At 32.0% G+C, this 263,633-nt stretch overlaps 22 protein-coding genes, 2 long non-coding RNA genes and 10 pseudogenes across 49 annotated transcripts; 18 read left to right on the top strand and 16 right to left on the bottom strand.

Annotated features, from left to right (window-relative positions):
- Positions 1-1,931: 1,931 nt before the first annotated feature.
- LOC114181771 (eukaryotic peptide chain release factor subunit 1-3-like) lies at positions 1,932-6,219 on the top strand. 2 transcript variants are annotated; one of them, XM_028068321.2, is made up of 5 exons: positions 1,932-2,094; positions 3,044-4,519; positions 4,638-4,743; positions 4,846-4,929; positions 5,941-6,219. In XM_028068321.2, exon 2 carries the CDS (start codon positions 3,069-3,071, stop codon positions 4,377-4,379), a length of 1,311 nt encoding a protein of 436 aa, XP_027924122.1. In that variant the 5' UTR covers positions 1,932-2,094; positions 3,044-3,068; the 3' UTR covers positions 4,380-4,519; positions 4,638-4,743; positions 4,846-4,929; positions 5,941-6,219. The 2 variants fall into 2 exon arrangements, with proteins under 2 accessions (XP_027924122.1, XP_085528788.1); XM_085672662.1 differs by lacking the exon at positions 1,932-2,094 and adding an exon at positions 2,329-2,662.
- A 22,558-nt stretch (positions 6,220-28,777) lies between these two features.
- LOC114181871 (uncharacterized) lies at positions 28,778-31,563 on the top strand. Its single transcript, XM_028068484.2, has 2 exons — positions 28,778-30,555; positions 31,241-31,563. The coding sequence occupies exon 1, from the start codon at positions 29,546-29,548 to the stop codon at positions 30,458-30,460; it is 915 nt and encodes a 304-aa protein (XP_027924285.2). The 5' UTR covers positions 28,778-29,545; the 3' UTR covers positions 30,461-30,555; positions 31,241-31,563.
- A 2,173-nt stretch (positions 31,564-33,736) lies between these two features.
- On the bottom strand, positions 33,737-36,398 carry LOC114181873 (blue copper protein 1a-like). The gene is made up of 3 exons (XM_028068488.2): positions 35,642-36,398; positions 35,250-35,434; positions 33,737-34,438 (listed from the first exon to the last, which is right to left on the bottom strand). The coding sequence occupies exons 2-3, from the start codon at positions 35,428-35,430 to the stop codon at positions 33,927-33,929; spliced, it is 693 nt and encodes a 230-aa protein (XP_027924289.2). The 5' UTR covers positions 35,431-35,434; positions 35,642-36,398; the 3' UTR covers positions 33,737-33,926.
- A 183-nt stretch (positions 36,399-36,581) lies between these two features.
- On the bottom strand, positions 36,582-40,207 carry LOC114181872 (putative ADP-ribosylation factor GTPase-activating protein AGD15). The gene is made up of 9 exons (XM_028068486.2): positions 39,853-40,207; positions 39,585-39,643; positions 38,946-39,036; positions 38,818-38,872; positions 38,315-38,411; positions 37,987-38,200; positions 37,507-37,687; positions 37,280-37,397; positions 36,582-36,931 (listed from the first exon to the last, which is right to left on the bottom strand). Coding segments are annotated over exons 1-8 (750 nt in total). The 5' UTR covers positions 39,904-40,207; the 3' UTR covers positions 36,582-36,931; positions 37,280-37,395.
- Positions 40,208-42,890: 2,683 nt separating this feature from the next.
- LOC114182614 (uncharacterized) lies at positions 42,891-46,766 on the bottom strand. 2 transcript variants are annotated; one of them, XM_028069512.2, is made up of 7 exons: positions 46,581-46,766; positions 45,732-45,792; positions 44,912-45,036; positions 44,313-44,455; positions 43,659-43,806; positions 43,420-43,579; positions 42,891-43,327 (listed from the first exon to the last, which is right to left on the bottom strand). In XM_028069512.2, exons 2-7 carry the CDS (start codon positions 45,742-45,744, stop codon positions 43,233-43,235), a joined length of 684 nt encoding a protein of 227 aa, XP_027925313.2. In that variant the 5' UTR covers positions 45,745-45,792; positions 46,581-46,766; the 3' UTR covers positions 42,891-43,232. The 2 variants fall into 2 exon arrangements, with proteins under 2 accessions (XP_027925313.2, XP_027925314.2); XM_028069513.2 differs by having other exon boundaries at positions 46,545-46,731.
- Positions 46,767-49,027: 2,261 nt separating this feature from the next.
- Positions 49,028-51,796, bottom strand: LOC114181362 (BolA-like family protein). Of its 2 annotated transcripts, none has more exons than XR_014994349.1 (2): positions 51,267-51,796; positions 49,028-49,368 (listed from the first exon to the last, which is right to left on the bottom strand). XR_014994349.1 is itself a non-coding variant. In XM_085672279.1 (2 exons), the coding sequence occupies exon 1, from the start codon at positions 51,684-51,686 to the stop codon at positions 51,372-51,374; it is 315 nt and encodes a 104-aa protein (XP_085528405.1). In that variant the 5' UTR covers positions 51,687-51,792; the 3' UTR covers positions 49,028-49,368; positions 51,342-51,371. The 2 variants fall into 2 exon arrangements, 1 of the variants encoding a protein (XP_085528405.1); XM_085672279.1 differs by having other exon boundaries at positions 51,342-51,792.
- A 1,302-nt stretch (positions 51,797-53,098) lies between these two features.
- On the bottom strand, positions 53,099-54,036 carry LOC114182466 (inactive protein RESTRICTED TEV MOVEMENT 2-like). The gene is made up of 2 exons (XM_028069341.2): positions 53,854-54,036; positions 53,099-53,659 (listed from the first exon to the last, which is right to left on the bottom strand). Exons 1-2 carry the CDS (start codon positions 53,963-53,965, stop codon positions 53,313-53,315), a joined length of 459 nt encoding a protein of 152 aa, XP_027925142.2. The 5' UTR covers positions 53,966-54,036; the 3' UTR covers positions 53,099-53,312.
- Positions 54,037-55,233: 1,197 nt separating this feature from the next.
- On the top strand, positions 55,234-57,843 carry LOC114181900 (disease resistance protein Roq1-like; annotated as a pseudogene). The gene is made up of 4 exons (XR_014994176.1): positions 55,234-55,799; positions 55,932-57,044; positions 57,167-57,385; positions 57,488-57,843. The product of XR_014994176.1 is annotated as a disease resistance protein Roq1-like (transcript).
- LOC114181896 (protein SUPPRESSOR OF npr1-1, CONSTITUTIVE 1-like) lies at positions 56,948-90,019 on the top strand (annotated as a pseudogene). The gene is made up of 12 exons (XR_014994585.1): positions 56,948-57,044; positions 78,906-79,070; positions 79,174-79,453; positions 79,701-80,211; positions 80,368-81,478; positions 81,610-81,900; positions 85,777-86,270; positions 86,738-87,083; positions 87,248-87,538; positions 88,462-89,250; positions 89,330-89,925; positions 90,013-90,019. The product of XR_014994585.1 is annotated as a protein SUPPRESSOR OF npr1-1, CONSTITUTIVE 1-like (transcript).
- On the top strand, positions 58,676-60,274 carry LOC114181902 (disease resistance protein Roq1-like). The gene is made up of 2 exons (XM_028068557.2): positions 58,676-59,786; positions 59,918-60,274. The coding sequence occupies exons 1-2, from the start codon at positions 58,782-58,784 to the stop codon at positions 60,272-60,274; spliced, it is 1,362 nt and encodes a 453-aa protein (XP_027924358.2). The 5' UTR covers positions 58,676-58,781.
- Positions 60,966-63,837, bottom strand: LOC114181901 (disease resistance protein Roq1-like; annotated as a pseudogene). The gene is made up of 3 exons (XR_014994177.1): positions 62,836-63,837; positions 61,546-62,662; positions 60,966-61,388 (listed from the first exon to the last, which is right to left on the bottom strand). The product of XR_014994177.1 is annotated as a disease resistance protein Roq1-like (transcript).
- LOC146886659 (uncharacterized) lies at positions 63,603-67,385 on the top strand. The gene is made up of 3 exons (XM_085672583.1): positions 63,603-63,821; positions 64,980-66,508; positions 66,616-67,385. The coding sequence occupies exons 1-3, from the start codon at positions 63,603-63,605 to the stop codon at positions 67,190-67,192; spliced, it is 2,325 nt and encodes a 774-aa protein (XP_085528709.1). The 3' UTR covers positions 67,193-67,385.
- On the top strand, positions 77,026-77,649 carry LOC114181903 (toll/interleukin-1 receptor-like protein; annotated as a pseudogene).
- On the top strand, positions 77,615-78,671 carry LOC146886660 (disease resistance protein Roq1-like). Its single transcript, XM_085672584.1, has 3 exons — positions 77,615-77,687; positions 77,774-78,615; positions 78,657-78,671. The coding sequence occupies exons 1-3, from the start codon at positions 77,615-77,617 to the stop codon at positions 78,669-78,671; spliced, it is 930 nt and encodes a 309-aa protein (XP_085528710.1).
- Positions 82,887-83,867, bottom strand: LOC114181905 (disease resistance protein Roq1 pseudogene; annotated as a pseudogene).
- A 2,444-nt stretch (positions 90,020-92,463) lies between the features above and the next one.
- LOC146886661 (disease resistance protein Roq1-like) lies at positions 92,464-99,829 on the top strand (annotated as a pseudogene).
- Positions 99,830-101,137: 1,308 nt separating this feature from the next.
- LOC114181898 (disease resistance protein Roq1-like) lies at positions 101,138-106,106 on the top strand (annotated as a pseudogene). The gene is made up of 5 exons (XR_014994178.1): positions 101,138-101,773; positions 102,149-103,256; positions 103,421-103,711; positions 104,620-105,408; positions 105,489-106,106. The product of XR_014994178.1 is annotated as a disease resistance protein Roq1-like (transcript).
- A 1,447-nt stretch (positions 106,107-107,553) lies between these two features.
- Positions 107,554-111,619, top strand: LOC146886662 (disease resistance protein Roq1-like; annotated as a pseudogene).
- A 1,656-nt stretch (positions 111,620-113,275) lies between these two features.
- On the top strand, positions 113,276-117,149 carry LOC114181897 (disease resistance protein Roq1-like). Its single transcript, XM_085671805.1, has 5 exons — positions 113,276-113,861; positions 113,968-115,081; positions 115,238-115,528; positions 115,620-116,414; positions 116,514-117,149. The coding sequence occupies exons 1-5, from the start codon at positions 113,392-113,394 to the stop codon at positions 117,138-117,140; spliced, it is 3,297 nt and encodes a 1,098-aa protein (XP_085527931.1). The 5' UTR covers positions 113,276-113,391; the 3' UTR covers positions 117,141-117,149.
- Positions 117,150-121,069: 3,920 nt separating this feature from the next.
- On the top strand, positions 121,070-124,942 carry LOC146886663 (disease resistance protein Roq1-like; annotated as a pseudogene). The gene is made up of 5 exons (XR_014994586.1): positions 121,070-121,613; positions 121,765-122,869; positions 123,024-123,314; positions 123,415-124,203; positions 124,284-124,942. The product of XR_014994586.1 is annotated as a disease resistance protein Roq1-like (transcript).
- A 2,100-nt stretch (positions 124,943-127,042) lies between these two features.
- Positions 127,043-134,632, top strand: LOC146886664 (disease resistance protein Roq1-like; annotated as a pseudogene).
- Positions 128,190-130,082, bottom strand: LOC146886665 (uncharacterized). Its single transcript, XR_014994179.1, has 4 exons — positions 129,654-130,082; positions 129,301-129,487; positions 128,923-129,045; positions 128,190-128,681 (listed from the first exon to the last, which is right to left on the bottom strand). It is a non-coding gene; the product is annotated as an uncharacterized LOC146886665 (long non-coding RNA).
- A 677-nt stretch (positions 134,633-135,309) lies between the features above and the next one.
- LOC146886666 (uncharacterized) lies at positions 135,310-137,108 on the bottom strand. The gene is made up of 2 exons (XR_014994180.1): positions 136,699-137,108; positions 135,310-136,560 (listed from the first exon to the last, which is right to left on the bottom strand). It is a non-coding gene; the product is annotated as an uncharacterized LOC146886666 (long non-coding RNA).
- A 3,644-nt stretch (positions 137,109-140,752) lies between these two features.
- On the bottom strand, positions 140,753-141,616 carry LOC146886667 (uncharacterized). The gene has a single exon (XM_085672628.1). It carries the CDS (start codon positions 141,614-141,616, stop codon positions 140,753-140,755), a length of 864 nt encoding a protein of 287 aa, XP_085528754.1.
- A 3,595-nt stretch (positions 141,617-145,211) lies between these two features.
- Positions 145,212-149,295, top strand: LOC114181797 (disease resistance protein Roq1-like). 5 transcript variants are annotated; one of them, XM_085671804.1, is made up of 6 exons: positions 145,219-145,824; positions 146,186-147,290; positions 147,396-147,686; positions 147,786-147,891; positions 148,357-148,577; positions 148,658-149,295. In XM_085671804.1, the coding sequence occupies exons 1-6, from the start codon at positions 145,367-145,369 to the stop codon at positions 149,213-149,215; spliced, it is 2,739 nt and encodes a 912-aa protein (XP_085527930.1). In that variant the 5' UTR covers positions 145,219-145,366; the 3' UTR covers positions 149,216-149,295. The 5 variants fall into 5 exon arrangements, with proteins under 5 accessions (XP_085527929.1, XP_085527927.1, XP_085527930.1 ...); XM_085671802.1 differs by having other exon boundaries at positions 145,220-145,824; positions 148,228-148,577; XM_085671803.1 differs by having other exon boundaries at positions 145,212-145,824; positions 147,786-148,577; positions 148,698-149,170.
- Positions 149,296-150,438: 1,143 nt separating this feature from the next.
- Positions 150,439-158,561, top strand: LOC114181911 (E3 ubiquitin-protein ligase RING1-like). 7 transcript variants are annotated; one of them, XR_003603962.2, is made up of 4 exons: positions 150,439-151,739; positions 154,458-154,553; positions 155,801-155,901; positions 158,171-158,561. XR_003603962.2 is itself a non-coding variant. In XM_028068582.2 (2 exons), exon 1 carries the CDS (start codon positions 150,613-150,615, stop codon positions 151,717-151,719), a length of 1,107 nt encoding a protein of 368 aa, XP_027924383.1. In that variant the 5' UTR covers positions 150,439-150,612; the 3' UTR covers positions 151,720-151,739; positions 158,079-158,561. The 7 variants fall into 7 exon arrangements, 4 of the variants coding, with proteins under 4 accessions (XP_027924383.1, XP_085528651.1, XP_085528650.1 ...); XR_014994556.1 differs by having other exon boundaries at positions 154,458-154,545; XR_003603961.2 differs by lacking the exon at positions 154,458-154,553.
- A 9,723-nt stretch (positions 158,562-168,284) lies between these two features.
- Positions 168,285-171,189, top strand: LOC114182087 (uncharacterized). The gene is made up of 3 exons (XM_028068840.2): positions 168,285-168,708; positions 169,520-169,656; positions 170,065-171,189. Exons 1-3 carry the CDS (start codon positions 168,583-168,585, stop codon positions 170,843-170,845), a joined length of 1,044 nt encoding a protein of 347 aa, XP_027924641.1. The 5' UTR covers positions 168,285-168,582; the 3' UTR covers positions 170,846-171,189.
- Positions 171,190-172,782: 1,593 nt separating this feature from the next.
- STT3B (staurosporin and temperature sensitive 3-like b) lies at positions 172,783-178,507 on the bottom strand. The gene is made up of 6 exons (XM_028068350.2): positions 177,411-178,507; positions 176,051-176,587; positions 175,192-175,646; positions 174,293-174,415; positions 173,703-173,762; positions 172,783-173,196 (listed from the first exon to the last, which is right to left on the bottom strand). Exons 1-6 carry the CDS (start codon positions 178,278-178,280, stop codon positions 173,067-173,069), a joined length of 2,175 nt encoding a protein of 724 aa, XP_027924151.1. The 5' UTR covers positions 178,281-178,507; the 3' UTR covers positions 172,783-173,066.
- A 3,652-nt stretch (positions 178,508-182,159) lies between these two features.
- On the bottom strand, positions 182,160-186,263 carry LOC114182752 (succinate--CoA ligase [ADP-forming] subunit alpha, mitochondrial). Its single transcript, XM_028069683.2, has 7 exons — positions 185,986-186,263; positions 185,651-185,860; positions 184,761-184,931; positions 184,101-184,224; positions 183,887-183,948; positions 183,272-183,353; positions 182,160-182,615 (listed from the first exon to the last, which is right to left on the bottom strand). The coding sequence occupies exons 1-7, from the start codon at positions 186,169-186,171 to the stop codon at positions 182,476-182,478; spliced, it is 975 nt and encodes a 324-aa protein (XP_027925484.1). The 5' UTR covers positions 186,172-186,263; the 3' UTR covers positions 182,160-182,475.
- A 1,470-nt stretch (positions 186,264-187,733) lies between these two features.
- PARC6 (plastid division protein) lies at positions 187,734-193,690 on the bottom strand. Of its 2 annotated transcripts, none has more exons than XM_028069265.2 (12): positions 193,104-193,690; positions 192,197-192,310; positions 191,931-192,068; positions 191,727-191,831; positions 191,515-191,637; positions 190,499-190,867; positions 190,250-190,345; positions 190,024-190,140; positions 189,595-189,660; positions 188,738-189,514; positions 188,287-188,477; positions 187,734-188,162 (listed from the first exon to the last, which is right to left on the bottom strand). In XM_028069265.2, exons 1-12 carry the CDS (start codon positions 193,356-193,358, stop codon positions 188,078-188,080), a joined length of 2,436 nt encoding a protein of 811 aa, XP_027925066.2. In that variant the 5' UTR covers positions 193,359-193,690; the 3' UTR covers positions 187,734-188,077. The 2 variants fall into 2 exon arrangements, with proteins under 2 accessions (XP_027925066.2, XP_085527951.1); XM_085671825.1 differs by lacking the exon at positions 193,104-193,690 and adding an exon at positions 192,529-192,743.
- Positions 193,691-198,890: 5,200 nt separating this feature from the next.
- On the top strand, positions 198,891-208,692 carry RHL1 (root hair initiation protein root hairless 1 (RHL1)). 3 transcript variants are annotated; one of them, XM_028069235.2, is made up of 12 exons: positions 198,892-199,335; positions 200,477-200,587; positions 201,175-201,261; positions 201,385-201,602; positions 201,813-201,925; positions 202,203-202,390; positions 205,345-205,384; positions 205,466-205,515; positions 205,649-205,697; positions 207,618-207,652; positions 208,230-208,274; positions 208,399-208,692. In XM_028069235.2, the coding sequence occupies exons 1-12, from the start codon at positions 199,012-199,014 to the stop codon at positions 208,429-208,431; spliced, it is 1,293 nt and encodes a 430-aa protein (XP_027925036.2). In that variant the 5' UTR covers positions 198,892-199,011; the 3' UTR covers positions 208,432-208,692. The 3 variants fall into 3 exon arrangements, with proteins under 3 accessions (XP_027925037.2, XP_085527932.1, XP_027925036.2); XM_028069236.2 differs by lacking the exon at positions 207,618-207,652 and having other exon boundaries at positions 198,891-199,335; XM_085671806.1 differs by lacking the exons at positions 207,618-207,652; positions 208,230-208,274; positions 208,399-208,692 and adding an exon at positions 207,330-207,565 and having other exon boundaries at positions 198,891-199,335.
- A 1,677-nt stretch (positions 208,693-210,369) lies between these two features.
- Positions 210,370-214,741, bottom strand: LOC114181768 (putative metal-nicotianamine transporter YSL7). Its single transcript, XM_028068316.2, has 6 exons — positions 214,025-214,741; positions 212,579-212,733; positions 212,267-212,364; positions 212,039-212,173; positions 211,760-211,949; positions 210,370-211,670 (listed from the first exon to the last, which is right to left on the bottom strand). The coding sequence occupies exons 1-6, from the start codon at positions 214,446-214,448 to the stop codon at positions 210,567-210,569; spliced, it is 2,106 nt and encodes a 701-aa protein (XP_027924117.1). The 5' UTR covers positions 214,449-214,741; the 3' UTR covers positions 210,370-210,566.
- An 11,067-nt stretch (positions 214,742-225,808) lies between these two features.
- LOC114182041 (uncharacterized) lies at positions 225,809-231,057 on the bottom strand. 2 transcript variants are annotated; one of them, XM_085672272.1, is made up of 7 exons: positions 231,032-231,057; positions 230,735-230,851; positions 230,580-230,623; positions 227,067-229,976; positions 226,763-226,867; positions 226,451-226,625; positions 225,809-226,382 (listed from the first exon to the last, which is right to left on the bottom strand). In XM_085672272.1, the coding sequence occupies exons 2-7, from the start codon at positions 230,840-230,842 to the stop codon at positions 226,179-226,181; spliced, it is 3,546 nt and encodes a 1,181-aa protein (XP_085528398.1). In that variant the 5' UTR covers positions 230,843-230,851; positions 231,032-231,057; the 3' UTR covers positions 225,809-226,178. The 2 variants fall into 2 exon arrangements, with proteins under 2 accessions (XP_085528398.1, XP_027924585.2); XM_028068784.2 differs by lacking the exons at positions 230,580-230,623; positions 231,032-231,057 and having other exon boundaries at positions 225,810-226,382.
- A 4,021-nt stretch (positions 231,058-235,078) lies between these two features.
- On the bottom strand, positions 235,079-242,210 carry LOC114182118 (uncharacterized). Of its 4 annotated transcripts, XM_028068895.2 has the most exons (8): positions 241,975-242,210; positions 241,656-241,826; positions 240,071-240,190; positions 239,916-239,959; positions 236,396-239,311; positions 236,000-236,104; positions 235,689-235,863; positions 235,079-235,620 (listed from the first exon to the last, which is right to left on the bottom strand). In XM_028068895.2, the coding sequence occupies exons 2-8, from the start codon at positions 241,656-241,658 to the stop codon at positions 235,417-235,419; spliced, it is 3,567 nt and encodes a 1,188-aa protein (XP_027924696.2). In that variant the 5' UTR covers positions 241,659-241,826; positions 241,975-242,210; the 3' UTR covers positions 235,079-235,416. The 4 variants fall into 4 exon arrangements, with proteins under 4 accessions (XP_027924696.2, XP_027924697.2, XP_027924698.2 ...); XM_028068896.2 differs by lacking the exon at positions 241,656-241,826; XM_028068897.2 differs by lacking the exon at positions 241,656-241,826 and having other exon boundaries at positions 241,939-242,210.
- Between the last annotated feature and the right edge of the window lie 21,423 nt (positions 242,211-263,633).

Consider the following 263,633-nt stretch of genomic DNA (forward strand, 5'->3'; position numbering starts at 1 on the left):
ATTGCACAATTTTTACAAAAATTGGGACTAAATTGAGACAAAAAATAAAATACAGGGACCAAATTGAGAATGAGAAAATGACCCCTCCCAAATAGTGACACGTGGCACTGTCACTGCCACGTGGCACGATGTCAGCTTGACACGTGGCAAAATTTTAATTTTGTAAAAAATTTTAAAAAAATTAATAAAAAATTCAAAAAAAAATATTCAAAAAAAAAAAAAAAAATTCAAAAAATCCAGAAGCTGACACGTGGCACCCCATTTAACACCGTTACTCCACCACTAACGGAAAGGACTTGATTGAGTCAAATTTCCCAAAATAGGGACCAGATTGAGATAAATATTATTTGAGGGACCAAATTCAAATTTTACTACGAAAATAGGGACTAAAAGTATAATTTAACCATATATATATATATATATATATATATATATATATATATATATATATATATATATATATATATATATATATATATGGTAGTGTACATGGTAATCATAAGATCGTGTATCTAATTAAAAATTTTCATTCTAAAAATTATTTTGTACACGTATTTATATCGATTTTATATAATTTTAATGTACATATATGAATACTTTTAAATTATACAATCTTAAATTACATATATACAATTACACTAAAAGCACAACGAAAGTATTCGTATAATTATATAAGTATTAAAAGTAATTAAAATTCATATATATGAATACTTTCTTAAATTTTAATTTACATTCAATCTTTTATTTGAATTTTAAAATATGAAAACTTTTAGAAGATCGTAAATTAAAAATATTATATTACATTTTAGTAATTTACAATTTATCATCAATAAAATATTTGAAAGAAATACGACCAATTGAGCAAAAATTCAATAAAAAAACATTAGATTTCCTTAAAATTTTTAACTTGAGATCAACTTTTAGCTTGAGTAAAAATGTTATGCAAGAAATCACAGAGAATAGAAAATTGTCTCGTCTCGCTTAAATGAAAAATATTTTACTTCAACAAAAATACTATAAAAAATTTATTTAACAAACTCAAGCATCCAAAATTTACCCCCGAAAACAATTTCTTTTAATTCTAACATCTTAAACAAATTTAACAAAAAAAAAAAACATTTAACATCACATTAATCTTTCAAAACTCATATATCACCACATAACTCATAATGACTATTCAAAATTAAAAAATCTCTAAACTATAATCACAACTCAAGTAACTTAAACCTAAGATTATTCATGATATTCATACAATTTAAATTAATGTAACTAAGGCATCTATGAGAACTTATTTTCAACATTTAAATACAATTACTTCAAACACTTAACCAATTAACAAGTCTATTAACTTTATATTTTCTCAATGTTAATTTTAAATTATCTCAACACATTTTATTTCCAACTCTAATATCGCAACTCCATCAATTTAATTTATTTTCACTACAAAATCCGAAAATAAATGAAATGAAATCATTCTGCTAGTTTCCAACTGCAATGAGATAATAATCAAATTTTCAACTTCTATTTGCTATAAGATTTTCTTTTTTTCAAAAAATTACTACCAATTCCTATGTGCATTTAGTTCATTGGTAATAACACATGAAACAAACTTTAACTTCAATGAAATTTCAAACTTTCCAATAAAGACATTAAAAAGGAAAACTATTCACAAATACCAAATATGTAGTTAAAATTAAACCAAGTATAATTTACATTACACTTCTTACCATTTTAAATAAGTACTACCTTTTTTTAAAATCAATCAATATAAACACACTTTTTACTTACGTGTCAGACTCAAACTAAAAACTTGACAGAAACGTAATTTACATTTATAATTGCAATAAAATTGATAAATCCCTTCTAAAAATATCAAGCACCACATAAGAGAAGGAAGGACTAAACAGTAATTTCATGTCACACCTCAACTATAAAAATCAAAACGGAGCATCGGCGACGACACCGTTTTCTTCGCTTCAAAACCCCTAACGCACACACTCTCCCTACGGACAAACTCACGATTCCATAGTTGAGCTAGGGCACGTTTCTCTCTCTCTGCGGCCTCTTCTCTTGCTCGCCGCCGCCACACTAAAGGTTAATTTCTTCGTCGATTCCAATCTCCGATTCCACAATTTTCATAATCCAACTCTCGATCGTTCTCTTATTTATATATATTTTGATTTTTTGTTGTTCTTTATTCGTTCGATCGCTTATGGTTTCTCGCGCTGTCGGTAATCGTCATCATTGTTATTCTTTTATGGTTCTTTTATCTGGATTGATCGATTTAATGGACATGTACTGCTGTTAATGGGATATGATATGCTCTGATTTTTGATGTTTTAGAGGCATGCACGTGAGTGTATGTATATGTGTGTGTTAGTGTTAATTTGGGTTATTGCGAATCTGCGTTTGTGGTTTTTCCTTCTATTTTATAATTAGCGTCTTTGTTGTGGATTTTATGGTGTGAATATTTTATTTACAAATTGGCACGAGGGAGAAGATGAGCATGGAGGAGAGTGAGAAAAAAAGTTATCATTATTTTAATAATAATAATATTATTTTATTGTGTTTTAAATATGTCTGCACCTCACATCTTTGTTTTTTATTTGTTTCTGCTGCAACTTATGGGGAAAGTAGCGATTATTTGGGGGATTTTGGAATTGTGAGTATATGAAAGTGCTTTCAAAAGACTGTTTGAATGTTAATATGATACGATTGCATGAAAATCTTCCGTTTGATTTGTATGTCAAATGAAATGAGTGAAATTTTAAGTCTACTTGTTGCTTTATTCATTAGTGGATTGTGTTTAGGGTTTTGTGAGTGTTCGGAGAAATGAAGGTGAGCTATGATAAATGAAATGGTTTGATGCCTTGGTGTTTTTTTTTTTTTCTTTTGAAGTATTCCTATTTGGTTTGTTCGTATTTCTCCTTGGTACTGGTATATTCATTTATATGCCTGTTGACCTAAAGAGATGAATATGTTTTATCTTTTATCTACAAAGAAATGAATGGGACTTATTTGTTGTACTTTTATTTGTTTCAAGGTTTCTGGTTTATTATTGTTTGAAGATGGCTGACGGTCATGAAACTGATAAGAACATTGAGGTGTGGAAAATCAAAAAATTGATCAAAGCTCTTGAGGCTGCTAGAGGAAATGGGACAAGTATGATTTCACTCATCATGCCCCCACGAGATCAAATATCTCGTGTCACCAAGATGCTTGGTGACGAGTTTGGAACTGCTTCAAACATCAAAAGCAGGGTGAACCGACAGTCTGTTCTAGGTGCTATCACTTCTGCTCAACAGAGGCTTAAGCTATATAACAAGGTTCCTCCAAATGGGCTCGTTTTGTATACTGGCACCATTGTGACTGAAGATGGGAAGGAAAAGAAGGTCACTATTGATTTTGAGCCTTTCAGACCTATTAATGCATCTCTTTATCTCTGTGACAATAAGTTTCACACTGAAGCTTTGAATGAGCTCCTGGAGTCGGATGACAAGTTTGGATTTATTGTCATGGATGGTAATGGTACTTTGTTTGGGACATTGAGTGGTAACACACGAGAGGTGCTTCATAAATTCAGTGTGGATCTCCCAAAGAAGCATGGAAGAGGAGGGCAATCAGCTCTGCGTTTTGCCCGTCTTCGCATGGAGAAGCGTCATAACTATGTCAGGAAGACAGCAGAGCTTGCTACCCAGTTCTATATCAATCCTACCACCAGTCAACCCAATGTTTCTGGATTAATACTGGCTGGTTCTGCTGATTTCAAAACTGAACTTAGTCAGTCAGACATGTTTGATCCTCGACTTCAGGCAAAAATACTTAATGTTGTTGATGTTTCATATGGAGGAGAAAATGGTTTTAATCAGGCTATTGAGTTATCTGCTGAAATTCTTTCCAATGTAAAATTTATCCAGGAGAAACGATTGATTGGGAAATACTTTGAGGAAATCAGCCAGGATACAGGAAAGTATGTTTTTGGGGTTGATGATACCCTGAAAGCGTTGGAGATGGGTGCTGTTGAGACACTTATTGTCTGGGAAAATCTGGATATGAACAGGTATACCTTGAAAAATGGTGCTAGTGGAGAGATTGTCATTAAGCACTATAACAAGGAACAGGAGGCCAACCAAAGCAATTTTCGGGATCCTGAAAGCTCTGCTGATTTTGAGGTTCAGGAGAAGTTGTCTCTTCTGGAGTGGTTTGCAAATGAATACAAACGGTTTGGTTGCACTCTTGAGTTTGTCACCAATAAATCTCAAGAAGGTTCTCAGTTTTGCAGAGGTTTCGGTGGGATAGGTGGGATCTTGCGTTACCAGCTTGATATGCGAACATTTGATGATTTCTCTGATGATGGAGGCGAGTTTGACTCTGAATAGCAATCAATGAAATACTTCCTACTGCTGGTGCAGGAAAGGGGAGCAAAAATACCTGCACCAGTGTTGGAGGTGGTTGCACTCGGTGCTCCTCCTCCGTATCTGTCCGTGGTGTTGCTTGGAATGTTTGATTGTGAATCAAGGTTTAATTTTATTACCCTTTTTCTGTGGCATTTTTGGAATAGGTTTTAGATTGAATATATTGTTCTGTTGAAAATAAAGCAAGTTTCTCTAATTATTTTTTTAACATTGTTTTTTCAGATGCTTTGCCTGTGAAGTGCCTCTTTCTGATACGAGTTACTTTCTTGTTCTCCTATCTTGCACACTCTGGCGCCACAAATTTCTGCAAAGCTTCTGGCAACACCTGGTGAAAATTTAGCATATCCTCTTACATGTAGTTTATTGCTATTATTTTTACTTAACGTGCGTATAATAATTTCTCTAAACATTGCTGTTTTTTGTTTTTTAGCTCCCCAGCTCTCTACTACTTGCCCCGAGAAAAGCCAGAACAAAAATATGTTCCTCAGACAAACACTGCCCGGAATCAACAAAGGTCAGTATTCGTAAAGGAACATACACAATCAAGAATCTTTTATTCCTTTGGACATTTAATTTTAAACTGCTGAAAAACAGAATGTAGCCGTTGAGCTGTTTCTTATGCTTTCAGAGCCCTCACACTGGCTGCCATCTTTTCGTATTCTATGCCAATACACTTTTCTGAACTATAAAGATCCAATCTCTGAAGAACTTATTTTTCTGGTTTCGAAATTGACTGACCGTTTCTTCATTGCTGGACATATTTGATACCAATGACATCGTTTCTTAGAGACTTCATGTTAATTAGAGACTTTATGTTAAAGATACACAATCTAGTTGAATTATTCAACGAAGGATTTCAAACAAATTGAAAGTTTCTTTGCATTTTAGTCTTTGTTGACTTGTAGCTGTCCAAAGTTTTTATTTAAAACTTCACTTTTTAAGTTATTCTGCCTGAAGGTGCATTTTTACTTTTATCTTTTTCAATTGAACATGACGGCAAATACACTTCTTTGTTTTGGTTGAATAAAAAGTGTTTTTTTCTTTAATGATAATGGGATTTTTTTAGTGCTTTTCCTTTAAAATTTTCTGGCGACATAATTTTTCTGCGGATATTGATTTCTACTCGCCATGATGGTGAGTGTTTTATTTATTTATTTTTTTTTAATTTTTTTTAATGTCTATATATGTGAATGACCAGTTGAGTGTTAATAATGATTAGCTAATATTAATTTGTAGCAAGCTTGACTAATGTTCTTCTCATCCATGTTCCATTTCCATTTGACATCAAGGCATTTTCGCATTGTCAATCTGTCTTCTGTTATTTATGACTGGGGTCTACTACTTCATGCTCTGAGAGGCACTACCCCAGTCATTCGCATAATAGTCTCTGCATACATGACTTTCTCTTCTCATATTTGCCGTATGCTGGCTTTGTCTTTGCATAGGGCTGCCTATCTGCCATCACTCACTACTGCTGTGAGGGTTTTATTTGTTTCATGTTCTGAATTGAATAATGGTTTTGTAGGTGAACCCAGATGCTTCGCTGTACGCAGTGTTTTGAAGGATGCCCAGCATATAGGGCACCCCGAGTGCTGGAGTCTATGACCATGCCTTTCATGCGTTATGATCTATCTATCTTTCAAAACTTTACCCTGTTGAACTGATGTTAGTTTTGTTTTCTTGGTACTTGTCACATGTTGTGATTCTAGTATGACGTGTATTTACTTATGGTACTTAATGGTACTTTATGGAAATTTCAGTTTGTTATTTATATATACAATGGTATAAGCACCGATGCCAATGATGCCACGTGTTTTATAAAGTTCTGGGTTTGGGTTGGGTACTTAATGGGGCATGTTTGATTGTGCTTTCATAAAAGCACTATATATGGTTTTCGAAACGATATCCTTCTCTCTAAGCTGTGATATGTAGTTTTAGAACATTTTGGACTGCCAATGTTTACCTAAACTACCATCTATCTGCATCGAAGCACAGAAGTTTTGCTTGGGGTTTTCAGTTGACGCTGTAGCCACCTGCCCTTGATGAAGGTGGCTTTGCTAGGCAGTAGAGTTTTAAAAAAGTAGTGCGTTGGTGGAGTAGACCAAGTGCTTTTTAAAAATTATTTTCTAGTTAACTTATATTTTGAATTGGTGTCTGTAGTGTAGGATCAAATGTTGCATGTCTGTGTTTGCTGTTTGGAAGCTTGGCATCAGTATTTGCATGTATAAAGAATCTTTTTCTATTTTGAATGTATAACTGTCTTCTTTTTTATTTATTTTTTGATAACCAATACATTTAGGTGAAAGAGGGTTAGGTTTAAGATTTATATTTAATAAACCAAGGATTCCATCAGATTAGGCATTTAAATGGTTTATTCGGTGGAATATGATATGATGCTTCAGGAATTAAGGTTATGGATTGTGATATGTTTAAGCTTTGATTATTAGTTATATTTACTATTACCTACAATGTTAGGGAGTTTCGATTTGTTGCGAACAACTTATGCTCTACCCGTTTCTTGGCCCAATCATGTATGGTGTGGTAAGCACCGACATGTTTCGCAATTTGTATTTATCGATTCCTATAATGTTGGATTTTAAAAAGTGTGCATATGTTGATCTTCTGCCTTTTTCCAATACTGTTTTCACCGCACAAAGTTCCGTGTAGTTGTTCACAATTTTGGTAGGCTAAATTATCAATAACTAATACATTGTTTTTTTAAATAAATACTTTTATTCTACAAATGTTCATACACATTTTCTTAAACAATAGTATGCATCATCAATTGTTCGATTTAGTTAGCACTGCTTGTATAGCAATAAACACAATCCAGTATTTCTGCTCTATTCAATCTGTTATAGAATGCTCAATCATAGTCCTGTCCATTGGCTTATAAGTAAAATGTTATAATTTTTCTTTTATATTAAAAACTAGTAATTTTAGTTATTTTTCGCCACAGAGAAATTGAAGGAGTGGGGAAAATGATCCCTTTCCAAGCTTTAAACACGGTGCAATTTTTAGGGAGAGCCTACATCACCACTAAGGTTATAGACAATTTTTCCTTTTATAGATCAAAGGATGCACTTTAATCGTAATTGCTGTATGGTATTGCTGCAACATCGTCATTGCAGATCCAATAAAATGGTTAGAAAATAGATAAAAAAAAGCAATAATTGTTGTTCACTACAATTAAACAAGCACAATTATCCAAGTTTCTTGTAATATTTGTTCGTGCTAAATAATACTTTTTCAGGGACATGCTACGTATATTGGGTTATTCAGGAAATAAAAATCAGAAATTAATTAAAAAAATTGTATATTAATTAAAAACACACCCATTAAGATTTTTTATTTTTAAATATTTGCTTGTAAATGATATAACTGGTATTTTAAGGTACTCGTTAATAAAACCTGACAAAAAAACCTGAGACGTATACTAAACCTCTTGAAATAAAAATGCAAACGAAGAATTTACAAATATGATTCAATAATTTATTAAGACATGATTGTGGAATAACAAATATGAATTTCTTTTAGGTAGGGAACAAGACCTTAGCCAAGTAATTTCTTTTAAAGTAATTGAACTTCTATAATAGAAGCACACTCAATTAGAAGCTGAAAAAAATTGTACTTATCCCAAATAATAAACACTATTTTTCTTCTCTTTGGAGAGGGCCACCAAACTTACCACAAATCCATATTTTATGAATAACATCATGGAACCGTAGGACCACAATTATACGATTTCCAACATCGATTCCATGTATTGATCTTCACTTTTAAAACGAGTCAGAAAAATAATGTTTATGATATTTGAACTTTATGTTATACAAACATAACCAAATTGAATAGTTCAAAGCTATGATGGTTGACCATTTTGTGTGCAAGTACAGCAAGGCATGGTTGCAATCAAAATCAAACAAATTTCAATATCATTGTTATGTTGACATCTCAACTGTTCATCATGGCCCTCTCCCACATAATAATTAACTGAACATAATCAACAAAAGTTTCATTCAACATGCAAAAACATGATCAAGATATTTGGTCAAGTCTACATGAAATATAAGTGTATCTGCTATTAATTTCTTGGAATATGTTGAAGATGCTATGTTGAAGGTGCCTTGAAATTTCTCGGAACAATAAAGTGGTATTAATCAAACATAAATATCCAACTTTTTTAGCTCCTAATAGATGAGGATGGAAGAGGAGGACATGGATATTAATTAGTTCTAAGTATTCAACCAACACATGAAAAGAAAAAAAATTGAAACAATTGACATCAAACCGACAATATCATGTGCAAATTCGATGATCTATTGGATTGAAAATCACTTTTGATACTCACATATCCATCCCCTTCTGTCTCATGTAAAATTGATGGAGATGTTTGAGGCCATCCATTTTGAATAATATATAATAAGAAGATGCCTTAATCTCTCTTCCTCCAATTTCTTTTGTTCCTTTTTATTTGTCCCATTCACTGACAATTTGAATGTTTAATTTCCCATTTTTTAGATGCTTCTATCAACTCTGAATTACCCTTTTTCCATTAAAAAAAGAAGTTAATAAACATATAATGAAACGCGTAGAAGATGGGGTACATACCAATATAATACACAAGTCCTTTTGAGAATTGAGAGCATCATCACATATGAAAATTTGTACTTTGAAAGTGATGCTTTTATGGAACATTTCGAAAGTTTGAATTTAGGGTAACATTATAGTTAGGTAATATATAAGAGAATCCCACCCAACTCTCAAACCATAGCATGTTGTATAAGTTATTCAATTTCATCATGAAACTTTGATTAAATATACTTTTTCATCACTCAACTTTGAACCTTTTTTTTCTTCTTCAAATCCAAAATTTTAACCTCTATAGTTTCTATAATTGATTTTTTTTTTAATTTTTACATCCAAACTATGTCAAAATATATGTACCCTTTAGAAGAAAAACACACATGTGATGTACTTTTTCTTTCAAAGGTTTAATTAGTCGGATGGTACTCACTTTGGTTCGGATGTGTCAGTTTGATACCTACTTCTAAAAAGGTGTCAATAGACACTTCTAAAAAAGTGTCTCAATTAGGTCTCTTTCGAACAAAAATGATTAAAGCCGTTAACTTTATTTATGACGCTTACCACTAAATTTTAATATAAATATCAATACTTAATTTTGTAAGTCATTTTAAATATTAATACCGTTGATGTCATTAATAATTTTTTGTTGAAAAGAACCTGATTGAGACATCTTTTCAAAAGTTGGGACTCGATTAAAACATTTTTAAAAGCGGGTACCAAACTGACACGTCCAAACGAAAATTGATATCATCTGACTAATTAAACCTTCTTCGAATAACAAAAATATAAATATTTCTCTTGTAAATAGTCTTGTCACAAAAACAATTTTTGAAATAAAGGATGAGAATTTTCCTAAAGAAAGAGGAAGAACAACAAGAATAAAGAAGAGTGTGGAGGCCCAAAGATTGGGCAAGGAAAGTGACATTTATGGCTTCACTTTGAAGAAGCAATTCAGGTGCCATAAGCGTTAATCCCAAGCTATATAAATACACATAAGTTTGAGAATGGTTGATGAATGATTATTATTATTGTGGGATCTTCCATGACCGTAAATTATTAGAAAAATAAGTATATATTAAGCATGATATTTTTGGAAATATAAATTGGTTATAATCTTAAACTTAAAGTTAAGGCATGAACTATGTACAGTGGTTAGTGGTTGGATTTGGCCCTACCCACTTTGAGTATGTATGTATTTATTGATGGCATGTGTTAGTGGATAAAATTTCCTTTTAGCTACCGAAAAAAATGGCTTTTGTCCTCTGCCTTTAACCCACCTAATAACGACAGGGCTATGCAAATGGTTTATCAATTTTTTTTTCTCTACATTTAATTCTTGGTTTATGGCTACTCATGCATCTATTACAATCAATAATAACATTCATAATTCAGAAACTATAGCATAAAATATGATGAATCTTTCCAAGAAGAATTAATCATGAAGATTCTATAATCACCAAACTTGACTCAAATGTATATAAGAAAGGAATTAGTACTATCTTCAACTTAAAACAAACATAAGAAAATCAATTTATAAATTTTGAATACTTAAACTTACATCTAAATTTTGAACAAAATATAATAAACAAAGAAAAAGAAAAAATCATTGACAATTTTTGGGCATCATAAAACAATTTTCTTACATGGTTTTTCTTACCACCACAAGAAAATGAAGTATTTCCTTAGTTGGGTGATGAATAACATGTGTTGAAAAGCTAAATTGAGTACTAAAATACATTATTTTATTTTTTTATTATAATTTTTTATGTATGAGATATTATTTGAGTGATTTGAGCTAAATTCGATTTCCAATATAAGCTAATGTTAGTTTATACTATTGTATAATTTTCTAGTTCATTTTAATAACTTTTTTGTGTAAAGTGTAATATATTTTATAGCTTTTAATTTAGTATATTTAAATTGGAGACTGTGCTTATAACTGGTAAACGGTATAAATACAATAATTGAACATTGAACATCTAATTTAAGACTCTTTTTTTTTCTCTTTTCATTTATTTTTAGTTATTGAGACATTTGTCCCTATCTTTCGAAATAATGAGGGTTTGAATGTTGTTAATTTCTTTATGAGACCCTGCATGGAGGCAAATCTATAATATATCAACCTCATGGCCTAAACCTAAATTAACCAAAATCATCTACGATGAATATTAGGGTAATTTAGCAATATATTCAGAAAGTTTGGAAGAAATTGGTGGTTTAAAGGGTCAACTGTAACAGTTGAAGCCTCATTCCCTATTCTGTATTATCTTTGTCAGTCACTCTGCATATAGTAAGACACCAACATGTACCACCAACTCATTAATTCTTCTTATTCATATATCCTTTTCACTTCAAAATTCTGCTTCAACATAGTTTTTTCATGATGGAGCTTCCACATCTGTGAAGTTTTTGGGAAATAGTTTCATTAATGATTGACCAAATTAAAATAACTAGGTTAAGTTAATAACTTGTATCATTCTCTTATTCAATTTTCTTTGTGATTTTGAAAATTCAAGTATGAATCTAAATTTCTCTCATGTAAGAAAAAGTTGAACATAAAAAGAATAATTAAACATGTTTTTATCCCTTAAGTTTCAATGAATTTTAGAATTAGTCCATTTTGAAACTTTGGACCAATTTAGTCCTTCATCTTTCAAAATACGTGAATTTAGTCATTTTAATCAAATTTTGTTGGATTTATTTGATATTTCCTACGCATTTCAAGATTGTATTTGAATTGTTTATACTGTTTGACACATTTTTGCTTTTATGTTAAGTCATATTATTATGAAATACGCTTGAAATGTCAAATAAAATTAATAAAATTTGATTAAAAGGACTAAATTCACGTATTTCGAAAGATGAAAAACTAAATTGGTCCAAAGTTTCGAAATAGATTAATTCCAAAATTCACTAAAAGTTAAGGGACCAAAAACATATTTAACCCTAAAAATAAAGACTCGTAAACTCATTGTCTCAAGATTCGAATAAATATCGTATCAGTTCTTAATATGAATTGGACCCGTGTTTCATTAGTGTTGTATCTCTTAGATAAATAAATCTTTTGTTAAAAGATCCATCATGATCTATCTACTGAGCTCCAAAATCAATGTTGGGTTTTGTAATTAGGTGTGAGTAATGGAATTTGGTAAGTGGTTTATAATAGTAATGTGGTAGTTTTGAAGGCTATGGATGGAGACATAGATAGGTTAATTGTGGTAAGAAATAAGAATGGAGTTGTTGCCACTAATGATCTTGAGAGCTACATCATATCGGTGGTCTCCACTAGGCGGCGTCTTGCCTCTTTCAATTGCAAATCCATCTCTCTTTTCAATTCATGCTACATGGAATCAACCCTCTTCTTCCTTTTTTAACTTTAATAATGACAAAAATAAGTAGTGAAATCTATGTGAATATGGGTCCCCATAGTTTGGCAAATATTGCTCTTCATCTTGCCCTTCACATGTCAAACAACCTCATGGAACTTGTATGGCTTCAAGTTAAAATGAGTCATTTCAATTAATTCGACTCATCAAAGGCTATTTTTTTTTTTATGAAAATTTTATTTTGTAAGCTATCTATGGAGTGATTTAATCATATTTTACTATTCCAATTTATTTATATATTTATTATAATTATAATAAAAATAGATCATTCAAATTCATCTTTTTCCAATAATACAAATTAATGAAACTTTACTGACCGAACTAATATTAATAATGTTATAGTATTTCAAAAGATCAAATTTTTAACACTGATAATCAAAAGTAATGGGTTAAATATGTTTTTGGTCCCTTAACTTTCAGTGAATTTTGGAATTATTTTATTTCAAATTTTTTTACTGATTTAGTCCTTCATCTTTCAAAATATGTGAACTTAGTCCTTTTAATCAAATTTTGCTTTAATGTTAAGTCAAATACTATTATGAAACGCGCTTGAAATATTAAATAAACTTAACAAAATTTGATTAAAAGAACTAAATCCACGTATTTTAAAAAATGAATGACTAAATTGATCCAAAGTTTTAAAATAGACTAGTTCCAAAATTCACTGAAAGTTAAGGAACCAAAAACATATTTAACTCAAAAGTAATAAACAATTACAATAAAATGTGATAAGAAATTATAAAAGATTACAAACCAATTCACCTTAAACTCGTTTCATGCATAAACTAAATGAGTCAACATTATTTTTTATAACACAACTTCAAAATTAAATTTGACTCATACTTGTAACTATTCTCGAAATGATTCGTCTTTTTTTCATTTTGACATCTCTATTAACACTTCATTATATGATTCACCCCTCTTTCTCACTTTATATATCTCTATGTATGGTATATCTATATATAACATTGGGTGGCATGCAAGATAAGTAGGTAGGTGATTGAGGAATATTTTTGAGGACGGCACACACTTTTGAGGGAAGGTATGTGTGCATGCACTTTTGTTGTGATAATGGCACCATGCTTACCTTCTCAATTACTCTTTCTTTGCCTTTTTCACTTCCACTCACTTCCTACTCATCTATATATCAATATCACAAATAGTGTGGTGTGTATGAAGACCATTCCATGAATATCTAGAAGAAATATACATTTTTTTTGGAAGTGAAAAGATAAAGTTTTATATATGTTAAAAGGTGATTTTATAATCTCTACAACTTATAAAATATAAATACATTTTCCAATAAATATAACCAAAGTTAGTTTGATAAATGTATTTTTTAATAAAATCAAAATAATTAAAATCATTATAATGAAATGAAGTGCTTTTATGTATATTTTACCATAAAAAGACTATTAATGTACAATTTAGTATATTTCTAGAATAAAAAAAAAAGCATGTCTATTTTAGTGTGAGGAAGGTGAAGGAAGAAAAAAAACAGAGAATTTTTAATGTAAAAAATATTCAGATTTTAATGCGTGATAAGTGTTAACGTCATCTAACAAAATAGATTAAATTATTTTTGTTTAACAAATGTTGTGATTCAATTAAATAAAAAAATATAAAGACTAAAATAATTATAAACTTAAATATAAAAATCAAATTATTAATTAATTTAATCTGTGGTAATTAATTAAAAAATTGATATCATAATAATTTTGAAAATATTTAATGAAAGAAAAATAAAAAGAAAAACTTATGCGTAGAAAATACTGACTTTGCATATTTAATTAATAATAGTACAGATGAATAGTGAAAAAACCAATACAGTTTTAGGGTAACATGAAAGGATGAAATTGTTGCATACTATATTATAAGCAGTTTCTTTATCATGAAAAAAAAAATCGTGAATAAAAAAACCTTTGGGACTAGAGATGACAATGGGTCAAGTCGAATGACTCGCAAAAAAAAAAAAATCTATCCGTTACATGTTTGTTTATATGTCAGGTATCCATTTAAAAAATATTCGCAGATTTTTTTTAAAATTTGTGAATATTTTTGAATACCCGCAAATATTTAAAAATATATATTTTATAAATTTTTTAATATAAAATTATAAAAATAAAATAAAGTATAATTAAATTAAATTAAATTTTAATTTTAATTAAATTTATCCTAATAAAATATAATTTTAATCAAATTTAACTTAATAAAATATAAATTAAATTTTAATTTTAATTTTTTATGGGTAACCGGTACCCGCGAGTACGGATAGTATGATATTCGTACCTGACCCGTTTATAAACAGATATTAAAATATCCGATATCCGCAGATAATAAATACCCGCAGATACTAATTTTCCGTTACAGATTTTATCCGCGAATATCTGCGGGCGCGGATATTTTTGCCATCCCTATTTGGGACAATAACAAATAATAATTTCCCTGACTTTTATGCAGAATAGTTTAGTGTATTGTAATTACGATTAGTGAATAATTAAAACCTATGAGAAAAAGTAGACGTTAATTAAAGAGACTGCATAAGAACATCTCTAGATGTATTAAGATGTCCTTTTCTCTTTGCCACTTCCATTTCTATATTTTAATAACATACAAGCTTCTGATGAATTTCGTATCATATTTTTTATTGAGTCTTAATTTTTTAATGATTCTGGGTTTGAATTAACTTCAATTGATGATGACAGATAGCAAGTAGTATGCATGGTATTTGTTGTTATTTTAATGTCGGTATTAAGAGATATTTGACTATGGATTAATAATAGATAATATAGATGATAAACTTTTGCATAATCTTTAATCATAGTAGACTGGTTGGTAATATTAAATTGACACTTTTGTTTGTGTCAAGTGTCAAGTGACTCACCCGATGAATCTTTGCCTTTAAGTATTGGCAAAAGGTTGTGTAATTACTTCATAAAAGTATATATTTTTGTTTAAGTTTTGGATAAAATTAATTTTGAATCATTCAACGTAACTGAGATATGTATTCAAATTAAGTTTAGTTTTCAATTATATTTGAACTAGGCTAAAACAACTTTAAATATATACCGATAATGAACCTATTTCCAATTTGACACGAAATATATATTTTGATAAAATAAATATAACTTTTTTTTATAATGTTTGTGATGATTGATTTTAAATTATATATAACATAATCATTTGAAAAACTTAATCAAATGATTAGACCGTATAATAAAATGGAATAAAAGATTGTTTATTTATATTAATAATTTTTTTAAGAGGTTTAATATTACCTTCATGTAACTCAAGTAAGTATTACAATATTTTTAACTCAAAATCTTAATGTAATAAATTTTTTGACTTAGATTCACTCTTAAATTTTTTCAACAATTTTCCTTTTAAGAGTAAGTTTTTCACATGAATATATTTTCTCTTTAATGTATAGTGACTTTGACTTATACCGATATTGTTGTGGTTGTAGTGTTGTTAGTTGTATTGTTGTTGTTACATCAATCTAAAATTAGTCACTAAAATAATCAAAAGTTTCAATACCGATGGGTTTTTTCTTTTATTGGGAAGATTTATTAGAAAGATTACATAAATATGACATCAATTTAACACCCATAAAAATTGACATTATTTTGAATAATTTTTTTTTAAAATAATGAGTTTATGCATTGTCTCATACTTAAATAATTTCAAACGAGATTGTTTAATATGCATTTGTTTCGATCGTTTTAACTAAATTTTGTCTTATATTTTTAGTTGATGTTTTATCTATTTAGATCGTTTACGAGCTTAGACCGTATATTATGTTAAATTTTTGGTGTATAAAAATGCTTTATTTCAACTTTGTTCGTATGTTTTTTTCCTTCTTATTTTTTATTGTTGAAACTCCAAAATATTTATTTGTATATATAGGAGAAAGACGCAGTATTTTGAATTATGTTTTTTACGAATAGATGTGATAATTTTGTTTAATGATAAAACAAAACAATTGACGAATTAACTTAGTTACGGGAAGTTTCTTAAATGGATAGTGGAAGGCATATGCATAATGCAATCATTCATATTTCAAAGTTTGCTGTGTAGTTTTTTATCCACAATAAAGCATTCGAATGAAAAACTAATGATTTTGGTTGGAAAATTTTTGTGTTGGATTCTTCCCAACATAAAATTAAATAAATACACACACTTGGAGTGTTTTGAAGCACTTCGCCTCGAGATATGCACATATAAATGAGATTACATTCGTGAAACTTCTTGTACAATAGAAGAAAAGTGAGATAAAATTATTGATGCGATAAAGTTTTACAAAAATATAATGTAAATGATAATTTTGTTTCTTTTTTCATATATTTTCATACGAGAGGTTTTTATATAAGTAAACTTAATTAAGTTTTAAATATTTTATAAATTTTGATATTTTTATTTAAGTTTATATTAATTTTTTAATTTATTAAGCGTTTAAAATTATTTTTGTTTTTGTATAAGTACTAGTTTTCCTGCCATGAAACGCACGAGTTTTTTTTTTGAATATACTTTTTTTATTGTTTTAAATTAATCTAAGTTTTTAAATACAGTTGAAAAAAGATATTAGAATATATGGTAATAAACTATATGTGTTATATGTAATAAATATGTATTTGACGTAATAAATTTAGAATATATTGTAAAATGAATATTTTTTTAAAATATATGATAAACCATCTTTTGTAAAGATCCTGCTGTTTATTATTGGTAATGTGTAATTTGAATAAGAGAATTAACACCATTAGTAAAATTTATATTTTTGATAATTGTAGTTAATCAACTTCATTATCATTGAACAATAGAATAAATTTGACAAAGACTCACAAATAAGAAGTGACGTACCTATAGGTGCGCCTTTGTTAAAGAGTTTTGAAAATTTCTTTGTAGACAACATTTTTAGTTGTGTTTGTCAAGTTTCCACTTTTATCTATAGAATAAATATTTTGAGCTTTTTCTTTGTTTTTACTTTAGAAATAGCAATGTATAACTATTCATGTATGAATATTAGACGTGGAAGATAAAGTTCAATTTTAGAAAAAGATTGATTTTGACTTTGTTGATTGTCATTGCAAAGTATAATGATATTGAAAATTGTCTTATTTGAAATTTAAAAGGCAAACTTGAATAAGAAGGAAGTAAATCCATTATTGGAATAAAAATTTTGTCACCAATGTTTTTTTCAGTAATTACAATTACAGAAATAACATTCTTCTTTACATGATTAACTTGCAATCTTGTGCCATTGCAAAGACTATTTGCTTGATCTATATTTCTCAAAAGCATAATTGGTATACCTATTTTTAACTTCCATCAATAATTTGAAATACATGAACATTTGAGTATTTTATGTCATTGTTATTCTTATTTGTTGTATCAATTTGTCACTCAATTTGTGTTGTTCCTTATTAATCTCTTTTAATTTGTTAGTCAACTCATTCTTAAAAGAAAAGAAAAAAAGTAGGTTAGTTAGTAAGTTAAAAGAGATTAAAAAATAAATTAACGGATTGATCAATGAGTTAGAGATGAAAAAAAATAAAAACAACAATTACGTCATTTCGTTGAAAAAAAAAATCAAACAATAAAATAATCAAGAAAAAATAAATAAATTAAACACAATAAAATAAATTTTTTAATATTAATTATTTATAAACTTAAAAATTTTGAGGACTTAGTTCTTTCTAATTTTAGAAAGTAATAAATCATCAGAAAAATTAAATTAAATCCACCTATTATTACAAATTTAGAGGTCAAATTCATAAGGTAAAAAAAATGTAAGAACCTTTACATATATAAAACATATCTAATGCAAAAGTTAGGTGAAGAAGTAACTTTAGCACTGTAACATCTTGTTCAAGAATTCTAGTAAGATACTCAAACAAAAGAGATTCGAAAAGAAGAAACAAGAAGTTAAGAAGCAAGAAATGTTGAAAATTCATTCTTCAAAATCTCATCTCCTTTTGTGTTTGGATTGACATATAATAAATCGAATTTAGTTATTAGTAAGTAATCCAATATAAGGTTTTGAATTATTAACAAGTAATTCATAACCATGTTTTTAGTTGGAGATGATACTATAATTTTATTTTGGGTTAAATACGTTTTTAGTCCTTCAACTTTAAGTGAAAATTAGAATTAGTCATTTTTTGAAACTTTAATCAAATTTAGTCTCTCAACTTTAAAACTGCGTGGATTTAATCTTTTTAACTAAATTTTCGAACGCACTTCATGATAACATTTGAGTTGTGTATACCGTTTGACACATTTTTACTTCAATGTTAACTAAGAAACTACCATAAAACACATTCAAAATGTTAAATAAACTTAAAAAAAATTGGTTGAAAGAACTAAATCTACGCAATTCTAAAATTAGAAGACTAAATTAAGTCAAAGTTTCGAAGATGAATTAATTCTAATTTTAACTTAAAATTGATGGACAAAAACATATTTAACCCTTATATTTTTTATATAGTTTGTCTCATGTTTTGTTGATACTAGATTTTTATCGATGTGTCTCCTTGTAAAAAATAAACTTGTATTTAGTTGTATAAAAATGTAAATAACATAGGTACTTAGGACCACCCTAATCATGACCCCAACATTATTTACTATATCTTGGATGGTTTCTCGAAAGGATTACACTTAAATTGCATATTTTATAACAATTGGATGCACCAAATTAATGATGTTTTTTTATGCATCCCTATGCAGTGGTAGCAGTATATTATAGATTGAATAGAACATTCTAATGCAAAGTTAAATCATTGATTGCACTTGAATTCACTATTTATTATTACACCTAACATCAATTTGGAATCCCGTGAAGAGGATTAACCACCCATTATTCTATGCAAATTTTTATTCTTTTCCTTTTTCACCAATCATTGAACCTATTTTATTTCAGCCCTCAATGGCCAAGTTTACAATCAAAATAATTAGGGTCACTTTTCCCGAAAAACAAAAAAATAAAGTGCAAGTTGTTCTCATCAATATTTTGGCTTTTGATCCAACCCTGTTATATATGTGTGCAATTATTTGTATAATTTGTTAGATTTAGGTATTTATCAGTTTTCGAACAGTAGTTTCACATAAATGGTCTTCAAAGTTTGACATTTTAAAGCATTTTTTTCTTTGTCAAAGTGAATGATGATAGATCTTGTTTGAAACACTCGTGATATATTGTGGACTTTCTCTGTTCAGCTTTTTTGTTCGTCCTATCACTAGATTTCTTACGTAGTTCCGTACACATTTTTCCTTTCTTTTTCTCTGGTTTAGGTATAGTGGTTTAGACCGTTTCTTACTGTAATTGTTTCTTATGTAATGTTACTTTTCTTGGACATAGATAAGAAAATTTTTAATAATTAGAAAGAGAGTTTTAGCTCGTAACAAAATTAGTTTGTAAAGTTATGATCGTTTATTTATACTATAAGTTGGTCTTAGTTTGATGTAAGATATACTTTTCTCACATCTATATATGTACATCTTATAATAGATGATTTAATATTAAATTTATTATAGTAAATGATACAATAAGTCTAATAAATCTTGTTAAAATAAAATTTGATATTATATTAAAAAGTGAATTTAAGTTTAATTCATTTTTACATAATTATTGTAAGGTGAGTATTGTTCTATTGTCCCACTTGTATATTATAAATGATTAAATATGTTTTACTCTTTATATTTAAATATAAAATTAGAATTTGTTCATCTCTCAAACTTTGATAAATTTTAATTTTCAAAAACTTTTAAATAAATTGATATAATTTTTTATTATCTAATGATGTTAATTTTTGTGTGTGTGTTATTAAACAGTGTTCCAGACTAATATTTGAGTTGGAATGTTTCAAAACTGTAAACAACTCAAATGTCATATTAAAACATATTTAACTCCTTGAAACTTTAATGTAGTTGAATTATGAAGACTATATTTATTAGTTTTTAAAGTTTGACGAGCAAAATGTATCAAGATTAAAAATATTGACGAATTTCAATTTTATATCAAATTTTAAGACAAAAAAAATATTTAATTTATTATAAATTAGTCTGATTTTTAATTGATATAAAATTTGGCATTGAAATCTGAATAAACTGAATCTTTGTACTCATAAATATAAAAAAAAATGCAACAATTTTTATATCATATATAACTTAATGACAAAGTAAAAACTTAATAATTTAATATCAGATTGATCTTATTAATATGTAATTTACTGAAATATTAGTTCTTACTTATTTAAGTTTAATAATAAAACCGTATATCATAAGCATACATGAGTTTTAGATTTTCTTCTTTTAAAATTATAGTCCCATAAAAAGTAATTCTTACATGTTTTTTACACAGAAAGACTAAATTGAAGTTTTTGTTCTTTTATGAAAATAATGTGATTATTTTCATATTTCAGTGATCAAAATGATTATCTAACCTTAATTATTTATAGGAAACAATTTTTCCATAATTCTTCAATACATAAAAGTTGCCGAAGCTTCTGTACATTTAATTTGATGAATATTGTATGGTTGAACTTAACTTTAAATATTCGAAGTTATAATTATTTTTTCTAGTTCAATTAATGGTATAAAACAATGTATGTGCACCTAACGTATTTTTATTAGAAAACATGTGAAACAATGCATTATGCATATTCTAAAATACTGTTTAAGTTTCTTCAGAGAAATGCTTATGACAACTAACAAATCGTACACTTAACTCTCTCTATATTTCAAAGACATTATTAGGGAGACATGATTTAGCTATGATTTATTAAATACTTGAATTATTATTCAAAAATGGAAAATGTTTTTTCTTTCACTTTATCGACAAACTAATAGTTACACATTAAATAATGTTGTTTTAAGTGTTAAAATACACATTAAGCGGTTATAAGTAAATTAACTGATATCAAAATTAAATTTTGAATTATTGAATGTAAGTAATTGTATGTCTAAATTCATCCTAAAGATAATTTTTATGTTAGAATTATGGAAGTGTTAAAAGATGTATAATAGAAACAACATTTTTTTTACTTATACAAGTAAACCGTTTGACATTTTTTAAACTAATAATAAATCTAGCACGACCATGTTCAAAGAATAATAATTTTAACAAGTTTGCTTTTTATCACGGTTGGAAATCCAAGTGTGAATTTAAGTCTCATATCACGTCAAAATGAGAAAGTTGATCACTATATAAGAATCAAGACCCGTGAATCCATTAACTTAAGGTTTTGGGTTGAAAGTGATATCAATGCTTTATGTAATTTAGCTCAGGTCTCATTGGTATTTGTTCTCCCCAGTAAACCTTTTCTGTAACAATCACAACACGAAAAAGTTAGACAAAACATTGCACAGTAATAAATTAAAAGAATTGAAGAAATATAAATAAGGTAACCAAATTTAAACACATGCATATGAATAATAAAGAAAATTAAAAAATATTGACTTGTGAATCTTATTGAACAATTGATTAGCACACTAAAAATATGGTGTAAAAAAATGAAATAAATTATTGGAATGTAACTTTATTAATTTTTCTAACATGGAATCACCATTCACTTCTAACTTATCAAGATTATGTCATCATCAACCTATGAATTTATTCAAAACATTAACAATCTCTTCAACAAAAGAGTCTAAGTTCCTTGAATTTCTTGAATTAGTGTAGCTAAAGTACTTTGCATTTAGCAAAAAAAAGTTTGAGTTTTACCAAACTTCTTTGCCACATAGAAACTGTTGATTGTCTTCTCTAATTTTCTCTAATTTGTAACTCAATAATTTTCCGATTATGATTGAAATTATAAGATCATACAATTAGTTCAATTTTCTAATTGGATCTTCACAAACATTAAATATTAAAAAAAATAACATTTTTAATTGAATAATATAAAAAAAAAAATTGGTATAATCTTTATTTGAGAAAAAATTTCCAAGATATGTATATCTCTTATTTATGAGACTAGAGTGTGACTGGCCTCATAACGAGACGATAGTGTAAACTCAATAAATTGTATTAAAATAGATTTAGATATTATATTAAAATGTGAATTAAGTCTAACTTATTATTAAACAATTGACTATAAAATCACAAGTTTTCTTATTGACATTATGTAAAATTAACTTCATTTTTAATCAATGTACATCTTTAACTTAAAATTTTTGTCTAAAGTCTCATTTTCTAGCAGGAGCATACTAGAAATAAAGACTAATTAAAATGATTGTAGTTAAAATATTCCTAAATGAATATATAATCAACAATTATAATTTTTTAAATATTCTTCATTTAATATATTTTTATTTTATTAATTTATATTTTCAAATTAGTAAGACAACGCATCATATGAGAAAAACATTTAAATAGGATAAAATTATAATGTGAATACACAAAAAAATATTCTTATAAAATAAAATATTTCTTAATTGAGTATAATTTCAATTCTTTTTTTATTAAATAAATATTCTTTTATAATTATATTTTTTTATACACATAAAATCGTTGAGAACATGGGCACACACCAGTTATCATACAATAAGTTGCTTTTGTCAATTGCTATTATATGTGTTAGCAAATCTTCTTGTTACATTAGTTTATCATTTTTGAAAGAATATTTTCATTAACTGAAATATTAGTGTGGCATCTTAATCAATTTTAGTTTGTTAATGAACAATCTTTCCTAGTTATATATTTCATCTATTGATTAAAGTCTCATATTGACTAAAGATAAGATAATCTCATAATATATAAGTGAAGTGCAAATCTCACCTTACAAGTCGGTTATATGGGGTTGAGTTAGACTTAAAACTCACTATATCTTAACGAAAAGGAGTGTGTTGAAAGTCTCACGTCAACTATAATATTTATAAGACTGTTTTATAAATCCTGAGCATAAAACTGTTTTATAAAAGACCAAGCAAACTCAAATCAACAAATTATTAGTATCTACAAAAGATTTAAAACTAAACTTGAAAAGAGGAAAGTAGTTCCAAAAAAGAATGCATAAAGAAAAACTGTAAAGAAGGAAAATTAAAAAAGAGAAAGGAAGTGAGTGAGCAATGACACAGAAGTAGTAAAGAGGACAAAGGGTGAGAAGTGAGAAAAGACTAATTGATTTGATGTAATTGTTGGCATGTTGTTAGCATGATGAAGAAAAGAAGGTGTAGCATGACACTTGTTAAACAATTTTGGTACTGTTTTCTTCTTTGGTAAAGACGAAAGTTGTAGCTCAAATTTGAAAACTCAGATTCAAGAAAAAGGTGTGTAATATATAGTTGTTGTTGTGATGATTATCAGAGTTTGGTTTAAGAAAAAAGTGTGGTTATGATTAGGAGACATTTAAGCTACGAAAGAGGAAAAGAGAGAGAAAGAGAAAAAGGAGAAAAGATGTGTGTAGTGTGTAGAAACAAGTTGGGGTGAGTGGGTGTGTGGTTGGTTCCCTAGGGTAAGACAACTCACCCCATTCCACACTTATCAAATATGTTGCTGTACAATTCCAATGTGTCACTACTCTCTCTCTTTTAAACAAAATATTTAGGTTCATCAAAACAAATTCAACCATCCGGAGGGACGGAGATCAGAGATTTATGATCAATTTAAATGTCGGACTATCTTTTATAGGTATCGAGTTTTTGATGTTAATAGTATAATTATTAATTTGGTCTCCTAATTTTTTGAGTTTGTTTAATTTGGTCTCTGAAATTTTGAAAGGTTCAATTTGGTATTTTTATTTTTTAAAGTTGATCAATTTAGTACTTTCCATTATACTCTAGTTCACTTCGTTTGTGTAGTAGTGAAGTGTCAATGTGTAATAAATTAAATAACTAATCTTAATACTATATTGAATACACATGATCAAGGAAACATGAAAAGAGAGACTAAAATGATGTTAACTACACCCAACAAACAAACCAACACAATTAATAACTTCATTCATGTTTCTATTACATAATGACAGCTCACTAGTGTACAAACAACGTTAACTGAAATATAATGGGAGATACTAAATTGAACCACTTTAAAAAAATAAGGATATCAAATTGCATCTTTCAAAACCCCAGAGATCAAATTGAACATTCCAAAAATTCGAAAATCAAATTGAACCAACTCAAAAAATTAAAAGACCAAATTAATAATTATACCTTACAAAATTTATTAACATATAAGTAGTGACGAAATCTACGTGTATATGTGTATGGACAAATACAATTCCTAATTTTATTAAAATTATTACTAAGTATAAGAAAAAAAAAATTTATATTTTTAATCTTATATATTTTTCCCCTTCAGCATATTATTCCACTGACATAAAATCTTATATCCATAAATGTGGAGAAAGAGGTAAAAAAATAGAAGAACATGAGTGGTATAAGAGCACAGCGAGATCTCTTGAGAACAAATATCACATTACAATATATTTAGGTTTCACTTTTATAGTGATATGGAAAATATTGAAGTGTTTGAATTTTTTTAAGATTAGTTTTTAATGAGTTTCTAAAGTAGGTGGATGTTTTAATATACAATAACCATTCGTTTAAGTTCGTATTTTAATTTTGAGAGTTTGATGCAGACTTATAAAATTTTAAGAGTCATATTATAATGTAAAATATTATGAGATATAATAACGGTATGAAATATTATGAATATTGAAAATTTTTAAAATTATAAAAATACGAAAGATATAAGAGATATGTTACAAGGGCAACTTGTTATTTTATTTTATTCATATAATTTTTATATCTATCTATTTATCTAGATTTACACACATATATATATATATATATATATATATATATATATATATATATATATTATACCAGAATATACAGTGAAATGATTTTAATAATTTTCTTAAAATAAAATTACAAAATTATTCATCTGAAAATTTTTACAGATAGATTGCGGACTTAAATGATGTTTCCTGTGTACATGAGATCACTTTGAGAATAAAAATTAACTGCAGTGTGTTTTTGTTTCTCGTAAAATTGACTAGATTCTATGCACATAAATGCATAGATATTGATATTGCATAACACGCGTGCTGCAACTTGCAATGCTGCACTATGTTGGTAAATTATGCCTCCTTTGTAAGGTGATGGATTCATCATAAATGAAAATAGCCTATTTATAAACATTTATAAATTATTACTCAATTATAGGTTTTGTGGTCTGCAGTAACATTCATAACTTTTGAAGTCTACAACGATGATAACAATGTTTGGATTTGGAATCTCACTCCTTGAGTTGTGGACTCTAATTGGTTCATAGCTTTTGTTAACCGTACGTTGAAGATATCGAAGATATCAAGACGGAAAATAAAATAAAATCTTCTTTTTTTAAAAATTTATTCGGTCGGATGATACCCATTTTTATTTAGACGTGTTAGTTTAGTATTTGTTTTAAAAATGTGTCAATCCAGTCTCAACTTTTAAAAAAGTGTCTTAATCAGATCTTTCTCATACAAAAATTACTAAAGCCGTTAACTTAATTCATAACTTTTATTACTAATGTTTGATATAAATAACAATACTTAATTTTATAAGTCATTTTAAATATTAATACCATTAATGGTGTTAATAACTTTTTTGTTAAAAAAGACTTAATTGAGCCATTTTTTTAAAAGTTGGAACTCAATTGACATCCTTTAAAAAATGAATATCAAACTTACACATTTAAATAAATTTGGGTACCATCTAACTAATTAAACCTTATTTAAATTATCTTAATACGATATTAGGTCACTTGAAATATTCATCGTAAAAGAGTAGTAATTCTCCCAATTTTTTTATACATATAAATTTATATATTTAGTATCCTAAATTTTGATATATCTATTTTAATACCTTCAAAATGTTTTTTTTAAGATCTGTTATGGATAAAAAAGTATGTTGGGAAATCTTACATTTAATAATTAAATCTATAACGTGTAAGAGTGAGACAAATCTCACAAAAGAAAATAAAGAAAAAGAAAATTATTGTTGATTAGACTTAATTGAGGAAACCACGAAAATGAAATCTATATGTTTGACTCAATTATTTCAGGAAATGTTAGAGATAATTACAACCAAGCTTTGTATATATTTATGGTCATATCATGTCGATAGATATCAATGTTCAGTATCGTCACTGAGAAAGAAAACCCTAAAGTATTATCATGAACCAAGTCGTAGATTGAATTTTATTACTTAAAAAGAAAATCCAAGGTCAAGATTATCAGATAGTATAATTGGGAGTGTTTGAATAATGTCTGTGAGAAAGTTCTTTTATGATATTTTTAGTTTTTGAAAATTCAGTTTACAATTTTTAACGAAAAGGTTCTTTTTTTAAATTTGTCTAACTAATTTCATTGATCTTTTGCTCAATTTTTTAATCAAAAGCGATTGTATGAAAAGGAAAAAGTCCAATGACACTTATCTGACTATGCAAAGTAAGTGAAGATATTTATGGTTGTTTTTTTTCTTTTTTGAAAAGATATTTATTTTTCTTATTATCCATATTGTTGAGATGACTTGTTTATGACTCTGTTATAACCATAATAATTCAATGTGTGTGAAAGGACAACCACTTAATTGCATGGTTTATGGTGGAACCAACATACACGATTATGGGAAAATCAGTGATAAAATATAATATTAATTGCAAGATTTCTTATTGATTTTTTATGTGCTTTTCTTCTATTAACTATAATATTTCTTTCTGTTTAATACGACTCATGTGTTGTTAAGAATACTTATATAATTTTTACCTAATAAGAAATAGTGATTTCAAAAAAAAAAAATGAAAATTTTTTCAATCAACAATTTGAAGAATAAAATAAAGAAACAAAACGAACAATTGAAAGATATTGATTTGTCCGTTTCTATTTTTCACTATGTTATTGGTATATTTAAAATCCTTGCTTAATGGAACAAGTTAAGTATTATTACCATGTGGAATGTTGAGTTTAAGTAATAATATTTATTAGTTGACAATTTTTTGACAAATATTTATTATTATCTTTTTTTTTGGAAATTTTGAGTTAATATTATATTTCTAAATGAGTAAATGATTAAAAAGATGAGAATGCTAAGATTGCATTTGCACGAAACATATTAAATTATTAAAATTTAAGGATGATTTGACTGTTCTAATTTTTTTTGAATGTGTATATTGAGATAAAGTAATTCATTTCTTTATTCTTTTTGGAAAAGAAATCTACAATCTGATATTGCTAGCAATATGGCACGGATAGGATACTTTAATACATATAAAGCAATTTTTCGAAATAAATATATGAAATGCATGTTGAAGAATTATTAATATCATCATAAATAATTATATAATATAATTAATTTTTGGAGTATATATGTTTTTTCTAAATACTTTTAAAAATTGTGTTTGGTTCCTAAACTTACTCATTCATCATTTTACTTTATAAAAAGAATATAAAATACTTTTTAATAAATGATATTTCGATGTTATATTATAATCAAAGTGAAACTTCGTATGTTATCACTGCTAAAAAATTTTTATGTTACATGAAAATTTTCTTGCAAAATTGTTAAAAAATTTGTAAGAAAAGACTTTTTTTCTGCTATTCTTTTTAAGTATTTTAATTGGCTGATGATTCTTTCATGGATAATTATTTCTTATAAAATTATAAAATTCACACAAAATTTGTTGAAAAAAGTATTTTATACAATATATTTTACAAAAAAATTATTAGCAATTTCATGCAAAATTATTTTCATAACAAAATTTATAAATATTTAAAAAAAAAATTCAAAACAAAATTAATAAGAAATATGAATTTTTTTAATAGTATATTATATTTATACATTATTTGTTAGAGATAATATTTTATGCTACAGTAATAAACAACAATAAAATTTAATTTAGAGATAAAACGTAATTTCTAAAAGTATTTGAAAACGAAACACATAATTAATCTTGAATTTTTATATCAGTTATATTAATTTTGTAACCATTAAAAAATAAAAAATGCATCACTTTAGAAACTGTAGATATAGTATAATGATTAAAAATAAGGTAATAATTTGTGATGTATACATGCAGCATGTAGTGTTATGGTTAGTTGAGGAGCTTTAGGTTAGTGGTGCCAAAAGTTGTAATCACAACCTCCGCAAATTGTGGCCACCGCCGCTCAACGCAGCTACCACTTTAATTCGGATTACTTAATTTACCTTCAAATATTGCTTACATTTCTTAAAATAAAATAAACCTTGCTAACAACCAACCTAATTCTGGTTAATTAACTAATAATACATGTACCATTTTCCACCCAAATTCAACCGTTTACTTTTTCTTGACTTTTCAAATCTGAAAATATATCCAAACATTTTTGTTTTTTTTCACAAATCAATAGTTAAAGTTTCGGTGGTGGTTATATCTCTGGCACCTCCTATATCGCAATGAGTGAAGGTGAAGGTGAGAGTGCAAAAGTTATCATCTTTCTCATACCCTTTTCACTGTTGTTGAAGAATCTGACGGTGGGGAATTCATCAGACAGTGTCTTTGGTTGGGAATGAAAAATGGTTGGGAATTCATTTCATAGATATACATGTTGTTTATTTAAAATCCGATCTTGGTTCATTCATGTGGTCCTCTACTACCACTCTATGACCACCCTGCATACCCAGTACTAATGGAATTTTTGTTGGTTCTGCTGCTAACTACAGCACCTGAAACAGTGAAATTTGAAAGCTCTCTTTCTTTAAAAGCCTTCTTTCTTTCTTTGTACTCTAGAGACTAGAGTGGACTCAAGTTCTCCTAGCCACCTTCGTCTCAATACATTGTCTTCACTTTTTTCTTTTTTTCTTTCTGTTCCTTTCTCTTCTGTTTCATCACCTTTCAAGGATCTGCAGTCATTCACCACAAATCTTGCTTCTTCTTTGTCTCCTCCGTTTTAAAAAAATGAAAAACTTTCAGAATTTGGTTTTCATACACAAACCTCAGTTTCAAAAAAGCTCCTTTCTTTTGTTTTTCCTCTGAAGAAAGAACCGGCGCTTGTTCATGTCTATGTACTAGTTGGTGAAATCCCCCACCCACCTAGAAGTTTTTGTTTCTGGGTCTTATTCTTCTCATTTTTTCTAAGCTTTTTGCTTTGAATCTGCGTGTTGTTGTGAAGAGTGATTATTAGTAGTGCTGCCTGCAACATGTCAGCGATGGATCTTTTTCAAAAACCATCTTCTCTCAGAAAATCAAACAGATTTGAAACAGCCATGTGGGCTGCAAAGCTTGTTCTCATGTCCATGGGGGTTGTCTCCACTCTTGTTTTGTTTAAAGTGGCAGTAGTCCCATACACATTCCACCTTCTTCTCTCCACTCTCCCTCAGTTTTGGGTCTCAGTTAGAAGCTGGCTAACACTCCCATTCCTTTACATCATTGTCAACTTCATCATCGTCATCATTGCAGCTTCCTCCAAAACCAATACCCACCCCAAACACTTCTCCGACTCTCCTGCACTCTCTGATCTCAAGCACTCAACCACCATCATTTCAGACACTACCAGCCACCCAACCGAGCCAGAGAGCCAAACAAATGAACCCAAGGAAGAAGAAAAGGAGGTTGAAGAAGAACAAGAACAAGAACAGCTAGAGCAAAAGCAAGAGCAAGAACAAAAGGTGGTTGAAGAGACTGATTTGTCCTATGGCAAATTCATGCTCCACCCTTTGCTAGAAAATTGCACCAATGATTATCTGTTACCGGATTCCGATGGTGATGACACACTGGAAGCCACGTGGAAGGCCATCATGGAGGGGCAGGGGAAAACGATGAGGCCACAGCTGAAGAAGAGCGACACATGGGGCGCGAGAATCGCCAAGGCAGAGCCATTTCGTCGCAATGGGGAGGGTGATGATGATGATGACCCTGTGGCTTGGGCTCAGAAGGAGCTAAAAAAGTCAGACACTTTCAACGATAGAGCTTCCTTGAGAAGGGAAAAATCCATGAGTCTAGAGGAGCTGAATCGCAGGGCGGAAGCTTTCATTAAGAAGTTCAACCATCAAATGAAGTTGCAGAGGCTGGAATCTATCCAGCGTTTGAAGGAAATGGTAAATCGCCGTGTCTGATGTGGCTAGCTACTACTCTCTTTCTTTTTCACCAGTCACAGTGAAAATTTAGCAAAGTGATGAGAATCTATGGAACTTTGTTGACCATTTTGAAGGTATTTATCACATATGCTTATTTTAGTTCTTCTCACTGCATTAGGTCAGCACATTACCAAATCCATGTGTTATGCAGAATTTCACTGTGGGATATGTGTGTAATCATATGTATATGTAACATATTTGTTGTTATTAAACCCTTCAGTAATTTTTCTCCAAACCCACTTATGCTTTTAGAACGGTTAGTCTTGTCATATGCTAGATGACAACTGTTCGCATATTAGTGTTTGGATTAGCAATAGTAGTTAAATACAGCACTTTCGTATGGAATCTTTTTGTACCTAAATTAAACATAATCAAATGTCTGCTGAACTTTTTATCCTTTTTCCTACGAGGTATGACCTCAGGAAGGACTATGTAGAGCTTCTTATATATATATATACTCAAATATGTATTTTTGTGACTGAAAAAGTGACACTGTCATTCATTCCATGGTGCATATATCTATGCATCTAATTATATTCTTGAAGCACTAGGCATTCAACACTTGTCGAAACATAAGTAGTAGTTGGAGAAATTAAATGAATCTAGCTTTGATTAGACTGTTCCACCTACCAAACACTTGATTGAAGAGTAGGAAAATTATAATCTACATTATTAGTACGTAATATATATAATAAATCCCACATATATAAGTTCCAATTGTCGGTTTCCCTATGTTGACTCTTTCTTCTCCATTGGCAGGACTTGCTGTGTACATATTTTTGCTGCTGAGACTGTGAAGAAGCCAAGACAAGTATCAGACATGGTGTACTTTTTCCCTTGTCAAGTTTCTTGTGACATGGTGGGCATAAGTTAGGTTTCTCCCAATCTGTTGTGCAATTTCTTTGCTCTACATCTTCTACTAAACTATTCAGAAGTTTAGTTTTTCTCATATCACCTAATGTTTGTATTGATTATGTAGTTTGAACCCAGGTAGCATTATGAGGCGATTGTTTAATGTCCAATGTACAATTTCTGCTATTTTATGCAGACTTAATAATTTACCAATTAATCCAGCTTTAAAATGCATGTTGAGTGAGAAAGTAGTGTGTTGGTCTGAGTGGAGTTGGATCAAAGTGGGTTTGAGTTTGGCAGATGAATAAACATGATTTAAAAAACAAAAAGGCTACGTCGTAGATTCTATTTGCTGAATGGTTGTCCTTTTTTACTTTTATAATTACAAGAGAACCGACACAGAAGGAAGGGGGGAACAAAGTTGGATACATACCATTTGAACCAAATCATATACACCTAACAATAACAAGTGACAACCGTACTCATCATGCAAGGAGTTGATATATAGCAGCTCGTGTACATTGGTAGACCAGACCCTTTGGCGTATTATGGGGCAAGAAAGGAACTGAGCCTTTTATTTTATTAATTTTTTGGGTACATGGATTGAAGTACATGAAAGAAGATAAATTGAATGTAGTGTGGGTGAGGAGTGAGTTGTCCTTTCAACTGTGCATGGTTGCATGTGAGCATCAATTGAGATAAGTTGGCTTAAGCAGATTGGTTAAGCTGTCAAAGTCTACAAAGGTAGAATTAGTTTTGGATGAAATTATGGGATTATGGCAGTAAACTTGGAGAACAGAAGCACATGGTGAGTATCTGTCAGCATGGTATAGATCATTATAGATCTAGTGGGACTTGCTGTTTCTTTAAGCCTTCATTTTAATTATGACACCCTTAGGTCGGAAAGCACGTTGCCCCCTTACATGCCAGTGAAAATTGAAGCAGAAAGAGCCCCATGTCTATTGTTGTGTCATCAAGTTTCAGTGCAGAACTTCTTAAAGAAGTAGGACCTTTGTACAATTGAAAATGTAAGTGGATCCAAGTTGTGAGAGTGAGAGAGTGAGAGAGTCTTTTATTTGTGAGAAACCAAACCAAACCAAGCCACAGACACGGACCCCCATCTTCTGCCTGCAAAATACCTTTAGCTTCTTTTGGGAAAGTTCAGTTTTTTATTATAATATTGCATTCTCCTTCTATTTTGACGCTTTCTACTTTTGTCAATGAATTCTGCTGCCATCAAAATGGCCAAGTATAATTCAGCAGCTAGTGTTATTTTCTTCTAGTAGAAATTTGAATTATCAGTGTCTGACGCGTGTGACACTGCATAACCGTTGCTTATGGTAATAATTATGTGTAAATATTGATTACGAAGAGTGTATAAGCTAGAGGACCTAAGAATAAGACCCACTGTTTGCCATTATCAAAGACCAGTCCTTTTCTGATTAACCACTAATGGAAAGCACCAAGAAATTCCTTGTACACGTTGTCATGGCACAAGGAAGCTGTGGACCAGAGAATAGGGACCCAGAGAAGAGAAGACTCTGGACAAACATTTTCACAAGAAAAGATAAATATATATTTTACTTAAAATAAATCTATGAATAAACTAATTTTAGTTTGCAAAAGAAATGAGGCGAAGAGTAAGAATGTGTATTGAAAGCTGCTAATTTGCATTTAGGTTGAATAAGCAGCACTCAAAACTGTCTCTGATAGAGACTTGTAACTTCTAGCGGCTACTATTATTCCTTTTGTAGGTCCACAAGGACACCATCCATCTATGCATACAAAGTCTAAATATGAGTACCTATGACAATTTAATTGCAAACTACCAGCATTATTATTTGAAATTTCAACATTCTTTCTTGCAGGGTTTGGAATTTAATGATGGTATTCTAAAGGGCTAAGCAATATTATGGACGCCGCCCCATCATCACGCGACACGAATAATGCCTTGGCATCTTGTAGACAAAGGCGATAAGAAATTGCTGGTGTTAAAGGCCCAACCCACAACCATTTGGCCTTGGATTAGCAAGGTTCTGTTTTTGTTAAAGACATTTCAAAGTTTGTGGAAAGAAAATAACATTTCCCTGCTTCTAATAATACATATTGTCTCTCATGTCATGATATGGCATTAGTAACACTTACCTTCGTCATTGAGATAGGAAATGTAATTAATCTGGATTGACCCAGTCGGATCAATTAAAAATATAGGGACCTAGTTAACTAAATCCAAAATTTTATAACATTACTAAGATTAATTAATCTAATCAGTAATTAATAATTTAACTATTATTGGAATTAAAGATGACATCAATTTTCACACCCTTTTTTACTTATCTAGTTTACATACATCATCCCGTTTTATTATTCACACAAAGAACATTAGCCAAGTGAAAAAGCAAATTTGTAACCACAGAAAATATTCACTTTGAATATGCATGCAGAGCTGCAACTAGTACTTTACAAGAAAGGAAAGTACATACCATGATGCATCCTGAGAAAATATTCACATTGAATACGCACAAAGCAGACTCATTATTCAATTTCAGACCGAAACATTCATATACGCCCTGAGCAATAGGCCAAGGTAAAACTAAAATGCAGCAAGATAGAAATTTAAACGCATGAGATGAAAACGGAGGCGTGGAAAAGCGAAGAAGAAAGGAGCGTGGGCGAAAGCGAGCACGATTACGAGCGTAATTAACGGCACCACCCCAAAACGCTCGTCTGTACCGGAGGAGTCGCAGGGTGAGGGCTCATCTGCGGGAGAGTGTTCGACACGGTGAGGCGGTGGAGGAGAAGGAGGCGGTGGAGGAGAAGGAGGCGGCGGAGAAGAACGAGGCGCAGGAGAAGAAGCGGTACCGGGGTCTTGGTTTTCATCGTCGTTGGTTCCGTTGTTGGACTGGGCTAGAACTTGGACTTGGAGTTTAAGGCCCTGTTGACAGTGGCCCATTCGGCCACACACGAAGTATCGCGTTCCCGCTCCGCCTAAGTGAATCACGGTTTCTCCATTATCGTACGTGGCAAGCGCGTTGGCTATCGTACACGTGTCGTAACCTAGTTGGTTTACCTCCACCACGTCGTGAACCGGCGTGTACGAGAATACTGCCAACCAAACAACGCCAAAACTTTTATTATTTTAGTTTGCTGACAGTTTAATATTACAAATTTTGTTCAGCTTTGATTTTTTAAAATACCATTTTTGTTTCTCTATTTTTTATTTCTGAATTTATTTCCTTATTTTCAAAATTCCTTAACTGAATCTTTAATTTTATATCTTTTTCATTTTGACTTTTTATTTAATTAAACTTTAAATCTAACATGTATTGAAAATACCTTAAAAATAATTTAAGTAATTAAAATTTTAAAAATACACATGAAAAATGAAGAATTAGATAAAAAGATATTTTAAAATATAAATACTAAAATCTGAAAAATAAATCAAAATTGTATTTAAAAAATAAAGAGCAAAAGAAATTTTAATTTAACCAATAAAAAAATATATAATCTTTTGTGCCGAAAATGCCCTTTGGTTCGTCATCGTTCGTTTCACTTCGCTAAACTATCTTCCAAATAAACGAAAATGTACTGAAGAATGATCAGAATTTTTGGCTACAGAGAAAATAACGCATTCTAGATTAGAAAACGTGTTTGTCCTCAACGATTCTGATAACAAAAATTCAAAATAGAACTTGAACTAATTAACTATTACTCTGCTGTTAAACCATCTGAAACTCGAAGGTTGCGACTGAACACGTTATGCTTGGCAGAAATTAATTTCTCTTAAGATATAAATGCTTTCGTGCATGCATGCTGGATTAATTAAGATGAACGGAAATGAAGAAACATATGTATGTGTGTGTGGTGCACGCATGCGTGGATTAATTAAGATGAACATATACACATGGATACGTACCGAGATCGTCTCCGATATTAAACGTTGTCGTAGATGACCAGGCCTGGATGTTGGAACTGAGATCCCAGCCTGAGGCTCCGCCGACGGTATGATTCTCGCCGCAGACGCATCGGAAAAGAGTCGAAGTGAAAACAATGACGATGATTGCCTTGACAGCCCACGCTGGCCTGAGTTTCTCCATTTTTCTTGGAATCAAACAAGAAAAGAAAAACTCAGAGCTAAGTAACAGACAATTGAATTGAGCAGTACAGAATTGGAAGTCTAGCTCAGAAAATTCTGGATGCAATTGTCAACAATCCAAATCTGAAACTTAATTAATGTGACAACTAACAAGTTAATTAACACGTGAGTTAATTTTCTGAGGAGAACGAAAGAGAAAATACGAGGCATACCGAGATGAGCTTCGCACAGAGAGGAGATGGCCTCTGAACAGAAGAAATTGAAGCTACCGCAAATTTAGAAAGTGAATTTCTGAAAGCATCGAAGAAGAAGGAGAAAGAAGGAGAGAGAGAGTACGTTAGAGTTTGAAGCTACGTTGAGAGAGATTTCATAGTTTGATCGTCCAGGGAGAATTTCGGTGTTTTCCCGCCTTTATACGTTGAGAGAGATAGAGAGGTTCATAATCAGATTTTGATTTTGTGGAGGGTAAACTACAATGCGAGCAGTCTCACCGTGACGATTTTGCACCCATTAATATATTTTTATGTTGTGCTGGAATGAGATGGAAATATGTAAAGGAGAAAAAGTTACCTATTCTCAATTCATATTAAATATTTTATAAATTTACTCCCAGAGTAAATTTTTAGTGTCACTTTCAAGTCTTTTCATCATATTTATATATATTTCTGAATGAAGTACACTTAATATTCATTAAATAAAAAATTGATTGCTAATTACCATGTTTAATATTACAAATTTTGTTCAGCTTTGATTCTTTAAAATATCATTAAATTCTTTTCATTATATTAAAGGCTTATTATTTATTAGCACGTTAATATACACGCTTTAAAAGTTAGGTTCTGTGACCAATTGCTCACGATCATACACCTTTTTAAGCAGAAAACTTTAACTAAAATTTTGATTTTTAAAAAAAAAAAGTTATAATATGTAATTAGAAAATAAAAAAAACCTTGAAAAGGAGTGGGAAAACTATTTCAATTGTATTATAAAGCTATTTAAACTAATGTTATTTTGACAAATATTAAACCATTATATTTCCTCACCTGCTTAGAAATATTAAAGCCTGCACAGTAATGGCACTGCAAGATTTTCAGTTTCAAGGCAACTAAGATAAAACTTCTGGCCAATGAACCATTGATAAGCAACCCAAAATTCAATGCAGAAAGAAGGTTAAGATTGCTATGTATTTCACTGATGAATAAAAGAAAAAGTTGCACTAGAAAAGATCAAACTTAGGCTGGGGCATATGACAACATCACCAGTCACAGACTCTTGAACTGACACTGATAAGAAAAGAACTGCTATTTAGTATTTACTTCCTTTGATCTTTTCTTAATATCAACCAATGGCTGTAAGAAGGAAAAAGTGATAGAAGCTACAGTACTGATCAAACCATTTTATGAACGACCATAGGCTGTGATACATCAACACCAAAGTAGTGCAAACGTGCACAAAATTTATATCCTGCTGCAGTGTGTTGATTGCAAACGTTGTTATCAAACCTGTGAGGAAACATAATCTTCAGTATGAATTGTTTTCAAGATATATGCCATGTATCAAATTATGCACGTGAGACCAATCTCTTGCACTAAAACTAAGAAACTTGGAAACATGGTTATCTCAAATGTTTATCAATATGCAAACTAGTTATCTCAAATGTTGGAAGCATTGTATTGTATAAGGATGCACTTTGAGCTTAGTTGAACTATTTCAGGTAGTTCTACAGCCACAGACCATGACAAATCTTATGATTTCAGGAAAATATGAAAAAATATAAGGGTCATCTGAAAATGAAAACAAAGCAAAACATCAAATCAACATTGTAATCGTTGGAAAAGAGAAGTACACACCAGATCAATGCAGCTCAAAGTTCATGCAACATTACAAGACCTTCTTCAACTACAATGCTGTGGCATCTACACAAAGAGCTAGCTCAACAATCTACAAACATACCTCATAAGCCTTCTCCTGCACACATGAAATGCATAACATGAGATTAAACCATCTTATTAGTTCCAATACGAAGAGTGCAAGGATATTGAACAAAAAATGTGCAATAAAAGTATTTCCGTCTTACAATCGAACGTTATCCAGCTAGGAGGTGTAGTTGAGAATTCCTGTTTAGCATTAGGGGGGGAAAACAAGCCAAAATGGTCAACAGTACCATTGTTCTTCATCCTGGAGTTGTCAAAATCATATGATGCAGATGGCCTCCTTAATGGTACAGGTGAAAGCTTATTTTGCATATCAGGGGACCGCTGAATTACAAAAGATAAACTTTTATCGGCTTTTTGTGATGTAGTAGATATTGGAAGGCAAAATTTTTTTGAGAAGAGCACAAAGAGAATATTATGGAAAAAATATTTCAGAGTGGACATTGAATTCAATAAGATACCATTTTGATCACAGTATCTAATAGTAAACTAGGTAAACCGTAAATGGCCACCCATATGCAGACTAAACAGTGCATCTTAGTAGTTCTTTAAATGATCCAATGTATAGGTATGAGTGCAAGAAAATTCTTTATCCAGAATTGAACTTGATTAAACATGAATACCTCCTGAGATCTTGGTGTCGGAGATCTTGTTGTCGGAAGCGGAATATGGTTCATATGTTTCACAAGAATGCTTTCCTCAAGAGACAATCTCCTATTCTTCTGAATACCACTCTTGGACCCAGTAGCTGGTGACTCATTCCGGTTAAAGATTATTTCAGCTGACTTTGAAGCTGGTTGTAGTTCACCCTTTGAAGCCCATCTTTTCTCCACATACCTGGAAAATTTTAAGCAAGTTGACAGCATCAAAATAGGGTAAATTAGATGCAAGTTTAAGCTTATGCAAACAAGCAATGCTGTTCACAATATTTCCTTAACAGTTTCAACTCACTTCGAACGAATAAATCTCTCGATTCCATATCCATTTCTGTCAAAATTTGGTGGTAACTCTGCCTCCCAGTGCTTATTTGACCTCGCATTACCCATTACTGCATAAAATACAACAAATCAAGAGATGAGCTAGGTACACATTCTGCAGACAACCAAAGTACTAAATGCATTCAGCTGCAAGAGAATTCAAGAGCTCAGTATTTTTTCTAACAATTATCCTATCTTCCATGAATATCTAGTTTCACCAACCAATTAAATGGATATTACGTAATCTCATATAAATGATATATCTACATACATATATATGGAATGTACCATACCACTTACATGAATTACTAATACAATTTTGACAGACCAACATCTAACCTTCTGACAAAACTAGTTAATTCCCTTGTTCTGAAAAGGCAACCGAGTTACTCATAGTATCTAACTATTTACTATCTCATAATATGCTTAACAATATTTTTGACTCAGAAATATGAAACCAAATTGTGTACTTCTTACATTGCATAAAAGAAACTTGATCTGGCAACCAGGTATCCAAAGTTGTGGATCGCACCTAGCAGCAAAATCAGAAGGCTTAGCCAATTATCAATTTGTACACCGAAACAGAAGAAGATATGTATGTAAACCTGTGATATATGTACTCCAAGACTCCGATGAATTCCTGAACATTGCATGCAAATGAATATTCCTAAGTTCACACTTGCCCATCGCGGTGCCCTGAAATATTAAAAATATGTTCTTAAAAAATATGAAAAAAAACCTAAACAATTTCAAAGTAAATAATCTGTGCTAAAACCCAAGCTGATCCCAAAATCAAAGGATAGGAACAGCAAAGTGAATAAAAAGGAAAACTTTGAACTAAGTACAAACACAAATCCTTTTGGATATCTGATGTAGAACCATTATCTATGGGCATAGAACACAAGTACCCAAAACTGTTTAAGACTCCCCCTCCCCGAAAGAGACTTGTTATAGTTGAAATTAGGAAATTACACTGCCACTCCGATAATTTCTTGGATTTTCACTCAATACCCCTTCTATAGTAATTCCTTAACTATTTTTGTACCATCAGAGATTTTTCTCATCCCCCTAATTCCTTAACACATTGCATTGTGTATTTTTTTAAGCGAGTTATTTCCACGTCTCTCGACTACTTTATCTCATGCAAATTTTTAAGAAACCACATGAAGTGCCTATGTAATTTCAAGCAAACATGAAATCTATACTCAACATAAAACAACGGCTTATGAAACTAAGGCACATACTTTGTTCCGCAATCTGCACATTCCCTGTTGTCGGGTAGCTTAACAAGTCCCTCTAATATCTGCATCCATTCAGAAAACAAAGTAAAAGACGTTGTTGCTAGATTCACACGACCCAATACACGAAAACACATTGTCAAAAACATTATGATAAAGAAAAACATGAACGTAAACCCAACTAATCGATAGTTGATAGCACTCAACATCATCATCATCATCACCCAGATGAAGTAGATGAGAAAAAACGAAAAGGTGTGGGGAAAAATTGCACCTTTGTGTGCTTGGCGTGGAGTTCCTTGGAGACGGAGGATTTACCACTCATGTTTGCAAAACCTTCACCGTTTGTGGATGTGTCCCAGCGAAGGAAGAACAAACAGAAAAAGGAGGGAAGAAAGGGGAAGTGGGTGGAGGAAACAATGGTTCAAAAGAGTGTTCTTCAGTTTTCAGCTCATCATTCCTTCTTTAATGAGGGGTCTGGTTTCGTTCATTTGTGGCTCCAAAAGATCAGAGGGAAACACGGTTTGCGATGGAATTGAAAAGAGGAAAACACGCAATTCCATTCGTTCATTTAAATGCTAAAATCATCACTTCCTAGATTTGGTGATTGATTCCAATAATCAACTTTGGAATTTGGGTGGCTTATAGAAAGCACCACGGATACATGCATATAAGGTCAACAATGACTGCTATATATAGCCACCAACACGTTGTTTAAGAAGTTCTCTTAAACACACTCCTTGAATTTTTTTTTTTAAAATTGATTTTGTTTTAAATCTTAAATATATTTTTAGTAAAATTAAAATTAGAAAGAATTGATTTTGACCGATATATTTTTTTATTTGTCTTTGTAAAATCGGAAATAATTGTTTGTAGTTAGTGACATTTTATTCTAATATTCATAAATATCATTTTTTTTTAAATTTAATAACACTGTTTTTATTGTCATTTTTAATATTTATTTAAAAACTATTAAATGAAATTTATTTTATGAATTTAAAAAAAAATAGAAGTTTTTTTATATGTCATATATGTCGTATATTAATATTTTATCATAATACTAATGTGTTATTTGACCTTTTGTTTAATTTTAGAAAAACTAGAAGAGAAATTATAAAATCAAAATAAATACTTACTCATCTTATAAGAATTAAAAACCTATTTGGTAATTTTAAAAAAATATTAAAAAAAGATAGACCACGAAATTTTGTTATTTTAATTATTCGATAATGTATTAGAAAATATATCTTTAGAATATAATCATCTTTAGTAAATTATTAAATTGTTTGAAAATATTCTAGAGCATTCTAACTCTCTATATCTATATAATATGTATGATAACTGACTTTTTAAACTTTTTTAAAACTATCATAAATTGTAATTTATTGATGTTTCAATCAATTAAGAATTAGATTAAAAAAAAGTTTTAAAACTTCTTTAAAATTCCCGAATAATTTAGGGATGAACTCAACTCAGTTAACTTTTTTCTTTGTACAATATATTAAAGTTGAACGCCAATTTAGACATTTGTTAAGAGGCAGTTTAAAATTTAAGCACACTATTTTTTTCATGAATTCTTTGTGTCTAACATTGTTTTCTTTTATCCAAATGTGGATTAAGAACAAACTTATTTTAGATAATTTATATACCACACTGCAGCATAGGAAGGAGTTTAAATGAGTATTCTGTTTTTAATATCTCACTCAATAATTTAAGAAAATGTTGGTGAAATATGTTCAAACTTTTTTGTTAAAAGAATGTTTAATTATGCCTTTGGTTCCAATTTTGGAATCAAAATCTCAAAATGGTACCCAAATTTTTAAAAGTCTCAAAATGGTCCCCTTTTTTGTTCAAACGTCTCATGTTTGCCCTTTCCGTTAAGTCAAGGTTGACACCGTTAGAGGGAGTGTAACGTGTCAGTTCCTTGATTTTTTAATTTTTTTTATTATTTATTATTTATTATTATTTATTATTTTGAATTTTTTTAAAAAAATCAAAAAATTGCCACGTGTCAAGTTGTCATCGTGCCACGTGGCAGTGACAGAGTGATGTGGCAGTGACAGTGACATGTGTCAGTATTACACCACGTGTCATTTCTTTAGTCTCAATTTGATCCCTTTATTTTAATTTGTCTCAATTTAGTCCCAATTTTTGTAAAAATTAGCAATTTTGTCCCTTTCCAAATTGAAATCAAATTTAATTTTTATATAAATGTACACAAATATTTCCATCAAAATTGATATTTCAAGTAAATATTTTTAACCAAATTAAGTTCATTTAATTAATATTTTACATTGAACTTTATTTAAAATGGTTTAAAATTTGTTAATAGAAAATAATGTTAATAGAAAAAAATTCATAAATTAACTAGTTCATATAACAATAAAACACATAAATTTAAAATTTGAAAAATAATTTTAAGTAAAGTGGAATGTAAAACATAATTTTAAATAAACTTAGTTATGTTAAAAATATATAATAAAAATATCAATTTGAATAAAAATATCAAATTTAATAAAAATATTTGTATAACATTTATATAAAATTAATTTTTGTTTCAATTTGAAGAGGGACAAAATTGTTAATTTTTACAAAAATTGAAACTAAATTGAGACAAATTAAAATAAAGAGACCAAATTGAGACTAAGGAAATACGTGTCACTGTCACGTGACACTTGACACATGGCAATTTTTTTGATTTTTTTAAAAAAATTAAAATAAAAAATAATAAAAAAATTCAAAAAATCGAGAAACTTACACTCCCTCTAAAGGCGTCAACCTTGACTTAACAAAAAGAGCAAACGTGAAACGTTTCAACAAAAATGGAACCATTTTGAGACTTTTAAAAATTTAGGTACCATTTTGAGATTTTGACTCTAAAATGGAAACCAAAAATATAATTAAACCTTAAAAGAAATATGGAATAATCCATGTCTTATTTGAATGTATATATAACAGATTAGTATTATTTACACAGACTAAAAAGATTAGTGACACTTGTACATGGGAGGACCAACATGTTGTCGAGAAAATTAAGTGATTGAAAAGGAAATTAATAACTTTATAGATAGATGAAAAAATGTGGAGGAAAAAGTCTACTTCAATATGGCATTTTTTTAAAATTTACCATTACATTTTCTTTCATAGGATATTTTACTCTTCAATGAAGGATTGATTCTTGTAAGCTAATCATCATCTTAATCCTAAGGGACCAGGATTCAAATAAGGACTCGCTCTTTTGACTAAGCATTTTGTATTCATCTCTATCATTACAGTGCACATCAAACAGGAAATCAATGCTAAAATCCGACATTAACAGAAGACAATGACAAGTTCCCTTAACAACAAAAAAAAAGTCAAGTTCTATTCTTACAGTCCAAGAACATTAAATGTCCCCAAGTTGAAGGTAATGTTGAATGTTGCCACGTTCATCTTCAAACCTTTTTAAGTTCTATAAATCATATAACTAACTTCCAAGTATATGGGGGTGACAAAATTGACGATGAGAAAACAAAACACTGATGCACACTCTTATTAAGACAAAATACGGGACAGCACTCATTAACTTTTGACAAGGGTATGCCGAAGGGTCTTGTCCCAACGTCCTATGTTGAATCCCGTAACTGAATATGAATGGAACTGGACCAAAAATTTTCACATGAAATCATAATCATCCAGAGCATCATATCGATCGGCAGGTATAAAATCCTCATCAGGCTTGTCAACATTAAGTTGCTTTTTCTTGCCACCTGCAGTATAAAAACAACGAAAACACCCAAAAGAAATGAGACAAAATCAACAAAAATAGAACAGAAACAAAGGGCATCCAATATGAACTTACCTGTCTTCTTTTTACCAGCATTGGCTTCTTTTTCTGCCTTGATCTTCTCATTTGCAATGGCAGTTACTGAAGATGCAATATCTTTGGCATCCGCCCCTTTTAGAGAGGTCATTGATAGTCTCATTACTGCCTTCAGCAAGCCCATATAATGAAAACTTTTCTGCATTTCAGAAAAGAAAATTAGAATGCACTTTTGACACATATTTAAGGAAAGAAGAAAGCAGGAGTATTTAACTGACCTCAAAAGAACGAAGCTTGTGTGAGATGAGCTCTGCATACTCCAAGAAATCACTTTCAGATTTCGGTATGAAAGTGTCAAGGTTCTTTTCATCTTTTCCACCACCAAACAATTCCTTAGTGGACTTATAATCCGCTTCTTCAACTAATCTGTGATAAAATAAATAGGAAACTAGATAAAACTGCATTGTCTAAGTTAGTGATCTGCCTTTTTCTAAATGTCTTCATGTTTCTTTATCAGAGCTAGATGACACAAACCCCTTAGATATCTTTATGTAAATACTGCAACTACTAAAAGTAAACCTATATATCATTGCACTTGAACAAAGTAGTCCAAGTAAAAGTCAAAGAACACATAGCCCTAACAAAGTGAAATGTACTTAAACAACACAATAATTGATATTTAGCAGACTGTTTTATCATGCAAACAAAACCAAGTTGCATTAAGAGTAATTGAAACCAACTATGAAAATTCAGTGTTATGGCCGGGTTACAATTTTCCCTTGTTCACAATCATACTTTCCTAGCCAGCATATGTAGCATACCCACACACTTTTACATGTGAAGTTCAGTAGCAAGTTATACCTGTCAGTGTACTCATAACAAACATTATAAAACAACGTCTGGAAGCTCAAATTGGATAAAAGACAATATACCTTTGTTGGCGAAGTTTTTCAGCCACAGCATCCAATGGTTCTTCCTTTATGGGTTCTATTGTCTTACCCTTCTTATCAGCAGCTTTATCAGAGGATTTTTTTGAAGCCTTTTCAGTAGGTTTTACAGCAGGTGCCGCAGGTGCCTGACAACATTATTCAAAGTAACAAACAAATTCTGGCAATTAATAACTAAGGAGAAAACAGAAGAATAATTATTAGAAATACCAAATCAAAACTGAAATAATCACGAAACTCTAATTTAATTGTAGTAAAAAACATAATTATTGATAAAAGTGTGTACCGAACTACCTGCAATTTTTTTAGTTTTATACAACCCCCTCTATAGAAGATAATGGACAGGTAAACAAAGATAAAAAAAATATAACTACCAGACTCTAGTATAAATCACATTGGCTAATAACTATAGTAACAGAAGTTGCATTGGCATAGCATAGCAGTAGTATAAAAGGTGTGTTAATCACCAACAGGAATGTTATTTGATAGGAATGGGAAATGACCATCTTACTTCCCAGATCACAAACAAGTACAATCATACACAAACAATTAGTTGCCGTTACATCATGTTCAATTGTCCATACCGGAGCAGGTTCGTCTTCATCCTCCCATGATTCCTTCACATCATTATCATCCACATCCTCATCATCCCATTGACTTTTAACTGGATCTTTTAATTTAAGATCAAGAGGAGCAATTTGTTCATCCTCTGCAACAAACAGTCTCAAATTAACAGGCTACAAAAGATAGTAGAAGAAACATAATATACAGGCTCATACACATATGTTGTATTTGAAATTAAAATAAATTTATTTTTAGTTGGAAAGATTTAAAATCAGTTAAAAGTGTCTGACTTTGAGTAATGTGATTTGCTTACAGTTTTCAAAATTCATATCTACAATTGAGCATTTCCTTATAAATTTATCCATTTTAACTACTATTAAAAATAATAGAACAAAACTATTAAAGTAATGGGCTTATTTAATCTTTACTGATTCAAACATGAATTAATATTACAATCATTTTTTGTTATGACAAGGTCCATACATACAAATTGATAGCTTAACCAAATCTCATACCTTTTAAATTATTCAAAACATAGTGACAATGAACAAAACATGAGCACCAAGCAGATTCATAGATAGTTTTCTCTAATAATTTGTGAAACATACAATAATATCCCAAAAAAAAGATGATGACAAGAGAAAATGTCAAATATGTCTGGACACTGGAGGTAAAAAAATATAAAAAAAGAAAAATACATACTGAATGAAAATAATGAAATTTTTTACATACCATATGATGAAAGAATTTTATCAATAAAAGCAAGATTCCAGTCATTACATTAACATCAAACAACTTATGTGGATATAAAAACAAAAAGTGAAGCCAAGATATTATTACCCCAATCATCCATTGTCGAACTTCTTCAATAAAACAGAATAACAGAGTTTCCACCAACCGACTGCATGAACAATAAAGATCATTAGATTCTTAATTGAATCAATGAAAACAATGAACAACCAAAGTGCATCCCCTCCCCAACTCACCTACAAAGCCCCAAGTTCTAGGAGATAGGTTCTAGATAAATAAAGTGGACTAAAAAAAAGTAAAACTATAAATACACATCAAAATCAAACAAGAAACAACTATCTTACATTTTAAAACACCTCCTCGATTAAACACACAAGTATTAATCAAAAATTAATCACACTGTTTTCAAAATTAAAAAAAAAAAAGGACTACAGGTACATTCAACCAATTAGTCATGGAAAAAATCTGTGAAGACTTAAAAAATTAAATGGAGTCAAAGACACATTGATCATATAGTCACACAATTCCTTTCAATTCAGAATGGTGAAATCCTCACACAGAACTCGCAGCCACATTTTCACTAAGTAAAAACTTGTACTTTAAAGGAAAAAAACAGACCCATTAAAAAAAAATCAAGAACTGAACCCATATCAACGATGGTAAACACTAGCATCAAAGTTCAATAAAATATAAATACATGCAAACATTACAGCCAACAAAAGAGAAAAATAAAAACAAAGAACAATCTTTTGGAGGGTGTAGAAACAAAGAGGCTTCTAGAACTACTACTTGACCGAATTCCCCTAATTTTGGCCCCAAAGTTACAGATCCACATCGATTATTTCTGGGAGAAAACCCTCAAAATCATATTCTAAGAAAATAAAACATATACAAGGGAAGTACTGTATTGTAAAATGGATGGAAGATGTGATGAAGTACCTGATAATCAACGACTACAAAGGCGTTGATCGGAATTAAGGACTGGGGCGATGGAGAGTGAGGTTCCGATTTGAGGAATTAGGGCACAAAGGATTTGATTTGAGAGTAGCCTTACTGGGGAATATAAACTGCCGTCAAAGTGAAACTTTAGGAATAGGAAGGGTTTTCTGTAACTGTGTATGGAGTGGTGATGATAAAAATCACTCACAACAAAAAAAACAAAAATCAATATATTCATTATAGTTCACCTCAAAAAACTATAAAATTGTTTTATGTCTTATTCATGATTAAAATTTCATTCTGTTATAAATTTCTATTATGGATTTATAATTTTCTTGCTAAATTTGATGATTAATAATTTTTTTAACAAATATATTATATATTATTTATATTTATACTTAATAGATTTTCACTTTCATGTGTCACATTTTAATTATATTAAAATATATAATTTTAAAAGAATATATAACTTTATATTTTATTATTTTTATAATTTTATTAATATCTAATAAAGGTAATTTTATAATTTTATTAATATCTAATAAAGGTAATTTTATTTCTACATGTAACTTTCTATTTTACTATTTTTATAATTGTATTACAATAACTTATAAAGGTGATTTTTCTTTTTTCTGTATATATATATATATTTTTTCTAATTTTATCTTTTGAGTAATTAATTTTTCAAATTTAAATATTATTTTAAAAAAGCATTTACATAACAAAAAGAATTTATATTTTCCTATTTTTATAATATTATTACACTAACTAATAAAGGTAATTTTTCTTTTTTGCGTATGTACTTTTTACATATAACTTTCTATTTTACTATTTTTATAACTTTATTACATTAACTAGTAATGGTATTTTTTTTCTTTTTTCTGTATAATTTATTATTTTTTTAAAAGTTCTTCAGTTATTTTAAACTAAATATAAATTATACAAATATTCATTTTATTAAATAAACTAATTACATTTTATTTATTATAAATATTTTTTTTAAATTACAAATGAGATTAAAATAAGTTACAAAATGATATATATATATATATATATATATATATATATATATATATATATATATATATATATATATATATATATATATATATATATATATATATATATATATATATATATATATATATATATATATATATATATATATATATATATATATATATATATATATATATATGGATCAACCCGTGACCTAATGGTCCAATACTACATTCATTTTCCAAGTGTCTAATTCAAGAAATCAATAACCAAATCTGATTTTAAGATACTAATGAGTTAATAAATCTGAGATTAATTGCATTGTACTAAGTATTAGTATTGAAACATAAGTTGTATAACAAAAGGAAATATTAGCACTATGTTCAGTAATTATTACTGAAGAAATGTATGTTAGTAAAAAAGGTTAAAAAAAAGGAAGAAGAAGAAGAAGACAGGCAGCATAAAAATATAGATAATTTACAATTTTAAATAAATGAAAATAAATTAGTGCATGTATGTAGTTGTAAGATCTTTAATTTAAATGAGTAAAGAACAGAAATGAAATTTAACTAAAAATAGATAAAGACTAAAAATATTGGAAATATATTTTTACCCTAATTAATATGTATGTTATATTCCATCAATTAAAAGAAAAAAAAAGGGAAGAATAAAATTATATTTGTACTGTTAAAAACAACAAAATGCTATTGTTAAAACCTCAATTATAAACTCGTCTTATTATCTATTAATGTTATCCTACCAATATCATCCACCAGAATATGGCTAGAGTGAGACAACATAACATTATTGTTTTCTTTTCTCAAATGTTTATAATTGAGTTTTAATTTATGATATTTATTTTTTAATTTTTATTTAAAAAATATTATCTGTTCTTATTTCTCATGGTTTTGAGAGCATGGGTGTTATTTTTCAAAACAGCATGCAGTTTAAAAAAATAGAATTGAAATTATTGTTAAATCAACTTTAAAATACATTTAAAACAAATATATATGATTTTACAATACAAGAATATTTTAAAACAATAATATTTTTTTTGTCACTGACTTATTTGAAAAAACCGCATGAACAAGTTAAAAAAATAAAATAAAAATAAACATATGATTTATACAGATTGTTTTTGTCTATATATACAGCTTGTGTTTAAGCATTCATTTGTCATTAATACAATTCACTTTTTTTTTTATATGAAAAATCTATTTTCTATCACAATTTAAACAAAGTTCCAGAATAAATCATGTTGACAGTCTTTTTTAAACCAACAGCCAAAAATCATTCAGGTCATTAAAAACACTTTTTTTCTATAGTTAAATTAACCAACCAAACTAACCATAGTATGCTAACAAAAACTTTTATCCACAAATAACATAATTAGAACAATAATAACAGAAATATATTTTGATTAGAAGAAAAAGGAAATGAAATAATCATTGAGAGAAATTTCAATCTTAATATAAAATAATAACTACTTTTTAAAAGTTAATTTAAATAAAAAGATAATAAATAAATATTCTCAATAAAAATTTAATCTAAATATGGTATTTATCTAGACTTAGGTCAAAGATGGTAAGTCAATATGCAAAATCAAAGTGAAAATTTCATATTATAATTGTTATCTATTCCATCATTCAATCACTTCCACTAAAAATCCAAGCAACGAAATTGAGTTTCCCTGTTCTCCATCTTATATGAGGGTTTGCCACCATCTTTCTAGTTGATACTTCTATGCATCAATTCCACTGAGACATCCTCCCAGCAAAGTTGAAGAAAACTGAAAAGGAAAGTAAATAAATATAAATATGCAAAAGCAGTTCAAAATATATTTAAAACAAAAATTTCGAAGTGACATACAGCAGTTTAACAAGTACTAGCAGGAAGAAAACCAGGCACACTTTAAAATGTTTTGGCCTAATATCAGCATAAAAACATTACAGAAATAGGTTGATTGACAGCTTCCATTCTCCCTTTGGTCATACTGTTATCACTGATCCGATGTCTTTCCTTACATATTTATTGTTTGTAAGAAGTTACAAAGAACAACCCTGTAAGCACTTCTTTAGGAAAAACCGTTTACAAAAATATAAAAAAAGTTTGACAGAAGCTCCTCAGATTTATTCTTTCTTCTACACTATTAAGAAAAACTAACTAATCTTCAGGAATTGGAACGATGAAATAAGAAGTTTTATGGCATCAGGTTAATTCATCATAGGAGCTTTAGTCAGATTCCATCAATGACACTGTAGAAGAAAATGTGTCAAACTAAAAGAATCTATGTATAAACTCAGCTTTCATAGACTTGAGTCTTAAATTTTTAAGACTTTACCTAATTTAAAAATTAATATTAAAAAACCTTAAATAACATATATTCATAAACATAATACTGTAAATACAACAATAATTCAATATTTCAACTTCACAACAACAAAGCAAGGAAACAAAACCACAGGGAACTAGATCTACCAGTGTGACATAATTAAAGTCACACACAAGATCAAGACCGCAATGATTAGACCAAAATGAGTCTCATACAAGTGGATGAGTTCAACGGGTCAGTGTGACAGAGGAAGGAGCTTTTTTCTATTGCAAATAGCAGAGGAAGGTGTGTCAGAAGTGGCAACTTCAACCCAGCCAACAGAGAGGTGCAACTTTGTCACAGAAGGTGAGACATGCATCAGAAGGGGAGAGATGACGTCAATACAAGACGGCTCTGTTTTGTTAATTTGACAGAGCAAAAACTGAACTCTGTTTCGTGAGAATCAAGCAATAGAGAGACATAAGAGAGCCGAGCCCTAATCGTTAGAGTCCAGCCACAACTCATCATTGCTTCGCTGAAAATCAAAGCAGTTATTAACTCACGAAATTGGACTTCAGCTCATGGTTTTGAACAAACCCACCCAATTAGTGAGCAGTTCCATCAAGAGACTTCCACAAACAAGTGAGGGCAATTTGGAGAGGTAAGCTCTTAAACTCAGACGAATTTGTTGTTGAACACCCGAGTTTGACAGCCACAAATGGAATTGTGGAAACTCATTGAAAGCAATCAAAGCATCAAAGAAAAAAAGTGACAAGATTTACCACCATTACACAAAAATCTTGACAGACAAGATACATATTTGACCGGTGAATGAAGTAAACTAAGATATGGTACTGACTTTCAAGCTAAAGCTATTAAATCAGTGGTCACTGCTAATTTTAATCGCAGTTCCAGCCACAGTTGCAGTCTAATTACTATCCTTGATTTTGCAACATATAACGAACAAAGACAGCAAAAATCGCAGCATGACAACCCAAAACACATTATAAACAACTGCTACTACAGCCAAACATCAAGGATTTTGAGACCATAATTGCAGCCACATTAAATGTATTTTTCTACAATTTCCCACATTATCAAGTATCACCAATAGACCATAACCCAAATTTAAAAGCTTAGTGTTGTTGTCACGACTGTGATCACCAATCATTTTCTATATATGGACCAATAAAGTAAAGAAAACGAAATAAATTTATCTAGGGGTTAAAATTAACTCAACCATAATATAATCAAAAACTCACTAGTATTAAGTTAATTTAAAATTTTAAACAGACTAATTTTCGTACTTCAGTTTTTCCTTCACATCTTCTTCTTATATATGCAGTCATGTACAAATTAATCCTAACAGGTTCTACCTGATCCTTGATCTGTCAAATACTCAGTTTGCAAACAAGTTCAAAACAATGGGAGGATCGAAGCTTCAAACTCACATCCGAAAAGTTTCAAGCTTTCGAAACGCGTCATTTAGACGAACTTGTTTCGTTGGGCGTCTTGGCGACAATGGAGAGGGCGTGCAGGCCGGACTGAAGCTCGTCGGCGAGGAGGTCATAGACGAGACGGTGTCGTTTCACGAGGTTCTGACCCTCGAACTTAGACGAAACGATCTTCACGTTGAAGTGGGTCTCCTTGTCGGAACTTCCCCTCACGGCGGCGTGACCCGCGTGCTGGTGCGACACGTCGTCCACCTCTAAAACGGTGGCTTCCAGCGCCGACTGCAGCTTCGTTCTTATCCTGTTTGCTCTCGATAGCACAACGGTGGCTCCTCTCGAACCCATGGGAAAATAATGAGAATGCTGTCAATTTAGGGTTCTGATTTTGTAACGGAGGAGTTTGCAAATGAAAGCAGGGACAAATACTGGGGAAGGTCCATATCAAATGATACACTATCAAAATCAATCACTGAGCTAAAAGGTATTTTAATTACTTTTAATGACTTATTTGTATAAGAATTTATTTACTTATATCAAGTTAGTTTCACTGTTATTAATTACAACTATCGATTTGATACACATGGACTTAGGTAAAAAAACCAAGAGAACCCAAAAGTACATACAAATGGGTCAGACTGGCCCATGAACTTTTTTTTAACATAAAAAAATGTTAATTCTAAATAGTATTTATATAGATTTCAATTTAATTTTTACAAAAAATTTCTCAACAATATTTTGCATAATTTGTCGTAATAAAAATAATCAGAATATAACTATTCAATCCAACAAAAAAAGTTTAATTTAGGACGAAATTTAGACCTTAAACTATAAATCCTAGACTTCAACCGCTATTCAATGGGTGTCAAAATTTTGATGGACAAGAAATATAATTTATATTTCGAAATAGTTGGTAAGGAATTATTCCTTGTGTTGAGACCTACAATGTCATGTCAAATGTTTGTGTTTCGGATATAGGGATTTGACACCTATCTAAAAATATTCAATGACTCTATTTTTTTCTCGTAGTAGTTTCTACTCTTTTCTTTCTCTCCTGTTCCATCTCTTTTTGCTTCGATGCTTAAGTTATTTCAAGTCTGGTTGAATAAATGCAATTAATGTTGTAATAAATGCGAAATAAAAGTTCTCACAACTTACCTCCTATTTATAATTTTTGACATAGCCTGTGATTATGGTTTTATTAATCATGGTCTAATTGTTTTTTAAATTTGATTATTGACTTGTATTACTTTAATGTACAGGTTTAGTTTTAATGCAGCCTGACGAACGAAAGGTGGTGCGTGCTGTCGACACCCTCATAATTATGACGACAAAATTCTACTAGTCTTGAGCTCTCTTAAATTACTCCGAAGAAATTGCCACATCAATAACTCAAGGGATCGTCTGCATGTAGCGGATGGTCTTCGGCCACTTATCCTTTGACCACCTGACTGATGGTCTGGCTAGGGATGTCGATAGGCGATATGGTAGAGTTAGTACCTATAATACATTGATTGATGCATTATGCAAGAAAGGAAAACTGAAAGAAGCCAAGAATGTGTTGCTTGGTGAAAACTGATGTGAAACCTGATATTATTACCTTTTAATACTGTAATGAATGGTTATTACTTAGATAATGAGGTGAAGAATGCTAAACATGATTCTATGCTATGACCCAAATGGAAGTAATTCCTGATGTTTACAGCTACTCTATTATTATTAACGGACTATGTAAGAATCACCACCAAAACATGAGTGTATTGTGTGATCCAAAGCACACTTTATTATTATTATTATTCTTCTTCTTCGAAGGTATGTATATGTTACAAGAAAACATAAAAATATGAACACCTTACTCACTTTTTCTCATTGCCACAGAAAACCATTCTGAAAGCAAACATTCCTCTGCTATGCATTATCAGCATAGAATACATATCCTGATTTTTTAACATCCCACATTTCAATTTTGACGTTCTAGCTAATTAACTGAAGATTTTCATCATTATATACTCTTCTAGCTATGTAAGTCCCAAGTGCCACCACAAACACTACTCCAATTGCCACTTTAATAGCATTTGTTCTGTTTCTTGTTTCTGCACCATAAATGAAAAGCTCCTTTACTGCTTCTTTAGGCATGGCAATGAAGAGAAGGCCATGAGAAAACTTTGCACGAATTGCATTCGTATCACTCCCTATTGAGATCTTAATTTCTTTGTGGAAACGGCACCATTTGTTATTGCTTGCATTCACAGGCCTTTCTCCATAAATTTTTAGTGTTCCCCAGTTATCGGTTTCAACCTTAAGTTGCTCTTTTTTGAAGCCTGTAAAAATGTAACACCTTTAGTTTATAACAACTCTTCATAATATTAGAATAAACTTATATCACACTTTCTCATTTTTTATTGATTATAGATGTGAATGTTTTGGAAAAACTATCAAGTGATTCATAAATTATCAAATATGGAAAAAGGGACACCATAAGTTGTACAAACTAAAAAGGAAATTTAACAGGTACCCTTCAAATGAATCTCAAGAATGGCTTGTCCTTCCTGTGTAAGCCATTTGCAATAAGGTTCAAAATCTTCATAGGAGCGATTAGTAGCAGCTTCAGCAGCATTGATTTCCATTGCAGTGTTGTGGCTTCCTTTTTGGTTGAGATTTTTCTATTGCTAGAAGAAGTTCTGGAAATGGATTGAATGAATAAAAGAATTGTGATTCAGTTTCCTTTTATATCAAAGTTTCATTTAGCTTTGGGTTGAGAATAATTCCTTTTTGGTTTGAGTAGGAATTCTATTGGATGTTGTTTGCTTCATTCCTGGTGTTGCATGGTGAGAATCAGGTGTGAAACTGTAAATGAAGGAAACCAGTGTTTTATTTTCATACCCCATCTTATTATTCTTTTTCTTTTCTTCTCATACTTTTTATCCTTTTACTACAACTCAAGAACTTTCATTTTACAATTTTTTGTTCCAAAAGTCTTATTATAACTAGCACTAGAATAACAAAAAAATATAAAATACTAACGTGATTGACAAACAAAAGATAATGTTTGCAGCAGCAGAAATGTTAAACATTGTTCTCCCTTCTTCTTCTTCATCTTGAATTCTTAGTTATTCTTGAATTTTTCTCTGTTTTTTCCCTCTTAAATGCTTTAAGTCTTTTTTCTTCTTCGTATCTTTCTTCCTTTTTAGTCCCTTTCTTCTTTTTGAATTCTTAATTCTTTCTTTTTCTTGAGTTATTTCTTCTTCAATACATTAGTTCTTATTATTGAATCTTTTTTCTTCTTGAATTCTCCCATTCTTTAACTTTTCTTTAATTTCTTTTTCTTAAAATTGAAAAAAGAATTAATCCACCTTGCTTTTTTCTTTTTCTCCCATTCATGATCAAGTGTATCAGTTTGTAAATGAAACAAAATCCACCATGCTTCTTTTGCTACTACATCTAGCCACCTCCACTTTCCCTTAAACATTAACGAAATTGAATCCAAACCACCCTGAACATTTGAACATCTTGTTGGGTTTTTCAAGGAAGATTTAATACAAAGATTTGACACCAATAAGTTAAGTTATGAGTCAAATTAAATAAGAACTATGACATCACCTCTGAACCAGAAACATTCAAATAATGAGTTTAGAAGTTTTCTTCTTCCATATATATCGTTTAACTTTCTCATTTTTATTTATCATGGTGCTCAAACTCATACTTGGATTTTTAACACTTCCTAAAACAATCCAATAATGAAAGTGATAAACCACCACAAAAAAACAATTGAAACTGACAGTGAGAGAGACAAAATGCCACCTTATAATCATACTATGAAAAGTTCAAGGTAGTCTAATTAAGATAATTTATTTATACGTTGTAATATATGTTAGCGTAAAGTCAACTGAAAACTTGATGTTATCCGCTTAATCTTTGAGTTTATCTAGTTCACGTTTATTCAACTTTGATTCTCCTTTCCAACACACCAACCAATCGATCCATAATCATACTAACCCCTACTCTAATGGCTGCATCATCCACCTATGATGTGTTTCTCAGCTTCAGAGGAGGAGACACACGCTATGGTTTTGCTGGCAATCTCTACAAAGCTCTCCGTGACAGGGGAATTCACACTTTCATGGATGATGAGATGATTCTGAAGGGAGAGGTACCAATAACAGCGCTTCTGAATGCAATTGAAGAGTCTAGGATTGCCATCGTTGTGCTCTCTCAAAACTATGCTTCTTCCTGTTTCTGCTTGGATGAACTTGCAGTCATCCTTAACTGCAAGAATAAAGGGCTACATGTTATACCGGTATTCTATAAGGTGGATCCTTCAGATGTGTGACACCAGAAAGGGAGTTATGGAGAAGCATTGACTAAGCATCAGAGAAGGTTCAAAGATATGGAGAAGGTGCAGAAATGGAAGATGGCTCTGCGTCAAGTAGCTAACTTGTCTGGCTACCATTTCGAAGACGGGTACACCACCTTACCAATCTTTATACATGAACTTTCATTGTATTGCATAAGTTTGAGAGAATAAATATTTGATAACCATGGCAATATATGGATACAAGGCTTTTAGTTTCAACGTTGTTTTGTTTGAAACAGAGTTGGATATGAATACAAGTTTATTAAGAGAATTGCTGAGGATGTCTATCACAAGATTATTCGTGATTCTTTTACACATGTTTCGGATTACCCAATTGGACTAGACTCACAAGTGCTAGAAGTAAGGAAACTTTTAGATTTTGGAACTGAGGATGGTGTTCACATGATAGGAATCCACGGGATGGGTGGGATAGGAAAACAACACTTGCTCGAGCTGTCTACAATGATTTAACTGGTGAGAATTTTGATGGATTGTGTTTTCTTGAAAACGTGAGAGAAAACACAAACAAACATGGGTTAAAACACCTGCAAAGCATCCTTCTATCACAGATATTAGGAGATAAGGACATCTACTTTACAAGTATGCAACAAGGAATTTCTACGATAAAGTGTAGGCTGAAGATGAAGAAGGTTCTCTTGATTCTGGATGATGTTGACAAGCCCGAGCAAGTAGAAGCAGTTGCTGGAGGATGTGACTGGTTTGGTCCTGGCAGCAGAATCATCATCACAACTCGGAACAAACAATTGTTGGAAAACCATAGAGTTACTATGACATATGAGGTGAAGGGATTGAATAATAATGATGCTCTTCAGCTGCTTAAATGGAAAGCTTTCAGGAATGAAAAGGTTGATCCAGAGTATGAGTTAGTCTTGAATAGTCTTCTAACTTATGCTTCTGGCCTTCCACTGGCTTTAGAAGTAATAGGAGGCAGCTTGGTCGGAAAAAGTACAGAAGGATGGAAGACCACCGTCAAACAATATGAAATGATTCCCAAAATGGAAATCCTAAGTATACTTAAAGTAAACTTTGATGCTTTGGAGGAAGAAGAGAAGAGTGTTTTTCTTGATATTGCTCGTTTCTTAAATGTATATGCGCCGACAGAGGTTGAAGATATACTTCATGCTTGTTATGGTCGTAGCATGAAACATCACATTGGCATGCTGGTTGAAAAATCTCTGTTGAAGTATGATTACTTTGATAATAGACTTACAATGCATGACTTGGTAAGGGACATGTGTATAAGGATTGCCTGGGAGGAATTACGGAAAGAGCCGGGGAAGAACAGTGGATTATGGTTACATAAAGATGTGATTCATGTTTCGAATAACACTGTGAGTGAGACTCATGAATGTTTGGTTTCTTATCTTAATCTTTTTTCACTATCTATCACACTCTCACCTCATGCTTGTATTACACTTTTATCGTGGTTGATTCGAGCCTTTTGCATTGACAGAGAATATGTGAAAGCGAATTCAACTATCTTGATTTCTCCAAATCTGTCAGAAAAAGAATAAAAGGATGGAATGCAAGCAGCTTCAAGAGGATGAAAACCCTCCAAAAACTTCATAAAAAATTTCAGTTTTTCAATCATTTTCTTCGAAGTTCGAGAGCATTGATATGGTTCAGATTTTCTTCAAATTGTTTACCATCTGCGTTGGATAACTTATTGAAGGCAAGTTTAAATAGTATATTCTCATCATCTTGAAAATTACGTAATTAACTTTAAATTTATTCATTAGGTTCTTATTTATTTTTTCCTTTATTTTCTTTGCAGAAGTTCGAGAATCTAACCGTCATGAGTTTTGACGACTGCAAAATTTTGACGCACATTCCTGATGTATCTGATCTCCCAAATTTGAAGGAACTTTCATTTAAAGAGTGTGAGAATTTAATTACAGTTCACGACTCAGTTGGTTTTCTGACTAAACTTAAAATATTGAGGGTTGTTGGTTGCAGCAAGCTTATTAGTTTTCCACCTCTAAACTTAAACTCTCTTGAAATACTAGAACTTTCAAATTGTTCCAGTCTTGAGAACTTTCAGAGATTTACCACAGGTTTCAAAGTTTTTTTTTCTTTGTATTTTGTTTCCGTTTCTATCATTACAAGCTACATGATCTGACACAACCTGAATATGACTAGCGTTACGGAGATTAAAGAAAGAGATTTTAAACAAACTAGTTTGTTGATTTGACTTTATTTGGAACTCATATCAGTCTTCAAGATCTTTTGCGGTTACTTTTAGATTAGAAATTGAATCATGTTGTAACTTTTGCTTCTTGCATTCCATTGTGTTGAAGAAGAATGGGAATCTGCTTTAAATCAATATGATTCTGTTGGACTGGAGTCAAGTTCAGATGCATTCAGCTACGATGTGTTCCTCAGCTTCAGAGGCTTAGACACACGCTATGGTTTTACGGGCTATCTCTACAAAGCTCTTCATGACAGTGGAATCCACACTTTCATTGATGATGAAAACCTTCAGAGAGGAGAGGAGATTACACCAACAACTGTGAAAGCAATTAAAGAGTCCAGGATTGCTATCACTGTGCTTTCTGTAAACTATGCTTCTTCCACCTGTTGCTTTGATGAACTTGCAACCATTCTTGACTGCCTTAAGAGAAAAAGACTTCTGGTTTTACCAGTCTTTTATTATGTGGACCCTACACTGGTGCAATTGCAGAAAGACAGTTTTAGAGAAGCCTTGACTAAACATGAGAAGAGGCTCAAGCATGACATGGAAAAGTTGTTGAAATGGAAGATGCTTCTTCATCAAGTAGCTAAGTTGTTTTTCTTTCACATCGACCATCGGTACCCACCCTGCCAGTATTCTATTTTCAAATGAGATTAAGTTTCACTTGGATTTATGATTTGGTGTTAAAATTAGAAGAGAAAATAAATTTTTGTCAACCTTGACATCATGCAAGGCTTTAACTTTAAACTAACTAGAATTTTTTCGAAACAGGAATGGATATGAATATGAGTTTATTGGGAAGATTGTGGAGTGGGTCTCCAAGAAGATTAATCCTGGTCATTACCCAGTCGGAATAGAGTCAAAAGTGCAAGATGTAATGAAACTTTTGGATGCTGGATGTGATGGTGGTGTCCACATGATAGGGATTCATGGAATTGGCGGGGTTGGGAAATCAACTCTTGCCAAAGAAGTTTATAATGATTTGATTTCGTACAAGTTTGATGCTTCATGTTTTATTGAAAACGTGAGAGAAAAATCAAACAAGCATGGGTTACAATACCTTCAAAGCATCATTCTTCTGAATTTACTTGGAGAAAAGGACATGAAGTTAACAAGTGTGCAACAAGGAATTTCAGTGATACAACGTAGGCTTCAGAAAAAGAAGGTTCTCTTGATTCTAGATGATGTTGACAAGGAGGAGCAATTGCAGGCAGTTGTTGGAAGAGCTGATTGGTTTGGTCCTGGCAGCAGAGTCATAATCACAACACGAGATGAACAGCTGTTAGCCTCCCATAATGTTCAAACAACTTATGAGGTGAAGGGATTAAATAACAATGATGCTCTTCAATTGCTTAAATGGAAAGCTTTTAAAAAGCATTACTTTGATCCAAGTTATGAGGATCTCCTGAATCATGTAGTAACTTTTGCTGCTGGCATTCCATTAGCATTGGAAGTAATAGGTTCCAACTTGTATGGAAAAAGTGTAGAAGAATGGAAACCAGTCATCCATAAATTAAAAAAATGTCCTAATAATCCGGTTGAAACAATACTTAAAGCAAGCTTTGATTCTTTGGAGGAAAAAGAAAAGAGTGTTTTTCTTGACTTTGCTTGTTGCTTCAAAGGATATGAATTGGCAGAGGTCGAAGATATACTTCAAGCTCAGTATGGTCAGAACATGAAGTGTTACATTGACATATTGGTTGACAAATCTCTAGTAAAGCTTATTCATGGTACAAAACCTTGTTATGATAGAGTTACATTGCATGACTTGATTGAGGACATGGGTAAAGATATTGTCCGACAGGAATCATTGTTAGAGCCAGGTGAGCGTAGCAGGTTATGGTTACTGGGAGATGTTAGAGAAGTTTTAGAAAACAACAGGGTGAGTGAAATTCATGAATGGTTTGATTTATCATAGTTGTTTTTTCTTTTGTAATATTTCTCCCTAAATATTTGTACTAAAGTCTTAGACATGCTTGTATTGTGGTTGGTTCATGTCTTTTGCATTAACAGGGAACTAGCAAAACTGAAATCATATGTCTGGATTTCCCCATATTTGATCAAGAAGAAGTAGTAGAATGGGATGGAAAGGCCTTCCAGAATATGCAGAACCTCAGAACACTTATTATTAGAAATGGTAGTTTTTCGAAAGGTCCAGAATATCTACCAGATAATTTGAGAGTGCTTGAATGGTGGAGATATCCGTCAAATAGTTTACCATCTGATTTTCATCCAAAGGAACTTGCCCTATGCAAGTTACCCTGCAGTAGTATTTCGACAATTGAGTTGACAAACTTATTGAAGGCAAGTTTAATGAGTGCATTTTCCTTATCTTGTAAATTGATAATCCGCTGTAAGATTATTCATTGAATTCTTCTTTCTTTCGTTTTTCATTGCAGAAGTTGGTGAATCTAAGAGTTTTGAAATTCTCAAATGCAAATGTTTAACCAAGATACCTGACATATCTGGCTTCCAAGTGTGGAGAAACTTTCATTTGAATATTGTCCGAATTTAATTACATGGTTTTCTGTATAAGCTTAAAATATTGAGTGCTTTGGTTGCACCAAGATTAGGACTTTTCCACTCATCAAGCTGACCTCTCTTGAATCCTCCACTTTAATGCTGTTATATCTTGAGACCTCTCCATAAATATAAGAAAAATATGGAAAACATAAGGGAACTCGCAAGATTCACACATTCTATTTGTGCAACATAAACAGTGTATATTTTTATATGATAGTGTGAAGTTCGATGGAGTTAAAGTTTTTAAGTGGTACGATTAATGTCAAAGGTAAATTATCTCGTATCATACTTTATCATATAAACTCATTTTACCTGAAATTATTTTGATCGGTATAAATGGAAGAAGAAAAAAAAAGTATTAGAAGCAGAGTGATCAATTGTGGCACGTGACTAATTCTTTTCTTGAACAATATATATTTGAATTCAATTTGGTGTTTCAGTATACCACTGGATTGTGAATTAGTGGTAAGAAAATACTATTATAAGTTCTATGTAGTATGTTATTATTTTTACTTTATTTTTGAACTATACTGCAAAATGAGTACAAACTTTATTGTATAAGAAGTGAGATCTTTGAATACCACTAACAATACATGGAAACATAACCTCTAGAATATCAGTAACAATAAACTTACAGTGAATTTATTAATTTGAGACATGAGTAAAATGTATTCTTCAAACTTCCCTTGAATAAGCTACCAGACTCCAATGATGTGATGGAACCATTACGTAACTCCCATATGGCAAGTTCTTTGGATGAAAATCAGAAGGATACCTGTGCACGCCATTCTAGTACCTTCAAACTTTCTGGTAGATAACTTATATGTTGGGAAAAAATACCGTTTCTAACAATAAGTATTTTAAGGCTTTTCATATTCGTGAAAGCGTTTCCATCCCATTCTACTACTTGGATGTCGGATATAGGAAAATACAGACAGATAATTTTGATTTCACTAGTTCCCTGTTAGAGCAGGAAGCCCGAATCAACCACAATACAAGTATATGTAAGACATTAATTAAAGTATTGAGACAAATTTAGAATAGTATAGTAAAAAAGACAACTGATGCAAAAAAAGAAAAGCATGACAAACCAAAGCATTCATCAGTCTCTCACTCACCGAGTTGTCTCTTAAAACTTGAATTATATCTTCCTGTAACCATAATCTCCTGCGCTTCCCTGGCTCTCTTGGTGATTGCTGACGGTCAATTCTTTTACCTATGTCCTCAATCAAGTCATGAAATGTAACTCTTTCATCATGATTAATCTTTATGAGAGACTTTTCAACTAACACCCCAATATGGTATTTCATGCAGTTATCATAAAGAGCACGAAGTTTCTCTTCAATCTCTGACAATTTATACCCTTTGAAGCAACAAACAATGTCAAGAAAAACGCTCTTCTCTTCTTCTCCCAATGAATCAAAGCTTACTTTAAGCATCTCTAGGATTTGATTACTAGGAATTCTTTTGTATTGTTTGATAGCAGATTCCCATTCTTGTACACTTTTTCCAAACAAGTTGGAGCCTATTACTTCCAAAGTCAGTGGAATACCAGAAGCATAAGTTACTACCTGATTTAATACCTCCGTGTAAGTTGGATCAACGTCTTCCATTCTAAAAGCTTTGAATTTAAGCAACTTAAGAGCATCTTCCTTATTCAATTCCTTCACCTCATGTGTTGTTTTAACCTCATGAGATGCTAGAAGTTGTTTGTCGCGAGTTGTGATGATAACTATACTGCCGGGACCAAACCAATCAGGACTTCCTGCAATTCCCTGTAATTGCTTGTGCTGGTCTACATCATCCAGAACTAAGAGAACCTTCTTTCGCTTGAGCCTATTCTTTATTATTGAAATTCCTTGTTGCTCACTTGCTAGGTTGATTTTCTTCATTCCAAGTACCTCTGAAAGAATGATGCTGTGAATGTGTTTTAGCCCGTGTTTGTTTGATTCTTCTCTTACATTTTGAAGAAAACACGAACCTTCAAACTGATCAGTGATCAAATTATAAACTGCGCGAGCAAGTGCTGATTTCCCTACACCGCCCATTCCGTGGATCCCTATCATGTTGACGCTAGCATCGTTTTTTCTAGCATCCAAAAGCTTCCTTATTTCTTGCACCTGTGATCCTAGTCCAACTGGGTAATCAGCAACATGTAACTTTTCTTCACCATTATTAATGAAGCTGAAGACACGCCCAACAATCTTCTCAATAAGCTCGTGCTCATATTCTTTTCTGCTTCAAACAAAAAGTTTAACCAAGTCAAGTTAAAAGCCATGTGTTGTATATCTATCGATGTCTTGACACACATGTCAACATAAAAAATGTTTTCTTAGAATTTAAAAGAGACCACTCTCACAAGTGAAATTTAATCAACAAAAACTGCAAAGATTGGCAAAGAGGGATACCCATCCTCGAAAGGAAAGCCAGCATGGTCAGCTACTTCATTCAGTGCCATTTTCCAATTCTCCATGCTATGGTGGCGCCTCTCCTCCAGAAGCCTTTTCTCTAGTCCGGCCAATGCTTCTTCATAATTTCCTTGCTGGTGTCTGACATCACAAGGAGGCACTTTGTAAAAGACAGGCAACACCAATAGTCCATTCCTTTTGGAGCAGTCAAGAATGATTGCAAGTTCATCTAAACAGAAGGAAGAAGAAGCATAGTTTGTTGAGAACACAGTGATGGCAATCCTGGACTTTTCAATTGCCTTCTTGAGTTCTGGTGTTATTTTGTTTCCACTCTGAATGCCCTCATCATCAACGAAAACGTGGATTCCACTGTCATGAAGAGCATTGCGGAGATGGCCAGTAAAACCTTGGCGTGTGTCTGAGCCTCTGAAATTGATGAACACATCGTACATGAATGCTTGGGAAGGTGATGTTACAGTATGAAGCTCCGACACGGCGTCGGAGCCACGCTTCCCCGCGGAGGCGCACCGGACACGGACACTTGCCGGAAGCACACACAGCGCGGTGTCGGAAGCTTTTTTTTTGCCGGACACGGCCTTCTCTCTGACTCTGCAAGATGTTGCACGAGTTCTTGATCGGAGTAGTGGAAGAGAAGATCGTCGTGGATGAGAGGCTGCCGGGGAACTACACAGAACAGGTGGATGAGAGCCTCGGCTTGGTGGCCCACGTGGCCGCGAACGACTTCACGGCCAGTTGAAGGGTCAAAGATGGCGAGTGGAAGAGACCGCAGAGGCAGACGGAGTGAGGGGCTTTCCAGAGGGTCAGAATGCGATATATGTCGAGAAGGTGGTGAAGGAAGCTGCCATGTTTGTGCCAGCACTCTCCGGCGCCCACGCTTTGCAGAACGCCCACCAGCGAAGGGAGGTTTTCATCGATGGATTGGAGATCCCGCGGAGGAAGGGAAGATAGAAGATAGGAAAGGGAAAGTTAAGCAAAACAAAAAAAAATCTGAAAAGAAATACATCTGTTCAGTTTTCACTTTATCTAAAATTTTCTTAAAATATTTTATTTAAAGAGATTTCAACTTGTTTTATTATTATATAATATATTATATTATAATTAATTTTAATCTATAACATCTTTCTTTTTTTTATACGTAAATAAATATAAATAAATTACTATATACATGTTCCATATTTCAAATAAATATAAATAAATTACTTTATATATAAAAAAATAAAGATAAATATATAAATAATCTTAACTGAAAATCTTAATAAATTATATAGAATTAAAACTAAAAATTTTAACAAAATAATCATCAAATATATCTATTTAAATATTTTTATATCTCATCTTTTAATAACAAAAACCTTATACATGTTCTATAAATACATACAGAGACTTACAAAATATACAAAGAAAAAGAAATCAGTTAGAGGTAAAAAAAAGAAACGTTGAGATTTAGTGAGCGAAACACATAGTCATTGCAAAAAAGCTCTTAGAGGAAGAAGGAAGAAGCTCGGATAGAAGAATAAAAAGAGATATATTTTGAGCAGGAGAAAAAAGTAAATACTGAGAAGAAGAAGTGTGTAGAAAAAGGTAAGTACTCTTTACGTCTTCTCTCCTTCTATCTATTAAATTCTTTGCCTTCTATATTAAATTTTATCCACACTCTCTTTTTCTTCTACTTATTAAATTCATCCATTAAATGCTAATAATTTAACTTTTTTAATACTTAATGTCATTCTATGCATCCATCATATTTGCTATAACTTATACATGTGAGAGTATTATGTTCCTTGTTCTTTTAACAATATAAAATAATTTAATAATTTAACATTACTTTAAAAATATATTATTTTATAAATAATTATATTTTATAGATAATTATATTTTATATTATTATTAGATTATACATGATACTTTATTAGTTTTTAATTTCAAATTTCAATACATATGCATTACATAATTTTAATTTATTTTATAATTTAAATTATAAATATAAAACTATAAGTTTTATATTTTGAATTTAATTTTATAAATATATTATGTATAAAAATTATTTAAATTATATACTTTGGTTTTATTTTTAAATTTTAAATATTAAGTAAATTTTGTATTTTCAATTTATTTTATTATAGGAAATTAAGATGAGTAGACCTAATCAAGCTATTGAACAAGAAGATGAAACAAAACCCCTTTGGAGATATTTTACAAAGATAAGAAAAACTCCTGGTGGTGGAAATTATATGGTCAACTGTTCTTTGTGTGATTTTGAATTTAATGGATCTTACACTCGAGTGAGAGCTCATCTCTTAAAAATTAAGGGAGAAGGGGTTAGAGTTTGTCCAAAAGTGAATCCGACAAAACTTGCTGAGCTTAAAAGATTGGATAATGAAGCAACTTTGAAAATTGAAAATTCAAAGAAGAAAAAGGTCTCTCTACCACCTGTATCTGAGGAAAGAAAGCAGACAAGCAGTGGTGGTGTTCACCAAAAACTTAAGGGTCCTCTAGAAGCTTCTTTCAACATTCAAGCTAGAGATGCTCTTGATTGTGAAATTGCAAGGATGTTTTATTCTTCAGGATTACCATTTCATCTCGCAAGAAGTCCTTATTATAGGAGTGCCTTTTCTTACGCTGCCAATACTTCTAACCTTAGTGGATATGTACCACCATCATATAATAAATTGAGAGGTCCACTGCTTAATAAAGAAAGAGCTCATGTAGAAAATCTTCTGCAACCTATAAAGAATTCATGGAAGCCAAAAGGTGTGACAATTGTTAGCGATGGATGGAGCGACCCTCAAAGAAGACCTCTTATCAATTTTATGGCTATCAATGAGAGTGGACCAATGTTTTTGAAAGCAATAGATGGATCTGGTGAGACAAAAGACAAGGATTTTATTGCCAAACACATGAGAGATGTAATTATGGAAGTTGGACCACAAAACGTGGTACAAATTATCACAGACAATGCAGCAGTATGTAAGGCAGCAGGTATGATCATAGAATCAGAATTTTCTTCAATATATTGGACTCCTTGTGTAGTGTACACCTTGAATCTTGCATTGAAAAATATTTGTGCGGCAAAAAATACAGAAAGAAATAGTGATCTTTATGAAGAATTTTATTGGATCTCACAGATTGCTGATGATGCTACATTTATTAAAAACTTCATTATGGGGCACTCTATGAGATTATCAATGTTTAATAACTTCAATTCATTGAAGTTTCTTTCTGTTGCTCCAACGAGATTTGCTTCAACCATCATCATGCTTAAAAGATTTAGAACCTTGAAAAGAGGACTCCAACAGATGGTAATTAGTAATGAATGGTCTGATTACAAAGAGGATAATGTTGATAATGCACGAACAGTCAAAGAAACTTTATTGAATGATAATTGGTGGATGAAGGTTGACTATATACTTGCTTTTACTGCCCCTATTTATGATGTTATCAGAAAAACAGATACGGATATGGCTACTCTTCATTTAGTGTATGAGATGTGGGATTCAATGATTGAAGATGTGAGGAAGATCATATACCAACATGAAGGAAAGGCACAAGTTGAACATTCATCTTTTTTTGAGGCAGTAAACTCAGTATTAATTGATCGTTGGACTAAGAGTAGCACATCTCTTCATTGTCTTGCTCATTCTTTAAATCCAAGGTAATTATACTATTAAATTATTTTATTATTATATATTTTTTTGTATATGTCGTATCTATAATATATAATATTATGTTAATTTATGCTTATGTTCTTTAATACTGTAGATATTATAGTGATGAATGGTTAAGTGAAGATTCACAAAGAGTTGCCCCACATGAAGATGCAGAACTTACTCATGAAAGGAAAAAATGTTTTATGAAGTACTTTGATGATGTGGATGTAAGGAGACAAGCAAATTTAGAGTTTGCAAACTTTTCAAATGAAAGAGAAGATTTTGCAGATCCCGACGCTATAAGGGATAGAACTAAAATGGATGCAAAATCATGGTGGATTATTCATGGATCTCAGGCACCAATACTTCAAAAGATAGCTCTTAAGCTACTTGGACAACCTTCTTCTTCTTCTTGTTGTGAAAGGAATTGGAGTACCTACTCTTTTATACATTCTTTGAAAAGAAATAAGATGACTCCCAAAAGGGCAGAAGATTTAGTATTTATCCATAGTAATCTCCGTCTTCTCTCAAGAAACTCTTCAAAGTATAGAGAAGAGGAAACTAAATTGTGGGATATTGTAGGAGATGACTTTTCATTGGAAGACAGCGAAATTCTTCAGATTGCTAGCCTATCTCTTGATGAACCAGAATTAGAAGAAGCATTTTTCAATGAAGATGAACAAATATAAGAGTTAAACATCATGATTTACTTACGTTTTTTTTTGTTTTTCTTTTGCTAGACTTTGTTTCTTTTATAATTGTTTATCTTGATTTCTATTAGATCATGAAGTATAATTGGTGGATTGTTTTTTATATAAATATTAATTTTCAATTTTTTAGACTATGAATTGTAATTGTTATATATATATATATATATATATATATATATATATATATATATATATATATATATATATATCCGTGTCCGTGTCCTACATTTTTTCGATTTAGACGCTTCCCCGTGTCCGTGTCCGTGTCCGTGTCTGGGCTTCATATAGGATCAGTTTAGTTATTAAGACTCTCCAACCAAAAATTTCAATGAATATGCAATTATTTATTACATAATTATGTAACTTTGGAGTCAATGATCCAAGTCACGATGGTAGTTTCCAAGAAAGTACCATCAGAGTTTCTTAATTTTGTGTTATTTTTATAAATCTCAAACACACACACATATATTTGAGTTTTTAAATCAAATTGTGTTATATTAGTTTGTATTAATTGACAAAAGAAACTATTAACATTATTTTATAAATTTAAAATTTTAGATGTGACATCCCATTTCTAATAGAGTAATCTCCTAAAATTAAGCATCACATAATTATAATGTAAAAGAGCACATGACATGAAATATACATGTACTAACTATTACCGTTATCCATAGTATACTGGTATTAAAAGCTTAGGCACACCACAATATCATAAAACTTAACACAAGAGTACTAATGTCTTGCAAAAGACTGCTCATAGAGCAAGCAATTTTAAACTAAACACAGAGTTCTTCAAAAGAGACTCAACAGTGAGTCACAACCCAGACCATGGGAATCACCCTACACCGCAACATCGTCACCACCTTGAGAACCATCAGGGATTTCCGCATCTGCTCACACCAATAGTATTGGTGATCATTGCAAAAAGGAAAACCAAGCAAAGAAATATACACCAAAAGAAAGGGTAAGCTAGAGAAAAATATTTTTAACATGTTATAGAGCAAGCAAAAGATAAGGCAGGTTATCAACAAATAAAGCACTAGGCACCCAAATCATGTGAAACAAACAAATGCAAAACACTTCGACTCAATATCCGGATCATACTCTTAATATAGAATTCTAAAGGAAGTATGCACCTGTGCTGGTTTCTAAACTCTGCAGAGTCTAGACGCAAGGGGTTATCACCCAACCACACACAAGGTTAATCCTCTAATGTCTTGGGCCAATATGTCCCAAGACTAGGACGTCCTGCCACTCTCACCACATCAATTATTATACTCTATGTGAGCGTGAACAATTGTTAGAGTTCAGGATACCTTCCTTTATCCAGACATCTCCTATATCAAGGTATACACTAACCACACACATCACCAAGAGTTTCCCATGAAACTCCTTTACCAACACATTCCACATGCCATCTCAATCACACAATTCTCATGTCAATCCACCACCAACCCAACACATCATGTTCTCCATTTCATACTTTTCAAAGACATACCAATATTCAATCCAACCAAGTCATGGCTCATTTCATAATGACACATTGAATTCAGTCCCATTCAAGCATTCATATCAAGCATGGCCACATACTAAGAGCAAGGAAAAAAAATAATTTAACACAAGCATGGAGCCACATCAGCCAACACAACAACTTCTGCCAAGAACTTTTGCGCAAGCTAAAGGTCCTCGCCCAGGTGAAAGGGTACCTTTCGCTCAGGCGAGCCCTTCTCGCCTAGGCGAGAGTTCGACAGGGGCTGTTGTAGGGTTCCAGCGAGTTCTTGCTCAGGCGACATCGTCTCGCCTAAGCGAGACCACTTCTCGCTCAAAAACACCATCAGTCGCCTAAGCGACAACCCGTGCTAGAACCAGGGGTGAGTTCCTGCTACTCTCGCTTAGGCGAGGGTCACCCGCTTAGGCGAGATTAGCAGGTTTCTCACCTGTTCACACATTCAACAACTTGTTCAACCAGAAACACACCCACACCATACATTTTCATACGACCAACCACCACATTCAAGCACCAAAACACAAGAACAATCTAGAAATGAGCAAAATAATTTAAAAACGTAAACCCTAGCTTCCTTTATCTTAGTCAAACTTAGCCAAACAAAAACAGGACCCAAGGAGAGCAACACAGTTCCAGAACAGATTAAGAAGATGGAGATTCGAATTCAGGCAGTTCCGAGTAAAGAATATTCGCTAACTTGAGGAGGCAAGAACTTGTGCCCGAACAGAGCTGCTGCTCAACAGTTTGAGAAAGGGAAGAGATATGTTTTTAGGAAAAGAGACAAGTGAGAGCTTAGTAGAACTGGAAGGAGTCTTGGGGGTCCCCATAATAGGCTGACCCTAGGCCTTCTAAGAGGTCAGACCCAACCGTCTCTTAAAACAAAATTTAATTGAAAAGGGGTCTCATATTAGCTCTGGTCTATTACAATAGTATAAGAATAGTTAGATAAATAAATCTTTTGGACATAAGTTGAAATCCGACTCTAAATCCCGAAATTTATTCATTAATTTTCTTAATAGAAATTTCAATGTAAATATATTATTTTTTATCCAGATAAATTGATAAAATATACAAAGTATATATTCAATAATTAATATAAAATTAATTTTAGAAGAAGATTTAAAGGTGTTTATAATTTATTATTCTTGAAATCTATATTAGTTCATAAAAAAGAATGACTATTATAAGATTATTAATATTATATCATGTGGATGAAAATAAACAATAATAAATTTTATATAAATAATACTTTATTGAAATTAAAACAATTTCACTTTTCAAAAATACTGTGAGTTTATTATCTCCTTGAAATTTAAAAGTACATCAGTTATATATATATATATATATATATATATATATATATATATATATATATATATATATATATATATATATATATATATATATATATATATATATATATATTTCAAGGGTCTTGCTAATCAATAGATACCGGTTAAAGATAGTTAATATACACAAAATTTTACAAAAATACATAATTAAGTGTGATATTTACTAAAATTTGACTTAACAATTATTAATGTACTTTTATTTTAATTAAAGGATAAAAATGTCCACAAATGTTGTACATGAGTGTTTAATATTTTATTTAATATTCATCAATAAAAATTAAAAAACAATTAACTAATAAAATAAATATATTTTAATGTTGTTAAAAATTAAATATAATTAAATATAAGAAACTTTAAATTAATAGAAAAATTAGGAAAAGAAAAATAATGTTGAACATCTGAAATTATAAAAAAAGAAACAACTAAGATATCAAATTGAGTAAAGACTTTAAAAATTTCAAAGTTCTTATTTTGTATTAAAAAGTTATTGTCTAAAAATTAAAAAAATATTTTCATCTTTAAAAAGGTTGTAATATGTATTTATATTATTTTAATTAATATATTTAATTATTTTAATTTTCAATGTGTAAATAATATTACCCTTACACGTTAATGATTTTTTAACAAGTGTGATAAGGATAATGGTCAGCATTCTCCGTATTTAAATCGGAAATAAATGCAGAGGGCCCAGACGTTCAACTATGACATGGAAAAATAAATATAGGAAGCTTCTCCGTAAATTCATTAATTGTCTTCATCCCGCGTGATAACCAAGAGAACAGAGAGACAGAGAGAGAGAGAGGAGCATTTTATGCATTTATTTGGAAAATTTTCATCCGCGTAATTTGACCAATGTGTATTAATAAGTCAATTGCTTCTTGCATTCTTTCGAATTTCATTCCTTTTAGTAGGCAATTGCTTCATGTATTCTTTCAAATTTCAATCTGTACCTTATTAAATATGTAAAAGCACCTTATTAAATATGTCAAATGTTAAAGGTAACCTCGTTTTTTTAAGGTTAAATTATACTTTTGTTTCATTTTCGTAAGAAAATTTTAAATTGGTTGTTGTATTTTTGTGTCTGAATAGGTTTTTCTTTTTAAATATGTGATAAATTTGGTTTTTTACATCATTATTATATTAATAATTGTATAAATAACATTAAAGATGTCGTAATTTATTTTATTTTATTATTTTATTTTTTAAAATTTATAACATGTTAAATCAATGTCGTGTTACATGACATTGTAACATGATAGTGATAGTGTCTTGAGTCACTATCATACCAATTGTCATTCTCTTAATCTTAATTTAGTCTTTGAATTTGTTCCGCTCAAACCTCAGAATAGCGACATGAATTGAATGCCCTGTCCAAGCTAAGGAATTTACTTTGAATAGTCCTGACAAATGATGATTGAGGCGGAATTCGGCATTTTTAAACCACAAAATACTCGGTTACCATTTTGGTTGTAGGTGTAACCAACCCGCTACTAAAGATATAATATAAAGTATTAATAGAAAAATAGCTCTAGTATAAAGATCCCTATGACTACGTAAACCGATTATATACCACCATTGATAAACACAAGAATAGGCTATATTAATAGAACCTAGAGTATCCCCTCTAGTAAAAGCTTCTACCTCTGGTTGTCCAAAATGAGGATTTCAATTCAGTCCCAATTTATTTTAAAATTGAGCAATTTCACTCGTCTTCAATTTCAAATTGGAACTAAATTTAATTTTATATAAATGTTATATTGATATTTTTATTAAAATTAAAATTTTTATTAAATATTTTTAATAAGTTTAAGTCTGTTTAAATTTATATTTTGCATTGAACTTTATTTAAATTTTTTTAAAAATTTATAATCGTTTTGTTTTAAATTGTTATAAAATATTTTTAAAATTGCTTTAAAATTTTTAATTTGAATTTACAAAATTGTTATTTTTAAACTAACTACGACATTTGTATAAAAATTATGGAATTGTACACATTTTAAAAATATATAATTATTTCAAATACAAGTTCAAATAAAAAGAATATCAATGATGTAATGAAATATCAATACAAATAAAGTTCAATGTAAAATATATATTTTAAAATAAATTTTAAATAAAGTTCAATATAAAATATAAATTAAATAAATTTAATTTTGTTAAAAAGATTTAATAAAAATATCAATTTTAATAAAAATATCAATATAATATTTATATCAAAATTAAATTTGATTTCAATTTGGGGAGGTACGAAATTGTCCAATTTTAAAAAAAGAGAATTAAATTGAATCAAAATAACAAATCTAGGGACCAAATTCAAATTAAGATAATGACATTTAACGTGACATGTTACATTGTCACTATCATGACACATGACGTTGACTTGACATATGACAATTTTCTTTTTTTAAAAAGACACGAATCGACACTTGACGCATCTTTAACAAAATATTAACGAAAATAATCAAATTATATTACACTTTAAAAAATAGGGATTTAATTGAGACAACACGGGAATCAAATACATAATTTAAACTAATTTTTATTTTAAGTCTAATCTTCTTCTTCACTTGGATAGTGTAGTTGTGCAAGTAATTCTCCCATTTACCCATTGTCATAGTTACGATTTTGGACCTCCTTTAGAGTAGGGAGTGAGGTTTGTGTTGGTGTATTAGGCTCGGGATATTTGAGTAAGGTGTATCACTGGTTTCCGAAATGGGTAATCCGGGAACCTACCAAGATGAGAAGTCGGAGATGGGGGAGGTGTAATCCTGAAGGTTGTATATTGAAATAACAAATCTAAAATATATTATCGAAAAAAACATTCTGTAATATGTTCTGGAATGAACATTCCAAAATAGGTTTACATTTCCATTATTTTCTTCTCTCATAATGGCTCACTCACCATGGCGGTTGCCACAACTATTTGTAGCTTCGCACCCAACAAGGCAATTATGGCATTGTCGTCTTCGTCTGGAATCGTAACTCCTATCCGAGCCATGAGCTCGCCCACCTCCTTTATTAGGACTTTCCTGTCCACCAATTTCACTGCTCTTTGTGTTTCAAGCAGTAGCGCCTCTAGCCCGCTCTGGCTAAAGTAGGGATAGACATTGGATTTTTAATGATCTAATCCACGTTCATTTTAGATCTAAATAATTAGATTATATTTTTTATCCAAATAACGCCGGACTCGTTCGGGTCTTTGGGCCCGCTTGGCCCGTTAGGGTCATTGAGTCCACCTGGCTCGTTTGGGTCTTCAGGTCCACCTGGCCCGTTTCGGATCATCGGACCAGCCTGGCTCATTCGGGTATTCGAGCCCACCTGACCCGTTCGGGTCATCGAACCCGCCTGGCCTGTTCAGATCATTAGGCTCACCCGACTTTTTCGGGTCGTTGGACCCGATCGACTCGTCCGGTTTGTCGGGCCCACCTAGCTCGTTCATGTCTTTAGGCCCGTCCAGCTTGTTCTAGTCGTCAGACCTGCCCGATCCATATATGTCGTCGAGCAAGGCCCGTCCGAGTCTGAATTTAGCCTAGTCACTCTCATCCTTTAGCCTAACCCAACTAAAAATTTAAATGGAACATTTGGATTGGATTGTTTAGATTATACATATATGAAAATCTTGATTTATAGAATGAATATTTAATCCATAAAATATATAAAATATAGATTAGATTAAAATTCAGATCCATTAAAATGGATTTGAAATGGATTTGATTTTTAATAAAATGGATTTTAAATGGATTGGATCGGAGCAAAAGTGGATTAGATCAAGAAAATTAAATTTTTTGACCACCCCTAACTACAAGCTTTGACCCTTTTAACCTATGTCATTCGATGGCTCTACGCCACGAGGCATTATTGCTACATTTTCCCACCTTTTTCACTTGCTTTTCACTTTCGTGATTGCGATGCTAGTTCTACAATAAACAATTCCACACTTCTAGATTTCGCTTTTTAAAATCTATGGAATTCATTTTCTGAAAGTTTTAGGCAGAATCACCTCAACTACTTCCGGAATTATACTTTACCTTTCAGAAATAGAATTTTGAAAAACTATTTCCCATCTTCCGCACCTATTCCATATCACATAACACCACGAAAAATTCCTTTCATACCTCAATATACCTGCCATGGCTTGCCTTAGTTTTGCAAATCACTGGCCAGTGTCTCCACGAAGGAAACAACTTTCATATAAAACAATAAAGGGCAAAAAGGGGAATTTCAAAATGATGGAATACTGTTAGAAACACTACTAAAAAAACTCATATTTTCTGTCAATTTTGTTTTGAAATTTTTTTGATAGGAAATACTTATAAATTTTGTTATGAAAAAAAAACTTGCAGAAAATTGCTGCCAATTTTTTTGCAAAATATTTTGTATAAAGCACTTTTCGCAACAAATTTTGTAGGAAATACTTGCAAATTTTATAATTTTGTAGAAAATAATTACTCATGAAGGAATTACCCGCCAATTAAAATTCTTATAAAAAGTAGTAGGAAAAAGTCTTTTCTTGCAAATTTTTTGAACAAATTTGCAAGAAAATTCCCATGTAATATGAAAATTTTTAGTAGTGAAAATGATGGGGTACAGGAAGTAATTGGCAAATAAGTACTCTTTTATTGGTTAACCAAATGAGTGGATTGAAAAAGCCCAATGGTCAAAGCTTTGATATAAGGTGGACATGACTTGACCCTACATAACTCGATCTAATATGGACCTAATGACTTGATTTCACCCATCATAGACTCAAATCGACTTAGCCTGATATGGACTTGACTTGACTTGGGTCGTGATGGACGTGACTTGACTTGAGTTGAGATGCACCCCACTCAAATTGACCCTAGGTGGGCCTAATTCGATTGAGCTAGAGGAGGTCCCGACTCGATTGAGCATAATGTGGGCTCAACTTTACTAGACCTGGTGTGGGACCAACCCACTCAACCCGATGTAGGTATGACTTGACTCGACCAACGTGGGTATGACTTGAATCGACCTAATCTCGATATGATTTTACTCAACTCGACTTGGGTTTGATTGGACCCAAGCTCGACCCAAACCAAACATGACTTAACTCGGCTCAACTTGACTTAGCCTTTTATGTATCGAACTTGACTTGGCCTGAAGTGGGTCTAACTCAACCTGGCCTTAGGTGGCCTGACTTGATTGAGCTAAGCATGAGTTGAATTAACTTGAGGTGAGCCTAACTCGACTCGGCTTGAGGTGGCCCGATCTTGACTTGACTCAATTTGGTCCCTGTTTGACTCGATCTGATTTTTACCTAACTTGACTTGGCCTACGGTTTACCTAACTTCACTCAACATAAGGTCTATTTGACTCAACTTAGCCTAAGATTTGCCAAACTCAACTCGGCCTAAGCTTTGCCCGACTCGACTTAGCCTAAGGTATGCCCGAGTTGACTCACATAAGGCTTGCCCAACTTGTCTTGGTTCGAGCGCTTGACTCGACTTGGGATAAGGTTAAGCAAACTTAACTCGACTTGACTTTGGTTTGACTCGACTCAGTCTAACATTGGCTTAACTCAACTTGGGTCGTCATGGACTTGATTCAACTTAACATGATGTGAAACCTATCAAGCTTAGCTTGATTTGGATCCCACCAGACTTGGGACCAACATGATTGACCTACTTGATTTAAACCTAACTCAACCCTGTCCATCTTGATTTGAGATTGACTCAGACAAACATAGTCTTTACCCGAGACCTAGCCTAGGCTTAATTTGACTTGACCAACATGGGTCCAACCCAACTTGACCCAACATGAGTCATAGCTTGATCTGATTTGTCCGAAATGGAACTTAACCTAACCTAATTATACTAAGTTTGGATTTGGATTGAGAAAATATTTTTTATGTGTATAATTTTTTTGTAATTGTTTTCATTTTCAATTTTAAATAAGTTTCTTACTTTAAAAAAAAAGTCAATGGGGTTAGTGGTCACTTTGTTGGCTCCTAGGGGGCTTTGCCCCCAGTTTTGCTTATACATATGAATTAGTCTATAAATAAAAGTTTTTTTTTTTTTAATTTTAGTATATTTTATGTATTTGACACGTTAAAATTTTGTGTATATCTTTGACACCTTTAAAATATGTTTTGAAGATCGCTACTGCATGGATTGACTCTAATATATGAGACTTTTGTTGATGTTTTGGTCACTTCTTCTTTTATGAATTTTCACCCTCAACCCATATAAATCCGAACTAGATCGGGGTGAAAGTAACAATTCTAAATTTCTGCTATACAATTGAATTCACCCATAGAGTCACTATCAAATTCAAGGATCAAAATTCGAAATCAAGACAAACTACCGTTACTTTTAAAATATCATTTAATAAATTGGTTTTAAATTGATAAGAAAATTAATTATAAATAGTGTCACAATAAAAGTATAATCAACTTTCTTAATACTTCTAGTTTCATACACCAAATCTACTGTCTAAACATAAACATATCGACACTTATGCTTTTTCTAAGGATGGACTTTTATAGACCCTTAAACAACTATGGCTAAAAGAAACACACAACCAATACAGCATAAAAATAACACCCATGAACTCATGAAAAACTTAGCATCCAGTGTATAAATGGATTTAATAAAATATGGCAACTTATTATTAATATTAAAAAAAAAATCTTTTGATTTTATTCCCTTGAATATCGACTATATAAATATAAATACCAACAGATTTCGTTGTTTTCATTTAAAATTCTTAAATTCAAGAACAGTAGAAGTAAGGTATCTTCAGTTTAATATATATGCTTGCTTGCTTACAGGGTAATAGTTTAGCGTACAAAATTTATGACATGGAAAGTTAAACATAATTAAGAAGCTTCATAGGAAACCGATAACCAACAAAGAAAGAAAAGGAGCATTTTAGGTATTTATTTATTCAGAAAAGTTTCATCCGCGTAAAGTATATCAGTTTCGTACTAATTTTGCTTCAAAGTTTGACTCTGGAGACACAGCACTCACTCCATCCATCATCATACCATGTTTTCCTCTTCCTTAACCTACGATGTGTTCCTCAGCTTCAGAGGGGAAGACGCACTCCACGGTTTCACCGGCAATCTCTACAAAGCTCTCTGTGACAGGGGAATTCACACCTTCATCGATGATGATGACCTTGAGAGTGGAGAGGAAATCTCACCAGCACTTCTGAAAGTAATTGAAGAGTCTAGGTTTGCCATCGTTGTGCTCTCTCAAAACTATGCTTCTTCCTGTTTCTGCTTGGATGAACTTGCAGTCATCCTTAACTGCAAGAATAAAGGGCTACATGTTATACCGGTATTTTATAAGGTGGATCCTTCAGATGTGAGACACCAGAAAGGGAGTTATGGAGAAGCATTGACTAAGCATCAGAGAAGGTTCAAAGATATGGAGAAGGTGCAGAAATGGAAGATGGCTCTGCGTCAAGTAGCTAACTTGTCTGGCTATCATTTCGAAGACGGGTACACCACCTTACCAATCTTTATACATGAACTTTCATTGTATTGCATAAGTTTGAGAGAATAAATATTTGATAACCATGACAATATATGGATACAAGGCTTTTAGTTTCAACGTTGTTTTGTTTGAAACAGAGTTGGATATGAATACAAGTTTATTAAGAGAATTGCTGAGGATGTCTATCACAAGATTATTCGTGATTCTTTTACACATGTTTCGGATTACCCAATTGGACTAGACTCACAAGTGCTAGAAGTAAGGAAAGTTTTGGAGTTTGGAACTGAGGATGGTGTTCACATGATAGGAATCCACGGGATGGGTGGGATAGGAAAATCAACACTTGCTCGAGCTGTCTACAATGATTTAATTGGTGAGAATTTTGATGGATTGTGTTTTCTTGAAAACGTGAGAGAAATCACAAACAAACATGGGTTAAAACACCTGCAAAGCATCCTTCTATCACAGATATTAGGAGATAAGGACATCTACTTCACAAGTATGCAACAAGGAATTTCTACGATAAAGTGTAGGCTGAAGATGAAGAAGGTTCTCTTGATTCTGGATGATGTTGACAAGCCCGAGCAATTAGAAGCAGTTGCTGGAGGATGTGACTGGTTTGGTCCTGGCAGCAGAATCATCATCACAACTCGGAACAAACAATTGTTGGAAAAGCATAGAGTTACTATGACATATGAGGTGAAGGGATTGAATAATAATGATGCTCTTCAGCTGCTTAAATGGAAAGCTTTCAGGAATGTAAAGGTTGATCCAGAGTATGAGTTAGTCTTGCATAGTCCTTTAACTTATGCTTCTGGCCTTCTACTGGCTTTAGAAGTAATAGGAGGCAGCTTGGTCCGAAAAAGTATAGAAGGATGGAAGACCACTGTCAAACAATATGAAATGATTCCCAAAATGGAAATCCTAAGTATACTTAAAGTAAACTTTGATGCTTTGGAGGAAGAAGAGAAGAGTATTTTTCTTGATATTTCTCGTTTCTTAAATGTATATGCGCCGACAGAGGTTGAAGATATACTTAATGCTTGTTATGATCGTAGCATGAAACATTACATTGGCATGCTGGTTGAAAAATCTCTGTTGAAGTATGATTATTTTGATAATAGACTTACAATGCATGACTTGGTAAGCGACATGTGTATAAGCATTGCCTGGGAGGAATTACGGAAAGAGCCGGGGAAGAACAGTGGATTATGGATACATAAAGATGTGATTCATGTTTCGAATAACACTGTGAGTGAGACTCCTGAATGTTTGGTTTCTTATCTTAATCTTTTTTCACTATCTATCACACTCTCACCTCATGCTTGTATTATACTTTTATTGTGGTTGATTCGAGCCTTTTGCATTGACAGAGAATAAAAGGATTGAATGCAAGCAGCTTCAAGAGGATGAAAACCCTCCAAAAACTTCATAAAAAATTTCAGTTTTTCAATCATTTTCTTCGAAGTTCGAGAGCATTGATATGGTTCAGATTTTCTTCAAATTGTTTACCATCTCCGTTGGATAACTTATTGAAGGCAAGTTTAAATAGTATATTCTCATCATCTTGAAAATTACGTAATTAACTTTAAATTTATTCATTAGGTTCTTATTTATTTTTTTCCTTTATTTTCTTTGCAGAAGTTCGAGAATCTAACCGCCATGAGTTTTGACGACTGCAAAATTTTGACGCACATTCCTGATGTATCTGATCTCCCAAATTTGAAGGAACTTTCATTTAAAGAGTGTGAGAATTTAATTACAGTTCACGACTCAGTTGGTTTTCTGACTAAACTTAAAATATTGAGGGTTGTTGGTTGCAGCAAGCTTATTAGTTTTCCACCTCTCAACTTAAACTCTCTTGAAAGACTAGAACTTTCAAATTGTTCCAGTCTTGAGAACTTTCAGAGATTTACCACAGGTTTCAAAGTTTTTTTTTTTCTTTGTATTTTGTTTCCGTTTCTATCATTACAAGCTACATGATCTGACACAACCTGAATATGACTAGAGTTACGGAGATTAAAGAAAGAGATTTTAAACAAACTAGTTTGTTGATTTTACTTTATTTGGAACTCATATCAGTCTTCTAGATCTTTTGCGGTTACTTTTAGATTAGAAATTGAATCATGTTTTGTAACTTTTGCTTCTTGCATTCCATTGTGTTGAAGAAGAATGGGAATCTGCTTTAAATCAATATGATTCTGTTGGACTGGAGTCACGTTCAGATGCATTCAGCTACGATGTGTTCCTCAGCTTCAGAGGCTTAGACACACGCTATGGTTTTACGGGCTATCTCTACAAAGCTCTTCATGACAGTGGAATCCACACTTTCATTGCTGATGAAAACCTTCAGAGAGGAGAGGAAATTACACCAACAACTGTGAAAGCAATTAAAGAGTCCAGGATTGCTATCACTGTGCTTTCTGTAAACTATGTTTCTTCCACCTGTTGCTTTGATGAACTTGCAACCATTCTTGACTGCCTTAAGAGAAAAAGACTTCTGGTTTTACCAGTCTTTTATTATGTGGATCCTACACTGGTGCAATTGCAGAAAGACAGTTTTAGAGAAGCCTTGACTAAACATGAGAAGAGGCTCAAGCATGACATGGAAAAGTTGTTGAAATGGAAGATGCTTCTTCATCAAGTAGCTAAGTTGTTTTTCTTTCATATCGACCATGGGTACCCACCCTGCCAATCTTCTATTTTCAAATGAGATTAAGTTTCACTTGGATTTATGATTTGGTGCTAAAATTAGAAGAGGAAACAAATTTTTGTCAACCTTGACATATCATGTAAGGCTTTAAATTTAAACTAACTAGAATTTTTTTGAAACAGGAATGGATATGAATATGAGTTTATTGGGAAGATTGTGGAGTGGGTCTCCAAGAACATTAATCCTGGTCATTACCCAGTTGGAATAGAGTCAAAAGTGCAAGAAGTAATGAAACTTTTGGATGTTGGATGTGATGGTGGTGTCCACATGATAGGGCTTCATGGAATTGGCGGGGTTGGGAAATCAACTCTTGCCAAAGAAGTTTATAATGATTTGATTTCTTACAAGTTTGATGCTTCATGTTTTATTGAAAACGTGAGAGAAAAATCAAACAAGCATGGGTTACAATACCTTCAAAGCATCATTCTTCTGAATTTACTTGGAGAGAAGGACATGAAGTTAAGAAGTGTGCAACAAGGAATTTCAGTGATACAACGTAGGCTCCAGAAAAAGAAGGTTCTCTTGATTCTAGATGATGTTGACAAGGAGGAGCAATTGCAGGCAGTTGTTGGAAGAGCTGATTGGTTTGGTCCTGGCAGCAGAGTCATAATCACAACACGAGATGAACATCTGTTAGCCTCCCATAATGTTCAAAGAACTTACGAGGTGAAGGGATTAAATAACAATGAGGCTCTTCAACTGCTTAAATGGAAAGCTTTTAAAAAGCATTACTTTGATCCGAGTTATGAGGAGCTCCTGAATCATGTAGTAACTTTTGCTGCTGGCATTCCATTAGCATTGGAAGTAATAGGTTCCAACTTGTATGGAAAAAGTGTAGAAGAATGGAAACCAGTCATCCAAAAATTAAAAAAAGGTCCTACTAATCCGGTTGAAACAATACTTAAAGCAAGCTTTGATTCTTTGGAGGAAAAAGAAAGGAGTGTTTTTCTTGACTTTGCTTGTTGCTTCAAAGGATATGAATTGGCAGAGGTCGAAGATATACTTCAAGCTCAGTATGGTCAGAACATGAAGTGTTACATTGACATATTGGTTGACAAATCTCTAGTAAAGCTTATTCATGGTACAAAACCTTGTTATGATAGAGTTACATTGCATGACTTGATTGAGGACATGGGTAAAGATATTGTCCGACAGGAATCATTGTTAGAGCCAGGTGAGCGTAGCAGGTTATGGTTACTGGGAGATGTTAGAGAAGTTTTAGAAAACAACAGGGTGAGTGAAATTCATGAATGGTTTGATTTATCATAGTTGTTTTTTCTTTTGTAATATTTCTCCCTAAATATGTGTACTAAAGTCTTAGACATGCTTGTATTGTGGTTGGTTCATGTCTTTTGCATTAACAGGGAACTAGCAAAACTGAAATCATATGTCTGGATTTCCCCATATTTGATCAAGAAGAAGTAGTAGAATGGGATGGAAAGGCCTTCCAGAATATGCAGAACCTCAGAACACTTATTATTAGAAATGGTAGTTTTTCGAAAGGTCCAGAATATCTACCAGATAATTTGAGAGTGCTTGAATGGTGGAGATATCCGTCAAATAGTTTACCATCTGATTTTCATCCAAAGGAACTTGCCCTATGCAAGTTACCCTGCAGTAGTATTTCGACAATTGAGTTGACAAACTTATTGAAGGCAAGTTTAATGAATACATTTTCCTTATCTTTTTAAATTGATAAATTCACTATAAGATTATTCATTCAATTCCTATTTCTTTCTTTTTTTCTTTGCAGAAGTCGGTGAATCTAAGTGTTTTTAAATTTTCAAATGCAAACGTTTAACCAAGATACCTGACATATCTGGTTTCCACGTGTGGAGAAACTTTCATTTGAATATTATCAGGGCTTTGTGCTTCAGGATGCAACTTGTGTTGATTCTTTTTTCAATAGGTTTCACATGCTATGTCCAAGATTTAGACCTATCGAATAATAATTTCAAAATTCTTCGTGAATACATCTATTTTTCAATTTGTAAGGATGCTAAATGTTACTTATGGTGAGCATGTTTTGGAAATTAGAGGGATTCTGTAGTCCTTAAAACATTTGTAGGCAAGAGACTGCAAATCCATGACTTCGTCATGTATAAGCATGTTCCTGAATAAGATTTTGTCCTGTTTTCAATATTCCTTTTTATTTAATGATACGTAGCGTACTTAACATTGGTGAACTTATGAATACTTTATTACAAAGAAGAAATGGCAGAAACATTCTGTTCCATCACATTCTGTTTTAGTACATGAGTAAAACGTAGTCTTCAAACTTGTTGGATAACCTACAATACTCCAATGATGTGATGGAACCATTGGGTACCTTCCCATATGGAAAGTTCTTTGGATGAAAATCAGAAGGATACCTGTGCCCCCCATTCTAGTACCCTCAAACTTTCTGGTAGATAATTTATAGGTTGGGAAAAAAAACCGTTTCTAACAATAAGTATTTTAAGGCTTTTCATCTCTACGAAAGCATTTCCATCCCATTCTACTACATGGACTCCGAATAAGGGGAAATCCAGACAGATAATTTTGATTTCACCAGTTCCCTGTTATAGCAAAATGCACGAATCAACTGTGATGAAAAAATTCAATAGACAGACAAATTATGAGAGACAAAACCATTCATAAGTCAGTCACTCACCGAGTTGTCTTTCAGAACTTGAATTATATCTTCATGTAACCATAATCTCCTGCGCTTCCCTGGCTCTCTCGGTGATTGCTGATGGTCAATTTTTTTACCCATGTCCTCGATCAAGTCATGAAATGTAACTCTTTCATCATGACTAATCTTTATGAGAGACTTTTCAATTAGCACCCCAATATGGTATTTCATGCAGTTATCATAAAGAGCACAAAGTTTCTCTTCAATCTCCCACAATTTATACCCTTTGAAACAACAAGCAATGTCAAGAAAAACACTCTTCTCTTCTTCTCCCAATGAATCAAAGCTTACTTCAAGTATCTCTCGGATTTGATTATTAGGAATTCTTTTATATTGTTTGATAGCAGATTCCCATTCTTGTACACTTTTTCCAAACAAGTTTGAACCTATGACTTCCAAAGCCAGTGGAATACCAGAAGCATAAGTTACTACCTGATCCAATACCTCCGTGTAACTTGGATAAACTTCTCCATTTTTAAAAGCTTTGAATTTAAGCAACTTAAGAGCATCTTCCTTATTCAATTCCTTCATCTCATGCGTTGTTTTAACCTCATGAGATGCTAGAAGTTGTTTGTCGCGAGTGGTGATGATGACTATGCTGCCGGGACCAAACCAATCAGAACTTCCTGCAATTCCTTGTAATTGCTTGTGCTGGTCTACGTCATCCATAATTAAGAGAACCTTCTTTCGCTTGAGCCTATTTTTTATTATTGAAATTCCTTGTTGCTCACTTGCTAAGTTGATTTCTTTCATTCCAAGTACCTGTGAAAGAATGATGCTTTGAAGGTGTTTTAACCCATGTTTGTTTGATTCTTCTCTTACATTTTGGAGAAAACACGAACCTTCAAATTGATCAGTGATCAAATTATAAACTGCGCGAGCAAGTGTTGATTTCCCTACACCGCCCATTCCGTGGATCCCTATAATGTCGACGCTAGCATCGTTTTTTCTAGCATCCAAAAGCTTCCTTATTTCTAGCACCTGTGATCCTAGTCCAACTGGGTAATCTGCAACATGCAATCTTTCTTCCCCATTATTAATGAAGCTGAAGACACGCTCAACAATCTTCTCAACAAGCTTGTGCTCATATTCCTTTCTACTTCAAACAAAAAGTTCAACCAAGTCAAACTAAAAGCCTTGTGTTGTAAACATCAATGTCTTGACACGCATGTCAACAAAAACATATGTTCTTAGAATTTCAAAGAGTCCAAACTTAATCCAACAAAAAGTAGAAAGATTGGTAAAGAGTGATACCCATCCTCGAAATGAAAGCCAGAATGGCCAGCTACTTCTTTCAGTGCCATCTTCCAATTCTCCATGTTATGTTCCTCAAGAAGCCTTTTCTCTAGTCTGGCCAATGCTTCTCCATAACTTCCTTGCTGGTGTCTGACATGACGAGGAGGCACTTTGTAAAAGACAGGCAACACCAAGAGTCCATTCCTTCTGGAGCAGTCAAGAATGAGTGCAAGTTCATCTAAACAGAAGGAAGAAGAAGCATAGTTTGTAGAGAGCACGGGAATCGCAATCCTGGACTTTTCAATTGCCTCCTTGAGTTCTGGTGTTATTATCTTTCCACTCTGAATGCCCTCATCATCAATGAAAACGTGGATTCCACTGTCATGAAGAGCTTTGTTGAGATAGCCAGTAAAACCTTGGCGTGTGTCTGAGCCTCTGAAATTCAGGAACACATCGTAGCTGAATGCTTGGGAAGGTGATATTACAGCCATTAACAACAAAGTTTTAGTTGCACTCCTGGACCAAACTTCAATGAATATGCACTTATTTATTACATAACCATGTAACATTGGAGCTATGTTTAGTTTAGTTATTAACACTCTTGGACTAAACCTCAATGAATATTCACTTATTTATTACATAACTATGTAACATTGGAGCCATGTTTAGTTTAAAAAATAATTCACACCTTCCTGAGTTAATTGTCCAATGTCAAGAGCCTGCAAGGACGTAGTTTTCAAGAACATTCACATTCCCTTTTGTTATGACTATTATAAGATTATTGTATTATGATAAATGAAAATAAACAATAATAATTTTTTGATAAGATAATAGTTTATTGAAAATAAAACCATTTCACTTATCTAAAAGCACAACAACTAAAAATTACTGCAAAATTAGACTTATACTTTATTTATTTATTATGTTTTGATTAATATGGAAATGAATATGAATTAATCATTTATATTTGACTTCCCGTTTTTTTAACTTGGTTTCATTGTTTTCATTATAAAAAATCTCAAATGAATAACAGTAAAAGAAAGTTTTCATCTTCAGTTTATAATATACAATATATATATATATATATATATATATATATATATATATATATATATATATATATATATATATATATATATATATATAATTAAGAAGTGAAAATAAAAAGTAACCAACTAAGTTAATTATGTGATTTTACACTGTATAATCTTTATAAAATGAACGTCAATGGTCAGCATTGACCAAAAGTAAAGCAAATTAGAAAGAGTGTATTGTTAATTGTAATTTGAAATAAAGAATTATCCAGAAGTCTCTTAGTTTTCCTAAGTAAGGTCTAGAAATTTTAGAATGTCCGAAGGATGTAGAAAATTTCATAGTGGAGCATTAATTAGAGAAGCTCCTAGAAATGAGTCTAGATCTCTCCATTAGCTCCTATAAATACCTAGTTGTACTTGGCATTTTCAATCAAGGAAATTTCAGTTCTCTCTTATGAATATCACCTCTTCCTCTAACATGTATAATGTGCGACAGGGCCCACGCTGATTATGGTTTGGCACTCCACTTTACATTACACTTTACTCTTCTAATTTCATATTTATTCAAAGTTTGATTCGATTCACAGTCCCAACACACTCGAAACTTTGTTCCAATGGCGATTCAAAATTCCCCTGCGTTCACATATGATGTGTTCCTCAGCTTTAGAGGGGAAGACACGCGTCATGGTTTCACTGGCAATCTTTACAAAGGTCTCTGTGACAGAGGAATTCACACTTTCATCGATGATGAGGAGCTTCAGAGCGGAGAGGAAATCACACCATCACTTCGAAAGGCAATTGAAGAGTCTAGGATTGCCATCGTTGTGCTCTCTCACAACTATGCTTCTTCCTCCTTCTGCTTGGATGAACTTGTATTAATCCTTGACTGCAAGAATAAAGGACTACTTCTTATACCAGTATTTTATAAGGTGGATCCTTCAGACGTGAGACACCAGAAAGAGATTTATGGAGAAGCATTGAAAAAGCGTCAGAGAAGGTTCGAAGATGTGGAGAAGGTGCAGAAATGGAAGATGGCTCTGCGTCAAGTAGCTGATTTGTCTGGCTATCATTTCAAAGACGGGTACACCACCTTACCAATCTTTTTACTTCATAATGGTTAAGATCCTATTTTCTGTTTACTCTATCCTGTCAGATTCAATTTAATGATAAACCATTTTTGTGGAAAAAGTTTGTTGAATGGTTAGTTGTTAGGTGAAAAAGGAGTGTTGGTATTTATTTTCTGCATATTTACATCTCTCTTGTGTGTATTAATTAGAGAGAAACATTTTCCAACGCAACGTAGAAAATTGAAGTTTATTGCTTTTCTCCCTTTTTCTGTTGTACAACTTCACAAAAACCCTTCTCCTCTGTTTTTTTTTTATTGGTTTTAAAACTCATTACAATTTTCTGATTTCATAACAATTTTAGCTTCACCAAACCTTTTTGTTTGAAATAGTGATGGATACGAATACAAGTTTATTGGGAGTGTTGTGGATTGGGTCTGCCACAAGATTAATCCTGCTCATTTACATGTTGCGGATTATCCAGTTGGACTAGCAGTCAAATCCTTGATAAACTTAAAGTAAGCTTTGATGCTCTGGAGGGAGAAGAGAAGAGTGTTTTTCTTGACATTGCCTGTTGCTTCAGAGGATACGCATTGGCAGAGGTTGAGATTATGCTTCGTGCTCTTTATGACGATTGCATGAAACATCATATTGGTGTGCTAATTGATAAATCTATCATAAAGATTGGTTCGTCGAGTACAATTGAAATGCACGACTTAATTGAGGACATGGGTAGACAAATTGACCGGAAAGAATCATCCAAAGAGCCGGGAAAGCGCAGGAGATTATGGTTACCTAAAGATATAATTCAAGTTTTAAAGAATAACACAGTAAGTGAGACTCAGATAATTGTTTTTTTTTTCTCAAAATTGATATATTTTTCTTTTTAATCATATATCTCTATCGTAGTTATTTTATTTTTCTAGATGATTTACAATTTCTTTAGATGTGTTACATAAAAGTAGTTTATGTGTGTGCCTCTTTGCATTAATAGGGAACTAGTAGGATTGAGATTTTATGTCTTGATATCTCCGTATCTGAGAAAGAAGAAACACTGGATTGGAATGGAAACGCCTTTGGAAATATGAAAAACCTTAAAGCACTTATTATTAGAAATTGCAAAATTTCTAGAGGTCCCAATTGTTTTCCACAAAGTTTGAGAGTATTGGAATGGCATGCATACCCTTCAAATTGTTTTCCATCAAATTTTGATCCGAACAAACTTTTGATATGCAAGTTACCTAAGAGTCCTTTTACGTCATTTAAATTCCCTCGCTCATCAAAGGCAAGTCTATGGAATATATTCCTCACCTTGTAAATTTGTAGGCTTTTCTACACGAATAGGGTAATTCCCTTTTTTAATTATTATAGAAATAGGTAACTTTTAAAAAAAATATTTGGGTATGGGTAGTCAACTCGTACGACTTCACCAATAAGAAGTCGTATCACCTGAATACGTCTCTATTCCCTCCTACAACTTCAGTGTGTGTTTTTTTAATTGTTCTGAAATCTCTGTTATCACGTACGACTTCTATGTTGTATTATTCTGAAGTCACTCCCCGTGAGTATAAATGTTTTTTTTAGGGTTAAATATGTTTTTGGTCTCTTAACTTTCAGTGAATTTTGGAATTAGTCCATTTTGAAACTTTGAACCAATTTAGTCTTTCATCTTTCGAAATATATAGATTTAGTCCTTTTAATCAAATTTTCTTAGCTTTATTTGATGTTTCGTAGGATTGTATTTGAGTTGTTTATACTATTTGACACACTTTTGTTTTAATGTTAAGTCGAATACTATTATGAAACGTGCTTGAAATGTCAAATAAACTTATTAAAATTTGATTAAAAGGACTAAATCCACGTATTTATATTTCGAGAGATGAATGACAAAATTGATCTAAAGTTTCAAAATAAACTTATTCTAAAATTCACTTAAAGTTAAGGAACCAAAAACATATTTAATCTTTTTTTTTATGACTAAGTTTGTCAAATTTACTGAAGTTGTTTTATGGTGATAGAACTTGTTATTGGTGAAGTCGTACAGTTTGATATGACTTTTTTCCCATATCTGTAACTTTTCAAAAAGTTGCGTATTTTTGTAATTAAAAAAAAAAGAATTATATCATTTGTGTAAAAAAGTCAAATTTGTAAATACATTTCCAATTTATTCATTATGTTCTTTTTTTTTTCCATTATTTTCTTTTGCAGAAGTTAGAGAATCTAACCGAATTGAATTTTGACAACTGCCAACTTTTAACAAGGATGCCTGACGTATCAGATTTCCCAAATTTGGAAAAACTTTCCTTTCAGGGGTGTAATCGTTTAATTGCACTTGACGACTCAATTGGTTTTCTGAACAAACTTACATTATTGAAAGCTCAAAGTTGCACGAAGCTTAGGAGATTTCCACCTCTCAACTTGCCCTCTCTTGAAATTCTTGAACTTTCTTTTTGTTCAAGTCTTGAGAATTTTCCAGAAATATTAGGAAAGACGGGAAAAATAAAGAAACTTCGTTTGGTTAGACTTCCCATGATAAAAGAGTTGCCAGTTTCATTTCAAAATCTTACTGGACTCCAAGATTTATGCATTGATGATTTTGATCAGTTAAATAGCAGTGTGTTGACGCCTGAATTGACTGATTTTATGGTTGATGGATGCAAAGAGTGGAAATGGGTAAATTCAAAAGATGGTGAAGGAGTCGGCTCAACGGTAGCTTCAAATCTACTTTCGTGTTGCTTTTTCAGTTGCAACCTGAATGATGATTTTTTTTCAGCAGGTTTCATGCAGTTGACCAAAGTGATGCGTTTAATCCTATGGGAAGCTAATATCACATTCCTTCCTGAGTGCATCAAAGAATTTCACCACCTGAATGATCTTGATGTGATTTTTTGCGAGCGTCTAGAGGAAATTAGAGGGGTTCCACCAAACTTGAAAGCTTTCAGGGCGATAGATTGTACATCATTGACTTCCTCGGGTTCAAGCATCTTGTTGAATCAGGTTTTGCCTTGTTTTTAATGAATTTGATTTGATAATATATAGTTCATTTAATGAATTTTCAATGAACTGTGGCTTGCAGCAACTTCACGAGGCTGGAAAGACTGATTTTGTGCTTCCAGGAGGAAGTATTCCCGAATGGTGGGATAAAGAAAGCAGGGAACCTTCAATTTCTTTCTGGTTTCGTAATCAATTCCCTCCCAAAGTCCTTTGTTTCCTTATTGCATCTGTACGGGATGATACCCATTTTTACTTCCTTAGACCCGTGGTGTTAATCAACGGCAAAGTTCAACAATATAAAGCTGGTTATTATACGGATGTGATAATGGCGGAATTGGATCATATGCAGCTCTTTGATCTGCATGTGTTACCGTTCCGTGAAGATCTGATTAAAATGGCTTCAGAAAAGGAGTGGAAGCATGTGGAGATTACATACCAAGGTTTGTTTGATACCTCACTCATCAAAGCAATGGGAATCCATGTAGTCAAATCGGAAAGAAGGGGCATGGAGGACATTAGATATGATGATCCTTACACCACCACAAAAGTGTGCCCATGAAACTTCTTTATAACTTTTCTTCCTTTCTTTTTTCGCTCTTTCTTAGTTCTTCTCATTTTATTTATAAGTCTCATGGCCTATCCAACCCTAAGTATGACAACTTTCTTTGGGTTTATATTGTATAAAATATGTTTGAAATCAATTAACATTGTTGATCCATTTGGATTTTGTAAATCTTTCATCACCTTGTGTTTTCAATCATTCAGGTTTTAGCTTTTTTCTTACCATTACAAAAAAATGTCTCATTAGTAACTAATTTTAGTGACTAGAAGTTGTTGGTCACTATAATAACTAATTTAGAGATCAATTTACAAAGTAAAAAATTATTGGTTACTAAAATAGTTACTATTATGAATAAAAAATTATAATTGGTCACTAAATTGGTTTTTAAAATTAGCTACCTAGGTTTTGACTACCAAAATGACTTAGTTACTAAGTTGGTCTCTAATTAATTACTGACCAATTTAGTGACCAATTATAATTTTTTATTGACTTAAATACCTTTTTGGTCCTCATTTTCATTCTCGTAGTGTTTGTTGCGGATGATCCTCATTTTGACAAAATGTTTAAAATGGTCCTCATTTTTACCGAATGTTTAAAATGGTCCTTATTTTCCCAATTCGTGTTTTATTTGGTCATTTTTTGTAACGCCGTTTAAATCATTAACAGAGCATTGTACATGTGGCACTGTTTGTATTAGGGTGTGTTACGTGTACTGTATAAATGTGGTAATTAGATATTTGGGGATAAATAAGTGAGCTAGGGTTTTGGTAAGGAATGTTTGGGCATTTGGTGAGTTTTGACAATCTTGTTCCTCCATTCCCAATTGGTGTTGCCGCAATCTTCTTCTTCCTGCAATCCCATTATATAGGTATGTTACGGTCCTAATATTCTTCCTTTACCTCTGGTTGTAATCGTTGGAGGCAACCGTGTTATATCACTTCGTGCACTGTTGATGGTTCAGCGAGAAATGGATTAATCCCGATTTGTAGTTGCGGAGAGATGACAACTTTGAGGATGACAAGAACTCCAAAGAATATTGGTAGAAAATTTTGGGTACAATCTGTTTTTATGTTTGTGTTAATAATAAATTGGTTTTAATTTTTGGTTTATTGATTTACAGAGTGGTGATTCCAATAATGTGAGTTGCAACTTTTTCAAATGGTGGTGTTGATGAAAAGGATGTCATCATCATGACACAAATGAGGCAGATTAATGATTTGGAGAAGTCATTGAAGGTTGCTGAGAAGAGACTGCAATTAGTAATAGGGTTCACTTGTGTTGTTATTGTATTATTCGTACTGTTATTGTGTGTAATCTTTTAAAGTCCAATCTGTTTTGTACTATTGTTAAATGAAGAAATGAATTAGTTTAATTATGTTGATATTAGTCCCAACATGTTCAAAATGACATCTTAATCTGAGCATTGAAGTAAGTGATTTTGATCTAAGCTTGGAAAAAATTAAATTGATCTAAGTCTGGAAGAAGTTAAATTCATAACATTAATTCATCCTCATCAAAATGCACTACATCAATGATTGGTATGAAGTCCTCAGCATTGACATTGATGAAATTCATTATTGCAATAGCATGACAGCAAGGGATAGCAGTCAGAAGCCATTTCCTACAGCTGCAATGTTGAGCATCCACATTCACTGTGCTTCTAGCAGCCTTCCACATGAGTCTCTTTTTTCTGAAATTTGCATACAGATGCCTCATGCAAAACCTGTGCTCAGCAGTGGGTAATAGGTCCTGAATGGCAGACACTAATCCCTGTGCAATGATAAGATTATTAGTACTTACAACATTAAACAAAAATTAATAAATTGAACATATATTAAACATACCTTTTGTTGGTCAGACATAAAGGTCATTGTCCCACACACGTCAATACCTCCAAGATGACTATTAAGCAATCCCAAGAACCATATCCAAGTTTCTTTGTTTTCAACTTCCACAACAGCATACGCTAAGGGCAGTAATTGATCATTAACATCTCTACCCACAGCACTCAACAACTCACCTCCGTATTTTTCTTTTAAAAAAACAACTATGATGGAAGTAATTTAGAAACCATACAGAACATCACAACAATCGAAAGACAAACAAACCCCAACATAGAACTACGAAAACCCTAACCCACGAGCAAACACAACCCAGAAAACCCTAAACCCACTTACCTCGTTGATGATGATTAACTGGAGAATTGAAATGAAGAGCGCAACTGCAATCCAATTATGAATTGACAAGTAGTAGCTGCTTCCTCTACAAATCCGAGCTCAAGAAAGACAAAGATGAAGAAATTTTCCTAATTGCAAGATTTTCCTTAAATGAAAAAATTAACGTTAATGATTTAAACGGCGTTACAGAAAAGGACCAAATAAAACACAAATTGCGAAAATGAGGACCATTTTAAACATTCGGTAGAAATGAGGATCATTTTAAACATTCTACCAAGATGAGGACCATCCACAACAAACACTACGAAAATGAGGACCAAAAAAGTATTTAAGCATTTTTTATTTATTGGTAGTGTTGTGGACCAGGTCTGCCAAAAGATTAATCCTGCTCGTTTGCGAATTACACTATTGGACTAGGGCCACAAGTGAAGCTTCTAAATGTTGAATCTGGTGATGGATTCCACATGATAGGGATCCATGGAATGGGCGATGTAGGAAAAACAACACTCGCTTTAGCACTTTATAATTTGATGCAAGTTACGTGGAGGTCTTGAATCATGCAGTAACTTATGCTTCTGGCCTTCCATTGGCTTTGGATGTAATAGGCTCCAACTTGGCTGGAAAAAGTGTAGAAAAATGGAAATCTGCTATCAATCAATATAAAAGAATTCCTAATAATCAAATCATAGAGATACTTAAAGTAAGCTTTGAGGCTCTGGATAGAGAAGAGAAGACTGTTTTTCTTGATATTGCTTGTTGCTTCAAAGGATATACATTAACAGAGGTAGAAGATATTCTTGTAGCTATTAATGATGACTGCATGAAACATCATATTAGTGTGTTGGTTGATAAATCTCTCATAAGGATTGGTTGGTGGAGTAGAGTTGAAATACACGACCTGATTGAGGAAATGGGTAGACAAATTGACTAGCAAGAATCACCTGAAGGATCAGGAAAGCGCAGGAGAATATCATTACCTAAAGATATATTTGAAGTTTTAAAGGGGAACACAGTAAGTGAAACTCATGGATGATGAGTTTTTATTAAAGTATAATGCAAATTCTAGAAGAATCTAAAAAAATATAAGATAGAGTTATTGAAATGTAAAGAAACTTCTAGAGTATTGGAGAAAAAGCCTAGGATAGAAAGAAAAATCAAGAACATTCAACTATGTAGAAAAATCTAGAAGTATTTGCATTAGTTCTAGCTAGGAGTTTCTAGAATAATCTATGGGACTATAAATACCCATGTATCCTACCATTTTGTATCATCAAGAACAACTAACACAACATCCAATACAACTACTCTCAACTACAAATACACTTCTCCAACTACTACTTTCACACTCTACTATCTACACATTTTCTCTATCCCTTCAACTATCCCTTTCACAACCTTGAATTACTATCAGTGGTACCAGAGCTACGTTCGGTCATCTACTGGGCGTAGATAAACTTTTCAACTACTTCAAAAAAATTAGAACTTCATTCTATACTACTTCCAGAATATTTTCTCAACCTATGGCCACTACCAATCAAATATCATCAATTCCAGTACCTATTTTCACAGGAGAAAATTATGATTTTTGGAGTGTCAAAATGAAGACATTCTTTCGCTCCCAAGATTTATGGGACATTATAGAAGAGGGATTCACTATTCCAGAAGACACTTCCGCTCTTACTGCAGCTCAGAAGAAGGAGTTGAAGGAAAACAAACAGAAGGATTCAAGGGCTTTATTTGCTCTTCAACAAGCAGTTGATGACACAATCTTTCCGAGAATAATAGGTGCCACAAACGCAAAGCAAGCTTGGAACACAATACAAGAAGAGTTTCAAGGAAGTGATGAGGTACGCAATGTTAAACTTCATTCTCTAAGACGAGAGTTTGAATTAATAAGAATGAAAGAATCTGAGACCATTAAAGACTACTATTCTAGAATAAAGGAAATAGTTAGTCAGATGAGAGCCTATGGGGAAACTATTCTTGACAAAAAAATCGTTGAGAAAATTTTAATTTCTATTCCCCAAAAATATGATGCAATCGCAACCGCGATTGAACAAACAAAAGATTTGGCCACATTGTCAGTAGCACAACTAATGGGCTCTCTTGAAGCTTATGAACAAAGATTGAAAAGGCATGAAGAAGACTCAGTCGAAAATGCCTTTCAATCAAAACTAAATTACGGTCTCAGAATAAAGAATATGAAGGAAATAAAAGTAGAGGAAAAATTTCTAGAAATAAAGAAAATTCTAGAAGCTTCCCTATGACTCGTCAAGGAAAATATCCCCCATGTGGCATATGTAAAAAGACAAGTCACATGGAAAAAGATTGTTGGCATCATGGAAAACCTCAATGTCAATACTGCAAGAAATTTGGCCACGTAGAGAAGTATTGTCGTAATAAAAATAAGCATCAAGCAAACTTTGCTGAAGAACATAATCAGGAGCAACGCTTATTTTATGCCAATCAAGAATCTCCTAACGGAGGAGAAAGTTGGTACTTGGATAGTGGATGCAACAATCACATGGCCAAAGATCAAAGCATCTTCAAAGACATTGATAAATCTGTCAATGTCAAAGTTCGACTAGGAAACGGTACCACAGTGGAGTCTCAAGGCAAAGGAACTGTCATGGTGGAGACAAAGAAAGGTACGAAATTCATCAAGGATGTTTTATTGGTTCCCAATCTTAAAGAAAATCTTTTAAGTATTGGTCAAATGATGGAGAATGGATATTCTCTCCACTTTGAGAAAGATACATGCAAAATTTATGACAGTAGAAAGACAGAAATTGGCCAAGTAAAAATGGAGAAGAGAAATAGAAGCTTTCCCATAAGCTTCAAACCTGGAACTAATATTGCCATGAAGGCAGAAGTTGATGACTCGTGGCTTTGGCATAGGAGATTTGGCCACTTCAACACATATGCCTTAAAGCTTCTATATAAGAAAAACATGATGAGAGATCTTCCATGCTTAAAAGAGAATAATGAATCATGCGAAGGATGTCTCCTTGGTAAACAACATCGATTACCATTCTCGACCGACAAAGCATGGAGAGCAAAAGACTTACTAGAGTTGATCCATACTGATGTTTGTGGACCAATGAGGACGCCTTCACATCACAACAACAGGTACTTCATCCTCTTCATTGATGACTTCTCTAGAATGACATGGGTTTATTTCTTAAAGGCAAAGTCAGAAGTCTTTGGAATATTCAAGAAATTCAAGGCCCTTGTTGAGAAGCAAAGTGGAAAACAAATAAAAGTACTTAGAAGTGATCGTGGAAAGGAGTATACATCTCGCGAGTTTGACAAATTCTGCGAAGATGAAGGCATAGAGAGACAACTCATAGTCGCATATACTCCACAACAAAACGGTGTATCAGAAAGAAAAAATCGCACAGTCATGGAGATGGCAAGATCAATGCTAAAAGAGAAAGGTATGCCTAACACTTTTTGGGCTGAAGCAGTCTACACTGCAGTTTACATTTTAAACAGATGTCCAACTAAGGCAGTCAAAGACAAGACTCCTATTGAAGCTTGGAGTGGAAGAAAGCCATCAGCCAAACACCTACGAGTATTTGGATCTATCTGCTATATACATGTTCCTGATCAAAGGAGGCACAAGCTTGAAGACAAGACTATACGAGGAATATTCTTGGGATATAACACACAATCAAAAGGCTATCGAGTTTACAACCTACAAACAAAAAAGCTCGTCATTAGTCGAGATGTTGAAATTGATGAAAATGCTTCTTGGAATTGGGAAGAAGAAAAAGTTGTTAAAAGCACCACTTTAGTTCCAGTGCAACAATATCAAGAAGAAATTCAAGAAGAGGCAGAAGCTTCAGGTACGCCTTCTCCACCTCCATTAGAAGATTCTTCACTAGAGTCCACTCCAAGACGAGTAAGATCTTTGGTAGACATATACGAAACCTGCAATATGGCCATGATTGAGCCTAACTGCTATGAGGAAGCATCAAAGCAAGAAATATGGGTCAAGGCTATGGAAGAAGAGGTTAAAATGATTGAGAAGAATAACACTTGGGAGCTCGTAAACTGTCCTCAAGGAAAAGACATCATTGGAGTGAAATGGGTATATAAAACAAAGCTCAATCCCGATGGAACTATACAAAAGCATAAGGCCAGATTGGTCGCAAAAGGATACTCACAACAACCAGGAATCGACTACAATGAGACATTTGCTCCAGTCGCACGACTAGATACAATAAGAGCTCTAATAGCCCTAGCAGCACAAAAAGGATGGAACATCTATCAACTAGATGTCAAATCAGCCTTCCTAAATGGAGTGCTCGAAGAAGAGATTTATGTTGAACAACCTCAAGGCTTCATCAATAAAGGTAATGAAGGCAAAGTACTAAGACTAAAAAAAGCCTTATATGGCTTGAAGCAAGCTCCTCGAGCATAGTATAGCAAGATTGATCAATACTTCATCGATCAAGGATTCAGGAGGAGCAAAAGTGAGCCAACACTATATATTAAAGCACAAGGTCAGTATCACCTCATTGTCTCCTTATATGTCGATGATCTTATCTATACAGGAAACAATTTAGAGATGATGAAAGAATTTAAAGAAGACATGATGAAGACATTTGAGATGACCGACCTTGGGTTGATGAACTATTTCCTCGGTATAGAGGTGAAACAACAAGAAGACGACATATTTATCTCTCAAAAGAAATATATTGAAGCCCTATTGAAGAAGTTCAAGATGTATGATTGTAAACCTATCGCTACTCCATTGGTGGTAAATGAGAAACTACAAAAAGATGATGGAGCACAAGAAACAGATGCATCACGCTACAGAAGTTTGATTGGAAGTCTCTTATATCTCACAGCCACAAGACCAGACATTATGTATGCCACAAGTCTTCTATCAAGATTCATGCAAAAGTCAAGTCAGATTCATTATGGAGTAGGGAAAAGAATTTTAAGATATCTACAAGGCACAAAGGAGCTTGGAATATGGTACAAAACCATGACTAACTCAAGGATCATTGGCTACACCGATAGTGATTGGGCAGGATCAAAAGATGACATGAAGAGCACCTCAGGCTATGCTTTCTCGCTTGGATCTGGAATATTCTCTTGGGCATCAAAGAAGCAAGCAACTGTTGCACAATCAACAGCTGAAGCAGAATATGTGGCTGCTGCTGAAGCAACAAGTCAAGCTATATGGCTTCGAAAGATATTCAAAGATATGGGAGAGAAACAAAGTGGACCTACTACAATCAACTGTGATAATAAATCAGCTATCGCAATGACGAAGAACCCAATACATCACAGTAGAACAAAACACATAGCAATTAAATACCACAGAGAAGCGAAAACAAATATGAAGATACGACTTTAGTACTGCCCGACAGAAGATCAAATTGCAGATATCTTCACAAAGGCCTTACCAAGACCAAGATTTGAACTACTACGCGCTATGCTTGGAGTTATAGAATTTGCATCAAGGAAGAGTATTAAAGTATAATGCAAATTCTAGAAGAATCTAAAAAAATATAAGATAGAGTTATTGAAATGTAAAGAAACTTCTAGAGTATTGGAGAAAAAGCCTAGGATAGAAAGAAAAATCAAGAACATTCAACTATGTAGAAAAATCTAGAAGTATTTGCATTAGTTCTAGCTAGGAGTTTCTAGAATAATCTATGGGACTATAAATACCCATGTATCCTACCATTTTGTATCATCAAGAACAACTAACACAACATCCAATACAACTACTCTCAACTACAAATACACTTCTCCAACTACTACTTTCACACTCTACTATCTACACATTTTCTCTATCCCTTCAACTATCCCTTTCACAACCTTGAATTACTATCAGTTTTGTTTCTCAAATTGATATATTTTTCTTTTTAATCATATATCTCTATCCTACTTATTTTTTTCTAGATGATTTGCAATTTATCTGGATTTGTTGCATAAAATCAGTTGATATGTGTGCTTCTTTGCATTAACAGGGAACTAGCATGATTGAGATCCCATGTCTTCATATTTCGATGTATAAGGAAGCAGAAAGACTGGATTGGGATGGAAACGCCTTTGGAAAAATGAAAAACCTTAAAGCACTTATTATTAGAAATAGCGAAATTTTTGGAGCTCCTAAATGTTTACCAGAAAGTTTGAGAGTACTAGAATGGCATGGATACCCTTCCAATCATTTACCATCAAATTTTCATCCAAACAAACCCGTCATCTGCAAGTTAACTAACAGTAGCTTTACGTCATTTAAATTCCCTGGCTCATCAAAGGCAAGTCTAAGGAATATATTCCTCACCTTGTAAATTTGTGGGCTTTTTTACACGAATTGGGTAATTCCCTTTTTTAATTATTATAGAAATAGGTAACTTTTAAAAAAAATATACGGGTATAAGTAATCGACTCGCACGACTTCACCGATAAGAAGTCGTATCACCTGAATATGAACTAAAGTTTCTATTGCCTCCTATAATTTTAGTGTTTTTTTAATTGTTCTGAAATCTCTATATCTCGTACGACTTCTATGTTGTATTATTCTGAAGTCTCTCCCCGTGAGTATAAATGTTTTTTTATAACTCTAAGTTTTTCTGATTTCCTGAAGTTGTTTTATGGTGATAGGACTTCTTATTGGTGAAGTAGTACAGTTTGGTATGACTTTCCCATATTGGTAAACTTTTTAAAAAGTTGCGTATTTTCGTAATTAAAAAAAGGAATTATCTCATTTGTGGAAAAAAGCCAAATTTGTAAATACAGTTCCAATTTATTCATTATGTTCTTATTTCTTTTTCCCATTATTTTCTTTGCAAAAGTTCGAGAATCTAACCGCATTGAATTTTGACTACTGTCAACTTTTAACACGGATGCCTGACTTATCGGATCTCCCAAATTTGGAGAAACTTTCCTTTGAGCGGTGTAACAGTTGAATTGCACTTGACGGCTCAATTGGTTTTCTGAACAAACTTAAAATATTGAAAGCTGAAAGTTGCACGAAGCTTAGGAGATTTCCACTTCTCAACTTGCCCTCTCTTGAAATTTTTGAACTTTCATGTTGTTACAGTCTTGATAATTTTCCAGAAATATTACGAGAGATGGGAAACATAAGGGAACTTCATTTGAAAGAACTTCCCATGATAAAAGAGTTGCCAGTTTCATTTCAAAATCTTACTGGACTCCAAGATTTATGCATTGATGATTTTGATCAGTCAAATAGCAGTGTCTTGACGCCTGAATTGACTGATTTTATGGTTGATGGATGCAAAGAGTGGAAATGGGTAAATTCAAAAGATGGTGAAGAAGTGGGCTCAACGGTACCTTCAAATCTACGTTCAGGTTGCTTTTTCAGTTGCCTGAATGATGATTTTATTTTTTCAGCAGGTTTCACGCAGTTGACCAAAGTGACGTGTTTAATCCTATGGAAAGCTAATATCACATTCCTTACTGAATGCATCAAAGAATTTCACCGCATGAATGAACTTGACGTGAGTTATTGCAAGCGTCTACAGGAAATTAGAGGGCTTCCACCAAACTTGAGAATATTCAGGACGATAAAGTGTACATCATTGAGTTCCTCGGGTTCCAGCATGTTGTTAAATCAGGTTTTTGTCTTGTTTTTAATGAATTTGATTTGATAACATATTGTTGATTTACTGAATTGTTGATGAATTGTGACTAGCAGCAACTTCACGAGGCTAGAGAGAATGATTTTATCTTTCCAGGAGGAAGTATCCCAAACTGGTTCGATAAACAAAGTCGGAGACCTTCAATCTCTTTCTGGTTTCGTAATAAATTCCCTGCTAAATTTCTCTGTCTTCTTATCGCACCTATATGGAGATAGTTTTCTCTAATCTTGAAAAACATATTTTAATTAAAAAATGAGTGAATTACTTATAATGAGTAATGTTCTAGTAAGTAACTGGAGTAACTTATAAGCTATTTTTACTAGTTCTATAAACTATATGAAAGTAAAAGCTTTAATAATATATTGGAGTTTTATACCTTTCTACCATAAGGGATCCTCATTCTCAATGTTATTTGCCATTAAAATGTATCTAGGTTTAAATTTAATTATAGATAAGCTCCAATACAATATTTGGGTGCAGGAAGCAAAAACGTCCATGTAATTGTGGATTATGATTAGTTTAGGCCGAAACTAATATGACAGATCTAGATTAGGGTTTGGGTTTTTCTTCCTATACTTCGAAGTTTGATTGTCATTATGTTCTTAAAAAAATATAAATTATAAACTAAATGTGTTTGTAGCTATCCCAATTTTTAAAATTCAATATCACGAATTTTGAAAGTCAGTAACTACAGATCAAAAAGATAATAATGAAATTATAAAAAATTTGGGCGTGTAGAAAGAAAAATTGAGGGTGCAGGAAGAAAAATATTTTGGGTTTTACTTCTTGCATCAAATGAATTATCTTCCTAGGCTCCATTATGTTTTTTGAAAAGTTTTTTTCGAAATAGGAGTTGATGAGTTTTTTTTGGAAAAGTAAGTCCGAAACAATATTTGTGGAATTGATTTAGTATATTCAGGAAAATAAAATCCAGAATAATGGAATGCAGGTTGAAATTTAATGGTAGTGCAAAATTCTAGGATCAAAATTTGAAATCAAGACAAACTACTTTTTTTTTTCAAATATTATGTAATAAATTTAGTTTTAAATTGATAGAAAATTAATTATAAAAATAGTATAACAGTAAACATATAATCAGCTTTTAGATTACCAAAGAAAGAAAGATTGAAATTGAGAAAAACTAAAAACATTCACAATTAGTGGAAATGAATGAATAATGTAAAATATTTTTTTTTACATTACAAGAAATGTAGTTGCAAAAACTATCAAAGTGCACATATGAATATAAGTAGTAAAAACATAGTTTGAGAACATTAGGAATGGGTATGACTTAGATCAACGCAAATTAATCAAACAAATCAATTTAAACTCAACTGTTTGAATTGGATATAGAATTATCAAAGATGAAAATCAAGCGAACCAACCAAGTTAATTAATTATGTTATGTTATAATTTATAGTCTTTATAAATGAAAGTTAATAAGTCGAGCATTATTGTGTGGCTATTGTTTGCATTGACCAATATAGTGAGGCAAATCAGAAAGACCGAAACAAAGATATTTTCCAAAAATTTCACGCGCTTTAACGTACAACAGAACCCACGCTAATTACTCCTTGGCACTTCACTCTGCACTACCTTACATTTTCACTCTTCCAAATTCATGTTTATTCAAAGTTTGATTCCATTTAAAGTCCCAACACGCTAACATTTGTGACTCGAGACTTTGTTCTAATGGCAACTCCAAGTTCCCGTAGATTCACGTACGATGTGTTCCTCAGCTTTAGAGGGGAAGACACGCGTCATGGTTTCACTGGCAATCTCTACAAAGCTCTGTGTGACAGGGGAATTCACACTTTCATCGATGATGAGGATCTTCAGAGTGGAGAGGAAATCACACCAGCACTTCTGAAGGCAATTGAAGAGTCTAGGATTGCCATCGTTGTGCTCTCTCACAACTATGCTTCTTCCTCCTTCTGCTTGGATGAACTTGCAACCATCCTTCACTGCCACACCCAAGGATTGTTGGTTTTACCGCTCTTCTATAAGGTTCACCCTTCTGATGTAAGACACCACAAAGGTAGTTATGGAGAAGCATTAAATAAGCATCAGAGAAGGTTCAAAGATAAGGAAAAGTTGCAGAATTGGAAGATGGCTCTGCATCAAGTAGCCAACTTGTCTGGGTATCATTTCAAAGACGGGTACACCACCTTACCGATCTTTTTACTTCATAATGGTTAAGATCCTATTTTCTGTTTACTCTATCCTGTCAGATTCAATTTAATGATAAACCATTTTTGTGGAAAAAGTTTGTTGAATGGTTAATAGTTAGGTGAAAAAGGAGTGTTGGTATTTATTTTCTGCATATTTACATCTCTCTTGTGTGTATTAATTAGAGAGAAACATTTTCCAACGCAACGTAGAAAATTGAAGTTTATTGCTTTTCTCCCTTTTTCTGTTGTACAACTTCACAAAAACCCTTCTTCTCTGTTTTTTTTTTCTTGGTTTTAAAACTCGTTACAATTTTCTGATTTCATAACAATTTTAGCTTCACCAAACCTTTTTGTTTGAAATAGTGATGGATACGAATACAAGTTTATTGGGAGTGTTGTGGATTGGGTCTGCCACAAGATTAATCCTGGTCATTTACATGTTGCGGATTATCCAGTTGGACTAGGGTGGCCAGTGCTTGAACTAAGGAAGCTTCTAAATGTTGAATCTGATGATGGATTCCACATGATAGGGATCCATGGAATGGGAGGGTTAGGGAAAACAACACTCGCTTTAGCAATTTATAATATGATTGCTATCTGTTTTGAGGGTTCTTGTTTTCTTCAAAACGTGAGAGAGAAATCAAACAAACATGGGCTGGAACATCTCCAAAGCATCCTTCTTTCAAAAATACTTGGAGAGAAGGACATCAACTTAGCAAGTGAGCATGAAGGAATTTCAATGATACGACAAAGGTTGCAACGAAAGAAGGTTCTCTTGATTCTAGATGACGTTGACAAGTGCGAGCAGTTACGGGCACTGGCTGGAAGTCGTGATTGGTTTGGTCCCGGTAGCAGGGTCATCATCACAACTCGAGATACGCAACTGTTTGCATCTCATCAGGTCAAAAGAACATATGAGGTCAATCCATTGAATGAAAAGGATGCTCTTCAGTTGCTTACATGGAAAGCTTTCAAAACGGAACAGGTTGATCAAAGTTACATAGAGGTCTTGAATCATGCAGTGACTTGTGCTTCTGGCCTTCCATTGGCTTTGGAAGTAATAGGTTCCAACCTGTTTGCAAAAAGTCTGGAACAATGCAAATCTGCTGTCAATCAATATAAAAGAATTCCTAGCAGTCAAATCCTTGATAAACTTAAAGTAAGCTTTGATGCTCTGGAGGGAGAAGAGAAGAGTGTTTTTCTTGACATTGCCTGTTGCTTCAGAGGATACGCATTGGCAGAGGTTGAGATTATGCTTCGTGCTCTTTATGACGATTGCATGAAACATCATATTGGTGTGCTAATTGATAAATCTCTCATAAAGATTGGTTCGTCGAGTACAATTGAAATGCACGACTTAATTGAGGACATGGGTAGACAAATTGACCGGAAAGAATCATCCAAAGAGCCGGGAAAGCGCAGGAGATTATGGTTACCTAAAGATATAATTCAAGTTTTAAAGAATAACACAGTAAGTGAGACTCAGATAATTGTTTTTTTTTTCTCAAAATTGATATATTTTTCTTTTTAATCATATATCTCTATCGTAGTTATTTTATTTTTCTAGATGATTTACAATTTCTTTAGATGTGTTACATAAAAGTAGTTTATGTGTGTGCCTCTTTGCATTAACAGGGAACTAGTAGGATTGAGATTTTATGTCTTGATATCTCCGTATCTGAGAAAGAAGAAACACTGGATTGGAATGGAAACGCCTTTGGAAATATGAAAAACCTTAAAGCACTTATTATTAGAAAATTCAAAGTTTCTGGAGCTCCCAAATGTTTACCAGAAAGTTTGAGAGTACTGGAATGGCATAGATACCCTTCCAATTGTTTACCATCAAATTACGATCCGAATAAACTTGTGACGTGCAAGTTACCTAACAGTCCTTTTACGTCATTTAAATTCCCTCGCTCATCAATGGTAAGTCTATGGAATATATTCCTCACCTTGTAAATTTGTAGGCTTTTCTACACGAATAGGGTAATTCCCTTTTTTAATTATTATAGAAATAGGTAACTTTTAAAAAAAATATTCGGGTATGGGTAGTCAACTCGTACGACTTCACCAATAAGAAGTCGTATCACCTGAATACGTCTCTATTCCCTCCTACAACTTCAGTGTGTTTTTTTAATTGTTCTGAAATCTCCGTTATCACGTACGACTTCTATGTTGTATTATTCTGAAGTCACTCCCCGTGAGTATAAATGTTTTTTTGGGGTTAAATATGTTTTTGGTCCTTTCAGTGAATTTTGGAATTAGTCCATTTTGAAACTTTGAACCAATTTAGTCTTTCATCTTTCGAAATATATAGATTTAGTCCTTTTAATCAAATTTTCTTAGCTTTATTTGATGTTTCGTAGGATTGTATTTGAGTTGTTTATACTATTTAACACACTTTTGTTTGAATGTTAAGTCGAATACTATTATGAAACATGCTTGAAATGTCAAATAAATTTACTAAAATTTGATTAAAAGGACTAAATCCACGTATTTATATTTCGAGAGATAATGACGAAATTGGTCTAAAGTTTCAAAATAAACTTATTCCAAAATTATTAAGGGACCAAAAACATATTTAATCTTTTTTTTTTATGACTAAGTTTGTCAAATTTACTGAAGTTGTTTTATGGTGATAGAACTTGTTATTGGTGAAGTCGTACAGTTTGATATGACTTTTTTCCCATATCGGTAACTTTTTAAAAAGTTGCGTATTTTTGTAATTAAAAAAAAAAGAATTATCTCATTTGTGTAAAAAAGTCAAATTTGTAAATACATTTCCAATTTATTCATTATGTTCTTATTTTTTTTTTCATTATTTTCTTTTGCAGAAGTTAGAGAATCTAACCGAATTGAATTTTGACAACTGCCAACTTTTAACAAGGATGCCTGACGTATCAGATTTCCCAAATTTGGAGAAACTTTCCTTTGAGCGGTGTAACCGTTTAATTGCACTTGACGACTCAATTGGTTTTCTGAACAAACTTACATTATTGAAAGCTCAAAGGTGCACGAAGCTTAGGAGATTTCCACCTCTCAACTTGCCCTCTCTTGAAATTCTTGAACTTTCTTTTTGTTTAAGTCTTGAGAATTTTCCAGAAATATTAGGAAAGACGGGAAAAATAAAGAAACTTCGTTTGGTTAGACTTCCCATGATAAAAGAGTTGCCAGTTTCATTTCAAAATCTTACTGGACTCCAAGAGTTACGCATTAATGATTTTGATCAGTTAAATAGCAGTGTCTTGACACCTGAATTGACTCATTTTATGGTTGTTGGATGCAAGGAGTGGAAATGGGTAAATTCAAAAGATGGTGAAGGAGTCGGCTCAACGGTAGCTTCAAATCTACTTTCGTGTTGCTTTTTCAGTTGCAACCTGAATGATGATTTTTTTTCAGCAGGTTTCATGCAGTTGACCAAAGTGATGCGTTTAATCCTATGGGAAGCTAATATCACATTCCTTCCTGAGTGCATCAAAGAATTTAACCACCTGAATGATGTTGATGTGAGTTTTTGCGAGCGTCTAAAGGAAATTAGAGGGATTCCACCAAACTTGAGAAAGTTCAGGGCGTTAGAATGTAGATCATTGACTTCCTCAAGTTCAAGCATGTTCTTCAATCAGGTTTTTGTCTTGTTTTTAATGAATTTGATTTGATAATCTATAGTTCATTTAATGAATTTTCAATGAACTGTGGCTTGCAGCAACTTCACGAGGCTGGAAAGACTGATTTTGTGCTTCCAGGAGGAAGTATTCCCGAGTGGTTGGATAAAGAAAGCAGGGGACCTTCAATTTCTTTCTGGTTTCGTAATCAATTCCCTCCCAAAGTCCTTTGTTTCCTTATTGCATCTGTACGGGATGATACCCATTTTTACTTCCTTAGACCCGTGGTGTTAATCAACGGCAAAGTTCAACAATATAAAGCTGGTTATTATACGGATGTGATAATGGCGGAATTGGATCATATGCAGCTCTTTGATCTGCATGTGTTACCGTTCCATGAAGATCTGATTAAAATGGCTTCAGAAAAGGAGTGGAAGCATGTGGAGATTACATACCAAGGTTTGTTTGATACCTCACTCATCAAAGCAATGGGAATCCATGTAGTCAAATCGGAAAGAAGGGGCATGGAGGACATTAGATATGATGATCCTTACACCACCACAAAAGTGTGCCCATGAAACTTCTTTATAACTTTTCTTCCTTTCTTTTTTCGCTCTTTCTTAGTTCTTCTCATTTTATTTATAAGTCTCATGGCCTATCCAACCCAAGTATGACAACTTTCTTTGGGTTTATATTGTATAAAATATGTTTGAAATCAATTAACATTGTTGATCCATTTGGATTTTGTAAATCTTTCATCACCTTGTGTTTTCAATCATTCAGGTTTTAGCTTTTTTCTTACCACTACAAAAAAATGTCTCATTAGTAACTAATTTTAGTGACTAGAAATTGTTGGTCACTATAATAACTAATTTAGAGACCAATTTACAAAGTAAAAAATTATTGGTTACTAAAATAGTTACTATTATGAATAAAAAATTATAATTGGTCACTAAATTGGTTTTTAAAATTAGCTACTTAGGTTTTGACTACCAAAATGACTTAGTTACTAAGTTGGTCTCTAATTAATTACTGACCAATTTAGTGACCAATTATAATTTTTTATTAACTTAAATACCTTTTTCGTCCTCATTTTCATTCTCGTAGTGTTTGTTGCGGATGGTCCTCATTTTGACAAAATGTTTAAAATGGTCCTCATTTTTACCGAATGTTTAAAATGGTCCTTATTTTCCCAATTCGTGTTTTATTTGGTCTTTTTTGTAACGCCGTTTAAATCATTAACGGAGCATTGTACATGTGGCACTGTTTGTATTAGGGTGTGTTACGTGTACTGTATAAGTGTGGTAATTAGATATTTGGGGATAAATAAGTGAGCTAGGGTTTTGGTAAGGAATGTTTGGGCATTTGGTGAGTTTTGGCAATCTTGTTCCTCCATTCCCAATTGGTGTTGCCGCAATCTTCTTCTTCCTGCAATCCCATTATATAGGTATGTTACGGTCCTAATATTCTTCCTTTACCTCTGGTTGTAATCGTTGGAGGCAACCGTGTTATATCACTTCGTGCACTGTTGATGGTTCAACGAGAAATGGATTAATCCCGATTTGTAGTTGCGGAGAGATGACAACTTTGAGGATGACAAGAACTCCAAAGAATATTGGTAGAAAATTTTGGGTACAATCTGTTTTTATGTTTGTGTTAATAATAAATTGGTTTTAATTTTTGGTTTATTGATTTACAGAGTGGTGATTCCAATAATGTGAGTTGCAACTTTTTCAAATGGTGGTGTTGATGAAAAGGATGTCATCATCATGACACAAATGAGGCAGATTAATGATTTGGAGAAGTCATTGAAGGTTGCTGAGAAGAGACTGCAATTAGTAATAGGGTTCACTTGTGTTGTTATTGTATTATTCGTACTGTTATTGTGTGTAATCTTTTAAAGTCCAATATGTTTTGTACTATTGTTAAATGAAGAAATGAATTAGTTTGATTATGTTGATATTAGTTCCAACATGTTCAAAATGACATCTTAATCTGAGCATTGAAGTAAGTGATTTTGATCTAAGCTTGGAAAAAATTAAATTGATCTAAGTCTGGAAGAAGTTAAATTCATAACATTAATTCATCCTCATCAAAATGCACTACATCAATGATTGGTATGAAGTCCTCAGCATTGACATTGATGAAATTCATTATTGTAATAGCATGGCAGCAAGGGATAGCAGTCAGAAGCCATTTCCTACAGCTGCAATGTTGAGCATCCACATTCACTGTGCTTCTAGCAGCCTTCCACATGAGTCTCTTTTTTCTGAAATTTGCATACAGATGCCTCATGCAAAACCTGTGCTCAGCAGTGGGTAATAGGTCCTGAATGGTAGACACTAATCCCTGTGCAATGATAAGATTATTAGTACTTACAACATTAAACAAAAATTAATAAATTGAACATATATTAAACATACCTTTTGTTGGTCAGACATAAAGGTCATTGTCCCACACACGTCAATACCTCCAAGATGACTATTAAGCAATCCCAAGAACCATATCCAAGTTTCTTTGTTTTCAACTTCCACAACAGCATACGCTAAGGGCAGTAACTGATCATTAGCATCTCTACCCACAGCACTCAACAACTCACCTCCGTATTTTTCTTTTAAAAAAACAACTATGATGGAAGTAATTTAGAAACCATACAGAACATCACAACAATCGAAAGACAAACAAACCCCAACAACCCTAACCCACGAGCAAACACAACCCAGAAAATCCTAAACCCACTTACCTCGTTGATGATGATTAACTGGAGAATTGAAATGAAGAGCGCAACTGCAATCCAACTATGAAATGACAAGTAGTAGCTGCTTCCTCTGCAAATCCGAGCTCAAGAAAGACAAAGATGAAGAAATTTTCCTAATTGCAAGATTTCCCTTAAATGAAAAAATTAACGTTAATGATTTAAACGGCGTTACAGAAAATGACCAAATAAAACACAAATTGCGAAAATGAGGACCATTTTAAACATTCGGCAGAAATGAGGATCATTTTAAACATTCTACCAAGATGAGGACCATTCGCAACAAACACTACGAAAATGAGGATCAAAAAAGTATTTAAGCATTTTTTATTTATTGGTAGTGTTGTGGACCAGGTCTGCCAAAAGATTAATCCTGCTCGTTTGCGGATTACACTATTGGACTAGGGCCACAAGTGAAGCTTCTAAATGTTGAATCTGGTGATGGATTCCACATGATAGGGATCCATGGAATGGGCGATGTAGGAAAAACAACACTCGCTTTAGCACTTTATAATTTGATGCAAGTTACGTGGAGGTCTTGAATCATGCAGTAACTTATGCTTCTGGCCTTCCATTGGCTTTGGATGTAATAGGCTCCAACTTGGCTGGAAAAAGTGTAGAAAAATGGAAATCTGCTGTCAATCAATATAAAAGAATTCCTAATAATCAAATCATAGAGATACTTAAAGTAAGCTTTGAGGCTCTGGATAGAGAAGAGAAGACTGTTTTTCTTGATATTGCTTGTTGCTTCAAAGGATATACATTAACAGAGGTAGAAGATATTCTTGTAGCTATTAATGATGACTGCATGAAACATCATATTAGTGTGTTGGTTGATAAATCTCTCATAAGGATTGGTTGGTGGAGTAGAGTTGAAATACACGACCTGATTGAGGAAATGGGTAGACAAATTGACCAGAATCACCTTAAGGATCAGGAAAGCGCAGGAGAATATCATTACCTAAAGATATATTTGAAGTTTTAAAGGGGAACACAGTAAGTGAAACTCATGGATGATGAGTTTTGTTTCTCAAATTGATATATTTTTCTTTTTAATCATATATCTCTATCCTACTTATTTTTTTCTAGATGATTTGCAATTTATCTGGATTTGTTGCATAAAATCAGTTGATATGTGTGCTTCTTTGCATTAACAGGGAACTAGCATGATTGAGATCCCATGTCTTCATATTTCGATGTATAAGGAAGCAGAAAGACTGGATTGGGATGGAAACGCCTTTGGAAAAATGAAAAACCTTAAAGCACTTATTATTAGAAATAGCGAAATTTTTGGAGCTCCTAAATGTTTACCAGAAAGTTTGAGAGTACTAGAATGGCATGGATACCCTTCCAATCATTTACCATCAAATTTTCATCCAAACAAACCCGTCATCTGCAAGTTAACTAACAGTAGCTTTACGTCATTTAAATTCCCTGGCTCATCAAAGGCAAGTCTAAGGAATATATTCCTCACCTTGTAAATTTGTGGGCTTTTTTACACGAATTGGGTAATTCCCTTTTTTAATTATTATAGAAATAGGTAACTTTTAAAAAAAATATACGGGTATAAGTAATCGACTCGCACGACTTCACCGATAAGAAGTCGTATCACCTGAATATGAACTAAAGTTTCTATTGCCTCCTATAATTTTAGTGTTTTTTTAATTGTTCTGAAATCTCTATATCTCGTACGACTTCTATGTTGTATTATTCTGAAGTCTCTCCCCGTGAGTATAAATGTTTTTTTATAACTCTAAGTTTTTCTGATTTCCTGAAGTTGTTTTATGGTGATAGGACTTCTTATTGGTGAAGTAGTACAGTTTGGTATGACTTTCCCATATTGGTAAACTTTTTAAAAAGTTGCGTATTTTCGTAATTAAAAAAAGGAATTATCTCATTTGTGGAAAAAAGCCAAATTTGTAAATACAGTTCCAATTTATTCATTATGTTCTTATTTCTTTTTCCCATTATTTTCTTTGCAAAAGTTCGAGAATCTAACCGCATTGAATTTTGACTACTGTCAACTTTTAACACGGATGCCTGACTTATCGGATCTCCCAAATTTGGAGAAACTTTCCTTTGAGCGGTGTAACAGTTGAATTGCACTTGACGGCTCAATTGGTTTTCTGAACAAACTTAAAATATTGAAAGCTGAAAGTTGCACGAAGCTTAGGAGATTTCCACTTCTCAACTTGCCCTCTCTTGAAATTTTTGAACTTTCATGTTGTTACAGTCTTGATAATTTTCCAGAAATATTACGAGAGATGGGAAACATAAGGGAACTTCATTTGAAAGAACTTCCCATGATAAAAGAGTTGCCAGTTTCATTTCAAAATCTTACTGGACTCCAAGATTTATGCATTGATGATTTTGATCAGTCAAATAGCAGTGTCTTGACGCCTGAATTGACTGATTTTATGGTTGATGGATGCAAAGAGTGGAAATGGGTAAATTCAAAAGATGGTGAAGAAGTGGGCTCAACGGTACCTTCAAATCTACGTTCAGGTTGCTTTTTCAGTTGCCTGAATGATGATTTTATTTTTTCAGCAGGTTTCACGCAGTTGACCAAAGTGACGTGTTTAATCCTATGGAAAGCTAATATCACATTCCTTACTGAATGCATCAAAGAATTTCACCGCATGAATGAACTTGACGTGAGTTATTGCAAGCGTCTACAGGAAATTAGAGGGCTTCCACCAAACTTGAGAATATTCAGGACGATAAAGTGTACATCATTGAGTTCCTCGGGTTCCAGCATGTTGTTAAATCAGGTTTTTGTCTTGTTTTTAATGAATTTGATTTGATAACATATTGTTGATTTACTGAATTGTTGATGAATTGTGACTAGCAGCAACTTCACGAGGCTAGAGAGAATGATTTTATCTTTCCAGGAGGAAGTATCCCAAACTGGTTCGATAAACAAAGTCGGGGACCTTCAATCTCTTTCTGGTTTCGTAATAAATTCCCTGCTAAATTTCTGTCTTCTTATCGCACCTATACTGGATGGTTCCAATGTACAATTGCTAAGACCAGTGGTGTTAATCAACGGCAAAGTTCAACAATATTTTTTTGGATCATACGTATGTGACAATGGTGGAATCGGATTATATACATCTGTTTGATCTACGAGTGTTACCTTTCCAAGATGATCTGATGGAAATGCCTTTAGAAGAAGAGTGGAAGCATGTGGAGGTTACGTATCAAGGTTTGTTTGATACCTCACTCATCAAAGCAATGGAAATCCATGCAGTGAAAGACGAAAGTAGGAGCATGGAGGACATTCGATATGATGATCCTTACACCACCACAAAAGTGTCCCCATGCAACTTCTTTATAACTCTCTTTCCTTTCTTTTTTTGCTTTTTCTTAGCTCTCATGTCCTACCCAACCCAAGAATGACAAGTCTATTTGGGTTTACATTGTAAAACATATATTTCAAATCAATTAGCATTGATTCATCCATTTGGATTTCATAAATTGTTCATGACTTCGTGCGTTCAATCTTTCAGGTTTTAGCCTTTTTTTTATATATTTTTCTAGTTTAGTTATATAAATTCATAATTTTTCTTGTCCGCCAAAACTTAATTTTTAAAGTTCATGACACTTTAATGTTATGCATAAAATTTTCCAAGATGTATTATTTTTATTAGTCCAGTAGTGGTGTACTTATCTTTTAAATGATAACAATTTGCATTGTAACTCTTTGAAACGTGACATGAAATGGAGATAGTTTTCTCTAAACTTGAAAAACATATTTTAATTAAAAATGAGTGAATTACTTATAATGAGTAATGTTCTAGTAAGTAATTGGAGTAACTTATAAGTTATTTTTACTAGTTCTATAAACTATGAAAGTAAAAGCTTTAATAATATATTGGAGTTTTATACCTTTCTACCATAAGGGATCCTCCTTCTCAATGTTATTTGCCATTAAAATGTATCTAGGTTTAAATTTAATTATAGATAAGCTCCAATACAATATTAGGGTGCAGGAAGCAAAAACGTCCATGTAACTGTGGATTATGATTAGGTTAGGCCGAAAGTAGACTGACAAATGTAGATTTGGGTTTTTCTTCTTGCATTCCTAAATTTGACTGTGAACACTATTATGTCTTTAAAAAAATATAAATTATAAATTAAATATGTTTGTAGTTGACATTTTCAATAATGAAATTCGATACTTCGATTTCTGAAAGATAGTACCTTTAATTTTTTAGAGTCGGTGATACCGATTTCTGAAAGTCGATAACTACATATCAAAAGGATAGCAATGGAATTATAAAAAATTTGAAGGTGTAGAAAGAAACATTGAGGGTGTAGGAAGAAAAATCTTTTGGGTTTTACTTCATGCATCAAATCAATTATCTTCATGCACTCCATTATGTTTTTTGAAAAGTATTTTTGGAAACAGGAGTGAATGAGTGTTTTTTGGAAAAGTAAGTCCGGAAAAATATTTGTGGAATTGATTTAGTATATTCAGGAAAATAAAATCCAGAATAATGGAATGCAGGTTGAAATTTAATGGGAGTGCAAAATTCTAGGATCAAAATTTGAAATCAAGACAAACTACTTTTTTTTTTTCAAATATTATGTAATAAATTTAGTTTTAAATTGATAGAAAATTAATTATAAAAATAGTATAACAGTAAACATATAATCAGCTTTTAGATTTCCCAAGAAAGAAAGATTGAAATTGAGAAAAACTAAAAAACATTTACAATTAGTGAAAATGAATGAATAATGTTTTTTTTTACATTACAAGAAATGTAGTTGCAAAAACTATCAAAGTGCACATATGAATGTAAGTAGTAAAAACAATAGTTTGAGATCATTAGGAATGGGTATGACTTAGATCAACGCAAATTAATCAAACTAATCAATTTAAACTCAACTGTTTGAATTGGATATAGAATTATCAAAGGTGAAAATCAAGCAAACCAACCAAGTTAATTAATTATGTTATTTTATAATTTATAGTCTTTATAAATGAAAGTTAATAAGTCGAGCATTATTGTGTGGCTATTGTTCGCATTGACCGATATAGGGAGGCAAATCAGAAAGACCGAAACAAAAGATATTTTCCAAAAATTTCACGCGCTTTAACGTACTACAGAACCCACGCTAATTACTCTTTGGCACTCCACTCTGCATTACCTTACATTTCACTCTTCCAATTTCATGTTTATTCAAAGTTTGATTCCATTTACAGTCCCAACACGCTAACAATTGCCACTCGAGACTTTGTTCTAATGGCAACTCCAAGTTCCCGTAGATTCACGTATGATGTGTTCCTCAGCTTTAGAGGGGAAGACACGCGTTATGGTTTCACTGGTAATCTCTACAAAACTCTGTGTGACAGGGGAATTCACACTTTCATCGATGATGAGGAGCTTCAGAGTGGAGAGGAAATCACAGCAGCACTTGTGAAGGCAATTGAAGAGTCTAGGATTGCCATCGTTGTGCTCTCTCACAACTATGCTTCTTCCTCCTTCTGCTTGGATGAACTTGCAACCATCCTTCACTGCCAGAGGAAAGGGCTGTTGGTTATACCAGTGTTTTATAAGGTGGATCCTTCTTATGTAAGACATCAGAAAGGTAGCTATGAAGAAGCATTGGCTAAGCATCAAAAGAGGTTCAAAGCGCAGAAGGAGAAGTTACATAAATGGAAGATGGCTCTGCGTCAGGTTGCTGACTTCTCTGGCTATCACTTCAAAGATGGGTACCCACCTTACCAATCTTTTTAATTTATTGAAAATTAGTACACTATCAAGATATGGGTTCAATGCTTCTAGTTTAAATTAATAAATCTTTAATTTTGGGAACAGAGATGAATACCAGTACGAGTTTATTGGGAGGATTGTTGAACGGGTTTGTAGGGAGATTAATCGTGCTCCTTTATATGTTGCGAATTACCCAGTTGGCCTACTGTCACAGGTGCTGAAAGTCAAGAAACTTTTGGATGTTGGATCTGATGATGTTGTCCACATGATAGGGATCCATGGAATGGGTGGGTTAGGAAAAACAACACTTTCTGTAGCAGTGTATAATTTGATTGCTGATGATTTTGATAGTTCATGTTTTCTTCAAAATGTAAGAGAAGAATCAAATAAACACGGGTTAAAACAACTCCAGACCATCCTTCTTTCAGAAATACTTGGAGAGAAGGACATCAACTTAGCAAGTGCGCAAAGAGGAATTTCAGTGCTACAACAAAGGCTTCATAGAAAGAAAGTTCTCTTGATTCTTGATGATGTTGACAACATAAAGCAGTTACAAGCATTTGCTGGAAGATCTGATTGGTTTGGTCCCGGAAGCAGAGTTATCATTACCACTCGGGACGAACAACTGCTAAAATCTCATGAGATCGAAAGAACTTATGAGGTGGAGGAATTGAATAAGAATGATTCTCTTCAATTGCTTATATGGAATGCTTTCAAAAGGGAAAAATTTGACCCAAGTTACGAGGACGTGTTGAAACGTGTAGTAACTTATGCTTCTGGTCTTCCATTGGCTTTAGAAGTAATAGGTTCCAACTTGGTTGGAAAAAGTGTAGAAGAATGGGAGTCTGCGATTGAACATTACAAAAGAATTCCTAACGGCGAAATCGTAAAGATACTTAAAGTAAGCTTTGATGCTTTGGGGGAAGAAGAAAAAAATGTCTTTCTAGACATCGCTTGTTGCTTCAAAGGGAGTAGTTTGAAAGAAGTTGAACATATGCTTCGTGTTCTTTATGATAACAACATGAAACATCATATTGGGGTGTTGGTGGAAAAATCTCTCATAAAGGTTTGGCATGGAAGGCTTAGTGTAATTGAAATGCACGACTTGATTGAGGACATGGGTAGGCAAATTGACCTGCAAGAGTCACCCAAAGAGCTAAGGAAGCGCAGAAGATTATGGATAAGGAAAGACATCATTCGTGTTTTAAAAGACAACACAGTAAGTAAGCTGTATCAATGATTGATATGCTTTCTTATCTTGATTCAATATTTTTGTCATCTGTTATCATCGTATGTTATTTTTTCTTAACAATTTGCAAAGTTCTCTTAACCCGTGAATTTTGTTGATTCGTGAATGTGACTTTTGCATTAACAGGGAACTAGCGAAACTGAAATCCTATGCCTGGATTTGTCTATATCTGAGAAAGAAGAAACGCTAGAATGGAATGCCAACGCCTTCAGGAGGATGAAAAACCTTAAAATACTTATCATTAGAAATGGGAAATTTTCCAAAGGTCCAAATTATTTTCCAGAAAGTTTGAGAGTACTGGAATGGCATGGATACCCTTCCAATTGTTTACCATCAAATTTTCATCCAAACAAACTCGTCATCTGCAAGTTAACTGACAGTAGCTTTACGTCATTTGGGTTCCATGGCTGGTTGAAGGCAAGTTTAAAGAGTGTTTTCCTCATCTTGTAAATTATTAAAAAAACATAAATATCTTAAATTTTTTTCTCTTTATTTTCTTTGCATGCAGAAGTTCGAGAATCTAACTGTCTTGAATTTGGACCGGTGCAAATTTTTAACACAGACACCCGATATGTCTGATCTCGGAAATTTGGAGGAAGTTTCATTTAAAGAGTGTGAGAGTTTAGTTTCAGTTCACGACTCAATTGGTTTTATGAGTAAACTTAAAATATTGAATGCGGAAGGTTGCATCAAGCTTATGAGTTTTCCACCTCTCAACTTGCCCACTCTTGAAAGACTAGAACTTTCATATTGTTCCAATCTCGAGAAATTTCCAGAAATACTAGGAAAGATGGGAAACATAAGGGTACTTGAATTGGAGGAGCTTCCCATTAAAGAATTGCCACCTTCGTTTCAAAATCTTATTGGTCTCGAAGACTTAACCTTGTCATGTGAAATTGTTCACTTACCGAGTAGCATTGCCACGATGCCTAACTTGTTTGTTTTTAGTGTTACTAATTGCAAGGGGTGGCAATGGGTAAAGTCAGAAGATGGTGAAGATAACGTTGGCTCAATGGTTCCTTCAAAGGTGGATTGGTTTTCGGCCTTGTCTTGCAACCTGGATGATGACTTCTTTTCAGCAGGTTTCATGCAGTTGGCACATGTGCGTAGTTTATTTCTTCGGGAAAATAATTTCAAACACCTTCCTGAATGCATCAAAGAATTTCACAACCTCTGCACTCTTGATGTGAGTCATTGCAAGCATCTTCAGGAAATTAGAGGGTTTCCACCAAAATTAGAACTTTTCAAGGCAATAAACTGTATATCCTTGACTTCCTCCAGCTTAAGCATGTTGCTAAATAAGGTCTTGTCTTGCTTTTGAATTTTTTGATTGAGAATACGTAGTGCTCTTAATGTTGGTAAGCTAATGATCAGTTATTTATGAATTATGTATGACTAACAGCAACTGCACGAGGCTCGAAGAACTGAGTTCTGGTTTCCAGGAACAAGTTTTCCAGAGTGGGTTAATCTTCATAGCAGTGGACCTTCATGTTCTTTCTGGTTTCGTAATAAGTTTCCTGCCAAAGTTCTTTCTCTTCTTATTGCGCCTGTGGGTGATAAAGATGAGTTTGGTTTCATTAGACCTATGGTGTTCATTAATGGCAAAGTTCAAGAATCACGAGCCTTTTATTTTAAGGAAATAGAGAGGATGTTTGAATTCGATCAAACATACCTCTTTGATCTACGAAAGCTACCTATCTATAGTAATTTGTTTGAACTACCTTTAGAAAATGAATGGAAGCATGTGAAGGTTACATATGAAGGTGTGATAGAGACCTCAATTGTTAAAGCAACAGGAATCCATGTATTCAAAGAGGAAAACAGCATCATGGAAGACATTCGGTTTGATGATCCTTATACCAACATGAAATTAGACAAAGATCTCAACGCTTCTCAATCACAAAACCACTTGTTAAGAAGCATAGGTTTATTCACATGCAAATTTTTCATAGGCTTTCTTCTTTTTGTTTTCGTGCTTCTATTTTTTACTTTATTTACAAGCCTCAGCACCAACCCAACTAGGGTATGAGTGGGATATTTCCATATATATATATATATATATATATATATATATATATATATATATATATATATATATATATATATATATATATATATATATATATATATATATATATATATTTTAAACGCAAACCATTTAATAATGATCGCTTTGATTGTCACAAATCCAATTTGTTCCATCTTGAGCTTGATCATGTATGTATGTCTGTTCATGATTTTAGGCACTTTCAACCTTTCAAGCTTTTATATTTCTACAGTTGTTTTCTGATTTCTAAATTATTTATTATAATATTATATGTAAAACAAAACTTACCTATACATCTTAAATATATTAAAACTCAGAGGATTTATATTTGTCTAGAACCGTATTATAATAATAATAATAATAATAATAAATATGTACGTGTAAAAACAAAACTTATATTGGATTTATCCAATATGAGACTTTGACTCACATTTGAACTATTCCCAATAACTTACCTGTACATCTTAAATATATTAAATATTTGTCTAGAACCGTATTATAATAATAAAAAATATGTACGTGTATTCTTTCATGTCATTCTATATGTTGTTTTAGGAACCTTCTAATGTATGCTTTATGAAGTTGAGATTGTTGGAAAACAGAGTATCGTATAAAAGATAGTTCTGCTTCCTTCCTTAAGTTGGTACCTTAAAAGGAGTTGTTTCCTTTGCTTCAACTTCAATATTTTTCCTACGTATCCCAATCTTTAATATGTGGGCTTCAATCACAAGGATTGGATGCAATGTTCGTCTTGTTCCTCTTCCACATGTCATGGGTAGTTGCATTTAATAGTGTTGGTAGAATTAAATGTTTTACGAGATTGCAAATGCTAGGAGTGTTTCTAGCAATGATTAAGACATACAATATAGTTCATTAATTGTGGTCTTGGTGGTAGTTATATTTAATGCATGTAGTTTAAGGGCCATGTTTAAGGGCCAATAAATAGTTCATGTACTCTGCTTATTGTAAAATACCACAATTCATCATATAGAGAGTATTTTATACAGAAAGACTCAATTGTCAACGAATTGCATCAGAGCTAAAAGGCCTAAGTGTCTAAGTGCTTAAGAAAAAAAGTTAGTGTTTGAGAGCTAGAAAGTTTGAACGAGATGGCCAACCTTGCGAATAGTATGCCCTTGCCTAAGTTGTCAAAAGGCGTCAACTATGACAACTAGAGTCTGCAGATGAAGGCCCTCCTTGGTTCTGAAGAAGTATGTGAAGTACTTGAGAATGTGCACCAAGAACTAGTAGACATTGAAGACCAGAAGATTGCCTAACTTGCTGTGTTGAGAGCAACATGAGTGAAGGACAAAACAACTTTGTATGTGTTGTACCGAGTTGTCGATGAGTCTAGCTTTGACAAGATAGCAAATGCTAAATCTTTAAAAGAATCATGGGTTATATTGAAGAAGGCTTATTAAAGGAATAATCGTGTAAAGCAAGTTAGACTTCAAACTCTTAGAGTCGAGCTTGAAAACATGAGGATGAAAGAGACCGAAAAAGTTTCTGAGTACGTCTCTTGTGTTGAGTTTGGGTTGATGTCTTTATAATTCTAGAAAGGTAGTTCAATAAGGTTATAAATAAATTTTTAGTCACAACCATTTATTTTTGTTAGTTATGTGTCAATATATGCATAAACATATGTGTACCGTATGACCGATCAACATCCCCAACCAAACCCTCGGTTAGGCGGCCTAAGGATAAGCGGCCAAAGGCTTCCCGCTACAAGCGAATATTCCTGCGGGTTGTTGATGTGACAATTTCTCTGGAGTACCTTTTAGGAGGCGCACAACCCGACCGTCCATAGTTCGCTCGCAACACCTGAGTAACCGAGCGGCCACGTCGATGATGATCCAATCTATCAGTGGAATTTTGTCGCCATAATCTAAATATGTGGCCTTCAACAGCACGCACAGGTCCATCGGTTGGGCGGGCGTATTAGAATCAGATAATTGCAAATTAAAGTAAAACATGTCAGTAATCAAGTTTAAAAAACAATTGGGTCGTGATTAAGAAAACCCTAATCACGGGCCCATGTCAAAAATTATAAATAGGAGCCCAAGGTAAGTTGGTAAGGACTTTTACTTCGCATTTATTACAGCTTTAATTGCATTCACTCGAACAGACTTGAACTGACTTAAGCATCACAATCTTATTGACAGGTACCCCGATCGTCTAGATAGCCGAACCAGAGAGAAAGAAAGGAAACCGCACAAGAAAAACTACAACAGGGAGAAAGAAGACAAATTGAATGTTTTAGATAAGCATTACGAAACAATATGTGTGTATTATTTTGTCCAACAATATGTGTGATAAGCACGGGAATCCATCACCCGATTCAACATTTAGAAGTTTCCTCGGTTCTAGCACTTCTGGCGCTAGTCCATCTAATCTAGGTAATTCACAACATGTAAACGAGCATGATTAATCTTGTGGCAGACCCAGTCCACAATATTCTCTATAAACTTGTATTCGTATCCATCACTATTTTAAACAAAAAAAGTTTAATGAAGATAAAATTGTAATGAAATCAGAAAATTGTAAAGAGTTGTAAAACTAGAGAAAAAAAAGAAGAAGAAGAAACGATTTTTTGTAAGGGTGGCAATACGGGCTGACCTTGACCTGTTTAGGCCCACCACACACTTGGCCTACAAAATGCGGGCCTGCCCGGCAAAGGTTCTGACTTGCAGGCCTGTCTTTTTTTTTTTTTTGTATAATTACTCGTATAGTATCCAGTTTGGTGCTGGTGTGTTAAATTGGTACCCGGTTTAAAAAAAGTGTCAATTGCGTACCCAAATTAGTTTAAGTGCATCAATTGAGTCCATTTAAGTTGACGCCGTTAGAAAGGTTAACGTTGACCGATACCGGAGATAGTTGAGTGCATTGTAACTCTTTAAAATGTGATATAAAATGGAGATAGTTTTCTCTAATATTTGAAAAACATATTTTAATTAAAAGTGAGTGAATTACTTATAATGAGTAATGTGTTAACAAGTAATTAGAGTAACTTATAAGCTATTTTTACTAGTTGTCTAAACTTGGTGAAAGTAAAAGCTTTAATAATATATTTGAGTTTTATACCTTTTTCTACTCTAAGGGATCTCCTTCTCAATGTTATTTGCCATTAAAATGCATCTAGATTTAAATTAAAATATGGATAAGCCCCAATACAATATTAGGGCGCAGGAAGCAAAAACCTCAAAGTACCCAATGTAATAAAATACGGAAAAATGGGAATGCAGAAAACAAAAGTCTAATTGCTAAAATTTGAAGTTACCCATAGAGTCCCTATAAAAAATTCTAAGATCAAAATTTGAAATGAAGATAAACTACCTTTATTTTTTAAAATATTATGTAATAAATTAAGTTTTAAATTGATAGAAAATTAATTATAAATACTGTAACAATAAACATATAATCAGCTTTTAGATTATCAAAGAGAAGAAAGATTGAAAACATTCACAATTAACGGAAATGAAACAATAATTTAAAAATAAATTTTTTTCATTACAAGAGATGTAGTTGCAAAGACAATAAAAGTGCACGTATGAATGGAAGTAGTAAAAACAATAGTTTGAGATTATTAGGAATGAATATGACTTAGATCAACCCAACTTAATCAAACAAATCAATTTAAACTCAACTGTTTGGATTGGGTATAGAATTATCAAAGGTCAAAATCAAGTGAACCAACCCAAGTTAATTAATTATGTCATTCCATAATTTATATAAATCTTTATAAATGAATATTTATTGTGTGGCTATCGTTTGCATTGACCAATATAGTGAGGCCAATCAAAAAGAACCAAAAGAAATATTTTCCAAAGGTTTCACGCGCTTTCACCTGCAACAGGACCCATTTAATTACTGCATGGCCCTTCACTCTGCATTACCTTACATTTCACTCTTCCAATTTCATGTCTATTCAAAGTTTGATTCCATTTACAGTCCCAACACGCTAACAATAATCACTCCGGACTTTTTTCTAATGGCAACTCCAAGTTCCCGTAGATTCACGTATGATGTGTTCCTCAGCTTTAGAGGGGAAGACACGCGTTATGGTTTCACCGGCAATCTCTACAAAGCTCTCTGTGACAGGGGAATTCACACTTTCATCGATGATGAGGAGCTTCAGAGTGGAGAGGAAATCACACCAGTACTTGTGAAGGCAATTGAAGAGTCTAGGATTGCCATCGTTGTTCTCTCTACAAACTATGCTTCTTCCTCCTTCTGCATGGATGAACTTGCAACCATCCTTGACTGCAAGAAAAAAGGGCTACTTGTTATACCCGTATTTTACAAGGTGGATCCTTCAGATGTGAGATACCAGAAAGGGAGTTATGAAGAAGCATTGACTAAGCGTCAGAGAAGGTTCGAAGATACAGAGAAGGTGCAGAAATGGAAGGCAGCTCTGCTTCAAGTAGCTAACTTGTCTGGCGATCATTTCAAAGAAGGGTACACCACCTTATCAATCTTTTTATTTTTTAAATTCTATTGGATCATCTTTTACTTTATGACACTTAACCATTTGAAAATTAGTGTACGTATCAAGACATGGATACAATGCTTCTAGTTTACCTAAATAAATCTTTAATGTTTGGAACAGAGGTGAATACCAGTACCAATTTATTGGGAGAATTATTGAACGGGTTTCCAGGGAGATTAATAATGCTCCTTTACATGTTGCGGATTACCCAGTTGGCCTACTGTCACAGGTGCTGGAAGTCAAGGAACTTTTGGATATTAGATCTGATGATGTTCACATGATAGGGATCCATGGAATGGGTGGGTTAGGAAAAACAACACTTTCTCTAGCAGTGTATAATTTGATTGCTGATGATTTTGATAGTTCATGCTTTCTTCAAAATGTAAGAGAAGAATCAAATAAACATGGGTTAAAACACCTCCAGACCATCCTTCTTTCAAAAACACTTGGAGAGAAGCACATCAACTTAGCTAGTGAACATGAAGGAATTTCAATGATACAACAAAGGTTGCAGCGAAAGAAGGTTCTCTTGATTCTTGATGACGTTGACAAGTGCAAGCAGTTACAGGCACTGGCTGGAAGCCCTGATTGGTTTGGTCCGGGTAGCAGGGTCATCATCACAACTAGAGATACACAACCGCTTGCATCTCATCAGGTCAAAGGAACATATGAGGTCAAGACATTGAATGCAAAGGACGCTCTTCAGTTGCTTACATGGAAAGCTTTCAAAACGGAACAAGTTGATCCAAGTTACATGGAGGTGTTGAATGATGTAGTAAGTTATGCTTCTGGCCTTCCATTGGCTTTAGAAGTAATTGGTTCCAACCTGTTTGCAAAAAGTGTGGAAGAGTGGAAATCTGCTATCAATAAATATAAAAGAATTCCTAACAATCAAATCCTAGAGATTCTTAAAGTAAGCTTCGATGCTTTGGAGGAAGAAGAGAAGTGTGTTTTTCTTGACATTGCTTGTTGCTTCAAAGGATATAAACTGACAGAGATTGAGGTTATGCTTCGTGCTCTCTACGATGACTGCTTGAAACATCATATTGGGGTGCTGGTTCAAAAATCTCTCATTAAGATTTATTACTCTAGTACAATTGTAATGCATGATTTAATTTGGGACATGGGTAGACAAATTGACCAGAGAGAATCATCGAAAAGGCCAGGAAAGGGCAGGAGATTATGGTTACCTAAAGATATAATTCAAGTTTTAATGGACAACACAGTAAGTGAGACTAATAGATGATTGGTTTTGTTTCTCAAATTGATATATTTTTCTTTTTAATCTTATATCTCTGTCGTAGTTTTTCTTTTTTCTAGATGATTTATAATTTCTATAGACAAAACTAGTTGATTTGTGTGGCTCTTTTCATTATCAGGGAACTAGCGAAACTGAAATCCTATGCCTGGATCTGTCTATATCTGAGAAAGAAGAAACGCTGGAATGGAATGCCAACGCCTTCAGAAGGATGAAAAACCTTAAAATACTTATCATTAGAAATGGTAAATTTTCCAAAGGTCCCAATTATTTTCCAGAAAGTTTGAGAATACTGGAATGGCATGGATACCCTTCAAATTGTTTACCTTCAAATTTTCATCCAAACAAACTCGTGACATGCAAGTTGCCTAACAGTCCTTTTACGTCATTTGGGTTCAATGGTTCATCAAAGGCAAGTTTAGAGAATAAATTCTTTGTCTTGTAAATTGATAAATACATTTTTAAATTATTCATATTGTTCTTATTCCTTCTTCCCATTATTTTCTTTGCAGAAGTTCGAGAATTTAACCGACTTGAATTTTGACAATTGCCAACTTTTAACACGGATGCCTGACCTATCTGATCTCCCAAATCTGGAGAAACTTTCCTTGGAACGGTGTAAGAGTTTAATTGCACTTGACGACTCAATTGGTTTTCTGAATAAACTTAAAATATTGAAAGCTCAACGTTGCAAAAAACTTCGGAGATTTCCACCTCTCAACTTGCCCTCTCTTAAAAACCTTGAACTTTCATCTTGTTCAAGTCTTGAGAATTTTCCAGAAATATTAGGAGAGATGGGAAATATTGGGGAACTTAGTTTGTGTAAACTTGCCATAAAAGAGTTGCCAGTTTCATTTTAAAATCTTACTGGACTCCATCGGTTATACGTGGGATGTTATTTTCTTCGGTTAAATAGCAATATCTTGACGTCTGCATTGACCCATTTTAGAGTTTTTGGATGCAAGGAGTGGAAATGGATAAATTCAAAAGATGGTGAAGAACTGGACTCAACGGTATCTTCAAAGCTACGTTCGTTTGGGGTTGTGTATTGCGACCTGAATGATGATATTTTTTCAGCAGGTTTCACGCAGTTGACCACAGTTACGTCTTTAAACCTATCGGGAACTAATATCACATTCCTTCCTGAGTGCATCAAAGAATTTCAGCACCTGGATGATCTTGATGTGAGTTATTGCAAGTATCTACAAGAAATTAGAGGGATTCCACCAAACTTGAGAAAGTTCAGGGCGAAAGACTGTCGATCATTGACTTCCTCGGGTTCAAGCATGTTGTTAAATCAGGTTTTTGTCTTGTTTTCAATGAATTTCGTTTGATAATATAATGTTGATTTGCTGAATTGTTGATGAATTGTGACTAGCAGCAACTTCACGAGGCTAGAGAGACTGATTTTATCTTTCCAGGAGGAAGTATCCCAAGATGGTTCGATAAACAAAGTCGGGGACCTTCAATTTCTTTCTGGTTTCGTAATAAATTTCCCGCAAAAGTTGTTTGTCTTCTTATTTTATCTTTACAGCAGCCTGAATATGCAGAACTAGTTAAACCAATGGTGTTAATCAATGGCCTACTTCGAGGCTCTTATGATTATAGTTATTATTTGAAGAGAGAAGAGGGGATTGTGGAATTGGATCATGTGTACCTCTTTGATCTACGAGTGTTACCTTTCCAAGATGATCTGATGGAAATGCCTTTAGAAGATGAAGAGTGGAAGCATGTTGAGGTTACGTATGAAGGTATGTTTGATACCTCAGTCATCAAATCAATGGGAATCCATGTAGTCAAAGAGGAAAGCAAGGACATGAAGGACATTAGATATGATCATCCTTTATAGCTTTTCTTCTTTTCTTCTTTCGCTTTATGCTAGCTCTCATTTTATTTACAACTCTCATCACCTCTATTTGGGTTTACATTGTAAAACATATTTTCAAAATCCTTCATGACTTCGTGCTTTCAATTAATTTTTCTAATCAACCAAATTGTGAACCTCTTAACTTTTCTTTGGGAACATACCTTGATACGTAGAATTGACTTATTTAAATTTTTGAATGACATTACAAAAGTTAATCTCGTGCTACAGAAATATGCATGGGTGATTATTTTTGTACTCTTAAAAATGTACTTCATATATATATATATATATATATATATATATATATATATATATATATATATATATATATATATATATATATATATACATATATATATATATATATATGTATATATATATATATATATATATATACATATATGTATATATATATATATATATACATATATATATATATATATATATATGTATATATATATATATATAATATTATATTATATTATGTGTTTAATATTTCTAAAATTTTTATATATTTATATTGGGTTTAAACACGTTTTTATTACATCAGCTTTGACATGAAACTGAAATTCATTCATATCCAAAAACTTTAATATATTTTTGTTCCTAAATTTTAAAAACAAATGTATATAATATTTTTTAATCCAATTACGTTAAATTTTTTAAAGTGTCAAAAACATTTTATGTTATCATTTGAATTTTTATATCATTCTAAACCAAACAAAATAATAAGTGAGCTGAAATAAAAAAAATGGTTAAAGGAATCATCTCCTTCAATTTGCTTTGTTAATTCCAACACTTTATATAAAGTTGCCATCCATGTCAAGCTTGTGTAGTCTAAATATATATACATGTGTAATTTAGTTATGACATTATTTAAAAATCTCATCATATGGAATGGTTTTAAATTTGCCAGAAAAATAAGATCCATAAGCGAAAAATTAAATTAATTTTTATAAAACTGTTGTATGAGTAACAATAATTTTTTCATAAAATGAAATAATCAAATTTAGATTTAATTTTAACTTGAAGGTTTCCATAAAAAATAACTTCTAATTAATTTATTTGTTTTTATTTATATATACTTTGTCGACTTTGTAAAACATATATGTTTAATTTTTATAACAATAATTAACATGCATATCAAGAAAAAAAGTTGAACTTAAATACTTTTATCTAAAATCAAAGACTATCGAATAAATAAAATATTTTGGCGTTTGGGAAGAAGATTTTCCATGTAGTAAATGACCAGGAGTGCATACCTTATCAATAAATGTGATGAAATATATAGATGAAGTGATCTCCTTCACCTGGACAGATTGAGAACAAATGGCACCTCAGTAAAACATAAGGCAAAAGGATCCATATTTGCTCAAAATTCAGCTTCCTCCACAAGAAATATGTCACGAACGCAAACAATTTTCAAACACGAGGAAGGAAAGAATATGTGCAGATTCAGTAAAAAAAATTTCATAATTTCAATAGTGCTAATCATATTGACGAAAACCCAACCTGAATGTGAAGGATGAATTTTAACCATGTACATGAAGCTGATGTACCAAATCGTCAACACAGTAAATGAACTAGAAAAAGCTTGCACTGTTTAAAAAAAAAAAAAAAAGAAAGAAAAGAAGTTCGAGTTACATCAATAAAAACTCACAACACAGATACACATGCAAAGCATATCATTGTTACACTGAACCAACGCCAATAGATTACTCCTTTTGTTTTTCAACAAACCCTAATAATCACAATACTCCTAATCCCAATAAGAGGGAAGAAAATTGTTATCATTTCAGGCCAAGTATCAATTGCACAGGCTTCAACTGTATTAAGCAAGCACTCATTTGGTCTGTGCTGCAATCAAATAAATTAATAAGTACAGAATTAATAACCCGTCTTCTCCATCTTCATCTTATACAAAATTTCCAGAACCGCCGGAAATTGAATCACAAGATCGGCGAAACGATAACAACACACTGTTCCAATCAATCTCCATTCACTGCTTCAACGAACAAGGACCGAACTGCTTCGATTCGCACCGATTTAAACTCCAAATAAAACGACGGATATTGTGCCTATTCGAATAGAACCACTAATTGTCCAGATTCACCAAATCAACAAATTCCAAAACACAAAAAAAAATAAAAATTGAAGCAATAGATTCGAAGAAGGCGCAACAGAAAATCTCATTGGTGTTCTACTTGGTGATGTCTGTACTGATCTCCCAATTACCAATTACGAGAGAATATATTTAAGCGAGTGACCATGAGATGGAGAAGAAGTGTGGAAAGACAAGTAGAGTTAAGATGAGAGTAATATTACTTTTAACTAATTAAATTATTAAAATTAATATAAACCATTGTTGATCTTTTTTAGTACATTTTAGAATAAACTCGGTTTTTGAAACATTAGTACTTTTAGCAAAATCATTTTTAATATTTATTTTATCTCCGACTTCTAGTTTCACAGATAATTTAGACAAAGATAAGAAGACATCTTCCTTTTTCTTTTTCTTTTGACCACGTTCATCGTAGATAACGGGTTACTTGTTATACCCGTATTTTATAAGGTGGACCCTTCAGATGTGAGACACCAGAAAGGCAGTTATGGAGAAGCATTCACCAAGCAACAGAAATGGTTCAAAGATAAGGAGAAGTTGCAGAAATGGAAGATGGCTCTGCGTCAAGTACCTGACTTGTCTGGTTATCATTTCAAAGACGGGTACACCACCTTACCAATCTTTCACTGCATAATTTTGTTGCCTTAAATCTCACTTCAAGATAAAAGAAATACTTGTTGTCCTTCATAATAAATATACGTATCAAGACATGAATACAAACTTGTTAAAACCTTTTTTGTTTGAAACAGAGTTGAATGTGAATACAAGTTTATTGGGAGCATTGTTGAGAGGGTCTCTGGCGAAATTAATCGTGGTTGTTGTTTGCATGTTGCCCATTACCACACTACTAGATATATAATATACAGTAACACTAAAAAAATGTTACTAAAACATGAAAAATGTTACTAAAAAAATTTAGTAACATTTTATCGCATGTTACGTATTCCCTATGTTACTATTGATATTTTGTAACATTTATATTTATGAATAGAGACATTTATATAAATGTTACTAAAAATTTTAAGTGACATTTTTTTATTAAAATTGTAACATTTTTGAAATGTTACTGAAATTTTATAGTTACATTTTTAAAATGTTACTGAAATTTTATACTAACATTTTTTTATAGAAAAGCAACATTATAAAACTGTTACCGAAAACTTTTAGCAACTTTTCCTTAATAAAAAGGTTACGTGTTAAAAATGTTACTAAAGAAAATATAACAGAATGACTTTAGTGGGTGGTGGGAAGAATCTTGGGGAAGTGAAGAAAGGTGTCTTTGGATCATAAAAGTCAAATTTAAGAGGCTGCAAGTAATATCATGACTAATTTTACTGATCGAGTACAATACATCTTTGAATAAAGAACACTAGGATAAATAATCAAGTAACCAGGTCCCACACTCTCCATAACAAAGGCACACATTTCATGTTTAATTTCCCAAACCAGATGTTAGGCAACCCAAAGCAGCAGAATTTTAGTAAGATACCTTCCTAACATAATCATTAGCCTCTCCTATACCAAGCAAATGTTCATTCCAGGTGTTAGGAAGCAAGCAAATGACTGCCACAATTCTTGTAATTCTAGAAGCATGACTGCCACAATTTTTGTAAATCTAGAAGCAGGGAGAACATCTTTGTTAACTTTAATTTAAATACAAATATTGGATATTAAGCTGTAAATCAAGACATTGCCCTGCAAAATTGGTGTCACCATACTTCTTTGCAATGACACCAACTATACGCCCACAAACCAGTGTCACCCTTTTCATTTTCAATAGCATCTGCAATCTGAAAAATAACATGTTTAATATTTCTGCCTTGTGTAAATTTTTTCTATAAAGCATAGACAACCATAATCCTCATCTCATTCCCTTATTTTCTCAAAAGTAAAAAGAAAACATTTAGGAAAAAAGAAATAAAACAATATGTGATTAATACAAAAGTTTAGTAAAAAAGAAATTAAACAATATGTGATTAAAACAAAAGTTTACTAAATTTCAATGAATAAAGCAAGCAAGAGTGTCGTCACCTGATGAAGATCAAAGATCAATTGAGCAAGGTCCTCAGTAGAATAAATGTCATGTCCTTGTTTTTGAATTCTTACCAGCATCTCCTTCTTTAAAGCAAGAACTTAATCACGTATATAAACAATCTGTCCATTGTGAGTGACATTAAGAGTTACAACGGATTAGCACAGGGAATTTTAGTTCTTTAAAGAGTTATTAGAAAGCTAACATCATAAACACAATTGCTCAATTTTATCAGTAATTAGTTTGTTAGTTTGGACACGTTTCTGTGTAAGAGAAAATAAGAAGACAATCTCTTCATAAATTCACATTAGTAGAAGTTCTCTCGGAGAACTTCTCTAATTTTTTGTATCATTTCTAAAGAGATTATGAAATTATACCTTTCCACTAGTATCAGGCAAACCTAGGATATTTACTTGGCCAAAGTAATCAGCTACTGATACAATTACAACATTGAATACCATAGGAATTCTTCCCAGAAATGACTCTATGGTGTTTGGATCAGGAGCTTGAAGGATGTCTAGTAGATGATGCACCATGTATAACACCCTCTCTGCTGTATCAAGTCTACACCAAAATAATGAAGAAAAAAATTTTGATCAAGTGTATCTAGTAAACGATTAGTTATTTACATTCAGTAACTAACTCCAAAACTAATGAAAGAGGACGGAACTATACATTAATTCCAAGGTAGAGACGAAAAGGGGACGAATGTGTTGGAATGAAACCTAACCTGTTGGAGAAGACCATGCGGTGCGAAGAACGCAATGTTTCTAACCTCCCTCATTGGAATTCTCCGCTGACAACTTCCACTCCCTCTGCAAAATCTAAGTCGACGATGACCTCATCGAAACCCTCTCCAAAATCAACGAAATCGCCATAATCTCCGACGAAAATCGTTGGAAACTCGCCTACATCCCCAGCTTCAACGGCGCCATCATCCTTGCGGTGGCCGGATGCAGTTCGCCGATAAATTAGTGTGTCACCATGACGAGTTGAATCACGACAAAAATTGAACTTCGACAATCGAACAAAACACCAATGAAAATCGACAGTGATGATTGATGAACAAAACACCAAAAAATGGGTAGTCACGAACCGTCATGCTCAAAATTTGGGGGAAAATTTTAGTTTGGGTAAAGTTTTGGGGAAGGATTTTGATTTAGGTTTAAAATTTTTAATTCGGGTAAAGTTTTGGAAGTAGACTTTTTATTTGAGGGAAAAAATTTAATGGGTGAGAAATTTTTGGAGAGAGAAAAAAGTATGTTCGTAAATTACATCTATTTACCTCCTATGAATATCGAAAAGTGTTATAAATTAATAGAATTGGTAACATTTTTAATTGTGTAGCCACTGTTACAAAATACAATAAATGTAGTAGTATTTAATAACATTTATTAAAAAGATAATATAATAAATTAATTTTATTAATAGTAATATTTATTTGAAAATATTATTATGTAATTATTAATATAACTTAATATAATTTACAATGAAATGTATTTAAAAAGTTTATTATAATTTATAAAAGCATGTAACATTTTTAATAATTATAATAAAAAAATAAAAAAGGTAATGATCTACAGTAACATTTTTTAAAATGTCATCATATTAATGTTAATATTCTTTGTAGTTACATTTTTAAGAAAATGTAACTATAGTATGTCTACAGTAACATTTTTGATAAATGTAACTAAGCAAATGTTGTTGTAGCTGCTTAATGGTGTAGTGCCAGTTGGACTAGATTCACAAGTGCTTGAAGTTAGGAAGATGTTAGAGGTTGGATGTTATGATGGTGTCCACATGATACGCATCCACGGAATGGGTGGTGTAGGAAAATCAACACTTGCTCGAGCCGTTTATAATAGTTTAATTGCTGAGAATTTTGATAGTTTGTGTTTTCTTGAATATGTTAGAGAAAAATCAAACAAACATGGTTTAGAACACCTCCAAAGCATCCTTATGTCGCAAGTATTAGGAAAGGAGGACATTAACTTAACAAGTAAGCAACAAGGAATTTCAATGATAAAGTGTAGGCTCAAGAGGAAAAAGATTCTACTGATTCTAGATGATGTTGATAATCTCGAGCAATTACGGGCACTTGCTGGAGGATGTGATTGGTTCGGCCCTGGAAGCAGAATAATCATCACAACTCGGGATAAACAATTGTTGGCAACTCATCAAGTTACAAGAACATATGAGGTGAAGGAATTGAATGAGAACGATGCTCTACCACTGCTTACATTGAAAGCTTTCAAAAGGGAAATGCTGATCCAGATTACGAGTTAGTCTTGAATCGTGTGGTAACTTATGCTTCTGGCCTTCCACTGGCATTAGAAGTAATAGGCTCCAACCTCTTTGGAAAAAGTGTAAAAGAATGGGAATCTGCTACCAGACGGTATAAGAGAATTCCTAAGAAAGAAATCATTAAGATACTTAAAGTAAGCTATGAAGCTTTGGAGGAGGAAGACAAGGTTGTTTTTCTTGACATAGCTTGTTGCTTCAAAGGATATGCATTGAGAGAGGTAGAAGATATTCTCGGAGCTCTCTATGATGACTGCATGAAACATCATATTGGTGTGTTGGTTGAAAAATCTCTCATAAAGGTTAGTCTACTTAGTACAGTTGAAATGCACGATCTGATTGAGGACATGGGTAGAAAAATTGATCAGAAAGAATCGCCGAATGAACCAGGGAAGCGTAGGAGATTATGGTTTCCTAAAGATGTAATCCAAGTTTTAAAATACAACATGGTAATTGAGCTTCACCAATTATTAATTTGCTTTCTTATCTTGATTCAATCTTTTGTCTATCATTGTTCGCATCATAGTTATTTTTTTCTGCACAGTTTCTAAATTTTTCTGTTTATATTAGTTTTTAAACTTCTCTTAATCCAAGTGAAATTGAAATCATGTGTCTGGATTTCTCCATCTCTGAGAACGAAGAAACAGTAGAATATGATGAAAACACGTTCATGGAGATGGAAAACCTTAAAGTACTTATCAATAGAAATGTTAAATTTTCCAAAGGTCCCAATTATTTTCCAGAAAGTTTGAGAGTACTGGAATGGCATCGATACCCTTCAAATTATTTACCATCTAATTTTCATCCCAACAAACTTGTAATATGCAAGTTACCTGAGAGTTGCTTTGCGTCATTTGGGTTTCATGCCTCATGGAAGGTATATTTTCCTCATCTTGTAAAGTGATAAATGTACTTAAAATGTATCCATTGGGTTCTTATTTCCTTCCCTTATTGTTTTCTTTGCAGAAGTTCGAAAATCTAACAAGCTTGAATTTTGACGACTGCAAACTTCTAACACGAATACCAGATGTATCTGATCTCCAAAATTTGGAGAAACTTTCCTTTGAATGGTGTGATAGTTTAACTGCAGTTCACGACTCAGTTGGAACTGCATGAAACATCATATTGACCTCTCTTGAAAGACTAGAACTTTCATATTGTTCCAGTCTTGAGAATTTTCCTCAAATATTAGGAAATATGAAAAACATAAAAAGACTTGAACTGATTAACCTTCCCATAAAAGAGTTGCCGAATTCGTTTCAAAATCTCACGGGACTCAAAAATTTACTCGTGAATTGCGATTTTGTTCGGTTAAGTAGCATTTTCATGACGCCTGAACTGTCTAATTTTAGAGTTTATAACTGTAAGGGGTGGGAATGGGAAAAACCAGAAGAGACTCAAGAACAAATGGGCTCAATCGTATCTTCAAAGCTAGATGATTTTATGGCTCTCTCTTGCAACCTCGATGATGATTTTCTTTCAACAGGTTTCACGCAGTTGGCTCATGTGAGTTATCTGTGGCTACAGGAAACTGATATCACGTTCCTTCCTGAATGCATCAAAGAATATCACAACCTGCATGCTCTTGATGTGAGTGATTGCAAACTTCTTCAAGAAATCAGAGGGGTTCCACCAAAATTAAAACATTTCAAGGCAAAAAATTGTACATCATTGACTTCCTCGGGTTCAAGCGTGTTGTTAAACCAGGTTTTGTGTTGTTTTAATAATGAATTTGATTTGATAACAGATAGTTTCATTTGATGAAATGTTTGAATAGATTAACTGTGACTAGCAGAAACTTCACGAGGCCGGAGGAAAGTGTTTATCTTTCCAGGAGGAAGTGTTCCAGAGTGGTTGGATAAAGAAAGCAAGGGACCTTCAATTTCTTTCTGGTTTCGAAATAAATTCCCTGCCAAAGTACTTTGTCTTCTTATTGCACCTGTACTGGGCCCTTTCGACTTGGCTATACCCATGGTGTCCGTCAATGGAAAAATTAGAAAATCTCTTTTTCATATGAATAAAGAAGTTAAGATTTTGGAATTGGATTATACACATCTCTTTGACATACGAGAGTTCAATTTCGAAGATGATCTTATGGGAGTGTCTACAGAATGGAAGGAAGTGGAGGTCACCTATGAAGGTTTGTTTGATACCTCCGTCATTAAAGCAACAGGAATTCATGTAGTAAAAGAGGAAAGCAAGAGCGTGGAGGACATTCGATACGATGATCCTTGTACCAACAATAAAGAAGACAGTCATCTCAACACTTTCCAATCACAAAACTACTCCTTAACGAGCATAGGTTTAATGTTGACATTCAAGTTTTTGATAGGTTCTTTCATATTGTTTTCTTGCTTCTTCCTTTTTGTTGTATTTACAAGCCTGGGGAGTTAGTATCACCCATCAATTTTCCTTTGCATTGTCGTCAAAGAATCGGATTTGTTTCTCCAAACATCTTATTCATCATTAATGACAGATTACATACATTTAAACCTTATTCATCAGGAATAGGTATCGTTCCAACCTAAGTCCAATTAAATAGCTTTGTTAAGGTCACAGTAGCTTTGTTATAAATAGTGTAACAATAAACATATAATCAGCTTTTAGATGACCAAAAGAGAAGAAAGATTGAAATTGTGAAAATTAGTATACGTATCAAGACATGGATACAATGCTTCTAGTTTACCTTAATAATTCTTTAATGTTTGGAACAGAGATGAATACCAGTACGAGTTTATTGGGAGGAATTATTGAACGGGTTTCCAGAGAGATTAATCGTGCTTCTTTACATCTTGCGGATTACCCAGTTGGCCTACTGCCACAGGTGCTGGAAGTCAAGGAACTTTTGGATGTTGGATCTGATGATGTTGTCCACATGATAGGGATCCATGGAATGGGTGGGTTAGGAAAAACAACACTTTCTCTAGCAGTGTATAATTTGATCGCTGATGATTTTGATAGTTCATGTTTTCTTCAAGATGTAAGAGAAAAATCAAATAAACATGGGTTAAAACAACTCCAGAACAGCCTTCTTTAAGAAATACTTGGAGAGAAGGACATCAACTTAGTAAGTGTGCAAAGAGGAATCTCAGTGATACAACAAAGGCTTCGTAGAAAGAAAGTTCTCTTGATTCTAGATGGGTAACCCATATGTGAAAAATATATATAAACCCATCATTAAATCAGGTTTTTGTCTAGTTCTTAATGAATTTGATTTGATAATATATTGTTGATTTACTGAATTGTTGATGAATTGTGACTAGCAGCAACTTCACGAGACTGGAGAGACTGATTTTATAAATACACTTAAACTCCATAAGAACCTGTTAATCAGACGAATTTGGACTTTTTTACTGAATTTCAGGTACTGCAGAAAACAAAGGAAATAACATAAAGAAGAATAGGTAATCCGGCACAGAATAACAGAAGCACACAACACTCCTTTATGCTCTAGCTAACTCTCCCCTGATTGAAAAAATTAAGGCCTTCGATGATATATTTCTAAAAAGCCCTATCCCACTTAGAAGGTAGATTCCTATCAATACCACATAACTTCTGAGTTACTTATCCTCATTGTTCTAGTTGTACCACTCTTTGCTGGATCACATATAAGATCCTTTATGTTAAACTTTCAAAACTATTCATGTTGATAGAACAAAATATTAAGAAATACCACATGTTTTTTCATTTCAGATAAGGAAATAGTTACAAGTCAAAGGTTTCCTACCTCCTTTTATTTGGCTCTGTCTGACATGTAAAATTTCTTGTTTTCTAAATTAGTTCCATTGCATAACAATTCAATCACTCTATTCATATCATCTACAAACTTACAGTTATCTATAGTTTTAAAGAAAAAATTTGGATTTAAGTGTTTCAATAGAGTGATTGAATGCTATGCTTCACAATTAGCTGGACAAACAATGATATGCTTTTGGACTTCTTCTACACTAATATGAATTCAATAGCTAAAGCATAATATAAACAACTGGCACCTCTTCTACTTTCCATATCAGGAATGGAATGTTTGCAGTCACAGATTCTAAATCTGCAATAAGCAAGGCCTTTTCTAAGCACCAACCACAAAATAAAACCAGGGGTTTCAACCTATATTAGCCCATAAATATCTGAATGGATGCCTTTCAACTTTTCAGTTGCCTTTTAGGGTAAAAATTTACAAAATTTTCCCTTTGTCTGTTTGCACTGAATACACTCCTTACACAATTCATCTGGAAGCAGTACAATAGGCAATCAAAACACCATATTTCGTTGGTTGAGCTGATGTAAATCTCTGAAGTTCAAATTTCTAGATCTAAGATGCAAAAGCCATTCATTTCTATTCACTGCACTGGCAAAACACTGATATTTCAAAATGCTCATTCTCACCCGAAATGTCCTGTTTTGAGACAAGTTAGCATGTATAACTAACCTTCTGTTCGTATCAAAGACACTCAAAGAGTTACCTTTCATTGTCATCATTAACCCTTTCTGCAATAGTTGACCCAAGCTTAAGAGATTTGTGTTCAAACCTGCTACACACAACACATCTTCGATAATGACATCTCTGCCATCATAATCTTTTAAACCATATGTTCATTGCCCATAGCAATCAAGTTGTTATCATCTGCAAAGTGAATCCTTCCATGAGCTGCCTCATTTATACGAACAAACTAGTCTTTTCTACTAGTCATATGTGTTGAACATCCTGAGTCCAAATAACAAGATGATTCATCCACAACATCAGTGCCAGTTTGAGCCATCAACATTATCGCTTCTAAATCAGAATTATCATCTTGTGCTAGATTTGCTTCGTTTTTTCGGTTTATTCTTTGCTAGTATAAATGAGGCAGCTCATGGCAGAGATAACATTTCGAAGATGTGTTGTATGTACCAGGTTTGAACACAATGGGTCAACTATTGCAGAAAGGGTTAATGATGACTATGAAAGGTAACTCTTTGAGTGTCTTTGAAAAAAAAAATTCTTTACTCCCTATCCATCCTAGAAATGTCGAGAAAAATGACCAGCTTTTTTGCAATTATAACACATAACCTTTTTATCAAACTTCCACTCCTTCCTTCCACTGGAAGAAGCATTCACCTTCTAATCTTTAGCCTTTGTAGAGTCACCAGAACCATTAGAATTGTGATCAAGTTTTTGTTTATGCCTTTTCTTTCCCCCTTTATTCTTCCCTTTATAACCAGACCTTGCTTGGAGAGCTTGTCCTTGGATGTGTCTTCTTTCATTTATCCTGTAATCATGCGCTTCAAGCAAATGTTGCAACTCTTCGATCTCCATGGTCAAACCTTGGAGGTAAAGTTCTCATAATCTTGTCCACAACCTGCTGATATGAGATGTTATCTCAACAAGATCCCATAGCATGAACACGTTCTTGAATTTTATCAAAATAATCTGATGTGGTTTCACTATCTTCCATAGTCAGAAATTCAAACTGTTGTAGTAGAATTTGGAGTCTTACCTTCTTGATTTTATTACCATCATCATAGGTCTTGACCAAAATTCCCCATTCTTCTTTGGCGATGACTGCTTTTGAGATTTTGTTGAAGATCTTGGGACTCACACGTTGATAAATGAGGAACTATTCCTTGCTATCAAGCTTTTGCTGAACCTTGTAATTTTTCTTTTCTTCATCGGTGATCTTGGACCCCAGTTCTGACAGCTCATCGGCCACCACTTCTGCAGCATCTTGAAAGCCAAAGATGGCTACCATCTTAATCTTCCAATCATCAAACATCTTGCCGTAAAAAACTAGCAACACCCCTTGTATCATTCCACCCATTCCAATCATTTCTCTTTTATCAAACTTGAAGGTTCTTCTATCTTCTTGTTTCGCTCAAGAAACCACACCACAATATTGAAGAATCATTCTTGGCTGACTCGCAATTTCGCAACACTCAATGTAAGATAACTCCTGATACCATATAGGAATAGAAAATCAAGAGAGAAAAATATATATAAACAACTCTTCTCATTAAACCATATGACAGCTATAATATATATATATTTATATATATATATATATATATATATATATATATATATATATAACGGTACAAAAATATAACACGGGAAAGAATCCAAAATTCACCTTTATAAATGATAAAATAATCATTTTAAAACTCATGAAAACCAGTTAAAAGTTATAAGGTATACAAAAAAAAGTTTTTGTTTTTCTTTTTAGAATTTGGGCCTTTGTTTCCAATCCGTTGAAGCTATAGGAACTATGCACACATATAGAAGAATAAATGGAAGTCTGTATATTATGTGAAATGAAATGAACGTATTTATACACAGTACAGAAGCAAAATATGAAAGCAATTATCATATAACAGTACTAACTGTTTTAACTAACTAAGGTTCAGTTTTGACTTATTCCTAACACACCCCCTTAAGTCAAAACAGGTTTACAACTCCAATAGATTGTCTCAGATACCTAAACCTCTCCCCTTTTAAGGCTTTGGTAAAGATATCTGCCAACTGAACCTCAGATTTACAGTAAACGATTTCAAGCTTCTCTTGATTGACTTGTTCCCTCAAAAAATGGAACCTAGTTTCAATGTGCTTGCTCCTACCATGAGAAGCAGGATGTTTTGCTAGGTCTATAGCAGATTTATTGTCCACCATTAATTTTGGACAGCTATTCATCTTCACCTTTAACTCTTCCAAGAGCATTGCTAACCATGCAGCTTGGCACGCAGCTTGAGAAGCAGAAATGTATTCTGCTTCACAAGAGGAAAGAGCTACAACAGGTTCTTTCACGGAATGCCATGAGACAGGTGACCCACAGAGGAAAATATGTAACCAGCAGTGGACTTCCTATCAATCTGATCTCCGCACCAATCAGCATCTGCGTACCCCTTCAGTTCAACACTTCCTTCGCACCCTTTATTTGGAAACAGCAAGCCAAGGTTCTTTGTCCCTTGCACATAACGCATGATACGTTTCACAGCATTCATGTGGGTTTGTTTAGGTTCCTGCATGAATCTACTCACTATTCCAACTGAAAAACTCAGGTCAGGTCTTGTACAACATAAATACCTCAAGCACCCAACCATTTTCCTGAATTCTGATTCATCCACAGGTTCCTCATCTTCATTCTTTCCCAACTTCAACCCTGTTTCCATCGGTGTAGCTGCTATGTTGCAGTCTTGAAGCTTGAACCTACTCAACAGGTCTTTCGCATACTTCGCCTGGTGCATTAACATTCCATGATCTGTCTGCATGAACTCAATTCCCAAAAAATAATTGAGTTCCCCCAAGTCACTCATTTCAAACTCAGTGGTCATCTAATGTTTGAACTGATTGATATATTCTGCTTTACTTCCTGTGACAAGCATGTCATCCACGTAGAGGCATACGAGCAACTTTTCTTCTTGACCATTGCTGATCCAATACTTCACGTATAATCCTTGCTCCGTGGTGCATCTTTCAAAGCCAATCTGATGCATAAACTGATCAATTCTTTTGTTCCAAGCCCGCGAGGCTTGTTTCAAGCCATAAAGAGCTTTGATTAACTTGTAAACTTTCAGTTTATCATCCTTAACCTCAAATCCTGGCGGTTGAGTTACGTATACCTCCTCTTCAAGCAACCCATTTAGAAAAGCTGCTTTTACATCTAGCTGATGCATTCTCCACTTGTTTAATGTTGCAATAGCTATAATTACTCGGATTGAATCAAGCCTAGCAACGGGTGCATATATTTCTCCAAAATCAGTTCCAGCCTTTTGCAAATATCCTTTAGCCACTAACTTGGCTTTATGCCTTATCACTTCTCCCTTGGGATTGACTTTAACCTTGAATACCCACTTCAGTGCTATGGGCCTTTTATGCGGTGGGAGATTAACCAATCTCCACGTTCCATTACGTTCAATGGACTCTATCTCCTCACACATCGCTTTTCTCCATTTTTCATTCCCCACAGCATCCTCAAATTCCACGGGCTCCGCCTCTGCTGCCAATGCAAAATGCACTGGGTTTCCTTCTTTAGTAACAACACCAAACAGTTCATAATCTCTTAAACGAGTTGGTTGTTGTCCTTGACGCTGGGATCTTCGAAGCTGCTGAACATCTTCTTCGGGTTCAATCTCGCCAGAATCTGCTACATCATCAGGTTCTAGTGCAATAACTGGGACCACCTCTGCTGCCTCATTCACCTTATTTTTCTCCCACTCCCAACTAGAGGCTTAATCAAAAACTACATTTCTGCTGATAGTTACACTCTTGGTTTCTGGGTCAAACAGCTTATACCCTCCAGTATAACCAATCATCACCATAGGCTTTCCTTTGTCGTCTAATTTGGTTCGCTGCACTTCAGGCACTTTATGGAAACACAGGGAACCAAAAACTCTCAGATGCTTGATATCTGGCTTCTGTTTTGACCAGGCTTCTTCTGGTGTAACTCCCTCCAACCTCTTCGTAGGTGTGCGATTTAGAATATAGGTTGTTGTTGCAATTGCTTCTCCCCACATATACATAGGCACGTTTTTACTTTTGAGCATACATCGAACCATGTTGAGGAGAGTTCTATTTCTCCTCTCAGCGGTTCCATTCATGTGAGGCGGTGTAACCTCGTGTGTGATTCCCATTTCAGCCAGGAAGTTTTGAAACTCCAGTGAGTTGTACTCACCTCCTCCATCAGATCGTAGTCGCTGTATCATGCAACCACTCTGTTTTTCAGCGAGAGTCTTGAACCTCCTAAATGTGTCAAAGACCTTGTTTTTGCGCTTTAGGCAAAACGTCCACAACTTCCTGGTGTAGTCGTCCGTGAAGGTCACAAAGTATTGACTGCCCCCAGGTGTTTCCACAGGCAATGGTCCGCAAAGATCAGAATATACCAGTTCTAACTCCTTCGTTGTTTTGGTGGCAACGAATTTGCTGAACTTGCTCTTCGTTTGCTTGCATTGCACACAGTCATGACACGCTTCTTCTGGCACAGACACGCGAGGCATCCCTTCAACCATTCCTTTAACGCTCAGTTCACTCAAATTTCTGAAGTTCAGGTGACCAAAGCGTAGGTGCCACAACCACTCTTCTCTGTTCACTGCAGCTGCAAAACACTTATGGTTTAACGTAGTCATTTTTACCTTAAACGTACGATTGGATGATAGTGCAGCACAAATGGCAAGCTTCTTTTTTTGATCATAGACCCGTAGGGAATTCTCCTCTAGAACCATCTTGAACCCTTTCTGCATTAACTGGCCAAGACTCAGCAAATTGGTTCGTAACCCAGGGACATACAGGACGTCGTCGACTATGACTTCTTCTCCGTCGAAGCTTCTTAGCACGACCCGTCCATTCCCTTCTGCATGCAAACAGCTGTCGTCTGCAAATCGCACCCGTTCTTGAGTCTCATTACTCAATTTCACAAACCACTCCTTCCGGCCAGTCATATGGGTAGAACACCCAGAATCAAGATACCATGCGTCATCATCATTGTCTTCATTCTTGGTCTGAACCATGAGTAAGACAGCTTCAGAATCGGATGACTCTTCTTGCGCGAGATTTGCCTGGGACTAAGGCTTGGGTTTGTTTTTCGCTCCATCACCATGCCAGCAGTCGCGTGCGAAGTGGCCATACTTCTGGCAGTTATAGCATTTCACTCGCTTTTTGTCAAACACTTTGTCTTTACTCCCATTCCCGCCTTGCTTCGATTCACCATCTTTCGACTCTGGATCAGTCTTTTTCTTGGATTTGTGACCCTTCTTGGTATCTTTCTTTGGCTTCGATGAAGTTCTTGCTTGAAGAACCAACTCTTGATACGATTTGCGATCACTCATGCGCAGTTCGTGAGCCTCCAACGAGTGCTGCAATTCTTGAATACTCAGCTTGTCGATGTCCTTTCTTTCTTCAATTGTGATAACAAGATGCTCGAACTTTGGATGCAAAGAACGAAGAATCTTGTTTACCACGTGTTCTTGAGACAATGTCTCGTTACAGCTTTTCATGGCGTTAACCACACTCTGAACTTTGTTGAAGTAACTCGCCACAGATTCGTTGTCCTCCATTATCAAGAACTCAAAGCTTCTACGTAGGGCCTGCAACTTCACTCGCTTATGCTTGTCACTATCTCCGTAAGTCTTGATGAGAATCTCCCATATTTCTTTAGCCGTTTCAGCCATTGAAATTTTGTTAAAGATCTCAGAATTCACACATTGAAATAGCAAATACCTGGCTTTGCTATCCATCTTCTGCATGTGTTTGTAATTCCTCTTCTCTTCGTCTGATGCCTTGCTACCGGGATCGACGACGCCAACTTCGATCACCTCAGCCACATCTTGGAATCCAAACACCGTGCGCATTTTTATCTTCCAATCATCAAAACAGCTTCTATCGAACATGGGCAACCCTCCAGGAATGAATCCACCAAGTCCAGCCATGATTCTTGAACGTTTATTGAAGAATCACTATAGGTTTCTTGAACCTCACACGTGCTTCACAAAGAGCACCCTGAATCGTCAAGACACGCCACACACAGTCTGGCAGAATCACATACAAAAGAACCACTTCTCAACTCACGTACTGGAAGACCCCCCCTCTGAACCAACCTTGCTCTTGATACCATATAGGAACTATGCACACATATAGAAGAATGAATGGAAGTCTGTATATTATGTGAAATGAAATGAACGTATTTATACACAGTACAGAAGCAAAATATGAAAGCAACTATCATATAACAGTACTAACTGTTTTAACTAACTAAGGTTCAGTTTTGACTTATTCCTAACAGAAGCATACGAGGCAGCATGTTCTCTCGGCCTTTTGCAATTTTAGTTGATCTATTCTATACCGATGCTACCCTATAAGATGATGTCATTTTCATTTCTTAACCCATCTATTCTCATTTTGTATAATATTCAAATAATAACTTCTAAAACATCATATATCTAAATTATAAAAATATTTATAACTTATTAAATAAATATCTAGTAATATCTATGTCAGATGCATTTCAATATGATGGTTATTACAAGTATATACAAAATTAATTTAAATAACTTCAATCTTTGTAATTCATACAAAAATTAATTAAAACTGCTTTGAAATTTAATTATTTAAGTATTTTTGATAGATGTATTTTCAATTTAGCTGTCGTAAAATTAATTAAATTAAAATATAAAATAAATATATGTTTTAGGACGTTACTACCTTCCTTGTAATAGACTTTTCGATATGAAATTTGGCTCTGAAATAATTTTTTCTTTAATTTTTTTAAAATAAATATTAATAGTATCTTTATTATATTTTAATTAATTTTTTTGTCTTAATCCAACTCAATTAGACTAATATATTTTTTTTTATTTAACCTAAACATTCCATCTGAATTATCTGATAAACATTTCTTTTGCGTGAATAATAACACTCAAAATTCTATTTATACTAAGTTTATGATGATTATTTATGCTTTCGAACATGTTTAGAGGAAGGATTTTTCAAAAACTTTGGTTAAAGAATGATTCTTCTGTAGTTTATCATGGTTTTTAGATCAACAAATGATTTTTTGGAGTCTTAGAGGGAGATGACATTCGTGCTTGCCTTTTCATAAGCATATCCACTTCAAACTTTTTCATGTTTTTTGTAAAGTAAATCATTATACTGATAAATTAACTAATTTACCTTTAATTCATAGATAACAATATAAGTTGTTTAATATTTTAACTCCATCTATTTTTTTAGACTTTTTTTAATAATAAATTAGTTTGTCTTTGCTTCTTGAAGTGTAATTTTTATTATGATTTTAGTGTGGTTCCTTATGCTTATGTATTTTTTGTTTTATTTTTTAGTAAATTTTTATGTGATGAAAAATAATTAATGGACTTATCTTATTGGAATAATAACACTCGTTATAATAATTCTTTCATTCATGTTAATATTATAAAAATTAAATTTTTAATTCCAAATTGTACATCTAAGAAATAGGAGACAACTCTAATATATATGAATATACTATTGATAATTCTTCTAATAAATTTATTCAAGAGCAACAATTTGCAAAAGACGTAACATTAAAAAATAGGAGTGTTTGGTACTAGAAAAAGAAATTATACTTATTTTTAAAGAGAGTTTATTACATTATTAAAAAAAATTACACTAATTATTTGTCATCATCATATAAAAAATATTATTAAAAAAGAAAACCATGAAAAATATCAGAATTAAACCAAATTTATGTACAAATAAGTTAAACATGTCTAAATATAGAAAATAAGTTTGTTAAGAGTAATCTTATATGACATAATGTCTATAAATGAATTTTATTTTGCAATCATAAAGAACTCAACTTATTTATATAATAATTTCTTGTTCCCTAAAATTGGAGAACATTTGAGAAACGCGTCTAAAAACAACCTCACGAGAATGTTAATAAATAAATAATTTTATACCATCGAAAATTTAGAGAAATTATTAATATATGTGTTTAACGGTGTAAACAACTTAAATAGAACAAAAAACATCCGATCCGACACAAGTCCATCCGACAGAGCATTTTCAAGGTATTGTCCGCTCTGGAGTGTGGAGCTTAGGGATGTCAAAAATATTCGTACCCACGGGTATCCGCGGATAAAACCCGTAATGGGTAGGAAATGAATATTAAAAATGGATACTTGCTACCCGCGGGTACGGATATTTTTGATACCCGCATTATATATATATATATATATATATATATATATATATATATATATATATATATATATATATATATATATTAGTAAAAAACATTTTGACTTAATTTTTTCTCAAGAATCAATCAGAGAAAGTGACCTTGTTGATCAAAGCACTAATTAAAGAATTTTTATTGTGTTGAACGTCATTTTATATTTATTTATGATTATTTGGACTTGTATGGACTTGAGTTTGTTTGAACTTTATTTAAAATTTATGACATTGATGTATTTTATTTGAATTTATGATTAAATATTTATTTTTAAATAATTTTATAAATACTCGTGGCTACCGTGGATATGAAAAAAGTAGATAGATACACACATAACGGATACCCGACGGATATGGGTACGGGGTGGATATTTATCCAGCGGGTAGGGTACGGGAGAGCTACTACCCGTACCCTACCCGTCCCGTTGACATCCCTAGTGGAGCTCTGTCACGATTTTATCTTTAAAAGATATATGAGAAGGTAGAGAAAGAAAAAAAGTATTTAAATTACGCTTAACCTCAATTCGTAAGCGATATATGACTATTGGATATACTAAAACATTATATATAATAGGTATTTCTCCGCGTTCTAGTTGTTATATCAAAATATATTAGAATCTATAAAATATTATTCATATTCTTCGCAGAAGAATTGTTTGTTAACTTTACATATCTTCTAAGAGTGTGTACCACAATTTACAATGAAATACTTAGTTAAAACATGTAATAATTTTTCATCCTCTAAATTGTTCAAATAATATAAGTTATAACACTAATCGAATGAGCTTCAACCAGACAAACTCAACGAAAACAATTAAATAATCCATAAACAATTACTACAAATCTGCAAAAAATGACTTGCAGCCCAAACCAAAAATATATAAAGTTTGACATTCAAAAACAAAATATGTTGAATGAGCCCTCTTTATCCTTACAAAGAGAACAAATTCACTCTCTACCTTATATCTATTACGCATATATAAGTTTTCATAAAGCAAACATGTTTTTTTAGATTTTGAATAATTTTGTCAAACACTTGGGGGAAAAAAAGAAGCAAAGTTTTAGAATTTGTTTAAAATTAACAATTAAGTTAAGCATACCACTGATGTAGAAATAAATTTTAATATTGCAGGAAATATAGTTGTGACAAATATCACTACACATATCCAATTAAGAAGTGAAAATTAAGTGAAACAACCAAGACAGTTAATTATGTGGTTTTAAGTGTATAATGTTTATAAAATGAACCACAATTCTTAGCATTGACCCAAAAGTTAAGCAAATTAGAATGAGAGCAAAAAAATATTTTCCAAAAGTTTCACGCGCTTGATGTACGACAGATCCCACGCTGATTATGGTTTGGTATTTCATTACATTACACTTTACTCTTCTAATTTCTTGTTTATACAAAGTTTGATTCCACTTACAGTTCGAATACGCTTACCATTATCACTCTAAACTTTGTTCCAATGGCGACTCCAAGATTCGGTTATGATGTGTTCCTAAGCTTCAGAGGGGAAGACACGCGTTATGGTTTCACTGGCAATCTCTACAAAGCTCTGTGTAACAGGGGAATTCACACTTTCATCGATGATGAGGAGCTTCAGAGAGGGGAGGAAATCACACCAGCACTTCAGAAATCAATTGAAGAGTCTAGGATTGCCATCGTTGTGCTCTCTCAAAACTATGCTTCTTCCTCCTTCTGCTTGGATGAACTCGCAACCATCCTTCACTGCCACACCCAAGGACAGTTGGTTTTACCAGTCTTCTATAAGGTTCAACCTTCTGATGTCAGACACCAGAAAGGTAGTTATGGAGAAGAATTAACTAAGCATCAGAGAAGGTTCAAAGATAAGGAAAAGTTGCTGAAATGGAAGATGGCTCTGCGTCAAGTAGCTGACTTGTCTGGCTATCATTTCGAAGACTGGTACACCACCTTACCAATCTTTTTACTTCACAATTTTTCTTGGATTTTGTTTTACTTCTCTTATGATTTAACTTTAAAATTCTTGTTAACCTTTACCGTACAAATTATTTTCTGTTCTATCCTGTGAGATTCAATTTAATGACAAACCTTTTAGTGGAAAAAGTTAGTTCAATGGTAAGAAGTAGAGATGTTTATTTTGTTCAGATTTACATATGTAACTTGTGTATTAATTAGAGAGAAACATTTTGCAACTTCACAAAAACCTTCTTCTCTGTTTTTTATTTTTCTGGTTTTAAAACAAATTACAATTTTCTGATTTCATAAAAAATTTAACTTCACTAAACCTTTTTGTTTGAGATAGTGATGGATATGAATACAAGTTTATTGAGAGTGTTGTGGACCGGGTCTGCCACAAGATTAATCCTGCTCGTTTACATGTTGCGGATTACCCTGTTGGACAAGGGCCACAAGTGCTAGAAGTAAGAAAGCTTCTAAACGTTGAATGTGGTGATGGATTCCACATGATAGGGATCCATGGAATGGGTGGCGTAGGAAAAACAACCCTCGCTTTAGCAGTTTATAATTTGATTGCTGACTGTTTTGATGGTTCTTGTTTTCTTCAAAACGTGACAGAAAAATCAAACAAACATGGGCTGGAACACCTCCAAAACATCCTTCTTTCAAAAATACTTGGTGATAAGGACATCAACATAGCAAGTGAACATGAAGGAATTTCAATGATACAACAAAGGTTGCAGCGAAAAAAGGTTCTCTTGATTCTTGATAATGTTGACAAGTGCGAGCAGCTACAGACACTGGCTGGAAGCCCTGATTGGTTTGGTCCTGGCAGCAGGGTCATCATCACAACTCGAGATACACATCTGCTTGCATCTCATCAGGTCAAAACAACATATGAGGTCAAGACATTGAATAAAGATGATGCTCTTCAGTTGCTTACATGGAAAGCTTTCAAAACGGAACATGTTGATCCTCGTTACGTGGAGGTCTTAAATGATGTGGTAATTTATGCTTCTGGCCTTCCATTGGCTTTGGAAGTAATAGGTTCCAACTTGGCTGGAAAAAGTGTAGAAAAATGGAAATCTGCTATCAATCAATATAAAAGAATTCCTAACAATCAAATCATAGAGATACTTAAAGTAAGCTTTGAGGGTCTGGAGAGAGAAGAGAAGAGTGTTTTTCTTGACATAGCTTGTTGCTTCAAAGGATATGCATTAAGAGAGGTAGAAGATATTCTTGGAGCTATTTATGATGACTGCATGAAACATCATATTAGTGTGTTGGTTGACAAATCTCTCATAAAGATTGGTTGGGGTAGAGTTGAAATACACGACCTGATTGAGGAGATGGGTAGACAAATTGACCAACAAGAATCACCTGAAGGATCAGGGAAGCGCAGGAGATTATGGTTACCTAAAGATATAACTGGAGTTTTAAAGGACAACACTGTAAGGAAGACTCATAAATGATTAGTTTTGTTTCTCAAATTGATATATTTTTCTTTTTAATTATATCTCTATCGTAGTTATTTGAGTTCCTCTTTGCATTAACAGGGAACTAGCAGGATTGAGATACTATGTTTTCATATCTCCATATCTGAGAAAGAAGAAACACTAGATTGGAATAGAAATGCCTTTGGAAAAATGGAAAAGCTTAAAATACTTATCATTAGAAATGGTAAATTTTGCAAAGGTCCCAATTCTTTTCCAGAAAGTTTGAGAGTACTGGAATGGCATGGATACCCTTCAAATTGTTTACCATCTAACTTTGATCCGAGCAAACTTGTGACATGCAAGTTACCTAACAGTCATTTTACATCATTTGGATTCCTTGGCTCCTCAAAGGTAGGTTTAAAGCATATATTCCTTATCTTGAAAATTTGTAAATACACTTTTAATTTATTCATATTGTTCTTATTCCTTTTCCCATTATTTTCTTTGCAGAAGTTAGAGAATCTAACCGAATTGAATTTTGACAATTGCCAACTTTTAACACGAATGCCTGACGTATCAGATCTCCCAAATTTGGAGAAACTCTCCTTTGATCTGTGTAAGAGTTTAATTGCAGTTGACGACTCAATTGGTTTTCTGAACAAACTTAAAATATTGAAAGCTCGAGGTTGCACGAAGCTGAGGAGATTTCCACCTCTCAACTTGCCCTCTCTTAAAAAACTTAAACTTTCATATTGTTCAAGTCTTGAGAAATTTCCAGAAATATTAGGAAAGATGGGAAATATTGAGAAACTTAGATTGTCTCAACTTCCCATGATAAAAGAGTTGCCAGTTTCATTTCAAAATCTTACTGGACTCCATCGGTTATTCGCGGCATGTGATTTTCTTCGGATAAATAGCCTTGCCTTGACGCCTTCATTGACTAATTTTGAAGCTTATGGATGCAAGGAGTGGAAATGGGTAAATCCAAAAGATGGTGAAGAAGTGGGCTCGACGGTATCTTCAAATATACTTGAGTTCTCGTTAACGGCTTGCAACCTGAATGATGACTTTTTTTCAGCAGGTTTCACGCAGTTGGGCACAGTGAAAAATTTAAACCTATCGAGAAGTAATATCACATTCCTTCCTGGGTGCATCAAAGAATTTCACTGCCTGAATTATCTCAATGTGAATAGATGCAAGCGTCTACAGGAAATTAGAGGGCTTCCACCAAACCTGAAACGTTTGAGGGCGATAAAGTGTACATCATTGACTTCCTCGGCTTCAAGCATGTTGTTAAATCAGGTTTTTGTCTTGTTTTTAATGAATTTGATTTGATAAAATATAGTGGGTTTAATGAATTGTTGATGAATTGTGACTAGCAGCAACTTCACGAGGCTGGAGAGACTGATTTTATCTTTCCAGGAGGAAGTATTCCAAGGTGGTTGGATAAAGAAAGCAGGGGACCTTCAATTTCTTTCTGGTTTCGTAATCAATTCCCTCCCAAAGTTCTTTGTCTTCTTATTGCACCTGAACCGGTTGATATCACTGTGGAATTTAATACACCCGTGGTGTTAATCAACGGCAAAGTTCAAGAATATCGTTGGAATAGTATGGAGAGAGAAGTGAGGATGCTGGAATCTGATCATATACACCTCTTTGATCTACATGTGCTACCGTTCCGTTATAAACTGATGGAAATGTATTCAGAAAATGAGTGGAAGCATGTGGAGATTACATACCAAGGTTTGATTCATACCTCACTCATCATAGGAATGGGAATCCATGTAGTGAAAGAGGAAAGAAGAGGCATGAAGGACATTAGATATGATGATCCTTACACCACCACAAAAATGTGTATAACTTCTCTTCCTTTCCTTTTTTGCTTTTTCTTAGCTCTCATTTTATTTACAAGTCTCATGGCCTACTCAACCCAACTATGACAACTCTATTTGGGTTTATTATGTTGTATAATATATATTTAAATCAATTGACATTGGTTGATCCATTTGGATTTCGTAAATCTTCATGACTTTATGATTCTGTGTTTTCAATCTTTTTGAGGTTTTGGCCCTTTTATAGTGAAGAATTGACATCATGCGTTTATTAATGTGATTGCAGTAGTGAGTTTAGTTTTGTTTTGAAAAAGCTTATGCGCTGATGTGGTGTGGAATAAGATAATAATACTTTGTGAGAAAATTTTACCATAATTGAATTTAATATTTTTATTAAATGTTTTTACATAGTTCATTTATAAATTTTATATAATCAATAACATAGAAAATGGTTAAATTAAATATAGTAGAAAAAGTAAAAACTAATCCTATAGCTTAAGACGACTGTATAGGAAAATTGTTTACGATAAAATTTTACAAACTATAATTTGTCTTGAGTAAACCACTACAATAACTTAATTCTTCCTTTCATAGTTAAGAATTTTGCTTTAGTAAGAGCTTACACATTTTGAGCACACGCATCAACTTGATGTTGCTTTCTACCTTGACTCAGATTGAAGGAAGAGATTTAAAACCTATAACCATGACTTTACAACTTTTGAATCATTGCACCACACTTCTTTATGGAGTCATGGAATATGTGTTTGTTGAATTGGATCAATTCATCTTTTCCACATAACTTGTAATTCTAGGCTGAAAAAAGATACATGTGTATCTCTCATTTTCAAAAAGCTAAATCAAGCTCAAACCTTTTCGGCCCAAACATAATTAGACATTGATTCATAATAAAAGACGTGAAATTGACTACTGGTGTGAAGGGAAAAAATCATAACTATAATCATATAATTTTTTAATGTTTTATTGATAAGAACCAATTATTAATGATTTGATCAGTTTTCTGTAATGGTGATTAATTTATATTTGATATAATTAGGATTAATTAAAACGAGATTCATGTAGTGTAATCTAGGAACTCAAAATAAATAGTATCTAACATCACACATTTTTGTAGCCAAATGAGTAACAACAATGACTAAATTGACTTGCTAAATTTAATTTGAACAATCTATTTAGCAGCATTAACCTTAATTTTAGAAAGTAGTGTGTAATTTTTGGAAAGAAAATGGGAAACGCAGACAAGGGTGATTTTATTTTATTTGGTTAAAGGTCGTGTCTGGTCCAAGTCCGCGCTTAGTGTCAACTCCCTAAGATAGCGCGTGACTTCATCCTCCGTTTACCGACTCAGATTTTCCACGTTCAGAGTATTTACGATATTGCCACCGCTCTCTTTTCCTTCTCGCTGTTCTGTTTTATTCCGATACAATTTCTTCTCCCATTTCCTTCTCTCGTTATCTTCTTTTTTCTCTCTCCTTTTTTCCGTTGACATGTCTTCTGCCGGCGGCGACGGTACCTCCGGCGAGTCTCGCCAATACTTCTGTCACCAGTGCAATCGCACCGTCTCTGTTACCCCTTCCCCTTCCTCCGATCTCGTCTGCCCCAATTGCAACGGCGGCTTCCTCGAAGAACTCGAAATCCCTAACCCTAACCCTATCCCTATCCCGTCCAATCCTTTCTTCCCCGACTTCCCCCTCGCCGGGGCCACCGCCATTCCCCTCATCTTCCCGGGAGGAGCCGGCCAGCCCTTCGACGATTTCTCCACCCTCTCCGGCACTCGATCTGACGCCGCCACCGCCGATACTGCCCTCGCCCCCTTTGTCCTCCTCCAGAACTACTTGCAAACCCTAAGAGCCGCCGGCGGCGGTGGAAACCTTCAACTGGTGATTGAGTCCGGGGATCCCGGCGGAGCGTTCCGGTTTCCTGGCATCACCCACGGCGACTACTTCTTCGGGACGGGCCTTGAGGAGCTGATCCAGCACCTTGCCGAGAACGATCCGAACCGCTATGGCACCCCACCGGCTTCTAAGAAGGCGGTGGAGGGGCTGCCGGACGTCTCGGTCACCGACGAGCTGCTTGCATCGGATTCGTCGCAATGTGCAGTGTGCAAAGACACGTTCGAACTCGGTGAAACCGCGAAGCAGATGCCCTGTAAGCATATATATCACGCGGACTGCATTTTGCCTTGGTTAGAATTGCATAATTCCTGTCCCGTTTGTCGGTATGAGCTGCCCACAGATGATCCGGATTACGAGCAGAGGGCTCATCGTGGTAGCGGTGGCGGAAGTGGAGGCGGTAGTGGTGGTACCGGCAGTGGGGTGGCTCCCCAGGTGAATTGGAACCTGGCTGTGGGGCCTGGTGGCTCTGCTGATTCGGCTGGTGGAGACAATTCCCAGCGGAGGAGGTTTAGGGTGTCTTTGCCGTGGCCCTTCAGGCAATCTTTTTCTTCTGGTGCTGAGACAAGTAATGTGGGCGGTGCCAACAATGATGACAACAGTAATATCAATAGTGGGGAAAACAATAGTGGGCAATCAAATTCTGGAAACAGGGGAAATCAGAATTTTGAGTCGGAGACCAGACAGGAAGATCTAGATTGAGAGGCACTCGTGTTTGATATGTAAGTTTGCATGTTACCTCTTTCTTTTGAGTGTTGAATTTTTGTTCTGTTGGATGTTTCGCTATTTGCAAATTATGATCAAGGTTTTTGCATTCTGCTGTTGTCTGTTTATGATGGCATAATTAAGATGATGAGTTAGAATCAAAGTGTTAAATTATGCTTAGTTTGATTCTGGTTATTGTAGTGATATGCTGCTTTATTTTGGCTCTGGGATTCTCCTCGACTGAATGTAATTGTCGGGTGCCTGTTAGGATAATTCGTATGGTTTAAAATTTGTTGCACGTCAGCCATTAGGTGACTAGTTAGATATAGGTACCTAAATCAATGAAATAGTGTGGTTTCTAAAATTACAAATTGGACTAAATAGTTGTTCAGCTGGTACTTTATATCTTTTCTTATGTTTCTTTGTTGGTGTATAATTTTTTTGAGGGGAGGGGTATGAAGATCTTTGTTCTATCAATTTGTTAATTGTAGAAATGGACCAATGGATGCGAATAAGGTTTCTCTTTTTTCTGACTTGAAAAGCAAAAGTCATGAGTTAAACAGTGATTTATGGCAGACTTTAGTTCTCACCTCTTAGGAGATAAATATAGTCATTGCCACAAGTAGGGCATATGCTTCCTGTTGCTTGGAAAAAGATCCACTGGAATGCTAATATGAAATGAAATATATGCCATGAGGTGGGTATATTTTATAAAATGATTTACTTCTCGGCTATTAATGAGATCCATATTGCACTTTGTAATTTAGGAAGTTTTAGTCTTTCTGATAAAAAAACTCTGATCAAGAGTATTGGTATATTTTTGGCTAGAGCACTTAACAAAAATACTCTTCTTTTATATAATTTTGCCAATTTAAATATTTAATGTGCTTAATCTAGTATCTGTTAAATGACTAATTAGTTGGAGATCAAACTTATAGGATAAATGGAATGAGTAGTTTCTATCGAACTTGTAGACTACTTCGCCCACCTTGTTAATCCCATTAGTTGACCAAATGTATCCCTGCTTTCTGTTTCATATGATTTCATGTCTAAGATAATTTTGATTGGGACAAATATAAAACAACTACGAGAAGTCTTCTCCCACTAGATGAAGTTGGTTGTATAGATCGCATGACATCATTGAACTTGATTAACCAAATTTTCATAGAGATAAAATTTCAATACATCTACTTTGTCCTAGTCATATTCAAGTAATAGTGCTGTTATTTCTAATGTATATCTCGAAAACCCTTTAGAGTCGATCACAATCCCTGATTCCTCAATCAAAATTGTATATCCATTAATATGAATTAAAGTAGAGCTATTCTTTTGTACTTCTTTGGTATGGACATCTAAAACTATATTGAACAAGTTAGAATTCAAAATTGAACGTTGTACAACACTTCTCGTGAAACTTTATACTTTTTTCATTAAGTGTCTTTATATGTTTCGTTCTTCTCCATCAACTCTCGTTGATGATAAATAGCTCCCATCATTCACTTTCACATAATATGTGAAGTATAATTTGTGAGATAGTAGCACATTTGTCCTGTTAATAACTTGGTGCTGCTCGCATGGTTGTCAATAGTGCTCAATTAAAGTCAATTAAAATTTCCTGTCTGCCAACATGCAATTCCTTCTATAGAAAATATTCAGTATCAATTTTTTTTTTTAATGTTTATTATTTTATTCTGGCTAAATATGGAGGATGTGGATACAAAGCAAATCTTTTAGCACTAGAAATTGTTCATTTGAAGTCCTTTTTGAACAGACTGTACTTTGCTAGAGTGCCATTCAGAAAGTCTGAGTGATTATATTCCAGGAAGTGGTCCCTATTTTATTTTATACCAAAATATCTATAAAATCATCCTGATAATCATTTCTATGTTGTCATACAAAAAAGAAATCAACTGATAAAGTAATAAAATGTAATATTGAATACCATAATAACACGAAGTACAGCAATATTCTACACCAGAGACAAAAGTTTCCTAAACAAAATATTCTGTTCACAAACGGTGCAAATACATTTTACTTACACAACCTATTATCAGAAGTATACTTTTAATGCATAAATGTTGTCATGTGGTCTCTTACTAGACATATATACTTGTTAGTCCTGATACATGACTATCAACATGTATTTTGCAAACCTTGCAGCTGAACATTACTCCAAAAATGTGGGGAAAATTGTTTAGGCAGTATGCAATAGTTATGCAATTACTTTTCTTGATTTCAAAAAGAAACAATACATGGGTATTTGAAGAAAAACAAAATCCAAATAAAAGGAAATAAATCTTCTGAAATATAGGAAGTAAATCTCCAGAAATAAAGACTCTAAATCAGGGGCAAATCTATCAAATAAACTCTTAATACCAATCCCTTAATTGTAGGGATTTTTTACAAACAAATCTTTATTTATGATTCAATCAATTCATATTTATTGTACAGTAAATGTGTAATGTTTGCAACCATATTTCAACAAAATGCTTTTTAATAAATTTGGTATTGCAGAACCAGTTATTTTCTGCCACATATTATTCTAATAATGAACTATTTGGAGATGGACAGCAAACATAACACATATCCTGTACTCCGTTAGCGGTTTTGGTAGGGGGTTCTTTTAAGCTACCCAATAAATTTAGGTTGAAAATGTTAAGTTTTCATGTTTGGTATAACAATTTTAAAAATAATTTCCAGAAACCTAATGTTTCCTGAAATTGTTTTTAATCAAGTTTCCCGCTAAAACTTTCTCATGGGGGAGGGGATGGAAATCCAAGATTCCCGTGAAGGGGTAAAGTGCTTTTATACAATTTGCATCAGGTAATAAGGTATGTAGTTTCAAACATGTGTCTATATTTTTTTATATGTGAACTCAATAGCAAAAAATCTGAAAAGAAATATTCTTTGGCATAATCACTTATGAGGATTTGATAACTTGTCAAAATTGATTTTTTATTTTGTTCAAGAAAGATATAAAGATAGACAAAAGTTCGGAATGATCTTTCATTAAATAAACTCAAGTACATAAAGAGTATTCATCAGTAAAGGTAACAAAATATCAAAACCCAAGAGATGTAACATGACTTTGTTGCCAAATATCAGAGCGACTGACAAAAGAAAAATAGGTTTACATTAGCTTGGGAAAAGATGATCTAACATGTTTTATAAGTTGACATGACTAATACACTAGGACTTGAAGGTTAAGTTCGAGAACCATTTTTGTTTTAATTTTGACAAATGTGAATGATCAATGATCCAAGCAATCATGCAAAAGTTTAGGAGAGGCAAGACAACACATGGATGATCTAGTCCCATAATAGTACAATGTTCTACACTTATGTCCTTCGCCAATCAGTCAACTCGTACCATGCTCATGTATTACAAATGAGATGCTGTCAATGGTTACACAACTATTTAATGACTTAGTTAATTGACTTAAAGAGATAAGATTATAGGGGAATGCAACAACAAATTGAACATATTTTAAGTTTAAAGAATTAGAAAGAGAAACTTGACCAAATCCTTGAGAAGCAACAATGGATCTAATGGCTAAGGTTACAAGGTAAGGAAATTTAGTAGAAATAGTAGAAGAGAACTAGGATGTATTACCATAAATACGATAATAAGCCCCTGAGTCAATTGTCCATGGTTTTTGACTTCCATAGACTGTGAGATTCTGGTTGTGGACAAACTGTAATGTGTGGTAAGATTGTGCTTGGTTACTGAAACTAGATTCTTCGTAAAATAAAATTGGTTTTATGCGCAAGCTAACTTAGAAACCCTCTCATGTAGCTTCTCTAATCTGTTTAACCCTCTCATGTAGCTTCTCTAATCTGTTTTTAACTTGTGCATAAGCTAATTTTAGTTTATTATAGAGAAGTTAATTTCATTTTTTTTTTCAAATTTTTCTCCTATAAAAGCTTGTGGAGAAATAAGGCTCAAATAAAACAAGCCTGCATACAAACAAATCCATGTTTAGGTAATTAACAAACATGTGTATGTGTGTGTGTGTATACACATAATTTACATTAAGACTGTAATACACTGGAAAACCTGTTCAATTGATTCTTTTCAGGGTTTAAAATAGAGCGGTGTGGAGTTGCCCCTATCCACCACCATAGGAACTGCTGTAGCATAGCAGTTTAGTGTGGCAGTCATGGCAGGCCTCAGCAGGTGGTATGTTGATTTTAAAAAAGCCATCTAAACAGAGGCATTAGGACTGTTTTTGAAGGCTATTTTTTATATTTTATTTTCCAAAAAGTGAAATATATAGATGTACTAACACTGAAAATGATAAAGAAGACTTGCATGATGATTGATGATTCCTATTGAGGCAAACTTGTTTTGACTTTTGTTCTTATTTACTTATATGTCTTGTTTAAGACAATTATGACTTCATATTGTCAATTATGAAGATCGCTAATGTTAATTTATCATTCTTTAGAATTTATAATAATATGCATTATATAAACTATAAAAAATTTAAAAGTTGTAGTTATTCGGCTATACACTATACCTAGGCTGTGTGGAGCTAGCCACTATCCAAGATTTAAAACATTGTATGTTTATTACAGGCTACCTTCATTAATTTGCTTTCATCTTTCAGTGCTGCTGAGATGACACTGACTGCAAAAAATATTTTGCACTGCCTGACCTTGATGGCATACTTGTTGCCCTATAGTGAATTTGAATTGGATTAGACCATGCCCTTTTAATTGGGCAGGTAGTTATATTTGATGACGGTTGCATACAGGTTTCTTTAAAACTAAACTTCATCATTTAAGGTCATGGCTTCATATGCTTCTGATTTTCTATTTTCAAATCTAAAATACTACATATATATCAACAAAATAAATATTGTTCATATATATTCATTGACTTATTGAATTGATGTTACCTTACCAACACCCTGTTGTTCTTGGTTGGAAGATTTAGACTCTCAAATTTGTGTGTTTTTTGTTGAAATTATGGTTATTGTATTTTTGTACAGCTTTCATAGAGCTGTTTTTTGGGTGTATGTACCTATATTAAGGATTGAGTGTCACATGCTCTAACTATTCCTTGTATTGTACTCTACTGTTATCTATTATATATGAAATACATCAGCTCAGCACAATAACTTGCTGATTCTTATCACCCGTAAATTTAAGTTGGTATCAAAATGGGTATGATCCTACTTTGTCTTCGGAATGCCATTGTCCACTGCTGCCGTTCAGTGACTTTTTTCTTCTTCAAAAGTCAAGGTTAGGAGGTATCCCTCGAGGAGTGCAACTCAATCCTTGTAGTCACGTGACCAAAAGCTCTCAAATGTGCTTTCACCACTAATCTCTGTCGGTGTTGCACAGGGTGCGTATGTTCCATATGCCATCTTCCTATGGTTATATTCATGTTGGACCAAAGCCATTTCTCCCCGTCAGTTTCTTTTGGGCATGTTTCCCTCAGTTCCCTATTTTAACCTCCTCAGGTAGGTGGCCAAGTCTCTCCCCTTCCATGGAGTTATGGTTCCTTGGCCAAGGATATCCTGACCATTTGGAGAAGGACAATGTTGTTCCCATTGAAAATAAGTCTTGGTGTGAAAAACTTGACATTGAAAATAAGTCTTAGTGCGAAAAACTGGACTTCTTTATGTATTGTTTTATGGCAATAAGTTGAACACGATGTGTTAAAAATACCTAAATACTTAAATACTTCAAGACATGGTCCTAAGAAGACTCAAGATACTTTTGCTAATGATATTCAATGTCTCTTTGATGTGACTCTAAAAGTAGCCCTTCCTCAAATATCGGATTTATCATCTTCAAAAAGAAGCTTGTTAGACATCCTAGCCCTTCCTCAATGTCTCTTTTCATACTCATTGTTGAACTTTATAGAAGTCATGCTTGCTTTCTTTAGGAGCAGCCTTGGTTTCTTGAAAGGTATCAATTGAGGAAATTTTTTGTATGAGTTATCTATCTGCTATCTTCGGCTTTTTATTTCTGTGTTTCTTATCTGCTGATTTACAAACAAACATCAAATGTGATATGCGATATCTCCATGTCAAATTTCTATCTTCACCAGAGGATAATGTTCTTGTCAGTGACATTCATTGTAAAGAAAGTCAAATCGTGTGATGTAGTGTTACAATTGCATCAGATTTATCACTCAGAATTTTTAAATTTCAAAGAGCAAGGGCATTGGTTGTGGATTGCGAGTGTTGCACTGTTTATGCTATTCATAGCACGTTCTTAATTGGAGTTTAATTTGAAATCTATGCTATTTATGAGGCATTATTTTTTCTGTTTTTATGAGAAATGTTACCAGCTGCAGATGTTCTTTAAGCTACTTTTACATTTTCTGTTCTTGACCATTTACAGGATGCTACAATGTAGTTAGCATCTTTTTTGTGATATTGCTTCTCAGATGCCATACACTTGAGCAGGTTTTCATTTTTTGAACTTTCTTGCAGGTATGTGGAGTTTTTCAAATTTGCAGCATTTGTTGAATAGAAATGATGTTAAATATCAATTAGTGGTTCGTGACAGTTGAAAATGTTATATTGGATTATAATGAACTTGCGCAACTGTCCATCACCATTTTTTGAGTTCTTTCTATAACTAGATCAATACCTGTCCCGATGCACAGGCAGAAAAAGAAAATTAAAACAGTGGCCCGTACTTTTATCAAGAGTGTGTGTATAAGTAATAAAAAAATTACGCAAAAGATGTGTAGGTCCATAATGCACAAAAAACCAACACGTGGATGAGTAGAGAGGTGGTTGGATAGAATTTATGATACTGCTACTATTGATGATATGTACATTACTATTGGTTCAATATTTTCTGAATTTTTGTTTTTTATTGCGTGACTCGTGTTTTTCTTACTCTTCTCCTGTGTGTTACCAATAAATCCTTCTGCTGCACTGCATGGGTGGCAAAGCTATAATGCACTGGGTTTTCCCCCTAATGTTAGCAACATGTTCTAACACATTATTGGTAGTCGAAACTTGTTGGAAATCCTAATTTTGTATGTTTCTCGATTCTTCTTTATATTGTAATTTTCAGTAAATGTCAATAATATTTAAAATGAATGTGTTAAAAAGTATATTGTTATTAGTCCTTCAGTAATCTGAAAATTTGGAGCAGAAAACGCCTTCAAACCCGCCAAAGGCAGATCTCTTGTTGCGTGAGTTTTCCTTGTTCCAATGTAGGCGTAGGATGTAATAATACGTATAGTCTTGTGCTGAATCTGTATGTGCAGGTCACGTTATTTCCTGGTTTGAAACGTTACTCCTAAATTGAGATTTGTTGAGTAGCGTAATGACATTTGTTAACTTTAAAAATTAGTTGGCTAAAAAGGTCAACTTGTTAACCCCAAAAATGGTGGCATTAACTTTGCCATCATTATAGGAGTTTAGGTTCTAACTGAACATAGGTGGTGTCTAATCATTTTTTCAGAAGTTTCAATGTTTCCTGAAGTTGTGGCATGCACTTTGCCATCAAGAGAGGGGATGCTCATCCTGTGGAGGGAAATCTTTGGGAGTTATTTGACTAATACCAATTTAGTTTTGACTCTGTTTTTTCAAAGATGATATCATGCCTTAGAAGTAGTAGAAAGCCCAATTTATGTAGGTTCTTACCTAGAACACATTCTAGCCAACAAGTTCCTCGTCGTGAACCAGTTAATATAGAAAAGGTCACTTATTTTTGAAAAACATCAACTTCACACAATTGACACCTCACACACTTGATAGAGATGGAAAGATGAGGAAGTTATGAATTTTGTAAACTAGTGGCCATATAAGATTGGATGTACAAAGTTCAGAGTCAAGCCAACTTGCCTAAAGAGTTAGTTAGAAAAAAGAGGTCTAAGTATAAATAACATCATGATAAACGTGTTTGACTAATCATTTAAATTTTTTTAAAATCAAATTTAAAAATACTAACTATTATTGATAGCAAATTATATTTTCTTAAAACAAATAAAATTTCCGATGACATTAATATTTCTGTTTATTTATGCGTAAAAAATTCATGGAAATCTATTTTATCATTAACTCTCTTTTTTTTTTCTTTATCACATACTATGGTTAAATTTGAACATAAAACAGTAAAGAGGCGGTGTCCGTGAAAAAAAAAAACGTAAAAAAACAGTATATTTTAGATATTTGTAGATGTTATAATAATAGTAATACCATGGGAATTTTATATGTTATAATTATCTTAATCTCACGATATGGACACAAGTCAGTTCTTGCCAGACTACTTTTCCTTCCTCATCCACACAAACGGGTGGCACTCAGCTTTTGGATGGGAAAAAAAGTAAAGAAAATTATTACATTTATAATATTTTATTTGACATGACATCATCTATAGAAATGAATTAAAAATTTTATATTATCATTAGAATTTTTGAGGATGGGTTTGATTGGATTTTAACGAATTTGATTAAAGTTAATATTAAAGAATTTTTTAGGTTCATTTCAAAGAATTTCAATCAATACATAATCAAACCTAATTAAAATAGGTTTAATTGGAACGGACTATATTTATATTTTTTCTATCAAAATGATAAAATTATTTTACGATTTAGAAGATTTTTTCATAGTGTATTCTTATATAACTTTTTTTAATATTTATATTATATTATATTATATTTATATATATATATATATTAAATAATGTACTTGAATAAATTAAACAAAACTTAAACTAAGAAAAGAAAAAAAAATAATCTAAATGTAGAAAGGCGTAAAATCACGGAAATTTAATTAGTAAGTTGTAAATTTATATAGTCTCCTATAATTGTATTTTATTCACTTTCTTCTCTTTTATACGTTTTTTTCACGTAACGACGTGTGTTTATTGAACCTTTAAGACTAACATGAAAAACTAGAAGGGAAAAGAACTAAGCTTGTAGTGAATTTATTAGTGGACTAAAAAGTGGATAGCCTTCTTGGATAACATGAATATATTACCTTTTAAAGATGATGTAAGGAAGTTTGGACAAAGAGACTAAAACAAGAAATATAGAAAGAAAAAAATATTCAATTTATGTGATTTTTCTCTAGCTTTATTTTCATAAAATATATAAATAATAAATTAAAATTCAAAATATGTTATATTGATTGGATTTACAGGTTCAACACTAAATACACCTTGCCTGATGGATTCTGGATTTGATTGAGTTTAGTTTAATTTGATCTAAAATATTAAATATGTATAATCCAAAGTGTTTGAATTTGATTTAATTGGTTTGAATTCATGTGCTTATATTCGTAAACAACACCCTAATTTTTAATTTCAATAAACTACGTGATGAATGTGTGCTGTGGAGAATAAAAATAAAGAGAATGGGAAAAAAATGAAATATGCTGTTATAGAGCAAGTTATTTAGTGATGGGTGGACAAATTTTTATATTAATATAGTTAAACAATTGTTTCTCGCATTCTTCATGTTTATTATTTTGGAAAAACTTCTACCATCTTTTCCTTTCTCTTCTTTTCCTTTTTCACACTCCTTTTAATTTAAATAAAACCTTAAATTTTCTTTCAAAAAATTAACCTTACCCTTCTTTCTTCTATACTTTCATCTTTATCACCTTATACGACAGTAATTTTTGTAGTTTCATCTACATTTACTATTATGTTGCACTAAGACATTTATCCTGATTCAAAGGAGTTATACAAATTTCAAGAAAAACCCTTCTATAAAAAAAAATAATAATAAAATTTGAAGTTGTAAATATTTAAACTTTCTAACTTAAAGTCATTATATATACTAGTATAGTGTTGGTGTGTACGTATTTTAAATATATGTAATATTATATTAGTTTATTGAGTTAATATATAAAATAAAATTATATTTATTAAAAATAAAGTGAAATATATCATAACAGATTAAATAATAATCATTGATAAATAAAGAAGAAAAGAAAAAACAGAAATAGATGATTTTATAAAAAATTTATAAAAATAATGATCAATTTTTAAAAATTTAATAAATCATTATATTTAAGGGTAAAATTGGTATTTTAAAATGTGGACACAAAAGATAAGATAATCTTTTTATATATTGTTATTAAGTAATCATTATATTGTTATTAAGGACAGTTATTAATCAAATAAAATAAGTAATTTTTCAATGACGTTATTGAAAGAGTAGAACATATTGTAATCTCAAACCAATGCTTCCTACAATGTTCAAAAGATTAATTTTGAAATATACAAATTTCACTTTTCAACTATCTATTCACATCTCATTTGGTTGATGTATATTTTATTAGTTGACGGTTTTGAGTAACCTTCTATGTCATAATAAACCAACGATCTAAATGTTAGGTACTATTTGACTTGATTAATGTGTTTGGCACAAGTTCATGACTCCAATAACTTCTCTTTTACTTTTATGCAATTGGAAATTGTCCTTTTAACTAATGAAATAAGGTATGAAACCAATACTTGTAGAAGTGTAATTTACACTAATCCACATTCGTTGATGGGTTATCATCTCAATAATTACACCTTTTTTCGTAAAAAAAAAAAAAAAGTGTTTAAGGAAGCCATTCAGGCTATTACACATGGTCACCATAGTTGGGTACCATAATATTGGTAAAGTAAATTGTAGAAATTCATTAACTAATTTGATTGCTTCTATTGTGATTAAAAAGTAGGGTTTGACTAAGTAATTGTTATGGTGTTTAAAAATAAAGTGAATGGATTTTGTTAACCAGTGTTCTAAAAACACGATTTAAAATATAACAGAATTCATGTAAGAATTCATATTAAACTGTAATATTAGATGAATTTTGACCTTAATAATTATTAATGTATTTATTTTATTTAGAGAACAAAATTATTTATAAATAGTATATACTTATAATTGATAATTTATTTGTGAATAAATAAATAAAATAATAAAATTTTAATGTCATTAAAAATTAAAATATAATTAAACATGGAGAAAAACTCAAACTAAAAGAAAAGAAAATATTGTTTGTGTTTTTTTATTAAAGAAAATAAAAAATAATTAATATAATATTTTCTGTGTTAAAAAATAAAATGTTTTACTAATAATTTTTTTTATCAATTAAATATGTTTTACTAATATTTGGGTTAAGGTTAAAAGTTGATATATGTTTACAACAATACATATAAAAATAAAATTCAATGAAAAAGTTAATATAAATAAGTAACAAATAAATGTATATGTTATTTGTTTATTACACATTTTTTTTCATATGAAATGTTTGGTATAGGATTTTTTTTTTCATACCTAAGAATCATGATTTTTGTAAATTGTGCATCTTGGAATTATGATTCCGAAATATTAGTAAAAAACATATTTCATTGATAAAAAAACGTTATTACTGAAAACATTAATGTTCTTAAGATAAACTAGTACTATTTTTTATTAAATTTTTTAATTTATTATCATATTAAACAATTTAATAAGAGTAACATGGTATTTGTTTTTCAATAATTTGTGTACTTTAACTAAAAATTATAGATTTCCACATTTACTAACGAAAATATATTTCTGTAAAACTTGGAGTAAAATATAATCCCAAAAAACCTAATTTCCAAAAAAAAAGGATTATCTTAATGTAAACCAAATAGTTTTCCAGATTTCTAGGAAACTGAAAGTTTTCTTTTTTGCTAAACTCTCTTGATAAGCTAATATTTAAATATTATTTACCAATGTTTTTTCTTCCAACCAATCAAATAATAATATCTAACATATACGTTTTTTTTTCTTTTTTTAATCTTTATGTCTCTCCAAATATAAAAGAACACGTGGATGTCCTTTTTTATTTGCCTTCGATAGTAAAAATTTTCATGGGAAATTATTTTTCACCAACTCTTACAAAAGTTGAACAAAAACAATAAAGACACAGTCCCCAACGTAATAGTTTGATATGAAAAGTAATATTTTCTTATCGTAAATTGATATGTTTTTTCTTGTTTTCTTTTCTATTTTAATCATGTGATGTAAATAATAGATAAATTTTAACTTGTTAGCGCATATAAAATTGTTAAAAATTTATTAAAAATTTAAATTTAACTTAAAGTTACAAAATTAATTTATAAAATAAAATTTATATTTATATATTATAAAATTATTTTATTTTTAGTCGATCGATGTAATATTTTTCAAAACGTTAAAATTATTAAAATTTATAATAATGTCTAAATATTATATTATTTAAGATTATAAATGTTTTAATTTTGATTATGTTAATTTAATGATGTGGACATTAGTGTGTGTCCTTATACCAAAGTTTTAGACAAACCACCTTTTTCATCCTCCACACAAACAGGCTCTGTCTGCAACTTTCGTGCAAACTTTATGTTGAAAACTACACTGCCAACAAAGAAAAACAAAATATCCCATTCAGTCCCGAGAAAATGCTTCTGCATAAAATGAATAATAATATTAAGTAGAATCTAATTTTATTTCAAAGAAATGTTTTAATATATAAATTTATGAATATATTTTAATTTTTTTAGCATAATATTTTTGTTAAAATTTGATTATAAGTTACATAAAATTATAGATCATTATAGTAATCATTATTAGAATTATTTTAAAAAGAAATCAGTATAATTTTTCATTTATTCAAAACTAGAATGAAAGGGTTTTTTTTTTTGTCTAAATTAATTCACAATCAAAAAACCTCTATTTATCTAATTTAATAACTAAAAAGTTGGGTATGAATTTGAAATATTAAATTGAAGTTATACTCATCAGAACTTAACTGACTTTGGGTTAGGTCTTATTCCGTTTATTTGTGTTTAAAATGGTTAAAGATGAAATTAAGGGATATTTAATTAATTCATTATTTACTTAAACCAAACACACCATAACAAAATTACTATTTTAATAGGTATATATTATTCATTTTTATCTTTAACTGCAATAAAAAATATTTTGTTATAAACAAACAATATATTATAACGTACATAGAAATTTAGCATATTTGACATGATAGATTCTAGCTGTATCCATTCTTGCAATCTCACCTTTAATAAATTAAAAACTATGGTTTCTGACTTTTGATGTAGATTTTTCTTAATAAAAGATTCATAATATTATTAGATAAACTACATATTAAAATCTTAAAACAATAAAAATAGCATATAGTTAAATAGTGTACATCTTTTTGTTTACTATAACAATGTGCCATAATTAACTGCATAAACTAAACTCTCACTATATTCAAAAGACTAACTATGAAGTATAAAAATATTTTTAATGTCATTTAGTGAATGTATGTAGTTTCTATCACGTTGACTGTTTTGAGTAAGCTTTCACACGTTATAATAAAGTATAATTATTATTAATATATATATATATATATATATATATATATATATATATATATATATATATTATAGAAACCTTAGAAAGAAGGAATCTTAAGAATGTGAAAGAATCCATTGACTTTAATGCAGCAGCACTGTTTGACTTTGATTATTTGTTAGGCATTAGTTTATGACAGCTATAACTCTTTTTTACTTTTCAGTTTTCAGAAATTGCATTTTAACTAATCTAATAAACTCTTCAAACAGTATCAATAGAAGTTAATTTATACAATAAATTCACTTTTATTCTTCTACTGTTTACATTTTTTTTTTCTGAAGAATTATTTAAGCAAGCAGTTATTCCAGGGTAGTGTCACTGGTTAGGTAAGTGAGTAGAAATTAGAAAATCTGGAGTCAGTAATAAACATTTTTCTATGTGTTTAAATGGTGATTATTATAGTGATATTTGTCAACTTCTTTTATGATGGTATTTATCAACTAAGACTTAATAAATAATAATAATAATAAATATCATATTTTATTGAGAAAAAGTTTAATGTTCAACAATTTTTTTAAAATGTCAGTAAAACTATTTAAAAAACAGTATAAAAATTTTAAAATCACGCAACCATAAATGTGTTCAGATCAACAAAACAAGGAACAATTAATGTCTCGAGCATTTTTTTTTTTACTAAAATGTTGGTGCAAGACCACATGATCTGGTTCTTGTCATTTGGTTGCACAAAATTTTCTTCTTGAAACTTGTATAAAAGTTATTAAAATAATCGAACACTCATTTTTCTAATTATCTTTTAATATTTTAAAGCATAAAACAAAAAGAATACCAAACTTTCTTGATGTAGAAAAGCATTGAAATATATTAAAACAATGTCTAATTAAAAAAATGTTTGAAAGTTGTGAATGGTGTTTGGAAAACATTGTTTAATGTATGTAATGTATAAGTATACTTAATTATTAAATCAACTTGTTAGGTTTGTTATTGAATATCATTTATAAAATATATAAATAGATATAGATCTTATTTTAAAATTTTATGATATCAAAATCATTTAAAATTTATTTTAATAAAAATTACTATTTGTTAGATCTATTATATTATTTGTTATCATATCATACATCAATATAACTGAATTTACTATATATAAATATTTATTTCTCAAACTCACCCATAAATAAATTAGAGTTAAATATGTTTTTAGTCCTTAAAGTTTCAGTAAATTTTGGAATTAGTCTCTCTTTAAAATTTTATATCAATTTAGTTATTTATCTTTAGAAATGTGTAGATTTAGTTTTTCTTACCAATTTTTTTTTTAAGTTTATTTGATATTTTAAACACGTTTTATGATAATATTTGAATTAATATTGAAACGGAAATGTGTCACACGATGTAAAAATTCAAATACTATCATGAAATACACTTGAAACGTCAAATAAATTTAACACAATTTGGTTAAAAAAACTAAATTAACATATTTTTAAAGATGAAAAATTAAATTAATCAGATAAACTAATTTCAAATTTTACCTAAAAACATAAGCATATTTAACCCAATAAACTAAAGGGTGCTCACATCACAGTCTTTAAAATAAGACCAAATCCTTATATGTAAAATGTGAGGAAATGTTAAAGAAATGGAGAATGAAATGTGATGAATAAGAGGTGCCACCAAACAATAATACAGAAAAAAAAGAAGCCAATGAGATAAAAATGAAAGAGTTCAAAAGTGTTACAATCATTAGGGGACCACATCGTTGAGTGGTTTTGGCTGTGTTATATACTATGTGTCGGTGCACGCATATCTCTCACCGCGTTAACCAATTATATAAAATTCGGAACATTAATACAACGTTTCTCTCTTTATTACACTTTACAACTACAAATCACACACTTTTCGATAAATTAAATACACAAAGTATAATCAGTCGAATAATACTTATTTTTCTTTTTTAACGTGTCAATTTGGTATTATTTATAAAAAAATTTAATTGAGTCTTAACTTTAAAAAAATGTCTCGATTAGATCATTTCCAGTAAAATATTATTAACACTTGTTAACGATATTGATATTTAAAATGATTTACAAAATTAAGTATTAATATTTATATTAAGATTTATTGGTAAAAGTTATGAATTAAGTTAACGACTTTAGTAATTTTTGTTTGAAAAGAACCAGACGAAAACATTTTTTTAAAATTTAGAACTATATCGACACATTTATAAAAACGGATACTATACCGACACATTTAAATAAAAGTGGATATCATCTGACTAATTAAATCCACACATTTACCAAAAACAATAAACAACTGGGAAACTCAATTAAGAAATTGAGGAAAGAAGCATGAGTTCATCATCGTGATTCCAAATCTAAAAGTGGTTCAAAGGAGTTTGTTTGCACAATCATTTGACTTTCTTTGTTTTTTTCTCTTTGGTTTTAGTAATTTGCATAATGCCACATTGAAATTGCTTGAAACCAAGTTAACTATCGAAAAGAAAGACATTGTTTATTTGAAACAATGAGTCGTGTTTCCAATGTCATCAATTTGCTTACACTTTAATTTATCTTTGCTTATTGGAATAAGGTATTCTTCTATGGAAAACAAACAAATAAATTTATGGAAATTGTAAATGCAAAGCGTTGAATATCTATCATGAATAAATTTTAGGAATCAAAATTTGAGTTTAAAAAACGTTTACTTTGTGGGTAAAAGTTTTTTTGCTCAAATCAATAAAAAATAAATTTAATATAATTAAAGAAAAAAACTATTATAAAGAATAAGTAGTCTTTGTATTGATTCTATAGAATATTTTTATTTGACGATCTAAATATGAATGATCCTTATAATAATTATTTAACTTTTATAACAATTATTTTACAAGTCAAACTTATTATATAATATTTTAAAATTTTATAGTAGCTTCTTACATAGATTAATTTTTACAATAAAAACAAAAAATAGTATCTTGTAGTAATTCTGGGTACAAATTATAGTTATAGGAATTTGTGATTAATGGCAGTGTAAAAGAGATTTTTTTAACCATCCATTTAATATTTTTAGATTTTGTGAGATTAGTAATTGATATTACTATTAATTTCTCAATTCGCTTCACATTTAACATTGACTTATTTTTTGTCACCAGAAAGAAAAAAATGAAGAGTTACATGGTTTACATTAATAAAAAAAGGAAAGAAAAAAGTTAAATAACAAGAAATTAGAAACTCCCATATTTTGCATTGCAGAAGTGGTGTTTGTGTGGAATAAAGTCAAATTCCTGTAGAAGCTTAAAAGGATGAAAAGGAAAAAACCCCATTTTCTTATTTATATTTTCCTCTGAAATCAAAATAAAAATCTCACTCCAATAACCAAGCTTCCGTCTATTGTTTCTTTCCTCTATCCATATTCAACTTTCCTTTTCTTCTTCCAAGATCACATTTTTCTTTGACCCTTTTGCTCCGTCTCTGGAATTCCCCTCTTCACCCACTTCTCCTTTAAGTCAATTTCATGTTTCTCTGTCTTAGATCGTAGATCTTGCTGTCGGTGGGTTGATCGGAGTAGATGTCGCCGTCAAACGGGTTGCAGAACGGCGGCGGCGGAGGCGGCGGTAATGGGTTGAGTTACATAGAACACCAGGTTTCAAAGTTTGACACTCTTGCTGGTGTGGCAATCAAGTATGGTGTTGAGGTAATGTCTTCTGTGCTCTTTTTCGGGTTCGGACTTTGAATTGGTTCAGGCATGGTAAAGTTGGTTGCTTTTTATATTTGTTGTTATGGGTTATGTAGTTTTCTTTTTTTTTTTTTTTTGTAGGTGTGCTAAATTGTATTTTTTTAGTTTAAGGGTTTTAGATGTATATGAACAAGAATACAAGATAAAGATTTCGTATGTTATGATGTAGTTTTCAAGATTCTCTGTATTTTTTTGGAGGGATGGAGTTTTGTGTCTGTGTTTTGTTTTTTACCCTTTGGGGGTAAGCTAATCTGACATAACCGTCTGAGTCAAGTGCCTCGGTTTTTCCTCTAATCATCAGTAATGCCAATAGGGAGTGTGTGTGAAAGGAGTCAAGCTTATACTGTGAATGGTTCTTCGTTATTTGGGAGTATTGAATCCATGATTACTTCGTTGTGTTTCATTCTCCACTTTTAGGATGTTTTTGATGATCAACTGAAAGATTATGAATAGGAAAATAAGGACAGGAATGAATGGTTCTCAGTTTTGACAGATGTTTTATGGGAGAAAAGAATTTATCCCCTTCCATCTTATCAATGCTTTCACTTGTTCTTTGCATTGGTTAGATCTTTTCATAGTTATAGTTTACCAAACACTTTATGAACGCAATGCATTCTCTTTTAGAAATGCCTCTATAAGAGCCACAGGTGATATTGTATGGCATGGAAAATCACAATTCTATTGACTGCTTTTTGAGATGCCTACACCTCACTCTGAGTTGCTTAATGTTACTGAAATCTTCTGATAAAATTTTCTTGTAATGATTTAGGTAGCTGACATCAAAAGGATGAATGGGTTAGCCACAGATCTTCAAATGTTTGCACTGAAGACATTGAAAATTCCATTACCAGGACGTCATCCACCATCTCCTGCTCCTGGTCCACAAGATGAACCTGCCAAGTCAGGGTACTTCAGTTGTACTCATTTCAGTTTTTTCTCCTTGTCAATTGCAATATTTAAATGCTTTTGTAAAGAAAACTTTGCAATATCTTCTATAATATATCTTACAATTACAATATATCTTCCTTCCCTAATTTGTTACTGTAGCATGTTGTGTATATTATAGAACAATCTACTCCTTTTAGATTTTGACAGCAGTCCTTGCCCCAAACTTGAAATTGCAAGTGCTTAGTTATCAGCTACATATGCTGAATATTTTAAGTGCAGTGAATGAAATAGCTGAATAATGAAGTTTAGGTTGATTCTTAGAATTTGTTGCAGATAACATAGCTTCACCAGCCAGTCACTCTGATTTATATTGAAGATCATTGTGCTGGATTATGGAAACTCATTTTTATCTGAAACTCATTGCAGAGATTCTAGCATTGAGAGGAAACCCCTACGCATAGGTCAATCTGCCATGAAGGAACCTCTCCAGTCCTTACGACTGAAACCTCCTCAGCCAAATGTTTCTCCAGCTATGAGCATTTTACAGAAATTCTATGGCCTCAAATCTTCAGATTCCAAAGATACATTCAATGGAACAGAAATGGCAGTTTATACACCCTTGAGTTCTGATCATTCTAGAGGGGAATGGCTTCCCAAAGCTTCTCCAATTTCAGACCTTCAATCAGCAACAAATGATTACCCCAAGTCAACAAATTTAGTCTATGATCTACTGACAGGGGATGGTGATTACATTCCTCTTGCAGAAATTGTGGATGAAAGGTCTGATGAGAAATCTGTCCGAAGACGTCAGAAAGCTGAAGTTGATAATGGAGCTACTACCCCAGAAAAGCTTTTGAAAGAAGGAAATGGCAATGGATCAAATGGTTTTTCTTCAACTGGAAAAACATTAGCCATGAGGCCGAAATCGGCTAGCCGAGCAGCACTGTTTCCTGATTCAGAATCAGGATGGTTAGATTCAATTCCAGTGGGGTTGGGAGAATCTATATTCACCGATGCCCTCTCCGGCGTGCGCAAATCGTCCAGTGCATCAAGCCTCAGAGAGCAGGAAAAGATGAACTCAGCAACAGCCTGGCCGCCGGCGATATGGAACTTGAAACCGGACTTGCAAGCAGCCATTTCCAAGCCTATCTTTGATGGTTTGCCTATTCCAATCACTGGCCGCAGAAGCAAAGCTGCCCTTGATTAGTGTAAATTGATTCCCTTTTGAGCAAATTATTTTTTGACATTACATGAACATAAATTGCAACAGATGCACAACTGCTTCAGGTTAGTAAGCCTGAACAGAGAAGGTAAAGAAAGAAAAAAAAAAGAGAAAAAACAAGATTACACAACTAGGATATTTATTTATTCCAAGCCTAGGAAGGGGTAGATGACCTCCTAAGGAGAAAAGTTTCAGCAGTAAGTAACTGAGTAAAAGGTGCTTGAAAATGCTAAGCAACTGGTTTTTCATATGTGTACCAATAATGTAAATTGGTCAACCCCACCTGGTGATAAAGAGTTATTTACATATTGATAATTTCCTTTGTTAAATGATGGAGTCAGTGATTAACTGTATCATGTTATTATTATTGAATACATTATGTAAGTATTTATGATATTTTTTCTTCAGACCAATTATACTGCAATAGGATTTAATTTGTGTAAACCATGTTTACAGGGTTACTTTACTAGTTCTTTACCCTCATTCATATATCTTAACATTTGAGTGTATTCTGTTCTGTCATCTCATCTGTTAAGCAATGAAACTCTTCATCTTATGATGATTATTTGATTCTGCTAATTTCATGTGCTATTTCTAATAATTGTGTTGATGTAGGCAAGTTTTAAGGATTCAAAATGCATGTAATGAAAATTTAAAGCTCCATGAAGTGGTCCATCCAATCATGGGCACATAGTACAAGATCTGTTATCGTGTTCATACGCAAAGTATGGTGGTTGCGTTTTTCACATAAATGTACATTGAAGTTGTGATGGAACGAGTAAAGCAGGAGAGTTGAATTGAAACTAAACAACGTGTGATGAAGGGATTAATAAGTCACATGCGTGTTCCCACTTTCTATTACACGAGATAATGACAGAGGCACATGGCCGAATCACATTACCGACACGCACAAAAATATTATCATTGCTGTGTCAAACAAGTCATCACATTCTAATGTCTCTAATCCTACCACTCCCTCGGTTCCACTGTGTATTTCTCTGACAAATATAATTTTTCTTTTTAAAAGTTAACGCTATTTATGCTTTATTGATTATACTTTTACTATACAATTATCTTTGAAGTGGAACGAGAAAAACAAACAATTGCTATAGTTGAATAAAATTCAAAAAGTGTAAGACTACTTCCTAATCTTTTTACGAGAAAAATATTATATTTATTAGTTCCTGTGTGAAAATATATTGAGTGGGACACTCTAAAATAAAAGAAACAGTTATTAGTAGGAGATTGATTCTGAGAAGTATTAAAATGAGTTTAATAAACCAATTAACTATTTATTAACTTAATCAATTAGTTTATAAATTAATTTCATCAAACTCAAGACAATTTGACAAACATCTGGCATTAGTTTATTATAGGAATTTCTAGTTTATAGATTATAAAATGCTTTGAACATCTAATTTTAGCTTATTTGAATTTTTCATTAATGTTCTATATATTTTAGTACATTTTTTATTGTCTTACATTTTATTTATCTATTATTAATTTTTAACTTTGCAGATATAATTAATTAGTTTAGTATTTATACTATTTATTGATTACCTTTCAAGTTTTACGCCGTTCAAATTAAAAAAGTCTAACTTTATAAATTGAAGTAATATAAATTTTATTTCATAATGCTACATGAAAACTAAATACAACAAAAAATATAAACAAGAATATAACGTTAAATTAAATAAAAATTAATATCGAGTTAACTTACTAATTTAAAACTTATAACCTATAAGCTTATTAACTACAACTCAGCATAACAGCCACCAATTAGCTTAACAGTTAACTTGTTTTGAAACATCAACTCACATCAATTGTTTTGAAAATTAAAGTTTATCTCTTGTTTCCTTCATACAACGTAAAGATTTATTTATTTGAAACTAAATATTAGGCAATTAACCATACTAGAATGATTTGTTTGGCTCGGTTCTAAAAGTTGTATTACGGCAATATTGTATAATCTGTGGCAAACATGTGACACCAAGCCAATAAGTTAAGTTGGCAGTAAGTCATAAACTGTAGTAAAGAGAAACAAAATCCACAAAATGAGCTCAACTAATTCTACATACTTCAAAATTGGTCCAGAATCTGTAAACAGATTTTCAACGCTCAAGTTCACTAGAAAGCTATCATTTCCCGCGGAGAAAACAGTCTTTTCTTTTGCATTTTTTGGGCATTTGGGGTTGGGAGATTAGAGTTACCACCTGTTTTTAGGAGGTTTCACTTTATAAATACGAACTATCCAATTCTGTGTAGTGAATGCCTCTTCCAAGTACTCAAGCTTTATGTCCTTATTTCCAATTTCAACACCTCTGGCGCGATCATATCTGTCATTGTATCAAACAGAACATATTAACAAGCATACACACAATATTACACGAATCATCATTGAGGATGGTCCATAGGACAAACGGATACAAGAATTCATATTTTATTCCTACATAAGCGAAGATAACAATGTGGCAAGAAACACCTAGTTATGAAAATTGAACAGGTTTGATATAAGGCTGTAATTTGAACTAGAGATTCTGGGAGTAAACATATTTCAGTCTAACCGGCTACTGCACTAAGTATGTACATGGGCGGATACCCTAAACTTATGCATAACGTAATCTTCTACATTGGATAGTAAACTATAAAAAGGCAAATAGACTTATCAAACTCCAAAATCTTAAAACATAATTTGGATATTTTTAACGTGTGATTACCATATAGCTAGCTAATCAAAGTAGCTTAGATTCTTCATTCCCATTGTCAAAACCACAAATGCAAGGACACCTAGATTTTTTGGAGTCTTTGTAAAAATTGTATAAACAAGAGCCATGGAACTTACCCGGGTGGCTTGCCATATTCTGTTGTCAGCTCCCCAAACCGATAATAAGATAGCTTGTACCTAAGAACCATAGATACGAAAAATATAATTAAATTCAACATGTATCAATTCATCAAGTTCCTTTACATACGATTCAAATACCAGCAAATAATATTATCCTGAAGTTCTGAACATTCTCCACTCTTTTTAATGTGTATAAATAGAACCTGATTCGCACTGGGGAAACACTAGAATAGCATTTACCCTTGCTTTTACTTTAAATTTTACTAATTGAAAACTGTTTGACAGTGTACTTGGGGTCTTGGGATTCTAAACAAAAAAAAAAACACTGCTTTTATGGTAAGAGCTTCTACAAAACATTGTTTTGCACAACTTCTCTTTTTAAGGAAAATAGAACCCAAAATAGGGTATATCAAATACTACCTAGGAAAACCCAATTTCCCTGGTCGTAGACTGTTTACAAATTCCAACCTAGTTAAACTTCTGTGCCGCTAGAGGACACTTGTCAATTTTAGTACATAATTCTCTATTTTACACCAAAACCCAAACATAGACTTGTAGTGCTAAACTAGTAATGCTACAAAACTTACATGAGACAGTTCAACATCTTTGGAGCAGCTCCTTTATCTACTCGATATTCTCCATTCACAAGGTAATCAGGTTCCTTTATCACAGGAAAAACTCCGCCACCAATTCTCACCATCCAAAGAAATCTACACAAAAATATGGGAATATGTTTTAAAAGTATTAAACGTATTATAGCAGAGAAGATAGAGAAATACTAGCACTGTACAAATTAAAATAAGAAACAAATAAAAATCAGAAGAAAAACTGCAAGGTTAATATTTGGGACATACTCAATAAGTGTATATATACTTACATCTTCAGAAAGGAATAAAATTTTACACCAGAAAAATCTAACAACATACTATCTAAGCTTACTTTGATCAGTGAAGACATTACAAACCTAGAAATGTTTTTGCATGCAAAAACAGTATAAGAATTAAAGCCACAATTGGAAACATATTTGAACCAAGTTTTCCTAGTTCATGTTTCCATAAAAATGGGCAGCCAATCTGCACAAACTTGATGATGGAATGTATATAAATATTTTATTTTCTAGAACATATGAAGGCTAATACACACTCCTCCTATGAAAGGGGAAGGTAAGACACACAATAAAGAATAAGGACAGCCTAAAGGCGCCAACTATTGAAATGAGAGTGAACAGTCTCAAAAATAGAGTAAAGCTACCTACACAATATGAGTGGCTTGAGCTAGAGTGACAACACTTAAAACATATGGTTTATTAACTTTATCTGTTTTATGCTCAAGCACATATATGCTCAACGACTCTAATGAAGCCAGCTGTATGTGAAAACCTCTGAATGCAAGACTGGTCTATCTAGCGTTTTTCCTAAAGAAGTGGGCTCACACATGAAGTAAACATGGATATAAAAACAAAACAAAATACTTCATATGGCCTTACTTATTAATATCATCAGAAGAATAACCAGTAACACCACCAAACACGACTAATACATAGTCCACATCAAGCGATCTCATTATCTCATAAGCCTCATCCTCGTAGGATGACATTGCTCGCCCAACAGTAGCTATGTGAGTGTTGTTCCATGTGTTATTGTCAACAATTACAGTTCTGTTTCCCATGGCAGTGATTTGATAACCATAATCCCACCATGACATCACCTTGGCATCTTGTGGAGTGTTCTGTCGAAGCCAATAGTATGCTTCACGATAATCATCAAAGATGACCCTTTGGCCATGAGCACCCCTTGCAGCCAAGACAATTGAGGGAGATGAATAAGCCTCTGATGTGACCCAAGTGCAGTGAATAGCATATCTACTGAGCAAATAGAAAGCACCAAGGAGTAACACAATTGCACCATTCCTTTGGAAAGGCTGGGAGTTGTCAATTACACCCTAAATAACAGCAATCATACACCGATTATTAAGTAGTCACATCAACATTCACTGCAACAACATTAAGAGACAAAACACTATTTCATACAATATTTAATATCAATCTGAAAAAAGATAAACACGTGAAGTTACATTTAGTTGTTGTGAAAGAACATGGCAATTACCATACCAGCTGTGTGGTGCACATTGGCATTTAAGTAAATATTTTGTTTGGAATATACCAAACGAAAACAGATTTTTCTTTCTTGAAATTAAAGAAATGAAAGCAAGTGGACAAAGTAGAAGGACGGGTACACTCTTTACTGGATTAGCATGTGATTATAAAGGCGAGAGACTTTCAACACAATAGAATGCAATTCGTCTGAAGAAGCCTTTCACTAAATGGGCTACTAAAAGAATCTAACCTTAGAAGAACTTTTTGCAGTGCTAGTTCCTTTAGTAGATCCACTTTGAACAGCTGGGCTCTTGGCCCTCACTACCCGTGTCAAATTTTTTATGGTGGCAGAAACCGCAATAGCACTAATGAGGCACATAGCAGGGGTAGCAACAAGAATCAACCGAACCATAACCCCCGCAAAATACATGCTTGTAAGACCATACATAACTAAAAAGATTGTGGCATCAGACAAGCGCTTGAAACAAAAATAGAGACCAGCAGGGAAAAGGAACAGCAAGATATGGAAATCAAACATGAAGGATGACCAAGCAGTTGGTTGATGCTCAGAGACAGATGCTATAATCGGAATGTGATCCTTGGCATAAGTTGGATCCAGCAAGGAGTAAAACCTCCCAGTCCATGGAGAAATATAACCAGACGCCATGCCCACTCCCAAAGCAACAGCACCAACAGTAACCGCACTGGTCACAGTAATCTTCAAAAAGGACTGAAAGAGTTTGGTGTCACTTAGCAAATGCCTCACCCAATCCAGGAAGAAAAACACCTGCAAAAACAACCAAGTTAGACGCTAAGAGAAAAACAACTCCCATGAAAGGACAAAACTTAAGCGCAGTTCCTAATGTGCTTTCACCCTTGTTCTTTAATCAAGAACTAAAGTATCAATTTAGTCATCTACATTGGACATTAATGCAAATATTTACTTTGTTACCAAAATTGAAATTCTAATTTTGATTGAAGAAAAAGCTTTTAAATTTTGGTCACAACTCCATCCATCATAAACCTTGATATTGCAGGAAAATGAAGTCATAATTAAGGGGACAATTCCATTGTATTCCCTAATATTGCAGGAAATTGCAGACAAATGCAGCTACATTCCCAAAAACGTTGATATTGGGGTTGAAATTGCAGTCACAAATTCCAAAAAACCTAGGCATTGTAGCTGAAATCGCAATTGCGGACCATCAATTGTGGCACTCAATCCCAAAAACCTTGACATTGCAACTGAAATCGGGGTTACAAACATTCTTCTAAAACCTCAACAAAACTAACTAAAGAGCGGCATCTAAATTTTGTCCCAGATAAAATCCTACACACATTTGTCCAAAATTTCCTGTAACAAGAAGTATCCCATCAAAACTGTCACCACAATTTAAAACCTTGGTGGCGCTTACATTCAGAAGCCTAGACATTGCAGCCGAAACCACAACATTGCCAATTATGGTGCAGTAGTCCAAATAAGAAAATAAAAATTTAACATTGTTACCAATTCGCGACCCTTTTTTCAAAACTACCCAAACAACTGCATCTATTTTTCGTCCCAGATAAAATCCTAAACACACATACACGGATAGAGAAAAGAAACCAACCTGCAGCAAGAAAAACACGCCCATTGCCGCCATGTGCTCCCCGGACTGCACATGCTGGAACCCCACAAATCTAATCTGCATTGCCAGCAGCATCCCCAAGACATACATGCAGTTATACGCCACATACAACCTCAACGAGTACCTCCCCGTCACAAGCAGCACCAGCACATAAAGCGGCACCAAATTGATTATAAAAACGTAACCTCCCCACGCAGACACCATGTAGAAGTACCCAAACGCCGAACCCAAAGCCCACGCCAGCGAGCCAGTGTTCACGGCCTTCACAAAGAGGTAAAAAGTCAGCAACAGCGCGAAGATCGCCACGCCCTCGTTGTCGTAAGAGCCAGCGACGGAGCGCGAGATGTACCCGGGACAGATCGCGATGAGCGCCGCGGCAACAATGCCGGCGCCGGAGTCCCAGACCTCCTTGGCAAAGAAATACGCGACGAGAGTGGTGTTGGAGGCGAAGAAAGGGGCGGTGAGGACGCAGACCTCGCGGATGTGAACGAAGAGGCGGAGGAAGCGGAGAAGGGAGTGAATGGCAGCTGCAGTGAGCATGAGGCCGGGGTAAAGCGTGCCGCCGATGATGCGGCCGAGCGGGTACCAGGACTCGGAGTCGAACCAGTTCCAGAACTCGGCGAAGCCATTGCGCGTGAGGAAGAGCGTGGTGCGGTAGTTGAAGTAGGGGTCGAACTCGTGGATCATGGACTCATAGCGGAGGACGCTGAAGAGGCGCGTGATGAAGGCGAGGACGTAGATGAGGGCGAGTGTGGCGACGCGGATGAGGAGCTCCTGCTGCTTGGTCTTGAGCTTTAGGGTTTTTGGGAACGAGAAAGAGTTGATGGAGGGTTTGAGATCTTGTTGCGCCATTGTTAAAGGTTTGAAGTTGAAGAACAATGGTGTAATTAGGGTTTCATGGAGAATTTGGAACTGGAATTAGGAAATGGAATGATAGTGGATCTGAATCTTGTGACGATGGAATGAAGAAGAGTCAGAGTCAACGGTTTGTAGGAATGAAAACCAGAGTAGGGATTGGCAAAGAAGAGATTCCAAACACTACCTTTGGGTTTGGATCCAAACTACACTGCACACACTCTTTCTCTCTCGGGTGTCACTGTCATCTACACTCAAACATATAACACGTGTTTTTTATTTTTTTTTTCTAACAGAACCTAGGTTTTTTGTTTTTCGTATTTTGAGGTTGTTTACTCATTAATACACTGTTTTCTAACATAAAACACTAATTAAACCGAATGTGTTACACTGTTTTTTTTTATAATATATACAGTGTGTGTTTTATATTAGATTGGACCAATTAATTATTGTCTTTGTATTTAAAGCATTTTGTAAATAATTGATTGATTAATTTAATTGAGGTGATTAACTCACTTGACATTGGTTTCGTTTTGTTAAACGAAGTTTATGATGTGAGAGAGTAGAGGAGTTAAAATTAAAGTTAAATGTTTTAAACTATGTAACTAATTCAAGAAAAAAAAACCCGGAAACGAAAAAGTTATCTCGCTTTGGAAGTAAATCAAAACAAAAAAGACATTTTTTTTTTGTCTATCTATCTGGTGAGTTTTTTTATTTAAATTAATATAGTATTTATGAATTAAAACAATTAAAAATAAGGCATTTATAAATAACAATAATTGTAGCAATAATTAAAAAGGGATAGATTTTCAAATTGTATTGTTTGGATAAAGTATTTCATAATAGTTTTTCTTAAATACTTATTCAAAATGTAAAGTATTGCGTTTATATTATTTTTTATACATAATTGGTTCATGAAAGAGTTATGGATATTGAGATGGAAGAGAATTTGCTCCTTTACTGTTCTTTCATAATATACTAATTTTGACGTTTTAAAATATATTAAAAAAATATTTAAAATATTAATACAGTGTATTTTTAATATTTACAGATAACAATATCAAAGAAATTAGTAAAAAATTTGAACTCTATGGAAGAAGAAAGAATAGAAATTTGGATTATTTGTTGGTTTTTGGTATACTATTTCTCTACTTTGCTTTCATAATATATTGTTCACCAGTAATTTTAACATTTTAAAATATATTAAAAGAATATTTAAAATATCAGTATATTTTTAATGTAGAATCGAGGAATAGTGATTAAGATTATTGTTGAAAGCTTGAGCTTTTAATAATTTATATCAATTTAAGAGAAAAGTCTATGTCAACTGTAGAAGACAGACATATGTTTTAGTTAAAGTATAAGGGAGAATTTACTGGTCTAAATGTCTCTATGATTTTATGGAGATTGACAGAGGTAGATTCTTTATGGGGCAGAGCAAAGGACATACAACACTCAAATGATTGATTTAATTGGAATCATGGTTGCAACAGTTTTGGATTCTAATATAAAGCATGAAATTGCTTTTTAGTTTGAACTGCAGTGTTAAGTACTGCATTACACTGCACTGTCAAGGAAAGCTCCAATGAGGGAACTTCTTTATAACATAAGAAGGGTTATGGTCCCCAATTTTTCTTAATATTTATACATTAATATATAATTAATATATTCTGTTTTTAAATATTTTTATTTTTTTGGATCAATTTGACAAGTGTAAAGTTTTTTTTTTTTTTTTTATCGTTGTCTCTTCAATGTGAGGAAGTTGGATTAGATAAAAAAATACATTAGTTAGAACTTTATTGTTTTTTTCTAAGTAGCTTAACTTCTTTACCTAATCTGATTTTGGTTTCACAAAATAGAAATAAAATGATTTTTAACTGAAAGTTATAAAAAATATGTTGAAAATTACAAAAATTATGAAGTTAATTTGTCTGATTGATTTTTTTTATTTATATATTATTAAATAAGATGCTAAATTTTATATTTATATAAATTAATATATAATTTAAAATTCTTTTATTTTAATATATTTTATATATTTGACGTTCTCAAATTTTTTTATGCATTTATATAAAATTTTGACACTCCTAAAGTATTTATTGAAGATCTAATCCTAAAAAGTCCAACTCTCATTCACAAAATGGAAGAGCGTAACATGTCAGTTCTAAATTGTTGTTGAAAAGTGTCTTTGAATTAATGGATGTGGAGAATGAATATTTATTGGTAAGTTTTGATGCAGAGGAAGATATGAATAAGAATATCAATGGAGGGTTTTATATGTCTGAACTTTATTGCTTCGTTTTTCAGTTGCAGGGAAATGTTGACAAAACCTTGGTTGTATTCTATTCGCTCTCGGAATTTAAGCATAATTAATTATGATGAGAATGTGTTTGTTAACTATGTTTTACGTGAAGATGTTAATACAACTAATCTTATTAGACAAAGTGTGCATCAAAATAATTTTGAATGCACCTATTGTGGGTAAGTTTTAGCTTCATAGAAGATGGCATAATGTGGAAGATGAAGTGATAAAGAAGGCAACGTAGAAGATGTTAGTGATAAAACTGAGGAGAATTAAATTCACTAAATAAATATGAAAATACAACACATGGCAAGAGGATTATGGTTAGGAAAAAGTGGGAAAATGAAGTACTACTAGCAAAGCTGAGATGGATTGGATTTCCTTTTGTAAAATTAAACATATGTTTAATTGCGATGATTTAAGGTAAAAAGGTGTAAACCATGTTAGATATGAGTCCTTAATCACAGTTTTACACCACTAAAGCATGGGATTTGTACTCGTAATATGGAATTTTAATTTTCTTTTCTTTCATTTACTTACAGAGGCGTGGAAACTAATTGTGTTGATCAATTTGGAGATAAATTAAATGAGTAGGATTCTTTTTCTCGTGTTTATGCAGCATCAGCTAAACCTTTTGTTAGGGTTCTTGCTTGACCTTATATAAAAAATCATTCTAACTCTTATCGAATATCATTGAAACTTGTTAATATCATTGCTTATGACGCTTTTTTTTAATCATGATATCTTCGCCTTATAAGTTTAATAATCTTTTATCAAAATCTTAAAATCCAGTGTTATAAATGTCTTTGTTTCTTAATTTTGATTCAAATAAATTCAGATTAAAATTTTCAAACTATTGTATCTTTTTAGATCTTTATATACTTAAATGAAATTTCAGAAGGTGAGGATTCACCTCATTTTTAATCTTGCTGAATTTCTGAGTTTAGCTCGAGATATAACTAAAAGTTATTACACATTATTTAAATTTTTTGTTGAATGCATTTATGGATTTAGATACACCATTCAAGAATTTCAATAACATAATTTGATCAATTGACATGAATCTTCAAGAGGATAATAACTTTTAGCAATCAACACGCATCTACCTCTAGAAAAGATAAGTTCGTCATCAAAGCATAAATAGAGTTGTGGATGATTAGGGAAGGAGCACAAAAATGTATCGAGTTTCTTCTTGTACGATTCAGCCAAAGTTAGCTAATGCATTTTCTTTTTTGAAAAAGAACATTTTCTAATTTAAAAAATGTTTTTGTAAATTAAATGTTTAAACGATAATAATTCATTGATTTAGTAATGTTTAAGTATAGATAAAATAATAGAACGTAATGTATTTGTTAACCATGACTAGAAAGTAAACTTATTAATAAAAAATTTCGAAAAAAGATAATATTCTAGAGTAACTTTTTTAATCTGTTTCGGGAACCATGCATGGCAACATCAAAGTGATCACTGGTGATGTTACTTATTAGTGGATATCTAAGTCTAACTATAATGACAGTGTCACCGTAACAGAAATTTCTCTATAACAACATAAGCTACCACAGAAATTCACACAATTTTATCATAGGACATAACTGGCCCCCACGTTATAGACTCGGCATTTAATATTGACGTCAATTTAGTTGCCGGAAATTCATTGGCAGAGGGTACGCGCTTACAAATGAAGGCAACAAAAATCGGAATTCAAAGAGGACGTTTCAAACTTCCGCAAATATAAAGCATCTTGAATTTTATTTTGGTGCACCTCTTCGTAACTCTCAAAACTAAAAAAGAGAAAAATAACCCATCATTACCAATGGGAATCAAGAAATTTTGAACATGTTATAAAATAATGGGCCCCAAAATGATTTGATGAAAATAAATCAACCCAAACTATTGCACCAAGCCCCTCTGCTTGAAAACGTCTAGCATGGCAGCTCCAATTTTGGCAGGGGACTCCACGACTGTCACCCCAGCTTCCCTGAGGGTTCTGATTTTGTCTTGTGCAGTTCCCTTGCCGCCCGACACAATAGCTATTCATGTCATAAAAATTAAAAACACAATAAATTAAAAGGTGACACTTCTTAATGCTTGCACTAAACATGAAACTTCCCATGCTAACTTCATTTTCAAAATGTAATGATATTTTTAACGAGACATAAAGATGATTAATCACTCGAGGAACCATTCAACCTACATGACTATCATGCTGCCACTCGTGATACATGCACTAAGCTAAAAATATTGTGCTAAGCCCGATACGCATCTAAGCTAAAAATATTGTGCTAAGCCCGATAAGCAAGTGAAACAGAACAAGGCTACAATCAACAAAAACAGTTGCTTATATACCAAACTAACAAATGCCAAATTATCTAACAATCAGATAAACTTCCATCAGCTAGAACCAAAAAATTGGGATTTCAAATTGAAATTAGATAGAATAAAAATAGGGTGAGAATTACCATTTTAACATTTGAATTATACAATATATGTGAGTGTGCGTATTTAAATTGGATAATCAGCCATGACCCATGATTGGATAATCAGCTATAAACTAAAAAATTGGAAACTAAATGAGCAAGAAACAAAACAAGACAAAGAAGCATGTTGCCTAATGATGATGAATGGAGCAACATGACAGAATGATATTTTCTCTCAGAAGCTATCAATTCCAAAAGTGAAATCTTACCTCCAGCATGTCCCATTCGACGGCCAGGAGGGGCAGTCAAACCAGCAATAAATGCAACAATAGGCTTCTCAGTGCCGCTTTCCTGTTCAGCCATTCTTAAAATCAGTTTAAAAACTCACGAAAATAGCCCTTTAGATAAGACAAAAAAGAGATAGCAATGAGCACGTTTTGCTGCTTTCTCTATAAAATGAGATATTTAACAGAAATATCACCAAGTAACTACTAATAAGTAATAACTATTTAACATCTCGTCACCCAAAATAGGAGATTCACATCTACCAAGATAAGATTTTGAGCTTTCAATAAGCACATTCGATTCTTTTTTCTTAACATATAAATGGTACATGGGATCAATGTAAATCGTCTAATGATCTCTTTGCCCAGGTCTAGCTTTAGCCATCCAAATACAGTTAAAGATTTTTAATATACTCCATCATCTCGACTAACATCAGCCACAACATATGATCAAATAAATAATTTTATGCCTAATGACAGTTGAACTGATTGAGGGTTGGGTCCCTTCCCCACAAGACAGACAAACTTATTTTGATTTATAGGATACTGATCAGTACTAAAAGAAATGAGTTTATGCATCAGTAACAGTTAAAAAGGAACCTTAATTAGTGCAGCAGCATCCTCTTCTGCAGTTCCTCCTATCTCTCCTATAAGAATTATACCTGATTTGCACAAACAAACAGTAATGATGAATTACACTGTCCCATTAACCTTACTGGAACATTGGATAGGAAGGAAACTAGGGACAGAAGACAAAGGTCGTTGATAAACAGAACACATTAATATTATGACAACATAAAATATGACAAGATACCTTCTGTTTGAGGATCAACTAGGAACTTCCTAAGGCAGTCAACAAAGTTTGTTCCATTAAAGGGATCTCCTCCAATACCCACACACGTGGATTGTCCAAGGCCAACAGCAGTTGTTTGGAAAACCTGAATAGTTGAGAACAAATATATAGTTTATCCACGGGTAACCATGCATCATATTATCAAAGGAAATTCAATTTTCAAATGGTAATAAATCCAGGGACAATCCTATAATTCAGTAATAGACAAGCATCAGTTTTTTCATTTTCTAAAGGCTACACAATTAAAATTTAAAAAGATGCTTGAAAGGTTGGAATTTCTTCAAACTTTCATAATGTCAGCAAAATGTTCCAGAGAAAATAAGCAAGTTGCTTATTATGCCAAACACAGCTGAGGGAAATAATCAAGACATGAATATTATAACGTCACAAGTGGAACAAAAGATTCACCCAACGCAGTCAGTGAAAAGTAGCACAATAGACAGAAATTATTGTAGTACAATGTGTCTATTTTTATATGTCAGCAACACATCATTATTCATCAGCAGGGGTGCATCAATTTAAAGTTTTTATTCTAATCACCATACATAAACAGCATAATCAATATCTGACACTGTTGCAACAAAAGAAATAGTCTCTCCCTGCATGAAAACAAATACTCACTGCTTCATATGTCAAGGTACCAGAACGAGAGACAATTCCTATGCGACCAGGCTTATGAATATATCCTGGCATGATTCCAATTTTACATTCCCCAGGCTTGATAATACCAGGGCAGTTTGGTCCTATCAGACGAGTCTTGGACTGCCGGTTAAGTGCTGCCTTAACCCGCACCTGCAATTGAAAAAACAAAATCAACTTCAGTCACTAGTCTCAACTCAGCAGCATAGATCCAAAAGTAAAGTACACAAGGCATTTGATAGCCCATTGTTGGATCTGATTTATCTAAAGCAAGCAACTCACTTTAAAGGGTAAAGTGTGAAATTTCAACATGTTCGAATAAACTTCTCCATGAAAACTTGAGAGAAAATAATATAAAAAGAAAAATGAAATAAACTTCTATAAGCTAAAATCAGTCTATTCATAAGTTAAAACCAATTTCTAGAAACACAAAAAACGAAAGAACTTCTAAATATTAGTTTATGTAGACACTAATTTTAACTTATAGGAGAAACTTATTTCACATTGTATTTTCTTTCCTATAAATGTAAAAAAAAAATGTATCCAAACAGGGCAATAATTGATTTAAATTCAATTTTTGGTAGTACATATACATGTATAAAAGAGTATAAATATGTTGAAATATTATGTATGACTAACATCGACTTCTCCTCCATTTAGAGGAATCTAATCCATTTCCCCCCTCAAAATCAATTAAGCAATACAAAGGCATCCATTAGCCACTACATGATCTTAGCATTAAACGAATACGCAGACAGGCTACAAAACAAAATCAAAACGCAATTACAATCACAAAAACACAAACCTTAAACCACAATGTCTATTCCACACATTGCAAATTATGAATTCAGAATTTGCGAGAAACGACTTACCATATCGTGCTGAGGAATGCCCTCGGTGATGCAGACGACAAGATCCAGCTCAGCCTCCATGGCTTCCATGATGGCGGCGGCAGCGAACGGCGGAGGAACGTAGATGACGGAGGCGTTGGCCTTGGTTTCCGCCTTGGCTTCAGCGACGGTGTTGAAGACGGGAAGGCCCAAGTGTTCGGTTCCACCCTTCTTAGGAGTCACACCACCAACCTGTCGTGTCAGAAGTTAGGGTTAGCAGACGCAAAAGTGTGCATGCGATGGTGGAGTTAACGAGAAAAAAATGAAAAAACGAATGGATCGAAATCGAAATCGAAATGGAGAAAGAGAAAGGGAACCATGTTGGTGCCGTATTCGATGGCTTGTTCAGTGTGAAAGGTGCCGTTTTTGCCAGTGATGCCTTGGCAGATCACGCGTGTGCTCTTGTCGACGAACACAGCCGGCGTGGCCGCCGAGAATTGGCGGAGGCCATGGCGGCGCGAGGCGATGGAGGACAGCAATCTGGTGACGGCTTGTCTTCCCATTTGTGTCTCTGTTTTCTTTCTGAGTGGAGAATGTGAATTCCTTTACTACTATTGCTGCTGTTTCACAGATCAAAACCCAAATGCCCCCAAATACCTCCCTCCTTCTTGGACTTTTTACTTTAAAAAAGAAAAAAAACACAATATTATTTAAAAATAAATAAATATAATGGCTTTATTCCTTAGGGTTTTTTTTTATGAAAGATTGTTCTAATTTCTTTTTCTTTTATTTCTCTATTTCAAATTTCAAAATTAACAATTTTTTTTAATTATATATTTATTTTCATTTATATTGTCGTTGAAAGTTTTCTTAACATTAATTAGAGAGAAAACTAAAAGAAATATAATTACTTACTTGTAAGTAAACCTTATAATCACCAATACAATGATCATGACGAGGATCTTATTTTACTATATGTAAGTAAACTAGAGTAGCTTAGCTTTTTAAAATCTCCTTATGGCTTTGTTTTAATATAAGAGTATTTTAAGACATATATTTTAATAATTTTTAATTAACATGTAATTTCTCAAAAATTTAAATATAAATTCCTTTTTAAAATATATAATTTTAAATTTCATATCAGAGTTTATTCTAATAGGTGTGTCCCGTAATAATTCGGCCTTAAACTTAAAACTCTTACTTTAATTTTCAGTATTTTTTTATATTAATTTTTTTTTATCAATATCTCAATCCAAATAATTTAAAATTTAATTTCGAGTAAATTAAAAATGACGACATTCTTAAAAATGCACTCTAGAATTTTTATTTTTAGTTGAGAGAAAATTATTAAAAGAAGCCAAAACTTTGTAACTTTGTATATTTCACTTATTATTGAACAAATTTATCTATCAAGTTTTTATTAAATTTTAACCATCCCATAATCAATAATAAAAACCTTACCATCGACATTCTTTTAATAAATAGTTTACTAAAAGTACTCAATATTTTTTACACGCATGGCAAAAAATATCTGCAGTTACACATTATATTCCCCTATTAATGAAGTTGAATAGCAGGTATCACAAATTGAAATTATTCAAATATAGTTATACTTAATTTTTGGTACAGACTAAATAGACTAGGACAGAGTCTTTAAATACTTATAGACCATGTGTGTGGACTATAATATATAAATTGTTTATTTATCAATAAAACATTGTTATTATATTAATGTTTGTTTAAAACTTAATATTTGAATGAATACTCACGGATACTTCCAGAGATCTGTTAGTATATATAAAATTCGCAAATACACCTTTTCAATAACCGTGCAAGCACGGAACTAACTTTCATCTAATGGAACTGGTACAGAGAATTACTAGCCATGTATCCATTGTGATCCTTATTTTCGCTCAATAAAAATGTACTTACAACTACAAAATCACTTTTAAGCTCACTCTAATTTTGTCATGGGAGAGAAGGACTCTTTCTGTTTTTCTTTTTTGTTTTTTTCTCTAAGGAATTTTTGATTTGCAATGACAAACATAAAAGCAATTACTTGTCCTTGAACTCTACATTTTTATTTCCACCACCATCAAACTAAAGGCAGAAGGAAAAATACGAGTAGCAAAAGTACAATTGACATTACTTCTGTTAGAATTAGAATAAAATTGAATCAGAAATGTTATTTTTTTTCATTTTTTTTTTTCTGATACATCACAATGAATTCTAATCAATCAATAGGATCATATGAATCCCAATGAATTTCTTACAGGTAAATATCAGAAAGAAGAGGGGCTGTAGGATCTTATATTGTGTAAAGTGAAATACTTAGGTGTCATCATTGACCTGAATGGAGATCTGTATTTTGAATTTTAAGGCTCCAGAAAACAAAAGGTTAGGGAAGGAACCAAGTTAGGTGTGCAACATACGTTATCCTGGCGTGGCATAGGAATAATCAGCCAAACGTCATGGTGTTTCGATTATATCATTTTCACAGAACTTCCATGATCCATCGTCTTGCCTCTTCATAGCATACTTGACTTTGTAAGAGCTGCAATCAATCAATGAAAAAAGATAAGTTAATAAGCATATTACTAACACTATGCAGTGCTTGATTGTTGTTACTAAGGAAAACAAATAACAGAAACGGATAGTCAGGCAGTTAGGCATCTTACAGATAATAGTTAGGATTCTTTTGCCGAGAACCGTCAATGAGTTCAGCTGCTTCCTCTAAGAGAGCTTCTATTTCTGCCATGTCAGCTCCATTTCCATCTGATAGAATGTCAGCTCGAATGATGGATAACTTGAGCAAAAGAAATCTCCAGTAACAAGATCTTTCTTTTGCAGCAGTGGCCAAACCGTTCCACTGGCAAGGATAACAACACGAATTAATTCTTTTCTTGAGTTACATGACTTTGTATTCGTTATAATTCCATTCTATTATTATATTCACAAACTACCAAATACATGTCACAAGTCAAAAGCAATCAAGAAAATATATGGGTGGGGCTTGATGATTTTACAGTGAAGTAGTTCACTGAATGCCGAGATGAATTATTGAACAATACCAAGTTCAAATGGCACTTGACCACATAAAAAAGAGGTTAAAGCCACATCATGAACTACCTGAGCAAGCATTGATTCGTCAAGAACTTGAGCTAGGCAATTAACTTCATGGCTAGGTCCCAAAGCTTCAGCTTTGATTGTTTGCCATTGCCTAACAATGGTTTCTGCTTCTTCCACAGGCATTGGCCTTCTGGAAATATTAATAGATGAAGACGAGGTACTGGTAGTATGTAAATCATGATTTCGAGCACCTGATTGCTGCAACAAATGTATCTTAAACATCGAAATGATCCTCTTCAGTTTGTTGGTCACAGTACTTTCCCTAATATAAGCGGGGCGTACAGGGTTGTCAGCTGAATCTGCGGTCCAATTAATGTTACCATTTGCTTTAGTAAAAGCCGAATGAGAACCAATAAGAGTCTTGCTTACGCCAATTCCTGACAACTTAATGGAAGCAAATGCAATACAACCCAATGCAGTAAAGTATGTTATTCTTCCAAATATGTGTCCTTGAGGGAAGTAACCATGCCAAATTCCTGAACTGCGATGACTACCAAGGTTCCTTTTCACTTGAACTGGTGGCTCAATAGGATTGCTTACATTTTCATTTCTACCTGATAGCAATGAACTCCGTAAATCAGTAGGAGTCAGCTGCTTGACAGCAAACCCTACAGTAGGAGAAGAGCTCATGTATGAGCGAGATTCCTCAACATCTCTTCGTTCCAAGGAACCAGATGAGGACAGAGGTCTATGACATATAGTGGGCAACATTTGTTGAGCTCCTCCTTTAGAATTCTTGCTTCCAGAAAATTTCTGCTGAGCATTAAAGAAATGGCCCTACAGAAATGGTCATCAATAAACATTAATTTTCAAAATCAAAGTGAGAAATAGTTATTGCCTACTATAACTGATCTCACCAAAGCTGGAGAACAATCTTTAGTATCCGGAAATAATGCAAGCACTGAATCCTTCAGCCAAATTTCCTGCACAAGTTCAGCAAGTGGTCTGATATAAGAAATAAAAAAAGGCTGAGATTTTATCACAGCCTCAAGATGAAGGATATAACGCAAGACTTGAAGCATTAAAGATAAGCTGCTATATCACGTAGAAACTTAAAATCCATAAAGATTTTTCTATAGCCAAAAACATTTCTGTTAAAACGAGCTTCTTCAACGTAAAAACAAAACAATTAAATAAATGAACATCAGTACACCATTTGAATTCTAGGATAAACATTATATGAGCATAAATTGCTCCAAAATACACTACTCTTTGAAATCTAAGTCATAGCTAACATGTCCCAACAGCAACAAAAACAATAATAAACATGGTAACAAGAAAAATACCAATGATGGGTTTACAGCAGAAGCATCCATTATTGCCTTCCCCAAGACTGAATTATTTTTGGGATTTGAGTTTAACTCAAGTTGTTTAAGCTTTTCAACCACCTCAGCCTCCGTGCACTACAATTTAAGACAAAAGTAGAGACAAATAATGCTGCAGATACTCCAAGGACAAATTGGGGAGGGAGGAAAAAATAATTGCTGCTGGAAACCAAGATTCAAAATGTACCTGACCAAGTAGTAATAAGCAAAAAGATTCCTCAAATTTCAAATCAATACCCTCTGAAACTATCAAACATTCGCATATTCCTTTTGCTTTGTTAATCTGCATAATATTAACAGTTCAAAATAAACAATTAATATCAAGATGAAATTCAGAAAGACACTGTTTGAAAATGTATGCCATGAAAACAGTATTTATGAAATATGGACTATAACAGGAGAATTATATGCCTACAAGATTCAGAGAGGGTATTACCAACTCTTTTTGCTTGCTGGAAAACCCAATTGCCATATGAGCTTTAAAAACTCTATAGAAACAATTAGAATCTATTACTGCCTTTAGATTCTGTGATTCAATCGTCTTCTTATTCTTCCTCATCATGGCTAAGTTATCCCAAGGAAGAAGATCAACAATCTCTTTCGCCAGCAAACTGTCAAATGCTTGGCACAGAAAGGAAGGCCAGTCCTGTACTTGGCATGAAGCTTCAACATCAAGACCCTGCCTGAGCAATTCCCGCAAAGCCGAAATTGCACCTCGTCTTCTATCAACATTTTCAGGAGCATGTGGCATGCTAAGTAGTTCCAAGGTGCAGGCTGGCGCAAGCCCTTCAAGAGATTCTTCAATCTAGAAACCATGACAAGCATCCTCAGGATTGTGTTCCATGCCTAATATAGAGACATAATGTGATAACTCAAATAGAAAAGAAGTTGATGCTTCAGGGGTGGTTTCGATTGTTTCATAAAAGAGAATCATTTTGTTTTTCAAAATATCTCAGGAAACAGCCAAAATGTGACTTTTCTTCAAAACTAAGTTGAACCACCACTGCTACGGAATGGTATATTGGCCAGTAAAAAGAGTATGACACAAAGGAGGGAGAATGAAATTAAAACAGAATTGATAGAGTAATAAAGTCACTATAAACAAATAAGGATGCGAGTTACTAAATATTTATATTATTGTATTGTCTGATTGTGCCTAGGTTGGTTAAAAGTTGACCAGAAGTCTCTATTTTTAAAGCTTCTTCAATTATAGTAAGCAATAACAACGTAATATTGAAATGCAAATAATCGTTTTCACTATATATGCACTGAATAATTCTCAGAAAACTCATACAGAAAGAAAAGTTAGGAGTGACATTTTTTTCATTTGTTGACTTTAATGATCTTTACTCTTTTCTGTTGAATGAAAGGGTAGGTTTTACAACCCAATCTTTCACTCATAAAATATTGACTTAAAAATATTTAGTGAATAAAGACTTCTAAAAAAATTACCTGATATAGCAGTGTTATTTTCGAAAGAGATGGTTTACTTCTTAGAAGACTCTGAGCACGAGCAAGAGCTTCGAAACCCTGAGATACTTTTTTCTTCTCAAAGCCAATCTTCGCAACTGCACACTTCAAGAAATCACCAATGGTAAAGAAAGGGTAAACACTGCAACAAATTCAGGGAGTAATTATTCAACCTATCTGTCCACATGTCTTACCTCAGCTAGCGCCATAGAAAGAATCATATCATCAGTATATGGCTTGGCATTTTGGTGCTGAAGATTTGTCTGTCCTATCTCTAGCACAAGCTTTGATTCTCCAACCTGAATAACAGGAATATAAAAGTAATGGTCATAAGCCGTGCAAGTGAACCATTAGAACAAGAAAAAATCAAAGAAAAACTATTCACATGCCAGGGGTACCTCTTGAAGAAGGCAAAGAGCACCAGGCAACCAAGACCATGGAATTCGAAGTGAGGATTTAGGGGGAATCTTTTCCCTCAGGTTGCCAGCATATTCTGGCTCAAAAAGAAGCTTATCCCTAACATCCATCAGAAGATCCTGCAAAGCGAAATTAGACAAGAGCAACAACCAACATTCGATACAGTTAATTAATTGGTATGCAAGTCAAAGGCCAAATTTGGCACAAATTTACAATCAGCTAATCACAGAGCATAACCGGTCCACACCTGACGAGCTGCAACAACATCAACTGTGTAACCTTCATCAATTTCTGCAGTTTTCAAACCCATAACTGCCTTAACTATTTCATCTTTCTCTGCCCGATCAGGAACACCAATGAGCTGCAAGATGACATAACTGGGTGATCAATGGTGAAGTATAAATCTTAAGAAAAGTGAAACAAAAATAGAACAGGATTTTGCTATACAAGAAAGATAGCAAAATATTTATCAGTCTAGAAGTAAGCCTGAAATTATAAAAAATCGTCCTAACTGCATAAAATTTCCAATCCGACCCCCAACACCTTCACTAAATGGAAAACAAAAATACAGTTACCCACCACTTCCAATGTACCATAATTGCAGATAAGCTAGGCTCCGCACGCAAGTCTAATAGTAAGTGCGTTTAGATAACCGCCAAAATTTATTCTAGTCCCAAAAATCATATCCAAAAATTGAAAAAGTAGAAAGAATTATTTGTTGCTTTCACTGTCATTGTGGAATCGGAATCAATTATGAAAGAATTTAATCTGATATAAATTCCCACTGCAATTCACGCATCAAACCAATACTTGAATTAGTGGTTTAGCTATCGTCATCCTCTACTGAGAACTTGAAGACATTTTCAGTTTCAGAAAACATTTTTATTCATAATTTTCATTTTCATACATAATTACAAAAATGTTACGCTGCCGTTACTTTATTTAGCATTTTAAAATACTTGCATTAAAAAATTGATTCATGTATCGTTAAACAGAATAAATATTATAAAAATATACAACACTTTCTAAATGGAAACCCACAACAAGATTCTTCCTTGACCTTACAATTATATTCGTCAAGTGAAAATTAAACAAATTAAAAAAAATGAAAAACAAAAGGCACACAATACGACAAGCGCAGTAAGCTCTATCACCTGATAGCACGAAACAGGAATTTCAATTCCAACGCTGGATTTCGTCTGCGCATTGTCGACAACGCGAGTATCAGCCGACTTCAACTTCCTCCTCTCGAGCAAAACATCATTCTTCCCCGCACGCGACGAAACGCAAAACGACGCCGAATTCACTTCGCTGTGAGAACCGGCGAGCGAAACCTTGTGGTCACAAAAGCCGATGCGAGCAATGCCGCGGAGAGAGGGAGCGATCGCAGCCGCGCAAGTGAACGCCATGAGCTCACACTCATTCCCTGACCTAAAACCCTAAGCGGCGAAAAGCGCTTAAATCAGCTTCAACGACGCGCGTTCCCTTCGAATTGGAACTCAGAGGAACGCATTGCGCGAGGTGGAATCGGTGGTTCGGGAATGGAATTGGTAGAGAAACAGAAAACGTGAGAACCAAGTGATGAGTGTGGAAAACGCTGGAAAAAAGAAGGGAGCGAAAATGTAACGGAAAATCAAGAAAAAAAGAAATGGGAGTTAGGAATATTTTCAGGGAAATTATAACATGAAAATTTAGAACATAAATGTGATAAGTGGAAATTTCTGGTGTTTCTCATAGATATATCACCGATTGAGCTATATTTTTGGGATTTAATTTAACCTAATGGTTCTGACATGCGCTATATATTAATTATTAATGATTAATTATATGTATAAATAAATTAAATAAAGATGTCACATTGGACTTAATTATTTAATGTTGCAATATTTTAATTAAAAAGTATAAACTACGCTTCGTTTATTTTTTGTGTTTTATCTATTAATTTAAGAAAGCAATAAAATTACTACTTAAAAAAATATTTTGTTACTTCTTCATATGAATTACTCATGTGATGTGAAAACAATATTTAAACATGTTATTTTACTATTAATTGAAAATTATTTACACCTATAAAACTATGCACGGGGTTCATAATATAATTCAAGAGATTTGCGCGTTTTAATTATTGATGAAAAAAATATTTCAAGAAATTATTCTTAATATTTGTGCAGTTTTAACAGTCTTGTTATGTAAAATAAAAGTACTAATAGTCTTAAAAAAAATTAAAGAAGATATAAGAGTGATAGAAGTAATTTCCAATTTAAATATGATAAGTTGAAACATTATGTATGATCAAAGTTTACATATTAAAAAAATGACGTTAATTATTTCCAAAATGTTGTAGAAAAGTGTAATTTTGGTAATGTTATTGTTTGATAATAATTTCTCTTACGATAAGATGGGTTATAATATGTTTTAAACAATTAATAAAGTTATTATAGACAATAACGCCTTGTTTTAACTAAATTTTATATGATATGTTATTTTTAAGGCTTTACTTTAAATTTTTATTTAAATATAAAATATTTTTAAATTTAAATTTTTCATAATTTTTTGTTTTACTTGTATTTATAGTTCTTATCATAAAAAAATATTTTATTACTTTTTATTAATATCAAAAAATATGTTTTAATCATATGACTCGGCATCTTAAATTTCAAAACCTTGAAGATTTGTTGGACTCAAATTTTAGAAATAATCTTTTTTTTTAGAGATAATCTTAAACTTCAAAATTTAGAAATAATTTCTTTTAAATCTAACTTAAAAATAAGACGTCTGTTTGTAAAGAAATCTATAAATTTTATTATCTTGATCTAAAAAATTACAATTTACAATTATTTTTCAGTGTATTTTCATTTTTATCTTTATAACACTAATTCATATAATTATTATACGAGTAAATTAATACTCTTAACAGTATCTTCAAACTTAATTACTCTCATTTTTTTTATATATATATTATACTGAAATTACTTCGTGTTCCACAACCTCTTCTATCATTTTCTAAATTTATTTGTCTAGGTTCATCTACAATGACACGTGGATCTATTTATGTTCAACATGTATTGAATAATAACCTAAAACATGTTCTTTACTTTTCGAAATAAGAACTTTAATCTAATATTTTTTCTTTAAAGCGGTTTCTAATATTATATACGTAATATTAATCTTAGGATTTTTCTCAACATGTTTTTCCATAAACATTAAAAGAGTACAAAAATATAAGGTATAACTTAACTTTCACAAAAAGTTATATATATATATATATATATATATATATATATATATATATATATATATATATATAATAATAATAATAATAATAATAATAAGGGTTAAATATGTTTTTGGTCCCTTAATTTTCAATGAATTTTGGAATTAGTCTATTTTGAAACTTTGAACCAATTTAGTCCTTCATCTTTTGAAATACGTGGATTTAGTCCTTTTAATCAAATTTTGTTAAATTTATTTGACATTTTAAGCGTGTTTCATAATAGTATTTGACTTAATATTAAAGCAAAAATTTGATTAAAATGACTGAATCCATGTATTCCAAAAGATGAAGGACTAAATTGGTCCAAAGTTTCAAAATAGACTAATTTCAAAATTCACAAAAAGTTAAGGGACCAAAAACATATTTAAATTACGTGAACGTCGGCAAACCGAAAAAATCATATTTAAAATTTAGAATGAATATATATATATATATATATATATATATATATATATATATATTAAAAATAAAATAAAATAAATATGACTATAATTTTTTCTATGTTTAAATAAATCGATACATACCAATATTATAATTTAAATTATAAATATGTATAAATTAAATTATAATTAAAGAGCATGTTTGTTTTTTATTGGAAGAAAAAAATCAGTTTTAATAAAAATAAATGAATTTATTACATTAATATCATTCCATTGTTTATGATTGTATTTTCTTATTTCTTTTGTCCAAAACAAGTTTAGAATGCAAATGTTCTAATAATAACAAATGAAATGAGGTGATACATGAAAATATGGTTAGTATCAAAATCATTTACGTAAATCTCTTTTGATAAAAAAATTGAATATTTTAAATATTGATAACTATTATTAAATTATAAGCACCTAAAAGATAGTTAAAAACAAAAATAATTTTTATGGGTTTATTGTTTTATTAACAATCGGGTTATTACGAGATTATTTGTTAATGTTTAATCTCATGTTCGAGATATACCTTGCCATGAAAGTGTGTGTTAGGAATTATACAATGATTAAATATAAGACTAATTTACATTATATAAGTGGGTGTAAGCCTCATCTTATAAACTGATTTTGTGAGATTGATTTAAGAATAAAGTTCACTTCTTAAATTGGTATCAGAGTCATAGTTAGAATATATTTTAACAAGATTTGTTGTTTGTTGGATACTATCGGATGTCTAGTCCCATGTCGAGATATATATACCTTGACGTAAGGGGTGTGTTGGAAGGCTCATATCAACAAAGATAAGGTCAATTCACAAATATATAAGTAGGTGCAAACTTAACCTTACAAGTCAATTTTATGTGGTTGAGTTAGGCTTAAAGTCCACTTTCTAACATTAACATGTCTTAATTTGTTTTTATATCTTATTTGTGAATGTATAACGAGTTTTGGTGGTGTATTGATGTTGTGTGAGAAACCCTGTATAGACAGGGGATGATTGTTGATAGATTGTGTGTGTCTCATAGCAAAAGGTGAAGTCTTAGGCTTTTGGTGAGCTGTGTATACCATATCAGTATCTAGTGGTGAATAGGAAGGGTTTAGTGAATGACTGGTAAACTCCATGTGGTGGTTCAACTGGTGAACTTTGCTAGTAAGTCTCTGAGAGAGCAGTGGGGAGTGAATTATGTTCATAAGACTCTAGGAGTAGTAAAGAGTTCTAACTCTTGTGGTGAACGAATGGAATGGGAGGTAAGCTACGTTCGTGAGTTGAAGTTGGAAACCTGATATTTGTTTAGTTTTTAGAAAGCGAAGGGCTCTAAACTCTATAAGAGGGTCTAACATTGGGAAATAGCTTATCATGTGTCTTGTGTGAACTTGTTAGAGAGAGATCCTTAAGTTGGAGATAACATATGTGTTTATATGATGGTTGTTTGAGTTTATGATTTTTATTTAAAAAAATATTTTCAAAGTTATAATATAATGAAAATTGTTGTCATTATAATGATTGTATACGTAATTCTCCCTTTCATATTGGTGGTTGTGATTGTGGTTGTGGTTGGCACCTATGATGATTGTATTTTAATGCATAAGCATATAATAGTACAAGTATAAGTACCCAAAAAGATGCATGTTATGAGAGTTATAGAGACAATTGTCTTAGTCATTTTTTTAAAGAATTTATTTTTTATTGTTAGTTTGATAATTTTATATTTTTCAAACAAGATGTGCATTTTTTGTTGTAGTACTTGGTGAATAAAGATGTTTTTATTTTTGTTAGTAGTAGTATCATAATTTATGTTATATTTTCACAGTAAATAAGAGACAATATTATTTTAGCATCACTGTATCGGAGTCTTATAATTTTATCCAACAAAAATCATAAATACATATTTGTAATTGTTATTTAAAATTTCATTCTTTTAAAAACTTTTTTTGTATGGTTTTTAAATAAGTTTACACAAAACTACAATACGTAATTTTTTTTATTAAAACTATTTTTTTTCTTCTAAAAAAATAGTTCAAACAATTGAACCTATTATCAATTTCATTTTTAATAAATTTTCAAAAAGTTTATTACTCTTAATAGTGATTTTAGTATCTTTCTTATTTCATTTTATTCACGTTTTTTAAACTGTCAGTTTAATATTTGAGCAAACAATGTTTTCAAAGATGAACGTGAGGAAAAAAGAATGAATTTGAGAGAATATACAAGAAAAAATAAAGTTGTTTTTTTTAAGGATAAAAAAGGAAAATCAAAGAGATTTAAAGATAAAATTCGTAAATGATATAATGTCCGTGATACATAACAAAAATGTTTAAATAGATATAAGGGTTAGATTTCAATTTTATCCTATAATTAAAATTAATATAAAAAATTTGTAATTATTATTATTATTACTAGTGTAAAGACAGGCGTTACTGTGTATATACATTTGTTGAATATGAATGATATTATATTAATAGTTGATGATATTGTAATGTTATTAAGTTAATAAACAAAATAAAATTAGATTTATTAAAAGTAAAGTGAAATGTATGGAGAAAATATGAAAAAATAACTATTAATGAATAAGAAAGAAAAGAAAAGAAAGGAGATAAATAAATAATTTTATAAAAATTTGTAAAAGTAACAATTAATTTTTAAAAATTTAACAAATAATTGGTGAAATTGGAATTATGAAATGTGAATACAAAAAAGAAAATCTCTTTATAATTATAGATAATATAATAATAATAATTATTATTAATTACCAGAATCTTTAATTATAATTTTTATTATTATCATTATTTTTTTAATAGTTTTAATTTCACAATAATATTATTACTATTAAAATTTAAAAAAAGAATTTTGTACTGAAGTAAAAATATAGATGCCAAACTATTTTCTCTCCTCATCTCTTCATTTATAGAAAGACGAGAATATTCAATTTTCTCTCAAATCCTTTAGCACAGATAATTTCTACTTCGTGAAAGTAAAAGAGTTAGTCTATCCTCGTGCCAAAAGCAAACATAAGAGCATAAATAACTTTTCTATTTTATTTTATTATTAGCTAAAATAGTTTATGTAATTATAAATTAACATTTTAGTAATGTTTTTCGATTCTAAACTAAAACCTATACATAACTATACTTATTTAACTAAATTATTTTATTAGAAGTTACATGAAAAACATGTTTCAAGGATTTTTTTTTTCTTTTCAAAAGAACAAAATATCGATTAAACAAAATAAAATAAAATGTGCAATTTGTTCTTGCGCAGGAATACACCCACCAAAAACGAAGTTCCCCTGTTCCCGCGTGTAACAGAGCATAGCAGGAGCAGAGGCAGAAGAGACCACTGAAGAAGCGAACGAACTTGACCCTTTAATGGCGCGAGGGAAGGCTAAGAAGAAGGAAGAAGAAGACACTGAAGTCATAAACCCAGAAACGTTGGAGCGCAAGAAGCTCAAATCCTTGGCCTTTTCCAACAACATTCTCTCGGAGACCCCTGCTAGCAGTTCCGTTCTACTCAAACCTTCCTCCGTCGTGGCCAAGCACCACGGCAAAGACATCATCAAGAAGTCTCAGAGGAAGAGCAGCAGGTATCTCTTCTCTTTCCCGGGGCTAATTGCTCCCCTTGCTGGTGGCAAGATCGGTGACCTTAAGGATTTGGGAACCAAAAACCCTGTTCTCTACCTCGATTTCCCCCAGGTGGGTTTTTGATCTGGTGTTTGTGATTTTGAATACAAGTTGGGGTTTTGTGGGGTTGGCTTGGTTTTGCGTTTCAGGAACTGGGTTGAGGAATCTGGAATTGTTTTTTTACTTAATGTAATTTGGGTCTCGTTTAGTTTGATAGAATGTGTTTTATTTTGGGAAACAGTGAAGACAGGAAACAATAAAAAGTTTAAGCGAGGATCTTTTTTACTATTTGCCATATGAACATTTGGAAACAAAAATAAAGTGAAAGCTGAGTTGTATTTTTGTAATAAAAAGTGAAGATAGTAAATAAACGAAGTGAACATTTTCTCAAACTAAACATGATTGCAAGTGTAACTCTGGTTGTTTCAACTGTTGCTTTGGTATTCTCCTGGTCTTGATGGGCTTATTTGGAGAAATGTTAAGGAAGGGGATTTATCATGAACCTGTGAACATGAAGCTTATATGCTTGAATGACTGTTAGTCATAGTGGATTTGGTGTATGCGAATGGCAGCTCATAAGCAGAAGTTAAGGACAACCTTTAAAGAAAACCTTAGTAAAGTTTTAAGGGCTCTACCAATCATTGTTCTTGCTATTAGTGACTGTATCGACTGAAACCATAACATGATAATTCCGGGACTAATAACAGACGAATGTTATCAGACATAGAATACTCAACGATCTAAGGAAAAGTAGTAATAAGTAGAGTAGGAAGAATTTAAGAGAAAAGTTAGAGAGAAGAGTGTATACTTTAGATACAAATTACCTCATCCCCTCCTTCCCTCTATCACCTCTTAATTCTCACTAAGACTCACCTCATGCATTCTCTTCACTTGGGTGTAGCTGCCTTGACCTACAAGTTCTTACCCGGCCCTAGTTTCTTGCCTCTCATATCTTATTGCATTGCATCTGACTAACTCAGCTGAACTTAAGTGGCTAGTTGTTGTAGTTCACAAGTCTGGTTCAGCATCATTATTATTGATAACCGGTTGGGTGAAAATCTTGTTGATGAGAGTGGAAATCAAGAGAGGAAGTGTCTTCTTTTATACATCTATCATTTTTTCTTTCAAATTTTGGAGCATTTTAAGACTTTTGATTTGGTACTGTGTTTTTTATTGGTAACTGACAAGATGCATTTTCACTTTCACTTTTCAGGGTCAAATGAAGCTATTTGGGACCATTGTATATCCAAAGAACAGATACTTGACTCTACAGTTCCCTAAAGGTGGAAAGAGTGTAATGTGTGAGGACTATTTTGATAACATGGTTGGTTTTTTTATCCTCCCTGGTTGCTTTTTTTTTTTTTTTTTTTTTTGCTTTTTAGATATTGATTATTGTTTAATTACAAGGAAACTTATAAATGCTTAGTCAAAGAAGTTCCTTGTGCATACTGGCCTATCATACCCTTTTCATTTCATAATTTTATATTGGGTAATTGGGGTATAGTAAACATACTTTCTTTCTTGTTACATTCTTGATATCTGAAGGCAGGGGCTCCAAAGAATTCATATTATGGATGATGGATGAAAAAATGCATTGACTTTTTAAAAACAAACTTGAGTTAGTGCTGTCATAATTCCCATTTCATGCATAACGCAGTTTTAATTCCTGCATTTATGATATTAGAGTTAATGTTCATAGCGGATCCATTTCTCTTTTGAAATATAATTGTGTCTATATATCTATCAACACATGTATTCTTCCCTTTTTGTGTCTTCTTTTGACTTCTTGTAGGTATAAGAATAAAAATTTTATGCATTTCCTTTTTCTTCTTCATTTACTCATTTGTATCTTCTAGAATTGCACCTTTTGGGTACGTATGTTCCTCATCAGAAATATCTTGATTTTATTAGATTGTATTTTCGGATGCATGGTGGATTGGGAAGAAAGAGGAAAACCCTGAAGAAGCCAAACTGGATTTTCCTAAGGAATTCTATGAGGTTAGAAGTTGTTACAATATAATAGTTGTCTGATCATAAGAAGCAACTCTTGTTTTCCTTGTTTGGCCTGAAGAGAAAATGGAGTCCATTTTTGTTATCTACTCTGCAAATGATCTATTTCAGGGTCATCAAGCTGAATATGACTTTAAAGGGGGTGCCGGTGCAGGTGCAGCTTCTGTAGTCAATCAAGGGGTTCCTAGAACCAGGATTCAACATGCAGAACCAGAGTCACCAAAGACACCCTCTGAAAATGAATTGTCTGAGAGTGAAATAAATTTAGAAGATATAAAGGAATCGGGTCCATCCCGGCACTCAACAAGAACTGCAGGAAAATCATATAAGTATTAGCCTCTTCTATATTGATTTACGCAACCTGTGCAATTTACAGCTACAAAGTTACAAGAAGAATTGCTGTGTTATGTTAAGCAAGCATTATTTGCCCAAAAATTCAGTTTCTGTTTTTGTTTGATCATTCTAATATCTGACACGAGTAAAACTTGTAGCAAATCTTGACTGAAATTTCTATTCATTTAGTTCTTTTGTTGGACCAGATTTGCTGAGATTTCGTCCGGTGATGATTCTGGTGAAAACAGCCCTGACCTTTCTGATCATGAAGAGAAAGTGGAAGAAGTTGATACTGCTGTAAACAATCATAATAGCTCAAATATCCTTATTCAGTCTAGTATACCCTTAAAATTGTGGGTGAAAAATCTTATATGTGTTTTTTCAAGCAATTATATAAACCTCGTCCTTGTATTTTGATATCATTTCCAAGGCTATACCAAACTAGCCCATATGCTTTAATAGTTGGTTGGATGGTTGTGTTCAACTTTAGTTTTCCTTTTGATCACCTGGCCACCTGGAATTGGTAAGTCGATTGATCTTAATATATTTTATATTATCATTGAGTTTGTATTTTATATTCCTTAATTCACAGATACAGAAAAAAACTGTAGTTTTTGACCTTGATAATGAGGATGATGCACCGGTACATCCACTCAAACAGGAAAATAATGAGTCTGTGTCTCAATCTGCTTCAGTCAGTGCATCTACTAAAGTTAAGTCCAGTAATCGTGGTTCACTTGTCCAGGCTACTATATCCACATTATTCAAGAAAGTGGAAGAAAATGTAAGCTTTTGAAACTGTTTGAATCAGACCCAGCACTACTAGCTTCGAAGAACAATGTTAAATTGTTTGTTCATCCCTTATTCATTTTATAAATATATAATATTTGTATGCATGCATTAGTCCCCCAGTTAATAAATTCCTCTGTAGAAGGTCCGAAGGGGCTGAGTTAGAGAGACCCAACTCTGTTGTAACTTGCAATTGGAGTTTGTTCTGGGGATAGAGGTCTCTCAAGTTTCCCTGAGTTGTATCTTATACTTTCCTCTGGAGGAATTCTTTCCAAGAGTGTCATAGCTAAGATTCACACTGTCTTACATTCTTTTTCTTTCTTCACCCACACCTAGTTAGCTGTACCAGTACCTTACAAGTCAATATTAGGTTCCTCTTATTTCATAATATAAACGTACTAAAATTATGGTAAAATAGCATATAAGATGTGTGATGATGCTTTGAAGTTGTATGTTTACTATCTATGGGATGGGTTATTTTGATCTCTTGCTAGTCATTAGGCTACGATACTATTTGATCTTGTATTGGAGGTTTAAACTGAAATCCTGCTTTTTACCATGGGGTCCAACATTCTTCAAATGCTTTCTCCTTTTGATATAGTTTTACTGTTATTTTTAAGAAGATTCAATGACGTACCTACTTACTATATTGGGGCATTGTAATTATTCTGGGTATAGATATCGGTGGGACTGAGATTAATATAAATGCATTCAATATGAACTGATGATTTTTTGATGCATTGCCAATATTTGATAAACCTTACACTCTGGATGAGGTGGTAGAAAGTTAGGGAGTGGAAAAGGATAAAATGGAAGAAAATTAGAAAGGAAAGTGAGATGATTTTATTTGTTATTAATAACATTTTACTGCTTTTAATATTATTTATTATTATTATTATTATTATTATTATTATTATTATAATAGAAAAATGGAAAAAAAACCACACATGATTGATTATGTACACGAAAAAGACAACAAAATACATATTTTGTGCACATGAGATTATGCAATCGATTATATGCATGCAAATCTTTACTCATTGGTGGGAAAAAGGATTTCATCCGGTCCCTTTTCTTTTTTTCTTCACAAATCAGCTGATCCAAACCACTAGAATCATCTCTAATCCACTTTATCTTCCATCTGTTGCTGCAGTAGAGGGTGAGTTGTGCTTAAAGTCCACTTCTTAAAATGGGATCAAAGTCATTTAGAGCATATCCTAGTTAGGTTTATTGTTCGTTGGGCCTATAGCGTCCTCCACTATCATACCACCTCAAATATCTAGTTCTACGTCCGAGATTATATACTTCAACATGAGAAGATATTTTAGAGATCTCACATCAATGATATATGAGAGCAATTTGCAGTATATAACCAATAGGAATAAAATCTAAAGTTTCCTAAAATATTTCGACAATACTTATCATGATAAAATATAAAATTATTATATAAATAATGCTTTTTATTCAATATTTTTTATGTGGTTAGGTTGGGTCAAGTTCATCGAGTTTGAAATTCATGAACCTGTTACCTATCCCAATTCTAATTGGGTGTACTAAATAAAACCAACCTAAGTCACAAAAATGTAGTTGAGTTGGGCGGTTTCTCAGAGTTGGGTGCAACCTGCTTACACCCCTGTTAATCATAACAAAAGAGCTAATAGTTAGATGTATTTACTTTGGTCATATCACAATATCTCCCCCATTTTAATATGTTCAAGAATTATTAATATATTTTTACAACACATGCTAGAATGCCACAAAATATTAGTCCTGTTCAAATGAAGTATTTGATCTATATAATTGCTTAATATTTGATATAGCCTTAAGGGTATAGAGGAAAAGATAGATCTAACATAATTTGATTCCTATTTAAAGTATTGGATTTGTATTCCAAATGTTTTAAATTTCTAAATACATAATGGAAAATTTGATGATAATCCTTGGATAGGAATGTCAAACATGCGTAAATTTATAAAATCATAGTAGGAAATTGGAGGATAATGGTTGGGTATGATAGGAATCTAGGAATGCCAAACATTTATCGGTACAAACTGGTACTTTTCCATTTTTGGAATATCTGGCCTCACAGCTTATGTTGCAATACATATACATATCAGTGCGCAGTGCTTCTAAGTGGGAATGGGTGTTGTTGGTTTCCTGCTTATTTGTTTTAAGTAAAGTCTGAACAGAATGTTAGTTTGTTTGTGAAGCCAACACGTGGTCAGTTATGGTTAGCCGAGTTCAAGATTGGGTCCACTTTGGACTGGCCAAAACCTGTCAATAATAACTGGTTGAACTCGCTGATTTACACAATCTGGTTTGCTTTTAGATTTTCTTGGATAAAAGAGCTGTTTGCTCTGCATTCAAGATGTGCTAGATGGAAGTATTTAAAAAGAATGAACTTTGAGTGGCTAAACCATCACACGCACATACGTTGTTGCATGAGGATTGTTTCTATGGCTCTTCATCCAGTTCAACCAAGCAATTTAAATGGTTGAACCAGAACCAGAAGTATTGCCAGTCCACTGTCTGGCATGGTTTATAAATGCTGCTTTTAATAATCTCTTGTAAACTTTGAAACTTAAATTAAGAGCTTGGGTTGAGCCACTGGCATTTTGCAACTTATGTTGCTTTGGGAATCTTCCCATTCTGTCCCAAATTTGTTAAACAACACCTGTTATCAAATGGCTGTGATTATGCAAAATAATAACTTTCGCATCATTGACTGAGCTATTGTTATTTGTGTGATCTCTTTGATTAATCCTTTCTAAGAATAGAAAAATGGTTCATGGTTATCTAAATCTACGAAGTACTTCTTCATGACTTAGGAGACCCTAATTTTAAATGATTTTACCTTTTTAATATAAACTGTTCTGAATCATATATATCATGCCTGGTATGGCTAAACACTGGTCAAATTGATTCTTACAAAAATCTTATATTTTTCAGAAGACTACAAGAAATTCAAGGAAATCTCCATCATCAAAAGGTTTTACTTTCCTAGTTTCTTTTACATTATCACAGGCAATATTATGATAATTGAATAACAAAAATTATTGGTGTTTTTCAGCTTCTGGCCAAAAGTTGCAGCCTGCTGGTTCAAAACGAAAGATTGATCTGGTTGAATTTTCTTTTTTCTGAATTTATTGAATCCCTTTCTCCTCCTCAACTGGGAATAAGAATCTTCCTTAATTGGTTATAATCATTTCATATTGAAATAGGATACATGCTGAGTTATTGCCTATTGTTGTAGGATGAAGGACCCAAGAAAAGGGGAAGAAAGGCCAAGGACAAAACTACTGGTGAGTATTCTTCCTTTTTACTACATGTCTTCTAATGATAACTCATTAAATTTATCAGCTGTTAGAGACATCATTTGATTACATTAAATAGGAAGGTATGATTTGATAGAAAAATCTTTCCATTATTACATATTGATTTTGTTCCTTATTGTTGTATCTTTTCTTCATTATAAATTATAATACTCGTGTTAATACAACACATCAAATTTATCATGTTCTTCTCAGTTTTTCTCTTCTCAACATGGTACAAGAGTCTTATCATTTTCTATAACCTATTTTTGTCACTAATCCTTTCAACATGGTATCAAGAGCCTAATGAGAAGGAACCAAAATTTGTGTTTTCCTTGTGAGGTGTAAAGCTTAAAAACCATGTGTGTTGTTCTGTTACTGTTTTTTTCTTCTTAAACTGTTCATGACGGATACACTGTTCACTGTCTGCAACTTTTTTCTGGCTAGCTTTTTCTAGGTGGCATAATTGTTCATCGTAGATGTTTTCTCGGCGAGTATTTTTAGTGTGCTTGCTTGTTCTGGCAGGAATATGCCACCACTAGTATTGCCTTGCTTTGTAATAACTGTTTTTGTTCTCCAACCGTCATCGTGCCCTCTGAGCATTGTTTGCTCCCTAGCAGTCAGTCATCGCATTTTGTTTTTTGGTAGCTACTGTGTCCTCCGAGCATTCTCTTCCGCAGTTGTCGTGTCCTTTGAGCATTTTTGTTTTCTGGTAGTTGTCGTGCCCTCCGATAATTTTACTTTTTAGCAGCCGTGGTGTCTTCTAAGTAGTTTTTGTTTTCCGGCATTTGTTGTGATCTGTGACTATTTTTAACAGGCTCGTTTCATACAGTACATATGCTCCAATTCGAGGAAAAGTATTAGAGATATAATTTGATTATGTTAAAGATATGATTTGATTACATTGAATCGGGAGATACAATATGATTTCATAGAAAAATATTTATAAAATCAAATCATATCTTCCTATTTAATGTAATCAATCATATTTCTAACATAATCAAATCATATCTTTGACCCTCTTCTCAGGTTGGAAGTTATGTACAATATGAAACAAACTTGTTACAAGTGTCATCAATAAAAGAACTCTTGAAAGACTTAGTTAACATGTCAACAACTAGTAGGTTGCTGAAGGTGCCAAAGTAAATAATGGCAAAGCTAGAATATACTTTCCGGAATTGACTTTCTCTATGCGAAAGTGACCATCAATCTTTAATATGCTTCGTCCAATCAAATCATATATTTAACATAGGCAATATTGAAGGTTGGATTTGTCCAAGGAAGAGATTTTGGTTCCAAAGAGAGGCTAAAAGAATTGGCAATCTTTTCAATTTGCATTTGTTTGGTTGGAAAGAAATGTTACAAATTTCGCTAGTCTATTGTCACCTTTGGAACAGAGTTCTCCAAAGGTCTTTTTAAGAGGTTGTCTTTGGCAGGTCTTTCAATGTGATTATTGTTGTATTGTAATACGTGTTTCACGTGCTTAGTCTCTTGCTATCTTCTTTCTCAGTAAATTCTTTGTTCAACAAAAATAATCAATTTGTTAGCAATATAATGATTGAGTAATGATAAGTTCTAGATTAATATTTTAAATAATCATTGATTTAAGACTTTGTATTGTAGTTAGAGTTTCATTTTGACGTGGGCCCGGTTGATGCTGTCGAACTGATATATCATTACGCTTGCTTTGTGATGGGATTCTGCCAGCATATAATGAAATCAATGGAGGAAACGAAGGATTATTTCATGATTTTCTAATTGTTGTAGTGTCTGTCTAAATGTTGTAGATAATTTATATCCAGCTACATTCTTTTTCATATAACTACCAATATCCATTTAAAGCTGGTCTTAAAAAGAAGCTGTTGCATAACTAGAACTTCGGCAAACTTACCATGCATGTTAATTTTCCAGGTAAGAATATCAAGGCGAAAACAAAGCAATCCGGTGTAAGTTTTTTTTTTTTTTTTTTTTAATCTCATTCTTGAAACTCCATAGCTTTTAGTGATTGAATTTTCTTTAACCCGGCTACTGATTGGGAAGTAATTTTCCAACCCTTTATCCATTTTTTCAAGGGATCAGCTTTGCTTTCAAAATTGGTAGCACTAATTTGTCTTCTCACTGTTTATTTGCAATTGCTTTCACTATTTAAACTTATGTACTTCAATATAGGCTTCTTGGATCACTCCTGGTCTGATTTGTACAAATATTGAAGTCAATATCATTGTTCAATTTCATCCCCTGATAATTCTATACTTCCGTTTTATTTATTTTTTCCTTTTTCACGTATCATTGGTTTCACCAGAGATATTCCAATTTTAGACTGGCATTGGTTTGTGCCATAAGCGTATAAGTATCCATATAGTTCCATTGATATTTTCATCTGGTATCTCTGAAATTTGAATGAGCATCAATCACCCCAATATGATCACTTGATGCTCTGAAATATCTTAACAAATAGGAAACTTGGCATCAGTTTTACAGATCTCTTTGAACCACTAGTTTCATATTTACATGATAATGTAGGATGAAGATGATGATAACATTGAAGAATTTTCAAATGCTTCACAGGTATTTTCCTAACCTTACACATGCCTCTACTCACATGGATGCATGTACCTGCACAATCTTATAGTTTCATAAAAGGCATGGGCCTATCTATATAACTTTTGTGCTTATAATATTCTTTTTTCAGGATAATGGAAGTGATGAAGACTGGACTGCTTGACCATAATCTAAGTTGCGGTTGCCAGGCACAAGAAATGACAAGGCAAGGTCATGCAAGTGATGTGATGATACCCTTTATTTCTGTCACTAAGAGCGTGACAACTTGGATTTGCCTACCATATGGTTTTGATAGAATTATGAGAATAGGTATAATACCAATACCATGAGGTTATGAGGAAGAGAGAATAAAATATGTTTAATGTATAACTGTTGAAAGTGATGTCATTTAACTCTTTATCTCAGTTGGGAGTCATTTGATATATTCCAATCAATTTTAAAGTGATGTCATTAGTAGTAGATTTTGACAAATTATTTTTTGTCATTAGTAAATTCACATAATTATTTTAACGTGATTAGGGAGAATCTATGTAAAATCAAACTCACATGTTTTATTGACTTTTGAAAGGAACTTGATGGGAATAAAAAAATGAATGAGTGAACCAGGTTGGTTCCCTGTTCTTGACTTGAATTAAGAAATGATTTTAGAATTGATGACTGACCTCAGTTTGTACACAATTTTCTCACTTCATAACCCTTGTTTCTTTTTTTTCCATCAAGAATCAATTAAGAATAAACTTTTGAAAAATTATGAGTAAAATTTGTTAAAATGCGAATATTTTTTAGAAAGTTGTTAAACACAAATATATTGATTTCAATGTTAAAGAAAATAAAATATGTTGTATTAATATAATTATTTCTGCTAGTATCACATGTATGTTTACTTTTATTTTAATGTCATGTTCATGAAAAAATGAATTTATCATGGTGCTTTGCTCTATCTTTTGCCCAAATCATTGAAGAGTTAACTATAATTGTCCACAAAGAGTTAAAAATTTGAAAAAAAATGGAGATGGACTCTTTTATTCAAATGTCATTTTGAAAGCTTCATATAATAATTTAATCATATGGTCACTTCCTCAGTAAGCCAAAGTTTAATAAACAGTGTCTTACCTAAATCAGAAACCCATCAATTTTTAGCATTGTTCTTATATGGCATCACAATAAATTATTCTCAATTAGGGAAAGGATCCAGAAGTCAAGTTTGTCTGCATAGTTCATCTTCAAAAAAGGTGTTGCATCGCGGTTCATGGCCACGTCTTTTAGTCAAATAAAAACAAAACCTGATAAGGTTTTATTTGAGTCAAATTAAACTCAGGTAATTGGAACTCAACAATCCATGAATTTTCCTATTCTTCTATCATCCATAGTAAAGGAATTAATTAAGTCAGTTTGGTCATATTCTGATCATCCCAAATTATCAATAATGTACATTTAATTCCTTTAAAATAACAAATTCTGCAAAATGTTAAAATATCATTTATTAAAAACTTTTTTTTTGTTGCAAATCTGTCATATTGAAAGCAGGGTTTCAATGAAAATTAATTATTGACTAGTTGGTTAATACTTTGCACAACAAAGTATTTTTCCACTAATTTTCTTATAAAAGTTTTGAAGTTTGAGTATTTTATATATGAAAATTTAAGGATTTCATGAAATCATGCAGTGGAGGTTTCTTTCCATAGAAGATGCTAGTTGTGATAAACCAAAACTCAGTCAAGATTGCAATCATTTCACACTAATGATCTTTTGAGTTATTGTTAATTAGTTATTAGTTGAAAGAACAAAAACTCATCAAGTGGAAAGACCACTTAGCACTTAGAAGGAGAGGAAAGTTATCCACGTAACACTAAGTAATAGGCAAACTTTTAAAAGATAATCAACAATAGTTATTTTTGATAAAAATCTCTTTATTAATGATATTATTTTATGTATAACCTAATCTTAAGATTTTTTGAGTCTCTGCTTCATAGGCACTTGTAGCCACATTTGTCAGCAGTTTTCTGCAACACTAAACATCTCAATGACACTGCAACTGTAACACCAATTTAAAACTTTGGTGATACATAACAAAAAACATGGCATGCTCAGAGGAAGCATATTCGAAATGGACATGTTTTGGGAGCTTCATATTAAACAAATGCAATCTAAACATATACTCTTTCTTTCTGACATTTAAATACACACTAATTTTTCCTTCTACTGTTGTTTTGATCAACTATATGGCTGCAAAAGTTTAAAACCACAATGTTTCAGATTTACAAACCAGACACTTTTCACAAGACACCAAACAAGACCTTAACTCCCTAAGAAAGTGTCAACCTTGGAATTTGTTGCTCTGGACAAGAACCTCATACAAATTGGTGGCTTAACTCCTGCAAGGGCAAGTATTGAAGCAGGAAGAGTCCATATTCCATCCCCACATATCAAACCAGAAGCCACAGCTGGTGCAAATGCATCTGCTTTAGCTTTGTTAATCCTTTCCCACACATACAATATAAGACTTCCAACACACATGTCAATGGCAAAGTATGGCCCTATGTAGAAGGGTATTGCCATGGCCATTGGAAGTGGAACAAACTTCCCTTTCTTGCCAAGAAAATCTTTGAACAAGTTTATCACAACTGCTGCAGCAAAGAATATGCAACAAAGCAAGAGGCAGTTTTTTGGTAGAGAGCCAAAACCTTGCACCCCCAATATGGCCATATTACGGTATATGATTGCATATGGGGCAGGATATTCACTTGTAGGCTTCCCAAGATCAGGAAAAGCTTTGTAGAAAATCCAAAACACAGAAGGAGAAATCACACAACCCATTGTTGTGCCGATTAGTTGGCTCACAAACATGGAGCGTGGTGAAGCCAGTGTAAGGTAGCCGGTCTTAAAATCCTGCATCAGGTCTGAGGCTGTGGCAACGATGTTCATCATCACTCCACAGGCGGCTAGGCCGGCGAGAACTCCACCTCGTGTGGCGCCGGCCCACGCTCCGATCGTGAAGATGGCCAGCTTTCCATAAGTGGATGCAAGGGACCAGTCAGTTAGTCCACAACCATAAGCATTGCAAAATGCTAAGGTGGGAGCAACCAGATAGATAACAATTATGTAGTACCATTTTAGCTGGTGGAAGATGTGTGGCAGTGTGGCTGTTGAGATGGCAGCAATAGCAACATAACCTGCAATTGCAAACCATGTGGGAATTTGATCTTTAAGGAAAAGTTGGGTGCGGCGGCGATCATCATAAGATAGCTCAGGATTTGAGGGGGAATCTTGATCTGCAACTGGAAGTACATTCTCCCGTTGTCTCTCTCGGATTTGATGATACAACCCCCAGAGGGTATGAGTTATCACTTTTACAAAGTTATATAAACCATCTCCTAGGATCAAGGCAATGGCTATAAATACCTGAATTCAAGGTACAAGGTAAATTTGTTTAACTGATAGACATTGGAAAGAATGTAAGAAATTGTGGTAATTTATATCAATGAACTTACCCTATAACCTTGGATGCCATGAAGGTTGCCTTCACCAAGGCCTTTGTCATACCAATGACCCTCTTTGGTTTTTATGATAGGCCACATTATTCCCCAAGAAAGAATTCCCCCAAGAAGCACTGATATATTTATGATATAAGGGCAAATCATTCCAACTCCAACATAGATTGCAGAAAAATCAAAATAAAACCTACAAATAAGTTGAGATGTGATTAGCCATTCTGGATTAGAACAAAATTTGAAGTATCTTGCTTTTAGAATGAAGATCTAACAGCATACCTGTTTTCATATGCTTTAAGCCCCAATGAAGGGAAGGCTTGAAATCCACACTGGTCAGTAGCTGTATAAAACCATTGAAAAAAGCCCCACAAAAAACTCATACTGAAGAATTTTCCCAACATTTTCACTTGCTTCCTGGAAGAGTACAAAAGAAAGAGTAAATTAGTTTGGATGTCTAACATCTTATGAAGTAACTTCTAGTAACATTGATTCAAAGACAGTGCCTACTTTGCAAGTTTGGCTCCTTGAGGAGTGTGGAAGCTGTTGATGAGATGTGCAGTTGCAGTACCACTTGGATATGTCAATTTGAAGTCAATGATCATAATCTAACACAGATAACAGAAGCATAACTTAGCCATAACTTAATTGCAAACGCAATAAAGTGATAAGGATTGAAAAAATGAAACCGAGCAGGTTTTCTAAATTAAAGTTTTGTAGGGAAGTTACTCCCTGAGATTCATTTTCAAATTTTTATAAGGAATGAAATGGAACATTAATGAACAATGCAATCAATATTTCAAGAATGTGCCAGTGGCATACCTTTCGGAGAGGTACAACAGAGAAAAGGCCGAGAAAGCTAACAACAAAGAGAAAAGCTATAATCCACCCTAAACTTGGGTCCTTAAAATCACTTGTATCAGTGGATTGATCAGCTATTTCTTCACTCATTCCAAAGAGGTAACTTCCGAAACCTCCTGTTCATATAAATCAATCACAGAGTGAAAATTTTCATTTAACTGAGCTAATCATGATATCTATGAAAAAGAAGTGTTCCTAGATTACAAAAACTTAGTTCTATGTAGATAAATCTCTTCCTAAACATTTATAAAAAAAGTTAAGAAAGGGAAATAAATAAACTTCTCACACAAGGTAAAACTAGTTTATATATAAACTAATAAATAAAAGTTCATTTTGTTTTAGCTTCTCCAAAAGAGAAGTTTATTTTATTTAATCTTCTCCTATAAGTACTTTTGAAGAAATTTAGTTTAATGGGACCTAAGATTCCTTTCACATGTATTGTATAACATCAACATCTCACTCTAGAGTTTCGGTATGTTCTGAAGTCCAATTTTCCTAGAAACCTAACACAACATTTAAACCAGATTTGACAGTTTGCTATGCTTCATTTCAAAATATGATGCAATCCATTTAATGATACGAGATTGATAATTTCTTTTTTTAAAGAATGATGGAAGATGAGAAAAAGTGAGTAAGAATTTCTGCTTATATTCGGTAGAAAATGGTAGAAGGATAGACTTATTCAATCACATTAACTAGGTTTCCAAATTTATTGTCATAAGCTGAATTTCAAAACAAAGAAAAAGTCTCTTTCAAAGCATGGACAAATTTGATGCCTTTGTCGGTCATCCATGGCTTTTCCACAGTTAGCATATTCTAGAAGGTCATGTCTGACAGTGAAAAGTATACTTTTCACAGTCAGATTGTGACTGGGGGATGGAGGACTAATGATATCATTCTGGAAAAAAAGTTTCTTCAGATTTATTAAAATAGTGGAACAGATGGAGTTGACTCCAAAGTTAGGAAATCTAAAAAAAAAAACCAAAAACAAAGAACACAGTTGATTCTATACTGATTCAATTAGCCACTGAAGTGATTACTACTAAGATTTTCTCCTTTGAAAACTTATCAGGAAATGATTTAATTTAACACTGAGAAAGTAATTCCGTTTTCTGTCAGAGGAATCAGATTACAGACTAGATCAACATGAGAAATTAACCAAATCCAAATCCCCACACAAATTAGCACACTGTTGAATCTGAAAAGGCACCAAAAATCCAACTGTTTGATAAATTCATAGTTAATTTCCAAAAGAAAAGAAAAAAAAAAAAAAAAAAAACCCTTTCCACCCCATGGAACAGAAAGGGTCAAAACTCACAACAATTAACCATTTAAAAAACAATAGATATCAACACCATGGCAACAGTAAACAAATCCACAAAAGGCATAGTGAAAAGAAGAAGGTACCGCTAAAGGCTATGCCAGAAGAAGCCACAACACAGGTTTGGATGACAGTGTTCTCTTGTCTTGTGAAGGGTTGTCTCAACATGCCAGATTTTTCCAAGAACTTGGTCCAAGTCTTGACAAAGAAGAACCCCAGAAGGCCAGCAGAGACATTCAGAGAAGGAATAATACCAGTGGTGAGGTTGAGCTTCATCACAATGAAACTGAACAATATGCTGAGTAAAAAGCTGACCCCAAAGGCTCTCCGAGTCAATTGGTTCCTCCATGATGGCACCAGAAGATGCTGGAACACCCTCTCCACAGAAACCTCTTCCTCTTTGAGTTTGAAGCTACCCTTTTGGCTCAGTCCATGATCATGTTCATCTACATGCTCCACTGACTCAAAACCATTATCCACCACTCTATCCCCACTTCCATTTTGAGCCATGATTTGTGGATTCTCCTTCGAAAGTGGTTCAAATCCCAAAACTTTTTTTTTTCTGGGAGTTCGGAATCTCTAAGGATGGTGAAACTTCCTAGATACTACTATCCTCCTCTTGTCTTAGGTTAAAGTCTGTGTTTCACCTTTATTCAAAGGTTGAGTTGGAATGTGCATGGTGGTTTACTTACTGGCATTTATTGATGGACTCATAGACATCAATATCAGCAGCTAGTGGATGACAGAGAGAGAGAAAGAGAAAGAGAGAGAAAATGTGAATGTGATAACTAAGAAGTTTGAAGACAAAAATTATGTAAAGCTACAACTTTGATAGATGTCTGTGTTAGATGGTGGAATAGACCAGTACACAACATCCTTGGATTTTTGAGACGTATAATCCTAAACCTTCTATTTTTATTTTCTTTTTATGTTTTTTTTTTCTTAACTAGGACTTTCGTAATTCTCTGATATAACCTCTAACAATAACTTTTTCCGCATTTTCTGTTTTTATTTTTAGAGGTTTTGTTAATCAAGTTAAGGAATTCAAAAACAAGGGTTTTTAAAGAAATTTAAAGTGCATAGTAAACAACTATAAAAATAATACATTTTACACATTCCAATAATTTTCTTATAATATTTTTATATTTTTCTTTCCATTTCATTACACTATTATTTTTCTAAGATGGATATGAATCTCTCTTATTTTCTCTTTCTATAATTATTCTGTCGGTAGTTAGTTTAGGGTTGAATTAAAAGTGTATAGTAAAAACTATAGTATTTGACAAATCAAAAAGTAAGAAACTATTTGATACGTTTATTTTTTTGAATAATTTGGAAGCATTAATCATGAATTGTTAAAATAAAAATTAATATTTAATAAATTCTGAATAAAAAATAACAATTTTAAAATTTTTTGACTAGTTGAAATTTTTTTATCATTCTGAGATATAATCTTTCAGTAAGTAAAAGGATTGCTTAAATAAGCTGTGTTTTTAAATAAGTTTCTTTAAAGTTTTAAATTTATTTCATGAATAATTAAATTAATATATAGATAGAGCTTTATATACCTTTTAAAAAGAATATTTTTTTTTGAGAAAATGAAGAAAGAGAGTCAAAGCTTAAGTTTGAAAAACTCGTTCATAAGCCTTAAAGCTAAACTTGAAAAATCCGTTTATATACGTTTACGTTTATTCCCACCATCTTTATTACCATTAAATGTTTTTTCAGACACAAAAAGTAACGAATAAAATCCTAGTAAAAAAATAGTCGTTAAAGAATCCTAATTACTCATTTAATATGAAAATTATGAACACCTTTTTAGATACTATTCTCCCATTAATATTAACTAGCGTAAACAACATAGATGTTATCGTATCTATGTGTTTATATTTTAAATATATATTATTATGTTTATATTTTAAATATATATTATTATATTAGTAGATGATAATATTGTAATGTTATTAAGTTAATATATAAATTAAAATTATATTTATTATAAATGAAGTGAAATATATAATAACAGATAAAAAAATAATCATTAATAAATAAAGACGAAGAGAAGAAGCATAGACATCCAATTTTATAAAAATCTTGTAAAAATAACGATCAATTTTAAAAAATTTAATAAATTATTATATTTAAAGGATAAAATAGGTATTTTGAAATATGGATAAAGAAAAATCCCCTTTATATATTATTATAGATTTATTATAGATTTAAAATTTTCTAGAAACAATGCATGACCTGATTCGTGTAGACCTATGTTAGTTATCTAAAAAATTTTAGGTCATTTTCACAAATATTTATTTTTCTATTAAAGTATCATTAAATATTTTATGAAAATTCAAGAACAGAAGAGCTTAATTTAAAAAGTCAAGACTTCCATATTTCTTTAACTACATATTTAGATTGGATTTAACTTATGATTCTAATTTCAAAACAATAGTTATTTTTCAATTTTTGTATATAATTCTAAAGATTAAAAATCAATTCACCATAATTTTTCTAACATAATATTGTTAAAATAAATTACTATTAATTTTACAATGTGTATCATAATTTTATATCAACTTTTTTTACTAAATAAAAATAAAAATATATAAATAATTCTTGAATCTCACTTTTAAATAATGCACTTTTAAATTTGTGAAATATAATTAAATTAGTTTTCCATAAATCATAATCTAACATAGTTTAACAATTAAAACTCATGTCAGTGGGATTATACATGATATTTTTTACTGACAAAAAAAATCTTTGGGATGCACATAATATATTTCTTGTTATATTTTTGTCATCTATACATTATATAGTATGAACAATGAATGTGGAAAATAATAGTGAGTTGGTCAACTTTTGTGTGAATGAATGTGCAGAATTGGTGTATTGGTAATAATTGGTAGTATTTTAATGTTTCTTCTTTTTCCATCCATGGTTGTTTTTTTTTTTCCACCAAATGGATATACATTTTCTGCAAAAATGGTGTCAGAACATAACCCTATCTTCATTCACTACTACACTTTATCAAATTGTCTCTTTACACTACTTCACACACATCACATTCCCATACCATTATTCTCCACGTTCTTGTATTATGCTAAATTATCTAAAATGAAATTAAATATTAATCTATGAAAATTTAGATAAAATATTTCAAAAACTGGTTTTCCAAGGCTAAAAATATACAAGTTTAAATTATTATGAATAGTTTATATTGAATATAAACATTTTAGGCTTAAGCTAGCTTGATAAACTTTATAGAGGAAGAATTGCTTTGATGGAGAGAACCTAATAACCATACATATCGTTGATTAATCCAATAACTAATAGTTGTGACGAATTTGATTTCACAATTCCATTTCATTATATAAATTTTTTGTACGGATATATATATATATATATATATATATATATATATATATATATATATATATATATATATATATATATATATAATCTGATCACTTTGAGACATGTTTTTATATTTGTGTTATGGAAAATTGTATTTTTTTTTATGTTAAATTAATTTAGATAAATTATTATAACTTGACTAATTGACCTACTCAAAGTTTTGAATTAACATTTTGTAAAAGTTGTTATTTTTTAATTAAGTTAATATTTAAAATTGTAATTGATTTTTTTTTTCAAAATCTTGATACAAGTGACTTAATTCAAGTGAACTTGTTGAATAGTAGATTGGATTGGATTTAATTTAATTTAAGAAAAAAAAAAAGGTAAAACCCAACTTAAACCAACCAAATACGTTTTTAGTGGGTTAGATAATCCGTTTGCCAAATCCTATACTTAACTTAACTACTTAACTCAATTTGGAAACACCCTTTAACCTATGATGCACCTTATTCTAACAAAGTTTTCTTTCCAAAATATCATTTTCTTTTTAGTCTTAATAAAAATTCACTTTATTGAGTGACTTTTGAAACAATTTATATTATTAACACAATATATATATATATATATATATATATATATATATATATATATATATATATATATATATATATATAAATTTTGTCTACCGTGTATACAGTTGATGGAACAATAGGAATGAAATTCGAAGTTAATATTTTTTTATGGACATTTTGATCTCTCTATTTGGTTCAAAACGCAATTTCTGATCCTATTTTAAAATAGAGATGTTTCTATCATCATATTTTAGTCTATAGTTTTGTCCAATCCTTAATTTTGTGTACATTTATTTCTTTAACTTCTTATATATAATGTCTAGGATTCAATCTCAAAGTGAAAAAAAAAAATGATATTTTGAGGGTTTGAACCAAAACTACAGGTTTTTAAAACTATGAATTAAACGTCTCTATTTTAAAATGGAAGAACACAATTACACACCGATTAGAATAGAAATACAAAATATATTTAATTAACAATTTTATAAAAAGATAATATTTTAAAATTAAAAACACATTTAAAACAAAATTTTATGTTAAGTTATAAGAGAAACTCTTTTTTTTTTCGTAATAAAAACATCAATTCAAACATAAAGAACAGTAATTTAAAATCAATTATAATAAAAAAAAATGTTCTGTAAAGTCAACACTATTTTGCCCATTCCAAAGATATAAAGCCAAAAAGGTCCACAAAATTGGTTGGTAGATGGGTGATTCCTTAAACATGCGAACATAAATTCGATTTCTTGCATGAAAAAACTTTGTTAAGAGAGGTAAAAAAAGTACTTTATGATCTTCACATTTTAGGATATATATTAATCTTTTGACTTTCAACTATAAAATTATCTTGCCCAATAATAATAATAATAATAATAATAATAATAATTTTATTTAAAATTCATCGTAACATCCATTTAAACAAGTACCTACAAACGGTTAGAAATTAAAATGAATCTAAATCTTATATTGGTTAAAAATAAAAAAATAGAATATTATATAAAAATAAATATCCACAATTATTTTAAAATTTTGTGTTGAGAATGATGTTAATATTTTATGTTCATTCGTGAAATTTATTCTGTAAACCTAACACAAACATACAAGAGTAATAGGAAAATTTTGTTTTCCTTATGTTGTCCGAAAGATTTGATATTTTTTACAATAAAAAATAATGATGAAGTGTGGTGAAATAGGTTCTGAAGCTATAAACTATGCAAGTTTCACGTGAAAACCAGCTGGCTTATTGATGGTAATGGTGATCTTTGCATTTATTTGTTTTTACTTTTTTTTTTCTTCCATGTCTCAATCTTCATTCATTTTTGCATAATAATTGGACCCATAAACAATCTCATAAACCCTCTTTCATTTGCTACTTTTTCTTGGTAGATCACACATAGTTGACAAAAAAGATAATTAGAATTCACAACATAGTTCTTGCCAACCTTTTCGTCTTTATATAAATAACATATTCTTCTAGATCACATCGATGTCATCATGATCTTCTAATATAAAAAAATAATATATCTTTGGTAATCTATAAACAAATAGGTTCAGAACCAATAATGCATATTATAAAAATACAAGATTTCTTCGTAAACAACTATTGAGTGAGAAAGATGACATTAGTGGTCATCAAATGCAAATCAATTAAAATATTGTTTCATTCAGAGATACTTGAAATCATGTTCTACTATATTATAATATTTAAGGTTTAGTTATTAGACATAAAGGTTGTGTTAGCTTAAGTAATGAATTCTGATGTGAAGTTTTAAATAGAGTTAAATATGTTTTTTTTTTCTTTCAGTAAAAATTGTAATTAGTTTTTGTATAAATTTTTTGTTTAATTTAGTCTTCAAATCTTAGAAATATGTGAATTTAGTAATTTTAACCAAATTTTGTTGACTTTATTTGATATTTTAAATTGTGTTTAATGATAACATTTAAGTTGTTTATACTGTTTTACACATTTCTGTTTCAATATTAGCTTTGAGAAACGCGTTTAAAAAATCAAATAAACTTAATAAATTTTGGTTAAAAAAACTAAATTCATGCATGTCTAAAGTTAGAAGATTATATTGGGTCAAAGTTTGGAAGATGGAACAATTCTACTTTTCATTGAAAGTTAAGGACTATAAACATATTTAACCTTTTAAAATATATAGTTGCTTTGGATAAAAAATTTTCAAGAGTTATTATTTTTTATTATATAATCTAAATTAAAAAAAAATATTACTATGTCCTTTTCTTGATGGGAAAGTATACACAAAGTATATTATATTAAAGAGATGGTCTCATTGTTCTTCTAACATGATTTTGACTTGTTTTGTTTTTGTACTCACTCCTTATATTTCGTAGTGTTTGTAAACATGGATTATGCTTTTGTCTCTAAATGGTTTTATATATACGGTCAAGCATGTCGTGCATCTTAATTCTTCATTAACACGTCATGATTAATTTAAACTTATTTTATTTACGTGATTTCCGTCGCAATTATGGAATCAATTTTATCATTCATAATAATAGTATTTAATTTAAACATAATTATCTTATATTTGTAATCTGTTACAAAACGGGGAGAAAAATAAATTATATGCTTTCGATTGTTTTGAGTGTAGTTAAATAAAAAAAAAATATTTCACATTCAAACTGATCTCTATTAAAAATAGTTTATTTTGAGATATAGTTGGTTTTCATTTATTTTTATACCAGAAATAAAGTTTTGGTGTGAAGTATTCCAATATCAACTAAAAATAAGATCGATTCACATATAATTAGTGTCAAAAATAAGATCAATTTACATATAGATAATGGCATGGGAAAAGGAAAATATTTTGTTACTTATCCAAAAGAGTATTTATGTTATCTCACCGTCTTCAAATTAAAGGCAACAAAAGGTATTTAAATGCAGTTAAATTGAGACATGCGAAAACGAATTGATCTTATTGCTTTTATTTAATTCTTTTTATAACTAATTGAATGAAATGAATCGATAATTTTGGTTTTCTATTTAGACCAATCTCTAATTTTGGTTTAATTTTCAGTCCTGTCAATATTTGTTTCATAAATTTTAATTAAACCATTTATAAAAATTGTCTTAATTAACTGAATACATTAGGTTTCATATTTAATTTGATTAAAATGAATAAAACATACGTGAAAATTAAACACTGTGCAAAATTATGAGTTTTTAAAAATAAAAAGAGCAAATACTTTTAAAATATGTGAACGATGTGAACTGAAAAAGAAAAGGCAGAAAAAAAAAATTGTGTGAAAGAGTTGAAACGTGGTAGACACAAACATGGACCATAATAGTGATAAAGAATCCTGAATTCGGCTTGGAATCTGATCCTTACATAAGCATGCGCAAATCTTTCAGCCAACAATTGATTTCAAATTTGTGTTCATACTTCTTTTTTCAATTAAGAGGTTAGATCACTCTCACACCTACTATATTAAAAATAAAATAATACTAAGATTTTTATTTTTTTAACTTCCATATTTATTTTCAGACATGACTTATGAATCATTGATTCTTTTAAAAAAATAATAATATATTAATTAATAGTCCACACTAAATCACGTAAAAATAAATAAAAAATATAAGTCAAAAAATGAGAATCATAGTATTATTTTTTGATTGAAAATGAATTTTGAAGTAAAAATAAGAAAAAAACAATTTTAAAAAATAATAACTTTTATAATCAACTAGCATAAACACAAAAGCGACGCGTTTGTGTTTACGCATTTGTAAGTATGCATGATATTATATCAGTAGGTGATGATAATGTAATGTTATTAAGTTATATCTAAAATCAAATTATATTTAATGAAAATAAAGTAAAATATACCAGAAATGATGAAAGATGAGAGAATAACCATTGATAATTAAAAAAGAAGAGAAGAAGTAAAGATAGACAATTTTATAGAAAACTTATAAAAGTAACGATCAATTTTCAAAAATTTAATAAATAATTATATTTTAAAGGATAAAATTGGTCTTTTGAAATATGAATATAGAAAAGAGAATCCTATATGTATATATAGTTATAGATTAACAAATTTTCCATTTTTTTTTAAACTTTTTAATAATAAGTGTAAACTAGTTCTACTCTCGAATATTTTCTAGATATTTATATAGAGAAAAACAATTTGGAAGGATATATATAATTATAAAAATACTAGGGACTAACGGAATGGATAAGGGTTCTCACCCAACCACATTCCATTTTTCAGAAGAGGAGATAGATAACTACATAATCTTATTAGTTTACATATATAATAAGCTCATGAAAACTTTTATTTATTTAATATTATATAAGTAAATCATATTAATTGAAGTCACAAGTCGAATAGATCCACTATACTTTTGAGAAGTAAAAATATTAATAATATATAGTTCCAACCTATTTTTTATTACTAGATCACTGGACAAAATACACTCAACGTGAATGCAACGAAACGAATTGTCATAGTCTCAACTCAATAAATTTCTTTAATTCTTCACAAATATGTGTCGCATAAGTTATGCAAGCATTCAAAGTATCTTGAATTTATCCATAGAATACTGTCAAGTAAATAAAAAAAAAATATAGGTGTCATTGTTTTTAGTTTTTTAAATGCTAAATGAAAAGTGAAAAGTCACATCGTAAATTTATTAAAAAAAAAAAAAATCATCCAATTCAGTAACGTGAAAGTTTGATAATGTCATGGAAGAAATTTTAGGTGATGGCGTGCGTTAATGTTTATTATTATTTTAAGGACTGTTTAACTTTTGGATAACGACGATTCCATGCGTTAAGCTTGCATCATATGTTTTAACTTTACCTAAAACTCCACTTTTCTTGGATTTTAATTATTTTAACATAACGTAATATACTGAATTGATTATGATAAACATACATAACAAAAAATATAGAAGTTTGAATAAAGAATATCTCGTAAACTTAAGTTTCGCAAAAAAAGAGAGTTTATTATGATATGAGTAAAAATGTTGATATTAATAATGCATTTTTAGTTGATATTACTATTTAATCAGTATTACTAGCCAAAAATTAATTAAAAATGATAATCAATATGGTGCTTCATATTCAAATATTGGAAGGGTCGGTGAGAAAAAAGAACTAGATATATGCTTGGGTTGGAAAACTACTTAAAAATAGTTTCGAGAGTTAAATGTGGTTTTAAGAGAATACTTTTGTATTTTTTATTACGATATATAAGCTTTTGTTTTTTTATCCGAAATTACTTTTAAAAAAGTTTGAACGATAATTTAATTTACTATATAACTTTTTTATTAAACTTCTTCAACCGAGTATGTCTTAAACTGGTTCTCAAATGATATTTAAGAAAATTTAAAATCATTTTTTTTTTCATAAACAAAACTTAGTTTATATGAACTTATTATAAAAGCGTAATTTATAGAACATCTTTTTATTTAATTTTTCAACTTCTTTTATGTTTTATGTAGGCTGATTTTAACCTATAAACAAATTTTTTTTTCTTTCCAAAAATTCTAATAAAAATAACTCATAAAACATATAGTAACTTGTTAATGTACATTGAATTTGAAATAATTGTTTTCAAACACCGATTGAAGGATATGCGAGCTAAAATCCAAACGTTAACAGAAAAGTGATGAAATCCCACGAGTCCAGTTATTATGATATTAAATAGAAAGGTTGTGTCTTTTCTGTAAGTTATATATTTTTGGTTTATGAGTAAGTATTTAATCTAACAATTGGTTTTAGAGATTTTTTTTAACTTTTTGAAGTGTTTCTTTAAACAATGTAATAAAGAATATTTACAGTAATTTTTTTTAAAAGTAAATACAAAAAAGTATACGAAAAGAAAATTTGAAAAAAAATTGATTGATTATTTTGATTTTTTGTTGTTTCTGAAACAGAATATGAATAATCTATTATACCACCATTTAATTGATTAAATATAAATCGCAGAGGTAAGATAATTAATTGTTTACCAAATAATTGATTAGACACGATTGTATGTTTAGAAAAACGATAAGATAATAGATTATTATTAAAAATAATTAATTGCTTATGTAAACTGATAATTAATTAATATGTTTTAAAAACCAATGTGTTGACATGATAATACAACGAAATGATTAATTTTTTTTATTAATTATTAGATATTAATTAAATTTATAGACTAAAACTACATAAAGAAATAATAAATGAAAAACAAAAATGAATACCGATAAAATAGAATTGGTGGCAGTGTACGTGTGCATTTCTGTAGTGAAGGGCTGGGTAGGCCCAATTCATTGGTTTGGGCCTAACTAGTGATCCAATTTGTTCCAGGATATAGTAAATAGCAACAATAATAAGAAATTTTATTTCATTTTATTTTTTTTAAATTAAATATATTTTGGTTTCTAAATTTATATATAAAATTAAAATTTGTCACTTTTTAATAGTTTATATAAAATTCATCTTTATAATTCTGAAATGTATTCTATATTGGACGGTGTTAATTTCTTTATAAGTTATGTAACAGAAGAAATAACTGGATTAGAAAGTGTGCCAACACATGAACGTCACGTCTAACTTAAAAAAAATCAGTTTTTCTCTTTTCTTTTAAAAGTGATTTTTAATAAAATAATTTTTTTTTATTAAAGAAATATAATTGAGATATTTTTTAAAAGGTCAAACTCAATTAACATTTTATTAAAAACGGATAGTGAATATCATAGTGACACATTTCAACTTGACTAATTAAATCTTTTAAAAGTAATTTTATTTATGTTTTTTGATAAATAAATTTTATTTAATTCTTAAATATGTGATTTTTTAAAAATTATTTATTTCAAAAACGCTCATTTGAATAAGATAATATTTATTTTAGGGTTAAATATGTTTTTGGTCCCTCAAGTTTCAGTGAATTTTGGAATTAGTCCCTCATCAAAACTTTATACCAATTTAGTCCTTCATCTTTCAAAATGCGTGAATTTAGTCATTTTAACCAAATTTTGTTAAGTTTATATGACGTTTCAAGAACATTTCATGATAGTATTTAAGTTAATATTGAAGCAAAAATGTGTCAAACAGTGTAAATAATTTAAATACTATCATAAAATGCGTTTGAAACGTCAGATAAATTTAACAAAATTTGGTTAAAAGGATTAAATTCATGCATTTTGAAAGATGAAGGACTAAATTAGTCAAAAGTTTTGATGATGGACTAATTCCAAATTTCGCTGAAACTTGAGCGACCAAAAACATATTTAACCCTTTATTTTACAATATGCAGTGTTTACCTGGCCATGCAAAGGATGAATTTTTTTTTCTATAATTTAAACATTTGTCTTGTGTTATTCTTCTTATATTGTTCCATAATGGAGTTATATCATTTCAGTTTATTTGTTGAGTTTTTTTATTTTCTATTAAATATTAAAAACATACTATTTTAATATTTTAAAGATAATTTTAATAAATTTTAAAATTTCAAAATTTGTGGTTATCACACAACAAAGAAACAACAAGAAGAACCAATAGAGAATCTAAACAAACTCAGCATATATCAAACACACCCTTATAATATAATTGCAACTTATTGTTGGCTACATTTAATATTATTAATCAATTGAAAAGTATTCATAGTTATTGCATAAATAAATAAATTTACTATCAATAACAAATGTAATTACATAATAATACATGAAAAATTTACACTATCAATACATTACAATTAAATTTATTTACTAGGTACATAGCAGCACAATATAAATATAACTTGTTAAAAGCAATAACAAAATACTCAAATTAGAAAGCCGACAAACTTAAAGACAGTTTCATTTCAATATTTTTTTTGAAGTTAAAGTGAATTTATTATTTTATATTATTTTAATAATTACTTGACAATTTATCACTTTTAGAATAGAATACTAGCATAGAAAATTTATAACAAATCCATAAATTGTTAGAATTTATTATTGAAGTATTAAAACTGCTAAACTATATTATATTTCTATTTAATCATAGTATTGTTTGCGGCATAACTCAACGATACAGAGTACTGCAAACATCTCTCACATAATCGATACAACTGTTTCTTGCACTCTTTGACAAGAACCACAATCGAAAGTGAGGAGACAAAAATGATACTGCACAAACCTATGTATGTACAAACGAACTTATGTTGAGGAACAAGGACACAGAAGACTCATGCAACACCATCAGCAATACTCAGATCCTATTTGAAGTAATATCCTATGAGATGAATGTAGCCAAAATCATTTGTAAGTTGTAACTAGCTGGTCTACTACTCATGATTATTTTTGGAGAAAACTGAGATGTCAATACCGTCTCCTAGACAAGAAAAACTCGTAATCAGGATGTCTGTTTGTGCATGTTAGGTTTCCCTTGTTGACCACAGCTCTTGCCATCAGAGATGCTGTTTCCTCAAGTGTCTTCAAACGTTCTCTCAGGACTAAAGAAGGGTCTAAGCCCACCATTTGTGCTGCTTCTGCAGAGTGCTTCAGCTTGAACCAGCACTCTCCCTGTTCATATCACACATCAAGCTCTGGTTTTGGATGCATGGAAGAATAAGATGGAAGATAATTCATACCAGGACATTGTAGCTTTGAAGACCGACAGCTGGAGATACTATGGAAGAAGGTGATGGTGGCAAATCTGAAGCTGTTCTTCTACGAACCAAATGTCCAAGTGAATGGTAAGTCAAAAAAGATGCACGAAAGTTGCCATCTGGTATGCGGTAAATAGGATACCATGCAACTGAGAACCTGCAAATGAGGTGTTCTTAGTGCTACCATTTCAAACATCACTTCAAATTAAGTCAAGAAAAAAAAAACTTGGGGTTATCTGATATGGAAGATGCAATCACATTTTCTTCAATATAGTTGACATGAGGATCACTTACCAAGAGCATGGGTGAAGATCTCGCAGCTTTATTGAATCCAGTTTTGTTGGGTCCCCATATGTTGAAGATTGGATTGGCATATTTCCTCTAACCAGTTCTTGTATTCTGAAAGAAGATCGAAATCAAATTAAAAATGCAACAGAGAGAGAAGATCAAAGTCTATTGTGATATTATTAAAATTAGTCAGTATAATATAATCTGTCAAGGAACACACGAAATGCCAGGGATCATCTATTTCAGAAAACATAAGACAGATAGGTAGACTGAAAACCCTTATGTCTGATGACAAAGGAAAAAATCTTACTTCTCATAAAGAGGCTGTCTTTGTTGAGGTTGTTCAAATTCAAAATATTCAAAAAGAAGTTCTAAATCACCAGAGCACATTGAGTTGATACACGGAATAGATCCATTACTGATAGAAGCATTCTCCTTTGGTGTTTCAATGCTTGCATCCTGATCACGAGGCTGAGGAAAGAGAACAGAAAATATTGAATGTTCAGTGGCAGTAGATGAGTTTTCTGAAGTATCAAACATTTGACATGCCTCTGAAACCTCACAATCTGAAAGCTTGTCACTGCTATTTACACATTGATTTTCATGGTTCTTAAACAGCTGAACTGCTGATAAAGAAGGGACAAAATACGCGCGGAATGGAAAATCACCATCACCACCTTGTCTCCTTGGATTCTCATGATCCAGAGCACTTATCTCTAATCCATAGCTACCATGTTTCTCATACCACTGCCACAGGCATCCCAAAGACAGGTTAGGAATCTCGTGTCTGCACAGTGAGACACCACCAGCATGGTTGCGTGAGCAGGTTGAACAACTGAATGAATCAACTGAACTACAAATCACAGGACTACCATAATGAAGTAGTCTTTCAAACTCTGCAACTGGGCCACCTGTAGCCACATGCACCGCTTCACAAGCTAGTTGTGCCCTACATGCATCATTCACAGCTTGGAATATTCTGTAAGAATCCTTTTCTAACATTTCTTGTTTTATGCTTTCGTTAAACATGTGATTAGAAACTTCTTGCTTGACCCTGTGCTGTGTCAATGTAAATGCAACCTGGTCACCCAATTTTTGGTTCTCACCCTCACCTACAATGGACACATTGTTGTAAATCTCGCCATTTGATGTTCTGCTTGCATTTAGTGAAGAATCCTTACTTTCAGAAGAGGCCACTTCTGGTTCAACACTGCTTTCACGGTTAATATTGTTCATAGAGGATGCATCAGAATAATCTGGTGGTGAAATATTAGATTCTGATTTTTCAAACCCTGTATCTTTTTTCCCAACTGGTATCCATTTCCAGAGGGTGGTTCCAGAGTACTGGTTTTGTGCATTGTAGTCTGCAGAAGAAACTTCTTTCTCTGTTTGACCAACCTCATCACCTTCAAGATTGCAAGAATCTGGAGACAGCTCCACAGACATATTTGATTGATTCACATTCTCACTTGGCATTACTAATGAGCTATCCTCACTATCTATACTTTCCTTGTTTGTGTTTGCAACAGTATGGCAGGCACTATTTTTTGGATCTGACTCTTCCAGATGAAATTCTGCACTGTGAATTTTTTCAGATGTTACATGTTCAACCCCATTGGTCTTGACCCCGTCCATCAAGCAGTGAACATCAGAATTATATCCAGAGTCATTCTTCAGTCCATGCTGATCAATTTCCTGAGTTGAGATATGCAACACATCATTCTGTTCAGCACCAACCTTCCCATGATCATTTGACAAAGACCTGTTAAATTGCAAAGTCTTCCTGGAATAATTGCTCTGTCCCTTTTTTGATACCAAGTCCATTTTAACTTTAGATTTCTTACCAATTTTACTTTTCATTTGTTTCTTATCCTCAGTTTTTGATACACAGTTCACACCAACAGGATTACATTCTTTGATAACCGATGGATCCTTTTCCACAGTAGAAGCAAGTTGTGACAATGTAGTGTTTACTTTCTTTAAATCACCGCCACATTCATCAGAACTATTCTTCTGAACTTTTTGCCACACAGAATGACTGTTTTCCTTCCCTTTTCGACCGTGCAACATTCCAACACCCCCATATTTGTTTAAACCTGAACTGTTCGACATAGCTCTCTTCTGCTTAACTCTCTTATCATTACTGATGCAACTTTTACCACTGTTCATAATCCCATCAATATGTTCACTGTTATTGTGAATACCATTCGTCAAGTTTTGACAAAAATAATATCCGTCTCCAGAATCTGAAGTGGTTGTGCAATTTGACTTGTTGGACTGTTTTCCTATATCATCTGTGTTTATACTTCCATCACTTCTGGAACCAACTGAAACCGAATCTAGCACTAAAGAGTCTTGTATATCATTAAAACTGCATGGCTGAGCATGCTGAATGTTCTTAATTTCTCTATCAATGACTTGCTCAGAACCCCTACCTTTGAGCCGATTCTTGGATTCAAATGTGACACATTCTCCTGCAGAACTTTGAATAATATCTGCAGAATCTTTTGACATTGCTTCCTGATCAAGATAAGAGTTACTACTGTTAGGTGCTTCCATAACTTTGATATTCTCATTCATCTCAATTCTGTCACAATCAGATTTTATCAATCTATCATCAGAAGTTAAAAACTCTGCCACGCCCTCCTTATCCCCAACATTGCTGCTGCAGGTTTCAGAAGTCAAACTTGGACATACAAATTCCTCAGTAAGAACATCACGTTCGGTAGAGCCACTGTCACTTGACTTCTTCTTACTCCTCCTAAATTTCTTTCTGGCACGTTTTCTTGAGTTTTTCTTCAAAGACTTGTCGTCTTCCTTGGAATTACTTGCGTAGTTATCAGAGGAATTAACTTCTGCAGAAGTATCTGGGAACAAACCGGGGCTGCATACCAATGAGCTTTGAGAACTGGAATTGTTAGGGAGTTCGTTGAGGTTAGAAGCTCTTGTAGCAATCTTGTTTTGACATCGACGATGCACATTTGAAGTAGTAAAGGCTTTTTTTGTACATGGTTTAGCTGAATAAGCATAGGAAGGAAGAGGCACTCTAGGGCCCTTGCATTGATCGATCTTCAACCTATTAAGCGGAGGAGAGACAAGGAGTTGCACACCATCCATATTTACACCAGCAGCTAAGTTAATGTAACTGAGACACTGCCCTGGTAGGGCAACAATTCTCCAGGTTCCATCAGGCTCAAAGTTGAACGAAATGATGGCACACCTGATCAATGATTGGAACAACTTAACCATCAATCACTCGCAAGAAAGTGCCTTTGAAACACAAAAGTACATGATAACAAATATGATGAAATATGTTTTTAGTTCCTAAACTTAGACGTAAAATTAGAATACGTTCATATTCAAACTTTGATACATTTTGGTTCTTAAACTTTAAATGAATGAAAATAGTTTTTTTTAATCATGTTAAAATTTATTGACATGTTAAACACTCATGTTGACGTTTGCTGTTTACAATGTTGATACGCTTCAGATCAAATAGTCTGGAATACCATTTAACAAACCTAAAAAAATTAATGTCATTAGATAAAAAATATATCAAAATTTGGAACGCAAACAAACTCCAAGTTAAGGTCCAAGTTTAGCGACTATTTTATCAGGGATGTATCAACAGTGTAAAAAGATCAAACGCCAATCTGAGTGTTTGATATGTCAAAAAAATTTAACATAACTGGATTTAAGAAACTATTTTCATTGATTTTTAAAGTTTAAAGATTAAGATATATCAAAATTTGGGACACAGATGAATTCCGATCTAACGTTCATATTTAGACTAAAAACATATTTAATCTTAAAAATATTTTACCTACTATAAGAGTTAATCCTTGAAAGAGAAGATTCTTGACAACCCTGAATGAAAGGATTACATTTAAAGAGGAAACAAAATAGACGTAAGGATCAACTGCCTCGTCAAACTCAACTAAAAAATGATGGAAAAATAGGGCTGAAATTTATTTTCACCTCTAAATATGTGAATTTATGTTGTTGATATATTGTTGATACGGAATCCTTTCTTGCTTCTGAAACTTTTGGACTATCATTACCTATCTCTTGAGGGGCACAATGCATCTTCCTCGCCTGTGCATATTAGAATCACAGGCCAAAAATAAAAGGGAAACAATGAGAAGAAAGAAATTGCAATTTTCAAAAAGGTATAACTCTAGATAATTGATGCTTATATATTTCTACTTTTTGCATTATGAACTTGTAATAGCGAAAGAAACAGAGACAAAAAATGGCAATATTTGAATTGCTAACCTTGTTTTCGCAATATTTGAATGCACCTTCTTGATTCTAACATAATAACAGACGGCATCAAAACCCAAGAAATTGAACTTGTAGCTGATCCAATCTCTGCAAGCACATTCAATTAAACACAAAAGACAACGAAGGCTTTGTTCCCTCTAGCTGGTGATAGATATTCTATAGGACATGCATGCAAACTTGAAACTCCTCCACTTTTCCTGGTTTTCATGAACAAATGAAGTTGACGTCTACAGAGAACTATTCAAAATTAAAAAAAAAAAAAAAATGAACAAAGAATGCAATTCCACACACACAATAGATATGTGCAGGAAAGGAGAAACCTCAACTTGGGTTTCTCCAAATTAAAACCAGGAAACGATTAAATTAACCCAAAGGGAGTTGAGTTTTATCTACCAGTCAAAACAAAGATTACCCTTTTCTAATTTAACCAAAACCTCACTAAAGCCTATACAAAGCCAATCTCAATAACTCAAAACTGCATAAATAAGAAAACCAAGAGGAACAAACAAAAAACAAAGAAAATCAAAGCTTGAAAGCATGGCTTATTTGAACCATCCACACAAAATCTACAAGTAAAATTTTACTGAACCACAAATCCCCTACCTAAAATATCAAAAACAAAGACTACCGCATCCTTTGCCATCAAACTCGCCCTCATATTTAGGCCAAAGTTTCAGATTATAGATACGCACAACAACACCCAAATTAGTCAAACATTTTCCAAAATTAGATTCCTTAAAGCGATTCAAATTGACCTTAGATTATATTCTTATAGACAACGTTGTTGTTGACTCATATGATGATATATTATATAACTAAGTATAGTCCACATGTATTGCATTTAATGGTATACTACCATAAGTTGATCTAAGTACTTGGACACAATTTGATGCCTTACATAATCATACTTTTCAACATGACTTCATGTATGTTTTGAGGCAAACTCCTATAGTCTTTTTTTTTAAGGTGACATCGAAGGTAAGCGCCTATAACATGAAAATTATTATTCTGGTGAAATATGCTTTTATTTTTATTGACAAACAAGTTTCTCTAGATAAACATTCTCTATATTTAAATTTTTTGTGTTTTACAATGTGCATTACATGCACTATTTATATGTCCTTTAACTTCCCTTCAACCACATACATTAAATATAACTGCTACCAAACCACAATCTACTCAACTACTACCAAAATATTATTAATGAACTCCTAGTCTTAAAGCATTTTCTCAACTACCCACATTTAAGTTTACCCAACAATTTGATTATATGTAAAGTTATGTTATTGTTTGTATAATAATAACCATACAAGTCTCTTATATACTACTTAAAAGCAATATCTTTATGTTAAAAGGAGTAGTTTCCAAAAATGCATAAATTTTGGCATATACAACTTAGTCATGATACATAAACAAGATACACATTTGTCACATGTATTTCCTAAGTGTGTCACTTTATCCATCTATATGTCTTAAGAAACTTTTCTTTATGTAGAATTACTTGTACGTTCTTCACATTTCAAAAGATAATAAGCAAACAACTTCGAAATGTTGAATACGTTCTTTGAATGTCTTACAACTTGGATAATTCATTACACCTCCCAGACATTTATCTTTTGCTCACAAGCCTCTACAAGATGCACTAACATTTTACTTTTTTTCTTTAACATTTTTTTTTATGTAAAACTAATATAAAAGGTTGCAAGCTTAAGAAAAGATAATGGTAATTTCATTTATCAAAGCAAGATTCGTGTCAATGACCAACATTTGGGAGAGGACATCTACTCTTAGAAATAACCCTGAGTTATTTTCCCACTCAAATCCCAATAACATAAATACTATAGAGATAATCAATATTATGGACATTATGTCAATAATCTCAAGTAAAGTAACCTTTACATAGGTTTGTATTGTTCATCTATTAATTAATTTCTCTGAATTCCAGTGTGTCTAGCCCTTAAGATCTCAGCAAAAACTATTTCAGCGAATATATATAAATATATTTACATTTTTAGTACATTAAAATATATATAAATTTATTATTTTTATGATTAATTAATTAAAAATAAAAATTATACAATTTAATATCTCTCTCTCTCTCTCTCTCTCTCTCTCTCTCTATATATATATATATATATATATATATATATAATTTTGTAAAAATATTAAAAAAATTATGTAAACATTATTTAAAAAAAATTAATTAGTTTGAAATAAAATGAATTTATTTATTTATTTGTTTTACTATATAAATAAATACATTTTTTTTAAATAATATTGAAAAGATTATGTAGCTATTATTTTAAAAAATATTAAAAATAAATTAAGAATTTTTTTTTATTTTTTAAAGAGTAAAATATTTTAAATAAAAGATGGGATCAAAAAGTGTATAATAGATAAAAATAAAGGGAAGTATCATTTTCAAAATTCAGGGTGTAGGTAGAAATTGTGGAATGAAAGAAACAAAAGCAGAAAAAAAAATGAATTTATTGGTACAGTACAAGGAGCCCAAAAGAGTATGTAAATATACCCTACTTCTTTTATTTGAATATAAGTATTCTTTAAAATATTATATGTTAAAACTATTTATTACTTTTAAAATATTTGCATATTATTATTTGATTGGATATCAATATAGCCAAAAAAAAAAAAAATAGTCGAGCATGATTTTTGTATTTGAATTTCATTACTATCATTTTATGAAAGTCATAATTTTTTTTAAAAATCTAATCTCCTGCTATTTTATTTGCACAATTTTAACATACGTAATAACTTCACATCCAATGTTTGATAGAAGTATCATCCTGATATTGCAAGATATTGCAGTAGAATGCAACCTGAAAATGATTTTATTGATATGATAATACAATAAAATGATTAATTTTTTATTAATTTTTAGATATTAATTTAATATATGGACTAAAACTACATACAAAAGGATAAAAAACACAACCAAAAATGAATTCATATTTGACATTACTTTTATCCAAAAATCTTAAGACAATGATGTTATAAGCATTTATCCTTACATAGTATTTAATTTTGTTATTTTATGTAATGTAGGACTTTAACTCACACTTGAACTATTTTCAACACGAAAATCTCATCGACAGTTATATATTTTTAGGAAACCCAACGTCAAATTGGTTTGTGATAGTTCTTTCATAGTTCGATGCAGTGCAGTATATTTGTATTGATTCGAACAATTATGAGTTCTTTAATTTTTTCTATTCTTTGTATTTGTACAAGGTTGAGGTTGAGTCTGTACACAAGATTAATCTACAACATAATGAGATGAAGCAAAGTCTACATATAATGAATCACACCTTTAAGGTGGATATGTATAAAAGACTTGTGGGGTATATATATGTCTAAATAAATATGCACCGTTTCAAATATCTGAAGAATACGATGGTGTGGAACATGTTGGGTTTGACGGTGAACATTATAGATGTGTGTTAAGGAGGACACATGATTTACACGTGCTTGTGCATTAGCCAAATATGACCCTGGTGTTATCCCTTTCAACTATGGTTGCACTAAAAAAGGTGGATTTAGGTATAGATTTTATTTGGAAGGTTGATGATGTATAGCTATAAAATATGTACAATTAATACACTAATAATTAAAAAAAGAAGAAGACCATTGGGTATTTGAAAATTCCAGTATAATTAATAATGTACAAATATTCTTAAGTGTATATAAAAGATAGTACAATTTCAAAAAAAAAAAAAAACAATACAAGCTTGAATTTAAAAAACTTGTAAAAAAATCGAAAAAACATAAATGCTACGTTTTTTTTTGCTAATAATATAGCTTCAATGAACATAATATACGAGCCAGGAAAAAGGTTAAATTGTATTAAGAAATGTTTAAAAGGAAATAAGATAATAGTTGAGAATTTTGTGAGGATAATACATGTTGATCAAAATACTTAAAATTTATTACAAAAAAGATGCAGAGTGGATTAAAATGATAAATAATTAATACAATAAAAGTAATACTGTATGGAAGCAAATATGGAAGAGAAATCACTAATTTGAAGCTATGAAAAACAAGAATCATGAACTGAACTATGGGGAAGAAAAATACAGAGTAACTGCAAACATCTCTCACAATCGATACAAGTGTTTCTTGAACTCGATAACAAGAAGCAAAATCGAAAGCGAGGAGACAAAAATGGTACTGCACAAAGCTATGTATGTACAAGCGAACTTATGCTGAGGAACCAGGACATAGAAGACTCATGCAACACCATTATCAATACTGATATCCTAATTGAAGCAATACCTATGAGATGAATAAAGCCAAAATCATTTGTAAGTTGTAACTAGCTGGTCTACTACTCATGATTATTTTTGGAGAAAACTGAGATGTCAATACCGTCTCCTAGACAAGAAAAACTCATAATCAGGATGTCTGTTAGTACATGATAGCTTCCCCTTGTTGACCACAGCTCTTGCCATCAGAGATGCTGTTTCCTCAAGTGTCTTCAAACGTTCTCTCAGGACTAAAGAAGGGTCTAAGCCCATCATCTGTGGTGCTTCAGCAGAGTGCTTCAGCTTGAACCAGCATTCTCCCTGTTAGTATCACACATCAAGCTCTGATTTTGAACGCATGGAAGAATAAGATGGAAGATAATCCATACCTGGACATTGTAGCTTTGAAGACCCACAGGTGGACATACTATGGAAGAAGCTGATGGTGACAAATCTGAAGCTGTTCTTCTACGAACCAAATGTCCAAGTGAATGGTAAGTCAAAAAAGATGCACGAAAGTTGCCATCCGGTATGCGGTAAATAGGATACCATGCAACTGAGAACCTGCAAATGAGGTGGCCTTAGTGCTACCATTTCAAATATCACTTCAAATTAAGTCAAGAAAAAAACACTTGGGGTCATCTGATAAGGAAGATGCAATCACATTTTCTTTAATATAGTTGACATGAGGATCACTTACCAAGAACATGGGTGAAGATCTCGCAGCTTTATTGAATCCAGTTTTGTTGGGTCCCCATATGTTGAAGAATGGATTGGCATATTTCCTCTAACCAGTTCTTGTATTCTGAAAGAAGATCAAAATCAAATTAAGCAACTGTTGAACCAACAAACCTGCTTCTTATAGCAGCCAAACATCTACTACTCTATGGACAAGAAAAAGATGAAAAACTCCTGTTCCTAATTCCTACACGGTATAGTGCCATAAATTTTGTTGATGATCTTATTAAAATTACTCAGCATAATATAATCTGTACAGGAACGAAAAAAATGAGAAGGACCATATATTCCAGTAAACTTAAGACAGATAGATACGCTGAAAACCATTATGTTCTGATGATAAAGGAGAAAATCTTACTTCTCATAAAGAGGCTGCCTTTGTTGAGGTTGCTCAAATTCAAAATATTCAAAAAGAAGTTCTAAATCAACAGAGCACATTGAGTTGATAGACGGAATAGATCTATTAGTGATAGAATCCGTCTCATTTGGTGTTTCAATGCTTGCATCTTGATTACGAGGCCGAGGAAAGAGAACAGAAAATATTGAATGTTGACTGGCACTAGATGAGTTTTCTGAAATATCAATCATTTGACATGCATCGGAAACCTCACAATTTGAAAGCTTGTCACTGCTATTTACACATTGATTTTCATGGTTCTTAAACAGCTGAACTGCTGATAAAGAAGGGACAAAATACGCGCGGAATGGAAAATCAACAACACCTTCTTGTCTCTTTGGATTCTCATGATCCAGAGCACTTATCTCTAATCCATAGCTCCCATGTTTCTCATACCACTGCCACAGGCATCCCAAAGATAGGTTAGGGATCTCGTGTCTGCACAGGGAGACACCACCAGCATGGTTCCGTGAGCAGGTTGAACAACTGACTGAATCAACTGATCTACAAATCACAGGACTACCAAAATGAAGTAGTCTTTCAAACTCTGCAACTGGACCACCGGTAGCCATGTGCACCACTTCACAAGCTAGTTGTGCCCTACATGCATCGTTCACAGCTTGGGATATTCTGAAAGAATACTTTTCTAACATTTCTTGCTTTTTGCTTTCATTAAACATGTGATCAGAAACTTCTTGCTTGCCCCTATGCCGTGTCAATGTAAATGCAACCTGCCCACCCAATTTTTGGTTCTCACCCTCACCTAGACAAGACACATTGTTGTAAATCTCGCCATTTGATGTTCTGCTTGCATTTAGTAAAGAATCCTTACTTTCAGAAGAGGCCACTTCTGGTTCAACACTGCTTTCATGGTTAAAATTGGTCCTAGAGGATGCATCAGAAAAATCTGGTGGAGAAATATTAGATTCTGATTTTTCAAACCCTGTATCTTTTTTGCCAACTGGTATCCATTTCCAGAGGGTGGTTCCAGAGCACTGGTTTTGTGCATTGTAGTCTGCAGAAGAAACTTCTTTCTCTGTTTGACCAACCTCATCCCCTTCAAGATTGCAAGAAGCTGGAGACAGCTCCACAGACATATTTGATTGATTGACAATCTCACCTGGCATTACTAATAAGCTATCCTCACTATCTATACTTTCCTTGTTTGTGTTTGCAACAGTATGGCAGGCACTATTTTGTGGATCTAACTCCTCCAGATGAAATTCTGCAGTGTGAATTTTTTCAGATGTTACCTGTTCAACCCCATTGGTCTGGACCCCGTCCATCAAGCAGTGAACATCAGAATTAAATCCAGAGTCATTGTTCAGTCCATGTTGATCAATTTCCTGAGTTGAGATATGCAACATATCATTCTGTTCAGCACCAACCTTCCCATGATCATTTGACAAAGACCTGTTAAGATGCAAACTCTTCCTGGAATAATTGCTCTGTCCCCTTTTTGATACTGAGTCCAATTTAACTCTAGATTTCTTACCATTTTTGATTTTCGTTTGTTTCTTATCCTCAGTTTTTGATACACAGTTCACACCAACGGAATTACATTCTTTGATAACCGAGGGATCCTTTTCCACAATAGAAGCAATTTGTGAAAAAGTAGTGTTTACTTTCTTCAAATCACCGCCACATTCATCAGAACTATTCTTCTGAACCTTTTGCCATACAGAATGACTGTTTTCCTTCCCTTTTCGACTGTGCGAAATTCCAACACCCCCAAATTTGTTTAAACCTGAACTGTTCGACATAGTTCTCTTTTGCTTAACTCTCTTATCATTACTGATGCAATTTTGACCAGTGTGCATAATCCCCTCAGTATGTTCACTGTTATTGTAAATGCCATTCGACAAGTTTTGACAAAAGAAATATCCGTCTCCAGAATCTGAAGTGGTTGTACAATTTGACTTGTTGGACTGTTTTGCTATATCATTTGTATTTATACCTCCATGACTTCTGGAACCAACTGAAACTGAATCTAGCACTAAAGAGTCTTGTATATCATTAAAACTGCATGGCTGAACATGCTGGATGTTCTTTATTTCTCTATCAATGACCACTGCCTCAGGGCCCCTTCCTTTGAGCTGATTCTTGCATTCAAATGTGGCACATTCTCCAGCAGAACTTGGAATAATAGGTGCAGAATCTTTTGACATCGCTTCCTGATCAAGATAAGAGTTACTATTGTTAGGTGCTTCCATAACTATGACGTTGTCATTCATCTCATTTCTGTCACAATCAGATTTTATTAATCTATCATCAGAAGTTAAAAATTCTGCCACGACCTCCTTATCCCCAACATTGCTGCTGCAGGTTTCAGAAGTCAAACTTGGACAGACAAATTCCTCAGTAAGAACTTCAAGTTCAGTAGACCTGTCACTTGGCTTCTTCTTACTCCGTTTAAATTTCTTTTTTGCACGTTTTTTTGAGTTTTTCTTCAAAGTCTTGTCGGCTTCCTTAGAATTACTTGCATACTTATCAGATGAATTAACTTCAGCCGAACTATCAGGGAACAAACCAGGGCTGCTTACTAATGAGGTTTGAGAACTCGAATTGTTAGGGAGTTCGCTGAGTCGGAGTTTAGAAGCTCTGCTAGCAATCTTGTTTTGACATCGACGATGCACATTTGAGGTAGTAAAGCTTTTTCTTGTACATGATTTAGTTGAATAAGCATAGGAAGGACGAGGCACTCTAGGGCCCTTACATTGATCAATCTTCAACCTATTAAGTGGAGGAGAGACAAGGAGTTGCACACCATCCATATTTACACCAGCAGCTAAGTTAATGTAATTGAGACATTGCCCTGGTAGGGCAACAATTCTCCAAGTTCCATCAGGCTCAAAGTTGAATGAAATGATGGCACACCTGATCAATCATTGGAAGAACTTAACCATGAATCACTTCCAAGAAAGTGCCTTTGGAACACAAAAATACATAATAAAAAATAAAAGAGTAAGGAGCTATACAACAATGGTAAAACTTTTTGAAAATGGAGTCATGTAGCCATTACTAGCCTTCAACTTTGTGAAGAAATTAAAAAAATGTAATAGTCATCTAGGGAACAATTTTTTTCCAAACCCATTTTGTCTGTTGACAATATAAAAACATTGGGTAATTCAAGAATAATGCAAAAATCAAGGATCACAGCAAGATGTACAATAAAGGGAGCAACTCCTTTACATGAAGGCCAGACAAATGACATCATTATGACAATGCCAACATGGACTCAGGTTCCTTTACACCATGCATAGAATCAATACAATACCAACTTCTGGTATAAGCCATATAATCATTCTATAAATAATATATTTCAAAGGAATATCATAGAAGGCCAGGAGTACATTTTATATTAACAGGTCAACAACGTCAATCAGAGAAAATCAAAGAAATACGTAAATTAACCACAAAATCATATTACCATAAGAACAAAAGATAATGAAAGCAATGCTAGTCATAAAAAATATTTTACCTACTATCTGAGTTAATCCTTGAAAGAGAAGATTCTTGACTACCCTGAATAAAAGAATTACATTTAAAGAGAAAACAAAATAGACGTAAGGATCAACTGCGTTGCCAAACTCAACTAAAAAATGATGGAAAAATAGGGCTGAAATTTAGTGTCACCTCTAAAGATGTGAATTTATGTTGTTGTTGATATATTGTTGATACTGAATCCTTTCTTGCTTCTGAAACTTTTGGACTATCATTACCTATCTCTTGAGGGGCACAATGCATCTTCCTCGCCTGTCCATATTAGAATCATTGGCCAACAAGAAAAGGGAAACAATGAGAAGAAATAAATTACAATTTTCAAAACAAAGATAAACAAGGTATTACTCTAGATAATTGATGTTTAAATACTTCTACTCTTTACATTATCAACTTGTATGATTCTCAATAAACTGAAAATCATCTAGAGATCAGTTTCAGTTACAAAAACAGATCACGGTAACTTAAGAAACTTGCAAGCTAAAATAAGAACATGAGGAAATTAGTGAAAGAAACACAGCAATGATAATTCCAACACAGCACAACAATTTAAAAACAGTGACCGGGGTAACTAATAAAATCAGCAGCCACATTGCTGAAATACAATAAATTAACCCTACTCTTTTAATCTGAAGAAAAAATGGCCACATAGAAATGGGACTTCTATCCAAGAAAAGATGCAATGATAATATTGATATCAAAATGGCCGAAATAGGACAGGAGTTATCAGCAATACAATGGCTTGGAAACAGAAATTCGATGCGACAAATTAAAACTTGTGACACACTGAAGGATAATAAACTTGTTGATAAATTAATACAAATAAGCCAATATAGAAAATAATTAACTTCTGTCAACAAATTTGATTGGAAAATTCCATGTCAAACAAGAAAATTCTTAACCTTGTTTTCGCAATATTTGAATGCACCTTCTTGATTCTAACATAATAATAGACAGCATCTAAACTCAACAAATTGAACTTGTAGCTGATCCAAATGCAAGCACATTCAATTAAACAAAAAAGACTGCCTTTGTTCCCCCTAGCTGCTGATAGCCTTTGGTTCATATACTATAGGACATGCATGCAAACTCGAAACCCCTCCACTTTTCCTGGTTTTCATGAACAAAATGAAGTTGACTACAGAGAACTATTCAAAATTAAAAAAACGAACAAAGAATGCAATTCCACACACACAATAGATATGTGCAGGAAAGGAGAAACCTCAACTTGGGTTTTTCCAAATTAAAACCAGGAAACGATTAAATTAACCCAAAGAGAGTTGAGTTTTATCTACCAGTAAAAACAAAGATTACCCTCTTCTAATTTAACCAAAGCCTCACTAAAGCCTATACAAAGCCCACCTCAATTACTCAAAACTACATAAATAAGAAAAACAAGAGGAACAAAGAAAAGAAAGAAAACCAAATATCATAGATACGCACAAGAACACCCAAATTAGTATAGATTCCACCCACCCCATAAGCCCGATCATCTATCCCCACATAAAAAAAAATCAATTTTTTATTCAAAGAACCAAAGAACCGAGCATAAAGAATCCCACCCCAACATCACTCCCAATTTCAAAACCCAAAATTTTCAAACAATCTAATCACCCACACTCAAAGCTCAAACAGGGTCCTTCCCAAAAGCATAAAAAAAAATAAAAAGAACCCAGACAGAAACATAGTAAAAGGTAAAGAAACGATAATCGGAACAAACCATGCTACAAGTTCCAAAGGGCCGGAACTGAATGGCTCTCTTCCAAGCCTCAACGGCTCTCTTTTTTCTCAAGTAATCACCCGTTTTGTCTTTTGGGTTGAAAAGCTCTCTCCCACTTTATCCCTCTCTCTCGCTTGTCACTTTCCGCAGAGAGAAAGCGACTTCGGTTTTCTTTTGAGAGTACAAAAACACACACAAAGAACACTGAGGTAGTTCAGTGACCACAAACATATACACACACAGAACAGACAGACAAGCTCTTGAAGAAAAAATGAGAACTCACAAAAGAAAAATGATTTTGATTTGACTGGAAACTCACATCATCAGGGGACAATATCGTCACATAAATGCCCTTTAATATGCTAATCGTTTTGGCAAACAAGGAAATTCATTTTCTCTCTGTGGGGTTTTTCTTTGTCAATTTCGAAGCTCTACACCAATGTGACTAAATTCATCACTGGTTGGTGTTGGTGTTGGTGTTGCCCTTTTGGAACACGTGCCACCAATAAACAAAATAAAAACAAAAATTAGCTAGCCAAGCGTGAAGCATGCAGCACTCTGAAAGAACACAAATCTTTTTTTCTGAGAAACCACAATACACTCTGAACCAGCCCATACAGTTTCTAAAATACAAAAAACGGAAACAAAATTGAAATAATTTATGTTAAAATTATATAAGAAATAAGAAAAGTTTTTATATACAAGCTAATTTTAATTTATAGAAAAATTAACTTCATTATTCTTGTTTAGATGTGTTTATTGGTCTATATTTTAAAAGCCGACATTTTAGAAAAACAGAAAACAACTTTTTAATTTAAAAAAAATTGCTAAAAAAATAACTAGAATATACATTTGCAAACAATTTAAAGTTATTTATTATAAATAAAAGTCAGCCATTTCATTATGTTTTTTGATTTAATTATAATATAAAAATTGCTACATCACAGGAAAAATTAATTAGCATTTATGCTACCCAATAAAATTAATTAATATAATTTAATTTTTTTAATCGCATTTAAAATATACTGTCTCTTTAAAGTTCCATCATTAAGGCACAACATAAAAATATATATATATATAATGAAGGCATTGAAAAATAAAAGACTTAAATTTAAGTCATCTTAAAAGATATTGTTACTTAAAAATCAAGGACACTCTTTTATGTGTAGTTTTTATAACTATTTGTAGTTAATTTTTAGTATTAAATATGAAAATATTAATATAAATAATTAAGATAATAAAAGTCTTTTAACTTAAGATATTTAAATCATTCTATGTGCATAATTTAATTAAATAATTTATTTATTATTTTCTATAAATAACTTAAGAATTTAATTTTTATACCATCCGCTATAAATTTTATTTTTAAAATAATAAGGATTTTTATTATAAAATATTATTTAATAGAATTACTTAAAGACTACGTTACAAAAATGTAAAAGTAAACAAATTATTTTAATAGAACAAATATCAAATAAAACTATACTTATAGGACCAAAATTATCTTTAAACAAAAATAAAATATTAGTTAATTGAATATTATTTTTGGATGATAATGTTGCATTAAATAAAAATTAATTTATTTTTTATTTTGATCAATAAAATTTCAAGTGTGTGCACATATTAATGATGTAAAAAATCATATTATTATTATTATTATTATTCAATCATAATTCACAATTATTGGTAAGTTCTATAAAACTTTTTACACTAATGTCATATAGAAATAAAAAACGTTTTAAAATTATTAAAATTTATTTATTTACTTTTTAATTAATAGTTATAAACATCATTTTAGGAGAGAGTTTTTTTAAAACAAAGAACCTCTTGTTTAGGTAAACAAAGCAAAAACTTTCATAGTTTGTTTCCTGCTCACAAATATATTTCATTCTTCCCATTCCAAATAGGATATAGATCCAAAGAAAAGGAAACAAGATGAAGATAAGTGTAAAGAAAGAAAAAAAGGTTTCTAATTATATAATTAAAGGAGAAAAATAATGTATTTTTATGTTTATTAGATAGAAGAGATTATATTACATATTTTTACATTCTTTTAATATAAAAAGTTCTTACTTCTTACTATCAAAAAATTATTTTTTTTCTCAAATTTTTTCATCAAAGAAGGGAAATTTTAATTTGGGCATATGGTTCTCTTTCCTTTGTTATGTAGTATGCTGTATGACAAAAATTATTTTTTAACTTTACTTTTCTCTAGGTTTGTTTTTTACTCAACCAAAGGATAACAAGTACATGGTAATATAGAAACTGAGTAATGTTAATTTGCTTCCCTTGGTGTAGATAAAATAGTATTAAAATTAATACTTTGAATAAGTGGAGGTGTTGATTTTATAGATTAGAGTTTTGGAAGTAGTATAATAATATTTTGAGATTTTTTAACTTTGAGTTGAAAGTACTTAGGTGTTAAAGTTGCATTTTATTATAGCATGTTAATTATAGGTATGGGTAACGAACCTAAATTGTGGAACTAGTTGGTTTTTGTATTTCGGAAATTTGTTGAGTTTGGTGAAATGAAATTGATATTTTTGTGTATTTTTGGATATTGAATTGAGTAGTTAAGAGAATTGTGTGATTATGGTTATAAATGTGATTTTAGATATGCGAGTAGTCAAATCGGATAAATAAATTATTTTGAGCATGTTCTATAGGTCAAATTTCGATTGGGACCGATTTGACAGAATTTGGTCTAATTCAACCAAATTTTGTATAGGGTCACGCTATCTCAATCAAATACGACTAAATTTGGGCTAATCCGTCTCAACCTTTAGCCTAACCTAACCAAAAATATAAACTGAAAATTTGGATTGAATATTTAGGATTATCCATTTTAAAATTCTAGATTTAGAGTATGGATATACAATCCATAAAATATATAAAATGTAAATCAGATTGATATCCAAATCCAATAAAATGGATTGGATTTTTAATAAAATAAATATTAAATGGATTGGATCATAGCAAAAATGGATTGGATCATGAAAATTAAATTTTTTGCCCATCCTCAGTTTAACTTTTCAGATCATCCTCTGCTTCTTTATGCTCATTTAAGAGTTTAATAAATATAAATTATTGTTGTTATCCTCATAATTTTTATTTTTATGTGTTAAATAAACATTAATTATTACTTTTACCTTCATATTTTTATTCTTTCAATTTTATATGTATTTAATCTCTTTTAATTAATACATTTTCTTACAAGAGTATAATTTAAATTTGTTAGTACAAATTTATGGATACATTAACAATTCTTTTATTAAACTTCTAAAAGTTTCAATTAAATTGTAAGCTTTAAAGTTTATGAATATAAATTTCAAGGTTTAGTATTTACGGACGTCTCACGTCACACGTCTCACGTCGCACGTCTCACGTCGCACGTCTCACGTCGCACGTCTCACGTCGCACGTCTCACGTCGCACGTCTCACATCTCACGTCGCACGTCTCTCACATTCCACGTACCACGTCCCACGTTCCATGTCTCACGTCCACGTTCCACGTCTTACGTCTCACGTCTCACGTCCCCCACGTCTCACGTCTCACGTCCCCCACGTCCCACGTCTCACGTCCCCCACGTCCCACGTCTCACGTCTCACGTCTCACGTTCCATGTTTCACGTCCCCCATGTCCCACGTCCCACGTTTCACGTCTCACGTCTCATGTCTCACGTCTCACGTCTCACGTTCCATGTCTCATGTCTTACGTCCCACGTCTCACGTCCCCCACGTTCCACGTCCCACGTCCTACATCTCACGTCGCACGTCTCACGTCTCACGTCTCACGTTCCACGTTCCATGTCACACGTCTCACGTCCCACGTCCCATATCTCACGTCGCACGTCGCACGTCTCTCACTTCTCTCTAGTCCCACGTCCCACGTCCCATGCCTCACGTCTCACGTTTTCACGTCTTACGTCCCATGTCTCACGTCTCCCACGTCCCACGTCCCACGTCCCACGTCTCACGTCCCCCACGTCCCATGTCTCACGTCTCACGTCTCACGTCTTACGTCTCACGTTCCATGTCTCACGTCTCACGTTCCACGTCTTACGTCCAACGTCTCATGTCTCCCATGTCCCACGTCTCACGTCCCCCACGTCCCACGTCCCACGTCCCACGTCTCACGTCTCACGTTCCACGTTCCATGTCACACGTCTTACGTCCCACGTCCCACGTCCCACGTCCCACGTCCCACGTCCCACATCTCATATCTCACGTCTCACGTCTCACATCCCACGTCCCACGTCTCACGTCTCTCGTCGCATGTCCCAAGTCCTTCGTCGCACGTCTAATGTCCCACGTCTCACGTCTCTCGTCTCACGTCTCTCGTCTCACGTCTCACGTCCCACGTCTCACATCTCATGTCCCCCACGTTCCCCACGTCTTGCGTCTCACGTCCCCCACTTCCCACGTCACGTCGTCTCACATCTCACGTCGTCCCACGTCTCACGTCTCATGTCCCACATTCCACGCCCCACGTTCCAAATTTAGTTGAGTTCACCCCAACCCAAATTTTACTGCATTGGCCTGAGTCGACCTAGACAAAAATTGACTGTATTCGGCCGAGACAACCGCGACCAAAATTTGGTTGTATTCAACCTAGTTGGCTCCAGTCAAAATTTGGTCAAATTCAATCGAATTGGCCCCGATTGAGATTTTGTTGAGTCGGTCCTGACCCAAATTTGGTCATATTTGGATGAGACGGCCTAGGGTGAAATTTGGTCGTATTCAAATGAGTCGGTCACGATCGAAATTTGGTCGTATTCAACTGAGTCGGCCACGATCAAAATTCAGCGAATTCAGTCGAGTCGGCACCAGTCAAAATTCGATCGTGTTGGCCTCGACCAAAATTTGACCGAGTTGGTCCTGGCCTAAATTTGGTCGTATTCGGCAGAGTCGATCGCGACCGAAATTTGGTCATACTTAGGCGAGTCGGTCCTAACCTAAATTTGGCCAAATTCAGTCGAGTTGGTCATGACCAAAATTTTGTCAAGTCGGCACTTGCCCAAATTCAGCCGTATTCGGTCGACTAAGTCCCGAACGAAATTTGACTATATTCAACTTAGTCAGTTGTGATCGAAAATTAGCCATGTTCAGTCAAGTCGGTCCCGACCGACGAATTTAGTGGAGTCAACCCTGACCGAAATTTGACTGATCAAGACCTGACCCAAATGTGGCCATATTTGGCCAAGTTGGCTCTGGCCAAAATTTGGTCGTATTAGGAAAAATCGGCCCTAGCCGAAATACAGTCGAATCCAGTCAAGTCGGTCTCGACTGAAATTTTGTCGAGTCGACCTTAGCCCAAATTTGGTCACGTCGTCCCCGACCGAAATTCGTTCGAAAGTCATCAAAGTTCATCCCATGCTGAAATTTGGCCTCGTTGGCCTCGACAAAAAATATGCCAAATTCTATGATGTCAGCCCTATCGAAAATCTATCCATATCCATTTTGGATCCAAATAATGGATGTGGATCCAAATTTGTGTCCATAGGGCTGACACCAAAGAATTTGACAGATTTGGTCGAATACTTCCAAATTTTGTCCAAGACCAACTGGGTCAAATCTCGATCGGGACCGACTTGACAGAATTTGGCCTAATTCAGCCAAATTTTGTACAGGGTCACGCCAACTCAATCAAATACAACTAAATTTGGGCTAGTCCGTCTCAACCTTTAGCCTAACCTAACAAAAAATATAAAGTAAAAATTTGGATTGGATATTTTGGATTATCCATTTTGAAAATCCAGATTTCGAGAATGGATATCCAATCCATAAAATATATAAAATGTAGATTAGATTGATATCTAGATCCAATAAAATGGATTTTAAATGGATTGGATTTTTAATAGAATGGATATTAAATGGATTGGATTATAGAAAAAATGGATTGGATCATAAAAATTGGATTTTTTTCCCACCCTTACCGTAGACTCGTCAAAAAAATACAAGGCAGGTTGGGATATTTAGCCTGCTAACCTGCAGAAGCCTAACAAGCAAAAGGTCGACTCGCATAAAAAAAAATTTGTATTTATGTATACCGATTACTTTTCTTCTAGACTTATGGACTTTTGCATGAACGTTCCAAATTCTTGTATGACTAGAAAAGACAAATATTATGTATTTTTGAATGTGCTAAAATTTGAAGAATACATCGTGTATGTCAAAGTACAAATATGAATATGATGAAAATGTTGAGTTATCAATTTATTATCCAACTCCCCAAAGTCTTTCCTTAATTTTGTGAACTTGTTAAAGTTTTCCAATTTGTTAAACATTGAAAAATTTATCAATAATTTTTTTTTTGAATTTAGCACGTGATGAAAATATGGGACGACCAACCCGACCCGCATTTTGCGGGCCAAGTGCAGGCTGAGCCAAACCGCATTGCCACCCTTGAGTACTATAACTTATGGCTTGATGTTAAAAGTCATATTACTCAAGTGATTGTATGACTTTTGAGTGATGAGAGTCATTGTTGAATTTTTTTTAGTGATTGGACATTCAAACACTTGCTTTTGGATGTTCAAATGAGGAAAAAGTCAAATAAATTATCTCTCCTCAGAAGCTATTATTGTTAAAGTGACTCAAATTTATTCAAGCAAACATTGGGTATTGCTCAACCAATGGATTATCAACTTGAGCGAAGAATCTTTCGTTGTTTAGTGAAAATATAGGTCACTTATGATATATCCCTAATTTCAATTATATATTTTTAAGTGAAAATTTTTATTTTTATGTATGTGAGGTTATGATTCTATATGTATGTAATGATATAGTTGATTCATGAACGAAAATATGTCATTAGAAATAATAAATTATATATAAAAAAATAAGAATAAGGTGTGATCAATTATGAAAATTGTATTAACTATTGAGATTATGGAAAGTTCTATGTTTGGTATTGAGTAATATGGATGGATTGAGTTGGTTATAAAGGGATTTATTGGATTGATATAATTGAAAAAATATTTAAGTGATAAATTGATGATGAAAGAATGATATAGTTTAATGATTGAGATATGTGATCCTTAATGGTCAAGTAAATATTGATGCCTAGAATGAAATCATGGATAAGTTATGATTGTGTTATTAAGTACATGAATTTATTAAAAAGAGAAGATATTTTAACTTTATTGATAATCAATTTGATTAAGGTATCAATCAGTGAGAAATATCAAGAGATTCTTGTACTACTATTGAGTATACATTTTGTAGAAAAAAGTACCCTAATTTCATATAATTGAGGTAAGTATACTTGAAATGTGTTAAATATAAGTCTTTGGTGTGACACACTCAATATGAATCTTTCAAAAAGATGTTGAGTTATATTGAAATACTTAGATGTTTGTAAGTCAAAAGTGTTTAGAATGAGTTAAGCATAATTTGTTGAATGATATCTATCATCTCTTGATTGAAAAATGATGGTAAAACAATGTTTTGTTGAATTAAATAACGTGTAAAATAAATCATGAATATTATGCATCAAATTGTTATCTTAGATTGATTTGTAATTTTATGATTTGTTTTCGGTAAGTAAAGATAATAATTTCCAATATATATATATTAAGTTTCACATGTGCAAGGAATTAATTACGACTAAGTTATTCCCTAAAATAACTTTGTAAGTTTTCTACATGTTATGCAATGTAATTTAAGTATAAAGTGCTTTGAAGAGTATTTCAATACTCAAATCAACATTGTTTTCCTAAATAAGTTAACATAGTATAGCATAGTATATGAATATTGATCGGGATAAACTTTAGTTGCGAATTTTAGTTCATTGGACTTAACTACAAAAGTCAAAACAATTTTAACACATTTGGGCTTGAGCCACAAAAGCCAACACAAATTTTCTCCAATGGGCTTGAGCCACGAAAGCCACAACAATTTTTAGCACATTTGGGCTTCAGCCACAAAAGTCACAACAACTTTTTGGTTCATTGGGCTTAAGCCAAAAAAGCCACAACATATTTTTGTTCCTTGGGCTTAAGCCCAAAAAACCCTACATCACACAAATTTAAGTTTTAAAAGAGATATCTAGTTGTGTGACCTATTGACAAGTGCACCAAGTCATTTGTAGAATAGTCGAATGGGGGTTATCATATCTAGATGGATTTAGCAAGTGTATTGATAATTAGTTTTTGGGTTTTTTAATAAAAAAGTACATATAAATATAGATAATAGTAATTATATAGATTGAGTGAAGTAGATGCTACGATTGGATTTCATCTCATCTTCTACTACTACGCCACTATTATCTTGTCTACTTAATATGCAAATCATTCAATGTTCTGGGAGTACTCTTTCTATGTAGATCTAGGCCCATGTTTGCAGCTTAGAACCTAAGGACTTCAAACCTAATGTGATTTCTCCACTCCTGGTTGAATGAATCCTTGTTTTATTATGCAAAACTATCTCCTCCAGATACAATAAAAGCATTTAATACATGTATGATGGTTTGATTGGACCTCACTTTGAGATCGGTCTTTCAACTCAACTCAACTCAAATCAAACCACAAACTATTGAATGAAAGCATAGATAAATATTCAAGAAATATTAGTACATAAAATTAGAATTGATTACATCAAACCTCAATACCATGGAGTTTAACTACTCGTAGAATGTTGCAATGCAATTCCAACAACATCTATACATATAGGATTTACAATAAGAGCATCTCTCTCGAGTCCCACAAACTTATTCCTAATCTACTACTACATTCCTAATTCTCCACTCAATGTTTCAAATGAGGACTTAAGGTATTTATTTATAGAAATTTTTTGGCGGTGCTCAGCCACGAAAGTTTCCTTCTTTGAAGGGTTTTCTTTTGTCTTTGTCGCTTATGTGGCTCAACACCACTTTCTTGTGGCTCAGTCATGCATTGCCTTTAGCGCTAAACATCATTCTCTTGTGACTCAATCGTGTATCACCTTAAGTGTTGAGCACCATTTTGTTGTGGCTTAGCTTCGAAAGTCACGTTCTAAATCCTTCCTTGATCGCCTTATTAGAGCTCAATCGTGGATTTTGGGACTCAACTGCATAATTTTTAATTCTTTGAGATATTATGGCAAAATCATCACAAACTCATCAATTTTTTATTTTTATTCTTTTTAGTACCTCATTCTGTAATTATAAACTAAAAGGAGTTGTTTACTTACAAAATATAATCAATTAAAGCATGATAAGTGTCAAATTTATATGGAAATTTAATATATTCTAGACACTTATCAAAGATGAAGGGAAAAAAAGTTTTAAAATGAAGACATTTTTCAATATCAACTAATGTTTTAGTAAAAACATAATCTCTTTTATTTTTAATCATTTTGATTATTCTTGTTTTTGTGATTTCTATAGTCATTTATTTTACTACAATCGTTGAATATATTTATGTGGTTGTAATTGTTGAATATATAGATTTTTTTTAGTTGTAATTTTAAAGTATGGTGAGTAAGACAAGTATTAAAACATGAAAGTTAGTCATGACTTCTAGTTTGGGTATAAAAAAATTAAATTCACACAAGGAAAATATGACAAGACCATTATTATGACTTTGGCAAGATTACTAAATCATACAAGTAATAAAATGAAATGGCCAAATCTTTTTCTTAATAGGCTTATACAATGTTAGTAGGGTAAACAATTTTTCACTATCCGCACTAATTCAACTATGTACTTTTGATATAAAGACGATAATGAGATATTTAATAGAAACTAATATACTAAAATATGAAAAATAAGTAAACTAACAAGTTGAGTTTGTACAAAAGAGCAAAATTCTCGGGGGGGTTAGACTTAATTGAACACTCGTCTCTTGTAATGTGATACTAAATCAAATATTTTGGCTTTCAACATTAACATCAATCATCAAATTTATCAAAAACCTTATTTTCTTAGTTGAAAAGAATCTATATTCCATTAATAAGCCTCGTTTTTTTTTACAACTCAAAGAAAATAATTTGTTTTAAACTTGATGATTAAAAGATGACTAATAAAACCATCGGTGTTTTACCTAAAGTCAAGATAATTAAAGTATTTTTAAATCACAAACAATGTTAATAAAGAGTTATGGGTGGTATCCACAACAAAATGAACTGATGTTAGAAAAACGATGATATATATATATATATAAAATTTCTTCAATTCTTTCTCTTTTTCTGCAAAAATAATTTAGATTGTTGGTAATACGTTCACGTAGGTAGAACATTAAACATACTATTATTTAATGGTTAATTAACATCAAATCTAATTGAAACAAAGTTTCACGTAAGAGACTTAAAAAGTAAATGCTCCAAATATAATTATATCATTTGGATACTTACTACATTACATTACATTCGTGTATAATTAACATGAGATATTATAACTCAAATTATAGGTAATGGAATGTGGAGAAGTTACTTAAATATGAATTTATGAGAATCTTTTAACAATTAGGAATGCCTTTGAACAACTTGTGAGCGCTCATAAGGAAGCAATTACAAAGTTGAATCAAAATAATGATAACATAACTCATGGAGAAGAGTCTCAAGGTGTTTATAAAGATCATAGTGAAAGGGAGTTTTGTACAAGGAAACTTGGGATACAACTTACACGAAGAAGAAAAAGATGTTGGTGATATCACTTTACACTACTAGAAAAATGATAAATAATGACTGATTATAGTAGTCATTATCAATGACCGAAGTGACTAATTTTATTTTCTTCATTTTAGTGATCGATTTAGTAACCAAATTTTTAGTTGCTGAATTTGGTTACTAAATTAGTCACTAAAATAGTCATTAAGTAATTTCTGAATTTTTTATAAAAAAAATAATTAAAAAATAATTTAATTTTTTTCCCTCTCATTTTTTGTTCATTCCTTCCCTCCTCTCTTTCTGTACGCCCTAATTTCTCCTTACTCTCCCGCCACACTCAATCCTCGCATACATCTTTGTCAACAATGCACAACACCTTACCACCCATTACGATCACCACCATTGCTGCATACATTATCCCTATTATACCTTGACCTTGTTCAGCTCTACCTGGAGCTCAACACGGGTGCCACACTTGAACCTCATCGTGGATCATTATACTTGTACCTCACCACACGTTGCCTCTCCTTCGACCCTTTTACACTTCAACACTGTTGAGGCTCACCAGAAACCCAAACCATCCACCCTCACCACAAGGCCTTATCCTAAACCCTCACTTCAGTGAGTCTCAAGCCTCACTTTCTTCCTGGGATACGCTTACACACTTTAATCCTATTAACATACATATCTTGTACCTCCCAAACTCTAACTTTTTTATTTCTCATTTTTTCTTATTTTTGTCGGCTAAAATCTTTTAATCTTGCTTTTATTGTGAGCCCTTTTCTTTTTTTGTAATTAGGTTTCCCATTTTTTGTTTTGTGCTTTGATTTGTGGATCTTAGTGGACATTCTTTGATTTCATGTCACTTACACACTCTAATCCTATTAACATACATATCTTGTACCTCCCAAACTCTAACTTTTTTATTTCTCGTTTTTTCTTATTTTTGTCGGCTAAAATCTTTTAATCTTGCTTTTATTGTGAGCCCTTTTATTTTTTTGTAATTAGTTTTCCCATTTTTTGTTTTGTGCTTTGATTTGTGGATCTTAGTGGACATTCTTTGATTTCATGTCACTTACTTTGTGTCAAAGTCTAAAATTGGGAAGTATCTTATAATGTTGAACTTGCATTGATGTCCATACCTTCTTATTCTTATTGAATTTGTTTGTTGTTGTGACAACCTTTCAAGTATTGTGAGGTAACAACATTGAGGTATTTGGAGACGCCATGTATCCATTGTAGGATGTCCAATCTCTTACGACCTATTCATTGTATTATATTTATTGATCATTTGAATAGATTTTTCTAGTTTCTTTCTTTAGATGAGTTTTATTGCCTTCAAAATATTGAAGTTTGTAGGCAGTCCTTCATTGTGTTATGTGTTCCATAATTTATTGAATTGTTGCAGGAAATAGGTACTTGTCTTTTGGAGAAAACTACCTTAAATGATGAAGAAAGTGTGGTAGGTAAACATTTGGTGACTGCCTTATCCAAGTTTCTTAGCCTATTTGCTAGTTGATTTAAACCGTTTATATAGTTTTGTTGCTATAGTTGTTATGAATTGTATGCAGGTAAAGTTTTGTGGATGCTTGGAAGTGTGCAGCTTGAACTTCATGAGTTTCTTAATAGTTGTAGCCTTTATTTGGATGTAACCTTTTTTATTTCTTTGCTTCTCCTTGAAGATTTCTCATTTACAAAAATGTTTATTATGATTCTATCCTTTTTGTTTTTCAGTGTTCTCACATTATACTAAGAAACAAATTCATCGGAGTCTCTTCTTAATGAACTAAGAAATGTTGAAGTATGTTTATGATCATTACTAACACACTTATCAATAAATTTCCTTTAATACAAAATCAACAAAAATAACAAATTTTACAATGCCACACCTATAAAACATAAGAAAGTAAATTTAACATTTTCAAACTTTTCAATTAGGAAAACTTTCAACAAGCAACCGGATTAATATTGCCATATTAATTTCAAATAATTTATTAAAGGTCTAACATCTTTAAACTCAATGCATAATTAGTATGTACAAGATAAATAGCACTCCACACTTAAGTTGTTGAAATTCATAATCTCTCAATCTTATTTAGTTTAACCTAAGATTATAACATTCAAATACAATATCATAAACTAATAAGTTAAAATTGCATAAAATATTGTCTTATTGTAAAATACTTAATCAATATTAAACGTGAGACAAAATATTAGTGGATGATTCGATAACGGGTGAAACAATAATAAACCCAACAAAGTTTGATGGGATAGACTCTAATCATGATTCTCATATGATGTTAAAAAATGAAGTTTAAACCTAACTCAACGTAAAACTAACTTGTAAAGTGAGGTTTTGCATCTACTTATATATTATATAAATTTACAATAATCTCTAGTTGATGCGAGACTTTCAATTAAATCATATTATACAAATAATCTCAATGCTAAAGATTTGCATAAACCTAGTTTACATTTCCCAATTTCTTTCCTCTCTTATAAATTATAATTTCATCATCACAAACTTTTTATCAATAATTTATTTATATAATATTTTCTAATAGAAAGCAATCAATGGCATTCAACTTCATCATCATATATTTAGACTATTGTTTAGTACAACAAAATATTTCTTTTTCCATCATATCCTTCTGACTAAAATAAATTTAATTAATTCACTCGTCATCTCTTACCTTAGATTATGTGTTCTTGAGGAAGTTTGTTCAAAACTTAAAAAAAACTAATAAAGTCCTAACTCATTCTTAGAATATCCAATTTATCAACAAAACACATTACTATAATCTAGACTAATCAAAATGCATCTATTTGACTTGAATGTTAAATGCATTTCCAAAAAAAAAGTTATGTATGCAAAACAATAAAAAAATATATTAAAAATTTGAGGAAAAAAAATATGTTCAAAATAAAATGTTGTTCCGTCTATATTTACTTTATTCTTCGTGAGAAGCACGATCTAATTATAAAAAAAAAATGAGAAATTGTTCAAAAGGAAGAAATAAATAAAAAAATTAATAAGAATTGTTGTTTTGAAGAAAAATAATAACCTGTTCTTCTTATTATATGCGTTTATAAATGTATGTTAAAATTGTTTAGGGTTTTTTTATATATCAATTTTACATGAGATGGCTTTTATTATTAAATAAAAGTTATCAAGCACTACTTCATTTTGTAGAGTAAGTGACACTAAAATAAAATTTGATCTTGATTTTAAATTACGTCGTCACAAACAGAAATGGACTTTTCTCTTTTAGAAAAAAGAAAAAAAAAACTGACTAATTGTAGAAGATAAAATAGTTTGACGGTAACATTTATTAAAAATCATCAAAGTGTTGAAATACTGATAATTATTTTTGTTAACAGGAAAAAAAATTAATATTTAAAAATATGATTTTAGGGAGTTTTGATTTTAGTATTTTCAAAATGATTTTATATCTCTAAAATTTAAAAATACTATTGTTTATCCATAGTATTAACTATACTTATGTGTAGAATAAAATGTCATTCACCATATCTTATCTTCTGCAAAAATGAACATTAATTATCTATCTTAAAATAATATTAGAGACTAAAAAGAGTAATTTAATTTTTTTTAAGGAATTAAAGTCAAAGAATTTTTGTAGGGAATAAAACTGATTTTTTTTTTTTGCACGCTATAAGAATTATAAACAACTTTTCAAATATTTTAAGATGCAAAGTAAATAATTTTTTTTATAAAGACTAAAATAAAAAAATCTAGCTAACATGAAAGAAAACAGATACTAGTGCAAAGTGTAGAGATGGACAACTAATAACAACGTCTATTCTTAAATTTAATAACAACGTCTATATTAATTTTATAATTAATTACCGTATTTACAAAAATAATTTCCTATGTTTTACAAATGATATAGTAGTTATTACTTTGTTAATGTATAAATTTAATCATGAATATCATCATCTATTTTTAGTAGGATCTTTTAACTAATATAATGATAAAATTAATTAATTATTAATTATTAATTTATTTCATTTGATGATTATTTGATCTTTTAAGTATTATTATACTTATTAATTAACTTTAATTTTTTTCATTAATACTTTTTCAATCTCTTGAAAATTACTATACTCGTCTTTTAAATGACATAAGATTAATCATTTAATTTATTTATTTATTTATTTATCATTTTGCCATTAACATTTAATCGATCTTGAGAGTGTTACTACTTTTGAAGTCTTCAAAAAAAAAAATGGTAAAAATAAACATTTAATTTTTAACTAAATCAAAAACTAGGTTTGATACATCGATACACGTCTTCCTCTTGTTCCAATAAAGGAAAGAAAAACCTAAAATTCTATGATAGCTAAAACATCCTCAACAAGGTAAAGTACTTTATTTGGAGGCAACTTCCATCTGTTTATCCTTATCCACTTTATTTACATTCCCCATTAGCCATTAACTTCTCTATGGATATGTTAGAAAGTGATTCTTCATTTGCAAAAACAAAGACCTAATTTTCTTCAACTTTATCTTCATGCACATGCAAAGAAACATCACCCATCCCACCTATATTAAGCAGCTTAATAACTTCCTTTTTATCAGATTTTGAAAACCAAGATTTCTACAACGTTGAACCACTTTTCATGATGCTTTCAAAATTCTGAAAATAAAGGGATCACCTTTACCAACATGTTTTGAAAACCTGAACTTCCACATTCCCACAGCATCACCAACAACTACTCCTATTCCCATGTATTTAGTTATAAATATGATACCTGCATTCATTTAATTAAACTTTCACTTGAGACACATCATTGGGGACTACAATTGCACTCAATTCATACTTTTGAATTTTACATACATACCTTATAATTCCATAAAAAAATTGTAATATTCTATTGTACTATTTTTTACCTATATGATCTTCATCTCGAATTCAATGTAGTTTAAAACTTTATTATTTGTATAATAACTTGAAAAATGAGAGTATTCATCTCAAGAAAAAACTTGAAAAAGAATTTTCTAAAAAAAATTGAGTAAAAATATGTTAAAAATAACTAGAAAGTCTTCCATGTAACATATAATTTTAAAAAAGTAGACTAATATTTATTTTCTAACATAATCGTAAAGTAGAATATAAAATTTGTGATACCCGACACTTAAGTGAGAAGAGTCCTTGTGTCTTCATTCAAAGGAAAGAGTTTCAACTTAAGTGAGTAATATCATAAGTGATTTGTCTTATTTATTTGTTATCTTTGGGGAGTTATATCCAAGTGGGGTAAAATGACCCTTTCAAAGATTATCCAACCTTGAAGGAGGGTTGATGTAGGGTTTGACAATCGAGAGATTTACTTAATGTTAACATTTAATATATAGTTGGGTTGTTTAGATGTGTGGAGGATGTGGTAATTGAAGTATTTTGTGTATGGAAGTTTTTCTTTTCATACTTTTGCAATAGTGATTTTTGGAGTGACGTGAAGTATATGTGATATTAATGATGTTTTTTTTTTTGGGTTTGTTAATAGAAGTTTGATACATTGAAAAGATTGGTGCATAGTATTTTGGATCATCTTGTTATTGATTTATATGTAAAGTGAAAATGGGTTTAGTTATTTACTCTCTTTAAGAGTTATGAGATTCTCAGAAGAACTTGTGCAGCACACTCTACATAAAGTTTTAGAAACAATGAATTTACATATCTCAAGAATCAAGATTTGTTCATGTTAATATTAGATTTTACAACAAATTTCATATGATATATGATATATGTTGTTAATTATATTGATATATATGATTAATGTGTGATATGCATGAAATATGTAGATTGACAATATGATATATAAGATGAATGTGTTTGTGATATTTCACACACACGTCTGGGTATCTAGGGGAGAATATATGGGGTGATATTGATAAAGGATAAACTTGAAAAAAAATGTGTACACCAAAAAAATTGATAATTTTTATATAATAATATAATATTAATTTCGTTTTTCTTTTGGCAATAAACCCATTTCCAAAATAAATTAAAAATAAACTTGTGTAGTATTATTTACTAAAATAGACATATTGATTTTCAATGTCAAGGTTTCAATTATCATGAAATCGAATTCACAATGTGAAAAACATCATCAGTGTTGAAAATTTTATTAGGATTCGGTTTTTGGAAAAATTGAATTCTCAACTTTATACAGCGTTATCCGAGACCGAAAACTCATTTGAAATTTGGTTTCTAGAAGGACGAAGTTGTACCTTAAAAACTTCTCTAATTTTTTCAAAAAATAATAAAAAGGAGGATAATGAATTTATAACTCAAAAAAAAAAAACAAAAATTCAGTTCCCCAAATCAAAATTCAACTTAATTTTTAACACTAGTGACACTATTTTAAATAACAAATTTAGTTTATATTAAAAAAATTCAATTCTCAAAACCTGTAACACTATATAAAGAAAATATTCTCTTTTATGTTCATAGTTTGATTTTCCAGTTTTATCTTTAATTATTATTTTTAAAATTAATTATTTTATAAATAGTTTACTCTTAACCATTATTTAAAAAAAAAATTTGTCTTTAACCGTTATTCTTAAAATTTCTTTTATATATATATATATATATATATATATATATATATATATATATATTCAAATTTTACAATTAATAACTATTTTAAAAATCAATTATATATTTATTATTCATTTTAATTCAAATTTTTAACAAAATTAAGAAAATATTAACATACAAGTACTATCGGTTTGTATTTTTGCTAGTAAAAAATAAAGAAATTTATTCTAGTGAATAATAGCGAAACAATATTATTTAGAAATCATTTGAAATAGGTGTATTATGGAAAAAATCATACAATTGGTTTTGATGATTTAATAACGTTGAAACAAAAGAAGGTATGGCCATAATAGGGTTACAACATTATCCATGTAGTCCCCATCATAAGGGAACTGTGTCCCACGAAACAAAAGAGGACAATGATTGAGGTAGAGTGCCTTGTTATTTATAGCGACATCTTTTTCTGTTTCACAAGTTACCATTTATGACAAAATAAAACAAAAGAGACACACGAAAGTGAATAGTTTGGTTTTACGTAACTGTTCATATAGGATATACCAGGAATATTTTTTTTTTCAAGTTCATTCAATGATAGATGATCTAATATGAATTTTACCCTACATCAAATATTTTCACAATATGTAAATATAAAGTATTTAGCTATTGTGTTACTTCATTAAATATGTGTAAGCTAGATTTTAACTATATATTTTACATAATTATTCATTGAATGAAGAGGAACAATAACAGATCTCTTATCATATTATATAAACATATTTATCGATTAAAACTATGGATAAAGGTTATTAAATAAGAAATAAAATTTATAAAAGATTTTTTTTTGAAACTCTATTACGTTGATTATTTAATCTCTACTTTGATGGAAAAAAAATTCAGTGACATAATCAGTCATAAATATGACTTGCAAATACGTAAAGTTTAAATCCTTTATAAGCAAAACCAATTTAATCTTTCTTATATTTCCAATTATCCTTAATACGAATAGTGAGTACCAATATTTTATTCCAACTTTTTCTTTTCAAAATTGGAGACCAATATTTTGTCACAAAAACTGAGTGACTAATCAGTCACTACATTATTTAATTTTATATTTTATTAATTTAATTAATATCATGATTATTTCATCCTCCCTTTATACATTGGAAGTACCAATTATTTTCTTCCCTGACTTGAAATTTTGAATCTAACCTATGTGTTCTTAAATAATATAGCAACTTTAATATAAATTATTATTTCGTTTCATTAAAACTATAGAAAATATATATATTTGTTTTTCTCTCATTGACAAAGCTACACCCTTATCTTTCATATGGAAGAATATATATTGTCCCAATTACATGCTTCCTTTTTTCTAAAAGAATGAGTTATGGAGTAAATAGAATTAGTACGGAAGTATCTTCCACTAGTGGCTGAATTTTCCCTTCGTAGATCAATCAATAAATAATAAGTCAACATTTTCTCATCAACCACTTATTATGGCAAATTCATAATGAATTCAATGACTACAAATTTGTAATTTGTAAATATTTAGTGATTAAAAATTAGTGACTAAAACCAACAAAAGTACCATTTAAGTGAGAAAAATAATAAAGAATTTAACAATCACTAATTCTGTGACTAAAAGTAGTGAGTGAATTTCTGACTAACAAAATATGTTAGTTAATTAATGAATTAAAGTGACATTGGCAAAATTAGTGACGGAACTAAGATTGAATAACTGATTTAATGCTAGTGATGCATTTGGTGACTATAATGAAAAAGAAAAGTTAATTGTTCTTTTGACTTCATTAGGTATGGGTTAAGTTAGTCGATTCTCAAATTAATTGTCAAATTAGTCTTTTGATCTTTAAATTAGTCGTTAGTTTCAACTTTTTAAAAACTTTTGTAATTAAGAAAAAAAAAAGTATAAGCATTAAGACCAAGTTGAAGAATCAAAATTAAAATATCATAATATGATTTTCAAAAGTATTATAGTATATCACAATATAGTGTTAATAACATGTTTTGTTCAATGATGGGTGCACCTCTTATTGTAGGTTTCTCTTTTCATAGTTAATTATCTTAGTTTGATCATGAATCATTATCTAAGATAGTATTGAGCATATTTGTATTAAAAAAATGATTTTATGCTGTTTTTCAACAAAATAACCGATAATGTCAACAAATAATTATGTTAAAAATTAATGGATTATGTTGGTCAAATTTGATTTTCACATATTTCACAAATAATTGATTATTTCATAAAATAACTGATTATATTAAAAATACATCGAATTCGTAAATAATCAATTATATTTAATAATAACTGTTGGTTCAAAATAGTTTTTGAATTATAAAAAAAATATTATGTTTAACAATAACTGTTGGTTCAAAATAGTTTTTGAATTATAAAAAAAAATATTCTGTTTAACAATAACTGTTGGTCCAAAATAGTTTTTGAATTATAAAAAAAATTATTTGATTATATTTAAAAATAATGGATTATATTAGTAAGTTACTTCAAAATTTCTTTAAAAAGAAAGTTTTTACACTTTTCAAAATATACCTTCATATTTTTTTCGAATCTAAAGAGTTTTATTGTGATGTAGAAATATTTTTTAAAATACTTTTATGTGTTTTATTTGTTTTGAAAGAAAGATAGGTCAAAATTCATCAAGGAAAGGTGGTCATACTACATATTTTTTTATCGTATAGTCGGTCACAACGTAAGTGTTTCTTGTAATTGGATAATTTAACATTATAGTAAAAACTTCGATTCTGATTGTTTGAATTAAGTAGATGTAGATTTTGAAAAAATCAAAAGTATAAATATCTTTATTTGTTCTTGAATTTTATATCATTGCTTATTTTGTTCAATTTTTATTATTTTTTGTGCTCATTAACCACTTCATTGAATTTTTTTTCTTATATTATCAACAATTTAAGTACAGTTTTCTTTAAAACTTTTAGTTAACACTTTTACAATCAATTCACCACTTTCTTGATTTGTGAAGGAGTCATGACATATTAATTTGGTCAACATTGATGTCTTTTTATGTTTTTTTATTTAATAAGAAATTTGGATGTTTATGTGTGAATTAATGTGTGAATGGAAAGAACTTTCTAATCCTAATTAGAAGTTTGATGTATGATTGTTGGAATAAAAAGAGGTTGAATATATGGATTTAGATCTTAGTCAACCTAAGCAATAGGAAAACACCCCTATCATCATTATACTTCATCATTTGTCCATTCCATAGAAATTGAACAATAATTTTTTTTCTCAAGCAATTGAAATTGAGAGAGATAATTTTCATAATATATATAATTTTAATAATGAAAAAGAATTTAATAAATTCATCAAAAACAAAAACATAAACTTGTAACTAAGTATGAAGAAAATAAACTAATCTTCTCAAACATGGAGTTAAACATTTTTGTTTTACTTATCTAAATTTTACATTTTTATTAGTTTTCTAAGTTCATTGTCAGTCTTACTATAGGTATGTAAATATTTTAACAACAACACTTTGATTATTGTTTATTCTTCGTATATATATATATATAACATTAATTTTGGAAAAGAAAATTAAAGTAATACTATTAGTAACTTAGTGATGAATAAGTGATATAATATAAAAATCAAATATGTAAATTTAAAAATAGAAAATAGAAAATAAAAAATATATTATATTTATTTTGTCATTACTTGTCATGTATCACGCATAATAATTTGTACATGTAAATGGATAACTTTCCATTAGTTGTTAACTAAGATGAAAACGTGTAGAATTTTAAAAGTTTGGATATACCAATGAAATAGTGTGGTGAATTTCTTTTACAAAATAGTAATAAATTTAAAAATAATTTAACATTTTTTTTATCCCTTTGTTTTCGACCTATACTTTTGTGTATATAAATATTTAGGGTACATTCGTCTGTACATAATAAATTAACTCCAATTCATATATATTTTTAAAATTTTTTCGGATAAATATTTAAAAAAAATTATCCAAATTTATCCTAATCCTTGTTAATGGTGATTGAATTATTATGACCTTAACCAACCCCTTATCGACCTTAAAAAATATGAAAAACAAAATTTACTTTTTTTTTTAATTTTTTACGTAAAAAACGAGACACAGTTCACTTCGACCAATTGGCTAATGCTATTCATTTTTATTTTATATTATTCTTGTAAGACAAGAATGTGGACAATGAACATTGTGAAACTACAAGAAAAAATTGGAAAGGATTATGACAACCACGATGTATATTCTTCAAATTTAATTAGAATGACTTGTTATTATGCTTTTATACGTATATATCTTTGATAAAATCCATATATATATATATATATATATATATATATATATATATATATATATATTGCAAATTGTACAATTATTTTGTAACAAATATTAAATAGATCAAATCACAATTCAAAAATAAGATACTTAATAGAAAAATTACAGATGAAAAAATTATTATAAATAATATCAATTATCCAATAATAGAAATTATGTGAGTCGAGTTAGAGTTACGTAACACTCGAACTTTTAAATTTTAAAATAAAAAATATTTACGTCTTAATTAATAACTATATAGCTTCTTACCTAAGAGCAAGTCCTATATATACACACTAAAGACTCTATATTTATTATCTTTCTTGACCCTTGAACCTACAAAATGTCAAAACCGACCCTTACAATAATTAAACTTAAATTTTCATTAGCCTGAACTAAAAGTTATAAAATTATCAAAGCGATTAAATACTTCACCCAATGCATTTAAACATATATTTATTTACGACAATAACTAATTATCAATA

Source organism: Vigna unguiculata, chromosome 4 (genome assembly GCF_037176805.1).
Source record: "Vigna unguiculata cultivar grain cowpea cultivar isolate G323 ecotype 2 chromosome 4, ASM3717680v1, whole genome shotgun sequence".
Taxonomy (NCBI): Eukaryota; Viridiplantae; Streptophyta; class Magnoliopsida; order Fabales; family Fabaceae; genus Vigna; species Vigna unguiculata.

Bases quoted from the DNA above. Each gene is read 5' to 3' on its own strand.
- LOC114182087 (XM_028068840.2), top strand. From the start codon at position 168,583: ATGTCGCCGTCAAACGGGTTGCAGAACGGCGGCGGCGGAGGCGGCGGT. The intron at 168,709-169,519 runs GTAATGTCTTCT...GTAATGATTTAG, and splicing joins CAATCAAGTATGGTGTTGAG to GTAGCTGACATCAAAAGGAT. The intron at 169,657-170,064 runs GTACTTCAGTTG...AACTCATTGCAG, and splicing joins GATGAACCTGCCAAGTCAGG to AGATTCTAGCATTGAGAGGA.
- LOC114181897 (XM_085671805.1), top strand. From the start codon at position 113,392: ATGGCAACTCCAAGTTCCCGTAGATTCACGTATGATGTGTTCCTCAGC. The intron at 115,082-115,237 runs GTAAGTAAGCTG...TTGCATTAACAG, and splicing joins GTGTTTTAAAAGACAACACA to GGAACTAGCGAAACTGAAAT. The intron at 116,415-116,513 runs GTCTTGTCTTGC...TATGACTAACAG, and splicing joins TAAGCATGTTGCTAAATAAG to CAACTGCACGAGGCTCGAAG.
- LOC114181911 (XM_028068582.2), top strand. From the start codon at position 150,613: ATGTCTTCTGCCGGCGGCGACGGTACCTCCGGCGAGTCTCGCCAATAC.
- LOC114181362 (XM_085672279.1), bottom strand. From the start codon at position 51,686: ATGGGTTCGAGAGGAGCCACCGTTGTGCTATCGAGAGCAAACAGGATA.
- LOC114181902 (XM_028068557.2), top strand. From the start codon at position 58,782: ATGAAACTTTTGGATGCTGGATGTGATGGTGGTGTCCACATGATAGGG. The intron at 59,787-59,917 runs GTGAGTGAAATT...TTGCATTAACAG, and splicing joins AAGTTTTAGAAAACAACAGG to GGAACTAGCAAAACTGAAAT.
- LOC146886659 (XM_085672583.1), top strand. From the start codon at position 63,603: ATGGCGAGTGGAAGAGACCGCAGAGGCAGACGGAGTGAGGGGCTTTCC. The intron at 63,822-64,979 runs GTTAAGCAAAAC...ATTTTATTATAG, and splicing joins TAGAAGATAGGAAAGGGAAA to GAAATTAAGATGAGTAGACC. The intron at 66,509-66,615 runs GTAATTATACTA...TTAATACTGTAG, and splicing joins GCTCATTCTTTAAATCCAAG to ATATTATAGTGATGAATGGT.
- LOC114182752 (XM_028069683.2), bottom strand. From the start codon at position 186,171: ATGGGAAGACAAGCCGTCACCAGATTGCTGTCCTCCATCGCCTCGCGC. The intron at 184,932-185,650 runs GTAAGTCGTTTC...TTTCAATTGCAG, and splicing joins GCATTCCTCAGCACGATATG to GTGCGGGTTAAGGCAGCACT. The intron at 183,949-184,100 runs GTATCTTGTCAT...TGTGCAAATCAG, and splicing joins AGTTGATCCTCAAACAGAAG to GTATAATTCTTATAGGAGAG.
- LOC114181771 (XM_085672662.1), top strand. From the start codon at position 2,577: ATGTCTGCACCTCACATCTTTGTTTTTTATTTGTTTCTGCTGCAACTT. The intron at 2,663-3,043 runs GTGAGTATATGA...ATTTGTTTCAAG, and splicing joins ATTTGGGGGATTTTGGAATT to GTTTCTGGTTTATTATTGTT.
- PARC6 (XM_028069265.2), bottom strand. From the start codon at position 193,358: ATGGCGTTCACTTGCGCGGCTGCGATCGCTCCCTCTCTCCGCGGCATT. The intron at 192,069-192,196 runs GTGTGGACCGGT...TTCGCTTTGCAG, and splicing joins ATGTTGTTGCAGCTCGTCAG to GATCTTCTGATGGATGTTAG. The intron at 190,346-190,498 runs GTAATACCCTCT...AATATTATGCAG, and splicing joins CCAGCAAGCAAAAAGAGTTG to ATTAACAAAGCAAAAGGAAT.
- LOC114182614 (XM_028069512.2), bottom strand. The intron at 44,456-44,911 runs GTATGGACAATT...TAATGTTGTCAG, and splicing joins ATGAAGACGAACCTGCTCCG to GCACCTGCGGCACCTGCTGT. The intron at 43,328-43,419 runs GTAAGTTCATAT...TTTATACTGCAG, and splicing joins TGCTGGTAAAAAGAAGACAG to GTGGCAAGAAAAAGCAACTT.
- LOC114181768 (XM_028068316.2), bottom strand. From the start codon at position 214,448: ATGGCTCAAAATGGAAGTGGGGATAGAGTGGTGGATAATGGTTTTGAG. The intron at 212,174-212,266 runs GTAGGCACTGTC...GTACTCTTCCAG, and splicing joins CAAGGAGCCAAACTTGCAAA to GAAGCAAGTGAAAATGTTGG. The intron at 211,950-212,038 runs GTATGCTGTTAG...ACTTATTTGTAG, and splicing joins CTTAAAGCATATGAAAACAG to GTTTTATTTTGATTTTTCTG.
- LOC114181797 (XM_085671801.1), top strand. From the start codon at position 145,367: ATGGCGACTCCAAGATTCGGTTATGATGTGTTCCTAAGCTTCAGAGGG. The intron at 147,291-147,395 runs GTAAGGAAGACT...TTGCATTAACAG, and splicing joins GAGTTTTAAAGGACAACACT to GGAACTAGCAGGATTGAGAT. The intron at 148,578-148,657 runs GTTTTTGTCTTG...TGTGACTAGCAG, and splicing joins CAAGCATGTTGTTAAATCAG to CAACTTCACGAGGCTGGAGA.
- LOC146886660 (XM_085672584.1), top strand. From the start codon at position 77,615: ATGACAATATATGGATACAAGGCTTTTAGTTTCAACGTTGTTTTGTTT. The intron at 77,688-77,773 runs GTTTATTAAGAG...CAATTGGACTAG, and splicing joins AGAGTTGGATATGAATACAA to ACTCACAAGTGCTAGAAGTA.
- LOC114181872 (XM_028068486.2), bottom strand. From the start codon at position 39,903: ATGAGTGGTAAATCCTCCGTCTCCAAGGAACTCCACGCCAAGCACACA. The intron at 38,873-38,945 runs GTTTACATACAT...TTTTGCTGCTAG, and splicing joins TTGGAGTACATATATCACAG to GTGCGATCCACAACTTTGGA. The intron at 38,412-38,817 runs GTAAGAAGTACA...TATTTTATGCAG, and splicing joins TCAAGTTTCTTTTATGCAAT to TAATGGGTAATGCGAGGTCA.
- LOC146886667 (XM_085672628.1), bottom strand. From the start codon at position 141,616: ATGGCTGGACTTGGTGGATTCATTCCTGGAGGGTTGCCCATGTTCGAT.
- LOC114182466 (XM_028069341.2), bottom strand. From the start codon at position 53,965: ATGGAAATCAATGCTGCTGAAGCTGCTACTAATCGCTCCTATGAAGAT. The intron at 53,660-53,853 runs GTACCTGTTAAA...ACATTTTTACAG, and splicing joins TCTTGAGATTCATTTGAAGG to GCTTCAAAAAAGAGCAACTT.
- LOC114181871 (XM_028068484.2), top strand. From the start codon at position 29,546: ATGTCAGCGATGGATCTTTTTCAAAAACCATCTTCTCTCAGAAAATCA.
- STT3B (XM_028068350.2), bottom strand. From the start codon at position 178,280: ATGGCGCAACAAGATCTCAAACCCTCCATCAACTCTTTCTCGTTCCCA. The intron at 175,647-176,050 runs GTTAGATTCTTT...GCTGTTATTTAG, and splicing joins CTGCAAAAAGTTCTTCTAAG to GGTGTAATTGACAACTCCCA. The intron at 173,763-174,292 runs GTAAGTTTTGTA...TATGGTTCTTAG, and splicing joins AAGATGTTGAACTGTCTCAT to GTACAAGCTATCTTATTATC.
- LOC114181873 (XM_028068488.2), bottom strand. From the start codon at position 35,430: ATGGAGAAACTCAGGCCAGCGTGGGCTGTCAAGGCAATCATCGTCATT. The intron at 34,439-35,249 runs GTACGTATCCAT...TTTGGTTGGCAG, and splicing joins TAATATCGGAGACGATCTCG to TATTCTCGTACACGCCGGTT.
- LOC114182118 (XM_028068895.2), bottom strand. The intron at 239,312-239,915 runs GTAAAATATTTT...ATGATTGATCAG, and splicing joins AGGATTAACTCAGATAGTAG to GTGTGCCATCATTTCATTCA. The intron at 236,105-236,395 runs GTAAGATTTTCT...ATCTTCTTTCAG, and splicing joins AGGCAGCCTCTTTATGAGAA to AATACAAGAACTGGTTAGAG.
- LOC114182041 (XM_085672272.1), bottom strand. From the start codon at position 230,842: ATGCATTGTGCCCCTCAAGAGATAGGTAATGATAGTCCAAAAGTTTCA. The intron at 230,624-230,734 runs GTGAAAATAAAT...CCTTTCATTCAG, and splicing joins ATAAATTCACATATTTAGAG to GGTTGTCAAGAATCTTCTCT. The intron at 226,383-226,450 runs GTATGAATTATC...TGATATGAACAG, and splicing joins TTCAAAGCTACAATGTCCTG to GGAGAGTGCTGGTTCAAGCT.
- RHL1 (XM_028069235.2), top strand. From the start codon at position 199,012: ATGGCGCGAGGGAAGGCTAAGAAGAAGGAAGAAGAAGACACTGAAGTC. The intron at 199,336-200,476 runs GTGGGTTTTTGA...TTCACTTTTCAG, and splicing joins TCTACCTCGATTTCCCCCAG to GGTCAAATGAAGCTATTTGG. The intron at 202,391-205,344 runs GTAAGCTTTTGA...TATATTTTTCAG, and splicing joins TCAAGAAAGTGGAAGAAAAT to AAGACTACAAGAAATTCAAG.